The sequence below is a fragment of the Bubalus kerabau genome, chromosome 14 (genome assembly GCF_029407905.1).
Source record: "Bubalus kerabau isolate K-KA32 ecotype Philippines breed swamp buffalo chromosome 14, PCC_UOA_SB_1v2, whole genome shotgun sequence".
In the NCBI taxonomy this organism is placed as follows: Eukaryota; Metazoa; Chordata; class Mammalia; order Artiodactyla; family Bovidae; genus Bubalus; species Bubalus kerabau.
The window spans coordinates 32,970,671-33,210,910 of NC_073637.1; the positions used below are offsets into that span (position 1 = coordinate 32,970,671).

The following is a 240,240-nucleotide window of genomic DNA, read 5'->3' on the forward strand; positions in this document are numbered from 1 at the left end:
TAAGCATCACATGACCCAATTATGTAATATGTCTAAGGAAACTTTGCTCTTTTCTAATTAGATCCATTTCATTTGCACTGAAATCTGCATTAAGGGGAGAAATCACTGTCCCTATATGATACTCCACTGAAGGAAGTTTTTTTAAAAAAAACTTTATTATACTAAGAATTCCTTTATAAAACTGAACTATATTTTCATGCATTTTAATAATTAGGTATGATTCCAGGAAACTAAAGAATAAAAAGTTAATATGGAGAAGTTGAGGGGGAAATCAGTATGTATTAACTTACAGTTTTATTACTGATATAAAATTTTCAAATACTGTACAGTGAGGTGTGTTGTAGAACTCTATATAGATAGGATATACTATCACCAATTATTACTCAAGTGTAATATATACAGCAATCACAAAGTCAGAAAATAATGGATAACAGCCAGTGCCTTAGGGATGGTAGAATATCTATACTATTTTATTCAGCAGTTAAAGCACTTGCTACTTAATTTTTTCTAAATATTTACACTATTACACTTATTTTTACATATTCTAAATAACATTTCCCTCCAAAAAGCAGATCCTCCAGCTCTTGGCACTAATTCTCAAAGTCAAATGAACCTAAAAATACTGATAACCTTTTCAAGCTTTTATTGCTCTACCACAGGCATAAAAGCTCAGGAAGGGACTTGTGCATTCTAAAGAAAAGTATGCAGTACCTTAAAATTTCAAATACTAAGTAATTGATACTCACAAGCACATAACATCAACTAAAACTTTTTACTAGTTTTCCTTTTCTTTTACAAGAGAATAATCATCGTATTAATATTATACTACAAAAGCATGTAGATTCCATAATTTAAAAAAATTAAATGTCAGATATACAAGTAATGGCATTTTCTCCAATAATTCACAATTTTTACAATTTCTGCTATTTTGGAACAAATGTTAAAATTCCCACGATTTAAGTATCATTAAATATGAATTGAAACACTTAGCATCTCAAAGAGTTATTAAGAATGGCAGAACTTACAATTAACTATAAATCTTACATTGGTAATATAGCTCCCGTTTTTGTTAAGTAAACATTCTACTGTGGTGTTTTCAAGTGAATACTTCTGGTTTGAAAAATTATATTGTGAAGAGCCTGAGGTTGTGCAATTTTGTTAAATTACATGATAACCTTGACATGTAGGATATATCTATACCCCAGCTTAGAGTATGTATCTGTTACTCTTATAAAAGGTGATTTTAAAGTCATATTAAATGATGAATGGAGTTTAATTCAGTTCTGCAAAAGCTTTTATGAAAATCTTAATATGGAAACTTTGTTCTGAGAACCATGAATCTTAAAATTCTGCTCTGCGGTATTTTATGTATGGACCAATTAAAATTCTTGTTGAAAAATAAAAACAAAATGGTACTGATATTCTGAAATAAACATTTTATATTGTCACTGTATTGACCAAAGCTTAAAGACAGAAATTACAAGTTTATTTCATACCTAAAGGTTAGTTATTAGTGAGGTCTAAATTTTTTAGAGAAATGTTCACTAGCAGCCAGTTAGTAGTTAACTACATAAAATAATACTGTTATAAATTTTGCATTTAGTAGCTAACAAGTGATGTCAGTACAATTCTCAAAAACCTGTCATTAGTCGTGAGTTGCTAGCAAGTGATCTTCCCTGAGGTAAGAGATCATATGCAAAAGTTTGCTAATTTCCAATAAAGTTAGATTCTTAAAAATAATGGCAATGAGGACCTGTGTGGCTAGGAACCATAGATGCATTTCAGATTGGCATCTTAATTGCAAACAGACTTGATTGCAAAAAACCAAACTAAAACTCATCAGATTTAAAGCAAATTTCACAGTAAATAGCACTTGCTAAATGTCTCAGTTCTTTAGCTTAACTTTTCCAATAAAATACCTGAAATACAGTGAAAGGAGGGGAAATGGGCCTTAGACTTGCTCTTTAGTTCCTGAGTAACCCTTCCCTGGGTGTTCATTATATTCTAGCTCATAATATTTGACAGTATCTTGTTTTCTTCGATTTCAACCAGTTTCTCACACCAGTATTCTAGAGACACATCATCTTCAACTCTACCTGGACTGCAGGTCATCAATGCAATCTTGGTATGACTAACTACGCTTCAACTTTCAGTTAAACACTGCAAATGTCATTTAACTATAGGACTGAATTAAGAGTTACGTTTCATGGAGAGCTAAGAAAATATTTTAACTAATTTATGATCCCCAGTTTAGACTCAAAGTTGTGGCAATCACAAAAGGTAGTTCTAAAAATCATTCCTGTAATTTATGTATTTGATGATGGTAACCATATGGAAGGACAAATAATGATAGTCTAGAACTTAAAGAAATTCTAAGACTTTTTTGTGAAGATTCCTGGCCCACTTCTCAAATCCATTAATTCCTGCAGCCGTATCTCAGTTGATTTAAAATAATGTCAAGAAACCTGACCATTCTCAGCATCAAGCTTTTTATTATCAAGGGAGAACCCAAACTATTATTAAAATATTCACACCTAAACCAGCTTCTAAACAGCACTGCCGTAGCAAGAGAAATTAATACTGTTGTTAGAGATTGAGCCTGCCTTCTACTATCCACAGGTACATTCTAACTTGACTAAAGGGAGATAAAATGTGTAGCTGATGTTTTTACTTTAAGCTATGAAATGTATTTGTCAGTTATCAAACATACTGAGCCACAGGTGAAGAAAATATTTGTTAAAGAAAAGGTGATTATATCGTTTACCTGGAAGCAATGCATTTGTTTGTGAAAGTTTTCCTGTATTTAAACTAAAAAAAAAAGCGGGGGGGGGGGGGGGGGGAGTTGTTCAGTGGCTGAAAAAGCCAAAAATAATTATAGTGGTTAGTGATATCTGTAATTTTTAAATTTAATACAGAGAAGTCACCTGCATTAACTAAATGGGAAATACTATTTGGGAGCCACAGTTCTTTATGTAAAACTAATACACAATATAAAAGTTCTAAAATTTCCTTCTATTTATAGACATAGAGAAAGGTATTTGAAAGTAAATTTAGAAGAATGGAGATAAAATATGATTTTAAACAGGTGATAATGTGATAAAACCCAAATGTGTATCTTGCTCAGATATCACCTGCAAAATGTCTGAGGTTTCCATTCTTTCCCTATTCAAAACGGAGTAGTTTGTTTAATAAGTGGATTCAGGCAGAGACACTTTCATAGAAAGAAACCAAAACCTCCCTTATTTGGAAACACAAGTACTGTCTATATTCCTTATGAGTCAATTTGCTGAGATTTTTAAACACCCGATAACATACTTTCTGATATACATTTTCTTAAAATGGAAACGGTCCTGCATCTATCACACGAGCAAACAGAGACAGCCAGGCTTTGAATGCTCTAGATAAGAGATTGTATTAACATACATTTTGTCTTTCATCCATTCAAATTCAACTTAATTTCAGTGAACAAAGGAAAAAGATGGATTAACGTGTACATTTCAGAATACAGATTTGCAGAATAGGATAAAATAGCGCGATGCCAATCTCAGGATAAACATTCTTTAAGGAGTAAACATGAAAGCTGCTTCTTGAGGAAACAGGCACTAAAGGTTTGATGAGTACACTATTTAAGCAAATGCCCAGTTGATCAGGGTATGATGCAGTCAAGTTTGCATCCAAATCCAAGAGAAGCTAACAAATGAAGAAAATATAATGGACTCTAAGAAAAAAAAAAAAGGAAACATTTTTGGTTCAGAGGGGCTCAAAGACATTTAGCATATACAAACTTAAATACCATTGATCAAAATTGTAGAACAATGTAACCCATTCATAAAGATAAATTCTTATTTATAAATTCTCTGTGAATCTGACAAACTCTGAAAATTAGAGATTAACTACTGCTACCATTATTTTTTTACTTATTTTTCTACCACACTTTGCAATCAACTTTTCTGCAAGATTAAAGAACAAAAATTTGGTGGTACTTGACCAGGCCAGGATTCAAAATAATGGTAACATATTATCAACACCAGAGCACACAATTGGCTGTGTTGGCTCAGACAGCAACATTACTGAATCACATTGACTTTATCATTCTAGAATAGATACTTTCCCCCAAGCTTGCTCAAATCAGCAAAATGTTATGTATCATTACACTACATTCTCAAGATATTTTCATGAAGAATACATATCTCTATGAATGTGTTTACGTTCACAGAAATGTCAGGATCCCAGTGTCTAACATATCCTTTATGAATTTCAAGATACAATTTAGTTCAGATAACCTTCAAATTTACATAAATCCTTTGACACGCTAATAGGTATGTGGAATGGTTATCCTGATGACATCAACATTAGCAAAATCTTATCTTCCCCCAGTTCTAGCCTTTTCAGAAATCAAACAGATATAAGAGAATCTTCATGTTTGCAACATTAAGACTTTCATAGAATTAAAATTACAAAGAACTTCCAATGAACCACATATATGGAAGTAACTCATTTTAGCAGATCTAATAACTATTTTACAGGAATTCAGAGCCAGCCTGGGCAGCAGTATATTAAAAGCTATTGCCAATCACACACTTGCTATCATGCACTGAATAACAAGATATAATCTTTGAATTATATACGTACAAGATTTTTTAATGACTAATCAAGTTATGTGGCCCAGCCAACAAATATTACATATTCACAATAAACATTCTGCCTTTATTACCCTCTAATTAAATCAAGAGTGATCCATTGGCTCAGTTGTGTTTGTCATCTCAGCATCTTGACTATCCATCTCTTCGGGCTCCTCCACGGAACTTCCCTTTTGTGCTTCTGACCTTTCAGCAAATGCTGCTTCCAGTGCCTCTGCCACACAGCCATCGGCTGTTTCTATATTCAAATTTTCAGTGTCACCAGTTGGAGAAAAAGATTCAGGTGAGCCAGTCTGAAGACTCCCAGACTTCACAGAAGAACTCACAGTTTCCACTTTCCTTTGAGGAGGATCAGATGGTGACTGCTCTGTACTTTGATCCCGCAAGTGCTTGTCCATCGACGCCTGAATAGAAGACACCATTTCCTGCAATTTTTTCCGCTGGGCCTCAACCATATCAGGATCAAGCTGCCTGCTGTCTCTCATTGTAACTACTCCAGGAGCTATTCGAATAAGCTCACTGTTACTAGGAGCAGCTGTGAATACAGAAGGCTCTGTCTTAATGGAACTACTACTAAAGTCTGTCCCTGTCGTATGCTTCCTTACAACTGGAGTCTCCCTGGCTCTTGGGTCAAGGTGTGGGGTACTGGATGCAGTTCCTAGAGAATGCCCTTTCCCCTGAAAGGCCGTTACATTGTGAAGTTGCTCAGATTTCTTTTTCACTACTCCACCACTACCTAGTTTTAATAACCCATGTGAGGGGCTTGATTCCCTACTTCTTGTAGTAGCCTCTGCTCGAACCTGACTTACAGCCTCTTTAACTAAATCTTCAACATCAGGACCGATGGGAAAATGTCCTGCAGCGTCCACACACAACTCCAGTCTATCTTCAGAAGCATTATAGACAAAGGTTTTGCCAGGCAGATGTGGGAAAGTACAATGCTTGCCATCAGCCATACCTTAAGAAAGGAAAAAGAATTTAACACATTAAAATCTTACTTTAAAGGTGGAGTAAAGACAATTATAATTGAAAGAGTAAACCTCCAATAATAATTTACAGGTAACAGCTTTCAAAACAAAATTAATTAGCAAATAATTTATTATACTTATTAACATAATTTAATAAATTACAACAAAAAAAGAAATACCACCATAAACCTTAAAGTAGTTCCCCAGAGGGTTTGAAATATATATATATATATATATATATATATATATATATATATATCATTAACCTATTACAAAGTTAGGAAAGTTAGTCTTGAAACAAACAGCTGAGTTTAATAAAAAAAAAAAAAACTAGCACTAGTGTTAGTAAAGCATTTGCTTAGAGTAAAGCAATAAGAAAATGGACTTTCATTTAATAAAATTCAAATTATAAACTTTAAAAATTCCTGTAAGGGCAAAGTGTTATATACATACACATGTTGCATAATACTGAATTAAAAATCATAGTAATTCTATTAAATTACAGAATACCAGAATAAAAAGTTTCCTCTGGGTGTACATATGTATTTTTCACAAATATAAAAAGTATGAACTTTCAAAATAAGATATTCCATAATTAAAGTAGTCAATATGGGGGCACATTTAGGAAAGTTAACATTAAGGCTTAAGTATAATTGCAAAGACTTAAGTATAACTGCAAGAATTGACATCTGGTCACAATAAATTAATAATATCTTCTTCAACTCCTCTGAAATAGCTGTATTTCATGTTACAACTCTTATTCTTCTCTGGCAGATGAGAACCACCAAAATAAGAGTGAGTTGTCAATGCACCTCAAATGGCCCAGTGTGATATGCTTTCTTATAGTCAACTGATGCAGCAGTAGAGGGTAAGAACTTTAAAGCAGGCTTCCCTTCATTTTCCAGCTGAGTTTGGTCTCACTACGTGGTACTTCAAATGTTTACACTTTTTCCAGCCTGGGCATAAAAAAACTGCATTCGTGTTTTAAGCTATCCAATATCTTTTTACATGTTAAGTTTGTATACTGTAAGTATACTCCAAATATGCAAAAATCAGACTTTTCAAATTTTATGAAACCATAGATTTTTCTATGTTTAAAAAAATGAAAGAGAATTTATAATAATATATGGGTATGTTTATAGCAAAATATAAAGCCAAAAGCAAACTAGTTTAAAATGAAGGAGACTGTTAGCAAGTACTATGGAAATTCAGAGAGGGGAAGGATGAGTGATATCTGGAATGCTTTGTGGGCATTAGGTAGTCTTATAAGTATTAAGAATAGTTTCTTCCTTTCTGAAAAAAGCTACAGAATGAGAGTAAGTTCAAATAAACATTCATTTTGGCGGTAAGTTAAAGATCCAACGAGAATTTCCTCTTAGCAGTACAACATTTTTGGCAGAAAAACTAACAAAAATAGATGGACAAACTTTAAAATCAGAGATGTCTAAATCATACCTTTCAGAGTACAACCCTGAAATCAGTTTTACCTTCTACCAATCCCCTACCTCAGAGATCTGTAAGCCATGGCCTAGGAAATAAAGGTAGCAAAGAAGACAGACTTTGGAATGGTAAGGCCAGGGATTCCCCGGAGCAAAGGTTTTACACAGTTATTTCAACAGAGAACAGCTACTGAGTCTCACTATGTGCCAGGAACTAAAGTAGACCCGAAGATTAAAAAATAAAATATAATTCTTAGGAGATGGATATAAATAGATAATTATAACACAATCAGGTAAGTGTAACAATGACAGTACTTCAGTTCAGTCGCTCAGTCGTGTCCGACTCTTTGCCACCCCATGAATCGCAGCACGCCAGGCCTCCCTGTCCATCACCAACTCCCGGAGTTCACTCAGACTCACGTCCATCGAGTCAGTGATGCCATCCAGCCAGCTCATCCTCTGTCGTCCCCTTCTCCTCCTGCCCCAATCCTCCCCAGCATCAGAGTCTTTTCCAGTGAGTCAACTCTTCGCATGAGGTGGCCAAAGTACTGGAGTTTCAGCTTTAGCATCATTCCTTCCAAAGAAAACCCAGGGCTGATCTCCTTTAGAAAGGACTGGTTGGATCTCCTTGCAGTCCAAGGGACTCTCAACAACACCACAGTTCAAAAGCATCAATTCTTCGGCGCTCACCTTTCTTCACAGTCCAACTCTCACAGCCATACATGACCACTGGAAAAACCATGGCCTTGACTAGACAGAACTTTGTTGGCAAAGTAATGTCTCTGCTTTTTAATATGCTGTCTAGGTTGGTCATAACTTTTCTTCCAAGGAGTACGCGTCTTTTAATTTCATGGCTGCAGTCACCATCTGTAGTGATTTTGGAGCCCCCCAAAATAAAGTCTGACACTGTTTCCACTGTTTCCCCATCTATTTCCCATGAAGTGGTGGGACCAGATGCCATGATCTTTGTTTTCTGAATGTTGAGCTTTAAGCCAACTTTTTCACTCTCCTCTTTCACCTTCATCAAGAGGCTCTTTAGTTCCTCTTCACTTTCTGCCATAAGGGTGGTGTCATCTGCATATCTGAGGTTATTGATATTTCTCCCGGCAATCTTGATTCCAGCTTGTGCTTCTTCCAGCCCAGTGTTTCTCATGATATACTCTGCATATAAGTTAAATAAGTAGGGTGACAATATACAGCCTTGACGTACTCCTTTTCCTATTTGGAACCAGTCTGTTGTTCCATGTCCAGTTCTAACTGTTGCTTCCTGACCTGCATATAGGTTTCTCAAGAGGCAGGTCAGGTGGTCTGGTATTCCCATCTCTTTCAGAATTTTCCACAGTTTATTGTGATCCACACAGTCAAAGGCTTTGGCATAGTCAATAAAGCAGAAATAGATGGTTTTCTGGAACTCTCTTGCTTTTTCCATGATCCAGCGGATGTTGGCAATTTGATCTCTGGTTCCTCTGCCTTTTCTAAAATCAGCTTGAACATTTGGAAGTTCACGGTTCATGTATTGCTGAAGCCTGGCTTGGAGAATTTTGAGCATTACTTTACTAGCGTGCAAGATGAGTGCAATTGTGCGGTAGTTTGAGCATTCTTTGGCATTGCCTTTCTTTGGGATTGGAATGAAAACTGACCTTTTCCAGTCCTGTGGCCACTGCTGAGTTTTCCAAATTTGCTGGCATATGGACTGCAGCACTTTCACAGCATCATCTTTCAGGATCTGAAATAGCTCAACTGGAATTCCATCACCTCCACTAGCTTTGTTCATAGTGATGCTTTCTAGGGCCCACTTGACTTCATACTCCAGGATGTCTGGCTCTAGGCGAGTGATCACACCATCATGATTATCTTGGTCAGGAAGATCTTTTTTGTACAGTTCTTCTGTGTATTCTTGCCACCTCTTCTTAATATCTTCTGCTTCTGTTAGGTCCATACCATTTCTGTCCTTTATCGAGCCCATCTTTGCATGAAATGTTCCCTTGGTATCTCTAATTTTCTTGAAGAGATCTCTAGTCTTTCCCATTCTGTTGTTTTCCTCTGACAGTACTTAATTCACTAATTACTTGAGGATTATATAACTCATGCAAAGCACATACCACAGTGCCTAATATACATCAGGCAGTCAACGGTTTTAATTTCTCTTAGATCAAAAGGTTTTGTAATTGCTTCCAGGTTTCTACTGTGAAGCTTTCCCTTGGCTATTCCTGGAGAGAACCATAGCACCAACACATTTATCACAGTATTACTTAACAATGAAACAATGGAAACAATCTAAGCTTTCAACAAGAAGACAGGGTTTAAGAGAACTGCGGTCTATCTACCTAACAAAAGTAATATGCAGCTACTAATACTGATATAAATAAGTAACCTATGATGCCTCAGATAGACAATAAAATATGCATGATGGTAAAATAGGAAAGTACTGTAATTACAATCATGCCCAAAAATGTATGTATAAGAGGAATATTTAGCAGTTTTAGGTCATGTTCCCCATTTCTATATTTCTAGCCTTCTTAAACTGTTAAAAAACTTTAAAATATATATCAAAAAATCAAGCAAATACTGTGTTGTGATTAAACATAATCATTTAAGCTTTACATAACTTACATAGTCCTCTGAATTTTAAGAATCAAGGTATATTAAAATTTCTATATATATATATATTATATCCACATTTCCACTGGACATATATACCAACAGACATGTGTAATTATATTTAATAGCTACATTCTTTCTTACATCAAAAAACTGGAGACTACCTAAAGTGAATCAGAACAATGGATGAATTATATTAAAATGATAATAGAATACTGTGCAGCAGTGAAAATGAACAAACTAGTTGAGCCCATGAATTTGAATGAATCTGAAAAAAGAGCTGCATAAGAGAAAGTCACAGAGAGAATGTACACAGCATAATTCCATTTTTATAAAATCCAAACAAAGCACTAAACATTGTAAGGTTAGATACCTATAAAAGTATTAAAACTAAATTTGCCATTCATCTCTGCATTTATCTCTGTATAAACATCTTTAAGGAAACTTACTATGGTTTAAGCAAATTAATTTAAAGACACCTTTCCAAATATAAACACCAGGAATATTAAAAGCTGATTTGTTATATTAGGCAATATGTCTGTTCAAACATAAATATAACCATCTATCTGTTAAGAGTAGATTTGAAAGTAAGAAAATTATGCTCTTTTCCAGTTTTTGGAGGGTAGGGGGTGTATGTTTAGGGGGTGTATGTTTAGGGGGTGAGGAGGGCATGTTACACTTTTGAGTCTTTGTTCACGGGATGAAGAAAATGATCTGCCAAATGAATCTGTCCTAAAAATACAGATAACATTTTACCACAAATATCAGATGAAATTATATTTGAAAGGTAAAATAATTTTCTGATGGTGGCCCATTTCAAATGGCTATGTGATGGTCAAAAAATAATTCTGCAAATTACAACTGGGATTAGCTAAGTAATTATTAGGTACCAGGTCGTTGGCTAACTGCTTTATGTGCACAACCTCATTTTATCCTAGTAACAATCCCAAGATTATCACACCTACTATACAAACAAAGACACTGAGGCTTAGAAATCACACTGGACTAAGCAGTAGAGCTAAAATTTGACGTTAGATGTTCTTACTCCAGAGCTCTAAACTACCTCCTAATAAGAATAAACACCACAGGTAAGATTTGAAAAATATAATGAGTCTACTGACATCTAACCCACACACAATTCACCCATTTTTAAGTGTACAGTTGCGGAGAAGGCAATGGCACCCCACTCCAGTACTCTTGCCTGGAAAATCCCAAGGATGGAGGAGCCTGGTAGGCTGCAGTCCTAAGAGGTCTTAGGGGTCGCTAAGAGTCGGACATGACTGAGCGACTTCACTTTCACTTTTCACTTTCATGCATTGGAGAAGGAAATGGCAACCCACTCAAGTGTTCTTGCCTGGAAAATCCCAGGGACGGGGGAGCCTGGTGGGCTGCCGTCTATGGGGTCGCACAGAGTCGGACACGACTGAAGTGACTTAGCAGCAGCAGCAGTGTACAGTTGAATGTTTTTTTTTTTCCAGTATATTCAGAGTTGTGTAACCATCACCACAGTGACTTTTAAAATATTTTCATCATCCCAGAAAGAAACCCTGAGCGCATTAGCAGTGCCTCCCATTTCCTTCCCCCATCCTGTTCCTGGCTCCAGGCAACCACTGATTCTGTCATTTATATGACTTTTCGTGTAAGTGAAATAATACAGTATACAGCCTTTTGTTTCTGGCTTGTTTCATGTAGCATATTTTTAAGGTTCATCCATGTAGACTGTACCAATACTTCATTCCTTCTATTGCCAACTAATATTTCATTGTATATATATGCCACATTTTACTCATCTAGTCATCAGCCGATAGACATTTGCATGCTTTCCACTTCTGACTATTATGAATAATGCTATTACAAACATTTGTGTACCAGTTTTGTGTGGACAGTGTTCATTTCTTTCTGGTGCACATGTGAAAGTGAATTGCTGGGTTGTACAGTAACTCCATCTTAAATCTTTTGAAGAAACTGCCAGACTTTCTCCCCAAGCAACTATACCATTTTACATTTTCACCACAATTTCCTTGCCAGTAGATCTTATTATCTGTCTTTTTGTCCACAGCCTTACTAGTGAGTGTAAAGTACTAGCTCATTGTGTCTTTGATTTGCAATTCCGGTTAATGATGTTGAGCATCCGTTCATGTGCTTATTGGCCATATATATATTTTCTCTGAATAATGTCTATTCAGAGTCTTTGCCCATTTTCAATCAGGTTGTCTGTCTTTTTACTGCTCAGTTCTTTATATTTTGGATACAAATCTATTACCTGATAGACAATATTCAAAATCTCTCACTCTGTGGGTTATTTCACTTTTCTGTTGGTGTTCTTTGCAGCATAAAACTTTGCTTTGTATCTACTTTTTTCTTTTGTTGCTTGTACTTTTGGTGTCATATCTAAGATTTTGCCTAATCCAAAAGCAATATGTTTTATGCCTCTGTCTTCTAAGAGCTTTCTAATTTTAGCACTTATACTCAAGTTTTTTACACAATGTGAGTTAATTTTGTATTTGGTGTGAGGCAGAGGTCAAACTTCATTACTTTACATGTGGATATTCAGCTGTCTCAGCACCATTTATTGATAAAACTATTCTTTCCCCCATTAAATTGTCTTAGCATCACAGCTAACATTTTAAAAATAATTTCAAACTGAAAACAAAAAACTATTTAGAAAACAATCAAGAGAATAATCATCCTTATACCACCCACCACAACCCTCCTACACACAAAAAACAACTGAGGGAAGTTATTTTCAGTTCTGTGAAAGACACTGCATAAGGACCCCAATTACTGGGGGCCTTATGATCAGTTACAATTAAATAATAACTTAAAAAAAACATGAACTGGTATCAATATATTTCAAAAGGTAGAAAGAAGTGACAGATGAAAAGTTAAAAAGAAAAGGATGCCAGAAAAAAAGGGGGGAGGCAGGGGGATGCTGAGAGAGAAATCTATAGCTTTAAATGCTTATAGTAGAAAAAAAATTTTATAATCAATAATCTAAGCTTCTATCTAAATAAGCTTGGAAGTACAAATTAAATCCAAAGCAAGCATAAGGAAGGAAAAGGTATACATAACAGCAGAAATCAATGAAAATGAAATCAGGAAAATATAGAGAAAACCTATGAAACCAAAGTTGTTTCTTTGAAAAGATCAATAAACTGATAAATCATTAGCTGGACTGGTCAGCAAAAGAAGAAAGGCAGAAACTGCCAATATCAGAAATGACAGAGCTATAGGCCTTACAGACATTAAAAAGACAGTAAGGCAGTATTATAAACAACTTCATGCCAATAAGACTACTAACTTAGATGAAATGGACATATTTCTTAAAGGCAAAACTAACAAAGCTTACTCAAGAAAGGGATTAACCTTAAGAGCACTTTATTAAAAAAATTAAATTCACAGTTAAAAACTGTCCTATAAAGAAAACTCCAAGAACAGATGGCTTCACTGGTAAATTCTACCATTTAAGAAAAAAATAATATCAAAGCTATAACACTTCCCAACTCTATTTTCTGAAGCCAAAATTACCCTGATTAAACAGTCATTACAAGAAAATAAGAAAACGAGATGTTTAGATGGCATCACCAACTCGATGGACTTGAGTTTAAGCAAGCCCCAGGAGCTGGTGATGGACAGGGAAGCCTGGTGTGCTGCAGTCCATGGGGTTGCAAAGAGTTGGACACAACTGAGCAACTGAACTGAACTGACAAGAAAACCACATACCAGTATGCCTCATGAAAATGCTCACAAAAACACTCAACAAAATACTAGCAGTTGGAATCCAGAATGTGATGTTGGTTCAACATTCAAAAATAAATCAATGTAATTCACACTACCACCAAACTAAAGAGAAAAGCCTTAAAATATTATTTCAACAGATGCAGGGAAAGAGCATCTGATAATATTCAACATCCATTCACAATACTATAAAATCACAATAAACTGATATAGGGCATTTCACCTACAGGTTTGAATGCTTTTCCCCTTAGACCAGGAACAAGGCAAGAATATCCATTCTCAACCCAAAATACAGTAATCAAGACAGTGGTATTGGTGGAAGGAGAGACATACAGATCAACAAAATAGAAAAGAGATCCTAGAAATAGACTCACATGAATAAGGTCAACTGATTGCTTTAAAAGTAACTTTACTGATTATATGCTGTATATAATTCACCTTTTTCAAGTGTCTAATTCATGGTCAATTGATTTTTCTTTTTTTTTTGGTCAATTGATTTTTCAAGTGTCTAATTCATGGTCGATTGATTTTTGAATACAAGTCTCCAATAATTCAATGTATAAAGTATACCTTTTCCAACAAATGGTGCTGGAGCAACTACTGGATATGTACACACACACACACACAAAATGAACCTCATCTCATACCTTACAACATATTAAAAAAATCAATTCAAAATGGATCATATACCTACATATAAATTAAAACTATAAAACTTCCATAAGAAAATACAGAAGAAAATTTCTGTGACTTTGGATTAGGCAAAGATTCTTGGATAGGACACAAAAAGTATGAATCACAAAAGACTGTTAAATTGGTTATCAAAATTATAAACCTTTGATATTCAAAAGATAATGCTGAAAGAATGAAAAGACAGGTTATAAACTGGGAGAAAATATATCCAAAATACTTATCTGATAAATGATGTGTGCCCAGAATATCTAAAGAACTCTCAAAACTCAGTTAAAAAAAAATTTAAACCAATTTTAAAATGGGCCAAAAAATAACAAGATGCAAATAAGCACAGGCTTCCCTGGTGGCTCAGACAGTAAAGAATCCACCTGCAATGTGGAAGACCTGGGTTTGGAAGATCCCCTGAAGGACGGCATGGCAACCTACTCCAGTATTCTTGCCTGGAGAATAATCCCCATGGGGTTGCAAAGAGTCGGACATGACAGAGTGACTAAGCACAGCACAGTACAAATAAGTACACAAAAGATGCTCAGTATCATCAGTTATTAGAGAAATGCAAATTAAAACCATTATGAGAGAATAATATAAATCTATTAGAATAGTTTTAAAAATGAACACCAACACTACCAAGTGCTGAAGGAATATAAAATGACCCAGTCACTTTGGAAAATGATCTGGAAGTTTCTTATAAAGATGAGCATATACTTACCACATGACTCAGCAATCCCACTCCTAGGTATTTAGTATTTACCAAAGAAAACTGAAAACATCTGTTCACACAAAGACCTGTACACAAATGTTTTTAGTGGCTTTCTTCACAGAAGCCCAGAACTAAAAACAAACTAAATGTCCTTCAACTGGTCATAGGATTCTTAAAATGTGATATATATACACAGTGGAATACTACTCAGCAATAAAAAAAATAAACAAAAATGAATAACCTATTAATACATGCAACCAGACAGATGAATCTCAAGCATTACATTAAAAACTGAAATTAACAGAAATTTTTTGTAAAGAGGCAAGATGATAAATATTTTAGGTTTTGTAGACCATATAGTCTTTGTCACAACTATTCAACTCTGCCAGTGCACTGTGAAAGCAGTCCTATGTAAGCATAAGAGTGGCTGTGTTTTAATAAACTTTATATACAACAGGCAGTGAGCCTGAAATAGCCCACAGGCAGTAGCCTGCCAACCCCCATGTTCAATCAAAAAGCCAGACACAAAAGATTAAACTATATGGCCCAATTTATATGGTGATATGAAAAAGGAAAACAAATAGGGACAGAAATCAAATCAGTGGCTGTCAGGGCCTAGGGATAGAGGTAAGGGACTAATTAGAAGGGCACAAGGCAACTTTTTGGAATGGTGGAAATATTCTATATATTAAGTGTAGTAGTGATTATATGACTGCATATGTTTGTCAAAATTCACATGCCCATATACCTAAAAAGGATGAATTTTATTATATGCAAATTGTTTCAATTATCTTGTCAAAGAAAGGGAGGGAGGGAGGAAAGAAGCAAGCCAACTGGCCATTTTCTGGTCCCTGATTCAATAAATCAAAAGGAAAAAAACATTTTTTTCCAAACAATCAAAAATCAAGGAAATTTAAATACTGCCTGGTGATATTTTAAAAACTATTGTTCATATCTTTTAGATATGATAATGGTATTAAGGTTAAAAAAAAAACCAGTTCTTACCTTTAGAAATACATACTGAAGTGTTACAGATGAAATTATGTCTGAGATTTATTCTAAAACAGTCCATTTGAGAGGGGATGGATAAAAATGTACTGATAATTACTGAACCTGGGTGGTAGGTAAATAGGGGTTCATTACATTATTCTTGCTACTTTTATATGTGTGAACATTTCTACAACAGCCAAATTGGGTTTTGTTTTTTTAACAAGGAAAAAAAAGTACACGAGAAAGAAAAAACATAAAATAGAGATTATGCACTTGGTCTAAAGAGGTCAGGTAGGTAACAAAGTGAGAAAGCCAGACTGATAAAAGTCAGAAGCCAAAAGCATTCACATTAAAAAACATATGGTGTCTAAATATACACACTAGCAATTTAAGGTGTTAAGAGAACACCTTAAAACTCTGAAGATAAGTTACACACTTGCACATATCTTTATAAACAATACATACACAATGTGAAAAGAAGTTAAATGTAAAATGAATTATTTCCTAGACTCCAGAAAATACTGAGGTATACAGTAATCACAGTCCAACACAACAACAAAAAAATGCTGCATTATCGGATTCTGAGATGGACACTAGCACTATAAATAAACTGGCCTCTAATTCTACAATTTAAATGAGAAAATATGAAAAAGAAAGTGATAGGAGATTTTTAGTAATATTATAGCAGAAAACATAGTTGACCATATCAGGATAATAATTCATTCTAACTACTCAGACTGATACAGAAGAATATATACCCTAACACTGGAAATCATTTTAGAAGAATATTATCTGAACTTTCTTAAAACCTTATAATAGCTTGAGTGGAGATATTATCCAAGAATAAAGTCAGAAAGCAACTATACCCATGGTTTTCTTCATAATATTGTAGAATACGCCACCCTGCTGGAACATGTGAGGAAGACCTTTTGCATAAGACCATACATCTTCTCCTGTAAAATAAAAAGATACAGTATTAGCAGAAAACCAGAGAGTTCAACCCAGGCTTGCTTTAATATGGATGAGCCTCAAACAGAGACTGTAAGGCAGATATTCTAAATGAGCAATGCAGTCTAGTATAATATACCATCTAGGGAGCAATGTGGAATAGGGACTACGGCCCCTCTAAACGCGACAGCCATTGCCAAGTGCTGTCACAGAAGAATATAGGTCCAATGGTTCAAGAACAAATGGCATTTTAAGAGAAGCCAGAAACCCAAATTTCTAATGTCAATTCTCCCAGTTTTTAAACACAGGAACTGATTCAAAAATGACTTTAAAACTGCATGAGTCAATACTGGGCATATTAAACAAAATATACATGAAGACTCAATCCAGTTTAAAGTAAACTAGTACGTAACTATGGACTAGAATGACAGAAAAGGTTATTGAAAGATATTTATGTTTTTAAAGTAGAATATAAAAATATATTCTATATTTATGTTAAAACTAATAAAAGCAGATGGAAAGGGCTAGGGAGTAAAGTAAATAGGTAGACTGAAGATAAGTAATTCATGTATTTTGTTGTTCCAAAGTTGACTTTTTAAAACAGAAATTTGCTGGGGGGGAATGATGAGATTTAGAATAAATATCAGAAGCCCACAAAATAGCCACAAGCAAACCACCATTTCACAGAAACATATTTTTCAAGAACACCCTTTGAAGTGCCTATTATCAATAAGAAGTTTCAAATAAAAAGTTAAGAATGATAACCACTATCCAGGAAGTTAACAAAGAATGGAAGGAACATAAAAGTTATTTTGGTTTGTGGAATATGGTTTTTCTGTGTGTGTGGTTTCATTATTTTCTAATCTGATAAAGTGTATGTACTGCTTTTATACTCAAGACTTTTAAAGTTGATTTCTACTAGAAGACGATACTGTTGGATCTGAGCTTTGAATGGAGGTTATGATAATGTGAGTTAAGCATTCTGTACCTACAATCTCTCAGAGCTCTAACCCCTTCCCACATTCATAAACAGGAATATGAATCTGCAAGGGAATTGGTGAAAGTATAAAGTTTAAAGTGTACAACAAAGCCTAAAATATATAAAAAGCCTCAGCACTTAGCGTTTCAGTTAATTAGAACATTTACTTACACATAAACACTTCATTCACTAATGATACAGTGCAACCAGAATATGGCAATATTTAAGGGTGAACAGAAGTTTAATTTAAAATTCTGAATATTAATAAGAAACCCCAAATACAGAACGTTAACAACTCTGTCAGAAGTTCTGACTGCTGAATTTATCATTGAACTTTACTTGGATTATTTCTCCGGTGGTAACCTTTCATTTAGTTATTATCAATGTTATCTTAAATGTACTTAGTATTTTATAAAATACTCTAGGATATTAATTGTCAAATATTCTAGAATATCAAAACATATCAAAAATTATATGTTAGCACTTAATTATTTGGTCCGAATCCAGAAGTGAACTGAAGTCGCTCACGAGTCGCTCAAAGAGTCATGTCCGACTCTTTTCGACCCCATGGACTGTAGCCTACAAGGCTCCTCTGTCCAGGGATTTTTCCAGGCAAGAGTACTGGAGTGGGTTGTCATTTCCTTCTGCAAGGGATCTTCCCGACCCAGGGTCGGAAACTAAACAGGTGCCAAAATAATAAACTGCTCAGAACTGACCACCCAAATACTAGTAAGAAAAATGATGTCTTAGTACTACTTTATAAACGTGATGATTCCTTACTTAGCAGGCAGAACTCTAAAAAGAAAGAATTCTACTGAAGTGCTTATCAACCCTGTGTTTTCGTCATCTCCCTAAGGATTCTTTTTAGACATTATTTTCCTAATCTGCCTTCCTAATGACATCTGAATACTACAGACACGCTGTTTATCTGGTTATGTATTATGTATATATCTTACACTTGTTTCATTAAATAGAGTAAGATATATTTTACCCTCCGCCAAGAACCAAGTTTCACTCCCTTCAGACTATATGGCCCCAGTAAGTATGCATACTCTATTGCTTTAAGGAAAGGATAGATACCATCTAAATTCCTCCCAGATGGCTCAAGTGGTAAAGAATCTCCCTGAAATGCAGAAGCCTCAGGAGCTGCTGGTTCAATCCCTGCGTCAGGAAGATCCCCTGGAGGAGGAAATGGCAACCTGCTTCAATATTCTTGCCTGGAAAATTCCACTGACCTTGAGAAGCCTGGTGGGCTACAGTCCATGGGGGCACAAGAGTCAGACACGACTTAGCAACTAAACAACAACCACTCAGCTCTGAGCAGGCACCTCACATGGCTTCATTTTCTCCTCACAACTGAGCCCTATTTCACAGAAGAGACAAGCTCAGAGAGTGTAAATCATTCTCCCAAGATCAAATAGCCATTAAGTGGCAAAGCCTGGATTTGAATCCTGGGTACATTCTACAGCTTATACTCTTTCCACAGTTACTAAACCGTTGCTGCTGCTAAGTCACTTCAGTCATGTCCGACTCTGGGCTACCCCATAGATGGCAGCCCATCGGGTTCCTCCGTCCCTGGGATTCTCCAGGCAAGGACACTGGAGTGGGTTGCCATTTCCTTCTCCAATGCATGCAAGTGAAAAGTGAAAGTGAAGTCGCTCAGTCGTGTCCGACTCCTAGCGACCCCATGGACTGCAGCCTACCAGGCTCCTCGGTCCGTGGGATTTTCCAGGCAAGAGTACTGGAGTGGGTTGCCATTGCCTTCTCCGAACTAAACCACTACTAAAGGTCAAATCATGTTAGAACAAATTTGGCATAACCATCAACACACTCTCCTTATAGAAACCCACAGCATCAACGACTGATTGGAAGAAAAAAAAAAAAAAAAGGCAAATTATTTCCTTTGGTGTTAATATATACACTTCCACTGAAGTCATGTTTATAAGAACCAAGGAAAGGGATCAGAGATCAGAAAGCAGGAACTGTGACACAGCATAAGTGTCCCATCAGTCACAGACAGTTCGCATCCCTTCTAGAACTACCCTGGTTTAGGCCTGTCTCCTGCCTGAAGGGCTGCCACTGCCTCATCCTTGGTTTCCACTCTAATCTTCTCCCTAAGTCCCTCCTCCACACAGCCTTCAGAAACCTTTAATGGTTCCCCCATACGATAAGGCAAAAGGTCTAGTCCCTTTTCATGGCATATAAGTCAGCCTAAGATTCCTCGTCCTCACTCTCGCCTCACATCTCTCATTAAATCTTGATTTCTACAAAGCAAACCACCAAACTGCTCCATTTTCCCAAAGGCCAATGATAGCTATGCATTCTTTAAAATTCAACTTAGGTGTCACTTCCTGTAGGATTCTTCAGTGGTGGGTAGGGAAGTTCCTTCCTTGCTGCTCCTATGTTATGAACACCACAGCCCTGATCACAAGGTAGGTTGACTCAGTTAACTTTTCTGTTTCCCTTTCTATATCAGAAGCTTTTCAGAGTCAGGAAAAGGTCAGTGGCCCATTCGACTTTCTACTTCCAGGGCCCGGCACAATGCTGCAGAGACAGGAGCACTTAGATCATGTAATGAATAAATAGTATAAATGAGGCTTTTTCTTTCAATAATGCCTGAGAGGAGTCCATGAAAAAACTTAGCTTAAGCACTATAATGACAACTGTTCTATAATGCTATATGGATAAAATGTTAACTAATGGTACTATCTGTATATCTCTTAATGAATTTAATAAAATCATAGCAAAAACAAAGGTAAAGACTTTTAGGTACAAACTTGGAGTTAAAAAATAAATAAATCACAGTAATGTAACGTATATCATGGTGACCATAGTTAATAATACTGTATTTGAAAACTGCTAAAAGAGTAATCTTTAAAAAAAAAAGTGGGGGGGGCAGGTAGAATTATTTTCTACTATTTCACTGGAGAGCAAATTCTTAAGAGACGAGGACTAGTCTGGTAAAGCATCTACCAAATGTTAATTCACATTCTTCTGATAGCCTCCACTTATTTTAATTCAGCTGCTTCTTCATAGTACAACAGTAAAATACTTACATTGAACATACTGTGCATAACTGTACAAAAAAGTCTATAACACAACCATAGAAAACCTCTTTTCATACGCTGTCTTCCTCAAATCTTTCCTAATAATCTGTAATTCTCCTACCTGACAGTAGTTATTATATATGGCAGTGATAGTATGGATGATTTTCCCTTTGGTTGTCTAATTTTCTTCCTCTTTAAAAAGAAATAAAATTTTAAAAATATGTTAAAATAAATTATTTTTTAAATGATTTTTTCTAGATTTTAGAAAAAAATCAGTTAATCACTAATAACAAAATAATGAGCTAAAAGTGAGTTTAAAAGGTCATCATTCCAATTTTCTAACTTTAGATATTCAAAAAGGCAATTTGAAGTTTCTACTTGGCAATTTATAAAGCAAGTAAGATTTTAAAATCTAACATATATGTGAAATATAGTTATTATAAAAAGAAAAACAAAATCAATTTTGAAATACTATTTAGAGTCCCCCCTCCCCAAATACCTAAGTTAATTCTGAACTCAAATACCTATTACCATAAAGTAAACTGACTAAAATGTACATTTAAACTAGGAACATGGGGCTGTTTCTACTAGAAAAAATTCTAAAGGTGTTCATTAGCTGAAAAAGTTGTTGCCATCTCTCTACCCTTCCTGCAGATTCTGCCATCTAAAATTGTATCTACCTTGAAAGAAAAGTGGAAGTGAAGTTGCTCAGTCCTGTCCCACTCTTTGCAGCCCCATGGACTGTAGCCAACCAGGCTCCTCCATCCATGGGATTTTCCAGGCAAGAATACTGGAGGGGGTTACCATTTCCTTCTCCAGGGGATCTTTCCGACCCAGGGATCAAACCTGGGTCTCTCGCATTGTAAGCAGATGCTTTACCACCTGAGCCACCATCTACCTTACTAACTGTCAAAATTATTTCTAAGAAAGGCATGCTTATTTCTCTCCTTGTACTCAATCCCTTATGCGTCTTCTCAGTGTAATCATCAGCGTTAAAAGATATATTTATCACACACATACATGCACACAAACCTAACTGTGTGGAAATGTGTACACAAACATACATAGTCTGAGTCTCTGGGGAGTACACGTGTTTAAGAGAACTACTGTATTCTACTCCCTACATACTTGAGTTCTTTGAATTTTTAAAAGTAATATTATCTTATAATTGAAAAAATATGAAGAAAAAAAGAAATAGAATCATGTTTAATTTAATCTTCAAAGTATATTATAAAAATCAACATTTATAATATACATATTTACCTTAAGATACATCTATATACATTCCTTTTATTCAATTTTATAACTGTTCCCCCATTAGAAATATGCTGTTTATAAATCAATTAGAAAAGTTATCTGATAATATGTTAAGCATAATAGATGGATTAAGTACTATCTAGATTTGAAAGTGTCCTTCACCCAATATTTGAAGAAAAAATTCAAGAAGCAATAATGATATTCAGACTCCAAGTCATCTTAAAAATAAGTGTCTGAATACCAGGTGCGATTCTGAAAATACCCAAGGCAACTACAACATCAAGAAGTACTATGAAATTATGAAAAACTGTGTAAAAAAAAAAAAGCTGTGTAATTTAAACTTGTATATTAAAAACTCATGCCATTCTTTCAGGAAGATAGAAAGTAGTTTCTCAACTCCTGAAAGGATGCTAACCTTCGCAGTAAAGTGGAGTAAATATAACAAGTAGCTTAATTCCATCAAAGCAACTCTGACAACATATGAATAAAACTGACCAACTGTTTTTCACAAATCTGTCTTTATCTCTTGAAAAAGAAAATTAATGAAAAGTTTTGTGGAATATAATACTAAGAGAAAAGAAATTAGCCTAGTCTTTACAGTGGATGATGTACTGTCTGTCACATCTACCACAAAAAGCTGGCCTTTGCAAAGCCAGAGTTAGAGTCACTCACATATTGTATAAATAATGAAGAGAACAGTGTAAAAATTGTTTAATAACGTCCAACTGGTCTGGATAAAGAAGATTAAAATCTGTGAAATATTACAGGTAAGAACACTGTTATTTCATTTTTAACTAACATCATTAGATTCAAAGTGACAAGTTCCATGAACTGAGCAAAAGATTGATGCACTCACTGTCTTGATACAAACAAGAAATATAAATTCTATTTAATAAATATCCTACTTAAAAAAACAATAGAGAAACCACATGTCTCTGGCTATCAAGAAGTCAGCCTATTTAATATGGATACACAATCATTATACATACATACACACATATATATCTTATATCTTTATGGCTTTCATCAACAGGTCTCCAGCTTCCTTTTTCTTTATGTATAAAAATTATAAATGAAAGCTATAAAAGTATGGGAAGTCCTCAGTTGAGACCCTACAGGTAAATTTACGGAAGGCAAGGATCATGTCTGATTTATCTTTGTATCTACAGCACAGTCTCGCTCATAGCAGACATTTTGCTGAAAGGATCTGCATTCATTCATTCAACAAGCATGTACTTAGCACCTAGAAAGTGGAGGGCCAGTACTAGGTGATAGGGTAGTAAGTAAACCAACATATAAAATCAGGAAAACTTGTAACAGGTGCTATGAGGGAAATGAACAGGGTGCCATAACAGAGGGAACCTACTTGGAGTGGCTTAGTAAAGGTCTCTGAAACCCTTACCCCTGGGTAAGGTGGTCAGGAGGAAACCTCTTTTAAGAAAGTGATATCAAAGCCTTAACCTAAATGAGAAGGAGCCAGCTATTGGAACAGCAGAAAACTTGATGAGCTATTTGCTAAACTAACACATGGTAATTCACAATTTCTGCACTTTGAAATTTACAGTTTTCTTAGTAAACCCTGTCATTTCCCATTTTCTAGCCCTCTCCAATCTAAACATCAAGAGTTCCTGGCACTCATTCACATAAGGTTGTGTGTACTTACTTAGCTATCCCCATATTGAGATTTTTTACAAACTAGCACTTTTAAGAAAATCTTCCCAGGAATTCCCTGGCAGTAATGTGGTTAGGGTTCCGTGCTTCCACTGTTGAGGGCATAAGTTCAATCCCTGGTTGGGGAACTAAGATTCCACAAGTCCCACAGCATGGCCAAATAAAGAGAGTATCTTCTACATAATTCAAATACAGTTATGAGAGAATTAGAGGTAGAAAACTAATGCTTACAGAGGGACTAATATACGGGCCAGGCACTGTTTTCGTACTTTAAAGCAGAAAGTCAAGTAACACCACCATAAAATTAGCAAAGCACTCTGCTTAAATTCTGTGTCAGGAGTAGAAGTGGGAGAGTTAATGAAATGTGTGGGTTTTTAAGGTCAGCAACATAAATGCCAGAGGTGGAAAGAGAAGAGATCATTAACAAGAATACATCATCTTAGTCAATTCCTTGCAGTCCACAGTCCAGTACTCAGACATTAAGGTCCAGAAACCTCAATTCAAACTCAAAAAGTGACTAATCGTAAACAAGAATTATATTTTACTAATTTTCATTATGAAATAGTACTATATTATTATGCTGGCCAGAATTTTAGACTACTGATCATAATCTCAATGGTGCCACTGCATTTTTAATCTCCATGGAGAACACAACCTCCAAATGAATATAAGCCTCACCTCACTGTCACCTCCACATCAATACTTACATCAGGAAGCTAAATGATTAGACTAGAAGCTTGATGACTATGGAATCGGTAAAGGGATACAGATTTTTCAGCCAGGCCACGGTAAAGACTGATCAAATAGTCCTGCCCCTCAACAGAGATTACCTTTCAGTTACCAGAATTTTCATGAGCCCCAGTTGACACATCTTTCTCCTTTGTACAGCACTGTATAAACAGTGCCAAATTCTGCTTTTCAACTGTTTTTCAATGTTCAATGCTGACCATCCATTCCATTTCTGCTGACACAGCCTTTCTTTAGCTATGTTAATGTCATCTATTTAATTCAATCAAAAAACCTTCCAAAGTGCCTACTACCTGCCTGGCACTATACAAGGTGCTGAGCATCCAAGGCTGGACATGAGCCACATCCTCTTGTATTGAGAAAGACCTCTTTTCCTGACTAATCTCTGACCTGGAGATTACGGTTTCTTTAAAACGTGCCTTCAGCATACATCTAAGTTTACCCATTCTGTGCTGGTATTATTTAATTTACAGAGTTCTGGGAGTACATAACTGTTACCTAAGAATCAACTTACAAGAGGTAATCCTGTGTACAGGAGGCAACTGAAGACCTGAGCAGTTAAGCAGCTTGCCTAAAACCACTAACAAGTACTGAAGGCAGAATTCAAATTGTAGGACTTTCTGACTCCAGAAATCACAATCTTTACTCTCTTTCCTTTACTTTCCTTTACTCCACACAGTCTCCAAGAAACTAAAAACTCTTAAAAGACAGAAAAACGTAAACTGCCCCTAGTAAGTACATTTCTTGACATATCCCCCAATTCAATAATTACGTCTGACAAAATAAAGTCAGCAATATTAAGTTATAAATTTGCGTAGATAGATCCCGTATTAATAGATCCCCTATTAACTAGGCCCCCAAACTTAAGCCAGAAATAAATTATCTTCATTTTGGAAGGTCAAGGCCCAATTCACTGATATTTAGTACTCTTAGAAAAGACAAAAAACACCCAGATCACTTTTTTACTTGAAAGATCTCATCTCAGCAAAAATAAGGCCCCTCTAATATGTAATATATTTGTTTTACTTCTACTTTAAAGCCTCAATAAAGCATACTAACAGTAATTTAAAAACAAAGATTAGCCAATAAAAATAATGTAAAAAGTACACCATTGGATCATTTCCCAAATCATTTAAAGCTTTAAATCACCCATTTGGTTGACAATATATTTTCCTTTAATTTGTGTTGAATTATTAAAAAGAAATGCTTCTTAAGGAATCCCATTAACATCTACCTCTGTTTATTATGTTTTTCATGAGTTATAATAGTTCATTATAACTGATGGCAAAGAGTCACTGAGCAAATTATTTAAAACACAAATCCCGATGTACAAATAAGAAAAAGCTGATGGACTAGGAAAGGGAGAACAGGAAATGGATGAGAGATTATTAGGTGGGAGCGCAGTGAGCATGTAACCCAGAAACTGCAATTCATCAAACAGGAAGTCCTGAAATCACATGACATACAAGAAAATGAAATTTAAAAATAAATGACAAGGGACAAGGTATACATGCTCAAAAGAGCCAAAGGGGTTAAAAAATGAAAAAGGCTGTAAATGGAGCCATCACGCTATGATTTTTAAAAAATGACAAGCAATACATTACACTTAAATAATCTGGTGACAGTAAGGGACTACTTTCACTTTCTTAGTTATGTTTTCCCAGGATTTACTCAATAGAGAATCACACTAACATCTATCCACTGTCAAAAAACGGAAGAAAATAGTTTTCTTCTAAAATATATAATCAGTTTTTACGCTGACCAGATTTTTTTCTACAAAGACATGAGAAAAACTCAGTATATTACATTCACAGTTACGAAACACCATCTGAGTTAAGCCAATCTTACCCATTAACGTTGCTAAAAGACACAAGGAGTACATTTCTTTGTCAGCTTGCTCCTGAAGCTCCTTAGAGGACAGTCTGCCGGTGACAGCACTGTCTTCTGGTTTCACAGTGTGGGCCGAGTGGGCAGCAGCAGACTGACCCCCTTCGGCTTTACTTTTCAGAATCTCGATTGTGATTCTGTCACCATGCTGTAAAGGAACTGGCTCCTTTTCCATTCCTGCCTGGGGTGGCATTAACTCTTTAGGAGGAAAGCCGTATCGAATACACTGTAAATATGGCGGAATGTTGAATTCTCTGGCTATGCTTTCCTGAAGTTCAAAAAAGGTTGTTGAAGGCTTAAGTGTAACCATGGACTGCCGTCCATCATTAGTTGTGATTCGGATCTTTTTCTCCTTAGAAGTGGTTGGCGAATAGGGAGCCTTGGTAGGGGTGGCAGGTGCAGAGGATGGGCCATCACGAACAGTACTGGGAGAAACAGTCCTGGGCTGCCCCTTCTGTTCTTGTTTTAACTTCTCTGTTTTCCGTTTCTGCATTACAGACGCCTGTTCCGTAATATTCTGTTGAATAGTTCTTTCAGTTTTACTCATGTTTAACTCCTCCTTGTGCAAAGTTTTCGCTTTCTGTCCAGTAAGAATAATTTTAGTTGGGAGCGGGGACTCCGACTCTTGTCCTTGTACATCTCCAAATCTTTGGGCATGAGCACCATCTATATTTACAGGAGTATAATCATCAGGATTCTTTTTGGCAGTCTGATGCAATATAGTGTGGACAACTTTCTGAACTAAGATTTCACTCCCAAATTCACCTGGAAAGTGCTTGGTAACAAGTTTCATCGCAACATCATACACATTGCTATTCAAAGATGCATCGCTTTCATACTGGAACCAATACACTGTTTCTCTGACCACTCTTCCACCCCATTCCAAAGTAATGGGAAAAGCTTCTGGTAGATTGTCATACTCTTTCCCATCCCAAAAATGTTTGAATCCACAACCACATTTGCCACCAGTGGACCTGGAATTAGTTCTGTCCCCATCCAAATACACAATAGATCCATCTCCTCTAACTCTTCGCACAGATGTGCCATGGCACCAATTACAAGCTGTCAGGTTACTCAAGCCGTAGTCTGGTACCAGGACATCTCTCACTGAATCATATGAGCAAACCAAATTGTTCAAGGGAAAGCTATAATTTTTGTCAGGCCTCAGCTGTCCATGAGTACTTTTTGCCAAGTTATACAGTTTCCCTCCCGGAGCCAACCACTCTGGAGGAACATGAAGTTCAGAAAGGGCACCACAGAGCAAACATTTGTGAAGGCGATTATCCATTACTGCTTTTTTAGCAGCTGCTGTGACTTCTTCAGGCTGAACTCCTATCACCCCGGTCCTCCTGTAGAAATACTGATGGACATCAGCCACCAAACTAGGATGGATACCATGCTTGTCCATAAAGACTTCTTCCATAGCAGCAACAAGCCGAAGTAAGTATTTATCCTGCAAACTTCTGTCTCCTCCAATAACGCAACCACCATCCTCCTCAAGTTTGATGTACTTCTTAATGAGGTCCTGAGGCACACCCCATGCTTTAGGAAGCAAATTCATAGGCAGTTTAGGCAAAGCAGCCCCTTTTATGCCTACCAAGGGGATATAATGGTTTCTACCAGAGCTACTCCAAGCGATACAGATTGGTTTGTTCAAATGACCATCTCTGCCGGTGCATTTCTCTGCAGGGATGAGCCCTGGCAGAAAGGTGGCTGAATAATCACCAGAGCTTCTCATGCCACTGAGCGAATCTAACAAAATAATAGGGCGATGAAGCACATTGGCGAGGCCAAATATGTGGATGTTCCGCAGGCCCAAGGGAACCCCCTCAGGCGGTACAAACAGAGGGTCACACTCGTTGATAATGTCCTCCCACTCAGCAGCATCAATGAAGTCATGGAACAGCGCTTGATACCGGGCCAGGTGCTGCTGGAAGTGCTGTTTAAGATTCTCTCTCAAGGCATGCCAGAAGAGCTCTCGGCCCACTAGGGCCCGGGACACAGCATGCACCAGGCAGTGCCCGTCCCCGTCCACATGCACGGGAATGAGGCATTCCTGACTTTTATTGGCCCGCTTGATGTCCTCGAGGGTGTCATGCAAATACAGGAGGCTTCCGGAGCGGTCCTTGCCATAGCCCACCGTGTTGACATGCTCCGGTTCGATGAGGAAGGCGCGGTCACCCAGCAAAGCGCAATCGAACAGCTCGCCCTGGTTCATGTCCCGGAGCAGCTTAGCCCGGCCGGTCTGTTTGTCCATTCCGTAGCGAGCTAATATGGGCGACAGCAGTTTGCAGTGGTAGTTTGAAAGGCCCATCACCTTAACCAGTTCTGTGTTCTTCTTGGGTGCCCCCGTCACCCCGAGCAGCGCGTTCCGCAGCAGGTTGTGAAGCACTACGTCCGGGTCGGTCACCTCCTCCACCCCCAGCAGCTGTTGCTGCTCGTGCCGCTGTCCGCACTCGGTACACTCGATGCTGACGGAACCGGAGGCCGGGAAGAACAGACGCGCCTGGCACTTCGGATCCGGGCAGCTCCCAGACAGGATTCTCCGGTCTCTCCGCTTCGAGAGCCCCCCCGGAGTCGCCGCCGCCGCCGCTGCCAGAGACGGCGGAGTCTGCGGAGCCTCTGGGGGAGGTGGCGGCGGCGGCGGCAGCGGAGGCGGCGGCGGCGGCTGAGACATAGTTCTCGGCTCTCGAGTCTCGCTCCGCGTCCCAAGCGACCCTCAAAGGCTCATAGCCCAGACCCCCGGCGGCCCGACTCGGTCTCGTCCAGGCCCAGGGCGAATCACTTTCCTTTCCCTACCAGCTCCTCCTCCTCCTAAGCGAAGGCGGAAGCGCCGGACGTTGTTTCTCTTCTTACTTCTCCACTGCCGTTGCCGTTGCCCCGAACGTAACGGCCACCACCCTACCCCGCACTCACACTCACTCACTCTCGCTCTCTCTCCCTCAGACACACAGACATACACGCCCTCTCTGAGACTGCGCAGGCGCAGCTTTCGCTCTGCCCTCTGGGAATTAGAGTCTTTCAGCCTCTCTCCTGGCCATCAAGTACTAGGAGCTTTCGTCCACAAAGAACTGCAAGTACCGTGAGGCAAAGCTGTTCGGTGCCCGCAGAGAGGAGGAAGAGGAAAGCAATAGGAATGGGGGCAGACAGGAAGAGACTCACTCACGTTGCCTTCCGGAAGTTGTAGTTCTAGCTCAATCTCTTTTGTCGTCGTCCCCATTCTAAGGCCCAAGCAAAATGAGTATGAGAGACCACATTTCCTAGGATGCCCTGCGGTGCGATCAAGCTCACTTCCCCCTTAGGCGGAGGGAAGGATGCAGGGAAGCTTGGTTAAAAACAGAGTTAAAGGGAATGGGTGTCGGAAGCAGAGGGTCTGAAGTTCACGGCTCCTAGAAGGGGAGGGGAATGAAAGGCTCTCAGTGAAGAAGGTACAGTAAATAAATGTCCAGCGACATGGCGGGCTGGGAAGTTGAGTGAAATGGTCTAATCAAGGCTGGAGGTCATAAGAGAAAAAGGGGGAGAATAGTGAATTGATTCTCGGAGTGTTACTTAATTTTTTTTCTGTCACACTCCTTCTCATTCCCGCCTCTATTACAAGCCGCTGAGGCTCTTGAGTCCCCTTTTCTGCCTTCCCTCCCCCACATTGGGAAGCACAGACGCCATTTGTTTCCTCGTTCCATATACGTCTTTGCAGTTTATAGTGCAAATAAAAATACCTCGGATGTGTACAGAATTTAAGTACATATCCAAAGTCTTTTAAGTAGTTTTGTTTGCTCCTTACCCTCAGAGAGTAATAACAGCTATCATTTATTACGTTCTTGGTATATGTTTGTCATAGCATTTACGTACACGATAACATTTGATCTTCATAATGTTATAATAACCTTGCTAGGAAACACTTCCGAAAAAGAAATGACTTGCTCAAGTTCAGGTGCTCTCAGACCTTGGTCTGTACCCATTTTACAGACAAGGGACATAGGCAGGAAAGGTTAGGCCAGTCTTGTACAAAATAGTAACTACCTTTTAGTCACTTATGGCTTTATAATTGACATAACATGATCACACAGATCATCCCACCCACACTCCTGTAACTCCTCTGCCAGGTATTGTTGACTCCATTTACAGAAACAGACTAGAAGGAATTAAGTTACTTGTCCAAAGTCAAATCACCAGGATCTCTCAGATCCAGAGAGTGCTTTTTATACCACTTCTTATAAGAGAAAAAAGAAACTTTTAAGCCCAGACCTTTTGTTAGGCCTCAGGATCTCCTCTTAGTGACTCAAGGGGCTGTAAGGATGTTTACTGTGTGCTAGGAAACTGTCTCCTCATGCAAAATACATTCATATATTAATTGAAAGCTAGTATTTTTTTTAATATTGTACAGTCAGCCCCTTTCCCTTATCATTCTGGAAACTCTTGCTTTCTGAAACCTTAGATAAGTGCACCACCTCAAAACTTCTGAAACATTTGGCACAAAACAGATACATCAGTACAGTCCATGACCCCATTCGAGTTTTCTGTAGCTGCCAAGGCTATATTTACCACATTAGGTTTTTCTGAATAAATAAAATTTGATGCTTTGAAATGAATTGTCTATAAACTAGACATTCCTAAAAGGTATTAGTACTGACTTTCACTAATTATTATCTACAATTTTCTTCTAAAGAAATGCGTTTTAGAAATCCTTTAAATGTTAATTATTTTCTTGCTCAATTCTACCTGGCCTGTTCAAAAATAATGGTATCTCTGTATAAGAGAGATAATGTTACTTAACTTGAAGAAAATAATCTTCAATAAAGTTTTTCTTAAAGAATTGATTCATGCAGGAAACTGTTTGTTTCTATTTTAACCGTAGTTTGGTGGTACACTACACAAAAGTTCTTGGAACTGATTTTTAGTTCTAAGGTGAGAAATTAGATATGGCTTTTAAATGGAAATTATTTTCTACTGTGACAGAGAAGTTACACCTGTGGTGAAATTAGATTTTTCTTATGACCAATGCTGAAGCTCCAATACTTTGGCCACCTGATGCAAAGAGCCAGCTCATTAGAAAAGACCCTGATGCCAGGAAAGATTGAGGGCAAGAGGAAAAGGGGACAACAGAGGATGAGATGGTTGGATATCATCACTGACTCAATGGACGTGAGTTTGAGCAAAGTTCAGGAGATAGTGGAGGCCAGGGAAGCCTGGCCTGCTGCAGTTCATGGGGTCACAAGGAGTCGGACATGACTTAGCAACTAAACAGCAACAACATGATGAAAGCCTAGGTGAACAAGAAAGATAATGCCATTGTGCAGTTCTAACATTGTCATGTACTTTCATGTCAGCATCACCAAGTCACATTTTCCTTGTTGATGTGAAATGAAATTTTTAAAAATTGCATCTGAATATTTCATTCTAAATTGTGCCTTCACAAAATAACTACTTCTTCCCTACTGAAAACTGGCTTATCAATCATAATCCATTTGACTGGGTCCAGTGTTTCTTTATCCATATGGAACCTAGATTAGTTAGAAACAAACTTCCAAAACTAAATTTGATATCTAAACCCAGTTGTTACCATAGTTGTCCTGTGTTTAAGGGTTATAATTTTGAAAGAAAAAAATAGAAATACCCTGGATTAAAGCATAGTTAATGGGAGGGAGAGGAGGTAAATTTTCAAGCAGTTCAAAAATGAGATCATTTAACCTGAAAGTCATTTATTTAATGAATCTATAGATGCAACAGAGAAGGCAATGGCACCCCACTCCAGTACTCTTGCCTGGAAAATCCCACGGACGGAGGAGCCTGGTGGGCTGCAGTCCATGGGGTCGCTAAAAGTCAGACATGACTGAGCGACTTCACTTTCACTTTTCACTTTCATGCATTGGAGAAGGAAATGGCAACCCACTCCAGTGTTCTTGCCTGGAGAATCCCAGGGACGGGGGAGCCTGGTGGACTGCCATCTATAGGGTCGCACAGAGTTGGCCACGACTGAAATGACTTAGCAGCAGCAGCAGCATAGATGCAAAGTTCATCATTTATGCAAAGAAAGCTAACATAAATAATATATTAAAATTATTATATGTTGTGTATTAAATTATATTAACCAAGCCAAATCCAATATGTGAATTCTTTACAGGCACTTAGGCATGGATACCTATAAAGTAAGAAGAAGATTGTTAGGACCAAACATAAAATCATAGGAGTGCAGAAAGCCCCTAACCTGCTTATGTGCAGGCAATACACGTGTGTCCTTCCACTTCCCCTAATGCCATGATCTTAATTGCATAATAACCTGCTTTATAGGATGCATAACAGTTCTTATTCTTGCCTCAGTATTCCAGATGGGAAAAATGAGCTGGGGATCTAATGTTAGCTGTTCTAATACCCACCTCTTCTACCAGCATCATCCCAGCATCACTTATATCTGAATTGTCAAAATTAAAACTGAAACCCTCTTTTTTTTTCTTTTCATAATTTCTAGTATGGCACTTCTAAACTTCCTGTATTGCTTTTAACAAACCTGGTCAAATGTAAGGAGCAAGAGGCCTCCACTTGACATTGGAACAATCATCATTGTTTGTTCTTTTTTATGTGGAAAAAAGAAGGGAAGCATAACTTTGGGGGTTATTAGAAGTGGGCCTCATGTTTTCATCTATGAAAAGTACATCTCTACTGAGAATTGAATATGTCACTTCAGATACCTACCCTGGACATTGACAAGCTTTCGTTGAAGTTTGGGGTGGATGTGAGAGGGACTTAATTACTGAAGTAGGTATTATAGGAACTTAAAAGGAGAAGATTGCAGAAGTTAATCCCTGTCCCAAAGAAACATCCCAAAGGAATTCAAAGTCTAATAGAATGAATGTTATTGTTTAATTGCTAAGTCGTGTCTAACTCTTTGTTACCCCATGGACTGTAGCCCACCAGGCTCCTCTGTCCATGGGACTTCCCAAGCAAGAATACTGGAGTGGGTTGCTATTTGCTTCTCCAGAGGATCTTCCAGGCCCCAGGATCAAACCATATCTCCTGCACTGGCAGGTGAATTCTTTACTGCTGAGCCATGGGCTTCCCCAATAGAATGAATTGTTGTTCAGCTGCTAAATTATGTCCGACTCTTTGTAACCCCATGAACTGCAGTACACCAGGCTTCCCTGCCCTTCACCATCTCCCAAAGTTTGCTCAAACTTGTCCATTGAGAATAAGCAGGCTAAACTAAATTGTTCATAAATACAAGCAGAATAAAGAATATAATCAAAATAGGATAACTGATTTACTTTGCTGTACAGCAAATTGGCACAATATTACAAATCAATTCTATTTCAAGAAATAAAAAAAAACCGCAAGCGCTATGAAAAATTTACTGAGGACTTATTATAGGGCAGATGTTTTAAGTATATTATCTTAATTTTTAAAACAGTTCTATGAGGTCAGTAGGGTTGTCTTTATTATACAGATGAGAAGATTTAAAGCTGAGAAGTTAACATTATTTTCGTTATTACCACCCAGCTAGCAATTAGCAGAGCTGGGCTTCAAATCAAGGTTTTCTTCCTTGTTCCACACTCAGTCTTTCCACTGCATCATAGCTGCTTAGTGATTTGAGAGAGAATTCGCCAAGACATGAGAGTGCAAATGGTGGCCAGGAGCCAAACTTGGCTTAGATGTGTTTTTGTTCAGCCAGAGGCAGTTTAACTTTGCGAAAAATGTGGACGTGTTTGGGCAGTGGCCAGCATTTCACTCTTTAAGGTCATGCACCAGGCCTTCTTGAGACAAATTACCTGCTTGGCTCCAGGAAGCATTTGCATTTTCTATCACTGGGCAGTCACTGAGAATCCGGAGAAGCAGTAGCTCTCGAGAGGCTCACAAAGAAAGTATGTCCAAGGGTAGACATTGTACACAAGAGCTGCAGAGTATTTGAGGAAGAGTGATTGGCAGTACTTATCACTATGTGAGCATGAGAGAGGTCAAGTATAGAGCCACATGTTATGCCTTAGCACAGTCATTCTCAAACTTTTAGCAAGTTCAGAATTGAATATAAAGCTAACATATGAATTGCTGGGCTCTACTCCAGAATGAATACATCTGGGCTGGAGCTTGAGAATTTACATTTCTAGCAAGTTCTCTGGTACTGCTGATGCTACTCGTCCAAAGATCACACTTGGAAAATTACTGCTTACCTGACTGCAGGGCGCTTTGAGGGAAGGTTTCAAAGCCAATATTTTGTGTCTTGGTTTCTATTGTTTTAAGTCCAAAAAGAATCACTTGACATAGAATGTCTAGAAAATAAGTAAAAAAGAAGAAAATTACAGGGAACTCTATATAATGCCCTGTGGGGGACCTGAATGCGAAGGAAGTCCAAAAGGGAGAGGATGAATATGTATATCTGATTCATTTTGCTGTACAGTAGAAACTAACCCAACATTGTAAAGCAGTTCTACTCCAATAAAAATTAATGTTTAAAGGAAGAAAGTTAAGTCTGTTATCAATTAGATTTCTCAGTTGTTAACATTCTTGATGGACTGTTCAAGTCCTTTATTTCTTAAAAAAAATAAAAGACGGAGGGAGGATATCCTTTTTTAAAAAGCCAAAATTGTATCGTTCTCAGCCTTATCGTAATAGCTATTCACACTGAGTGTCTACTGTGTGCCAGGCTCTCCACATTTATTTAGTTAATCCTTACAGCATCCTTATGAGCCAGGTACTACTGTTATCTTTTTTATATTACAGATGAATAAACTGAGGCACAGAAAAGTTCGGTAACTTGCTCAATGTCTCACTGCTAATAAGTGCCATGAAAGTGAAAGTGTTAGTCGCTCAGTCATGTCCGACTGTTTGTTACCCCACAGATTAGCCCACCAGGATCCTCTGTCTATGGGATTCTCCGGGCAAGAATACTGGAGTGGATAGCCATTCCCTTCTTCAGGAGATCTTCCCAAACTAGGGATCGAACCCAGGTCTCCCGCATTGGCAGGTGGATTCTTTACTGTCTGAGCCACCAGGGAAGCCCAATAAGTGGCATAATTAACACCCAAGTAGTCTAGCTCCAGAGTACACTCAACTGTTGTGCTATACTGACCCTTAGGCTGTTCTGACCATTGTGCTATATATACTACCACGCACACAGTTCTTAACCTGTATTCATTCACGTCATGAACAATCTTGATAACATTAACTATTCTTGTCCAACATTTAAAATGAACACCTCCTTTTAAAAAAATATTTCAAACTTTCAAGGATGTACAGAAAAATAATATAAAAACCACTACTAGGTTTAACAAATGTTTCTATTGCAAAATATTTGCATCTGAGTACTCCCTTCCAAAACACACACACACACACACACACACACACACAGACTTAGTAAGACTATGATTTTTAGGTTTGATTTTACTTAAGATTGTGCCTTAGAAGTCATAAGGGAAATCATTCCACTTAATAAAAATAGGACATCCCTTAAACTTAGTAATGCAGGGAGAATTTCTGTGTAGTGAGCAGCTCCATTGTTACTGTTACCATTATCATAGCACAATCATACCATTCCCCTTAAAAACCCTAGCCCAAGCATGGCTTTATTGACTACTTATAATAAAGGTAATAAACACAGTAACATACAGCTGGGTGATGCAAAATGTACAGCTTATTCAGCTCACAGGCTGCTTGGCCTATCTCTGTGTGGTGAAGGTCACATTCCACCAGGGTTTCATCTCAGTATTGCCCAATAGAACTGTCTGCAGTAATGGAAAAGTCCCTACCCATCCTGTCCAATATGGCAGCCACTAGCCACATGTGGCTATTAGGTACTTGAAACAAGGCTAGTGCAACTGAGGTGCTGAATTGTTCATTTAATTCGATTTACATTAAAGTCGCCACATTCAGCTCAGTTCAGTTCAGTTCAGTCGCTCAGTCGTGTCTGACTCTTTGTAACCCCATGAATCGCAGCATGCCAGGCCTCCCTGTCCATCACCAACTCCTGGACTTCACTCAGACTCACGTCCATCGAGTCAGTGATGCCATCCAGCCATCTTGTCCTCTGTCGTCCCCTTCTCCTCCTGCCCCCAATCCCTCCCAGCATCAGAGTCTTTTCCAATGCGTCAACTCTTCACATGAGGTAGCCAAAGTACTGGAGTTTCAGCTTTAGCATCATTCCTTCCAAAGAAATCCCAGGGCTGATCTCCTTCAGAATGGACTGGTTGGATCTCCTTGCAGTCCAAGGGACTCTCAAGAGTCTTCTCCAACACCACAGTTCAAAAGCATCAATTCTTTGGCACTCAGCCTTCTTCACAGTCCAACTCTCACATCCATACATGACCACTGGAAAAACCATAGCCTTGACTAGACGGACCTTTGTTGGCAAAGTAATGTCTCTGCTTTTGAATATGCTATCTAGGTTGGTCATAACTTTTCTTCCAAGGAGCAAGTGTCTTAATTTCATGGCTGCAGTCACCATCTGCACATTCGGCTAGTGGCTACCATATTGGGCAGCCCAGATCTAGGTCCTTAAAGCCCACACTAAAAATAATGAGTCCCCCAAGGCCAGTGAGTTCCTGGCTCTGGTGAGGGTCAGGGGATGAGCCCTGACTGCAAAAGAGAACAAGGGAACTTTGGGGGATACTGTAAATAGTCTTCATCTTGATTATGGTAATGGTGGCATGGATATATATATTTGCCAAAACTCATCTGATTGTGCCCTTAACATGGGGACATTTTGTTGTATGTAAATCAATAAAGTTGATTTTTAGAAGGGGGAAAACAGAAGATTTTCTGAGACAGGAGTTCTACCTCTTGTCTATCTCAAGCATGCCTTCTGCAATCCCAGTTCTTTCCCCAACAGCCCCAAAGTCATTACTGCGACATAATAAGACCTTGTGTGATCTGACCCCTGGCTACTTCTCTGACGTTATTTCCCTGGCTTGTGATTCAGCCACACCAGCCATTTTTGTTGTTGTTTAGTCACTAAGTAGTGTCTGACTCATTTGTGACCCCATGGACTGTAACCCGCCAGGCTCCTCTATCCATGGGATATCCCAGGCAAAAATACTGGAGTGGGTTGCCATTTCCTTCTCCAGGGGATCTTCCCAACCCAGGGATCAAACCCGTGTCTCCTGCGTTGGTTGCTGCTGCTGCTGCTAAGTCGCTTCAGTCGTGTCCGACCCTGTGCGACCCCATAGACGGCAGCCCACCAGACTCCCCCATCCCTGGGATTCTCCAGGCAAGAACACTGGAGGGGGTTGCCATTTCCTTCTCCAATGCATGAAAGTGAAAAGTGAAAGTGAAGTTGCTCAGTCGTGTCCCAGGCAGATTCTTTACCACTGAGCCACCCAGGAAGCCCAACCGGCCATCTTATTGGTCCTCAACAAACACTCCAAGTGCATTCCTGTCTCAAGGCTTTTGCATTTGCTCTTCTTCTAAACCTTCCCAGACAATATTCATTTAGGTATCTGCTCAAATGTCAGCTCCAAAAAGATGCCATTCGTGCCACCTCTCTTCAACAGCACTTCTGTCCTTGTCACTGTCCATTCCATTATCCCTTGCACTTTCTTTACAGCACGAATCACTATCTGAAATTATATAATTACTTGTCTATTGTCCTCCTTCCCCATCAGACTGTAAGGCTGTTCATAAGGGCCGGCAGTTTGTTGATTGTTGGATTCCCAGTACCAGGCACACAATAGCCTCAATAAATACTGTTGAATGAATGAATGGTTATCATCCATGGCAATTTCTCAGCCTGAGATCCAAGTATGTGTTGATAGAAAACCCACAAATTCTCTACAAAATTTAAAAAAAATTGTGTTATCATTTCTATATTAAGTAATATTATGATTTTTCAAGATGAGCACTTTAAAACATGAAATTTCAAGTGCTGAGTTCACACTGAGTTAGGGTTTTGTTTGGATCCGATGAACACCAAAGGACATCCCGACGAAGTGTGTGAATACAGATTTCATGTAATTTTGAGAGTTGAGTCATCACACGTCACAGAGAAACCTCAACAAAAGAACCAGCATGTTAACTGTCAGTGCCATATTCCAGTTAGAAGCAGAAATTGCACAAAACATACAAACGTGCTTATATTCACAAAAACTTTAGCTGTGAGTGAACCAGTTAAACACACAGAAATTGCTCTTTGGTTCCCAGCAATAATTAAATTGTGTTGTGTAGTCTCTAAATTGTGCCCAACTCTGTGTGATCCCGTTTACTGTAGCTCTCCAGGCTCCTCTGTCCATGGGATTTCTCAGGCAAGAATACTGGAGTGGGTTGCCATTTCCTTCTCCAGGGGCTCTTTCCAACCCAGGGATCTAACCCTTGTGGTCCTACATTGACAGACAGATTCTTTACCACTGTGCCAACTGGGAAACCTTAAAATTAGATTAAATATTATTTAATCCAGATCACTGCTACTGCTGTAAGTCACTTCAGTTGTGTCCGACTCTGTGCGACCCCATAGATGGCAGCTCACCAGGCTCCCCTGTCCCTGGGATTCTGTAGGCAAGAACACTGGAGTGGGTTGCCATTTCCTTCTCCAATGCATGAAAGTGAAAAGTGAAAGTGAAGTCGCTCAGTTGTGTCCGATTTTCCAGGCAAGAGTACTGGAGTGGGGTGCTATTGTCTTCTCCATAATCCAGATTACAAACACTCAAAAATACTAACCCTATCTTACAGTGAATAAGACTGCTTTACAGAGTTATTAAGTGATACTCAATTAAAATTGACATTCCAGGATTTTGTAGCACCAGAATTCTTATGAATATATGAAATCTGATTATCTTGAACTAACAGCAAAAATCTTGGAAGTTATTAATATTTTGTGCAAACAGGTATAATTTGCACTGCCATTATTAAACATACAGAGACACATATAATGTGGATCATAAGTTGAGTCTTATACTCACAAACCTAACATTTTACAATTTTCATTGACATTAATTTTAAATGGATGGACCGAGTAACCCTTGTCCTGGGGCAGGAGAATGCTCATCACTGTGGTTATATTACGGTTTCCTCTTCTTTCTTTTTCTTTTCCCTCAATTTAGAACCTGAAGGGTAAAAGAAAGTTCAAGAATTTACTAAAAGAAAAACTTGTATCTTCATTCCAGGAACAATTTTGAGTTTTTCTAGAATCGTCAGACCTCTCTGAACCTTCTAGCTCTATGCCCTAAACACAGTTGTGCCGTTCATGAACAAAAAGTTAGAGCAAGAAGTACTTGACACAGTTTTTGTATGTATAGTTCATAAGGCATATTTTAAAAGGCAAGGGAAGAGCCAAAGTATAAGCCAATACACATTTTTAGCCCAGTGAATCATGTATGTAAATTCATAATATTCCAAGATATACATGCATCATAATGGTGATGGGCAAGAAGTTAAATCCAAGGCAGTCTGCAGGAGGGGGCTTTTACGTCAGTGAGCAGCAGTATATTGAAGAAATTACGTGCGTGTCCTAAATTAAAGCATCGGCACTAGATGTCAGCAAATCTCAACGTGGAGAGAGTGATTAAGTGGATAGCATATCCCCGACAAGGACACCTCAGCCAGCATTTTCCCATTTTCCCATTTATTTTCAAATAGCCCAGCATTTGCTAAGGTGTGCTCCCCAAATTCTATGGCTATTAGTAGGTATTGTCCAGGGAAGGGTTCTACGGTCAGATACGTTGAGGAAAGGTTGAGTAAACTAAGTCTTTTTTCTGCTGAAGAACTTCTCAGAGCCTTTCTAAGCTGATGCCAACGTTACTCTTTCCAGAGAGCGGTGCTGACAGCTCCGAATGCCTAGGGAGAGGACGGGCTTAGTGACCAGAGTCCGCTGGCAGCCCAAGGTCCTAAGTTATGCTGACTTTCTTTGCAGTTTTATTTATTTACTTTTTTGGGTTTGTTTTCTTTAGAGTGTATATTTCAAGGGTGATCTGGGGATGGTGAAAGAAGTAATGGCCTAAGCCACCCAGACCCTATTATTGACATGGAGTGTTTCTACACTTCTTTGGCTGTAAAACCAGTTTGAATCTGTGTCAGAGGCACACTCTAGGAAAAACCAACACAGACAAAGTTTGCCTCTCATTATGGTCTACCTTTATCTGGGTGCTTGAAAAAAAGTCAACTGCTTGCCCATATTTTCTGATAGGATATGGAGGCTTTTTCCATTTAACGTTATACTCTAGTTAATATGTGGTTTTGTATAAGATGTGGGCAAAAGATTCACCTTATTTTATTTATCTCTTTATTTTATATTACAGAATATCAGTTGTCCCCAAACCTTGCATTAAGTGTGTTTTTGGTTTTATTTTCAGGTCCAGAATCCTTCAGATCAACTTACCAATAAGTTCAATATGTAAAATAGTTAAATGTGGATGACATGAGGAAGGATGAAAGTTATTCCAACCGTCAACACTCCCTATCCCTGTTCCCACCCTCCCTATCTGGGAGGCTCCAGGGAGTATTTTGAACATCATTGGAGTAATTCATCCCCTCATAAATGACTTTAAAACAGCATGTCTGTAATATGCTACATTAAAATTTCTACCCATTTCATTTTTTTTCTATTTTACTGCCAATTTCATACTTTAATTAATTTAGAACCCAAGAGCTTTATAATATAACAAAGGAAGAGATTGAAACATCTAATAGAGTAAAATAACAGTGTGATTTGGGGGGGCTACAACATCAGCATATTTCTTTTTAAAACGATATTTACTATTGGTAAGAGTTGACTAGATACTTTCAACATAGAAAAGACTAACTTGCTAAAACTATATATTGATCGATAATGTGATAATGTGTGTCACAGGTTTACAGGGTTGACACTCTTTGCTTTACCACATCACTTACAGGATTTAATCCTAAAGAAATTACCATCATGTATAGGAAATTTTTGCTGTTGTTTATATTATGGATAATATTGAAAATGGTCCAAATGTTTAACAATGTGGGACTGGTTGAATGAATCCTGGCACAGCCATGAGACAGGATACTCTTCAGCCATTACAGGGATGTTGTAAAAATAAAAGTATTTTATTGCTTACTGGTGATACATATGGCGCTGTACCAAGCACCTTAATCATACTGTCTCACTTAAGCCTAACAATACCCCTAGATGATAGGTATTATCATTCCCATTTACAGATGAGAAAACACAGAAGTTCGAACAGCTAGTAAAGTAGTGTTGCTGGAATTCAATCTCTGTCTGCTAACTCTCATTCTTAATCAGTGTCCTAATGATGGGGGAAAATACTCACTTTTTACTTATAAGTTACTGTTTCAATGCAGTATAACTGACCTTAAACAGCAAACAAACAAAAAAACCACACCCTCCTATATGCAACTACTTCTTCCTAACTTTGGAAGTTACTTATCCTTAGTATTGTCCCCCTTATCCCACCCCCATTCCCCTTCCCCCAGTGAATCTACCTTTGTGGATGTATGCCGTCGCTTCAGTCATCTCCAACTCTTTGTGACCCCGTGGACTGTAGCCCACCAGGTTCCTCTGTCCATGGGATTCTCCAGGCAAGAATGCTGGAGTGAGTGGCCATTTTCTCCTCCAAGGGGATCTTCCTGACTCGGGGATCTAACCCCAGCCTCCTGCTTCTCCTGCATTGCAGGCAGACTCTTTACCACTAAGCTACCGTGTGTTAAGGGGCTTCCCAGGTGGCAGTAGTGGTAAAGAACTGCCAATGCAGGAGATGTAGAGACTCATGTTCCATCCCTGGGTCAGGAAGATCCCCTGGAAATGGGAATGGCAACCCACTCCAGTATTCTTGCCTAGAGAATCCCATGGAGAGAGGAGCCTGGTGGGCTACAGTCCATGGGGTCACAAAGAGTCAGACACAACTGAAATGACTTAGTATGTGTGCACACACCATGTGCTGGGCTTCAAATGCCCACTGAGTCCCAAGAGGACAAAGAGGACAGGGAGGAAAAGCCTCTTCCCCAGAGACTCCTGGAGCATTCTCTGCTCTAACCAGGAAGGTCTGGAGCAATGCCCTTTTTCCTAGAGGATGAACTTTCACTTACTCATCTGTCCAGCATGACTCATGCCCAAGAGTGTGGAGTAAATGAAATTTTACAGTATTTATGTTTTTGTGACTTCTATAAACATGGCAGTGTGGAAAGCACATGCATGGACTTTGGAGTCAGACAGACCTGAGGTAAACTCCTGGCTTTGACACTTAGTAGTTGTGCAACTTGGGGCTAGTTAATAACTTCTCTGGGCAACCTCATCTGTAAAACAGGAATAATGAAGTCTGCTTCACAGAATTGGGTATGAACATGCAATGAGCCAGCAAAAATGAAAGTGGACCCTGTAGCCCCTGGCACACACAGACACTTGGACCTTTCCTTCTGCTCTCAGATTGTGGTTTGGGGGGCAAGCATCTGCCAAGTCTTGTGTTTATTTTTACACTTTTCTACTATATAAAGTACAGTGCTTTGTTTACAGCAGCGTCCTATAAATACCAGCTGAACAATGTTGGCATACATGAGCAGAAACTAAATCATGGGTAGGTAGATTTTAGGTGTGGGTTTTTTTTTAGATACTTATTTATTAATATTTATTTGGCTACATCGGAACTTAGTTGGGGCATGCAGGATCTTAGTGGTGGCCCCATGGGCTTAGTGGCCCTGCAGCATGTAGGATCTTACTTCTCCAGGGATCTAACCCTCATCCCCTGCATTGGGGCTTCTCTGGTGGTTCGGATGGTAAAGAATCTGCCTGCAATGTGGGAGACCTGGGTTCAGTCCCTGGGTCAGGAAGATTCCCTGGAGAAGAGAATGGCAACCCACTCCAGTATTCTTGCCTGGAGAATTCCATGGACAGAGGAGTCTGGTGTGCCATGGCTTTTACAGTCCATGGGTGGCAAAGAGTCAGACACAACTGAGTGACTGAAACTTTCACTTTCTTAACCGTTGGACCACCAGAGGACTCCCCTGCTGCTGCTGTTGCTAGGTGTGTTTAAATATTTAATAAGTGTTTATCCTATCATAGAGAAAATCTGCCAACTGTAGATAAATGGGATGTGGAGTCAGGGCCTAAGCGTCAGCTCAATGGTTTCCTGCACGGAGCCACCAACTCCAAAGGAGAATGGGAACCAAGCTCTGGGCGCTAGACTCACAGAGCCCCCAAGAGCACCGTGTTTCATCGGCTCAAAGGCAGCCTTCTGTGAGTAGATGACAGCCTGCCCTGGCCTATCAGTGTCTCTTCTGACATGAGGGGTTCCTCTTATGAATAATTCGCTATGCCCAGTTTAAATGTTTTCTTTTTATCTTTTAATTATAAATTCATGTAAGAAGGATATCATGTGAAACTCCTTTACCCATAAACTGACATAGCCATACTTGCTAAAAGTTTTTAAAAAAATTTTAACTTAATTTCAGACTTTTAGAAAAGCCAGAAGAATATTACAAAGAATTCCCGCGCACCCTTCACAGTTTCCCAAGTGTTAATATCTACCACATTTGCTTATCCTTGTCTGTCTATGTTAGATCGGCAGGTTTTTTTTTTTTTTTTCCCTGAGCCATTTAAGATAAATTTCCCTCCCTCCCCCTTTTTCCTTCCTTGTGTGTGTGTTAGTCGCTTGGTCATGTCCAACTCTTGGCAACCCCATGAACTGGGGCCCTCCAAGTTCCTCTGTCCATGGAATTCTCCAAGCAAGAATACTGAAGTGGGTTGCCATTTTCTTCTCCAGGGGATCTTCCCAATTCAAGGACTGAACTCAAGTCTCCTGCATTGCAAGCAGATTCTTTACCATCCGAGCCACAGGGAAGCTTTCCTTCCTTGCTTGCTTTCTCTCAAATAAAACGTTTAGGTAGAGCTGAGCTCCCTATTCCTCACCCATCTCCTTTCCTCTCTCCTTGCCTTCCCTCACCTTTGTCAGGGAACATTTTACTATGTATGATTAGACCTAGAGATGAATTTTGTTATTTTGAGACTTGTTTTGTAATCCAGAACTTGATCACTTTTATGAATGTTCTATGTAACCCGAGAAAGAATGTGTACTCTCTAATTCTTCAAATGATCCAATAGCTGGAAACCACTTACAACAGTGGCTAGCACAGCATAAGCACCATAAAGTGTTAAATTTTAATAAATAGCCATTTGGTTGTACAGTTATAAATAAAGCCCACTAGCTCATATTTTTATTATTGAAATATAATTGATTTATAAAATTATATTAGTTTCAGGTGTATAACATAGTGATTCAATATTTGTATGGATTATACTCCATTTAAATTTATTATAAAATATTGGCTATATTCCCTGTGGTGTACACTATTTCCTTGGAGCTCATGTATTTTATACTTAATATTTTGTACCTCTTAATCCCCTACCCCTATCTTGCCCCTCTGGCTCATATTTTTTAACTGTCTTGTTCAAATTGTATGTGTACAAAAGCTGTCAATTTTTAGAGAAGTGGGTTGAAATCTCCCTGTGATTTTAGAGCTGTGTATCTTTGCCTGTATTCTTCCAACTCTTCCTCCTTGGCACAGAAGTGAGAGATTCTAGTCATTGCCCAAATCCCAGCCCCTGATCCCTCCTGTTAGTGAGGGCTGTCCTTCAGTGCACAGCAGAGACCTAGGATGGAAGTTAGGACACTGGCTGAACAGCAGAGATATCACAGGGCAATGTAAGTTCATGAATTCAAACACACCAGGAACCACAGTGGCATCATCTCCCCCACGCAAGGTTCACTCTGCAACCCACTCATCACTTGCTTTGCTCTGATATTTTTCCTCTCAAATTCCCCCTGCTCCCTCAACCCTAATTCCTCCAAAGCTTCAGTTAACTTTTTTGATGATACTCACCATACTCCCTTTTTCCAAAATTCCAACTCTAAATTTCAAGATTCGTATGATACTTACAGGACTAGGAGCTTAGTAAAAATGATTCTTAGCTAATTCAACAAAAATGGAATGTCATTGGCTATACAGTGGTAAACAGAATACACATGGAGAAGAGTAGGGTAAAGAGACAAAACTATAAACCCTAAGCAATTGTGAAAATTGATAAAAGAGGAAAGAACTGTTTCCATTAGGGAGAAAACAATGGGTTGGGGAGGATGTTCCAAGACGAACGACAAGCTCAGGGAAGGTCATGGGCCGGGACAGACCTCGGCCATTGGAGGGCTGACGGAAGCCAATGGGGCAGGAATACAGTGAGTGCAGGTGAGTGGCCCAGAGGAGGCAGGAGAGACACACAGGGACTAGCTCACATGGGCCTAGTGAGCCATGAACATTTGATTCACTCCAGGAACTGGAATCCACTGAAGGGTTTCAGCAGAGAGTGAGATGCCTGTACTTACTGTTTTAAATATAACTCCAGCTGGTAGGTGGAGAGTGAGTAGAGAAAGTCAGATATGGAAGCAGGGGTATCATTCAGGCATCTTTGACAAAGGAAAGTTTTTGTGACCTCAGATTATTTTTCCCTCTTGTCAGAGAGTTTAAAAACCACAATGGCAAATAAAACAGACTTACAGTAACTTCATCTATAAAGAACTGTTTATGCAGTTTGCAAATAACTCATAGACTCTTCACAAGTCTGGAAGGTCGAGATTGATAACCAAAACTCCCTTTCCCACTTTAAAGTTTAGAGGGTTTTTTTTAAAAAAACATTTTATTTTGAAAGATTTAAACTTCATGAAAAGAAAGAGTATAATAAATTCCCATTACCTTGGGAATTACTCAATGAATATTAAGTTTGCTGACATTGACTTCATCTATCACTTTTTTCATCCTTTGTTGAAGTAATTAAAGTGAGTGAAGTGAAGTCGCTCAGTCGTGTCCGACTCTTTGTGACCCCATGGACTGTAGCCCACCAGGCTCCTCAGTCCATGGAGTTTTCCAGGCAAGAGTACTGGAGTGGGTTGCCATTTCCTTCTCCATAAAAGTAATTAAAAGCAAATCCCAAATATGTAATTTTATCCCTTCACATATCTTCTCTAGCTCTAAAATATAAACATTTCCTACATACCACAAAGCATAAAATATAAACATGAAAATTTACTGCTAACATCTAGTATCAATTCTATTAATATAACCAAATTTCTCTGATGTCTCAAAAATGTCTTTTCATAGTTGGTCCACACCATGTATTTGGATCTCAGATCTTTTAAGTCTCTTTTAATCCAGGGCATTGCTTTTTTTCTCCCTCCTTTTTTCTTTTCTCCTTTTTAAAAATTTATGTCATTGACTTGTAGAAACTGGATTAGTTATCCTATAAAATGTCTAAATATTTCATAATAAAAACTTTAAGTTAAAAGTAAAAATAAGAACAAACTGTGGAGTTTGAGCCTTTCAACTTCCAATAAGTTAGCCCATCTCTCTGGAACGTTCTTTGAAGTGTTTGGCATACAGTCCAGTCCAGTGAACCATAAACACTCACCACGCTTGGCAGGCATACACAGGCTGTTAAACAAGAGAGCTTGTGCTGAATGTTTTAATTTTATCATTCAGCCTTCTCAGGTTCTTGACCTGTTTCCTCACTGTGATTTGTCTACTGTTACTAAATTAACAGCATCTGAAACATAGCACCGTTTCTGAAGCACTTAAAAACAATTAAGATAATGCTTGTTTGCTAACTTCAGTCTTCTCTACTTCAGACGTTAGAAAATTAAAAATAGTTGAACTGAAGGTAGCATCCTGCCAGCATGCTAAGTCGTTTCAGCCGTGTCCGATTCTTTGTGACCCCATGGACCGTAGCCCACCAGGCACCTCTGTCTATGGGATTCTTCAGGCAAGAATACTGGAGTGGGATGCCGTGCCCTCCTCCAGGGGATTTTCCCAGCCCGGGTATTGAACCCGCCTCTCTTATGTCTCCTGCAACGGCAGGTGGGTTCTTTACCACTAGCGCCACCTGCGGGGGAGGTAGCCTCACTGAAAACCACATTTGGTTCCAATTTAAGGATGCACAGAAAAAGCAGCGACGAAACAATGCATGTTTTCTTCACCTCAGTGTCAGCTTAACTTTTGATTTCTTTACTATAATTAGCTTCTGTTGTCAATGATGCCAAGAACTTACCTGCAGTAACTAGAATTAGATCACTGGTTCTTTTGGCTTTGTTGTTTCAACAGGTACATGAATGTTATTGTAAATTTTAAAGGATTTTTAAAAATATATCCATCTTATACTAATCATTTTGAATCATTTAGTAGTTTGAAGATTCAAAGAAAAGCTACAGTTCCAAACTGAGCATAAATCTTGTATTTTAAAAAACTAACTATTTGATATCATTTCACTTCTGTAAAACAAAGGTAATCTCTTCATTGAACGTGTCTCACACATTCTGGACTTAATCCTGGCCCTACCACAGTACATGCTAGAGAAAACTTGTAACATAGTTTTCTCGTGTAAAACGGACATACCCTACTTAATTTATAGGGACTTAGGGATAATAAGTGAAACAGGGTTTAAAGTGTAACTTGGCTAATTCTGGGTGTGTCTTTTAGATCTTAAAAGATTAGGCCTTAAATTAGGAGCCATTTGACAGGGGTACATATTACTTTTTTGGGGGGAGGCACTTTTTTTGCCTGTACCATGCGGCATGAGGATCCTAGTTTCCATACCAGGGGTTGAACCCACAACCTCCTGTGGTGGAGGTATGGAGTTTTAACCCCTGGACCACCAAGAAAGTCCCTATATTAGTTATTTTAACATGAAAGAGAGTTGGGAATCAGGATCCTTGAAGCCTCAACCAGACAGCTACTGTGGCTTCTGCTGCCTTCTCTTGATCCATATACGAGACACGTGTGTGGAGAACCAGGCTGGAGCCTTGACATACTGTCTGGGATGAATTGGGTGGGCAGTGGATGGTCTTCCCCACAGTCCACTGATCATTAGTTTCTCTTTTCTTTGTGCTCCTATAGCTCTTTGGATGGATCATATCCTACCTTGTACTAGACTTACCGTGTACAAATATATACCCTCCACTGAAATATAAGTATCTTAAGAGCAGGGATCATAGCTGTCTTTCTAGTAAGACATCAGTAAATGTTTATTTAGTTAAATTGGCCTTCTAATGGTAGAAAATGTTGATGCTTCCTCATCCTGCCGTTCAACTAGTTGTAAAGTAGCAAAAGCAACTTAAACCAAACCCAACTACACTAACAATGAGATTAACATTGACAGATAATATTCTAGGAGTTATAATGGACCAATTGTTGAACCAATTGTTGGTTCAATATGATGTTGGTTCAACATCGTCCATTTATTTAGCAAATGTTTATTGAGGCCTTGATGTATACATCAAGTGTCTGGGAATGATTTTTTATAATCATAAAAGAGCAATAGGAGTTATAAGTCACAAGAGTCCTAAAGGGAAGTAGTTTACGGTGCTATATATAATTACAGTAATTTATTGAATAGCAGCTATACGCCAGGAGCTATACTAATTGTTTTTCTTACTGTAGATAATTGAATCTTCACAACAGTCCACTTTACAGATAAGGAAACAAACTTGAAGAGATTATGCAATTTGCCTAAAGTCATAATAGCTAGAATGTAGATTTAGAATTTAACTCTTGCCTTTATTAATCACTACTGAATATTGGATCACCAGTGAGGCTTGCCAGCCCATATGAGAAAACCAGCCTGACAGACTGTAAGAGTCACAGTGACTTCTAAGTATATAGAAGTTTAAAAATCTTTCCAATAAAGAGGGTCAGATTTCTCTACCCTAACAAGCCAGAGCCTCCACTCACTCCAGAATAACATGAGTTGACCTGTCCATGTATGCAGGTTCCCAAATCACTGCATCCCATGCTGGTACTTGTCTTTATTGCCATGATCAAATGCAATATACAACTCTAATTAGGCATCTCTAACATTTTATCCAAAGTGAGATTTATCTGAAGTGTTTTAATCCATTGCCATCCTTGTTCTTTTTTAAAAATTGTGAAAGAATCCACATAACAGAATTTATCATGTTAACCTTTTTAAAGCATCCAGTTCATTAGTGTTAAGTGTGTTCATATAGTTAAGCGTGTGCAACCATCACCACCATCCATCTCCAGAGTTCTTTTAATCTTGCAAAACCAAAATTCTGTACCCATTAAACAGCAAGTTCCCATTCTCCTTTTCCACCCCAGCCCTTGCCAGCCAGTGTTCTACTTCCTGCCTCTGTGAAAGTGACTTCTCTAGGTACCTCACATAAGTGGAATCATACAGTGTGACTGTCCCCTTGTGACTGGCCTGTTTCACTTAGCATAGAATCCTCAAGTGTTCTTCCCCAGTGGCTCAGTGGTAAAGAGTATGCCTACAATGCAGGAGACATGGGTTTGATCCCTGGGTTAGGAAGATCCTCTGGAGAAGGAAATAGCAACCCATGGCAGTATTTCTTGCCTGGGAAATCCCATGGACAGAGGAGCCTGGTGGGCTACAGTCCATGGGGTCAAAAACAGAGTGACTAAACCACCACCACCAGCATCCTCAAGCTTCATGTAGCAGGTGACAGAAGGCGACAATCTTATAGTCTAATCATGAGAACACATCAGGCAAACTCAATGGAAGAACATTTCACAAAATATTAATACCTGATCAGTACTCTTCAAAAGTATCAATGTTCTGAGAAACAAGGCGAGATGGAGACTCTTGCCATGTATTAGAAGATGCAGAGAAGATAATGGCACCCCACTCCAGTACTCTTGCCTGGAAAATCCCACGGACGGAGGAGCCTGGTAGGCTGCAGTCCATGGGGTTGCGAAGAGTCGGACATGACTGAGCAACTTCACTTTCACTTTTCACTTTCATGTATTGGAGAAGGAAATGGCAACCCACTTCAGTGTTCTTGCCTGGAGAATCCCAGGGACGGGGGAGCCTGGTGGGCTACCGTCTATGGGGTTGCACAGAGTCGGACACGACTGAAGCGACTTAGCTTAGCTTAGCTTAAGGAAACATGGCAACTCAATGCAGTGTGGTATCTGAAATTGGAGCCTCGAACAGGAAAAGGACGTTCATCAGTGACATATTTTAGAATTCCTGGAGCATAAGATGAGAAGAGCCAACTCATTAGAAAAGACCCTGATGCTGGGAAATATTGAAGGCAGAAGAAGGGGACGACAGAGGATGAGATGGTTGGATGGCATCATTGACTCAATGGACATGAGTCTGAGCAAGCTCCAGGAGATGAAGGACAGGGAAGCCTGGCATGCTGCAGTCCATGTGGTCACCAAGAGTCAGACTCCCCCTGCACTGCAAGTGCAGAGTCTTAGCCACCAGGCAAGTCCCTAGTTGTTTTTTTTTTTTTAACAGTTTTATTGTTTCATTTTTTCCATTTAGATCTTTAAATCTCTGGTAAATTATGGGTAGCCAGTTATCCCTGTGCTGTTTGTATTGAATAATCCAGTTTTCCCTCATTGACTTGAAATATAGCCTTGAGCACATATGAAACCCTCCACATGAAAAGCCTCATTATTTTCTGGACCCGGTTCCACTTCAATGATCTACTTATGTTTTCTTGATCAGTACTAGACTATCCTATTTACCATGTTTTAAAGTTCTTTTCAGTGTCTCGTGAGCCAAGTCCTATTTTGCTACAGTTGTTGTTTTTCAAAACTTTCTTGGCGAGTTTCAAGCATTTACTCTTTTAGAGAAGCTAGAGAATCAACTTTTACATTTAAAAATTCCATTGGGAATTTGATAAAAATTGCATTTAATTTACAGATCAGCATGGGAAGGATGGGCTTTTAAAAAGCAAATATTGAAGTTTCTTATCCAGATATGTCTTTAAATTCTTCTTATCTGAAAATTCTATTAGCAGCATGTAGAATACTATATTAAGTTGTGGTTACACAGAACACATCATCTCATCAATGTAGTAATAGTGGTGCGAGTACCGCTGGTAGCAGAGCTGCTGCTGCTGCTGCTGCTGCTAAGTCGCTTCAGCCGTGTCCGACTCTGTGCGACCCCATAGACAGCAGCCACCAGGCTCCCCCGTCCCTGGGATTCTCCAGGCAAGAACACTGGAGTGGGTTGCCATTTCCTTCTCCAAAGCATGAAAGTGAAAAGTGAAAGTGAAGTCGCTTCAGTCGTGTCCGACTGTGTGACCCCATAGACGGCAGCCCACCAGGCTCCCCCGTCCCTGGGATTCTCCAGGCAAGAACACTGGAGTGGGTTGCCATTTCCTTCTCCAATGCATGAAAGTGAAAAGTCAAAGTGAAGTCGCTTCAGTCGTGTCCGACTCTGTGCGAACCCATAGAAAGCAGCCCACCAGGCTCCCCCGTCCCTGGGATTCTCCAGGCAAGAACACTGGAGTGGGTTGCCATTTCCTTCTCCAATGCATGAAAGTGAAAAGTCAAAGTGAAGTCGCTCAGTCATGTCCGACTCTTCGCGACCCCATGGACTGCAGCCTTCCAGGCTCCTCCATCCATGGGATTCTCCAGGCAAGAGTACTGGAGTGGGGTGTACTAAGTGCTGAGGACATTATATATATAATCTTATGTAATCCTCACTATAATCCAGTAAGATATTATCCATGTTTTACAGATGAAGAAATAGGCTCAGATTTGTTAACTTGCTAAAGTTAACAAAAGGAAACCTTGTCATATTTCAAAACCATGTTTTTAATAACTACTATCTGGTCCTTCATTACATATAAAGTTAACTCTCTTTTAGGGGGAAAAAAAAAAAAGGAAACCAAAAAGGTTTTTATGGTATTAAAGATAAACATACCAACCTCTTTCTTTTAAAAAAAAAAGTTCTTTTAGTTATTTAGAATGAATTTTTAATTGAGATTTAATTGACATATAACATTATTTTCAGATATATAAAATAATTCTATATTCATATATATTATGAAATGATCACTACAGTGTCTGGTTAACATCCATCACCACACATAATTACAAAACTCTCATGTCAGTTTCCTAAAGGCTTTTAAATCAGAGGGATTTTAAATTGTATCACATATTTTCCTAGCATTTCTTGAGAACCTTGCCATCTCCCTTGCCTGGCCTAGTTTCTCCTTGTTGGCGTCTCTGAACATTGCCAGTCTGGCCTCCAGGGGGGGCCATTTCCCCTTTAATATTGTGGCTCAAGCATTAGACACTCAGGAATTCCCTGCCATACAGATAAGACCAGGAAAAATATTTAACAGAAGTTTACAAAGGGTTCTGGAAGAAAAAAAGACAAATGAGTACAGGGAGTAATAATATGCAACTAGATCATTTGCTCATTGAATGAAGTGCAGGCATTTCTGCATTAGACACCATAAAAGGATTCCTCCCTACCTTGCTTCCCACTACCTGCACAAAGCAGAAGCCACTTTTTTCTACCCTGTGTTGTGTCCTCAAGGGCTTCCCAGGTGGCTCAGTGGTAAAGAATTCACCTGCCAATGCAGAAGAGTCGGGTTTGATCCCTGAGTCAGGAAGATCCCCTGGAGAAGGAAATGGCAACTCATTCCAGTATTCTTTCTTGCTTGAAAAAATCCCACAGACAGAAGAGTCTGATGAGCTACACAGTCCATGGAGTGGCAGAGTCAGACACGTCTTATCAACTAACCAACAACAACAACAAATTATATCCTCCAGCAAGTAAAAAATTTAAAAAACAGCTCTAAGATTGGTAAGGTGAGTTTCAGCTCTGGGCTTTCTTCCAAACTCTAGTTTCCAGTTTCAGTATCTGCTTCTTTCCTACATGCTGGACACTTAGCTTGCGAGCCTTATTATTATTATTTGGCTGTGCCAGGTCTTAGCTGTGGCATGCAGGATCTTCAGTTTTGGAATTGGGATCTGTCTCCCTAACCAGGGATAGAACCTGGGCCGTTTGCATTGGGAGCACAGAGTCCCTGCCACTGGACCACCAGAGAAGTCCTGCAAGGCTTCTTCTGGGAAGATGGCATTGCTGACCCCTGAGCTGTCTATTTACCCTGTTGCTGGGAGATGGTTATCTGTGAGTCTCTCATGATCCTGCATGTCTTGCTCAGTATGCTCAGAATGCAAGACCCTGACTGTATTACTTGTCTATTACTACATAAGAGATTACTCTAAATCATAGAGGCTTAAAACCACAATCACTTTCTGACAATATCTGTAGATTTGGAATCTGGGAACAGCTTGGGTGAGTGTCCCTGGGGCAGGGTCTCTGACAAGGTTAGAGTCAGGGTGCTGGCCAAGGCTGCAGTCATGTCCTCACTTGAATGGGGGAAATTCTGCTTCCATACTCACTCGCCTGGCTGTCGGCCGAAGGCATCCTTTCCTGACCATCCAGGTCTCTCTATAAGGCAGCCCACAACATGACAGCAGTCTTTCTTAGAGTGAGTAAGTAAGAAAACAAAAGATGGTGCCCAAGACTGAAGCCACAGTCCTTTTAAAACCGCCTCTCAAAGGCAACATCCTGACACTTCTGCTATATTCAGTTAGTTAGAAGTGAGTCAGTAAGTCCAGTCTATAGTCAGCTGTAGGGGGTCACACAAAAGAGCGGATACTGGGAGGCAAGAACCACTATGGGCTGTCTGGGAGGTGCTCTGGGGTTTCCTGGAGGCTCAGTGGTAAAGAATCCACCTGCCAATGCAGGAGGCTCAGGTTCAATACCTGGGTCTCGAGGATCCCATGGAGGAGGAAATGGCAACCCACTTCAGTATTCTTGCCTGCAAAATCCTACAGACAAGGAGCCTAGCAAGCGCAAAAGAGTCGGACAGGACTTAACAACTAAATAGCAACAAACAACAACGGAGGCACTCTACCCACACCATTTCCCATGATTGAGTTTGCAGTGGGCAGTCTTGAGAGATGAAGTAATTATCTCCCTCTGGGACAAAGAGGAGGCTTAGCTTAGTGCTTGCTGGAAAAGCAGTGGGTTCCCAGGCTTACTGTTTCCCAGCTGCAACACCAACCCACTGCATGTATGACATCTCTCTGCCCCATCCCCCATGTCACCTGTGTGTAACTTGGAGACAAGAGGAATTGATACAGACATTCTGATGCTCATACTTTTTTTTTTGCTATAGTTCTTTTTCTCTCACTTGGGGGGTCTTGTGTCTTCTTCCAGCATCTGTGAGATACCAATTAGCTACCTTGTTGCCTTGTAAGTAGGATAAAATCAAATCACGGACCTGACAGTCTGACTGAACAGGACAACCTCATCAGAATTCTGTACAGGCTTGTGAGACTGGCATTCACAGAAGAGATCCACGTACATACCCTTCGTTTTAATTGACAAGTACTTATGTACCAGGTAGGCATCATTCTAAGAGTGTATGAACATAGACTCATTTCAGCTACGAGGTAGCCACTGTTAAAAATCCCTGCTTGACAGGTGAGGAAGAAGAGGCACAAAGATGTTAAGGAACTTGCTTCAATCCCTGTGGCCCATAAGTGTCAGAGCCCGGTTATACAAACGGATACAAAAACAATGTGGCGACAGCATCCACTGATCCGCTGTATCATGCTGCCTGTGCTTAGTGTTAGGGAGGTACAGAGCAGAGAGATGAGGGAAATGATAAAATTAAGGACTTCTTCAAAACATTTATTGACACCATTGGTACAGAGTTCTTCATTACTAATGTAAATGTTACAGTTTCTGTGACTTCCTTGTGTACTTGAAGGGTAATCCCTACCAGTCATATTGGTCAATGATGTGATTTGATGTGCTGCATTTGGCTCATTAGAATTTGATTTAGAAAATGTGCTCTATATTCAGACTCAGACTATGAATGTAAAAATTGCATTGTCCACACAAAAATCTGCACATGAAGTTTTTAACAGCTTTATTCACAGTCACCAAAACTTAGAAGTAGCCAAGATATCCTTCAGTAACTGAATGGATAAACTTGTATATCCAGGCAAGGGAAGATTATTCAGTGCTGAAAAGAAATGACTTATTAAGCCAGGGAAAGATGAGGGGTGGGGGTATTAAATGCATATTATTAAGTAACAGAAGCCAATCTAGAAGGGTTATATACCATATGATTCCTCCTGACAATCTGGAAAAAGCAAAACTATGGAGAGAGTGAAAAGATGAGTGGTAGGGGTAGGGGGAAGGAAGAGATGAACAGGCAGAGCACAGAGGGTTTTCAGGGCAGTGAATCTATTCTCTTTGATACTATAATGTTGAACACACATCATTATGGGCTCCCCTCGTGGCTCAGACAGTTAGGAATCCACCTGCAGTGCAGGAGACCTGGGTTTTATCCCTGGGTCGGGAAGATTCCCTTCAGAAGGGAATGGCAACTGCCTCCAGTACTTTTGCTTGGAGAATTCCATGGACAGAGAAGCCAGGCGGGCTACAGTCCATGGGATCACAAAGAGTCGGACATGACTGAGGGATTAACACACACACACATACACACACACACGTCATTAGACATTTGTCCAAACCCACAGAATGTACACCACCAAGAATGAACCTTAATGTAAACTATAGACTTTGTTTAGTAACAATGCATCAGTGTAAGTTCATTGATTTTAATGAATGTACTGCTCTGGTGGGAGATGTCAACAGTGGGAAAGGCTGTGCATACGTGGGCCATCAGGTCTATGGGAGCTCTCGGTTACTTCCTGCTCAGGTCTGTTGGGAACCTAAAACTGTTCTGAACAATACAGTTTATCTTTTAAAATGCTTTGAAAATTACAGTGTGTTTTAAAATGGAAAATATTGTTAATAGTGTCAGTGTGTATAGTAATTTTTTTTAACCTTACTCTGTACCTGTTCAAGTTCCCCACATCCTTGGCTGCATCTTTCTGCTTTCAACTTCCTCCTTTCCTTAACAAGTGTAAAAGGCCCGACTCCCCATGTGGGCTTTTTTCCTCTGCCCTGTTAACTCTCTTTTGAACCTTTTCAACCCAGGTTCAATCCAGGTGTCTACATTGGAACTGTATAGCTCTGCTGAAGAAAAATCACAACAGTGTTTTCTTTTTGTTTGATTTTTTTTTCCACACTGCATGGCATGTGGGATCTTAGTTCCCCCAGCAAGGATTGAACCCACACCCCCTGCATTGGAAGTTCAGAGTTTTAATCACTGGATCACCAAGGAAGTACCTCAAAATCATAATAGTCAACATGCTGTCTGCAGTGCAACTTGCAGTCTTATCCCTCTATCAGCTTATCCCTCAGTGTTTTCTGCAACTATGTTTCTCAAATCAGAGCTTTCTAGTTCAAAATGCGTATCAATAAGTTTTAACTGTAGTTTTCTTTTTTTGATATTGTTTTATTTTGATTAAATATTTTCAAAGCCTTATGCCGTTTATTCCTGTGCTATAGATACATGTCAACTTTTTGCATATGCATAAAATGAGTTCACCTCATTAATTAATCCATTTTCTATTAAAATAATGATAGAATCTGGCTACTAATTATCACACGCAGTAATATGGCAGATAAACATATCTATCGATGAAGACTCACCCAAAAGTGCTTCTACATTAGCAAAAAGGAGAGGGGAAAATAACAGGTAGGTTAATGTTTAGAGTTGCTTTAATTCGTGGTTAGACAGGTCTCTTTAAGAAGGTTCTGTGGAGGAGTTGAGTTGTACTCCCTTATCCAATGTGCCTCAATGCCCTAGAATACGCCTCCCTTGTTCTTAGATTAGGGCACCTTCCTTTCTCAAGTTACTCAGTCAAAATCTGGTCCAGTCCTTTCCACATCTCTCTTGTAACTTGACCATGGGCCACTCTTGGGGGAGTACTGACCCCCAGGGTCTAGGCAGTGGTCTCAAATTGACAGTCCCTGAGGCAGATTTGGAAGGAATGATGCTAAAGCTGAAACCCCAGTACTTTGGCCACCTCATGAGAAGAGTCGACTCATTGGAAAAGCCTCTGACACTGGGAGGGATTGGGGGCAGGAGGAGAAGGGGACAACAGAGATGGCTGGATGGCATCACCGACTTGATGGACGTGAGTTTGAGTGAACTCCGGGAGTTGGTGATGGACAGGGAGGCCTGGTGTGCTGCAGTTTATGGGGTCGCAAAGAGTCGGACACGACTGAGCGACTGAACTGAACTGAACTGAACTGAGGCAGATTTGCTAGATAGATATGGCTTATTGAATTGCCAGTGTTTTAAGAAAGCCTGAATTCGTTCTACTTAGTATTATTATTATTACTGGCCATGATGCCCGGCTTGCAGTTCCCTGACGAGGGATGGAACCCCAGCCCCCTGCGATAGAGGCATGGAGCCCTAACTGCTGGCCCACCAAGGCAGTTTCCTTTTCCTAGCACTTTGAAGTCATGCCACTTCACATGAAAATGTGTATTGCTAGTTTTTATTGAAAAATGAACTGACCTGGCAACACTGGGCCTGTGCTCTTACATACAGCAGCTATCAGCCGCTCCCTGGAGAGAGGGCACCCCCACCTGCCACTCACCAAGACTGTCAGTTGCCATTCGCGTCACTTTCACCAGCTCCAACGCTCAGTACGGGCGGTGCCACCTGGTGCTTCAGGTGTTTGTAAACTCTCCTACACCTGGTCCTTGTTGCCTTTCACCCAGTACTACTTGTTGTCACTGGAGGCTCTGTGATGCTCTACAAAGATCATGGGCTTGGAATCAAATGGACTTAGCTCTGCCACTTTCCTACTGGGTGACCTCTGAGAACTTCCATTTCTTTATCTGTCAAACAGTGTGATTGGCATGGTTATGAGGATTAAAGGCAATATGTGGATAATGTGCTTCTGATAGAAGCAGCAGGAAGCAGGCAGTGAGTGCGGCCTGCCTCCATTGACAACCTCTGTCCTCACCTCTCTGGAAGATGACAGGGCCACTCCTGTGGTCATCAACTTGTAACTGATTTGTACAATACTCTAGGTGTGTAGACACAAGTGAGAAAATCACAAGAAATGAGGGCATTCTTAGGTAAAATTTATTTCCTGTAATTGTCAGCTGTCATCATCAAGGACAATTATAGGAAATAAATTTTAACTAAGCATTCCCTAGTTTCTAGCTGCTATCATCAAGAAGGGCTTCTCAGGTAGCAGCACAGTGGTAAAGAATCCACCTGCCAGTGAAGGAGACGTGGGTTCAATTCCTGGATTGGGAAGATCCCTGGAGGAGAAAATGGCAACCCACTCCAACATCCTTGCCTGGAAGATCACATGGACAGAGGAGCCTGGCGGTCTATAGTCCATGGGGTCACAAAGAGTAAGACACAATTAAGCACACGTCATAAGGAGGTAAGCAGTTAGCCAACAGCACTTCCATTACTCGCAGGATAATCTTACAGTACGTTAAATCAGACTCGTGCAATTAGTTCTATAAAGAAAACAAAAATGAAAATGTTTTTGAATTAGCATGGTTCCCAAAACTGGGGAAAACAAAGATAATTCTTCATATCCCAAGCTTAGCTGCATCTCTGTAGAGCTGCTTATAAATCTAACATTCCAATTTGTTTTCCTTCTGCTGCTGTAACAAATTACCACAAACTTAGAAACTTAAAACAATAGATATGCATTATCTTACAGTTCCACAGGTTAGAGATCTGACATTGGTGTTACTGGGCTAAAATCAATGTGTCAGCAGGCTGCATTCTTTTTTGGAGGCGCTAGGAGTGAATCCATTTCCTTTGCTTTTCCAGCTTCTTTCAGAGGCCACCCACATTCTCTGACTCTTGGCTCGTTTCTCCACCTTAAAATATATATATATATATTCATTTGACTGCGCCAGGTCTTAGCCGTGGCATGCAAGATCTAGTTCCCTAACCAGAAATGGAACCCAGGCCCCCTGCTTTAGGAGCACAGCCTTAGCCGCTAGACCACTGGGGAAGTCCCCTTCCTTTCTCCATCTTTAAAGTGAGCAGTGTTGCATGTCTCTGAACATTCTCCCAGAATCACATCTCTTTCTCTAACTCTTTTCTGTTGCTTCCCTCTTCCACTTCTAAGGACCCTTTGATTCCATTGGACCTACCCAGAAAATCCAGAACGTTCTTCCTATCTGAACATTGTTGTTATGTTCAATTGCTCAGTTGGGTCCGACTCTTTGCGATCCCATGGACTGCAGCACACCAGGCTTCTCTGTCCTTCACCATCTCCCAGATTTTGCTCATATTCATATCCATTGAGTCAGTGACGCCATCCAACCATCTCATCCTTTGTCATCCCCTTCTTCTACCCTCAATCTTTCTCAGCATCAGGGTCTTTACCAATGAGTGGCTATTCACATCAGGTGGCCAAAGTTCTGGAGCTTCAGCTTCAGCTTCAGTCCTTCCAATGAATATTCAGGACTTATTTCCTTTAGGATTGACTGGTTTGATCTTCTTACTGTCCAAGGGATGCTCAAGATTCTTAAGATTAGTAATGTTAATTCCACCTGCAACCTTAATTCTTTGCCAGGTAATGTAGCATATTCACAGATTCTGGGTACTAGGACATGGACATCTTTAGGGGAACCACCATCCTGCCTATCTAAACGGGTATTTTATATATGTAATATATATGTAATTTATGTATATTAACAGTTTACTCTTAAACAACACAGGTTTAAACTGTGTGTATCCACTCATATGCAGATTTTTCTTAATAAACACATACTACAGTAACACATGATCTGCGATTGGTTGAATCCATGGATGTGGAACTGTGGATATGAAGAGATGGCAGTTAGTCACAGATTTTCTGCTGGGGTTGAGACAGGGATCAGCACCCCTAATCCCTACATTTTTCAAGGGTCAATTATTCATACATATATGTGCATACATGCTCAGTTCTGTCCGACTATGTGATCCCCTGAACTGCAGCCTGCCAGGATCCTCTGTCCATGGGATTTCCCAGGCAAGAATACTGGAGTGGGTTGCCATTTCCTCCTCCAGTGAATCTTCCTGACCTAGGGATCAAACCTGTATCTCCTGCATTGGCAGGTGGATTCTTTAGCATTGTGTCACCTGGGAAGCCCCTATGTGCTGCTAACAGGTTTCTAAATAGAATTTTATATTATCACAGACTTCTGTAAGAAATTTGGCTATTCATACCATGCCTAGGAGAAGGCAATGGCACCCCACTCCAATACTCTTGCCTGGAAAATCCCATGGATAGAGGAGTCTGGTAGGCTGTGGTCCATGGGGTCGCTAAGAGTTGGACACGACTGAGCGACTTCACTTTCACGCATTGGAGAAGGAAATGGCAACCCACTCCAGTGTTCTTGCCTGGAGAATCCCAGGGACGGGGGAGCCTGGTGGACTGACGTCTATCGGGTCGCACAGAGTCAGACACGACTGAAGCGACTTAGCAGTAGCAGTAGCATACCATGCCCAAAGTTTCTGAATTGTTAATAGGGCTTCCTTTTTAAAAAGACAATTGGGTATAAATTCCTCCAAAGGTTGTGAGCTTTAGGATTTTGCTTATTTGCAGAGTTTAAAAGTAAACAAGACCTCAGGAAATCACGTGGTCCAGTTTCTTGCCTTGAATCCCTCAAATCACCACATTTTCTTGCTGTGTAGGGAAATGGTACAGGATACCATTTTAAGTAGATAGGATCTTTCTATGATCTTAGTTTCCAGAAGTATTTTCCTCTACTTGTTTTTCATGATTGTTCTCCAATGAAGATAAGTAGTAATTAAAAATAATTTACCCCAATCATGGGTTAAAATTACAAGTAACGAGATGAAATTTGAAAGACGGGGTTGAAGCCAAACAATATGCCTATAAAACTTCCAAACACATTGTACTAGGCTTGAAGAAACAACACAAGGCCGAAGTGGTAAAATAATTTAAAATGCAGTATATTGAGGAATATGTTCAATAGTGAAGGCAAGCTATACTGCATATGAAAAAATTAAGGTGTTTTTCTCATTTTTTCTTTTGTTTTATCAAGGATATAAAATAGTACAGTATATCTTTGTCTTTGTACCTGGAAACTTCCCCCTGTCTTAGCACAGTGCTTTGCAGAGGAAGTGTTTGTTGAATTAGTAATGTTTATGTTTACATAAGATTGCATTAAAAGCACCTTGCAGATATTTAGAAGAGAAAATGAGTCATAAGTGGTTTATTTAAACACATAAAAACTAAGTAGGTGTTCAAATGGCCAGTTTCAAATTAAAATATCAACCCATGGGGAATCATTCCCTAGGTAAAAGGCCTGATTTGGAGGTCAGGGAAGAAATCGAGAAGCAGGTGACAGTTTGGAGTTTAGTCATGGGAACAGTCCTTTTATATTTTTATGTATTTCATAAAGGATTTAAACTACTAATGTGAGTAATTTCTACCTCTCTGTATCTAGCACAGTACCTGGTGCACACTAAGCACTCAACAAATAGTTTTGTTGTTTTTTAAAAATATTTATTTCCTTGGCTACCCCAGGGTTATAGTTGCAGCATGAGGGATCCTCAGTCTTGTGAATCTTTAGTTGTGGCATGCAAACTCTTGGTTGTGGGATCTAGTTCCCTGACCAGGAATCAAACCTGGGCCCCTTGCATTAGGAGTTCGGAATCTTAGCCACTAGACCACCAGGGAAGTCCCAACAAATAGTTATTGAGTGAAGAAAGAAGAGAACAAAAGTCATTAAATTCTTAGATGACACCAAAACAAGGAACAGGGATGGTGAAAGGTAACTAATATCTTGCTTTTTGAATTGTGCACCCATCCTTAAGAATGTTTCTGCACGCACATGAATTATGTATTTGTGACCCATGGTAACAGATTGTACACAATACAAACCCAAAATTAAAAAAATAAAATAATCAATATATCTAAAATAATTTCATGGTATGTTATTCCTAGCATAAGAGCCTTTTGCTTTCATTCGATGCTTTGTTATCAGTACATTATTATTCTTTTAAAATCTTGGCTTAATATTTTATGATATAGTGATTTGCACATGTGGTGTTAAGGTTAGATTATTCTAATACTACATTTGAATAGCTTTCCCAGCTGGAAAAGATATTTCAAGAGAGTATTTGGATTTAAATAGAAGAAATGTTTTATTGTTGCCTCTTTCTATTAAAATACTCATTTTCTTTTTTAATCTCATCAACCAGTTCTGCAAAGGTTTATGCTGAAGCTTGACAAGGAAATTTCCATCTTCCCTGCTATCAATTAGCAATTCTGGCAAACTGCAGGCATACCTCATTTTATTATGCTTTACATTCTCATGCTTTGCAGTTACTGCAGTTTTTACAACTTGAAGGTTTGTGGCAACCCTGTGTCAGGCAAGTCTCTGGCCACCATTTTTCCAACAGCATTTGCTCACTTCACATCTTGGCAATTCTTGAGATGTTCCAAACTTTTTCTTGTTATGGTGATTTGTGATCAGTGATCGTTGATGTTCCTGTGGCAAAAAGATTGTTGAAAGTTCAGATGATGATTACCATTTTTTTAGCAATAAAGTATTTTTAAGTTAAAGTAGGTACATTTTGGGCTTCCCTGTTAACTCAGCTGGTAAAGAATCCACCTACAATACAGGAGACCCCGGTTTGATTCCTGGGGGCATGATCCCCTGGAGAAGGGATAGGCTACCCACTACAGTATTCTTGGGTTTTCCTGGTGGCTCAGATGGTAAAAGGAATCTGCCTGCAATGCGGGAGTCCTAGGTTCAATCCCTGGGTTGGGTAAATCCCCTGGAGAAGTAAATGGCAACCCACTCCAGTATTCTTGCCTGGAGAATCCCCATGGACAAAGGAATCTGGTGGGCTACAGTCCATGCGGTTGCAAAGAGTCAGGCATGACTGAGCGAGTAGGCACAGCACATGTATACTTTTTAAAGCTATAATGCTATTACACACTTAATATAATGACAGTAGAGTGTAAATATAACTGATATATGCACTGGGAAACCAAAAGTTTTGTGACTCTGCTGAGATACTCATTTTATTGCAGTGGTCTGGAACTGAACCTGCAGTATCCCTGAGGTCTGCCTGCAGTTTAAAAGCATTGCATTTAATCTTTTCAAGAGATGAGTTTAAGACTCAGTGAAATCCATTATTTGGAAAATACTTAAACACGTTACAAATTGTTTCCAAAAATTTTAAGTGTACATGTATTAGAGTTTTAATATAACACACACACAGGTTTTTTTTTATTGTGGTAAAAGTCACATAATACAAAACATACTATTTTAGCTGTATTTAACAGTATATTTCGGTGTCTTTAAGTGCATTCACCTTGTTGTGCAACTCTCACCATCACCCATCTCCCAAATTTATTACCTTCCTAAACTGAAACTCTGTGTACATTAAACTCAAAATCTCCATTCCTCCTCCAAACCTCCCCCCACCCATCCTCTGGCCTCTGGCATCTACCAGTGTGCTTTCTGATCCTATGAATTCAACTATTCTGGGTATCTCATATAAGTGGAACCAAATAGTATTTGTCTGCACCTAATATATATTGGTAGAGAAGGAAATGGCAACTCACTCCAGTAATCTTGCCTGGGAAATTTCATGGACAGAGGAGCCTGGTGGGCTGCAGTCCATGGGGGCACAAAAGAGTTGGACATGACTTAGTGACTAAATAACAACAACAACAATGTATACTGGAATGCATTTTAAAGGTTAACTTAATATATATGCAACAAACAGATTGTACCTTCTTTTTCTCACCTCCCATGCTATACAGTAGGTACTCATTAGTTATTTATTTTATACATAATAGTGTATATGTGTCAATCCCAGGGCTTCCCATGTGGCACAAGAGGTAAAGAACCTACCTGCCAATGCAAGAGACTTAAGAGATGCAGGTTCAATCCCTGGGTCAGGAAGATTCCCTAGAAGAGGGCATGGCAACCCACTCCAGTATTCTTGCCTGGAAAATCCCATGAACAGAGGAGCCTGGCGGGCTACAGTCCATAGGATCACAAAGAGTTGGACATGATTGAAGCACCTTAGCATGCAGGCACACATGCACGTCAATCCCAATCTCTCAGTTTATCCCACCCACCTCTTCCCCTCTTGGTGTCCATATGTTTGTTTGTTCTCAATGACACAGTTATTTCTGCAATAGAATTACCTGTTTCCAAACATCATTTTCAAAACCTTCTCTCTGAAGTATTTCTTTCAAAACACATACTCTTAAAAAGGAGGGTGGATAAAGTTACTTTCTCAGTCATTGCTTCAACTTTACCTTGAAAGGAAAGTACTAGTCCCAGAAAAGACAGGGAAATTTGGATTTCTTGTATTTTCATCAGAGGAAAATGCATCATTCATCTTGATATTTAACTACTCCATGGTGGCTCAGACGGTAAAGAATCTGCCTGCAATGCAGGAGACGTGGGTTCTGTCCCTGGGTTGGGAAGATCCCCTGGAGGAGGGACAACATGGCAACCCACTCCAGTATTCTTGCCTGGAGAATCCCCATGGACAGAGGAGCCCCAAGGGCTACAGTCTATGGGGTCACAAAGAATTGGACACGACTGAGCAACTAAGCATAGCACAGGAAGTAATCACAACTAGAGCTTATGTAAAGCTTATTTTGGTGGTAGATTTATATATTCTCTGTTCTGTTCAGTCGCTCAGTCATGTCCGACTCTTTGTGACCCCATGGACTGCAGCATGTCACGCATCCCTGTCCTTCACCCTCTCCCAGAGTCTGCTCAAACTCATGTCCATTGAGTCGGTGATGCCATCCAACCATCTCGTTGTCTGTCATCTCCTTCTCCTCCTGCCTTCAATCTTTACGAGCATCAGGGTCTTTACCAATGAGTTGGCTCTTCACATCAGGTGGCCAAAGTATTGGAGCTTCAGCTTCAGCATCAGTCCTTCCAATGAATATTCAGGGTTGATTTCCTTTAGGATTGACTGGTTTGATTCTCCTTGCAGCCCAAGGGACTCTCAAGAGTCTTCTCCAGCACCACAGTTCGAAGGCATCAGTTCTTCGGTGTTCAGCCTTTTTTTATTGTCTAGCTCTCACATCTGTACATGACTACAGGAAAAACCATAGCTTTGACTCTGTGGACCTTTGTTGGCAAAGTGATGTCTTTGCTTTTTAATATGCTGTCTAGGTTTGTCATTGCTTTTCTTCCAAGGAGAAAGTGTCTTAATTTCATGGCTGCAGTCACCATCCACAGTGATTTGGAGTCCAAGAAAATAAAGTCTGTCACTGTTTCCATTTTTTCCCCATCTATTTGCCATAAAGTGATGGGACCGGATCCCAGGATCTTAGTTTTTTGAATGTTGAGTTTTAAGCCAGTTTTTTCACTCTCCTCTTTCACCTTCATCAAGAGTCTCTTTAATTCCTCTTCACTTTCTGCCATAAGGGTGGTGTTATCTGCATGTCGGAGGTTATTGGTATTTCTTCTGGCAATCTTGATTCCAGCTTGTGCTTCATCCAGCCCAGTGTTTCTCATGATGTACTCTGCGTATAAGTTAAATAAACAGGGTGACAGTATACAGCTTTGACGTACTCCTTTCCCAATTTTGAACCAGTCTGTTGCTCTGTTGAACTCCATTGGGTTCAAACTGTTTCTTCTTGACTTGCATACAGGTTTTGCACATACGTAAACTTATTCTACCCTCAGTACAACCAACCCAGTGCAGTAGATATTATGATGATCTCCATTTTACAGATGAAGAAACTGAACCCAGAGATGTGAAATAACTTACTCAGGGCTACGTGGCTCATGATGGCAGAACTATGGTCAGAACTAGACTGTGTGGATCCAGGAGCTGTACTTTTCTTTATTTATTTATTTTGGAGCTGTACTTTTAATTCTAAGCATCCTGAAAACGTTGATGGAAGATAAAGAGTTTTCCATGATTACTCCCCATCTCAGTACAAAGTACTATATACAGTCTATTGAGAGGATCTGTTTTAGAAAATTAATCATATCAATGACTTCCGATAGTGCACAAAACTGCAACACACTGATGGTGGATGAATGAGAGTTTCCATTCAAGTGGAAGCCCACCCTTCTCAGGATACCCTGCAGAACAGACGAATGACTGACAAAGGACTGTATGAGCATGCTAGTGGCAGTGTGTATGTTAAATAAGTGTAAGCGTATAAGTGTTAATTGCCCTACTGTGTCCAACTCTTCGCCCCCGGTGGACTGTATCCAGGTAGGCTCCTCTCTCCATGAAACTCTTCAGGCAAGAATACTGAAGTGGGTCGACGTTCCTAACTCCAGGGGATCTTCCCTGGCCCAAGGATGGAAACCAGGTCTCCTGCATTGTAGGCAGATTCTTTACCATCTGAGCCACTGGGGAAGCTGATATGTTAAATAATAAAGCTTAATTTCTTCCGTTTAGGTAAAACAAATACAGATAGTCCCTGACTCACAATGGTTCATCTTAAGATTTTTCAACTTCGAGATGGAGTGAAAGCAATACGACCTCAGTAGAAACCAAACTCTGACTTGTGAATTTTCATCTTTTCCTAGTTTAGGGATATGCTGTATGATCCTCTTGGTGATGGTGTTCAGCAGTAGCCAGTGACAGCTTCTGAACAGTCATGCAGTCAGAAGGGTGAATAGTCCATACCAATCTGGACCCAGATAAGTATTTGCTTTTCACTTTCAGTACAGTGTTCAATGAATTACGAGATATCCATGAGGCTTTGTGTTGGAGAATTTTACCCAACTGTAACCTAATGTGAATATTCTGAGCAGGTTTAAGTTAGGCTTGGCTATGATGTCTAATAAGTAGGGTGTACTATATGTTTTCAACTTACCAGAGGTTTACTGGGGACATAATCCCATCATAAGTTGAGGAAGATCTGTTAGACACTGGGATATTTTCTTTCTCAACTGTGGTAGATTGTCTTGAGTACTCCTAGGATGTATACCCTCCGCTTTGAATGTTTTTGGTCTTAAAGAATTTGATAAAATTAAAAAAAAAAAAAAAAAAAACATCGAGCCGATGACTTCCCTTGTGGTCTAGTGGTTAAAACTCTGCATGTACTTCCCCAGTGTAGGGGGCCTGGGTTAGATCCCTGACCAGGGAACTAGATCCCACATGCCACAACTAAGACCCAGAGCAGCCAAATAAATAAATAAATATATATTTTTAAATCATTCAGGAAAAATAGAGGTCTGGTAAAACAGGTGCAGAGGAGTGCAATAGGATAATCAAAATAACCCCTTAAATATAATTTGAGAAGTATAAATAGGCTAAAAAAACATTTAGAATTCTGATTTTAGTCTACATAATATTAAATGTGGTGGCTCAGATGAGAAAGAATCTGCCCACAATGCAGGGAGGCCCGGGTTCAATCCCTGGGTTGGGAAGGTTCCCTGGAGAAGGGAATGGCAACCCACTCCAGTATTCTTGCCTGGAGAATCCCATGGACAGAGAAGCCCGGCAGCCACAGTCCATAGGGTCACACGGAGTCGGACATGACTAAGTGACTAATACTTCACTTCAATTTTAAATATAAGAATAATTCCAAATTGCATTATAGGAGTGTGAATTGAAAAGCTGAGAGAAAGCTCTCATATATTACGGGCTTGCCCAATCATTTCCAAGAAGATTCCATGACTCATAATGGCATCTCATCTAAAATAGAATGTGGAGAATTTGGAACGAAGTTGTATGAGAGTTGAAAAACATCAGAAAAAGAAAGAGTACAAAAAGTTAAAATGCTGTTTATTCTACAAAACCTAGGGAATTTAAGGGTCTTTTGGTATCTGGAGAGTTATAGTCCCTTAAGCTTTATTAAGCCTTTGACACAGATTCCTTGGGGAGCTAGGTGAGGAAACGACAGCAGTGCTCCTCCTTAAGTGAAGTCGCTCAGTCGTGTCCGACTCTTTGCGACCCCATGGACTGCAGCCTACCAGGTTCCACCGTCCATCGGATTTTCCAGGCAAGAGTACTGGAGTGGGGTGCCATTTCCTTCTCCAGCCAAAGGCTATTAAGCCTTTGCCATCTGAAATGGGTTCAATCATTAATCACACATAATTGACAGTAAGTAACTGAGTCACCAAATGAATGGTGTTTAAGAAAAGCTATTATTCCATACTGATAAGTAACTAAAATAATTATTATCTTCAAAGTTCACCTAGTAGGTTGGAGCTCAAAGGCCTAATAGGATTCTCTGAGGAACATAGGAACTGCTGACTGACTTAACATAAATAAGTTATGGTCAACTATTAACAGACACGGTTTACTGTACATAACAGACTATCCAAACCAGAGACATAAAAAAACCAAGATAAAAAACAAGAAAGAAAAAGCAAGCAATTTACATTTTGTTCTTGATACTCACAACTAGATGGGAAGGCAATGACATTTCCTTAATAGGGGAAGATAATAGTCTTACTTCAGATAATAAATGGTCTTAGCAGCATTTAAAGCAATTTCTAGCAACTTTTTAATCAAAAAGCTGATGTTTTTAGGAAGTTTAGGGAGTTTGATCTGACACTTCCCCTTAGTTTTTCTCTTGAGTCTAATATAGAAAATAAGAAAGTTCTGCGATCTGGAAGCTTTATATTTATCCCTCATATAGTTTTAAAATAGAGTTTTCTCTTTATTACCAATACAAAACATGCCTGAACATCAGGTATTTCAGTTTTGAGTTTGAACATGGCTAATCTGGCCCAAGAAAGACTTTGAGCTTTGAGCCACTCCCACCTGCAACACACAAAATGAGCACGCTCTGAAGCATTTTCCAGATCAAAAGTATCTGACTCTTTGCCACCCCATGGACTGAATTCTCCAGACCAGAATACTCAAGTGGATAACCTTTCCCTTCTTCAGGGGATCTTCCCAACCCAGGGATCAAACACAGGTCTCCCACATTGTGGGTGGATTCTTTACCAGCTGAGCCACAAGGGCTTAAGGAAACGGTAATTCCGCTTTGTGCTAAGGCACGATAAACCAATCTGTCTCAGTTCCAGTGAGTACTGGAGTTTTTCTAAATATACTTGCATTGCTGCTGCTAAGTCACTTCAGTCGTGTCTGACTCTGTGCTACCCCATAGACGGCAGCCCACCAGACTCCTCTGTCCCTGGGATTCTCTAGGCAAGAATACTGGAGTGGGTTGCCATTTCCTTCTCCAATGCATGCAGGCATGCTGAGTTGCTTCAGTCATGTCCAACTCTGTGCGACTCCATGGACAGCAGCCCACCAGGCTCCTCTGTCCAAGGGATTCTCTAGGCAAGAATACTGGAGTGGGTTGCCATTGCCTTCTCCATACTTGCATTGCTTTGTGTTTTATTAAATTAACTTTACTCAGAAAATTCAGTAAGTTGGTCACTTTAATTCTCATATCCTTACCTATTTTTACAGCAGGCTTTTCTTGTTAGTTATTTTCTGAACCAATTCATGGCTAGGACTATGCCTTAAATTACTTTCTCAAAAAAAAAAAAAAAAAAAAAAGGTTTTTCTCTTTATTTAAGTTGTGGGAGACTGTGATTGGCTTGGGGCTTCCCAGGTGGCTTTAGTGGCAAAGAACCTGCCTGCCAATATAGGAGACAAAAGAAATTCGGGTTTGATCCCTGAATCGGGAAGATCCCTTGGAGGACGGCATGGCAACCCACTCCAGTATTCTTGCCTGGAGAATCCTATGGACAGAGTAGCAAGCAAGCTACGGTCCATGGGGTCACACAGGGTCAAACACGATGGAAGGGACTTAGAACACCAAGCACAGAGATGGTTGGTATATCAACGGATAAACATAGCTGGAAACTATAGCAACAACTCACAAAGTATGACCCACTTAAGTAGATGAGTATGTAGTAGAAGGAAGGAAAAAGTATAAAAAATTTATATAAAAACTATACAAATAACATGCATCTAGAACATCTTTCCTTTTCTAATCATGTAGTTGGTAGTACTATTTTTACATCTCTAGTCTTGGTGAGTTTCCTGCTATAAAACAAATATTCTAATGAATACTGGCCCTCACTTCCATTTCCAGCTGACTTATGAATAGAGTCATTCAGGTCCTGTGACTGCCTATTTTATCAAATTTTTTTTCCCTAAGGGAAGTGATAGGGATAGGGAGGCCTGGCAGGCTGCGATTCACGGGGTCGCAAAGAGTCGGACATGACTGAGCGACTGAACTGAACTGACTGAACTGAAGGGAAGTGATAATCTTATATTGTTATGCTCCGCAACTTTTCCATGGTTACAATAAAAGAATTATAAATAACACAGGACTTTATTATGATATAAAAAGTCATGATGGTTCCATATCAGACACCATATTAGAGAAAAGGCTTTCCATTTTGAAAAAAGGATGAAAACCAGGCACTCATCTTATCAGAATATATTATTTAAAACATGTAAATATCATGTATGAAATGAGTTGCCAGTCCAGGTTCGATGCACGATACTGGATGCTTGGGGCTGGTGCACTGGGACGACCCAGAGGGATGGAATGGGGAGGGAGGAGGGAGGAGGGTTCAGGATGGGGAACACATGTATACCTGTGGCGGATTCATTTTGATATTTGGCAAATCTAATACAGTTATGTAAAGTTTAAAAATAAAATAAAATTAAAAAAAAAAAAAAAAGAAATACTGTATTCCCTGGTTGGGCTTCCCTGATAGCTCAGTTTGTGAAGAATCCTCCTGCAATGTGGGAGACCTGGGTTCAATCCCTGGGTTGGGAAGATCCCCTGGGGAAGGGAAAGGCTACCCACTCCAGTATTCTGGCCGGGAAAAGTCAAAAAGAGTCAGACACAACTGAATGACAAAGCCTTCCTTCCTATTCCCTGGTTAGATAGGGTTTTTTTTTTTTTTTAATGTTTGGGTCAGTGGTTTACAGTATTGCCAGTCCAATTTTCTAAAATTCTGAACGTAACTATGTCTCAATATTTCTCTTTTTCTTTAACGTGAGACCCTTAATTTATTTTTATTTATTTATTGGAGTATAATTGCTTTACAATGTTGTTAGTTTCTGCTGTACAAGGAAGTGAATTAGCTATATGCATACATATATCCCCTTCCTCTTGTGATTTTTTTTTCCTGTTACTTTTCGGACTTCTAAAAAAATCTCAAAGCTCTAAAAATTAACCATTCTTTATAGCGGTGGTGGTTTAGTCGCTAAGACATGTCCGACTCGTGAAACCCCATGGACTGTAGCCTGCCAGGCTCCTCTGTCCATGGGATTCTCCAGACAAAAATACTGGAGTGGTTGCCATTTCTTTCTCCAGGTGATCTTCCTGACCCAGAAATCGAACCCAGGTCTCCTGCATTGCAGGCAGATTCTTTACCAACTGAGCTACATGGGAAGCACCATTCTTTATAGTAGTGCAAATGAAATATGAAAATTGGCATTTTTATATGTGTTAAAGCTATAATAATGTGAAGACAATCGTCAGTCAGTTGATAATATGTTCCAGCCATTCTACTAGGTTCATTTGATCCTGATAGCAATTTCATGAGATAAGCACTATTACTATGTGTTTTGGGTTTCCCAGGTGACTTAGTGATAAAGAATCTGCCCACCAACGCAGGAATCAAAGTCCCATTCCTGGGTTGGGAGGATCCCCTGGAGAAGGAAATGGCAATCCACTCCAGTATTCTTGCCTGGAGAATCCCATGGACGGAGGAGCCTGGAGGGCTACAGTCCATGGAGTTAAAGAGTTGGACACAATTAAGCATACACACACGCACTATGTGTTTTACTAAGGAGAAAAAAGTACTATTATCATCCTTAAGTTTTAGATGAAATCACTGTTCAGAGAAGTGAATTTGAAGTAGAGAGTAGCAGAGCCACAGCTTAAATCTGAGTCTGATTCCAAAGCTTGTGCTCATAATTTCTACATTATAAATATAACAGATGAACAAAATATTTGCCCTATCTCATGAAATGAATCATATTTGCAAACAAAATATTAGAACCCAGAGTCTAACAAAAAAACTCTATTTTAAAAAAAGTCCTTATGTGAAATGTACATGAAACCTTTTATAAAGGCATAAACATCAGCTAGATATTGCTGAAAATTCAATAGCTTTTACAGTGTAAACTTGGAAATTGGAAATGTAAAGGAAAATGGAGATATGATCTATATCTATAGGTGAATATGATTAATCAAAGTGATCAGCCTTAAAGTGTGTGCTTTTAATTAAGTGAAAAAGTCCTTTAATAGTTCTTGAATATATTTATGACCTCTAGTGTTCTGAGAAATCAAGCTATTAAATTGCAGCTCTCAGATTGTAAATGCAAAATATCTGAAGTCTTATTAGCTTATCAGCTGAACATTGCCCACCAACCTTCCTGTCTTGAAATGTTTGTGCAAGATGGGTGTGTGTGTGTGTGTGTGTGTGTGTGTGTGTTATGTTCTTCACAGTAGGAGGACAAATTTCTCTTGAAAAGGTAATGGTTCCCAGATGTTTGTTTTTCAAACAAAAGAAAAAAAAGTTGAAAAAGAGTAATAGCCAGATATTTGTCTATCATCTCACTTGGAGTTCATTGTCACAAAACTTCCTTTTGTCTGAGAAATTTTTCAGTCCAGTGAATATAGCTTTCATTAAGAGATCACATTGATCACTTGTTGATTTTGTTACTAGAGGAACTTCTTTAGCTTCTCTGTGCTTTATTGTATGGATTGCTTTGTGTGGACCACAGAAAATATACAAAGGACCACTGGCGATATGTTGATTTGTATGTATTGGATTTTAATATCTACTGTACTTTATGCCCACTTTCCCAATATATACATATATATTGAGAGAGAGAGATCCAAAAATAGCTGTGGAAAGGAAATTTCTCTGTACATAGGACCTGCCACTTTGTGAAAGCGCTCTCCCATCTTACAAAGGCCAAAATTCTGCTGATGAAAAAGTAGAAAATTGTGCAAATAATGTTAAATGAAGCACAGCTGTTCCCCTAAAATTATCTGGATACTTCTACATTACACCACTACACATGCCCACCAGACCATTCTCCGGGTGGCTCTGGGGGAGCCTCCGGGGGTCGGGCGGTCCTGCCCCCTGCGCGCACCAGGGTTAGAGTCCCCGGCCGGGCCGGGCACGATGGCCCACAGCGCTCCTGGGCCCCACGGCAGCGGTCACTACAAGCGGAGCAGCGGAAAACCCCGGGGAGTCTAGGCGGGTTACCGCGGGGTCCCCCGAACTTGGCGCCCCGGGCGAGGCGGGGGCCTCTCGCGAGGGTCCTCGGGGAAGCGGGCGGAGCGCGGGTCTCCGCGGCTGGAGGTATCGCCCAGCCCGCGGCTCCGGCCCGGGGCGGGCCGCCCCTCAGCCCGGAGCGGGCGCCTTCCCCGCGCGCTGCCGGTCGCCCGGCTTCGCCCTGCGGGAGGAGGCGGCCGCCGTGACGCGTCTGGGAGGAAACGCCAGCGCCCGGTGGCCCTGCCGGGAAGGAGGAAGCACGAGAGCGCTCGGCTCCGCGACCGCCGCGCGGGGAGGCAGCACCGCGGAGCCGGGTAGGTGCGGGGCGGCGGGGACCTTGGGCCGCCGGGCGGGCGAGCGGCCGGGCCGCAGTCGGGCCCTCGGGCGGGGCGAGGGTACCCGGGCCTCCTCGGCTGCCTCTTTCTGGAGCAAACGTGACTTTCCCGGGTCCCGTGGCGGCGCCCCCGTCCTTCAGCCCGGAAACCTCCGCGTTGGTCGGTGAGAAAAGCCGTTCCCTCGCCCAGCCCTTGACTCTGAGAGTTTGTGGTCTTTGTTTCCTCGAGGTGAATTCGGTTTCTGCTTTCCGATTTCTAAACGCCCGAGGGGTGTCCCCGGGGACAGATGTTGTTAATCCGAATGCAGCTTCGGAGCCGGGAACCAGGAGGGTGGGAGACCCCCCACCTGAGGTCGAAAGTGGGTGCAGTTTACCTGTGAGGATCTGCGAGGGCACCGGAATCCTTAACCTGTTGTCAGCGAACCTGCCGTCTGAAACCTTAATGCGTGTCTGTCCTTTAAGCTCTCTGTGATTTGAAACCTTTTCTGTCCCTTTTAGCGTTCATTTGGCTTTGTTGATTCCCAGTTGAGCATTGGTATGTGCCATCTAGAAATGCTTTGAGATTTTTAGATTTTGTCATTTTTAGTGGTGGTTACCGGGAAAGACAGAAAAGAGAAAGAATTCATCTGTTGAAACTTAAACTCTTAGGTTATTTAATTTAGTAGTGATTTCTGAACCACGACTAGAGTTTCAGTTCTGCACAACGCTGTACAGGGCACACTTGAGATGCAGAACACGACAGTTTCTACGTCTTTATTAGGGTAAAAAAAAAAAGTAGACCGTGGTGTATTTTGATTCTCTACTTTGTCAGTAGGTTGATCATTCACCCAGCCAATCTAGGAAGTGCTTTTTTATTTATCAAACACTTAGGTAGCTCTGACATGTGTTAGGCTGGTTCTAAGTGTTTTATAAATATTAACAAATTATTAACTCAAAATGTTAAATTATAGCCGTTCTAGCAGTGTCCAGGCTGTGCATACTTCAGTTCCCTGAATGTCATTGCAAGAGCTTTTAGAAACAGAGGAAGTTTCAGGCATATTTTAGGACTGGGTGTGCCTTCTAGCCCGCTTGGCTTCCAGTCCAGTAAAGCAAGCCATCACCCGTCTACTCCCCTGGAGGAAGGGAGTCTGGAGTGAAGGGAGTGAGAACTCTTCTTACAGATTTCTGGCCAGATCGCTAGCATCTTCAATATCATGGTCCTTCTCAGTGGACAGAGTGCCCAACCTTAACTAACTCTGAGGAGACCAGAACTTCCCCTTTCTTCAGCTGCCACTGCACTGAGCTTAATTTTGTTTCCTTCCTAATGTATTTGACAATTGGTATGACTGTAGCTTGGGTTTCCCTGGTGGCTCACATGGCAAAGAACCCGCCGGCAATGAAGAAGACCCAGGTTTGATTCCTGGGTCAGGAGGATCCCCTGGAGAAGGGAATGGAAACCTACTCCAGTATTATTGTCTGGAGGATTCCATGGACAGAGGAGCCTGGCAGGCTATAGTCCATGGGGTCGCAAAGAATCAGGCACAATTGAGCGACTAACATATACACACAGACGTGACTGTAGCTTAGATTTGAGGGTCAGACTGAACTTGAAATGTACTATAAAATAGAACATTTTTGTTTGAACACATCCACATAACAAACAATACTTTGTAATTTTACTACCATTTGCTGTAAACTGTAAAACTCAGGTAACGCTGAGTTGATGGGTCAACCTTCTAGGTAACCGTTCTGTGATTTTCAGATATATTGAGAGAATATTTTCCAGAGTTAAGCACCCTCTTCAAATGGGTGCCTTAGCCTGATGGCCAGATGGAAACCCAGAATGGTGTCAAAAATAAGTATGGTTCTTGTCATTATGGTGATTATGAATCTAATCCGCACGTCATACTAGCTTTCTCTGTTTCATATATTTAAATTTCCAGGGAGATGATGAAATGACACTCTGAGCCTTATTTAATAAGATTATGAAGTGTCTCCTGGAAGCAAGAAGTGTCACTTTCTTCTGATATAATTTTATGGCACATAGACATTCATGAGTTCAGTTCAGCCAAATGGCAACCCGCACTTCCATGGGTTACAGAGTGCTTCCGTGTATACTTATTTGCTCTTCAGAGAGACCTCTTGAGGTGGATAGCCAGTTTTCATTCCAACTTTTACAGATGAGGAAACTGAGGCATAGAAATGTGAAAGTGCTTTAGCCTGGGTAGCACAGCTGGTAAGAGGCAGAGCTTGAATAGAGAGCAGGTGTATGGACAGTGCCTGGCACGTGCCAGCCTGTAATAAACATTTGTGGAATGAATGACTCTCAATGACTTCAGACTTCTTACTGTATTTCAAAACATTATATGTTGAGTTGTCACACCATAGTTGAGTTGTGACTAAGGGATTGCCAGGCCTAATCTAACACCTCTCTTTTTCAAGCAGTATCTGCTACCACGTAATTTCTACAAAAGGGATGAGCTGAAAAGTCCTTTGAACTTCTTGGAACTGATCATCTCTGGTGTTTGAAAAAGCAAATAAGTTGGTTGTTCCCCTTTTTCAAGCATCCTACTTTCCCCCCTCTGATTTGTAGTTACCATTGGACACATGGCTCTCATGCTTGTGTTGACTTTTCTTGTCTCTTCCTGATCATTCGAGATCATTTTTAAGGACTTGCCAATCACTGTAGGTTTTCATTCTAAGTGAGCTCAATTAGGCCACCTGGGTTTATGAGCAAGTTCAAACACAGAGATCATAGATATTATAATTATTTTGAAGTGTTTGACATCACTGCTGTGTTTTTTGAAGTGTTACAATTACTGTAGTATTTCAAAAAACAAACAAAAATCCTCAACTTTTCTCCTTCAAGTGTAACTCTGTGTATCCTAAAGTATGTTTCTTCTACATGGATAACCTTCAATGAGAGAGGAAAATATGGCCATTACCTGGTGGGAAGAACTGGGAAGGCTATGGAGGAAAATGAGAGATGGGGTGGGCTTTCCCAAGAGGAATTTTAGGTGTTAAGAAACCCTTAATGAAGCCAGACTGAGTCATCTGCCTGTCAACATTCTTTTGTATGGGGGTGGAATAAAATACTTTTGAAACCTGCCTCGTTTCAAAAACTACTTTACCTTTTCCAATCCTCAGGGATTTTTTTTTTTTCCTTCCCTTTTTGAAAAATTCCTGTAATTACAGACTAAAACTGCTGATTCATGAAACTCAAATTATGTAACATGTTATTCCTGACAGAAACAGCCCCCGCATTATGTTAAAGGACTCAGTGTCTCTGTTTTCCTTTACCTATTGCATTCTTTATGGTGGAGTCTTTGTTCTCATTTCACTTTTGAAAAAATTTAATGGAGAAAGATAGTACTGATTCCACATCTGGTAGTTCATGTCAAAGAAATTTTAACTCTATACTAACTCTGAGTTGTCATTGCTGAAGAATACAACATGGAAATCCAATGTTGGAGTCTGTTTCAGAGCCTCAAGAAGTAAAATGTTATTGCCTGTCTGAAGTTGAGCCAGAGAGTTTTCAAAGAGAACTAGGCAGGGTAGAATCTTCTTGCCCTTGACCAATTTCTCAGGGCCTTTTCTGTGTCTGACAGGTCCTGAAAACCTGATTTAGTTCATCTCCTTGTGGCCACAGTTTCTTCTATTATTCAACACTGAAATCTGTTTTCCTTGGGTGGGCAATGAGGGTGAATGAAAGAAGGGTGATTATGTAAGGCAAATTATGCAGGCTTCCCTGATAGCTCAGTTGGTAAAGAATCCGCCTGCCACGCAGGAGACCCCGGTTGGATTCCTGGGTCCGACGATCTGCTGGCGAGGGGATAGGCTACCCACTCCAGTATTGTTGGGCTTCCCTTGTGGCTTAGCTGGTAAAGAATCCGCCTGCAATGGGGGAGACCTGGGTTCAATCCCTGGGTTGGTAAGATCCCCTGGAGAAGGGAAAGGCCACCCACTCCAGTATTCTGGCCTAGAGAATTCCATGGACTGTATAGTCCATGGAGTTGCAAAGAGTCAGACAAGACTGAGTGATTTTAAAAAGAAAAAAAGAGAGGAATAATATGTAAGATGGAAAGTGGGCTTCCTGGTGGCTCAGATGGTAAAGAATCTGCCTGCAATTTGGGAGACCTGGGTTCCATCCCTGGGTCAGGAAGATCCTCTGGAGGAAATGACAGCCCACTCCAGTATTCTTGCCTGAGAAATCCCATGGACAGAGGAGCCTGGTAGGCTACAGTCCATGGGGTTGACACAACAGAGCGACTAACACATCTAATATATTCAGATGCATAATCGAACTCACTGGTGGACTAGCCAATCTACTGGCTGCTGGATGAAAAGTCCTCAGTCCAGTGGGGCTTCACTAAGGACTTGACTGACTGCTTCCTTGAGTTGAAAAATGAGAAGGAACCTTTATTATTCTAGTTATTTACCTCCTTGTTTTTTTAAAATAAAAATAGGTCGAAGTTAAAATAATCTGATTTCCAACTCAGCATCCTCAAATGCAGATAAATGTGCATAGGGACCAGTGTATAGACTATATAATCTAATACACATATATATTACACTTGTGTGTGTGAGTCGCTCAGTTGTAGATGGTCAGCTAAAATGGAATATAGAATCATCTTCTTAACTTCTTAGTTCCTGGGAAAACACTATGTCGTCTTTTTTCTCATTTTTATTTTAGTTTGTCTCATATTTTCTAAATATTCTTTTTAATTAAAAATGTATGCCCTTAAATTTAAACAGTTGAGAAGTGTGTGAAGTAAAAAAATAAGTCCTCTTCACTCTAATCTTACCGACAAAGGTAACCACTGCTGCGTTTTTATTTTCTTCTAGCCTTGACCCCATGCTTATGTAAGTATGTATATCTGTAAATATATATAGAGTTTTTTTTAAATGGGACTCATTCCATACAGTTTGTCCTTTTATCTCTTATTTAGCACCTTATCATGGACATCTATAGGTCTGCATCATTGGTTTTGACAGCTGCATAATATTCCACTTTGTAATTAATTTATCCATTTTCTATTTCTCTTTTCTATATGTGCACTCTTGCATATCTTTTAAAAAATATTAAATCACCAAAGTAATACATTTTTAAGAAAAATTAAAAGAAGAAAAAGAGGAAATAAAAATCATCAGTAAACCTACCACTCAATCACTGTTAGCATTTTAGAGTATATTTTGTAAACTTTCATATGTATGTGCATATCCATATTTCCAATGCCATTAAAAATTTCCCTTATACAGGGTTGTTTTGTCGCTTAGAGAATCGTGTTTGTTTAGTCAGCCAACATCAGAGATTCCAGGCACTTTGGAGCCAGTTATTTTACTGTATTTCCTGGCCACCTGCCATTCCCCAAACCTGAATAACACTACTGGAAATTTATACTAGTGCTCATAAAGGGGATGAGGTGAGGGTGTCGGAAGGACCGAAATACCCATCCAAATCAGCATAAAGCATGTATCCTGTTGATGGAGGTGAGTCAACATTTGTGTTCTGTGCACATCTAAAATACAAGATATTTAAGAAGAGAAATGATAGGATATTCATATATCATCAATTACGATCATAAAAGGAAAAGCAGAAATAATGGACCCGAACCAAGGGAAAAGTGTTGAATTCAGTTGAAGATTAGAACAATTGAACTTCAGATGTTTTGAAATAGTTTTCCTAATGATAAGTACAGTGTATGGAGTAATTGGCTTAACAGAGCTCCCTCCAATGGTAGGAATAGGTGACCTTGAAGTTTCTTGTGATCCTCATCTTATAGGCTGTCTCAGAGTTAGTAACAGTTGATTTAGAATAATTTCATGCATACAACTGTCTAGTTACTAACTCCACCAGCTTTTCCAGACACTGTCTGTCTGGGCTAATCTCTCCACCCTCTTTTTCTCCTACACAAGCTGTGACCCACACTTTCCTCCTGTATCCTTCTGTCGCTTCCCTCCACTTTCTGAGAGTTTAGTCCCTCTTTTAACCTTGTTCTCTTAATTTGCTTCTTCCTGCTTTTGCTTTAAGAATATTTCTCTCTGTCCTTTCTCCATTCCTCCCTCTTTATTTTGGTCTTGAGCAAAAAAGGTACTAATCATGGCAATACTGTTAAGAACAAGCCTTTAATAAGGAAAAGGAAAGCTTTTAGTTTGGGAGGAAAGGTAGATATTATAAAGAACTAGTGTTTGAGAATACCCAGTAATTCCTTCCAAAATTTCCACAGAAGTCTCCACCCACCTCTTCATCTCTAAATAAGCTGTTTTTTCCTTAAGCATTGGCATGTATAATAAAATTTAAAACTATTTATAATTTTTTTTGATTCATGTCATGGCAGTAGCATTATTTTGTGCTATTTTTTTTTTTCTCATTGAAGATGTTAACCATGTTATAGATTGAGTAGAGAGTGTTTTGGTCTTAAAAGCTCACTTCTAGATAAGAGCACTGTTCGCTTTAGAAAATATTGGGTTGGCCAAAAAGTTCATTCGGGTTAAGTTTGGACATCTGGTTTAAAAGTAACCTCTTTGTCTTTAAGTAGAAGATGAAGAAGGTTCAGTTCTGTTCAGTCGTGTCCAATTCTGGTTTAAAAGCAACCTCTTTGTCTTTAAGTAGAAGATGAAGAAGGTTCAGTTCAGTTCAGTTCAGTCGTGTCCAACTCTTTGCGACCCCATGGACTGCAGCACACCAGGCTTCTCTGTCCATCACCAGCTCTTAGACCAAAGGTTAGCAGTCTTTGAGAAGTGCTGTGTCAGGATTCCAACCCCTTTTCTTGCAGCCTTTCATCAGCAGAGAAATGCATTGGTGAGAAGCACATGTAGATCAGTCTTCCATTCTTGGGAGTTAGAGAAGTGGTGCTGGATGCAGGAATATCCCTGGAAGCTCTCTCAAGAGATACATGTAGGTGATTAAGCCCAGGTAGCTGACTTCCAAGGCTGCTGTCCATGGGGTCGTTGAGGGTCGGACATGACTGAGCGACTTCACTTTCACTTTTCACTTTCAGGCATTGGAGAAGGAAATGGCAACCCACTCCAGTGTTCTTGCCTGGAGAATCCCAGGGACAGGGGAGCCTGGTGGGCTGCCGTCTATGGGGTCGCACAGAGTCGAACACGACTGAAGTGACTTAGCAGCAGCAGCTGACTTCATAGCAACTTCAGCTCACCTATAACGGGACCTGAGCCAAATATTATAAGGAGCTCAGGACCAAGGCAATAGCTATTTAGGCTGCACTGAGAATTAAGGCCTATTTTTTCATAAGCAGGAATGAAAAAGGTTTTTAAAAAGATATTTTTATCCAGCTTCCAGACAGCCTGGTGGTAAAATTGATGATGGCTTAAACATGAAAGCACTGTTTTATTTGCTTATTTGAACCTGGACTACTGTTAATAAACAGAAGTTAAGACTTTACTGTAAATTAAAAAAAATATGAAAAACATATTTGTTCATAGTTTACATTTTAGTCCATTTCAACATCAGTACTTTTATTTTTCTTTCTAATTCATCTGCTTTTACCGCCTACTCTCTCTTCTCATGAATTTTTGGTTTAATTTACTTTTTGTTTGTTGGGAAATGATCTTTTTAATTCATGAGAGATAAGATGCTCCAGTGTTTGGCTGTGAAGGATTTTTCAGAGATTTAAGAAACTATGTCCCCTTCCTTGATTTTTGTGTCTGCCATGTGCTGTGCTGTGCTGTGCTTAGTCGATCAGTTGTGTCCGACTCTTTGCAACCACATGGACTGTAGCCCGCCAGGCTCCTCCATCCATGGGAATTCTCCGAGAAAAGAAGTATTCAGTATCCAGTAGTATCCAGTAGAGTGGGTTGCCATGCCCTCCTCCAGGGGATCTTCCCAACCCAAAGATCGAACCCAGGTCTCCTACATTGCAGGCAGATTCTTTACCTTCTGAGCCACCAGGGAACCCCCATGTCTGACATAAATTTCCTTTATTTCTAATTCCTACTAACATTAACATCATTTATTTCTGTTCCTCCTTTTAAAAATCCACTCAAGTGTGAACAGAAGCCCCTGTCCCATTGAATGTATTTGTTGCTTTAATCAGTCTTTAAAACAAAGAGGTAGGTGACTTAGCCAGCAAAATCAAATTCACTCAGGCATAGCAGAGGAATTATAGTTCAGGAGACCTCGGTTTGATCCCTGGGTTGGGAAGATCCCCTGGAAAAGAGAATGTCTACCTACTCCAGTATTCTTACCTGGGAAATCCCACGGACAGAGGAGCCTGGCGGGCTATAGTCCATGGGGTTGCAAAGAGTCAGACACGACTGAGCTACTGACACACTTTATAGTTCAGGACGAGCAAACTATAGTGAGCTGTAGGTGAGTCCAAAGAACAAAGGAAAGGAGATGTCTTTTCTACAGAAAAGGAAGAGAAGTTGGGAGAGACTGTTTTTGAATAGAAGTCCTTTGGAGGAGAGAGAAATCAGGGTTATAGAAGCCCCTTATTGGCTTAGTTGTTGACTTCTCATTGGCTGGGCTGGTGCTGAGCAAGGAGAAAACTTCCTTCCTCCTGCAGGGATATATGAAGTAAGCATCCTGTTGAGGTCTGCAAGCAGCCACCACCAGGGTAATGTGTGAAAGCCCCCACTTCAGGGCTTCCTGACTGTAGTTTATCTTATTTTTAAATTTTATTATTTTTTAAATAATTTTTTCCCTATTAAAATGTTTTAATTGAAATATAATTGACTTAAAATTTTATATTAGGTTCAGGTATATAACCTAGTGATTCTATATTTTTATACCATATAAAATGGTCACCATGGTAAGTCTAGTTACCATCTGTCACCATACAAAGTCATTATAGTATTATTGGCTGTATCCCCTATTCTGTACGTTACATTCTCGTGACTTATTTTATAGCTGGAAGTCTGTCCCTTTAACTGTTCCTCACCTATGTCACTCATCCCCTCACCCTCCTCCCCTTTGGCAACCACCAGTTTGTCTCTGTATTTATGAGTCTGTTTTTGTTTTGTTATGTTTGTTCATTTGTTTTGTTTTTTTAGATTCTACTTATAAAAGTGAAATCATGTGGTATTATCTTCCTGTCTGACTTCTTTCACTTAAGCCTAATACCCTCTGTGGCCATCCATGTTGTTGCAAATGGCAGTGTTTCATTTTTTGTGACTGAGTAATATTCATGGGAAATAGATGTGGAAACAGTGGAAACGGTGTCAGAATTTATTTTTTTGGGCTCCAAAATCACTGCACATGGTGACTGCAGCCATGAAATTAAAAGATGCTTACTCCTTGGAAGGAAAGTTATGACCAACCTACATAGCATATTCAAAAGCAGAGACATTACTTTGCCAACAAAGGTCCGTCTAGTCAAGGCTATGGTTTTTCCTGTGGTCATGTATGGATGTGAGAGTTGGACTATGAAGAAGGCTGAGTGCCGAAGAATTGATGCTTTTGAACTGTGGTGTTGGAGAAGACTCTTGAGAGTCCCTTGGTCTGCAAGGAGATCCAACCAGTCCATTCTGAAGGAGATCAGCCCTGGGATTTCTTTGGAAGGAATGATGCTAAAGCTGAAACTCCAGTACTTTGGCCACCTCATGCGCAGAGTTGACTCATTGAAAAAGACTCTGATGCTGGGAGGGATTGGGGGCAGGAGGAGAAGGGGACGACAGAGGATGAGATGGCTGGATGGCATCACTGACTCGATGGACGTGAGTCTGAGTGAACTCCTGGAGTTGGTGATGGACAGGGAGGCCTGGCGTGCTGTGATTCATGGGGTCGCAAAGAGTCGGACATGACTGAGCGACTGAACTGAACTGAACTGAATATTCCATTATGTATTGCCACATCTTCTTTATCCATTTATTTATCAATGGAGCCTTAGATTGCTTTCATATCTTGGTTATTGCCAATAATGCTGTGATGAACATGGGGCTGTTTCTGTTTTCTTTGGGAAAATACACAGGAGTAGAATCGTTGGATTGTATGCTAGCTCTGTTTTTTAAATTTTTGAGGAACCTCCCTACTGTTCTCCATGGTGGCTATACCAATTTATATTCCTATCAACAGTGCATGAGGGTTCCTTTTTCTTTACATTCTTAACCAACATTTGTTATTTGTTATTTTTTTGATGATAGCCATTCTAATAGGTATTAGTGATATGTCATTGCAGTTTTGATTTGTGTTTCCCTGATGATTAGTGAAGTTGAATATCTTTCATGTGTCTATTGGCCATCTCTATGTTGTCTTTAGAAAAAGTGTCTGTTTAGGTCCTCTGCCTATTTTAAAATTGGGTTATATGTTTTGTTTTGCTTTTTTCTGATGTCGAGTTGTATGAGTTCTTTGTATATTTTGGATATTAACCCCTTATCAGATATATCATTTGTAAATATTTCCTCCTATTCAGGAGGCAGGCTTTTCATTTTGTTGATAATTTCCTGCCTTGTGCAAAAACTCTTTAGTTTGATGTTTACTTTTGCTTCTGACCATTTTAAATGAGGTTTCCGTTTTTCATTTTCACACTTTCATTGGAACATTTTAGGATTTAAAAATTTGCCTTTGAGATGCAGAATGATACGTATATAAATTGCTTTGTCTTTCTGTGTAGAAAAATAATGTATTTTTGTTTCATCTAAGCGTAAAGAAGGATACATAAGAAATTAACAGTGTTTATCTATTTTGGAGATTGGGTGATGAGAACTAGGTGGATAGGGAAAGGGGAGGTGTGGGAAGCAAACTTTTCACTGAGTCTCTTTTATATTTTCTTGAGGTGTTTTAACCAGGTGAATATATAACCCACTTTAAAAAATAATTTAAAAAAATTATGTCTGTGAGTTCCCTGACTTCAAATATATATGTATATTTCTGTTGTCCCTTTTCCATACATCTTTAGTAAAAAATTTTTAAGAATGCACGTATAGATGAGTCTCAAAGGATTAGTAGTATTTTGCAGGCATCTGGTCCTGGCTTTGTTCCCTTTCAGGAGCACTCTCAAGTCCTGTGACTAAATTCATTATGAAGAGATGTTTGAGCTGCAAAGAAGTTGAGATTCTTCTCCTTGAGCTGAGTAAAACCTACCCCTGACTAGGGATCCCTTCCTGCCTCCCTCCCTCCCTCCCTTCCTTCTTTCCTTTGAGGTACTAGGCAGGCGAAACTCTGCTCTCCGTAGGCCCACAGGTCTTCTACTTACATGACCCCAAAGTCTTGTAGGCTCAAGAAATAAGGGTTCCACCTGTGGAAATTTCTCTCAGTAAACTAGTGCATGCATGGTGGTGATTCCAGGTAAAAGAGATTCATCCATAGTCAGTATAATGGAAAATTCTAAGACCTGTGACTCTTTTCAACATGAACTTCAGGATTACATCAGAAAGCAGAGAGCCAGAGGATTAAAGCCAGAGGTTTGCTTTAGAAAGGGGACAGAAGACTCTGCATACAGAGAAAGTGACCACACAGCACCCAGACCTCCAGTTCTGGAGCAGGGCTTCCCCTTCAGGCAGCCCCACAAGTCCTGTGGTTCCTACAAAAGGCCGAAAACAGTGGAAAGCCACTCGTCTCCACTGTCCAGTAGTCATCACTTGAGACAAAGACTGGAACCTGTTAGTCACTGTCAGAAAAAACACGACCATTTCTTCAATAACTGGTGGTTTCCAAGGCCTCCTGTGCAAGGAATGACCACTGGTCCCCACGCCACACAACACAAAGATGAGGCTAGCTGCATCTCAGAGTACCTCACCAGCATCCATCAAGATAGAAATCAAGACAGAGGCTGGAAGAGAAGATCCAGGGAAAAGGAAGGAGTAGGACATGGTGGCGAGGAGCAGGCAGAGTGGAAGAGGAAGAACCATGAGGATGGAGATTCCTACAAAGAGAATAGAAGGAAGGCCAAGGTGGAGCCAGGCAGCACAGAGAAGTCCAAACACAGAAAGAGCACCCACGATTGGGACACCAGGAAGGAGAGGAGAAGGTCCAGTAGAGAGAAGAAGCATCCTGGCAAACACAACGCCCAAGAGTGGGACTTGTGGGATGAAGCTATCCTTGGCGGTTGTTACTGATGCATGGGATTTGGGCCCAGATATTAAATGATTTGGATCCATTGGAAAGACTGGATTACATGGTATTGAAGCAATTCATTGGCCATACTGTTAGGGGAGACACTAACTGAAACAGCCGTGCCTGGTCAGGCAAGATAGTAGTCACTTACGTGAGCTATTTTATAACAGGAGGTCCCAGTAAGAAACCTGGAACTAACAAGCTACCACCAACCAGAAGGTCGGGAAAGGTCAGAGGACAGAGGAGACTCCAGTCCATATATTTCACCATCCTCCCTCCAGAGGATCCTTCTCTCTGGATTCCATCTTGGCTGAGTGAACCACATGCTACCAGGAAGGACCCTGAGGAAGTGATTGGCCAGAGACAATTCAGAAACTCATCCCATCACCACAGAAACCCGAGACTGTGAACCGTGTGGCAGAGCAGTCCTCCTGGGTTTCCTGACCTTCCTGCTCACCACCCACGTGCCCCTTCCCAGTAAAGTCTCTTGCTTTGTCAGCTCAGACAATTCATTTCTGAGTGTTATTCAAGAGCCCAACCTCAGGCCCTAGAAGGGGTCCCATTCCTGCAACAACACTTCAAAGAATATAAAATTAGATCCCCACCTCTGACTCTGTTCAAATATATCAGATATAAAACCCAGTTGGTTTCAAGATATAGATGTAAGCCAGCAAGATGATACCATCCATGTTGCTGTGTCCCTTTCTCAAAGCTGAGACCCAGCCAGGCACCTGAGTCAGCAAGGTCTACATCCGGGAGTATCCACATGGCAGACCTGATTGGCTGAAAGTTGGATCGACCTTGGGCATCTCTGTTTTCTTGTGAATCTATCTCATCAAACAACATAATGAAGATGTTTTAGAGTACAAAAGAAGAAATGGGTTGGAATAAACTTTTGAAAGACTGGTACACTATGTTAAGAATATAGATTTTAAGAAATCAAAAAAATAAAAAAAATTAAAAAAATTCATTATGAAGCCTTCCTATAGGAAATTCTAATACTGCAAATATGGCCAAATATTGAGTTATTGTTGGCTTCTTCGAAGAACCATTTAACTGAAATTGTCTGCAGCATCCTACAAACTGGATATTCAGTTTTTCCTAATAAAACTGTTATATAATGCCAATATAATTAGTGCACAGTTAGTTGATTCCAGACCACCCCTGCTTTGATATCTTGTATCTGATCATCATGGTTATATTTCCCCTACTTAAAATTATATGAATTTGGTCTTTTAGAAAATAAAGATTTGTTTATTTTTAGTATTCAGATAATTCTGCTCTTTTCAGTGTATGCTAAACCCAGGAGTTTCGTTCATCATGATTTTCATAGTTTTTGTCATTTGTCATATGTATTTTATCCTTTGGAGAACAAAGAGAAACTAGTATTTATTTTGTACCTACCATGTGCTGGGTGCTTTAGAGATAGTATTGCATTAAATACTCAAAATAACTCTGTAGGGTAGGCAGAAGTTTCATTTTACAGATGAGCAAATTAGGATCTGGGCTTCCCTGGTGGCTCAGCAGTAACGAATTCGCCTCCCAATGCGGGAGACCTGGGTTCGATTCCTGGGTCAGGAAGATCCGCTGGAGAAGGCAGTGGCAACCCACTCCAGTATTCTTACCTGGGAAATCCCATGGACAGATGAGCCTAGTGGGCTACAGTCCATGGGATCACGAAGAGTCAGACATGACTACAACTTAGCAACTAAACAACAACAGCAAATTAGGGTTTAGTGAGGCCTCCAAGGTGGCCTTGTGTGGCCATCATGGGGCAGCGCTGATCTGAAGCTGGTCTGGTCTACTTAGCTTTACCAGGGGGTCCCCTTTGCCTTTGAGAAGGGGGTAAAGGCTAACTCCTTTCAAAGACCCTCGTCAGAGAGAACAGGCAGAATTGATTTATAGGTCACTCTGATTACCATCTACTGATGAGGCTGTGGTTAAATGAGTTTTGAAAACTGGCCTTTCATTTTTACTGTATGGTTCTGAGATGGTATTCATTTTTCATCTAGAAACTGCTGCCAGACCTCAGGAAAGAAGTTGAATGAAAATGTTTTAAATATATTACTTCCCTAATAGAAAGGAGCTAAAATCCTAAATTTAATTCCTGAATATGTTAAATTCTGAACCTACAGAATTTGAATGTCTTGTTATCTGTAGAGCTGTTAAGTTTCTACTGTTAGCAGCCAATATCCAATGAACTTTACCAACTCTAACAAATCCTGTTGCCATATTCTAAAATCCCATATTGGCGATAGCCAGCCCCATTTATATTAATCCTTAGAAAGAGAGCCATCCGCAGATACCATCTACCATTTTGCTGATTCTTGTTGGGTATTAGCTAATGCAAAAATATTGTGTCTTGCCAGAAAATATTCTTTAAAGGATGCTGCTGTTGCTGCTAAGTCGCTTCAGTCGTGTCTGACTCTATGCGACCCCATAGATGGCAGCCCACCAGGCTCCCCCGTCCCTGGGATTCTCCAGGCAAGAATACTGGAGTGGGTTGCCATTTCCTTCTCCAATGCATAAAGTGAAAAGTGAAAGTGAAATCGCTCAGTCGTGCCCGACTCTTAGCAACCCCATGGACTGCAGCCCACCAGGCTCCTCCGTCCATGGGATTTTCCAGGCAAGAGTACTGGAGTGGGGTGCCATTGCCTTCTCCGTCTTTAAAGGATGAGCTCCTGTTAAACAAGTAGGAATGAAAGAACATTTTATGATTCTATTATCTAATAAAATATACTTATGTTTTGAACAAATGGTGAGAAAGACACTGAGGAAATTCACACTAGAAAAGTTTAAAATGTCACAGAGGTGAATGGAGAAGACAGAATAAACCCATAGCATATTCTCTTACATTTAATATTTTAAAGAGAAAAGCAGCTTTATTGAGACTTAATTGATAATGCCATCGAATTAATCACTTTAAAGTGTACAATTCAGTGCTTTAGTCACAGAGCTGTGTAGGTATCATCACTATCTAATTCCGGAACGTTTTCATTATCCCCGCCAAGACCCTGGACTCATTAGCAGTCTCTCATCCTCATTCCCTGCCAAACTCCCCCCTCTCCCCACCGCGGCTGTGCCCTCCGTGCTCCGCCTCTGGCAATGATCAGTTTACTTTTGGTAGGTATGTTCTTAGTGGCTAAGTCGTATCCGACTCTTTGCGACCCCATGGACGGTGGCCCTCCAGGCTCCTCTGTCCCTGGGGATTCTCCAGGCAAGAATACTGGAGTGGGTTACCTTGCCCTCCTACAGGGGATCTTCTCTAACCAGGGATTGAACTCCGGTCTCCCTCACTGCAGGCGGATTCTTTACCATCTGAGCCACCAGAGAAGCCCTTTTGGTAGGTGTGTTTGCCTATTCTGGATGTTTTTTAAAAAGTGAAATCTTACAGAAATTTGCTGGTGGTCCAGTGATTAAGACTTGGTGCTTTCACTGACGTGGCTTGGGTTCAGTCCCTGGTTTAGGGAACTAGGGAGTGCTTGGAAAGTTGCTTGGACTGGCCAGAAAAAAAGTGGAATCTTAGAATATGTGGTCTTTTGTAACTGGTTTGTTTTACTTAGCATAATGTTTTTGAGGTCCATCCACATTGTAGCATATAATACTTCATTTATTTTTATTGCTGAAAAATATTCCAGTTTTTCAGTTTATCATATTTTGCTTATTCATTTATATATTAGTGGATATTTGGATTGTTTCCACTTTTTGATGATTATTAATAAGGCTGCTGTGCATATTCATGTGCAGGCTTTTGTATGAACATGTATTTTCATTTTTGGGTGTATACCTTGCAGCAGAATTGCTGGGTCATGTATAACTCAGTTTAACTTTTTGAGGAATTGCCAAACTGTTTTCCAGTGTCTGCACTGTTTCCCAGTCCCACCAGCAAGGTTTGAGGGTTCAAATTTCTCCACATCCTCACCAACATTAATTATCTGTCCTTTTTGGACTTTGGTCATTTTAGTAGGTTTGAAGTGGTATGTCACAGAGGTTTTGGTTTTCATTTTCTTAATGGCTAATGATATTGAGCATCATTTATGTGCTTGTTGACCATTTGTAACCGTCTTTGGAGAAATGTCTGTTCAGTTCCTTTGTCCATTTTTTAATAGGGTTATTTGTCTTTTTTGCTGAATTGTAAGAGTTCGCTATATATTTTGGATGCACAGATATATGATTTACAAATATTTCTCCTAGTTTTGTGGATTTTCTTTTACTTTCCTAATGGTTTTCCCTTGAAGCACTAAAGTTTTTAATTTTGATGAAGTTCAGTTAATTTTTTCTTCTGTCACTTGTGCTTTTGATGCCAAGCTATTCATCTAAGAAATTATTGCCTAACCCAAAGTCACAGAGATTTACTACTGTGTTTTCTTCTAGGAACTGTTTCAGTTCTTACTTTTAGGGTTTTGATCTGTTTCAAGTTACCTTTTGGTTATGATGTGAGGTAGGGGGTTCAACTTTATTCATTTGTATGTGGATATTCAGTTGTCCTATGTCGGCATTCATTCGAAAATCAAATGACCATAAAGATTTATTTCTGTACTTTCAATTTATTCTACCCATCTTTTTAAAACTTATTTTTTGAGGTATAGTTGATTTACAATGTTATATTAGTTTCAGGTGTACAATTCAATACTTTTCTAGACTATACTCCATTTAAAGTTATTATAAAATATTAGCTATATTACCTGGGCTGTACATTACACCCTATATCTTATTTGTTTTATACCTAGTAGTTTGTACTTCTTAATTCCTTAATCCTATCTTTCCTCTTCTTCCACTGTTCTCTCACTGGTAACTGGTAGTTTGTTCTCTGTGTCTGTGAGACTGTTTCTTTTTTAATTGTACCCATTAGTTTGACTTTTTATTTTATTTTTTTTGAGGGAGAATGCTTACAAGTATTTTATTTGAATAAAACCATTATAATGGCCATTAAAATGATGGGAACTATGGTGCTCTTATGAAAGGAAGTTACAGCATCACTGTATTTACAGAAGAGGAGGCAGCAAAGGTGTACATCTGGAGGTGAAATAACATTGTAAACTCAACCCATATTAAATACCATAAAAGTAAATAGAGTCAAAACACACCATTATTTACATGTGACTGAGAAGGAAGGGAACATTACAGAGTTAAATTTTTGCATAACGTGTAATGTTTATGTTAGCAAAGGCTTTGAGTTTGTGGAAAATGACTGTGTGCCTTAATCTCACCCACCACTAGATTAAGACACTGAAACTGAGACTGATTCCTTCCTGATTTTACAGCTTTATTTTTGATATCACTCTAAAAAGACACCAGTATGATTATGAAGATGACTCATACCTATAGAGTAATTACCAAGTACCACATTCACATAACAACAAAAACCAAACGAGATATACTATGATTGTTTTACCTTTCAATTACTACTGTGTACAGTACGTCGTAAGTAGGCATAGTGGTGCATTTAGGAGCTGATTGTACTCTGTGTGTAAAATTTTAGGAATGAGCACATCCGAGTGTAGGGATACTTCCTTATCTTACAAATTAAAAGCAAGCATTTTCTATATAAAATTTTTATTTCTGTGTGAAATAAAGACAACTCCTGAAGGTCTAACAAGGAAAAAAAGATACAACATTCAAAGCACTATTAAGTCATGAAACAAAGATGAATCTGAGGTAGAAGTCAAGCAATATAATCCACAACCTTTTTAGGGGAGTATTTATTCCCAGCAACCATCATGTCTCTCCAGTAAGATCTAATTTTTAAAATTTTTTTTAAAAGTCCCAAGTTCCAAAAAAAAAATTCAGTTTCTACAATCAGATGTACAACTATGACCAACAGAAAATACAACATAAACTTTTGTCATGTTAGCAGAGTAAATAATTTTACTAAAAGTTGCTGACACGTCTATCAGTAGTAGCCATAGGGAGGTCGTTGGTTGTAACCGTAGTGTCCATATTGACAGGGGTAGTAAGGTTCTTGTCTGTGCTGTGGGCAGTTGTTACCCCAGGATCGTCCATGCCGTTGATTGGATCGATTGTCACTTGGCCATCCCTGTCTGCTGTCCCTGCCTCTAAATTGTCTATTATCTTACAACCAATTGCCTCTATTTCTCAGGTTGCCACCAGCTCTGCTATTTCATTCCTCAACAATCAGAGGAGACTCAGGAGGGTGTTTCTTGGTATTCTTTGTCATCTTCTGTGAATGTGTTGGCAAACATCTCTTCGAAATTTGGAACAGCTTCAGAAGTGTCAGTCATTCTGAAATTCCCAGGGATTTGAGGCGGCTGTTGTGTTTAATGTTTAGATTGTGTGGACCTCTGGTCCAGGGTGCTGGCACAGGACCTCTGTGTACACTCCTTCAGCTCTCCCAGGTAGCAGTTAGTTTTACTTTTTAGCTGCCACATATAAATGGAAAGCTCTTTCTGTCTTAATGCCAGTGCCATACTGTGTTAACTAGCTTAGTGTGGCTTTGTAGTAAGTTTTACAAACAGGAAGTATGAATCCTCCAACTTTGTTCTTCCTATTCAAGATGACTGTCTTATTTTGGGTCAGTTGCATTTCCATATGAATTTTAGGATCAGCTTGTCAGTTTATGAAGAAAATGGCAAGGAATTTTGACAGGAATTGGATTCACTCTGTAGATCAGTTTGGAGAGTATTGCCATCTTAACAGTATTTAGTCTTCAGATCCATGAACCTGGATTGTTTTTCCGTATCTTAAAGTCTTCTGTAATTTTTTAAAAATTTATTTTTATTTTTGGCTGTGCTGGGTCTTCTTTGCTCCGTTTAGGCTTTCTGTAGGTGGTAAATGGGAGCTACTCATTGCAGTGTGTGGGCTTCTCATTGTGGTGGCTTCTCTTGTTGTGGAGCACAGGCTCTAGGGTGCACGGGCTTTAGTAACTGCAACACGCAGGCTCAGTGGGTGTGGCTCGTGGGCTCTAGGGCACAGGCTCAGTAGTTGTGGCACATTAACTTCGTTGCTCCATGGCATGTGAAGTCTTCCTGGACCAGTGATGGAACCTGTGTCCCCTGCATTGGCAGTTGGACTCTTATTCATCAGGGAAGTCCTATAATTTCTTTTAACAATTTTCTCTAGTTTTCAGTGTACAAATCTTGCACTTCATTAAAATTTATTCCTAAGTATTTTATTATTTTTGATGCTGTTGTCAATGGAATTATTTTTTTAATTCATTTAATGTTTACTCATGCTACTGTACTTGATTTTTTGAGTATAATTTATATAACAATATATTAATACAATGATTTTTGAATATTGAACTTGTATTCTAAATTCTTTAAAAAAATTTTTATCTTTAAAAACTCTTAATTGGAGGATAATTGCCTTACACTGTTGTATTAATTTCTGCTGTTAAACAATGTGGATCAGCCATATATATACATATATCCCCTCCATCTTGAGCCTCCCTCTCACTCTTCCATCCCACCTCTCTAGGTCATCACAGAACACTGAGTGAAGCTTCCCACTAGCTATCTATTTTACACATACTAGTATTCACACTTGCTGAACTTATTTATTAGTTTGAATAGTTTTTTTAGAGAATTGATTAGGATTTTTTATACAGTCAGTCCTCAATATCTGGGAGTCTTGCATCCCCAGATACAGAGGGTGGACTGTATTCACGTACTGTTTTATATAAGGGCGTCTGAGTCCAATTGGGTATCTGCAGGGCCTCCTGGAACCAATCCCCTATGGGAACTAAGAGACAACTGTATATAAGATCTTATCTCTGCTCATAGAGATAGTTTTGCTTCTTCCTTGTCAATCTTTTAATCAAAAATTTATAATTTTTTTTCTTGCTTGGTTGCTCTGGCTAGAACCTTCAGTGTTAAAGAGAAGCCTTGTCTCATTCCTAATCTCAGGGGAAGAGCATTCAGTCTTTCACCATTACATGTAATGTCAGCTGTGGTTTATTTGTAGACACCTCTTATTAGCTTGAGGAAATTCTATTCTATTCGAAGTTTATTATATTTTTATAATTAAAGAGTGTTAAATTTTGTCAAATGACTTTTCTGCATCCATTGAGATGATTGTGTGGTTTTTGTCCTTTATTCTGTTAATACGGTATATTACATTGATTGGTTTTCAGATGATAAACCAACTTTGAATTCCTGGAATAAATCATATTTGGTTATGCTATATAATCCTTTTCATATGTTCCTGGATTTGGTTTGCTGGCATTTTGTTGAGGATTTTTGCACTTATATTGATCTATAACTTTCTCTTTTTTGTGTGATATCTTCATTTGGGTTTGGTATCAAGATAATACTGGCCTCGTTGATGAGTTCCTTTCTTTTCTTTTCTATGGGTGGTGGGAGATTTTGTGAAGGATTGTTATTAATTCTTCTTCAAATATTTGGTAGAAGTCACCAGTGAAGCCATCTGGACTTGGGCTTTTCTTTGTGGCACTTTTTATTTTAAATTACTAGTTCAGTTTCCTTACTTGTTATGTATATATTCAGATAAGTACTATTTCTTCTTGATTTAGCTTCATAGCTTTTTTCTTCCAATGAATATGTTCATCTGGTTATCTACCAGATAATTTGTTGTATACAACTGTTAATAATATTCTTTTAAAATTCTTATTTCTGTGAAGTTGGAAGTAATGTTCCATATTTCATTCCTTATTTCAGTTCAGTTCAGATGCTCAGTAGTGTCTGATTCTTTGTGACCGCATGAACTGCAGCACGCCAGGCCTCCCTGTCCATCGCCAACTCCTGGAGTTTACTCAAACTCATGTCCATTGAGTCAGTGATGCCATCCAGCCACCTCATCCTCTGTTATCCCCTTCTCCTCCTGCCTTCAATCTTTCCCAGCATCAGGATCTTTTCCAATGAGTTAATTCTTCACATCAGGTGGCCAAAGTATTGGAGTAGTCTTCTTTCTTTTATTCTTGATCAGTCTAGGTAAAGTTTTTCCAATTTTGTTAAAATTATTTTGAAGAACTAACTTTTCATTCCATTGATTTTCTCTGTTGTTTTTCTATTTTGTATTTCATTGATTTCTGCTCTAGTCATTATTACTTTCTTCCTTCTGGGTGGTGGGGAACAGCAGTTCAGGAGAAAGCATAGATCAAAGAGCAGACAACAACTACAGAAGAATCAAACAAGAATGTGACAGTGGAAAATGTATAGGAGTAGAAGAAGGAAGAGGAGGAAGTAGTACTGAAGTCTTTATCGGTCCTTGGCAGAGAGGCCAGTACCCAGAAATGCACTCCTAGGCTTTCTAAATCTATATATGCCTCTGGGATGGAAATTCCTGAGAGTTAAGTGTATTGTTGGAACACAGCCTCTTCTGTAGTGTAGTTATTGCAGTAATTGAATTACCTCTTTCCATTTAGTTCCTGTAGCACACTCTGTTTTGGCAACACTGAATGTCCAAACAAGTAGATGTGATTCTTTTATTAAAATCTTTTTAGCTGACTTAGGGAATAGATAATAGATATGAAAATGCTTGCCATAGTTAAGGGCACAAAGTAGGCACTTGATAAATGTTGGCTGATATTAACTTGTCCATAACATTCTATAGTATTTAATAGCCTACACTAGGGAATTTGCAGTGCCTAGGTTATAGTGTTTGATCTGCCAGTAATTTATTAAATGATCCTTAGCAAATGACTTTATTTTCCTTGACTTTAAATTACTGAAAGTTCTATCTACCTCTAAAATTTTACAGTTCTATTCATGTAGAAAAAAAGCTTTAACTATAGATTCTTCTTTTAATAGAGGTAGAAGTTGTTATTTTTGTTCTCAACTTTTACAATTTTGACTAGGGTACATTGCATGAATAAGATTCTTTATAGCATTATCTAAAGCCAACCACTGATTTGTTTGAAAACAAAGGGTTTCTTTGCAGTGTCATTTAGCCTGGCCTTGCCATGAATCCAAGAATTATTCTACGCTAATCAGAGAACAGTAATGCAGTTGTATTTAAATTTAGAGTCCCACCGTCATTCACGGAGACGAATGGAGGTGAACAAGTACTTCTAACTTAATTTGCAAAAGTTATAAATGTATTGGTGGAATTCTCTGCAGGAATCATAGTGAAAAGCAGATTGGAAGCTTGGCCGAGATCGTAAGAGGCTGTTGGAAGAACTGTTGTTGCCTTTTGTTGTATTTGTTTTCTGAATCTGTGTGATTTTTTTAATAAAAAAAATTCATAGTCATGTAGATTTTAGAAGCATTCTTAGCATTTTGAAAGGTTGCTATATGGTGTGACAGAGAATGAGACTGTGTGGTTGGTTACCTTAGCTTTTAAAGGAAGCCAATGCCTGACTTTCAAATGCTGTGCAGAATCAAAATCAAATCAAAACTCCCTTGTTTTCCTTTACACTCACTGCATGTGATACTGACACTTGTGTATTCTGGTTCCCACATGGGTGCTAGTTTTTCCCACACCAGCCAAGCCTGAGACACGAGCTGGATGTTCTACAGTTTAACTCAGTGCTGACACTGTCTTCTTGGAGCTTCCACGGGTTAAGGGTTTAGTTCTGTATACCTGCACCCCCACCCTTCAACTGCCAGTTGCAAATCCAGGTTGTTACCTGGGCTCCTGACCAGAGGTTATAAATCATTTCTCCACCACTCCTTTGGGTTCAATTAATTTGCTAAGTGTCTCTCAGTACACAGGAAAACAGCTTACTTACTAGATTACCTCCAGGTGCACCAACTTGGAAGCTCTCCCAACCTCTCCTGGGATTTTTTTGGAGGCTTCATTGAGTAGGCGTAGTTGATTGAATCATTGACCATTGGTGATCAACTCAACCACCAGCCCCTTTCCCCTCCCAGGAGGTAAGGGGAACTAAAATCTCCCAAGTTTCTAATTAATCAGATTGATTGTCTTTGCAACCACTTCCCAGCCTTAAATTACCTAGGGGCTTTCTAAGAGTCACTGCATTAATATAAAGTCAGGTGTGACTGAAAGAGACTTATTATATGAATAACAAAAGATACCTATTTCACCTTTATCTCTCTTATCACTTAGGAAATTTCAAGGGTTTTAGGAGCTCTGTACCAGAAACAGACAGACCGAATGTGCATGTGTGTGTGTGTGTATACATGAAAGTGAAAGTTAATCACTACATTTGAAATTGAAGTGACGTGTTCATCACTCAGTCGTGTCCAACTCTTTATGACCCCATGAACTGTAGCCTGACAGGCTCCTCTGTCCATGGAATTTTCCAGGCAAGAATACTGGAGTGGGTTGCCATTTCCTGCTCCAGGGGATCTTCCCGACCCAGGATTTAATGTGGGTCTCCCGCATTACAGGCACATTCTTTACCATCTGAGCCACCAGGGAAGCCCTGTTTATCCCGCAGTGTAATTAAATAAGAGCTGAAGCCCTTATTTATGTGGCTTATTAAATAAGCCCTTATTTATGGGCTTATGTGAAGCCCATTTAAATATATCAATTTTATATTTATATTTATTTGTATATCTTATAAATATGTAAATGTATATTTATATATCTTAATAGAAATCACAATCTCATAGTACTGTACCTTGCTTAAAAATTATTAACGTTATGAGAACTAAAACAGTTTTTTTCTACCTATATTTAAAAAAATACACTTTAAATATCCATTTGAGCTTTCATGGGAAAACCGGGAGGCAATCATCCAAGTGTAACTGTGGGTTTTTCTTTTTTTAAATTTTAAATTCTTGCTATTAAAGTTCATTTACCATAATTCTATGTACACAGAATTATGTTCAAACTTAAGTTCAGTTTTAAAAGGAGGGAAAAGTGGCAAACAAGTTGCGAAACAGTAACTTAGGTAATGGATGTTGGTAATGAGTCATTACGGTTTGTTGTGTAAGTATGTACAGAAATGAGAGGCTCTATCAGGCATGCATCATGCATGCTAAGTCGATTCAGTTGTGTCCAGGATCTTTGCGATCCTATGGACTATAGCTTTCCAGGCTTCTCTGTCATGGAATTTTCCAGGCAAGAACACTGGAGTGGGTTGCCATGCCCTTTTCCAGGGGATCTTCCTGATGCAGGGATCAAACCCATGTCTCTTTAGTCTCCTGCATTGGCAGGCAGGTTCTTTACCAATAGCTCCATCTGGGAAGCCCCTATCAGGCATACAGCTCTCCTGAAATAACAGATTCCCCAAATCCTTAATGAAAAGGACAGTGTACATGTTCCATGGAAATCACTTCTCATGCACTTTCTAATCATTAAAACATAAAGCCTGGGTCACTTGGAAAAGGTTTTGGGTAAGTGGTTGTGTTGAAAACTAGGTATTTGTAGGGTAATTCTACTCTGCTCTACCCTGGTCACCATTTGTCCTTAAACCTTTCTGGGACTCACCTGATCTAGCCCTGTCTTTGTGGGTAGGATTGACTTTCAGACTCATTTTTCTTGGTTAAAAAAAAGATGCAGGAATAGTAAGCAAGGGGCACTTTCTCATTTCCTCTGAGGTAGTTAGCTACAGACTTAACATTTTCAACTTAGAAAGCAATTTTATTTTATTGTCTGTCATTAAAGTTTACCACTCAGGTTTCAATTTTTATGTTTCTCTTATAATTAAAGCAGAATGAGTCTTTGGACTGTGGTATTTAATAGAACCTTTAATTGAATCTTTAAACTTTAGTGTAATTATATGTAAAAATAGAATGTTTATTTAAAATGGGTATGTTATAAAATGGAATGAGTGTCATTGACAGGCATTGTTGTGTACAGAAGTAGCAGGTTGCCTCTGGTGACTCATCTATTTTCAACTTCTGTGACAGATTATGCTAATAGTGGCTAAGAATGGGGGTCTCTAGACCGTAGTTCAGATAGTGGTTCGTCGGTCACTTAGTGTAGAAACTGACTGAGCCTTTGTAGTTGACTGGTCACCTCACATCTTTAAAAACAGGCTAAAAAATGGAGGAAAAAATTTGCCCTCATTCTATCCTGCATACCAGGAGAGGCTAATCTTCTCAAAGCTCTTTTTAAAAATTGCATGCGTACATTTCTTAACCTACAATAGCTCTTTATGAGTTCAAGTCCAAACTCCTCACCCTGTCCTGCCTATCTAGACTGATTTTGGGCAGCGCTTCTACAGAATCAGTCTGTTCAGTTAGATCAGTTTACTTCATGGGCAGAGGAGGCAGGAAATCTGGATTAGTTGTTCTCCTTTGGAGCAGATTTTGACTAGATTTCAAATCTAGGCTTTAGAATCAGTGTATAGAGTTTAAAGGTGTGTGTTGGTAAACTAAACAGAATCTTTGTATTCACTAAATATTTATTGAATCCTGGACTGTGAATTCAAGTGGGCCTTAAGAAGCATTACTACAAACAAAGCTAGTAGAGGTGATGGAATTCCAGCTGAGCTATTTCAAATCCAAAAAGATGATGCTATTAAAGTGCTGCACTCAATATGCCAGCTAATTTGGAAAACTTAGAAATGGACACAGGACTGGAAAAGGTCAGTTTTCATTCCAATCACAAAGAAAGGCGATGCCAAAGAATGTTCAAACTATCATACAGTTGTACTTATTTCACATGCTGGTAAGGTAATGCTCAAAATCCTTCAAGCTAGGCTTCAACAGTAGTGAACCAAGAACTTCTAGATGTACAAAATGGATTTGGAAAAGGCAGAGGAACCAGAGATCAAATTGCAGACATCCACTGGATCATAGAAAAAGCAAAGGAATTACAGAGAAATATCTACTTCTGTTTTGTTGACTATGCTAAAGTCTTTGTGTGGATCACAACAAACAGTGGAAAATTCTTAAAGACATGGGACTACCAGACCACCTTACCTGCCTTCTGTGAAACCTGTATGCAGGTCAGGAAGCAACAGTTAGAACCAGACATGGAACAATGGACTGGATCAAAATTGGGAAAGGAGTACGTCAAGGCTGTATATTGTCGCCTTGCTTATTTAACTTATATGCAAGTACATCATGTGAAATGCTGGGCTGGATGAGTCCCAAGGTGGAATCAAGATTGCAGGAAGAAATATCAGTGACCTTAGATAGGCAGATGATACCACTCTGTACCCTCAAGATGGCAGAGTGGAAGGACTTGTGCTCATCTTCTCTTGCAAGAACTCCAAAATCACAACTAGCTGCTGAACAACCATCGACTGGAGACTGTTTGATCCCACCAAAAAAGATACCCCACGTCCGAGGGCAAAGGAGAAGCCCCAACAAGATGGTTCAGTTCATCACTCTGGACTGTTCACTACCTCATGGACTGCAGCACCCCAGACTTCCCTGTCCATCACCAACTCCTGGAGTTTGCTCAAGCTCATGTCCATTGAGTTGGTGATGCCATCCAACCATCTCATCCTCTGTTATCCCCTTCTCCTCCTGCCTTAAATCTTTCCCAGAATTAGGGTCTTTTCTAATGAGTCCGTTTTTCAAATTGGGTGGCCAAAGTATTGGAGCTTCAGCTTCAGCATCAGTCCTTCCAGTGCATATTCAGGACTGATTTCCTTTAGGATGGACTGGTTGGATCTCCTTGCTGTCCAAGGGACTCTCAAGAGTATTCTCCAACACCACAATTCAAAAGCATCAATTTATGCTGGATCTTAGTTCCCTGACTAGGGATCAAGCCTTTGCCCTTTATAGTGGCAGCTTGGAGCCTCAACCACTGAACTACCAGGGAAGGTCCCTCATTATTTTCTTAAAAAAAAAAAAAAGAATTTTATTTTTCTTTCATGCATATAATATTTTCTGTCTCTGTGAAGTTGTTGTTTTTTTTTGTAAATAAAAACCTTTGTCTATTCCTAGTATTCTGTTTCCTATTTTTAATGTATTCTAGTTTGTTTGTTTTTTTTTTAGTTTTGGTCCTTTGTGTTAGAGATTTCCTTTAAGTGCTTGATAATTATTTAAGAGTAAGACATTACTTTTTCAACAAAGGTCTATCTAGTCAAGGCTATGGTTTTTCCAGTAGTCATGTATGGATGTGAGAGTTGGACTATAAAGAAAGCTGAGCACCGAAGAATTGATGCTTTTGAACTGTGGTATTAGAGAAGACTCTCAAGAGTCCTTGGACTGAAAGGAGATCCAACCAGTCCATCCTAAAGGAGATCAGTCCTGGGTGTTCATTGGAAGGACTGATGTTGAAGCTGAAACTCCAATACTTTGGCCACCTGATGCGAAGAGCTGATTCATTTGAAAAGACCCTGATACTGGGAAAGATTGAGGGCAGGAGGAGAAGGGGACGGCAGAGGATGAGATGGTTGGATGGCATCACTGATTCAATGGACATGGGTTTGGGTAGACTCTGGGAATTGGTGATGGACAGGGAGGCCTGGTGTGCTGCGGTTTATGGGGTCGCAAAGAGTCGGACATGACTGAGAGACTGAACTGAACTGAACTGAACTGAATTGAATACACTAAAATAGGGGCTTCTATGGTGGCTCAGACAGTAAAGAATCTGCCTGTCAATTCAGGAGACCTGGGTTTGATCCCTGGGTCAGGAATACATCCCGGAGAAGGAAATACCAACTCACTCCAGTATTCTTGCCTGGAGAATCCCATGGATGGAGGAGCCTGGCAGGCTACAGTTCCTGGGGTCACAAAGAGTCAGTTACGACTGAGCAACTAACACTTTCAAGACACTAATAGAATGTATTAAAAATGGAATAAAAGTTCTGTGATCTGGATGGAACTTGTTAAAGATGGAGACCGTCACCGATTTCATCAGCAGCCTCTCTTTTCTCAGGACCATACAGTTTTCCCAGGTAAGAAGCCTCTCATCTCCTTCCTGTTGTTGCCCTAAAGCCTGAGCCTCTTCTCAGGTTCTGCGGGCTATGTCAGTGGGCTCCTGCCTGGCACCCCTCTCAGGCCCTCTCAGGTTTCCCCTTCTGCCACTCTTACCTCCTTCCTACTCCTCCATAGGCTTTCTGTCTTCAAGTAGGATGTGTTGTGTCTTCCCTATTTTGAGGTGATTTCTGAGAAGACGAGGTGAAACATCTTTACACCAACATTTTAAAACCAGAAATTCCTACTTGAACTTTTCAATTCACAAGTCTCTCCATATACATCATTTAGAAAATGGAGGGAATGTGCTGTTGTTTCTCCCACATGGGGATGTTGAGACCTAATCAATGTTAGTGCTTTTATGAAGATGAAATCTTTTCAAAAGTATTAACTGGCATGCTGTTTCCAGAGAGCATAGAAGGAATGCTATATATATTTTTAGATTACCTTATGTGGTTTACTATTTCAAAAAAAAAAAAGAAAATTTAAATTTTGGTAGGCCAGTCTTTGTTGGTCTCTCATGGTCAATTCAGATATCCAGTGTATGACATCAGGAGATGATTCGTAATACGAAGCATGCTGAATCTTTGTGAAAGTTGTTAGTTCTCATGATTTTAAAGTGTGAAGTTCACTTTTAAAATAGACTGTTTTATTCCCTAACCTCATTTTAATGTTTTTATTCTTTTTGAGCATATGACCATAGTTTTTCCTCTCAGTAAATTCAGTAAGATTTCTTACAGAATAATGCTTACAAATAAAAGACTGTTTTTAAGTAATTTAAGCAGCCATACAGTTTTTTAATTAAAGGGCACAGAATGCCTGTTTTTGAAAGTCCAGGTCTTGACTAGTAAGAGAATGGGGGTGGGGGGTGGGAGACTCAGATCCAGTACGGTGCCATGCTATGGAATAATGGTCTTAAGTTCTTTGACATGTGTGCTCTTTTAGGATAAAGCTAAAAAGCCTCTTGTCTTTCAAACTTTTAGCCACTTAGCAGTTCAGTTTTTTAAAAAGCTGTTATCAAAAATTAATGCAGTATGTTTTCAGTTCAGTTCAGTCGCTCAGTCGTGTCCGACTCTTTGTGACCCCATGAATCGCAGCACGCCAGGCCTCCCTGTCCATCATCAACTCCCAGAGTTCACTCAAACCCATGTCCATTGAGTCAGTGATGCCATCCAGCCATCTCATCTTCTGTCGTCCCCTTCTCCTCCTGCCCCCAATCCCTCCCAGCATCAGAGTCTTTTCCAGTGAGTCAACTCTTTGCATCAGGTGGCCAAAGTACTGGAGTTTAAGCTTCAGCATCAGTCCTTCCAATGAACACCCAGGACTGATCTCCTTTAGGATGGACTGGTTGGATCCCCTTGCAGTCCAAGGGACTCGCAAGAGTCTTCTCCAACACCACAGTTCAGAAGCATCAATTCTTCGGCACTCAGCCTTCTTCACAGTCCAACTCTCACATCCATACATGACCACAGGAAAAACCATAGCCTTGACTAGACGGACCTTTGTTGGCAAAGTAATGTCTCTGCTTTTGAATATGCTATGTAGGTTGGTCATAACTTTCCTTCCAAGGAGTAAGCATGTTTTAATTTCATGGCTGCAGTCACCATCTGCAGTGATTTTGGATCCCAGAAAAATAAAGTCTGACACTGTTTCCACTGTTTCCCCATCTATTTGCCATGAAGTGATGGGACTGGATGCCATGATCTTAGTTTTCTGAATGTTGAGCTTTAAGCCAACTTTTTCACTCTCCTCTTTCACTTTCATCAAGAGGCTCTTTAGTTCCTCTTCACTTTCTGCCATAAGGGTGGTGTCATCTGCATATCTGAGGTTACTGATATTTCTCCCGGCAGTCTTGATTCCAGCTTGTGCTTCTTCCAGCCCAGCGTTTCTCATGATGTACTCTGCATATAAGTTAAATAAGCAGGGTGACAATATACAGCCTTGACGTACTCCTTTTCCTATTTGGAACCAGTCTGTTGTTTCATGTCCAGTTCTGTTGCTTCCTGACCTGCATATAGGTTTCTCAAGAGGCAGGTCAGGAGGTCTGGTATTCCCATCTCTTTCAGCATTTTCCACAGTTTATGCGGTGTGTTTTGCTGTAGCCCGCCTGGCTCCTCTGTCTATATTGTGTTGTAATGCGGTGTGTTTTACAGCATAATATAGACAGAGGAGCCAGGTGGGCTATAGTCCATGGGGCTGCAAAACAGTCAGACATGACTTAGCAACCAAACAACAACAAAAAATGGTAGATAGAACACAAGCATAAGTGTTGAACTTGAGCCCCAGCACTGCCAATTGCTATGTGAATCTGAACAAGTCAGTATTTCATTTCCTGGATCTGTAAAATGGAGTTCATAAGGTTTCCTCATAGGGATTCCATGAGAGAATGCATGTGAAGTCCTTAGTACAATGGTAGCTGGTTCTGTTGAGGTATGTGAAGAATCTGGCAAGCACCCTTTCCTCCTACTGTCCTCCTACTTACTCAGGATGTTCTGCAGATTCAAAACTACCACTAGGAAGTTATATAATATAGATCCTTTCTTCTACTAATTCATAGAAGATTTAATTTGGAGATAGTTTTGGTAAATTAAAAAAACCCACTGCCACTAAAGTAATATTTATGCTCAGAGCTTTCTAAAGAGTCAATCCTGTCTGTGCTGAATTAGCAACCTATAAAAACAATAGTGAGTTGCTGGAGGAACTCCAAATTTTGGGAATAATTTATTTCTGAGGCTACTCAGGATTTGGGGGATTACCAAGGAGAATTTATCAATATGTCAAGCCTCGATAGATTCTTCCTTTTTCTGTTAATGTACTGTAAGTATGCTGGGCTCATCCTGCCTGTGGGGCATGCTTTGTTCAGACTGTTGTTGGAATCGCCAGCATCGCTATCCCTCTGGGCCTGACGTAATGCCTACTCAGGCTTGCAACCCATAGGACCAGTCCAGCCCTGCCCTGACTTGCGTTTTCCTGTAACACCACTGATTTTAAGATCAATAAACTCTCTACTCTGACAAGTAAAAGAAGCACAGTCATCAATTTTAATTGTGAAAACTGCCTACATACTATGGTCATTAATTTGTCTGGGTTACTTTTACAGAGATGATAGACTCATCAATTTGAAACCTGTCATGTCAGAGTTGGCCATTAGGGATTTCTGACTTTGCTATTAATTATTTCCAGTGAAACTCTCAGTAGATATCCCTATTGTATGAATGCTTATATGAGAGAATGTGAAGAAAATATGAAGTAAGGGATGGATCTGTTTTGTATTGTTCAGAAAGTTATTCTGAATAATACACTTTATGAAATTAGTTACCTTTGGTCACCATATAACTGAATGGGTAAACTTTTATTTGTTTCATCTGATAGAAGAGTTACTACTTCGGTTGTTTCTTTTTTTTGGAAGACTTATTCTAAATTTTGAAGGTAGATAATACACAACTTTATAGACCATTTCTTATACTATCAGTCTCCTTGTATGCTTTTTTATTTAAAAAATAAAAGATTTAATATTCCAGGGATATAGTGGACTTAGATTTGAATTATTTAAAATATTTTTGTAAATTGTTCATTCCTTTAACATACTTTTAAACATATTAAGAAGAAATCTGTAGCATGTATACATAGTATAGAGAATAACAACAAAACAAATATTCATGTATCTATCACCCAGTTCAAGAAACAGAATATTAGCCATCCATTAGTTTCCCCATTGGAGAAGGCAATGGTACCCCACTCCAGTACTCCTGCCTGGAAAATCCCATGGATGGAGGAGCCTGGAAGGTTGCAGTCCATGAGGTCGCTGAGGGTCGGACACGACTGAGCGACTTCACTTTCACTTCTCACTTTCATGCATTGGAGAAGGAAATGGCAACCCACTCCAGTGTTCTTGCCTGGAGAATCCCAGGGACGGGGGAGCCTGGTGGGCTGCCGTCTATGGGGTCGCACAGAGTCGGACACGACTGAAGTGACTTAGCAGTAGCAGTAGCAGTTTCCCCATTGCCCTTCCCCAATTCAGTTTACCTCCCTCTGTCCCTCGAGTAACCATGACAAAACTTTGTATTTGTATTGTCCCTTGACTTTTTGTAAAACTAATTCTTGTTTATCCCTAAACAATAAATTGTTGAACTTTTTCATTTTTGAAACTTTAACAAATGGAATAATTTCTCCTGATACTTACTTTTGGGGAGGAGCCAAGATGGCGGAGGAGTAGGACGGGGAGAACACTTTCTCCCCCACAAATTCATCAAAAGAGCATTTAAACGTCGAGTAAATTCCACAAAACAACTTCTGAATGCCAGCAGAGGACATCAGGCACCCAGAAAAGCAACCCAACTCTTCGAAAGGAGGAGCTCATCAAACGCCTCCATACCGACACTGAAACCAAGCACCACACAAGGGCCAACAAGTTCCAGGGCAAGACATACCAAGCAAATTCTCCAGCAACAAAGGAACACAGCCCTGAGTTTCAAGATACAGGCTGCCCAAAGTCACCCCAAAACCATAGACATCTCATAACACATTACTGGACATTTCATTACACTCCAGAGAGAAGAAATACAGCTCCATCCACCAGAACATCGACACAAGCTTCCCTAACCAGGAAACCGTGACAAGCCACCTGTACAAACCCACACACAGTGAGGAAACGCCACAATAAAGAGAACTCCACAAACTGCCAGAATACAGAAAGGACACCCCAAACTCAGCAATTTAAACAAGATGAAGAGACAGAGGAATAGCCAGCAGATAAAGGAACAGGATAAATGCCCACCAAACCAAACAAAAGAGGAAGAGATAGGGAATCTACCTGATAAAGAATTCCGAATAATGATAGTGAAATTGATCCAAAATCTTGAAATTAAAATGGAATCACCGATAAATAGCCTGGAGGCAAGGATTGAGAAGATGCAAGAAAGGTTTAACAAGGACTTAGAAGAAATAAAAAAGAGTCAATATATAATGAATAATGCAATAAATGAAATTAAAAACACTCTGGAGGCAACAAATAGTAGAATAACAGAGGCAGAAGATAGGATTAGTGAATTAGAAGATAGAATGGTAGAAATAAATGAATCAGAGAGGATAAAAGAAAAACGAATTAAAAGAAATGAGGACAATCTCAGAGACCTCCAGGACAATATTAAACGCTACAACATTCGAATCATAGGGGTCCCAGAAGAAGAAGACAAAAAGAAAGACCATGAGAAAATACTTGAGGAGATAATAGTTGAAAACTTCCCTAAAATGGGGAAGGAAATAATCACCCAAGTCCAAGAAACCCAGAGAGTCCCAAACAGGATAAACCCAACGCAAAACACCCCAAGACACATAGTAATCAAATTAACAAAGATCAAACACAAAGAACAAATATTAAAAGCAGCAAGGGAAAAACAACAAATAACACACAAGGGAATACCCATAAGGATAACAGCTGATCTTTCAATAGAAACTCTTCAAGCCAGGAGGGAATGGCAAGACATACTTAAAATGATGAAAGAAAATAACCTACAGCCCAGATTATTGTACCCAGCAAGGATCTCATTCAAGTATGAAGGAGAAATCAAAAGCTTTTCAGACAAGCAAAAGCTGAGAGAATTCTGCACCACCAAACCAGCTCTCCAACAAATACTAAAGGATATTCTCTAGACAGGAAACACAAAAACGGTGTATAAATTTGAACCCAAAACAATAAAGTAAATGGCAACGGGATCATACTTATCAGTAATTACCTTAAACGTAAATGGGTTGAATGCCCCAACCAAAAGACAAAGACTGGCTGAATGGATACAAAAACAACTCCCCTACATATGTTGTCTACAAGAGACCCACCTCAAAACAGGGGACACATACAGACTGAAAGTGAAGGGGTGGAAAAAGATTTTCCATGCAAATAGGGACCAAAAGAAAGCAGGAGTAGCAATACTCATATCAGATAAAATAGACTTTAAAACAAAGACTGTGAAAAGAGACAAAGATGGTCACTACATAATGATCAAAGGATCAATCCAAGAAGAAGATATAACAATTATAAATATATATGCATCCAACACGGGAGCACCGCAGTATGTAAGACAAATGCTAACAAGTATGAAAGGAGAAATTAACAATAACACAATAATAGTGGGAGACTTTAATACCCCACTCACACCTATGGATAGATCAACTAAACAGAAAATTAACAAGGAAACACAAACTTTAAACGATACAATAGACCAGTTAGACCTAATTGATATCTATAGGACATTTCATCCCAAAACAATGAATTGCACCTTTTTCTCAAGCGCACATGGAACCTTCTCCAGGATAGATCACATCCTGGGCCATAAAGCTAGCCTTGGTAAATTCAAAAACATAGAAATCATTCCAAGCATCTTTTCTGACCACAATGCAGTAAGATTAGATCTCAATTACAAGAGAAAAACTATTAAAAATTCCAACATATGGAGGCTGAACAACACGCTGCTGAATAACCAACAAATCACAGAAGAAATCAAAAAGGAAATCAAAATTTGCATAGAAACGAATGAAAATGAAAACACAACAACCCAAAACCTGTGGGACACTGTAAAAGCAGTCCTAAGGGGAAAGTTCATAGCAATACAGGCACACCTCAAGAAACAAGAAAAAAGTCAAATAAATAACCTAACTCTACACCTAAAGCAACTAGAAAAGGAAGCAATGAAGAACCCCAGGGTTAGTAGAAGGAAAGAAATCTTAAAACTTAGAGCAGAAATAAATGCAAAAGAAACAAAAGAGATCATAGCAAAAATCAACAAAACCAAAAGCCGGTTCTTTGAAAGGATAAATAAAATTGACAAACCATTAGCCAGACTCATCAAGAAACAAAGGGAGAAAAATCAAATCAATAAAATTAGAAATGAAAATGGAGAGATCACAACAGACAACACAGAAATACAAAGGATCATAAGAGAGTACTATCAACAATTATATGCCAATAAAATGGACAACGTGGAAGAAATGGACAAATTCTTAGAAAAGTACAACTTTCCAAAACTTGATCAGGAAGAAATAGAAAATCTTAACAGACCCATCACAAGCACGGAAATTGAAACTGTAATCAAAAATCTTCCAGCAAACAAAAGCCCAGGTCCAGATGGTTTCACAGCTGAATTCTACCAAAAATTTAGAGAAGAGCTAACACCTATCCCTCTCAAACTCTTCCAGAAAATTGCAGAGGATGGTAAACTTCCAAACTCATTCTATGAGGCCACCATCACCCTAATACCAAAACCTGACAAAGATCCCACAAAAAAAGAAAACTACAGGCCAATATCACTGATGAACATAGATGCAAAAATCCTTAACAAAATTCTAGCAATCAGAATCCAACAACACATTAAAAAGATCATACACCATGACCAAGTGGGCTTTATCCCAGGGAGGCAAGGATTCTTCAATATCCGCAAATCAATCAATGTAATACACCACATTAACAAATTGAAAAATAAAAACCATATGATTATCTCAATAGATGCAGAGAAAGCCTTTGACAAAATTCAACATCCATTTATGATCAAAACTCTCCAGAAAGCAGGAATAGAAGGAACATACCTCAACATAATAAAAGCTATATATGACAAACCCACAGCAAACATTATCCTCAATGGTGAAAAATTGAAAGCATTTCCTCTAAAGTCAGGAACAAGACAAGGGTGCCCACTTTCACCATTACTATTCAACATAGTTTTGGAAGTTTTGGCCACAGCAATCAGAGCAGAAAAAGAAATAAAAGGAATCCAAATTGGAAAAGAAGAAGTAAAGCTCTCACTGTTTGCAGATGACATGATCCTCTACATAGAAAACCCTAAAGACGCCACCAGAAAATTACTAGAACTAATCAATGACTATAGTAAAGTTGCAGGATATAAAATCAACACCCAGAAATCCCTTGCATTCCTATACACTAATAATGAGAAAACAGAAAGAGAAATTAAGGAAACAATTCCATTCACCATTGCAATGGAAAGAATAAAATACTTAGGAATATATCTACCTAAAGAAACTAAAGACCTATATATAGAAAACTATAAAACACTGGTGAAAGAAATCAAAGAGGACACTAACAGATGGAGAAATATACCATGTTCATGGATTGGAAGAATCAATGTAGTGAAAATGAGTATACTACCCAAAGCAATCTATAGATTCAATGCAATCCCTATCAAGCTACCAACAGCATTCTTCACAGAGCTAGAACAAATAATTTCACAATTTGTATGGAAATACAAAAAACCTCGAATAGCCAAAGCGATCTTGAGAAAGAAGAATGGAACTAGAGGAATCAACCTACCTGACTTCAGGCTCTACTACAAAGCCACAGTTATCAAGACAGTATGGTACTGGCACAAAGACAGAAATATAGATCAAGGGAACAAAATAGAAAGCCCAGAGATAAATCCACGCACATATGGACACCTTATCTTTGACAAAGGAGGCAAAAATATACAATGGATTAAAGACAATCTCTTTAACAAGTGGTGCTGGGAAATCTGGTCAACCACTTGTAAAAGAATGAAACTAGAACACTTTCTAACACCATACACAAAAATAAACTCAAAATGGATTAAAGATCTAAACGTAAGACCAGAAACTATAAAACTCCTAGAGGAGAACATAGGCAAAACACTCTCCGACATACATCACAGCAGGATCCTCTATGACCCACCTCCCAGAATATTGGAAATAAAAGCAAAAATAAACAAATGGGACCTAATTAACCTTAAAAGCTTCTGCACATCAAAGGAAACTATTAGCAAGGTGAAAAGACAGCCTTCAGAATGGGAGAAGATAATAGCAAATGAAGCAACTGACAAACAACTAATCTCGAGAATATACAAGCAACTCCTACAGCTCAACTCCAGAAAAATAAATGACCCAATCAAAAAATGGGCCAAAGAACTAAATAGACATTTCTCCAAAGAAGACATACAGATGGCTAACAAACACATGAAAAGATGCTCAACATCACTCATTATCAGAGAAATGCAAATCAAAACCACTATGCGGTACCATTTCACACCAGTCAGAATGGCTGCGATCCAAAAGTCTACAAGCAATAAATGCTGGAGAGGGTGTGGAGAAAAGGGAACCCTCTTGCACTGTTGGTGGGAATGCAAACTAGTACAGCCACTATGGAGAACAGTGTGGAGATTCCTTAAAAAACTGGAAATAGAACTGCCTTATGATCCAGCAATCCCACTGCTGGGCATACACACTGAGGAAACCAGAAGGGAAAGAGACACGTGTACCCCAATGTTCATCGCAGCACTGTTTATAATAGCCAGGACATGGAAGCAACCTAGATGTCCATCAGCAGATGAATGGATAAGAAAGCTGTGGTACATATACACAATGGAGTATTACTCAGCCATTCAAAAGAATACATTTGAATCAGTTCCAATGAGGTGGATGAAACTGGAGCCTATTATACAGAGTGAAGTAAGCCAGAAAGAAAAACACCAATACAGTATACTAACGCATATATATGGAATTTAGAAAGATGGTAACAATAACCCTGTGTATGAGACAGCAAAAGAGACACTGATGTATAGAACAGTCTTATGGACTCTGTGAGAGGGGGACAGGGTGGGAAGATTTGGGAGAATGGCATTGAAACATGTAAAATATCATGTATGAAACGAGTCGCCAGTCCAGGTTCGATGCACGATACTGGATGCTTGGAGCTGGTACACTGGGACGACCCAGAGGGATGGAATGGGGAGGGAGGAGGGAGGAGAGTTCAGGATGGGGAACACATGTATACCTGTGGCGGATTCATTTTGATATTTGGCAAAACTAATACAATTATGTAAAGTTTAAAAAAAAAAATTTCTCCTGATACTTACTTTTAATATAATCAAAGTAACACTGGTGACATTCACCCATGTTGATGTATACAGATATTCATTAATTTTCAATTCTGTATAATATTCCACAATTCAGTTACCTGTTCTTCCCTTGATGGACTTTTGAGTCATGGCTAGATTTTGGCTAGTACAAACATTAACTTTTTAAAGAATTTGTTTGATATGGATTTTTTTTAAAAACAACTTTATTGAATTTGTTACAATATTGCTTCTGGTTGATGTTTTGGTTTTATTTATTTTTTTGGCTGTAGGATCTTTGCTTCCCGAGCAGGGATCAAATTTGCCCTCCCTGCATTGGAAGGCAAAGTCTTAACCCCTGGACCGCCAGGGAAGTCCTAAACATTGACTTCTTATACGTGTCCCATGAGCCAAAGCTGAATTGCTAGGCAAATTACTTAATCTTTGAATTTCATGAAAAATGCATTTGCTTTTCTTTGAACTTGAGGATTTGAGATTGAGATCATGTATTTCAAATCAAATAAATTTGTATAATTTATTTCAAAATTATACAAATTGATAATTTTATATCAATTTTAGCAGTTTTTCTAGGAAAATTGTTTGCTTTTGAAATTAGAGATAATTGATTTATTCAAAAAGATCAAGAAGTGAGAAATTCCTGATTATTTAGATATGTTTATATTATACATGTATGGACTTCCATCCAACATGGCGCTAGTGGTAAAGAACTGCCTGCCAATGCGGGAGATGTAACAGACATGGGTTCAGTCCCTGAGTCGGGAGAATCCCCTTGAAGGAGGGTATGGCAACCTATTCCAGTGTTCTGGCCTGGAGAATTCAATGGACAGAGGAGCCTGAAGTGACTTAGCACATACATAGTTGTAGAGATATAGATATATAAATAAAATAAGATAGAATCAATTTCAGAAATCAGAATGTAATAATAATAATGGCTAACTTGAATATATACAAAACAGAATGACTGTCCTGGTGTGTGCCACATGAATAACTGAATATCTGCCACTGCCTGGAAGTAGTTTTTGGTGTGTGTGTGTGTAAATGTCTGAATATGGAAAGTGAAAAAATTGCCTTCAGACTTCTTGATTTGGGGATAAAAGAGGAATTTTCTGTTTATTCAGCCTGTTTTGATTGCCAGTGCATCTTCTACTGTCTGGAAGTAAGATGGGCTATATAAGAGGCTGAATTAATTTTTCACTGTGATGCTGAAAATGATACAAATTCAGGAAAAGATGAGTCAATAATAGCTATCATAATTGTCAACTTCACCATTAGTGTTTATCGCCAGTGCTTTCCTCTGTATATATTTGAGAATGTTTTACAAGTGAAATTTTATGCTTTTCTGATATAATGCCCTCTCTTCTGAAAAGTCCTTGTTTTACAACAATATAAAATTCACTTTCTTTCTAGATTTCTTTCCTTCCTCCCTGCCTCCTTACTTAAGACATAATGTTTGCCCTTGCTGGGGCTAGCCACCTGTTTATGTAAGTAGCAGAGATGCAGTAAGAAGCAAGATCCAATCCTGCCCGCACAGAAGTAGGTAGAGCTCATTGGAAGAGAAGAATAGCAGGCAGTTCACAGGCATCTTTTTCTTTTTTGATAAGAGTTTGTTCGTATTTAGTCTTAAGAAAGGATGAGGAAAAGCCTCCACTATTAAGATATTTTTAAAAACTTGTTCTTTAATTAAAAATAAATATTCAATGAATTTACTTGTTTACTCTTTTTTTAAGGTCATTTTTATACCTATATTTTCAGAGCCTGAAAGAAAAAGAAAAATCATTATGTGTTTCCTAAAATACCATCCTGTATTCTTGTTTGGATTGCATGAAAAAGGAGAACTGCTTTTCTTATTACTTCAATAATTTTTTTTTTAATTCCATGAGTCATGATTTCTGGAAACTTATTATTTAGAAGACATTTAGTGGTCGTTGATCATTTTTTGTGTGTGTGTGATTATTTTTATGAAATCATAAGTATTATATGCCATGTGGAACTATGTGAAAAACACATAGGATGGTTTCCTGAATCCATGTTGTATTCAAACACTTAACACAAAAACGGGCTGTGCTTGGGGAGGAGAGAGCAGAACAATTCAGGCAGAGAAAGTGTGTAGCATGCAGTCTATAGAGAAACACAACTAGCTTTTTCCAGAAAGAGAGGAGGATGTTGCTGGAAGGCTGGGGGAAGAAAGCCCCGGTGCTCCCATGGGGATGCTGAGGAAGATAAAGTCTGGTGGCCACTCTGTTTTAGGTAAGACTGGGGGCAGTGCCATCTAATCATCTCATTCTCTGTCTACTGCTTCTCCTCCTGCCCTCAATCTTTCACAGCATTGGAGTCTTTTCCAATGAGTAAGCTGCTTGCGTCAGGCGGCCATAGTAGTGGAGCTTCGGCTTCAGCATCAGTCCTTCCAATGAATATTCAGGGTTGATTTCCTCTAGGATTGACTGGTCTGATAGGTAGTGGATACTGGTTGAATGTAACAGCATCCACTTAGGTAGGGCCCTAAGTCCTAACCTAAGTCCAGGTTCAAGGGCAGCTTCTCTAAGGAAGTCTGATTCAGATTCCCAAAGGGTTAGTGGGAGGAGTTAGCCAAGTTTTGTGCACTGAATTGTGCCCTCCTCTTTGCAATTCGTATGCTGAAGACCTAACTCCCAGTACCTCATGATGTAACTTTATTTGAAGAGAGGCTATTTAAAGACGTAATTAAGGCTACATGAGACCATTAGGGTGGGCCTTAAGCCACTATGGCTGGTGTCTCTAAAAGAAGAAATCAGGACACAGACACCCAGGAGGAGGACCACGTGGAGACACAGGGAGAAGACATCTGTCTACAAGCCAAGGAGAGTGGCCTTGGAAGCCACTAACCCTGCAGACACCTTGATTTTGCACATCAAGCCTGCAGAATTGTGAGAAAATAAATTCCTGTTGTTTAAGCCACCCCATCTGTGGCGCTTTGTTATTGCGGCCCTAGTTGACTAATAGGCAAAAAGCAGGTTTGCGAGGCTTCAGGTGGAGTGAATGTAGGGCAACCTGGGGAGAACTGCGGTTGGCCATTTCAGTATTTAACAGGACTCACTCCATCTGCTTCACTGATGGCTCAGATAGTAAAGCGTCTGCCTGCAATGCGGGAGACCCGGTTCAATCCCTGGGTTGGGAAGATCCCCTGGAGAAGGAAATGGCAACCCACTCCAGTACTCTTGCCTGGAAAATCCCATGGACAGAGGAGCCTGGTAGGTTACAGTCCATGGGATCGCAAAGAGTCAGACATGACTGAGCGACTTCACATCATCATGGTTACTCCATCTGTTTGGAGCCCAAGAAGCACGAGAAGAATAGCATGTCACCCACATTCACAAAACCAAACAGCTTTTCAAGTTACACAAAGATAAATGAAGAGTTCTGAAATCAAGTTTTTAAAAAGATAATACTATGGGACAAACTGAGAGAGTAGCATTGACATATACACACGACCATTTGTGAAATAGATAGCTAGTAGGAAGCTGCTGTATAGCACAGGGAGCTCAGCTCGGTGCTCTGTGCTGATGACCTACGGGGTGGCGGGGAGGGAAGTCGCAGAGGGAGGGGATATATGTATACTTCAGCTTATTCATGTTGTTGTACAGCAGAAACCAATACAACATTGTAAAGCAATTATCCTCCAGTTTAAAAAAAAAGATATACTACTAATTTTGATATGTAAAATTCCATGTTTATTGATGTCACCTTCTCCCCTGACCTTACCGTGTGTAGACCTGCTTCTTGGTATGTTACATGCTCACAGGGTCTTTTTGCCAAAAGCATCTTTCTCAGCCTTTTCCTGCCCCTGAGAATCCAATATATAGTTCAAAATAGCCAAAATCTTACGTACATGATACCTCTGACTATTCAGGCCCCTAGTTTGTCCTCTTTTCCTGATTATGGTTTTTTCCTGACAATGGTTTTTCACAGGAAAGTCTCAGAACCACTTACACTCTTAAAAATTATTGAGGATCCCAAGGAGTATTTATGTATTATGTTATTATGTTATATACATATATAACATATATATTATGTTAGTATTTATGTATTTTATATATATTATATATCTATTAGGTATGTCTACTATATAAGTTAAAACTGAGAAATTAAAAATACTTTAAAAATATACTCCCACTACATATTAAATAAAACATTTTTAATGAAAAATAAATCCCCCCCACCTAAAAAATTAGATTAGCATAACTTTACATATTTCAGATCTTTTTAGTGTCTGACTTGATAGGAGACAGCTGGATACTTACACCTGCTTCCTCGTTCAAACCATTACAGTATATTGTTTTGATTGAAGTGTGTGTAAAAATCAGGCCTCACAAAGCTGTGTAGTGAGAAAAAGCAGGGATATTTTAGCAACTTTATCTGAAAAATACGGAGATTCTTCTTTGATGCCATACCAAGACTTGGCAAGTGGTAGTTTCTTAAAGATTAGATGTAGTGTGCATACTGAATCCATATCAATAAACTTTTGCACTCAGTTACATTAAGGTCCAATGGTCAAAAAAAAGGGGGGATTGGCAAGTTCCCTGGTGGTCCAGTGGTTAAGACTTCATCTTCTAATGCAGAGGGTGCCGGTTTGATCCCTGGTTGGGGAGGTAAGATCCCACATGCCTCAGGGCCAAAAACCCAAAACATAAGACCAGAAGCAATATTGTAACGAATTCAACAAAAATTTTAAAATACTAAAACCACCTTAAAAAAGTCCAATGGTCATTGTATTATTTTCCTACGGCTGCTATAACAAATTAATACAAACTAGGTGTCTTAAAACAACAGAAATTTACTCTCTCACAGTTTTCAGGCCAGAAGTCTGAAATCAAGGTATGAGCGGGGCTACACTCCCTCCAAAGGCTTGAGTGGTTCCTTATATCCAGTGGCTGTCTACCTCTGTCTTCACGGGGCCTTCTCCCCCATATGTCTCAGTGTTGTCTCTTTCATCTCTTTTAAGGACACGTGTCCTTGGATTCAGGGTCCACGTGGATGGTCCAGAGGATCTATCTCATGATCCTTTTGGGGGCCACCATTCCACCCATGGCAGGCCTCTTTCATTTTGAATAGATCCTTGATGCTTGCCTGGTTTTGTAACTTCATGCGTTAGTCATTTGGAAAAATACTGGCTCACTGATCTATGCGGATCTTCCAAATGTTGACACATTTTGTTTTCAGTTCAGTTCAGTCGCTCAGTCGTGTCCGACTCTTTGCAACCCCATGAATTGCAGCACACCAGGCCTCCCTGTCCATCACCAACTCCCGGAGTTCACTCAAACACATGTCCGTCGAGTCGGTGATGCCATCCAGCCATCCTCTGTCATCCCCTTCTCCTCCTGCCCCCAATCCCTCCCAGCATCAGAGTCTTTTCCAGTGAGTCAACATTTTGTTTTAACAACATGTTAAAAAAATCATGTTTGTTAATATCACCAACCAAATGAATCAGAAGACTCTTTCAGAGGAGAAAAGCAGTCAGGCTCATGGTGGCAGAAACAAATTTTCCAAAACTCTAAGTTTCACTTGAGGGCTTGAACTTTATCATTGCCAACAAATACATTGAGTTCTTTTCCTTGATGTGACAGGCTTACTTTTTTTGTTCATTTCCAAGAAAATGTCTGCCAAGTACCCAAGTTTGGCAAATATTGTCGTTTGTCAGTTGTCCTTTTGAGTAAATATGGTGTTTTATGTAAAAGCAGCTAGTTCAGCTTTTTGAACTCCAACAACCACTCAGGGATTGGCTTTCCCTCCAGACCGTCTTTATCGAACAGCAGATTGCCTTATGCATACTTCCTATTTTGTCACAGAGAAAGGTACTCAAAAGTTGAGATTCAATAAAATTAATAATTTTTACTGTTCTGTCAGGGACATCCTTAAAAGAGCTTGGCTTTTTTTCTGTTTTTAAACTGCAAGTGAGTGACAGTAGAGAATGCAATGCATACTAGTACAGCAGTGTGACTGCCTTAACTCAGGCCAGGGCACCAATCATTCTCGCCGTTATATTACTTTTACACCATCAGTGCAAATGGCAGCACAGTGAAAAAGGCACATACTAACACCTTAGTGTTAGTATGAAAATAGTTTGAGCTCACAGACCCCCTGAAAAAGTCTTCGCACCTTCCAGGGGTCCACAGACTATACTTGGAAAACTGCTGTATACCATTCAGTTACAACTAAATCATCATGGACTGGCTAAAATCTTAATGTATGGGTATTTCTTACATTATTAATAGGACTGGTTCCTTAGAAATGAAATATATGCATGTACCTAAAAATAAAAAAAAATTGTAAAAGAAGCTTATAATGAAAAAGTCTCTCACCTCAGCATTCCTCTGAAGCAAATACAGTTTTAGGGAAAACCTTTTTATTATAGAAAATTTCAAACATATACAAAACTAGTCTGAGTTGTATAGTTAGTTCCCATAAACATGTTGCCCAGTTACAACCATTGTCTGCTGCTGCTGCTGCTAAGTCGCTTCAGTCGTGTCCGACTTTGTGTGACCCCATAGACGGCAGCCCACCAGGTTCCCCCATCCCTGGGATTCTCCAGGCAAGAGTACTGGAGTGGGGTGCCATTGCCTTCTCCCTACTTATGACTAAATCTTATTTCGGCTAATCACTATCCCATTCCCCCCGTATGTGTAATTTTGAAGCAAATCTGAGATATCAGGTCATTTCACCATAAATATTTCGGTGTTATCTCTAAACTATACACTCTTTTAAAAATCGTAACACAGTAACATCATCATACCTAAAAGGAAAAACACAGTGAATTCTTAATCAGTTGCCTCATAATTTTTTCAGTTTGTTTAGTCCAATCCAGACAGGTATATATTAGAATAATATGCATTCATTAGAATTGGTAGTTGATGCACCTTTTGGTCTTTTAATCTTTGTTTTTTGCCTTTCTTTTTTCTTTCACAAGTTGTATAATGAAGAAAGAAGATCCTTTGTCCTGTAGAATTTCCCACTAAATTTTATTAATTGCATTCCTGAAATACCATTCACATCTGATCCTTTGTTGCCTATAAATTGGAAGTTAGAGCTAATAATTTGTGAGATTTGGGTTCAGGTTTTTTGGCAAGAACACTTCATAAGTGCTGGTCTGTTTTTCCATCAGAAAGCTTGAAAGGTCTGGCTGGTTTTCCTTTTATGAGGTGAGTAGCTGTCAACACCCACTGCCTTGATGCATTAACTCATTGCTGTGGTTGTAGCCTCCAAGTCGTGTCTGCCTCTTTTGAGACCCGATGGACTGTAGCCTGCCAGGTTCCTCTGTCCATGGGATTTTCCAGGCAAGAATGTGGAGTGGGTTCCATTTCCTTCTCCAGGGGATCCTCCCCACCCATGAATCAAACCCGCATCTTTTTTCTGCATTGGCAGGTGGATCTTTATCACTGAGCCACCTGGGAAGTCCCACGGTAACTCATTAGGGGTTGCAAAATGGTATTTTAATTCTGTTCTCCATTCATTAGCTGAAATTCTATAAATAGAAACATCCCCTCATCAGCTCTTTGGTTAACTTAGAGTATAGTTTGTATTGGAAAGGCATAACAAAGGTTTGATTTTTGTTCTTTATTTACCAGTTTAAAAAAATGATTTAGTTCCTTAGCATCATTCAAAAGTAATCCTTAAGGTTTATTTTGTATTTTTTAGTATCTTTGTAAACTTCCAGACTTAACATTCAGTGTGTTTCAGTTCATCATTGTCATTATTATTGCTTAGGCTCTATTTTCCATCTTTGGTTAACTCTTTCAGTGACCCCTTGGGGCTTTGATGTAACTCTAGCAATCACTGACATCATACCAGGGAATAAGGAAGACCAGGCTGTCTGTACATAGACTGTAGCCCGCCAGGCTCCTCTGTCCTTGGAATTCTCATCTGTACACTTCCTGGTCAGCCAGTTCTGCAAGGAGCCTTAACTCATTTTATGTGTGTGTGTGTTAGTCGCTCAGTCGTGTCTGACTCCTTGTGATCCCATAGAATGTAGAATTCTCCAGGCAAGTATTCTGGAGTGGGTAGCCATTCCCTTCTCCAGGGGATGTTCCCTACCCAGGGGTTGAACCCAGGTCTCCCGAATTGCAGGTAGATTCTTTACCATCTGAACCACCAGGGAAGCCCTAACTCATTGTAATGGTAAATATTTAGAGGCCACTATCCAGATGCAGGTGGTGCTCCTTTCACTGAAATGGTCATTGATTTTAGACCTTTTCTGCCAGAGTTGAGTAATACATATATATGTGTATTTTACAGATAAAATACAAAACAGAATGTTACTTCCAACTGAAATTCAGTACTTTAGATTTGTTTTTTACTTTAAATCACCTAGACCTCTTTTCTCCCACATCAAAATTCTTGATTCTTAAAGACCCAAAGGTAGTTACTTATTTTATTTACCCCACCAACAATATGATTGCTCGAATTTAAGATTTTAAGTTGTTTTTTTTTTTTTTCAGTTCCTTTTGTCCTTAGGGTTTACCCTCCTAGAAATATACTTTGTTTTGAAGTCACTTGAAATAATTCCTCTAATCAGCCTAGCTAGGTCTCTTGAGAAGTTCTCATCTTGAGAAGGAACCATATTTAATCTTCTCTGCTTTTAGTTGCTGTTTTATTTCCCTGAATATCTGTATATAATGAATGTATATCTTTCTTGATTTTTGTCAACTTTGTACATACAGTTACATATAATAAATAAAACTTGAACTCCTCCCCTCACTGTAGTAAGGTCACCATTTTAAAATACTCTATTTATCACTCTATAACTTTTATATTTAAAAACATTTGTTTCTTCTTCTATCAACAATAGATGGTGGGATTGAAAGGTTTTGAAATTTTATACACTTAATGTACTATACATAGGACCCAGTGGAGAGCAATGTGCGTATTAGGTAATCAATACTTACTAAATTAAGTTGAGTATTTATTATACTCTTGGCCAAATAAAATGTTAGTCTTCAATTAATGCAGATATTAGCTAAATTAATAATTAGTTTTATAACTCATGATGTCAGATTAAAGAATTAGAATCAGAAATAGTCATCTTTGTCTCCTTTCCTTTTCCCTCATTCTCTGTAAATGACTTGGATGTAGCATCACTTTTTTAATATTTGTGTTATTCTGTTTTTAAAAGATATGTTATTGTGATGCAAATTTGGTATGAATAGAGACAAATTACAAAGGAAGAGAACTTGAAAGTGTTTTAATTAGGTAAAAGATTAATCTACAATAAAATCTTAGAAAGTAAATTCATATGAATGACGTTGTTAATGCTGAACTCTGACCCAAACTGGAAAAAAGCAAAAAACTTTTCCTTATTTATAACATAATCTATTGAATTGTGAAAATAAGGTAGAAAATGATTCCCCCCCCTTACATACAAAAGAATGCATAAAAATGACCTTGTGATCTCTGTGTCCATTAATGGAATCTGAATTAGGCAGCATTTTAAAGGAAACATGGGTAATTAATCATGGATTAAAACTTACTGACCATATCATATAAATCATTTCAGACAAATTTAAACCCAAAGGCCTACTCCAAATTCCAGTGTCAAATAAAATTATAGAGTACATTATTAATAAGATGACTTTCTGCATGCAAGATTAATAGAAAAGACTTTAGAGAGTTGAGAAAATGATTTAATTGGATGTCGAATTCAAAGATTTTATTTTCTAAGATGAACAACTTCTAATTGTTATTTTGGTCCACTGCTATATGAGATGAATGTAATTACATCATAGATTACTAATTCTCTTTTATAGAGTTAGATTCCTTTACTATAACATTAATGTTTATGTAAACCAACATGCATTTAAGCAAAAAGATACATAAGCACTGTTTTACACAAGAATTTTATTGGAATTTGAGATACAGAAAATCACTCTTTAAAATTATATCGTCAGAAGTCTTTATCAAATTATCAGGCTCCTTTATATTTCAGTGTCTACAGTCCCATTGTGTACTTATACTTTTATTGTGTTCCTTTATTATATAAGTTCATCCAGTTACATTTTTAATCGTGTGTTACATTGTGTTCTTGCGTCAAATTTGTTTCTCAGTCAAAATGCTTTCAGTCTTCCCTGATTGCTCAGATGGTAAAGAATCCACCTACAATGCAGGAGATCCAGGTTCGATCCCTGGGTTGGGAAGATCCCCTGGAGAAGGGAATGGCTACCGGCTCCACTCTAGTACTCTTGCCTGGAGAATTCAATGGATAGAGGAGCCTGGCAGGCTACAGTCTGTGGTGTCACAAAGAGTTGGACACAAATGAGCAGCTAACACTTTCACTTTCAAGAGACTTTCAGTAGTGAAATCAAGTGTAGTTCTAAAAGTTATCAACCATCTCAAAATTTCAAATACAAAGTCTGAAAAAAAGTGAAAGTTTCCTATTAACCTGCTCTGAAATATTAGGAAATGTTTTATTGGACACTCACTGACCTTTCCAAGCCATTTTATTATGCACAGTAAAACTCCTATTGTAGAAAGGTGACAGGGCATAGTAGTTAAGTGTATGGACTCTGGGGGAGTCCAGTGGTTAAGACTCCATGCTCCCAATACAAAGGACACGGGTTGGATCTGTTAGGGAACTAAGATCCCACATGCAGTGCGGTGTGACCCAATAAATAAATAAATAAAAGCATGGACTCTGGAACCAAAGTACCTGGGCTCTGGGACTTCCCTGGTGCACTCCCAGTGCAGAGGGTGTGGGTTCGATCCCTGGTCAGGGAACTAGATCCCACATGCCACATTTAAGAGTTCATATGCTGCAACTAAAGATCTCATGTGCTGCAAGTAAAAAAAGAAAAAAGATCCTGCATGCCACAACTAAGATCCAGTACAGCCAAATAAATAAACATTTTTAAAAAACAAAGTACCTGGGTTCTAATCCCAAGCATACTAGTTACTGGGTAAGTGACATTTGGCCATGTTACTTGACTTTGTGTTTTTTTCACCTGTAAAATGGGGTGATAATTTTATATAGCTGCTCAATATATATAAAGTGCTTGGAGAGTGATGGACATATGTGCTATAGAACTGGTATTAATGGAAATTATTATTATGACTTGTACTGTTAGCATTAGAAATTATTAAGGATACAAATAATTCTAGTTATTTTATATTAGTGTTCAGAAATATTTTTATAACCATTTCATCAGGATATTGTAATATTACCCCATGTAATTTTCAAAGTGTTTTAGGCATTCTGGAGCCAAATATATTCCCAGGAAAACACGTCTCTAATCTTGTAATGAAAGCCGAGAGGATTCATATGCAGAAATTCATTTTCTATTCATCTTTTTCTTTTAATAACCTTGAGGTGTCTTTTCTGTGTAAGAGTGTCCTAAGGATCCTGGGAATAACAGGGTGAATCACTTATGAATCTTGTTAAGAACTCCTGGATAATAGAGGATATATAGATATAAAGACATACTCTGAGATAGAAAACAAGAGGTGCAGATAAAATGCTCATAGGAGCTTACAGAAAAGAGAGCATCCCCACTAAAAGATTAAAAAAAAATCTTGAAGGAGCTTGTATTTGAATAATGCCTTGAAAAATCAGTTGGACTTATATATAGAGAGAAATGAAGTCTGTGTTGCATATAAAGGAAAGGGTTTGTTTTGCTTAGAGCATGGAGTGCATGAAGGGGAAGTAAAGGTCATATGATAATCAAAATATAGAGGATCTAGGAGGCTAAACTGATAAGATCTCATTCAGTCATCATTAAGGTTTTTTTTTAAAATTAAAGTGAAATCCATATAACATAAAGTTAACCATTCTAAAGTGTACAATTCAGAGATACTTTGATTATTTACAATGTTTTGCAACCACTACTTCTGTCTAGTTGCAAACATTATCATCACCCTGGAATTAAACCCCATATGCATTAATGAGTTATTGACCAGTCCCTCAGCCCCTAGCAATTACCAGCCTGCTCTCTTTTCCTTTGGACCTGTCTATTCTGAATATTGTATATAAGTGGATTCATTCAGGCTGCAAATTCTTGTGTCTAACTTCTTTCCCTTAGCATGACGTTTTTGCATTCACCCACCTTATAGCATGCATCAGTGCTTCATTCCTTTTTGTGACTGACTAGTACTCGAGTGTTCTTGCCTGGAGAATCCCATGGACGGAGAAGCCTGGTAGGCTGCAGTCCATGGGGTCGCACAGAGTCGGACATGACTGAAGTGACTTAGCAGCGGCAGCAGCAGTATTCCATTGAGTATATATACCACAGTTTGTCTATGTGGATGGACATTTGGTTGTTTCCATCTTTTGGTTGTTGTGAATAATGCTATTAACATACATGTATAAATATTTGGGTAACTGTTTTCAGTTCTTTGGGATATATATCTAGGTGTGAAACTGCTGGGTCACATGGTAATTCTATATTTAACTTTTTTAAGAACTGCCAAATTGTTTTCCCCAGCAGCTGTACCATTTTACTTTCCTACCAACAATGTATGAGGGCTCCAGTTTATCCACATCCTCACTAACAGTTTCTACTAAGTTGATTATTGATTATTGTTTTTTATTTTTACCCTAATGCACGTGAAGTAGTATCTCTTTGTAGTTCTGATTTGAATTTTTCTAATGACTAGTGATTGAGCTCCAAAATCACTGCAGATGGTGATTGCAGCCATGAAATTAAAAGATACTTACTCCTTGGAAGGAAAGTTATGACCAGCCTAGATAGCATATTCAAAAGCAGAGACATTACTTTGCCAACAAAGGTCCGTCTCGTCAAGGCTATGGTTTTTCCAGTGGTCATGTATGGATGTGAGAGTTGGACTGTGAAGAAAGCTGAGCGCCAAAGAACTGATGCTTTTGAACTGTGGTGTTGGAGAAGACTCTTGCGAGTCCCTTGGACTGCAATGAGATCCAACCAGTCCATCCTAAAGGAGATCAGTCCTGGGTGTTGATTGGAAGGACTGATGGTGAAGCTGAAACTCCAATGCTTTGGCCACCTCATGCGAAGAGTTGACTCATTGGAAAAGACCCTGATGCTGGGAGGAATTGGGGGCAGGAGGAGAGGGGATGACAGAGGATGAGATGGCTGGATGGCATCACCGACTTAATGGACATGAGTTTGGGTAAACTCCGGGAGTTGGTGATGGACAGGGAGGCCTAGCGTGCTGCAATTCATGGAGTCGAAAAGAGTCGGACACGACTGAGCGACTGAACTGAACTGTGATGTTGAATATCTTTTTATGTCCTTGTTGGCCATTTATATATCTTCTTAGGAGAAATGTCTATTCAGGCCGTTTGCTGACTTTTTAATTATGTTATTTATCTTTTTGTTGAGCTGTACAACTTCTTTATCCTGGATACTAGACTCTTATCAGATATATGATTTGTAGTTGTATTTTCTCACTCTTTAGATTGTCATTTTAATTTCCTGATAATGACCTTTGATTCACAAAAAGTTTTAACTCTTTTTGGCATCATATCTAAGAATTGAAGTCTAATTTACCTATTTTTTCTTTTATTGGTCATGTTTATGGTGCCATATCTAAGAATCCATTGTCAAATCCAGTGTTGTGAAAATTCACCCCTGTGTTTCCATCTAAAAGTTTTAATAGTTTTTAGTCTTTTAAGTCACTGATCCATCTTCAGTTAATTTTTGCATGTCGTGTGAGGGAGGAGTCCAGTTTGATTCTTTTACATGTGAATAGCCATTGGCCAAGCACCATATGAAGAGACTATCCTTTTCCCATTGAATCATCTTGGCACTCTTGATGAAAATTAGTGGGCTATGGATGTACAAGTTTATTAACTCCATTCTATTCCAGTGGTCTGTAAAACTGTCTTTATGCTGAGATCATGCTGTTTTGATCATTATAGCTTTGTGACAAAATTTGAAATCAGTAAGTGTGAGACCTTGTTCAGTATTGCTTTGGCTATATGGCCCCCCTGCAATTCTATGTGAATTTGAGGATCAGTTTTTTCATTTCTGCAAAACAACAAAATTATCAAAGACTCTGAGAACTTAAATGGGAAAGGGAGGGAAGATTTAGGGAGAAGTCCAAGAAGAATGCAAGGTTTTGAATTAGTGTGACTGGGTATGAGGAGGTACTATGAATAAAAAATGATTGAAGGGAAAACCATTAATTTATTCATTTATGAGGGGAGATATTTAGCAGGTAGTTAGAAATTTGGAACTGCAGTTGAGAAAGAGGTAATGATTCAGATAGGCTTCCCAGGTGGCACAGTGGTAAACAACCCACCTGCTGATGCAAGAGATGGGGGTTCAATCCCTGGCTTGGGAAGATCCCCAAGAGGAGGAAATGGCAACCGGTACCACTGTTCTTGCCTGGAGGGTTCCATGGACAGAGGAGCCAGGCGGGCTACAATCCATGAGTCTCAAAGAGTTGGACATGACTGAGTGGGTGTGCATGTGCGCGTGCACACACACACACACACACAGTTACTCTCCAGTACCAAAGCAAGACCTTTCTGAATACTCTCCTGATTGAATTGAATTGGGAGGTTTTCTAGTTGGCCTGGTGTGAACAGCCACTATTCACCTGGCCCTCTGTGAGTGTTCAGTATTGTTCCTTCTGATGCTTCAGTGGCTTGTTCTTTCCTCAACCCTGAGTAGTTTCCTTCCATGCATGCACTGACCAGCTCTACTGAATTCTCAAGGAGGACCCTTTGCAGACCTCTGGGATTCTCTGTTGTTTGTCTATCTCCCGACTTTGTCCTGTGAATTCCAGCCATCTTGTTCTCCCTGAACTCACAGCTCCTTCTCCTCATCTCAGGGAATCTGCTGGACTCACCTGTGATTCCCCTTTCCTTTCCATCACCTGTAATTTCTCTGAAGGCTAGAAACTGAGGTAAACTCTGTTCACTTCCCATCCCTGAGGGATCACTCTCCTTCACTGCCTAACATGCAATATCTTAAGAACTGCTGTTTTATATATGTTGTCTGTTTCCTTGTTGTTGGTTTACATGGGAGGGCAAATATGGCCCTCGTTACTCCTTCTTGTTCTCTGGATTCAGCGGTTTCCCCAAGGCTCTGCCTTTTTTTTTTTTTTTGGCTGCACTGGGTTTTTGTTGCTTTGCACAGTTTTCTCTAGTTGCGGTTAACGGGGGGCTACACTGTTGTGCTGTGCTGGCTCCTCATTGCTGTGGCTTCTCTTGTTGCGGAGCACAGGCTCTAGATGCGCGGGCTCAGTAGTTGCAGTTCCCTGGGCTCCAGAGCACGGGCTCAATAGTTGTGGCACATGGGCTTTGCCGCTCCGCAGCATGTGGGATCTTCCTGGATCAGGGATTGAACCGTGTGCCCTGCCTTGGCAGGCGGGATCACGAGGTAAGTCCCAAGGCTCTGCTCTTAACAGTCACACTCTGAGGAGAGGAAAAGTTCCAAGAGTCTATAATAAATAGCCTCTGGTACAACCACTCTGTAAAATGAAGTGTGACTGTTGTTTAGTCTGCCTGTTTAATACTTCTTAAATCTCTAGAATATTAGAAAGGTTTGCTGTGACTGGTGATTTATAGATTGTTTAGGCCAGACTTCAGAGCTCTGCGGCCTCCCTTAAACATGCCGGTGACATTTTCAAAACACAAGGAGCCATTGATAGATTGCAAATCAGTTTTCAGTCTTTTACTTGGTATGGTTCTGCAAACTTGGTTCTGCTTCTACTTGTTTCGTTTGGGTAAGGTTGCAGTGAAGGAAATTTTACTTTCTTAAGATCTTAATAGTACCTAGGGCCTCCTAACACAGGCAGTTTATTGTGAATCGAGGGTTTATTTCTGGAATACTAAAACCTTTTCTAGTCCAACACCAAGAGCTGCTGTGTGATTCTTGTTTATCTTATTCTTGAAAGTTTATTTGAAATTAGAAAGGGAAACTCCTACAGCTTTATTTGCATGAAAAAGAAAAGGCCAGTATTTTAATTATAGCAAGGGAGAGAGAGAACTTAAAAAAAACTGAAAATAATCATAATCTGATGAATATATTTTTAAGGACTCACTATAGGGGCTTCCCTGGAGAAGGCAATGGCACCCCACTCCAGTACTCTTGCCTGGAAAATCCCGTGGATGGAGGAGCCTGGTAGGCTGCAGTCCATGGGGTCGCTAGAGTCGGACACGAATGAGCGACTTCACTTTCACTTTTCACTTTCCTGCATTGGAGAAGGAAATGGCAACCCACTCCAGTGTTCTTGCCTGGAGAATCCCAGGGACGGGAAGCCTGGTGGGCTGCCGTGTCTGGGGTCGCACAGAGTTGGACACGACTAAAGCGACGTAGCAGCAGCAGCATACGGGCTTCCCTGGTAGCTCAGACGATAAAGTGTCTGCCTACAATGCAGGAGACCTGGGTTCTATCCCTGGGTTGGGAAGATCCCCTGGAGAAGGAAATGGCAAGCCACTCCAGTATTCTTGCCTGGAAAATCCCATGGACTGAGGAGCCTGGTAGGCTACGTCCATGGGGTCACAAAGAGTTGGACACGGCTGAGCGACTTCACTCACTATAGACACATTGGTCTTTCCAGGTGGCACTAGTGGTAAAGAATCCGCCTGCCAGTGCATGAAACGTAAAAGGCATGGGTTTGATCCCTGGGTTAGGAAGATCCCCTGTGGTGGGCATGGCAACCCACTCCAGGATTCTTGCCTGGAGAATCCCATGGACAGAGAAGCCTGGTGGGCTACAGTCCATGGGGGTCACAAAGAGTTGGACACAACTGAAGCAACTTAGCACACACACATAGGTACATCACTTGTTTGGCCATGGGGTGACAAAGAATGGGTAGGCTACTTTTTATTTTTATGTAGCTCCATGAATCTCAAAGATTTGGTCTTCAAAACAAACAAATCTTATTTAATGATAATTTATTTTCCTGTGTCTTTGATCAGTCACATATAACTGCCCATCAAAGCTTTGGTTGTTGTTGTTTAGTGCTAAGTTGTGTTCAATTCTTAGACTCTGTGGACTGTAGACCACTAGGCTCCTCTGTCCATGGTTTAACTTGAAGTAATTGTGTAACTTCAGCATTGTATAATTTCAGACAAAAACAGAGAATCTTTCTGTGATAGGTAACCTGAATAGCCTAATTGTAGATGAATATATAGTTTCTTTTAGGCTTTTTGAGATATTGAAAATAGCTTTTTCTTCCTGGATTGGCTGGAGCTTGGGGACATTCAGTAAATAGCTTATGGTTTAGTTTTGAAGATAAAAATGATAAATAACAGAGAAAACAAAACAAGTGGTTGTTGCTGAGTGCCAAGTGGAGCAGTACAGATTCTAAGCATTGCAGCCATTTTATTACATAGAGAGGTTCCTGAGCTGAGCTATTGTAGTCCTGACAGTAACTAGGACTGAGGAGAGGTATTCTGAGCAGGGAATAGTGGCTATAAGTGTGCCATGGCAGAAGTGTTGGCTGTTTATTGTGGGTACCATGCAGTGAGAAGACAGTCTGTCAGACAAATGTGTAGATACACAGAGAGCAGTTGGAGATTGTAGGTGGAAAAAGTAAGTGAGGGTCAGATACAAGATTCTGAGTTCTTTGCATTTGTACTCTGTACAGAGATGACATTGAAAATGAGAGGGGTCATTGAAGAGACCTTGAAATGGAGAAAATCAAGGACCTAGTGACTAGTTGTGAGGATTGAGAAGGAAGAAGCGTCTAAACTTCTGAGCTAGGATCAGAGTGTTACTATTATAACAAATAGAAAAGTCAGAGAGGAGCGCTTCAGTGAAATGATGCCAGAGATCTCTGAGGCTTTTCCTAAAAATTCCCAATTTCTCTGTGTGTCTCCTAACTGGACAGCACCTTTCCCATGGCCCTTCTCCCTTATCATTGAACCTGGCAGGATAATGTGGAGTGAGGAAGCGTATTTAAGAGATCATGAGGTCTCCAGGCCTAATCACTTCACTTTACAGATAAGGAAATTGAGGACTTCAGATATTGTGACTTCCCTTCAGGCCACACAGCTAGGCTGGCCTCTTGGCACCATTTTCAGAAAATCTTCTAGCAAAGGTTTCTGTATATCATTCCTGTTTGTGGCAAAGTGAGTTGTGTGTTTCCCCGCCATAATTCAATTAGTTATTGACTTAATTCCCTAAATCGTTTTTTCACCTTCCTAAATCAATTAATAATTAAAATAATTCCTTTCCAGAGATCTGATTTTTGTTTTCTCTTTATCCAAACACACCATGGCAAACTTTGTAGTAGTACACAATGGGCATTAATGCCAAACTTGGGTCTGCTCTGTTTAAAAGTTGTTTGAGGGGAGCTGTTTGAAGGGAAAGGGAATGATTAACATTAATTTAAATCTGGAATGATAGTTGGATGGCATCACCGACTCAATGGATGTGAGTTTGAGCAAACTCAGGGAGATGATGAAGGACAGGGAAGCCTGGCGTGCTGCAGTCCATTGGTCGCAAGGAGTTGGAGACGAGTGACTCAACAACAAATCTGGAGTGAGGATACTTTCTGGGAGTCCTTTCCACAATTTTCAAAACAAGGAGGCTGTGTGATGAAGATAGGTAAAGGAATTGCTTCCTTTCTTTGCCCCTCGAACCCGTTCCCTATGACTTCTCACGCTTGGAACCCAGAATTCGTGTGACTGTCCGAAGAGAATGAGATTAGCCAATGCCCTGAATAAGTGAACGTTGTCTCACCCAGTCCAACACCTTAGCTGGAACCTGGGCAGAGTGCCCTCTCTTCCCTTTCCCAAGCCTCTTTCCTCATCCTACCCCTCAAGGCTGTCTCTCTCTTTTCACCCTTTCCCTCTGCAAGCGTCCCGCCCTTCCTTCCTCGGGGTCGGACAACCCCAGGCCCTCCGGGGCTGCTACCCGCCTACAGCTCCTCTCGGAAGCTTCGCCCCAGGAGGCTGAGAGGGTGGAGCTGAGTGAGCAAAAGCCCGCCCCCCCATCCCCACCCCGCGGCTTGGGCGGGGCTAGCGACCGAGACGGCGCCGTTGATAGGTGGGGGTGTGGCTTGCCACGAGGGGCGGGGAACGCGGAGGGAGCCGGTAGGGGCGGGAGGCGCGGCGTGGAAGCCTGTGGAGTGTGGCGCAGCTGTGGCCGCGCTTCCCGCTCGCCACGCGCTGGGCGTCTGTCTCCGAAGGTAAGCGTGGGCAGGTGGCCCGGCGCCGCGCCGACCCTGTGGAGGCACCCTTGGGGGGCGCGCCAGAGGCAGGTGTGGTTCGGCCGGACGGGTCCCGGTACCACTTCCGCGCGGAGCAGGAGCGCAGGGCGCGGGCGGGCGGCCGGGTGGCGTGAGCCTCGGGAGGGAGGAAGGGAGGGAGACAGGGTCGGGTTCTAGCTTCGGAGCGCGTGTTCATCGCACTGGCTCCGAGCCACGAAACTCTTCCCTCCACCCACCACACAAATCTCGAGAGACCTCAGGTACTGCAGAGACTTTATACTTTGTAACGTACATGTCTAGCTCGTGGTTCAGAAACTGTAGGAGCAACTCGGCAGTGAGCTTACCGGGAGCCTTTATTTTGACTTCGTGTAACAAAGTTTGCGGGAAGAGTGCGGCTGGTAATGGGACTGTTATTTCAGCAAGGACACGGAGGCTTGCACAGGCAGTGGATTGTGGAGATTAAGCGGGCAGGCTTTGAAGCTGGAATGTTGGGGTTTGAATCTACTTATTAATTATGAAAACCCCGGCAGTTTGCTTAACTTTTCTATGACTTTGCTTTTGCATGTGTATAGTGAGAATAATAATAGATCCAGCATTATAGGATTTTTTTTGAGGATTAAGTGAGTTACTACTTAGTAGTGTCTGGCTCATGTTAGTCGCTCAGTCGTGTCTGACTCTTCTGAGGCCCCATGGTCTGTCCATGGAATTCTCCAGGCAAGAATTCTGGAGTAGGTTGCCATTCTCTTCTCCAGGGGATCTTCCCGACGTAGGGATTGAACCTGGGTCTCCTGCATTGCAGGCATAGTCCACAGTAACTTGGGCCGTTTTCTTTATTATGCAATCAGATGGGCATTCATCTTCAAAGAAAAACCTTCCTGCAGAACCATTGCTTGGAGGTTGCTTTGGAACAGTTTTCAAAGACTGAATCCCACTGGAAAAGTTCTCATTACTATTCTGTCGTGCTAGAGATGTGATCATCTTCCTTCTTCCAAATCAAAACCACTCTCAAATGATACCAAAACCTCAGCATCTTGAGGGCTGTTCTCAAAGAGGCATGAAGAAAGGCAGCACTTTTTAGTGAGTGTAGCCTTATTTTAAGGAGAAGGCAATGGCACCCCACTCCAGTACTCTTGCCTGGAAAATCCCGTGGATGGAGGAGCCTGGTAGGCTGCAGTCCATGGGGTTGCTAAGAGTCGGACACAACTGAGCGACTTCACTTTCACTTTTCACTTTCATGCATTGGAGAAGGAAATGGCAACCCACTCCAGTGTTCTTGCCTGGAGAATCCCAGGGACGGGGGAGCCTGGTGGGCTGCCGTCTGTGGGGTCACACAGAGTCGGACACGACTGAAGCGACTTAGCAGCAGCTTAGCTTAGCCTCATTTTAAGCACTAAACTCTGGTGCTCAAAAAGAAGTTCATCTCACTTTATACAGAACTTATAAGTCATACTCTTTTGGGTGGGTACTTATTTATAATATCATTGCAAAATGAGGTAAACCAGAGTACATAAACTAACCATCATCATAAGAATCCTAATTTGCCAGGTTGAAACTCAGTATTGAAAGGAATCTGAAAAATCAGATGGGCTGCCTTTCATAGATGAGAATCATACCCAAAGATCCAAAACCAGCAAGTGACAGGGCTTAGACTAGAATTCAGCTCTGCTGAGAAGCAGATTATAAAATCAAAGGATGATATTACTTCTGGTGTTGATGATAATACTATTTTTATTTTTGACAGTTTTATGGTGCTGTGAATGATTTTTCTCAGCATCATCCTGCTTCATAGCTTAATTGCATGATTCATAATCATTCTTTAGCACCTTTGATTTAAATCACAAGTCTCAGAGTTGCCACATCAATGATTGCTTTGAGAACAAGATGATTGTCTTCAGCTTTGTACAAACATGTTCTAACAGCGCTTTAGTTTTGTTATTTTATACAGCCCTTTTCTCTCATGTAAGGAATGTAAACAGCCAGTGTAAACACATTGACCTTCTAGGCAGTTTATTATCATTGTGTTATTGGTGAAGTTTCCTTGGTTGGGTAAGAGAGTTACCAAATGCTAGCGCAAGGAAATCAGACTTGAGTCCCAGTCATGAAAGAGATACGTTGCAATTGCTACTAACTTCAAAAGCGTCCTGAAGTGAAATTATTTGGAGATACTGGTCTGTTGCTTGCTGACTGTCCCCTGGCTCCTTGTCGAGTCCACTCCCTCACCTGTAGGTATTTGTTCAGATGTTGCTGTATCAGTCAGACCCTCCTGTTTAAAATCCCATTCAGCCCTACTCTTCCTGTAATATATAGTTGCCTGTCTACTTGTCTGTTATCTGTTGTCTGCCACGAGATGGTAAGTTCCATGAGGACAGGGGTGCTTGCCAGTTGTGTCCACTGCTATTCCCGAAGTGCCTGGCACCAGGGAGGGTCACATGCCGGCGTGTCCAGCTAGGACTAGTAATTACTTAAGCCAGTTCACCATTCATTTTGCCATGTTCCACCCTCCCCCATTTCTAGTTATTTGTCCTGTTGTGTTAGCCACTCAGTCGTGTCCAGCTCTTTGTGACCTCTTGGACTGTAGTCCACCAGGCTCCTCTGTCCATGGAATTCTCCAGGCAAGAACACTGGAGTGGGTTGCCATTTCCTTCTTCAGGGGATCTTCCTGACCCAGGGGCCAAACCTGGGTCTCCACATTGCAGGCAGATTCTTGACTGCCTGAGCCACCAGGGAAGCGAAACCTGGAGGCAGTGTTGATTCCTCCTTCTCCCTGGCGCTCCATGTGCAGATAATAGCTACTGACTGAGTTCTCTTGTCAGGTTTTTGCAGTCCTGCCATTCCTATTGCTGCCACGTTCCCATGTCTTCATGTCCTCCTGGATTCCATTTCGCCCTCTACACTCAGCTCTACTAGCTCCCTTCTCGTTTGGCTTCACATCCTCACCTGCAGGATGAAATCCAGAGTGAGAAGGCTGGCGCTGAGTTCTCTGTAACGCGATCTCAAATCCACTTTTCCAGCCTGTGTCTCCCACATAGAAGAAAAGTGATTTCCAGCCTATACTTACTTGTAAATGTGAAAGTAGAATAAGGCTTTGATGTTGATTCCCTATAAAATTCCAGGGTTGCCTCACAACAGTTTCTCTTTCTTTTTTTTATTAATAAGTAGGTCTTTTCCTCTGGGTGGGCAGGAATTCTGACAAATGGGACTATATGACTGTTACCTGTTTGTCCCAAGGACTTTTGCTGCTGTTTCTAAGTGCCCAGCCTTCAAAACCTCTCACATGTTACTGCTACTGCAGATACCTATATAGGTTTAGTTGGAAAATGTGTTTCCTGCCTCTGAAGTCTAGAGACTTTTATGACTTTTAAAGAACTTGTCACACTCTGATTGTAGTTCTCTGGGCATTTGTCTTTTCTTTTTTGGTACATACAAGGTCCTGGAGGACAGGAAGCATGTACACACAAATTCTAGTTACTTTTTTGAGGAAAGCAAGCTATGTACCCACTTAGCTCTTTTTAAAATAAAATAAAGTTCACCTTAATAGGTCTTTAAATCATGAAATATTGAGCCTCAGCGATCATTTCTACAAGATGGACACTCCAGGAAGAAGGCAAAGGAAGCTCAATTCTAGAAAAATTCTTAATGCAAGTTACTGAGGTCTGGATTTTTGGAAGGGAGAGCAATAGACCCAACACCCATGTAGGCTGCCAGGCCCAAGTTTAAAAAAAAATACACAGACTCACTCAGAAAACCATTAGAACAAGATAGAGTCATGAAGCCATCTGCAGCTTTGGATTTTCTTGTGAGGAGTTATTCCTAAGCTGTATTTTGTATTTGCATCTCTTGACATGAATAATACTGTCTCCCTTTGTTTTCTGAGCTGGAAGACTGAACATTCTTTCTGACCTGCAGAGAGCAGTTTACCTTCTTTTCCTTCATTGTTTCATAAAATGTTTGTGCTTCTTTTGTTGTTTATTTTCTGGATATATACAGAGGATAAATGCCAGAAGCTTTTAAATTCTTCAGAGAAAGGTGATAGATACAAGATTCTTGAATTTGTCTGTTGTTGAAGCTTCCGGTTTTATTAAGTCTTCTGTCAGCATTTGGTTTCATATATTTTGCTTCATTTCATTATAAACGTGCCCTTGCACATATTCTAGCTGAATGATTGCTTTTATTTTACTGTGATTTTTTTTTTTCCTAATAGATTAAATCTTATTTACGGAAGTTGTGTAGACATTTCTGCAGTTTAATTTTCTTTCCTTCTCTTTTGCCTCCCAAACCTCAACTGGAGTTTTTCCATTCTCGGGCACTCATTAGCCTAATTTATTTTCTTACAAATATCTTCTAAATTTATTTTACCATTGCTGGGATGAATCTGTAGTTTCTATTGACAGGAAAGAGTTGGTAGGGAAAAAAAATACACATATGTTAAGTCCTAATTTTTGTGGATTTTTAAAATAATTATTTTGGAGTATAGTTGATTTACAGTGTTTTGTTAGTTTCAGGTGTACAGCAAAGTGAATCAGTTTCACATAACATATATCTACTCTTTTTTAGATTCTTTTCTCATATTGGTCCTTACAGAATAATGAGTAGAGTTCCTATGCTATACAGTAGGTCCTTATTAGTTATCTATTTTATACATAGTAGTGTATATATGTCATTCCCAATCTCCCAGTTTATCCCCCTTCCCTTCTATAGGTTTGTTTTCTATATCTGTGACTCTTTCTGTTTTGTAAAGAAATTCATTTCTACCATTCTTATAGATTTACATACAGGTGATATGATATTTGTCTTTCTGTGTCTCACTACACTCAGTATGACAGTCTCTAGGTCTATCCATATTGCTGCAAATGGCATTATTTCATTCTTCCTTATGGCTGAGTAATACTCCATTGTGTATTTGTACCACATCTTTATTCACTCCTCTCTTGGAATTTAGGTTGCTTTCATGTCTTAGCTATTGTAAATAGTGTTGCAGTGAACATTGGAGTGCATTTATCTTTTTGAATTATGGTTTTCTCCAGATATATGCCCAGGAGTGGGATTGCTGGATCATATGAAAGTCCTATATGTAGTTTTTTAAGAAACGTCCATACCGTTCTCCATAATGTACCAATTTACATTCCCACTAACAATGTAGGAGGGTTCCCTTTTCTCCACACCTTCTCCAGCATTTATTTTTTGTCGATTTTTTGATGATGGCCATTCTGACGAGTGTGAGGTGATACCTCACTGTAGCTTTGATTTGCATTTCTCTAATAATTATTGATATTGAGGATCTTTTCATGTGTTTATTAGTCATCTGTGTGTCTTCTTTGGAGAGATGTCTGTTTAGATCTGCTGCCCATTTTTTTGATTAGGTTAAGACCTAATTTTTGAAATGTTAAAACTTTAAGGTAAAAATCTGCATCTTTACTAACAACAGCTAGTGTGAGGTCAGGATTTAAAGCAAACATACTACAATTTAAATTGAAAGTGTACTATAATTTAAATTTGTAATTGACTGTAAATTTTGTCTTTGGGAAATTTCTTCTAATGTGCTAACCAGTGAAATTTTACTGTCAGAAAAAGAACCTTGAAAGCAAATATTTGCTTTGGAGTAAAGTATCCTTTATCACACCGTATAATCATCTGTGTTTACCCTGAGTCTTCTTTGTTTATAAAACGCCTTAGTTAAAGGTGTTATCAGATAGAATCATTCATGCAAATATTTGAAAGTTGTAGCATAGACTAATTATATATCTGTGGCACTTGGTAAGCACTGTGTAACTATCTGTTAAATTAAGTAAATCTATATGTTTTCAGGAAAATTTTATTAAGATACTGTAGTATATTAGTATGTATGGTAATAGAATTGATCTAGTGAAAGGGGAGAAATGGGTGATTCTGGAGACTGATGAAGGAATAATGAGGCAGTGGCTGCTTTGAAGATCTTACTTACATTCTTTAGCAAATTACAATTCCCAAGTGTTTGTTTCCACCCATTTGTTGAAAGAATAAACAACTAATGTATATTGGGGTTTACTGAGTGCATGATGGTGGTAAAGAAGTCACAAATTTTGCACTATAGTTGGGGCTTCTCAATAAACAAGTCACATGCTATCTTAGATGTAAATGCTAAAATGGAAAGCCCAGGATGATGACAGAAGATTCATTTGGGGAAGGAGCACTTTAGTTAGGGTGATCGTGAAGGCTTGTAGGAGAAAGTGACCTTTGAACAAAGGCCTCAATGTGAAGGGTTGAAGAGAAAGCCTTCCATCTAGGCAGAGGGGACCCAGGGACCAGAGACCGGAGTTGGGAACATGCTCAGTGAGTGTGAGCCTTGGGGAGAGGCTGTTCTGATTGGAGTCTAGTGATTGCAGGGGTAAGGACCCTGGTGCAAGGCAGCTGGAGAGGTAGGAAGTGGTTAGGTCACATGGGTGCTTGTAGGCTGTTGACAGTAATTCAGAGTTTGGATTTTATTCTAAGGGCAGGGGGAAGCAATGGAAAGAGTTTAAGGAAAGGAGTGAAATTATCAGATTTACAGTGATTTTAAAAAATTGCTCTGGCTACTGTGGGAAGAATGGATTGACATGAGATTAGAAGAGATACAAAGCTGAAGGTGCTCCCAGGACACTCTAAGATGTGATGGTTATCCTTGTCTTTGTGGGGGGTTTTTTGGTTGGTTTTTGTTTTCCTGTGTGGTTTTTTTTTTTTTTTGGAGTTTTGGTGCTTCTTTAATCTGAATTCTGCCAACCTCCCCAGTCAGAAGCAGCTGTATCCTAGCTTTCCTAGGGCCTGCGGTGTTTTATTACCACTGCTGGTTCCGTGCCACTTGCCCCTGCACTTTTCTCTTGCCTCATATAGGCACCCATCTACCTATTTCCCTGCCAGTGATCATAGTCCCCCAGAGAATCATCTCTGGAAGTGTTCTGGGTGGGAATGTGCTCCCCCCCAACAGTGCAGAAGCATGGGAAGCTGAGAATAGGGCAGGTGTTCTCGTGATGGGGACCCCAAGATAGTGGCTTTGGGAGGCTGATGAGGGTAGAGCAGAGCATTGCTGCTGCAGTTCACACCCTTGCCCTGTCATTTCTGGAACCAGTGAAGGGACATGTTAGTTGGCATGAGGTTAAGGCCTTCCTCTTTATCCTAGCAGTTTTGATTTTAATACTGGAGAACAAAGGATTGTCAGCAGTCACTTCTGCCTCTTCACTCAGTCCCTTCCTTAAGTGTCTAATAAAATGCAGCCAGTTTTCAGAAAACCAACAAATTAATGTAACTTTTGTCCAGATTCTGGAACACTCCTATCAAATTGCTGGGTGCAGACTATTCTATATTGTGTCCACACATTGGATATTGTGCACAAACTTTATTTCTGATTCTTGTATCACTGTTCTTTATCCAGAATCAGGATAAAAGGTGTCTCAAATAAGAGTTGCAGTAAGGAAAACTAGGACTGTTTTGTGATTACAGAATGAGAGCGAAATCAAAGAGGAGGGTGGGGTGGGAATTAGAATAAAGTAGGAAAACAGGAAAAGTTGTAACTGATTCATCATGTGTTAGGCTGGGGAGGTTACTATGTATCTTTCATTGGCGGATCCTGTTAGATTTTTCAGTTCTTCTGCAATGAACTTAGTTTATAGATGTGACAAAGAGGTGCTTTGTTTCTGTTGAAACATTTCCAATATATTTGGAGCTGGTAGTCTGTGAGGGGGAAGTAAACAGATTTAGATTATATACTCTTATGTAAACTTTCAATGAAGTAACCAGTTGGCTTGGGGTAAGAATGTCCTAGGAAGCTGCTTTTAATATAGTTTAAAAGCAGACCTACCCACTTGACTTATAGCCTTCTCAGGAGTAATTCCTGCCCTCATCCCCCAATTATTTTTCTTGAATTCTCTAGGTAAATCCCCCTTCCCCAGAGCAATTCTCATACCAGTCCCCAAGCCATGCCCAGGGTCTGCCTGAATTTTCTCTTTTCTCTTCCTTCACCATCTCTGTCAGTTCCCTCCTTAGGATCCTTGTTTCCAAACACACAGTGTCCAGTCATGTTCCTGCTGATGAAGAAAACCTGTAGGTCCTCCAGGCCTGCTCCTTCTGCTCGAAACAGGATCATTATTAAATTCCATTTGTGCTTTAGTATGAATCACTGACCCCTCTCTGCCGTGTTGAGTTGAGTGGATGCTGATAGTTACGAATGCACCTACCTTGTAATTTTGGGTAGGCCCCATTAGTCAATACTGAACAGTCTCTGTGATTGTGGAAGAAATGAGTTAAGAAGGGCTCTGCTTGTATTGTAGAGGGAAAAGCAGAAGAATCTTCTGACTTTCTTATGAGCTGTGTTTTTTGTTTTTTTTTTTTTTCTGCTGTCTGAAACAAAGATGGACACAATCCAGGCCAATAATTGCATACAGTGGACAAAAAGGTGAACATGGTGAAGGGGGAAAACAAGTCTTAATTCGTATCTGTCTATTTTAATCAATGTTTATCCAACATTTTTAATATAACTTGAATTTGGAGTTTTCTATCATGAAATTTCATCTTTTTTCATATTTTTGCTTTTCGTAGGCCCAATTTTTTTTTAAGTTTTTGTTTATTTTTTTAACACCAAAAACATTTGGTATTGGGAGTATAGCCGATTAACGATGTGATAGTTTCAGGTGGACAGGGAAGGGACTAAGCCATACATATACAGATATCCATTCTCCCCCAAATCCCCCTCCCATCCAGGCTGGCACATAACATTGAGCAGAGTTCCATGTGCTATACAGTAGATCTTTGTTGGTTGTGCATTTTAACTGTAGCAGTGTGTATATGACCATCCCAAACTCCCTAACTATCCCTTCCCCCTGCAACCGTAAGTTCATTTTCTAAGTCTCACAGGGCCAATATTTTTAAAAAATTGAATTTATTAATGCTCAAAAAAAATCCTATGATAAGATCTATTTTGGTATTTTCTTTATTTCATAATTTAGCTCTTGATTGCCCTAGTGATGGGACCACCCCCACTCACAGCCCGCTCTGTACCAGGCTTTTGATTAAATGTTGAGGGTGATGGTCTCAGCAGCACTCCCTGTCGCCTCCTGGTGGCAGAGTTGAAAGCTGCTTTTCCTGTGTGCGGCTCTCTTTCTGTAACTCCGTGGTTAATGGGCACTTGGTGCTCCATTGCTTTGCCTCCAAATGTGATTTAGAAGGGATGTGTGCAGCAGAAGTGTAAGAAATTGAGAGGCGGCGTGTGCACACTGGGCTCTTGGTGAGAGCCGTGTTCACATCACAGTGCTGCCACCAAGAGCTCTGTGAGGATGTGGACCTGGCAGCCTCAGTTTCTTCATCTGTAAAATAGGAATAATGACCCTTGACTTCTTGGGTTGCTGTGAGAAGTAAGCTATGTGTTGGATGTGAACACTTGAAACAGTGCCTGGTGCTAGCACTCAATAAACGTTACTTTCTCAACCTTAACAGTATTGACATTGTGGACCAGGTAATTTTTTTTTTTTTTTCCCTGGCCATGCTGCCCAGCATGTGAGATTTTAGTTCCTTGACTAGGGATTGAACCTGCATCCCCTGCTTTGGAAGTGCAGAGTCTTAACCACTGGATTGCCAGGGACGTCCCTTTTATTTATTATCGTTACTTATTTGTTAATTTTGTTGGGGAGGGGTACCAGGTAACTTTCTGTTGTAGGAGCAATGCAGGATGCATGGCATCATCCTTGACCTGTAGCCACTAGCAGCCCCCCAAACTATGACAACCAAACATGTCTCCATTCGTTGACAGATGTCCCCTGTTGAGAACCACCATACATACAACATTTACTAGCTGTGACAGTATCTTGGCAAAGCATTCTCGCCCCTAAGATCCTCTGAAAATTCTTTTCTTATCTGACCCACTTTGTTTTGTTACATTGAACGTGTCTGAGTTCATTCATGGTGTCAGGGCTTCCCAGGTGGCTCCGTGGTACAAGAATCCGCCTGCCAATGCAGGACACACGGGAGACACGGGTTTGATCCCTGGGTTGGGAAGTTCCCCTGGAGAAGGGAATGGCTACCCACTCCAGTATTCTTGCTTGGAAAATCCCATGGACAGAGGAGCCTGGCAGATTGCAGTCCATAAGATCCCAGAGTGGAAATTGACTGAGAGACTTCACACACACATCTAAACTCAGTCTCCTTAGAACCATGTGACCTCCCTTAGGCAAGCCAGCTGCCCCTGGGAACCAGTCTGCAGGATGATCTTGTGACTCTCCAGCAGAACGAAGGCAGACTGTTTTTCTGTTCCTCTTTGAGAGGCCCTCCATACCTCTGAACCTTCCCCAGAGTTCCAACTTTGATTCTCATGTGAACACATGGCTCTTTGTTCTTCTCTTTCTTAGTGTGGGATTCCTTTTTTTAATTAAACTTTTAATTTTAGAATAGTTTTTTTTTAACTTACAAAATTGTAACAAAGATAGTAGTACAGAAGTACCCATGTACCCAACATCCATTTTTCCCTATTAATATTATTATTATCTGGCTGCACCGTGCAGCAGGATCTTAGCTCCCAGATCAGGGATGGAACCCACACCTCTTGGCAGTGGAAGCACAGAGTTTTAACCCTTGGACTGCCAGGGACGTGCCTAGAGTGAGATTCTTATATCAGTCCTTTCCTCACTCCATTTTATTGAGCTGCCTGGCCATTAGATTTTTAATTGCTTCAGAATTTTAATTGCTTCAGTTTTACAGAATAAATATACCTTAAGTATACAGTCATAGCAAGATTGCTTTTTCAAAATTTTGCTTCTGACCATTTAAAAACATGTCCATGAACCTTCTTCATTGCTTCCCAGAGGGCTCTTCAGAGCATACATGTGTTGTCGAGGTATGTGATCTAAAAGATAATGGTCCTGAAGTCAGACCACTGCTGGCTCTAATCCTGACTCCACCGCCTCAGGAGGTTACTTCATCTTTTTATGCTTCGGTTTTTCCTTGGTTTCCTCTCAGTGGAACTGTTGTGAGGAGCAATCAGGTTAACACATGTAAAGCACAGTCTGGGTTATAATCTTGCTTAGACACTAAATATTAAATATTGTTAGGTTGCAGGTTCGACTCAGCTTAAGGAGAGCCAGTATGGTATAGCAAATGAATACATATATATTTGGGGAGTCACAGATTTGAGTTGGAATCACGTGTTTGCTGGATACTAGCATGGACAAATGATTTGATCTTTGTATGATTTCTTCACAGCAATAATTTCATTATTCTAACTCCTTTTTCCAGAGAAAATTGAGGCAGACAAGTGTGATATCTTTCAAACATCTGTTCCCATACCTGCCTGGCTTTATAATTTGCAAAATAAAATTATTTATTTGGCTGCACAGGGATCTTTAGTTGCAGCATGGGAACTCTTGGTTGTGACACGTGGGACCTGGTTCCCTTACCAGGGATCAAACCTGGGCCCCCTCTATTGGGAGCTCAGAGTCTTAGCCACTGGACCACCAGGGAAATCCCTGGTGGATTTCCTGAGGATCCATGATGATCTGCGTGCATGTCCCTTTTGTGTGTTCTCAGAGTGTACCATGGAGAAGGCAATGGCACCCCACTCCAGTACTCTTGCCTGGAAAATCCCGTGGACGGAGGAGCCTGGTGGGCTGCAGTCCATGGGGTCGCTAAGAGTCAGACACGACTGAGCGGCTTCACTTTCGCTTTTCACTTTCATGCATTGAAGGAGGAAATGGCAACCCACTCCAGTGTTCTTGCCTGGAGAATCCCAGGGACAGCGGGGCCTGGTGGGCTGCCGTCTATGGGGTTGCACAGAGTCGGATATGACTGAAGCGACTTAGCAGCAGAGTGTACCATGCATACATCTAAAATCATACTTAACCAACTGTCATAAATTCTGTATAACCAACTATCATAAATTCTGTATTGCTTATCATTCTCCCCCATTAGTCAAGTTCCTTGCAGGTATAGTTTTCTCTTAGTCTTTGTGTTGCTTAGTGCACAATGAAAGCTTAATAAGTATTTGTTGAATGAGGAAATATAAATTCATTTGAAGCAAATTGTAATGTGTTTGATCCAGTTTACTGACTGACTGAACAGTGCTAGGTTTCATCATCGCAAATCCTTAAAACAACCTTGTGAAGTAGGTGTTGCTAGCTTCATCTGCTAGATTAGAAAATTGGAACTCCTATCATTTAAACTTATGTAAGGACTCAAGGTAGAAAATTGTGCATTTCATCCCCATAAGAGCTGTGGTCCTGGAAGAAAGGATCTCCCAACAGGAGCTTCGGCCTTAAGAGAGAGAGGAACATAGCAGCGGCCATGCCACAGCCTGCCCAGGAAGGAGCAGGGCGAGGAGATGCATGTCCTGATCCCCTTCTTTCCACCCCATGTCCTGCCAGTGCCTCTCTGGATTAAATCAGCCAGCAGCCAGAGGGCCAGGGAACCTGTGCGGTGTGGGCTGTGGTGGTCACTGTCCTAGGTTATGGAGTGTGGTGTGGAGCAGGGTGGAGTCTGAAAAGGAAAACAGAGAACGTCAGTGCAGTCTTCCTCTTTCTGTTCCTTAGCATTCGCTCACACTTGGTGCATAAAGCTTCTGTTCCTAACTCAGGAAACTCAAGGTCCTGTAGTCACTTCAGCCAGTTCATTCATGCTCCCACGTGGAGTCCCTGCTAGTGTTCTTCACGTAAGGTGATAGAAAAAAACGAAAATAAAATGTAGCCGCTGTAGTCTCTGTATCTGTAGCTAGTTCTCTGGCTCAAATGGCTCATCATTCCTCTTTTTCTTCTAGTACTTACTTTCTGTTCCCCTTACCCTCTGCCTGGTCAGTCATTGTTTACCGGATGTCAAGGGTTGTGCTAGTTTTCTCCAGCAAAAACATCCCATTGGCATCACCATCTGATTAAATTTAGAGTCATCCATAGTCGTGCCCTAAGATCTTTGGGCCAGGTAAACAGACCCGTAAATGTGAATGTAGTAGGAATGAACACCCCTGTATCCTTCAGGTTTTTGACAGTGGCACTGGTTTCTGAGCTTCTCCAGGGATGTGGTGTAGTTTTCGATTTGCTTTCTTAATGGGGAGACGGGGGAGAGGTCCAAGGATTCTTTCACCTTTTTTTCCATAATGGATTTTATGACACAGAACAGGGAGCCAGTGTAGTTATCTGGCCAGTGACTAAGTGTATCTATTTCCACTAAAATTCTAGGACTAGGAAAATAACCACAGGACAGGCCAGTGCTCCCATTGGACCCACCATGCAATAGATACCAGGGTTGACTTTATCTCTCACCTGCTCTCTGGAGTGAGATGGGTGCTCTGACTGGAGGGCTATGTTTTAGGTCTCCTGGGACTAGAGTCACTTCAGAGCTAGTGTCTGGTAACCTTTGGAAAATCCTCACTCTTCTCTTTCCCAGTGGCCAGTCACCCTTGTGAATGGCTGCAGGTACTTCTTAAGTAAGGTCTGGAGAAAGTGTGATGGGGTGCACGTGTGGGTATGTCTAGGGCCACAGTAATCTTATGTTTAGATTACTGTGAATGTACTCTCATATCAGACTCCTGGTAAAATTGTTGAGATTCTGCACATTTTTTGGTGTCAAGTTGATCTCTCAGAGTAGGCTTTGAACTTCTTTCTGGGCTCATTTGGCATGTAATTCCCATTAGGAGGCAGTGAGGGATGGTGGGGCAAAGAGAAATCATGAAACAATTTGAAAGGGCTTATGGGAGGGGAGTTAGGAGGCCGTGTCTCCTCAGAGGGCAAGTCGCTACTTTCAGCTGAGATATTTGGCCAAATGTGGAGTTAAACACCCTTGTTGTTCAGTTGCTTGGTCGTGTCTGACTCTTTGCGACCCCGTGGACTGCAGCATGCCAGACTTCCCTGTCCTTTACCGTCTCCCAGAGCTTGCTCAAGCTCATGTCCATTGAGTTGGTGATGCCATCAACCATCTCATCCTCTGTTGTCCCTTCACCTCCTGCCTTCAGTCATTCCCAGCATTAGGGTCTTTTCCAATGAATCAGCTCTATGCATCAGGTGGCCAAAGTATTGGAGCTTCAGCATCAGTCCTTCCAATGAATATTCAGGGTTGATTTCCTTTAGGATTGGCTTGTTTGATCTCCTTGCTGTCCAAGGGACCCTCAACAGTCTTCTCCAACACCACAGTTCAAAAGCATCAATTCTTCGGTGCTCAGCTTTCTTTATGGTCCAACTCTCACATCCATACATGACTACTGGAAAAACCATAGCTTTGATTATATGGACCTTTTTTGGCAAAGTAATGTCTCTGCTTTTTAATATGCTGTTTAGGTTTGTCATTGCTTTTCTTCCAAGAAGCAAGCCTCATCTTTATCTGCCCAAGTGCCTGCATCTGTGATTTAGGGTCATTCACTTTTCCAGCTCTTGCCCTCATGTTAGCGTAAGAGATTTTACAGCGTTGCATATTTAATTGGTTCTGCAACATTTGTCATCACACCATGCCTTGATTTTTAGTTGTATCAGATTAGCAGCTGTTAGGGGAAAAGGGCTCATTTAGAACAGCCATAGATTTTCCACTCATCTATTTGGGAATTCACAGCTTTCAATTGGTCATTTGTTTTGTGTATATTCTCAGGGACAGTCAGAAGCAGCTACAGTCCAGGTCACTATTTTTGAAATCAACATTTTCATCATATACTTGACCTTATGGCACCTTGCTCACCACTTGTACTTCATCGTGGGACAGGAAGTTTGAATGGTCTTGGTATCAGTGTGTGCCAGATTGTCAGTTTCCCCTCCCCTCCCTCCATAGTAATGTTATCAGGATATTGATCAAACATGCATTTCATTTTTGAGGGTCAGTTTTCTGGGGTCATTCTTGGTGCATTTACTGGAGTAGAAGGGACTCGAACAAAGGGACTGTTGACTAAGCTGATGGGGGCAGAGGTGAGAGAAGCAACAGGACATGGGGAAGCACCCCTCTCACAGTGTTTGGAAGCCATTACTGCTCCCAGGCTTTCAGCTGTAGCTTGAGAGAGAGGTCACCTGGTGGGAGCCAGACAGCTTTGTTTCAAGTCACTTAACCTCTCTGTGTCTCAGTTGTCTCATTTGTAAAATGGGAGTAAAGAATTGGTTACTAGACAGGTTCCCAATTGGAAGCAGGCTTCACCAGTTCCTCTTGATGCTAGGAACTTAAACCACCCTTTGAAAACTCTACTCTCAGTCCATCACAATAGAGTCCTTTCAGGTGAGAGTTAACCCTTGGTCCATAGGAAACGTGGTTGTAAATGCTCCCAAAAATTCTTAGTAGAGAAGAAAGTAGACGATTTAGCTATTGAAAGGGACATAACAGAAACTATGTCTTTAACCTGGGCTGAGACTTAAGATCAAAAGTTAAATTCCTGCAAGAAGAAGGATAAAATGGGTTCTGTGAGCCAGGAATGACAAATCAAGGTATTTTAAAATCATTTTGCTAATCAGTTCTTTTTTTTTTTTTCTGTTGGTTAAGGTTGCATGATGGAGTTTGAACATTACCTCAAGAGGTTTTATGTTTTGGATTAGCTAATTGTGTTTGTCCTCTGCTGACTGTTTCTTTGGACTCACTTCTTCGTGTCCTTCTGAGGCAATAAACTCAAAGGGATTATACCATGGACTACAAGGAGAGCTGTCCAAGTGTAAGCATCCCCAGCTCTGATGAACACAGAGAGAAAAAGAAGAGGTTTACTGTAAGTATGTAATGTGAAGTTCATGGGACAAAATTGAATGTAGAGAATATTTCCATTTCTGCTTTTCTTCCCGAACCTAGAATGGCCTCCCCTAGACTTGGCAGCTTATCTTTCAAATGATGTGTCCTCCACAGTCTTCTTTGTGTACTGTGATGGAATACAATTTCCTTTTCAGTGTAGATTTTTGCCTGTTTCCCTATCCCTTCAGAGATGCTTGTGAACTATCCCTTCAGAGATGCTTGTGAACTGTCTGATAGACCCTGTCAGTCGAAAATGTGCATACGCGTGCTTCTGTGACACATGCTCTTCTCAGGGTCTGTGGGCTCTGAAAGTCACTGAGTCCATGTGAAGAACCACTGTCTTAATTTCCACATATCTTTCTTAAGACATTTGTCACTGTAAGATTTTTTTTTAAATGTGGATCATTTTTAAAATATTTATTGAATTTGTTACAATTTTGTTTCTGTTTTATGGTTTTTTTTTTTTTTTTGGCCCCAAGGCATGTCAGATCTTAGCTCCCTGGCCAGGAATCAAACCCGGATTTCCTGCATTGGAAGGTGCAGTCCTAATCACTGGACTGCCAGGGAGGCCCTGACATTTGTGATTTTCTACCTCATTGAAAAAATATTTAATCTAGTATTTATCTCTTTTTTCACCATAGAGGCAAAGTCCATTTCTAATTTTACCTTTTATTATCATGGTGGTAACTCAGTGGTAAAGAATACGCCTGCTAATGTAGGAGACACAGGAGATGTGGGTTCAATCCCTGGGTGGGAAAGATCCCCTGGAGGAGGAAATGGCAACCCACTCCAGTATTCTTGCCTGGAGAATCCCGTGGACAGAGGAGCCTGGCGGGCTACAGTCCAGGGGGTCACAAAGAGTCAGAAATGACTGCGCAATGTATCACCTTCTCCTCATCAGCTACTATAGGACTTTATAAAGAGCAAGCAATGGGTATTTGGCTGAGTCAGTATATCAGTGACTGCTGTTGGGAAACACTCACTTTTCTATTTAGTGTAATGCCACACTATTAGTATTTAGTCTGGCAGTCTTGTTAGTATATACAGAGTTCTGCTGTCTTCCTTTTCCTCAAAAACTGTCATTTATCTTGTCTGTAACAGATCTGTTCTTCCTTGTAAGGCCCCACCCACTGAGCACTATGAAGAAACTCATTTAACCCCATCCTGTTTAACAGTTTGACTGAAAATGTAAGCAGTTCTTTTAAGTAAAAGCGCCTAGGCTGTCTTTTTCATTGTGGCCTCTTTCTCTTATGTATGTGAACACATTCTCCTTCTCCAGCTTGGCTTCGTTGTTTGTGGCAGGAGAGGTGTCCCCTTTCACAGTGTTTGTTCAGTGGATGACTGACCTCATGGTAGCCTGGCAAAGGCCGGCTTTCTTATCCTCTAGATCTTTGCCATTCCAGGTGTAGAGTGATGGGTCTGGTGAATCTCTGGCTGTGGTTGACCTGATCCAACCCTGGGCCTCATGCCTGCATCCACCACTGGCATCTGCCATTGACGGACTGATCTGTAATCTGTTCTTTGTTGGCTTGGCGAGTGGGGGTGACTGACTGCTGACTTAGCTTCCCCTCGGCCCCTTGGTGGCTGTGGAGCCCACTGAGGCTCTGTGTGCCCTCCACTGCTCCTCACTCAAGTGGGCTGCCCTGGGCTCTGACCACTGGGCAACCTGGCCCCTGCCAGAGTCCACATCACAGGAGGGGTTGAGGAGTTAAACTAAACCCTCTGACCACTCCAGTCTGCCTTCTTAACTAGGTAGGGGCCCCCTAATGGTGGTTTTTTCCCAGAGCCTCAGACAGGGAGCTGGGAACAGCCCTTGCATTTTCTGTTCTCCCTTCCTTAATGAACATGCTTCCACAGCCTGCATGCAAGCCCAGAGCAGAGAGATTGTAGCGTGGGTCTGGCCATTTGACTCTCCTCAGACATTGTAGCATTATCTTCAGCGTTTATTCCACATTCATATAAGCCAGTTTTAGAGACATCATGTTGGATTTCTCTGGCGGTCCAGTGGTTAAGAATCCGCTTGCTAATGCAGGGGACAAGATTTTGATGCATGGTCTGGGAAGATCTCACATGCCTCAATAACTCAGCCCTCTCTCTGGAGCCCACATGCCACAACTACTGAAGCCCGCGTGCACTAGAGCCTCTGCTCTGCAACAAGAGTAGCCACCGCAGTGAGAACCCCATGCACCACAACTTGAGAGGAGCCCCCGATCGCCGTAACTAGAGAGAGCCCACACACAGCAATGGAGACCCAGCACAGCCAAAAGTAAATAAATATTAGAGAAAAAACCATCATATTGATGTTAAACCAGAGATCAGTATACTTTAGGTAGTAGAGTAGAATGTACAAAGTTTTCATTCCTTCCGTCTCCTTATTTTTAACTTTGGTAAGTTCTCTCCTTCAAGGACAGAACCTCCTGCCGAGTTTGTTGGAAGCTCATCCATAGCAGATACATGCAGTGGGTTATCTCAAGGGTCCTGTTTTTCGTGGTAGGAGTATTTCCTTATCTTCTGTGAAAGAGTGAGGGAGGCCTCTAGCGTCACTCTTACCAACTATTCCCAGAGCTGTCCCTGGAGTTCTCCGAGGCTCCCTCTAGATCACCTTGATCACCTCCTCCTATCGGATGCTCAGATGGTACCTTGTCAGAGAGGACTTTACTGACCACCTGCTATACAATAGCACCTTCACACCTCACCCTGCCCCTTTCACACGTCACCCTGCCCCTTTCACACTCTGTCCCACTTACCCTGTTTAGCTTTTTAATAGCAGTTATCACCACCTGACATACCTTTAGGTTTATTTATGTGCACTTCTCCTGAACTTGTTCTTTGAAGCAAGAACTTCCCTCACTATCATTTCACCAGTATCTAGATCAGATATGGACATTTAGTAAGTGCTTGGGGCATTGAAGTTGAATGAGAAGGAGGGTTAAGTTCTTGTATTTGTTGCTGACCACTGTAGTACAGTCCTCGGTCCTCGACAAGCTTGGTCTAGTCAGTGCAGATAGACCCCACCCAACCCAGCACAGACTCTCTCCAGCTTCAGCATGTCTGTGTAATACTTGGAAACAAAAATAGGCACTGCATTAACTCTTCAGTAATATTTTTATGAATAGTTCTCATGTGCCTTTTAAATGACTTTATTCAGTTCAGCTTCTCTCAGAGAAATGCACTGCATTCTAGAAAGCCTTGACTTAAACCAAGTCTAAATTATACTTTGATTTATCCACTCAGAGAACTGTCCTTGAGCTTTTTTCTTACGCCAGCTGCTGTTCTAGGCATTGGAGATAAGTGGGTAGCAAGCATGATGGCAGTCCTTGTTCTCAAGGAACTCAAATTCTGGTGCAAGACAAGCAACAAGGAAATCTTTTTTTAAAAAAACTTCATAAGATTTATTGTACTTGGTTTTGTTAAATTCTATGTATTTTTGCAAATGAGAGTGTCTTTTCAAATTTGAAAGGTTTTTTTTTTTTTTCACTTGTATTTTATTAGAACTTACTTAGTAAGCTCTTGTTCATAAATCATCCTGCTAATAAGTAACCTCACAGGGCTTTATCTCAGCTCCTGTAAATAGAGAGCAGAGCTGCCTCAGCCTGGAACCTAGGTTTGGTTCCAATCTTGGCTGTACTCAAGTATCCATGGGAAGCCACCTTATCCTGTCAGGAAGTCAGCACAGACAGTGTTGTTTGTTCAAGATGCTCATAATCATATAAAGCTAAGTCTCTGATCCTTTGGAAGGAGTCCTGCTTCCAGGCCCATCTGATGCTGACTACCATGGGAGATAAAATCTGTAGTCTGCTTTTAGAAACATGGCTCTCTTTTGCTGGCACTCTGATTAGGTTCTTCTTCCTCTACTTCTGCACTGTCTCCAAAGGGAGCCATGTCATCTTATAAACAATTCTGACATCTCACCCAACAGCTTCCTGTAAGACAGCTTAATGTCCTCTTGGTTAACACCAGAGGTAACACCAAAAAGCTCTCTTACCCTTGGAGCTCATGTAAAGGTGCCTGGATGGTCTTGTTCTCTCTGCCTCACTTATCCAGGTGACTAATGCAATGGGTTGGCTTCACCTTCCAGGTGAGACTTTGTCCCCTTTCTCATGGGAGGGAGGGTATGGCTTTACGTTGTGGGGCCCTTCTTACTGTGGGTCTGTTAATGTGACCTTATCTTTAACAATACTTCCGAGTTCATACTTCATAAACACACACAGTGTCAGAGAGATCTTTGCTCACAGTATTATCTAACTATGAAGTGGTGAGTGGAGCTTTCCAGTCTCTCATGGGAAAGGATAGTTTGTGTAAATGCTTGTCTGGCCATCTTCTGAAGTAAATTTTCTGGCCATCTTCTGAAATAAATTTACTGTGTTATCTACAGACTGTGGACAATTGTGTTATAAACATCTCTTTCCCCTAATCTTCACTGTAAAATAGTGAGGTTGATAACCCAAGACGTACATCAGTGAGTTTTTCTTCATACACCTAGATACTTGTTATTTTTAGAAATGATAAAAAGATCTTTGGGGTCCAAATTGTTTTCTCTGTGTTATGTTGAATTGTATTCTGAGCTTCTCTGTGGGATGGACTATGAAAGATAATTCTGTATTATAATTGTTGATTTGACTCTTGTTCTAGTGCATAGAAGGTTAGAATATTTAGATTTTAGTCTCACAAGTCTGTGAACTTGGGCAAGTTATTTAACTTTGTGGGGCCATCATTTCCTCCTATCTGCAATAGGGGTTGTAATATTTTTTCTGTTTACTTCATAAGGTTGTTGACTCTGGTTATATGAAATTGTGTGTGCATGAAAATGTTAAACACAGGCAAGAAAGTCGTAGGAAATATGAGAATAAAGTCTTAGTTTGAAAAATATTGTGTAAAAGATGCCCTGAAAGGAGGAGAACTAATAACTTGAGTATTTACTATGTGCCAGGCATCACTTTTGAAAATACTTTATCATTTCAGAGTAGTGGTTACCTTTGGGAAAGAAGAGAGCAATGTCATCTGTTGAAACTGTGTTTTATTCTTGGGGCTGCTGCTGCTAAGTCACTTCAGTCATGTCCGACTCTGTGTGACCCCATAGACAGCAGCCACCAGGCTCCCCCATCCCTGAGATTCTCCAGGCAAGAACACTGGAGTGGGTTGCCATTTCCTTCTCCAATGCAGGAAAGTGAAAAGTGAAAGTGAAGTCGCTCAGTCGTGTCTGACTCTTAGCGACCCCATGGACTGCAGCCCACCAGGCTCCTCTGTCCATGGGATTTTCCAGGCAAGAGTACTGGAGTGGGGTGCCATTGCCTTCTCCAGGAAATCTGAAACAGGAATTGAAAAATGCCAGAATTCAGAAGATCTAAATAATGAGTACACTGGTGTTCATTATGTTACTCTGAAAACTACAGAAAATTTTTCCTACCATTTAAAAAATAAAACACCTTTCAACAAGATAAAAGAAGTGTTTGAGTTGGTATACTTGTGTATGTTGGAGGATTGTATATAAATATTAATGTCTAATTATCTATTTCATAGGTATGAAAACATTTTATTTGCATATGTAAATAGCTAGTGGGGCGTTTCCCTCAAATTTTATTTTATTATTTTTAATTTCTACAGGTTTATAAAGTTCTGGTCTCAGTGGGCAGGAGTGAGTGGTTTGTCTTCAGGAGATATGCAGAGTTTGATAAACTTTACAATACTGTAAGTAATAGTCTACAAGATTTTTACTTAAAACATCTGAGAGAACTGGAAGCTGAAGGAATTATTTGATAACTAAACAATACTTATGTATATATCAGACAAGCAGAAAAGAGATTCTTCAAAATCATCCTAATTTTGGAATGCTTACTAAAAAGGGTGGGAGAGGACTTCAGATAAACTACTGAAGATATAGATGTGTAGTCTAAAATACATTTCAGTGTCATAGAATATTAGAAATAAATCCTTTCTATCTGTTTTTCTAATAATTGTTAATCATCATGCTGCTGCTAAGTCACTTCAGTCGTGTCTGACTCTGCAACCCCAGAGACGGCAGCCCACCAGGCTCCCCCGTCCCTGGGATTCTCCAGGCAAGAACACTGGAGTGGGTTGCCATTTCCTTCTCCAATGTATCAGAGTGAAAAGTGAAAGTGAAGTTGCTCAGCCATGTCCGACTCTTTGCGACCCCATGGACTGCAGCCCACCAGTCTCCTTTGTCCATGGGATTTTCCAGGCAAGAGTACTGGAGTGGGGTGCCATTGCCTTCTTTGAATCATCATGCTATTTATTTCTAGTTAAACTGCCCAACTGTTAGCTTTAAGTGTTAGAGCAGAGAGATCGCGATGTGGGTCTGGCCATTTTTGCTGCAGTGTCTTCAGCATTTATTCCACGTTCATGCAAGCCAATTTTAGAAACGTGTGTGCATGCTAAGTCACATCAGTTGTGTCCAACTCCTTGCAACCCCATGGACTGTAGCTCACTGGTCTCCTCTGTTTATGGAATTCTCCAGGCAAAAATACTGGAGTGGGGAGCCAGTCCCTTCTCCAAGGCATCTTCCCAGCCCAGGGATCAAACCCATGTCTCCTCCGTTTCAGGCAGATTATTGTCTGATTCACCAGGGAAGCCCATTTAGAATAAAAGGGAAGAGAAAAAATAACATTTTCAATCTGTAAACATGTGTTTTTTATGACTGTAGTTTGCATTTGGAAGCTTTTTATTATAGAACTTGTTGAACATGTATGGAACTAGACTAGTATAAATAGAGAACATCAGATAATGTACCATCCATCTTCAAGAATTATTGTACATGGTCATTCTTGTTTCATCTGTATCCCTAGCCAGCCCACTATAATTATGAAGCAGATCTCAAACATCGTATCTTTCTGTTTGTAAATATTTCTGTGTATATCTCTAAAAAGATAGATTCTTTAAAAATATACAATGTCATTATCATAATAATTAATGAAAATGCTTTAATATCAAATACTCAGTGTTCATATGACTGGTTGATAATCCTGTGAAGTGTCTTTTTTTTTTCAAACAAATCATTATAAATTTTATTTTTTTGTTTTAACTTTTTCAAAAATTTTTATTGAAATATAGTTGATTTTATGAGTTGTCTTTTAATCACTAAGTTTCCCCCTCCACCTCTCTTTTGTGTACAATTTTTTTGTTGGAAAAAAGAGTCGTTTCTCTATTGATTTTTTTATCTGAATTTTGCTGACAGCTTGCCCATGGTTTAGACTGATTAATTCACTCTCCTATTCTTTGTATTTCCTGTCATTGGAGATATATCTTTATTCTCTCACACAAACACACACTGTATGTGTGTGTATGCGTATGTGTGTGTGTGTGTGTGTGTGTGTATGTAGTATATGTTTGGGTTTTTTTGTTTATTTCTAAAACATTTAAAGTCACTAGAGAAATGCAAGGATTGGTAAGACTGTGTAAAGACAGTATATGTGTGGTCCTTTGATGTCAAGCTTATAGTAAATATAAGCATTTACCCATTTTTATGGCTTTACTGCCCTAAATTGAATTTCTTCAGGACCAAGTTGTTTTTCTCTGGGGATAGGCAAATCTTAGAGACAAATGTGTTAGAATATTAACAGGAGGAAGGATTGAGCAGAGGAAATTGAAAATTCATCAGCTTTCTCAGAAAACAATTGCCAGTCTGTTAGAACACAGAAGTCACATTTCCTGACATCATAAACAGGGAGTAAGTAACAGGTATTCAAAACCTGTACCCCAGGTTCTCATCCAAGTACTTACTTAACTTAAACAATTTTAAGCCTCACAGCAAATCTATAAGTGCTAAGATTATCCCCATTTTCCACAAGAAAACTGAAGCACAGAGATGTTAAGTAGCTTATCCAGGGTCACAAAGATACTAATTGTTTTACTGGGACAAAAGAGAATTAGCCAGATTAATGGTATTTTACTGGCATGATTTAATATTGTACACTTAATCATGATACACTTAAAAGTATGATGGGTTTTTATGATGAATTTTTTTTTGAAAATTAGACTGTATTTTATTTTGGCATGTGTATAACTAGAAGACCTATGTAGTAAGTTTATGTAATATTATTTTTTTCAATTCTAGTTAAGGAAACAATTTCCTGCTATGGCCCTGAAGATTCCTGCCAAGAGAATATTTGGTGATAATTTTGATCCAGGTAGGCAGTAAATTCTTAGACCAGCCATGAGTAATGTTAAATTTTGAAGAAGCAGTTAACATATTCATTGCCCTGGATAGTAGTGTAAATCTGCAAAGCTGATGGTTCTCAGGCTGTATGCCTGATTACCAGGCATTGTTTTAAATACTTTATATGTTTTAATTCATTCACTCCTCACAGCAGCTCTTGGAGGCTGGTATTACCATCATCACTATTTTATAGATGAGGAAGCTGAGGCACATGTTAGATAATTTGCCCAGGCTCACATACAGCTAATAAATAGCAGATCTGAAAGTTAAATTCAAGTGGTCTGGCTTCAGATAAATCTGTTGATCACTAAGGATAATGTGGATTACTTTCCTAACCATGAGAGGCATTCCTTGTTATATCCAGAAACATTTACTAAATGTGTGGTCTGTACATGGCACCTTTCAGGCCTTTGAATGGGATACCAAGTATCCTATTGTTCACCTTTGGGAAGCCTAATGTCACATAGGATCTCAGAAATCTGGAGGCTGTATGTATGTCTGAAGCCTCAACTGCAAAAAAAATTTTTTTACTAGACTTTAAGAAATCAACCTAGTACACAAATATCTACTTATAAGACAGAAATCTCTATCCACTAGAAATTCCATACGTAAAGTCATCTGTCTATGCCACAAGTGGATCCTGACAAGCTATTGAGTTTCCTCTCTCCCCACCATCTTGCCTCCTCAGCTAACTTGCTTGTAACCATCAGACCTGTGATTCCTGAGTGGCTGCTTTCTTGGTTGTTACTCAGGATATGAGCTCTCAAACCACTTATCTTGCTTCCTCTCTACAGCCTGACCCTACAGTGTTCCTTTGTCTCCCAGACCTTTTCACCATACCCGGTGCAGTTCTGCCCACAATGAACAAACTCCTTTACCCTCCATCTTTTTCATATTTCTTTCACATTCTTGCTTTAATTAAAACTGACTCCCCCTCACCCTCACAGCCGCAGGCTGCTGGAATCCCCTGTAATCCTCTCAACTGAAGACGCTTTATTCTCCTATACTTTCTGAACCTTTGGATTGGAAAGGATTCTCATTTCCCCAATTTTTTTTCACTTCTCCTATTTTATGTAGATTGTTTTCCTCTTGGGAGAACTTAGCACACTTTATTGTCCTACCAGTCTGTTTTATCTGGGTGTAGATTTTAAGAAGGTGGATACTTTATCTTTTTTATTTATGATGCCTAGTAAATATTTGGTTCTCAATAAATATTACATGAATTCATTAATAGAAGATTGAGTTGGCACAACACTGTCAGATTACACATTCCATGGGTTGACTCTATAGACCAGTGACTTTTGAGCTCTTGTTCTCTTGTATTCTCTTTAGCTGCAGAATAGTGAAATCTTACGCAGAAAATGTCATGTGTAGAACAAATAAAAATGGAACTGCTTTGTTGGTGCAGCAGTGAAGTATGTCTGTAGAGCATGGGTTTAAAAACATTGTGGAGGGCAGCCTGGGGGCCTCAGAGTTACTTGAGCAAAATGGCAATATAATGTGGAACCCACTGTGTATATGTAAGTATGCACAGCAGAGGGAAGACAAGATAGAGACTGGGAGGCTGGTGACACGATACTGGATGCTTGGGGCTGGTGCACTGGGACGACCCAGAGGGATGGAATGGGGAGGGAGGAGGGAGGAGGGTTCAGGATGGGGAACACATGTATACCTGTGGTGGATTCATTTTGATATTTGGCAAAACTAATACAGTTATGTAAAGTTTAAAAATAAAATAAAATTTAAAAAAAAAAAAAAAAAAAAAAGAGAATATTCCAGGAGTCCTCCAGTTAGAGAATGAGAGCTGCAAGTAGGGTGGAAATGGGGCTAAAAATTGAGTCAGTTTTTCTTTCTGGCTTACTTCACTCTGTATAATAGGCTCCAGTTTCATCCACCTCATTAGAACTGTTTCAAATGTACTCTGTGGGAGAGGGAGAGGGTGGGATGATTTGGGAGAATGGCATTGAAACATGTATAATATCATGTATGAAATGAGTCGCCAGTCCAGGTTCGATGCACGATACTGGATGCTTGGGGCTGGTGCACTGGGACGACCCAGAGGGATGGTACGGGGAGGGAGGAGGGAGGAGAGTTCAGGATGGGGAACACGTGTATACCTGTGGTGGATTCATGTTGATATATGGCAAAACCAATACAATATTGTAAAGTTAAATAATAAAAAAAAATAAAAAATAAAAATTGAGTCAGATGTAAGAATTCTTTTAATGAAAAACCTATAAAAAATCTTGGTGGTTGCTTGGGTAGAGGAGACATAGAGTAGAATCAGAGACAGCTGATGTGTCTGACTTGGGGGAATGAGAGAATTAATTAATTTGAAGTGGCGGAAAGACACTTAAGGTGACTCAAACCACATATTAGTGATTAATATGAGACTGGAAGTACGTTTAGAGTTTTGTGGAGCCCTCAGTTAAACCCTGAAGTCAGAATCATTTTATCCAGGGAAGAAGGCAAAGGGATAAAGACCTGCAACATTGCTATTCCATTGTTAAAGGCAAAATACCAGACAAGTTCTTGTGGTATTGATGTTTTTGTGGATTAATTATTTGACACTAAAAATTGATTTTTTTGAACATTTGGAAATCAGTCATGAGCATATCTTATATGACTTGGCAACAGTTAAACAGACTACATGCCATAGATTTTTGGAAAACCCAAGTTATACTCAACAAAGCAAAGATTGATAGAATGCTCATTTAATTAGGCTTTAGGGAAACAGACATTCTCATGTTTTGCTGGTAGGAATACAAAGTGGTACAAACCATATGAAATGTGGTAATATTTAGCAAAACTATCATGCATTTCACTTTGACCAAGAAATCACATTTCTAGGGATCTGTTCAAAACTGCATAGGAAATGATGTATGTATAAGACTGTTGATTGTGGCACTGTTTTTAATAGTAAAAACTGGAAACAACTGAAATAGCCTTCCATTATTGGAATATGATGCATCTGGGAAAAGGAACAAAAAAACTCTTTGTACATTACTGTGAAGTGATCTCCAGAATACCTGGTTAAGTGGAAAAAACAAGGTGCAGATCTGGACATTGTATGTTTTTTGTGTATGAAAGGATGTAAATATTCAAAAGGGAATAATGGAAGAATAAATCAAAAACTGAAAACTGATGACTTCAAGGAGAGGTCAGCTGAAGACACCTCTGGATGAATCTTGTTCATAGCTTTGCATATTTTAAGCAATTTAAAAACAAAAATAAATGCAATAATATTGCATAATATGCATAATATGGAGGTCTCTAACAATTGAAAATAAGCAAGGAAAAAATCTATAACCTAATTGGTGGTGAAACGCATGGAGAATAATTATTTTAAATGACTTCAAAACATGGACATTAACCTGTATAATCCTCATGGGATGTATGCTAAGGGCAAAATAAGCACACAAAGCAATGTTACTCTGCATTCAGTGATCTTATTGTTAATTTATATAGAGTTGTTCTTTTGTGATTCTGTTAGTGTTATGAGAACCAAAATTTTAAGCAGAATATGAAAGAGATACAAATATAAAACTGGAGATTTTAAGTTTAAAAAGTCCTGTGATTTTTAAACTTGATTTGGGAATATAGTATGAAGTCACAATTTATTTTTCCCTTTCTAAAACAGTACACATTTCCTAGCTCTCTCCCCTGGAAATGCCTAAAAACAGTAACAAATAAGGAGCAGCAAACACCCTTAGCATCCATCTAAATACCATTTCCCCTTTAAAGGAACCAGAGTTCCATGGAAAAGTGCCATTTCCAGGTGCTGGGCAGGAAATGTGCAAGATATCCTAGGACAGCTTGCCTGAAAGCAAAGAAGCTACGTAAGAATACTGACTGAAGTTTTATCAAAAGGACACAGGAGCACAGTTGATGGGGGCTTTTACCAGCCAAGGAAGTGAAGTAGCTCAGTCATGTCTGACTCTTTGCGACCCCGTGGACTGTAGCCTACCAGGTTCCTCCCTCTGTGGGGTTCTCCAGGCAAGAATACTGGAGTGGGTTGCCATTTCCTTCTCCAGGGGATCTTCCTGACCTAGGGATCGAACCTGGGTTTCCTGCATTACAGGCAGATGCTTTAACCTCTGAGCCACCAGGGAAGCCCTTACCAGCCAAAGATGAGACAATAAGACCATGAAAAAAGAAGTTGCTCTTTTAACCTCATGTTTGACAACTACCATGTAGTTGTCATGCTGCAACTTCTAAGTCCATATGTGTCATTTCCTTTTTCTTTTCTCTTCATTTTGGTGGTTACCAACCTCTGTAAGATAAGTTTTACATACTAGAGGCAGAATTTAGGGTTGTTTCTGCCAATACTTCATGGCAAATAGATGGGTAAACAATAGAAACAGTGAGAGACTTTAATTTTGGGGGCTCCAAAATCACTGCAGATGGTGACTGCAGCCATGACATTAAAGCATGCTTGCTCCTTGGAAGAAAGGCTATAACCAACCTAGACAGCATATTAAAAAGCAGAGACATTACTTTGCCAACATAGTGAAAGCTATGGTTTTTCCAGTAGTTATATGTGGATGTGAGAGTTGGACTATAAAGAAAACTGAGCACTGAAGAATTGATGCTTTTGAACTGTTGTGTTGGAGAAGACTCTTGAGAATCTCTTGGACTGCAAGGAGATACAGCCAGTCCGTCCTAAAGGAAATCAGCCTGAATATTCATTGGAAGGACTCATGCTGAAACTGAAACTCCAATATGTTGGCTACCTGATGAGAAGAACTGACTCATTTGAAAAGACCCTGATGCTGGGAAAGATCAAGGCAGGAGGAGAAGGGGACAACAGAGGATGAGATGGTTGGATGGCATCACCGACTCGATGGACATGAGTTTGAGCAAGCTCCAGGAGTTGGTGATGGACAGGGAAGCCTGGCATGCTGCAGTGTATGGGGTCGCAAAGAGTTGGACAGGACTGAGTGAACTGAACTGCCTATACTTCTCTTTTTTTTTTTTTTGCCTATACTTTTCAAAGTTAAAATTTCACTTTGAATTTAAGGATCTTTCTGTAGAGTACACACAGAGTTAGACATACTTTTTTATATTCTGAATAGTTTAATATCAAACCTTTTTGCTGATTGGATCTTGGAGTCAATATATAAATTACTTTTGGGGTACTTTTATAAAAAGAAGGATATCTTTACCCCTGAAAAATAAAATTACAAAAGAACAAAAACAATGTAAGTTAGATAAGGATTGGCATATGAAATTTAGAGATGACAAATGCTAAAATGTGTAATCATTTGTTTGGTATTTTATTTATTCATTTGCAAACATCAGTTAAGTATGTTCCAAGACACTGTGTTAAGGGCTGATGTTAAAAATAAATTTAAAAGCATGACCCTTGTCTTCAGTGACTTACATAGAAAACATTTTTATTTCTCAGTTTTAACCTCTGAAGAGAAATAGGTTTATACAAGATAAAAACCTGTTTTTAGCAGCAGAGTTTTCATAATAGTCAGTTAACCAGTTAGTCATCATTCCCACTTGCAAGGATTTCAGTATTTCCTGATTACGCTTGTTTTTGTTTTTTGTTTGTGTGTATTTCAGTTAGTATGACTTTTCAGCTATCAGTGTCATAGTGTTAATTCTTATTCATTACCTGAAAGTATACAAGGAGTTGGACAAAGCAAACTGGTGACTCCAGGTTTTGTAGTGAGTCTGTTTAGAACCTAAAATAGGCATTTTTGTGGGGGAGAATTTTCTTCAGCAAAATATGTTACCTGCTTTATTTTAATGTTATAATCATATTTATAGATTAAAATATATTTGTTAAATATTTATTCCTTATTTTATATCAAGAAGTATGAATTAAGAAATAACTTCTTAATCAAAATTCATTCTCTTGTGTTGGTCTATTCTTGTATAACTGTATTGATGATAATTACAGTCTGATGTAAATAATCCTAATAGTATTGTCTCTCTTAACAGATTTTATTAAACAGAGAAGAGCAGGACTGAATGAATTCATTCAGAACTTAGTTAGGCATCCAGAGCTTTACAACCAGTAAGTAATTGTCATTGTGTTCTGAGGATACACTGAAACCCAGCCTCAGATCTGTGGAATGTTACTTTGTGCTGTATATTTTTGTGGAGTCTTCCTCAAGCATTTTTCCCCTGGTGTTTTTAATCCTCTAAGAATTTTCCACGTTTTTCCTCCATCAACTCAAGGTCCTAGTTACTTTCTTTCTTCCTACTGTACTTGTATTTGTTTTATAGATTTAACTTGAAAAGACTTTGCACAGTTAAAACATTTTGCTGATTATTTGATGCTATATTTATTCATGCACTGAGAAAGCATTTCCTCATGTACCTCTGTGTGGGAATAAAAGAAGAAATGGGAATAAAAGGAGAAATGAGTGTTACCCTTACCTTCCAGAGGCATTGGCTCCCATGCTTTTAACAGACTTTTCAGAGTCTCAACACGGGAGGACTGTATTTTTTAATCGTTCCCCTTGTAACAGTGATTACTACTTTATAGTTCTTTACAGTTTATAGAGGATTCCTATCTTCTGAGCAGATGCTCTGACCTCCTTTTTAACCTAATTTACTAAATTAGTAAAATACTTGAGCTGGACCTCCTCTGACCAAGGTCTTCAGCCCAGTGCTCTGGGTTTCCTTTCCCCTGATGCTCACAGATAAGATGAGGGTCCGGGGAAGGTCAACCCCTGCTGTAGCTCTGAAATTGGCCTCTGCAGGGAGGAGCAGGTGGTGGAGGGGCACAAAACTCGGTAGGATCCTTGAATTCAGGGTTCCTGTGTGTCTTGTGTGTTCCTCAGCAAAGAACCTTTTATCAAAGAACCTTAATCTTTTGGCTCTTTGTATAATTATTTTTTGAACATCATGCCTTTTCCCTCAGACAAATTCTGTGTTATCGTCAGCTTAGATCATCTACCCTTCTAAATAAAAACAAAATAAAAGTTAGTTTTTATTTTTTAACTTGTATTTATTTATTTATGGCTCTGCTGGGTCTTCGTTGCTGCAGGGGCTTTTCTCTAGATGTGGAGAGTGAGGGCTCTAGTTGTGGTGTGCGGGCTTCTCGTGGCAGTGGCTTTTCTTGTTGCGGATCACGGGCTCTGGGGCACACAGACTTTGGTAGCTAGGCTCCCAGGGTCTAAGAGCACAGGCTCAGCAGTGTGGTGAGCGGGCTTAGTTGCTCCGTGTTATTGTGGGATGTTCCTGGATCAGGGATCGAACCCATGTCTCCTACATTGGCAGGCAGATTCTTCACCACTGAACCACCTGGGAAGCCCTACCTTTCTAATGTTTAATTATTATTATATGCACTTGAGATTACTTCAAATTGACATATTTCTGACTTGTTTGAAATTCATATGCTAAGAGCTTGAATTTGTCTCCTTTGACAGAACTTCACATGGAGTAAGTATAGAATAGATGGTGGTGATGTTTATTATTTCTGCTGGTATTTTGAATGCTGTTACTCAGAACTTCTGACAGTGTATGTTAAATTTGAAGTATTCATTTTGGATCTTGAAGTATGGTAGTATAAGTATATAAGTATGGATGTTACATTTGGTATTGAAATTTAACTGAAACCAATTTGGTTATTTTGGTTTAGCATTATACTATAAAATACACAATTCTTAATTATACAGCCCAATAGACTTTTTCATATATATGCACCTCTCCATTTAAAGTAGAGGACTTTTCCAGCACCCCCAGATTAAATAGCCAAGAGATTTTATTTTAATTTTCAATTTAAGGTTTAATGGATGTTTTCTTTTTAATAAAAAGTGACATTTCACATTTTCTGGATCTCCTCTGTTAATGGAACTTTGTTAGTTTTCACACTCTCCATTTGAACATCAAACTGTTTATAAAAATAGGTTTAAGAAAACAGAAAGAGAAGCCAATCAGCAAATGTATCTTGAACACCTACTACATGCCTATTCTTATTATGTGTGGAAAAAGCACTTCAAAAGTAGCTTTTCGTTAGTAGAGAAAAGGTTATTTTTAAGATAACGTCTTTTAAAATGGAATTTTAAAACTCAAATAAAATATTATTAATTTCTCTGACCTGTGGATAGGAAAGGGTTTTCTGAGCATATTGGGAATGAGTGATATGTTACAAAGTAAAACATTAATAAATTTGATTAATAAAACCTTTTGACCTCCAAAAATTACAAGTGAAATTTAAAACCAAAAATATAAAAAGTTTCCTGTGAATAAAGGACAATAGATAAATATACTTACTAAAAGAGCTCATGCAGATAATACACACTTAAGAACCACCCCCCAAATAGACAGCACATTAACAGATGCAAATGGCTGATTAATTACTAGAGAAACTGAATGTTTCCTTATCTATTTAAAAAATGCAAACGAACAAAAATATTTTAGCTTTATTGCAGCATAACACAAATAGAAAAGAGCACAAATTGTGACTGTACAGCTTAATGAATTATGAGAAAGTGAATATATCTGAGTATCACACCCCCTCCAGGCCAAGGAATAGAACATTATTAGCACCCCAATATTGAATATGGTTCCTTGTACTATGCAGTAGGTTCTTGTTTTTTATCTTTTTTATATATAGCAGTGTGTATATTGGAGAAGGAAATGGCAGCCCACTCCAGTGTTTTTGCCTGGACAATCCCAGGGATGGGGGAGCCTGGTGGGCTGCCGTCTATGGGGTCGCACAGAGTCGGACACGAGTGAAGCGACTTAGCAGCAGCAGTAGTGTGTGTATATTAATCCTAAACAGTATGGAGGTTTCCTTAACAAACTAAAAGGAGTTACTTCATGATCTGCAGTCGCACTCCTGGGCATATATCTGGAGACTACTCTAATTCAAAAAGATATATGTACCCCAGTGTTCACATCAGTACTATATACGGTAGCCAAGACATGGAAGCAGCCTGAATGTCCATGAACAGCCAAATGGATAAAGAAGATATGATATATATATATGTGTGTGTGTGTATGTATATATATAGTAGAATATTACCCATCCATAAAAAGTGAAATAATGATACATGGATGGACCTAGAGATTATCATATTAAGTGAAATAAGTTGGACAAAGAAAGACAAATACAATATGATAGAATTTATATGTGAAATCTGAAATAATGATACAAATGAAATGATGGCAAAATAGAAATGGACAAAGAAAACAAACTGATGGTTACCAGAGAGGATAGCAACAGGGTGGGGAGTAGGGGGAAGATAAATTAGCATTTGGGGATTAATATATCTCAACTTTTTAAAAGAAAAAAAAAAAGAACAATTTAGGAGGAGGTACCCAGATGTAGAGATTTAACCATTCCTCAGGATCATCATCGGAGAAGGCAATGGCACCCCACTCCAGTACTCTTGCCTGGAAAATCCCATGGACGGAGGAGCCTGGTGGGCTACAGTCCATGGGGTCGCTAAGGGTCGGACACGACTGAGCGACTTCACTTTCACTTTTCACTTTCACTTTTCACTTTCATGCATTGGAGAAGGAAATGGCAACCCACTCCAGTGTTCTTGCCTGGAGAATCCCAGGAACGGGGGAGCCTTGTGGGCTGCCGTCTGTGGGGTCGCACAGAGTCAGACATGACTGAAGCGAGTTAGCAGCAGCAGCAGGATCGTCATTAATCTGTGCAGTCTTATTTCCTCTTTATGGGCTTTCCTGGTAGCTCAGTTGGAAAAGAATCTGCCTACAGTGCAGGAGACCCCAGTTCTATTCCTGGGTCAGGGAAATCCACTGGAAAAGGGATAAGCTACCCACTCCAGTATTTCTGGATTTCCCTGGTGGCTCAGCTGGTAAAGAATCCACCTGCAGTGTGGGAGACCTGGGTTCCATCCCTGGGTTGGGAAGATCCCCTGGAGATGGAAAAGGCTACCCACTCCAGTATTCTGGCCTGGAGAATTCCATGGACTGATAGTCCACGGGGTTGCAAAGAGTTGGACACAACTGAGTGACTTTCACTTTCTTTCCTCTTTCTATCCATTTGTTCATACCCACTGTTGATGCCCACTTCAGCAGGTTTGTTATAAGTCTTTGGGTATATATTGATTGACTGTTGCTTTGTGTCTGAGTGTTTAATGTGTACACATAATGGTGCTTTGCTGTGGTTCCTTGTTTCTGACTGCTGGCTGGTCAGTCTTCTTTGCAACCAGTTACTGTAGCTTGCTTACTCATTTCCCTAGTGGTGGATGGCTGTTCTGCTTCTGATTCACAGCTATAGAGAGTATAACAATGAGTCTCCTAGTTACATGTCTTTCACTGAACTTGTACGTAATTTTTTTCTGTAGTTTATCCTTAAAACTGAAATTTCTGGCCCCAGGGAAAATGTATACTCAGTTTAACCAAATATTGCCAAAATGCTTTTCAGAAAAGTTGCCTCATTTTACATTCTTGTGAGCAGTATGTGAGAGTGTTCCTTTCCCTTCATCCCTGCCAACTTGGGGTTTTATGTATCTTTCTAGATTTTTCTGGTTAGTGGACATAAAATGACTTCTCACCATTGTTTTGTTTTTTCCTGATAATTAGTGAAGTTGGCCATCTTCCTAAATTTCATTACCATTTGGATTTTTCTCTTCTGTGAACCTTTGCCCATTTGTTTATTGGACTCCCTGTTTTTTAAAATTAATTTGCTTATTACAATACAGTAATGATTATTATTGGATTTTGTTTGCCTTTCTTACTATAAATGCTACAATGCTGACTTTTGTTTTCATGTTAAAAGAGAGAAAAGGTGTAGAAATGCAGTCATAATAAAGTTAATTTTTGTTTTTAGTCCAGATGTCAGAGCATTCCTTCAAATGGACAGTCCAAAACATCAGTCAGATCCATCTGAGGATGAGGATGAAAGAAGTACTCAGAAGGTAGTAAGAGGAATTGTATTTTCTAACAGAAAAAAAAAAATACCATTCCCCAAAGATGAAATTATTGGCAACCTTAGGAGCCACATTTACTTAAAATAATTTCCTCCATTGTAGATTTTCTGCTGTGTAGAAAACATAAAAACAAATGTGTATACTTCTAACTGATCACTATTTCTTGTAAAATTGATAAAATGAGTACTTTTTATAACAAAAAGTAATGTAAATTAAAGATTTGAAAATAGTAAGTCAGAAATATCCCTATTATCAACAACCCAACCTATTTTTAATATTTCAGTGATTTTCTTTCTAATATATGAAAGATTTCTTAATATATGAATTTTTTAATTACCTGATTTTAATTATACAACATATAAAGTTTTGTGTTCTGCTCTGTTAACTTTACATCATACTTTTTGATCATCATGTATCTTCATCAAGATCACTGTAACTTGAAATGGTGAATTTTGACCAGCAGAAGAGGGCTTTTCAACCAGAACACTACATACCTCTTTCTCTGCTTTGTCAGGTTTTGATACGTAGAGCAGTCAATATACATGTGCTGGTTGGCGTTGACTAAGTTTTATTGCTGTAGGTATATGCACATAATTAATATGTATTCTGAATAAAGAATAGATATTCTTATTTTTTTAATGAATTGTGATATAGTAAGTTTGTGCTTTCTTATGAAGACATTGTCAACATATACTTTAAAAGGTTATATTAGAAAGGTAAATTACCATAATTTAACTCAGGATTATGTAGCAGTTAAAAGTACATTATTAAAAAAGTATAATTGCAAGTGTTTATAAATATGATAATACCATTATAATTCAAAATTGATTCATACTATTGGTAAATACATGAAAATGAGAGATGTACAGTTTTGTCTTTATAATGTTTTAATTTTGTCATGGTGCTATTTTTCTAATTTAAAAGGTAATGTCATTACCCACAGATAATATCTTCATTTGAAAAATAGACATGACTACTAGAAAGTAGTTCTGATTCTCTAAGAGGGCCCTCAGTTAAGAGAAAAGGTTTAACTCTTTCCATTTGTGACAGGGTTGCTCCTAGGACAATGTAAAAGGATATTTTAATTTCATATATGCAAAGTTGGTCAAAAGAGAAATAACCAGCTGGGAAAACATAGTAAATAAACATAAGAAGGAAAAATATCTGTGTGAAAAAAAGCTCATACAAATGAATTTTCGAAAAGAATGATATTCAAGACTCTAGTAGATGAAAGGAACAGGACCATGAAGAAATAGCTCTTGGTAAACAAATATATGGGAAAATGTTCAACCTTGATGCCAGTAGCAAATAAAAGTTTTAAATGACAGGTTTTTTTCCTCTACCAAATTAACAAAAATGTCAAGAAACTGAAATACACCAGGACTAATAAGGGTAAGGTAAGATGGGCATCCTTGGGCCTTACTGGTGTTATCATTTTATGCAGCTCTTGGAAAGCAATTTGGCAAAGTGTATCAAACATGAAAATAATTCATGTCACTTAGGAGTTGATGTAAATGAAACAACCCTTCTCACAGAAAATAGCAAAGATGTTCACTTTAGTAAGATTTATAATGAAAAGTTAGAATCTGAACATTCATCAAATAGTGATTGTCCCTATATATTGTACATTTAAAAAATATTTCTAAGGATGATATTATTTTGACATACCATTAAATGAAATCAGGTATAAAACTTTTTATGCAAATTTACAGTGTGAGCATGGTCAGTTTTTAGAAGTTAATGCAAAAACTATATGGAGGTGCTAGAAGTATTTGTAATCAAATTACTTGTTAGTATGGATTTTTAAAGACAGTTTACTACTATTCAAAAAATATTTTAAGGAGTAAAATTTATGTAACCATGATTTTTTTTGTTAATCACGTTGAGTGTGTGTAGGTGTAGGTCATGTGAAGAATACCTTGCACTGCTGTAGGAAAAAGACTAAGAGAAATTGCTGGGTTCTGGCTCCTGTTCTGTCTCTGTTGACTTTAGATCCAGATTTTGTTTCTTGTTTCATCCATAAAATCTGCAACTTGGACTAGGATCTTTTGCTGTTTTAAAATACCAATAGAAAGAACCTCTCAAAAAAAAAAAATCCTTGCTTCATCTTATACTTGTAAATATTTATTTTTTATTTTTAATTAAAATTTATAGGAAATGTATCAGTTTGGTGCCAGCATTGTTACTTTATAAGAAGCATATACTTTAGACCCTTTGTCCTTAATTTAAAAAAATAACTTGTTTTCTAGAGATTGTAAGTTGCAAATGAATTTAAGTGGGAATATATATGACATATGTCTCTAATAAGAAATTTGCTTAAAATTGTTGATTCTGATTAAAGAGAATGTTTTTAAAAACTTATTTTATATAAGCTTATATGATGTATAATTGTATAGGGCTCTGGTAAATGTGCATATTTGAGACATCTCTGATTTAATTCTTTGAATATATTAAGAATTTCATAGTTTCTTGAAGCAGAATTCACTTGCATTTGGCTTTTGTGAAAAGTGCTCATTGTAAAAGGATCACTAGTTTAATCTTTTGGGATTTTGAGTTAAATTTCTAGCTAATTATTAGTGAGCTAGAATTTTATTAGTTAAATTGCTTTATGGTATGCTATATTAATAGGTGAGTAAAGATTTGCTTCTAAGTTAATAGGAGAGATTAAATGTACTTTGCTACTGTTATAAAAAGAGAAGCCTATCTAAAAATTAGGTACTATCATAATAGTGGAATTAGGGAGAAAAGCACTCTTGGTTTTATGTTCTTGCTTTAGAAGTAAATTTACCTCCTCCCAAATTAAAACTTTAATCCACCATTTGCAGTTATAATCATCATCACATTATCATTTCTTATCTTTAATAATAGTTTATTAAAATATTTGAAAATTTAAAAACAAAAGCTATTTTAACCAGTTTTTTTAATGTAAAAAAAAGATTCCTCTTAAATCGTTATTTCAGTGCCCGCCTCTTCTAAGGAGTTTTCTGCAGTTTACTTCATTCGTTTGCCATCTTTGAGCTTGATTTCTGCCTTACCTTTTCCCTTACAACTTCTCTTGAAATTTATCATTAAAATGATTGTTTATGTTGATTGTGTATCTTTCCAAGACTCTATGCATTTATTGAGAATTAAAGCTTTAGGTTTAACATGGCAAATATCTGTGATACAGTTATGTGTATTTTACTTCAGAAATAGCCATTGACTGATAACCTTTGAAACTCCAGTAAGAATGTTAAATTCTTTTTTTTTTTTCCATCCCAACAGCTACTCTCTACCTCACAGAACATCAACCTGGGACCATCTGGAAATCCTCAGTAGGTGTAATTTGTTTCAGCAGTCTAAATGGATTTGAGGAAGGTCTTTTTTTGTAAATGTGCAGATGTACATAATTATACCAGTTTAACTGGAAGCCTGTGAAACAGAACTGCGGTTACAGTGACTGTTGTACTGCCACACGCTTTTCCGATTCACTGCTCTGCTTCTCTTGGTTACAGTAGAGCGCTGAGGAGTTTTTAATCCACAGGTTGTTGATTGGGTTCTGCTGTTTTGCCATTGTCACTTTCCTTGTGTGTGGGTGTGTATGTGTGTGTGTGGGTGGGTGTGTAAGATGAGTAGACCATATTTCCCAGAGGAACAGAAGTCCTGGGAGGCACTTGGGAAGTACTCTGGCAAAAACATCTGTGCAGGCCTAATTGACATTCTCCTGGTACCCAATGTCATCAGTACAGCCCTGGTTGTTAGCCAGCTTGGTCCAGAGGAGACTTGATGGAAATCAGCATATGAAAAGCTATTAAACTTTTTTTTTTTTTTCCAGTTCTCCCATAGTCCCATATTTATTTGAACCCAGGGGAACCATTTTGGAGAACACCAGGAGTGGCAAATGTAGGCTTCACTTTAAGGTTCAACTCCAACAGTTCATTGGGATACGGAGGAGTCCAAGGCCACTTCCTGGCTCTGAGGAGGGCCCTGACAGATGAGTGATGACTGCTGTGGGTTACAAGAAGAGTGTAGTGTGGCTGTCCTCATAATTATCCTTCCAGGCTTACCAGATTAATTCTAAAGAATACTGTCTTAGCCCAGCATACTGTGCTGCTTCTCTCACCCTTTTGGTTCACTTAGAGAGTGAGTATGAAGTGAAGTGAAAGTCGCTCAGTCGTGTCCGACTCTGTGACACCACAGACTGTACAGTCCATGGAATTCTTTAGGCCAGGATACTGGAGTAGCCATTCCCTTCTCCAGGGGGTCTTTCCAACCCAGGGATCGAACCCAGGTCTCCTGCATGCAGGTGGATTCTTTACCAGCTGAGCCACCACGGAAGCCCAGCGAGTATAGACAGGAGAAATGATAAAGGAGACTAAAGAAAGAATAATTAGTAAGATAGGAAACCAGCAATGTGGTATTACAAAAGCAGAAGACAGGGAATAGATAACTGTTGACGTTGCTGATAGGGTGGGTTAGATGACGATTGAGAATGGACCGTTGAATTTAATGTCACGGGTGACTTCTATGAGCAGTTTCAGTCGTATGGTGGATACAAGAGAGTTTGTCAGGCAGCACAGAATAGAAATATGCTTCCAGTTAGGGTTTGTCACCAACAATTAATAATAGGACTTTGGCTGTGGCCTCAGTGTGTTTACTGTGTTTGAAGGATTTGCATGTTTTTTCACTATTACATTTGTTCAGAAAATTATTTCAGTATTTCAGCATATCATTAGAGAACAAAATAGTTCAAAGAGCAAGTTCTAGAAGAAGAAAAACACCTAAGCTTAGTTAAGTATTTATCTCCGTAATCCTGACCAGTTATTATTTAACCCAGACCTGGTATTACTCTCATGTTTGTATTGACTTTGTTTTGGTAATTAATTGAAGGACATATAAAATGTGAATGGAATCATTTCACTCTCCCTAGTCCAATTTAGGAATTCATCCTCCGTTAAAAAAAACAGCTCTTCTGGCTACTTAAGTGCAACTTTGTGCAGCCATCTGTTTTGCCTACATACAGCCAATGCTGCTTTTAACCTGAGGTTAAGATAAAAATAAAAAGGCTGTCATAGTATTCTTTCTGCCTTCTCGATCCCTGGTTTTTCTGCATTACCATCTATTAGAATAAGTAGAGAGTTCTTTTATTTTTAACACGCAAGTAGTGTGTATGCAGAACACTGTGGTGACTTTTTCTCCATCAGAAAATTTTCTTAGTGACTTCACCAGGTATTCCTACTAGTAACTTTGTTTTCATAATAATTTCCAGACTACTTAGTCCTTGAAATATATCACTGATCTATCTAGTCATTCAGTTTCCTTATTAACAATATTGTGAGGTTTATGGTTAATAAAAGTGATTTGCTACATTGAGTTCAAAATGACAGATCATATATAGATAGACAGACCTTTTTCTCCCAAAAAGTCTATTACTGAAGCCCTTCTTAAGCCAAACTTAACAAAGCTTAAAGAAAATGACAAAATCTCTTATCTAACCAGAAAGTAGGTATTATTACTATTCATTATTACCCACTCCAGTATTCTTGCCTGGAAAATTCCATGGACAGAGGAGCCTGGAAGGCTACACTCCATGGGGTCACAAAGAGACGGACATGACTGAGTGACTATCACTCATTCACTTATTACCTTTTTAATAGTAAAAATGAGATCCTACCAGTGTAAAGGCTGGAGTTCTCATGCTGAAGTATACCCAGATTTACTTATTAAGGAGTGAAGTATTAAAAACTATTGAAAAGTTAACATCCTATCAGTTTTATTGGAGGCTAATTCTTGTCGTTTTTCATTTATTTCAGTGCTAAACCAACAGACTTTGATTTCTTAAAAGTTATTGGAAAAGGCAGCTTTGGCAAGGTAAGAGTATTTTTATTTTTTCTTCAGTAAATTAATACTTTAAAAATGCATGCTTTTTAAAAATTAATTGTAAAGAGTCCAGCTGCCAATGCAGGAGACACAGGTTCAATCTATGGGTCAGGAAGATCCATTGTAGTAGGAAACAACAACCCACAACCCACTCCAGTACCCTTGCCTGGAAAATTCCATGGACAGAGTAGCCTGCTGGGCTGTAGTCCATGGGATCACACAGAGTCAGATGTGACTAAGCACACACACACACAGTGATTTACAATGTTGTATTAGTTTCTGCTGTACAGCAAAGTGAATCTAGATAGACGGAGATTCTGTTTCCATATAGGTCATTACAGAATACTTAATAGAGTTCCCTGTGCTATACAGTAGGTTCTTACTATCTATTTTTTATACAGTAGTGTATTTATGTCAATCACAATCTCCCAATTTATCTTCCCCTGCCCTTTCCACACTGATAACCATAAGTTTGTTTTCTACATCTGTGACTGTTTCTATTTTGTAGATAAGTTCATTACTACCAGGTTTTTAGATTCCACATAAAAGTGATACCATACAATATTTGTTTTTCTCTCTTTGACTTACTTCACTCAGTATAACAATCTCTAGGTCTCTCCATGTTGCTGCAAATGGGATTATTCCATTCTTTTTTATGGCTAAGTATTATTCCATTGTGTATTTGTACCACCTCTTCTTTATTCATTCCTCCATCAATGGGATGGACCTTTAATCTGCTCCTGTGTCTTGGCTATTGCAGATAGGGCTGTAATGAACATTAGGTGCATGCATTCTCTTGAATTCTAGTTTTCTTTGGGATATATATATGCTCAGGAATGGGATTGCTGGGTTATATGGTAGCTCTATTTTTAGTTTTTAAGCAGTTTCCATACTGATCTCCATAGTGTCTGTACCAGTTTATAGGGGAATGCATGCTTTATATATGGGATCAGATCAGATCAGATCAGATTAGTCGCTCAGTTGTGTCCGACTCTTTGTGACCCCATGAATCACAGCACGCCAGGCCTCCCTGTCCATTACCAACTCCCGGAGTTCACTGAGACTCACATCCATCGAGTCAATGATGTCATCCAGCCATCTCATCCTCTGTTGTCCCCTTCTCCTCCTGCCCCCAATCCCTCCCAGCATCAGAGTCTTTTCCAGTGAGTCAACTCTTCGCATGAGGTGGCCAAAGTACTGGAGTTTCAGCTTTAGCATCATTCCTTCCAAAGAAATCCCAGGGCTGATCTCCTTCAGACTGGACTGGTTGGATCTCTTTGCAGTCCAAGGGACTCTCAAGAGTCTTCTCCAACACCACAGTTCAAAAGCATCAATTCTTCAGCGCTCAGCCTTCTTCACAGTCCAACTCTCACATCCATACATGACCACAGGAAAAACCATAGCCTTGACTAGACGAACCTTTGTTGGCAAAGTAATGTGTCTGCTTTTGAATATGCTATCTAGGTTGGTCATAACTTTCCTTCCAAGGAGTAAGCGTCTTTTAATTTCATGGCTGCAGTCACCATCTGCAGTGATTTTGGAGCCCAGAAAAATAAAGTCTGACACTGTTTCCACTGTTTCCCATCTATTTCCCATGAAGTGGTGGGACCGGATGCCATGATCTTTGTTTTCTGAATGTTGAGCTTTAAGCCAACTTTTTCAGTCTCCACTTTCACTTTCATCAAGAGGCTTTTGAGTTCCTCTTCACTTTCTGCCATAAGGGTGGTGTCATCTGCATATCTGAGGTTATTGATATTTCTCACAACAATCTTGATTCCAGTTTGTGTTTCTTCCAGTCCAGCGTTTCTCATGATGTACTCTGCATAGAAGTTAAATAAACAGGGTGACAATATATAGCCTTGATGTACTCCTTTTCCTATTTGGAACCAGTCTGTTGTTCCATGTCCAGTTCTAACTGTTGCTTCCTGACCTGCATACAGCTTTCTCAAGAGGCAGATCAGGTGGTCTGGTATTCCCATCTCTTTCAGAATTTTCCACAGTTGATTGTGATCCACACAGTCAAAGGCTTTGGCATAGTCAATAAAGCAGAAATAGATGGTTTTCTGGAACTCTCTTGCTTTTTCCATGATCCAGCGGATGTTGGCAATTTGATCTCTGGTTCCTCTGCCTTTTCTAAAATCAGCTTGAACATCTGGAAGTTCACGGTTCATGTACTGCTGAAGCCTGGCTTGGAGAACTTTGAGCATTACTTTACTAGCGTGTGAGACGAGTGCAATTGTGCAGTAGTTTGAGCATTCTTTGGCATTGCCTTTCTTTGGGATTGGAATGAAAACTGACCTTTTCCAGTCCTGTGGCCACTGCTGAGTTTCCCAAATTTGTTGGCATATGGAGTGCAGCACTTTCACAGCATCATCTTTCAGGATTTGGAATAGCTCAACTGGAATTCCATCACCTCCACTAGCTTTGTTCGTAGTGATGCTTTCTAAGCCCCACTTGACTTCACATTCCAGGGTGTCTGGCTCTAGGTCAGTGATCACACCATCATGATTATCTGGGTCGTGAAGATCTTTTTTGTACAGTTCTTCTGGATACCATGGCGCTTTTTGGTATGCAGGATATAGAATTAAGATGCTTTCTCTACCTTCAAAGAACTGACAGAATAATTCAAGATACAAGGCATCTACTCAGATTCTAACCTTTCTAAAATTTATTTGTTCAATGAGTATTTTGTTGAGCACCTCTGTGCTAAGCACTGTTCTGGTCCGTGTTAGATAGTATTGAACAAAAATGACATGCTTTGTACCTTTGTGATGCCTACATCCTATTGAGGGAAATAGTCAATTAAAAATACGCAGTCAAGTAAATAATTACATGTAGTAATGGAGCTGTGCAGGGGATGAAGACTAGAGTGAAGAGACAGGAGAGTAGGCCGTTGGGGGGAAGCCCCTACTTAGGTGAGTTAGTCAAGGATAGCTTTATGCATATATATACACACACATACATATTTTGGCTACACTGACGCATGGGGGCTTCTTTAGTTGCAGGCATGGGCTTAGTTGCTCCACGGCACGTGGGATCTTAGTTCCCCAAACTGGGGATTGAACCCGCATCCTCTGCATTGGAAGGTGGATTCTTAACCACTGGGCCACCAGGGAAGTGCCTACGGATGACTTCTTTGAAGAAGTATTATTTAAGTTGAGGCCATAAAGACATCAGTGAGCAGCTGTGTAAACATCAGTTGGAGAAGGAAAGGCAAGTTTGAGACCCCTGTCCCTCTTCGTGCAGTGAATATTGAGTGAATCACGAAAGTTGACAGTGTGCCACAGCAAGAAGAATCCCTAAAGCCAGAAGCATCATAGATGGGAGTTGTCAGAATCATCAAATGTATTTAAGTTCCTTTTTTGCATTATACTTCAATCTGTAGTAAAAATAAATATGTATGTGTTTAATTATAGTGTGCTATATTCATAGCTTCCAGTATCTAGATCTGGTTTGTTTTCTGAGTTCCCTAGAGACCAGAAACTGTGACCATAAAATTAAACCCGTGTGTGTTCATTAATTCAGCAAATATATGTTTGCCACCTGCTGCACGCTGGGCATTGTGCTAAAATAAGCTATAGAAAAGTAGAAGTGCATCTTGCTGTCAAAATGCTCACAGTCTGTTGGAACGTTAGAGATAGTCTGCTGTTAAAGACAGAGAGCATTATCTTTCAGAAAGCTCACATTTGGACCTGGAGTCAAATAGATCTATCTAATGTATATAATGTGAGGCATAGGGTCACACTTCACTTTTTTCCTCATGAATGTCAGCTGGTCCTACACAGTTCATTGAAAAGATTTTTCTTTCCCTTCTACTCTGCAGGGTAACCTCCATCATATATCCAGTGTCCATATATGTGTTGGATCTGTTTCTAGATTTTGTTTTATACTTGTTTCTAGATTTTATATTTTGTTTCATTAACTGATATGTCTATCCTTGCACCAGTACCACATTGTCTTAAAAATGAAGGTTGATATTCAACAGAACATCTTCTCTCCTTGCTCCTCTCAAGAGACTCTTCTTAGCCCTTTGTGTATCAGTCTTAAGTTTTAGAATTAGCGTGCTAAGTTCAACAAGATTCTTTTGGATTTTGATCAATTGCTTTGAATCTGTAGATCAATTTGGAAAGAATTGACATCTTACCAGTATTGAGTCTTCCAATCCACGATCATGGCATATCCCTTTGTTAATTTAATTCATCTTAAGCTTTTGTTGGTAGTGTTTTGTGGCATTATGTATTTGATTTTTATGTATCTTTAATTGAGTGTATTCCTTTGTGTTTCGTTTTTTATGCGGTGAGAACTGGTGTTAAACCTGGAAGCTGAATATATGCATTACCTGTGACACATTGGTTCTCCTCCAAGCTGTGTAGCCACCAGTAATGCTTGCACATACCCACTAGGAAAGGCGTGTCCCAGAATATTCATAAGCTTCATTGTTCGTCATCTAAATGTCACTGAAAGAGTGGATAAATTGTGGTATGTCTGTGGAATGCAGTACTCTGCACAGTAATGAAATATGAAAGCAGTGCTATTGGTTTGGCCAAAAAGTTCATTTGGGCTTCCTGTAATATTGTATGGAAAAACCCGAATGCACTTCTTGGCCAATCCAATACATATCACAATGTGAACATGTTATATAGAGTGAAAGAAGTCAGGCAGGCATAACATTATCTATGTGATTCCAATATATAAAATTCATAGACAAACTCACCTGTTTTACTGCAAGTGAAAATAGTAGTCATCTTTGAGGAAGAAAGGGGATGAATCATTTCTGGAATAGGGCAAATGGGAGGCCTCAGGCTACTCACAGTGTTTGGGTTTTTTGACCTGAAAGTGATTGCACAGTGTGTCCGTTTTGTAATAATTTATTGAGCTGTAATGTTTGTGAGTTTTTCTACATGCATATTATGTTTAATAAAAGCTTTAAATCCAGCAAAATGCTTAGACACCAGCAAAGTACAATAAAACAAAAGCAGAGTACACAAAAGAAAAAAAAGCAAGCAGAAATGTAGATTCACAATGAAGGTGAAAAATATGTATGACAAACTAAAATAGATAATGGGAATCTCATATTCTAAGCTTTTCTGCAAATGGTGGTCTTGGTTCCACTTTCCATTTGCCCATCTGTTTCTTAACTGTCTGTCTATTCTCCACATCTACTAATCTGCTGAAAAAGTGCCTGCCATCAAGGTACTTCCTAGTTGCCACATTCTTTGAATTACTTTCTCAGAACAAACTTGAAGATGAACCAGTCAGAGTAGAGAAGGGAAGGTCAGGTGAGTGGGAGCTGTCAAGAAAAGAAAAAACAATGTAAGAAAGAAGGAACATTCAATGGAGTCAAGTATTGTAGAGAGCAAAAGCCTGAGAAATGAGAGAGATGCCAGCAGTTGAACTGAGGAAATGTACACTCTGAAGGTATTCTTGACTTTATTTTTATGAGTAAGAAACATCTTGATCAATAGACTTTATTTTTCAGAACCATTTTAGATTTACGGAAAAAAAAAAAAAAAACTGAGTAGAGAGAAAATTCATGGGGACTTCTCTGATGGTCGAGTACCTAAGACTCCAAGCTCCTAATGCATGGGGCCTGGTTTTGATCCCTGATCAGGAAACTAGATCCCATATGCTGGAACTAAAAATCCTACATGCCATAAGAAAGACCCAGCACAGTCAAATAAAATAAATATTTTTTAAATTTTTTAAAAAAGAAAATTCAGAGAATTTCCAAACCACCAGTTTGCTCTATTTAGTAACATTTTACATCAGTAAGGTACATTTGTTCCAAGCAGTAGACCAATATTGATCCATAATTATGGACTCAAGCCCATCATTTATTCAGATTTCCTTAGTTTTTACCCAGAGTTCTGTTTTTTTGTCCCATCCAGGACATTAAGTTACCATGTCTCCTTAGGACTTCTCTTGTGTTTGAGGGCCTTGATGGTTTTGAGAAGCACTGGTTAAGTGTATTGTAAGACATCTGTCTGTCCTTGGAGTTTGGTGTTTTTCTCAAGACCAGACTGTGATTACAGATACAAGCGAGGAAGACCACAGATGCACTGAAAAGTAAGGCCCAGCATTGTCACCTGTGGCAGATCATCTCAAGACATTTTGAAATGTATCAGCTGATAGTTACACAACTTGTAGATTGTATCTACAAGTTGTCTTGAATCCCTTAAAATTTATTTCTAAAACTTTGGAGTATGTCTGCCTTTTTTCTGGGGCAAGATCTTCTAAGTTTCTTCACATCCATGATGTCTGTGTGCACCGCAGCCCATTATAGAATCTCAGCTACATACGGCGTTTGTTTCTCTGAGTGCTTCTAAATTTGAAACCTATAAGAGAAACCCAAATGTTAAAACGAAAATGCATTTTGATCACTGAGAAACCATTTTCTTCTCTCCCTTTTTTAAATGTAGCCATGAAATTTATAGCCTCAGTATTTTCCAAAGACACCTTGGGACTCAGGGCTGGCACACACACACACACAAACACACACATTTCTCAAGCAGTATAGATTTTGACACTTAGTAAAAACCTTAAGCATTAGCATGTTAAGTGACAAACGATGCCTGGCTCTTTAAATCATCTACATTTCTTTGGTTTTAGTAAAATATCTAAGGAAAAGTGGAGTTGTAGAAACAAATTAGGAATTTTCAGCTTTCAAAATAAAAACATTACATTATCTAGGCCTGTTGTGGACTTTATTTTTATAAAATATTGACTTAGTGATAAGTGAATTGTCTCTGTCAAAACATTGATATTTCTAACAGCACAATCTTTAAATATAACAGGTTCTTCTTGCAAAACGGAAACTGGATGGAAAATTTTATGCTGTCAAAGTGTTACAGAAAAAGATAGTTCTCAATAGAAAAGAGGTAAAATAAAATAGCTTTGTTTTTCCTATATCCATCTTCTCAGTTAACAGAATTGTTTTCTGGTGTATAATGCAAGTTGATTTTTTTTACCTTTTCTTTTTATTTTTTTAAACAGCAAAAACACATTATGGCTGAACGAAATGTGCTCTTGAAAAATGTGAAACATCCATTTTTGGTTGGATTACATTATTCTTTCCAAACAACTGAAAAGCTTTATTTTGTTCTGGATTTTGTTAATGGAGGGGAGGTGAGTAATTAGTGTTTCAGTATTGATGATGTTTAGGGAAAAAAAATAGAATTGAGTTAGAGTTTTTCTTATCAGTTTTGGAAGCAAAGCCCAGAATAGACAGCTATTTGTTGAGTAGCAATAATATATAAGATGCTGGCTAATCAGCACCGTGCAGGATGTGGAGAAGTGAGACATAAAGTTCTTTTCCTAAGCAGCTTATGGTGCAGGTGGGAAGCTCATAAAAGAAGCTTGTTATGAAGCTACAGACTTCTCTGATAGTTTTGTCACTGAGCTATATAGCAAGAACATATATGGAAACATTGGAATGAAACTTGATTTGTAATTTTTGATAATTACGGTTTCAGCAATTGCATATAAACATTAGTCTGTCATTTTCCAAAATGTGCAACTGTTAATCAGATGAGATGATCCTGTAATAAAGGGTTCTGTGGTGAAGCTAGTTTGAAAAACGTTTCATGTTATAACCCCTTGGTGGTTTACAGTACGTTTCAGCATATTTGAGACTTTGAGAAATTAATGCCTTAAAGACAGCCAGGATTTATTTTTTTAAAACTTTTTTTAAATCACACGGTCACCTTTTGTTTGTTTGAACCAAATCTAATAATAATATTCCCCAAAACTCTGAGTCAGAGGGATATTGAAATATATTTTTGAGAAATGCTGCTGGTAAGATAGTAATTCCAGTAATAGCTAACTTGTATTGAGCATTCTTATGACTCTTTATACATATTGTTTTATCCTCACAACAGTTGTGTTGTATAAGACAAAGGAACTTGGTGAGATATGGAGAAACTAATAACTTGATTAAGTCATATGGGTTAGTCCATGTGAAAGACATCCACATAGAGGTGGTGGTTAAAGTCATTGGATTGAGTTGGCTGGGAAGGTATCCATAGAAAGAATAATAGTAGAGAAACTGAGGACAGACACCTTATCAATCCTTGAAGCATTGGGGGTAGTAAGGAGCAGTAACTCTCCAAGGTAGAAGAAAGCCCAATAAGAGAGATCATTGTTTTAGAACCTAAAGATTTAGAGTAAGAACCTAGGGCAAATTTAGCTTAGGCAGGTAACCTGATGACTAGAGGGTGGGTTGTAAGAAATAAACTGAAGGGACATCCCTGGTGATCCAATGGTTAACAGTCTGCCTTCCAATGCAGGGGACACAGGTTCAATCCCTTGTCAGGGAACTAAGATCCCACATGCTGTGGGGCAGCTAAGCCCATGTGCCACAGCAAGAGAAACCTGTGGGTACCACAGTGAAGACCCAGCACAGCCAAAAAGTAAAAAAAGACAACTGGAGAATCCAGCTGCCACTGAGCTTCAGCCAGTTGCTACCACGCTGAATTTAGGCTTAATGGTTCAGAGACCCGCACCCCCCATTTCCCTTTGCCCCCTGCCCGAACTAAAGCTATGAATTTTTACCCAAAAAAATGTTCCCAGTTTTTAAAGGTTACCAATTATTTTAGATTTTTCTGAAAATAATATTTGGTTCAAACAAATTATATCTGTGGGTTCTGTTTGGTCTGCCAGCCACTAGTTACCAATTTCTGAATAGTATTTGGTTTAATTCAAATAATAGTCCAAAAAGATCAAGTTAAGATAATTAACATGGAAAAATCAAGATCATTGGTCTTCATTAATAATCTTTTCTAGAGGGGGTTGCCTGGTGTGGTGAGGATACTGCCACACTTAAGGATTGAGTGGTAAATAGATGAGTAAGTTAGCAAGAGCAGGGAAAGAGTTATGGTTGAAGAGAGAATGATTGCTGGGCGGATGGGGGACAAAGGCAAGGGACTATCAAAATTCTGTACTTTGGTGCTTTTTTATCTCATGTTCAAAGTAACAAAAATAAATCCTGTTTTTATATTTACAGAGTATATGTGTCTCACTTTATGTGTGAATTATCTTAGTATTCATTTTTACTTCAATTTTATAGCTGTTTTTTCACTTACAAAGAGAGCGTTCCTTTCCTGAACACAGAGCTCGGTTTTATGCTGCTGAGATTGCCAGTGCATTGGGTTACTTGCACTCCATCAAAATAGTATACAGGTAAACTTTTTAACTGCACTTCTGAAAATGTCTTTTTATTATTTTGTTTCAGTTCAAATTGAGTTTTGCTTTTCTTTCCTTTTAATTTGATAGAGACTTGAAGCCAGAAAATATTCTCTTGGATTCAGTAGTAAGTATTGGCTTTTAAAAATCTGCTGGTTCACGATTCTGGTTGATGTTATGCTTAGTGAAAAAGAGTCAGCCTCAAAGGTTCCACACTGTGTGATTCCATATAATGGAACACATGTTCCATTCATACATGAGTGTTTTATATAACATTCTCGAAAAGTCCAAACCAGAGAGATGGAGAACAGATTAGTAGTTGTAAGGGGACCAGGGACTAAGGGATAGGGGAGTTCAAAAATAAAGTGGTAACATAAGAGAGTTCTTTTGTTCCTTTGGGTTGATGAAAGTTTTCTGATTGTAGAGGTAGTTACACAAATCTATATATCTATTGCATAGAGCTACACACAGGGCTTCCCTGGTGGCTCAGTGGTAAAGAATCCACCTGCAATGCAAGAGACGTGAGTTCAACTCTTGGGTCGGGAAGATCCCCTGGAGAAGGAAATGGCAGCTCACTCCAGTATTCTTGCCTGGGAGATCCCACGGACAGAGGAGCCTGGCAGGCTGTTTTCCATGGGGTCACGAAAGATTCGGACACGACTCAGCAACTAAAACAACACATGCATACACACAAATGCATACGTGTAAAAGAGTGAAAACTAAATAAGGGTGGCAGTCTAGCTAACGGAATTGTACCAGTATCAGTTTCCTGATTCTGACACTGTCCTACATTATATAGGCTCTCAGCACGGGGTGGGTGGGAGGAGGGAGAAGCTGAGGGAAGGGGACATGGAGCTTTGTGTATTATTTTTTGCGGTTTCCTTTTGGTCTATGATTATTTCAAAATCAAATGTTCTTTAAAAGTGTCAATTTATATCCATGCATTTTTTATTTTACTGCCCCTGTGTTTGTCAGGGACATGTTGTCTTAACAGATTTTGGGCTTTGTAAAGAAGGAATTGCTATTTCTGACACCACAACAACATTTTGTGGGACACCAGAGGTAAGAAATATATCTCATTTGTCATTCATGGAATTATACCTAAAATGCAAAACTGAATCACAAATTGTTTATATAAAATTTGAAATAAAAAAAGTAAAGTGAAGAGACTTCTCTGGTGGTCCAGTGGTTAGGACTCTATGCTTCCACTGCAGGGGTCGTGGGTTCAATCCCTGCTTGGGGACCTAAGATCCTGCATGCTTCATGCTGCTGCTGCTGCTGCTGCTGCTAAGTCGCTTCAGTCGTGTCCAACTCTGTTCGACCCCATAGATGGCAGCCCGCCAGGCTCCCCCGTCCCTTGCCTGGGATTCTCCAGGCAAGAACACTGGAGTGGGTTGCCATTTTCTTCTCCAATGCATGAAAGTGAAAAGTGAAAGTGAAGTCGCTCAGTCGTGTCTGACTCTTAGTGACCCCATGCACTGCAGCCTACCAGGCTCCTCCGTCCGTGGGATCTTGCAGGCAAGAGTACTGGAGTGGGTTGCCATTGCCTTCTCCGACATGCCTCATGGTGCTGTCACAAAAAAAAAAAAAGGAAAGAAAAGTAGAATAAAATGTTTTCAGCTTCCAACCAGCTGGGAATATCTGATAATCATCTCTTCTTTTAATAAACAAACATTTAAATAATAAATAAACATTTAAAACTTTATTGGTCGTTTTTTTTTAACTCTGATTTTGTGATATCACCAGTAACCAACAAAGATAAATTACACTTTTTTGTGCTTATTTGTTTTTAATGTTAAAAGTTTATCTTCGATTTCTTCAAGCATTTGATTACATTTCTAATCCTTAAGAAAAAAATCATAAATCAGTGATGAAAATGTTCAAAAAGCAATTGTGATAATGTTGGAACAACTCTGTAAATATTGAATTAGCAGCCATTGAATTGTACACTTTAAATGGGTGAATTGCTTGATATTTGAATATCTTAATAAAGCTGCTTTTTTTTAAAGGAAATAAGCTAAAGCAAATATGGCAAAATGTTAGCATTGCTTATGTCTGGACGGCAGCTCTGTTGGTTTCTATTACATATTTATAGTTTTTATATGGTTAAAATATTTCATAATGAAGCTATTTAATGCAAGAAAATAAAGCAATGTGTATGGGGGTTGGGAATTACAAATCAGAATTTATTAACCAGAACACCTATTCTCTAATCATGTTAACTAGCACAAAGTGTATCTTTCCATTTTCGACAGTAATAATAATCCTTAAGATTTATGTTAAAGGCTTGTTATTCTAATTTCACACATCAGATCAGATCAGATCAGTCGCTCAGTCGTGACCAACTCTTTGCGACTCCATGAATCACAGCACACCAGGCCTCCCTGTCCATCACCAACTCCCGGAGCTCACTGAGACTCACGTCCATCGAGTCAGTGATGCCATCCAGCCGTCTCATCCTCTGTCGTCCCCTTCTCCTCCTGCCCCCAATCCCTCCCAGCATCAGAGTCTTTTCCAGTGAGTCAACTCTTCGCATGAGGTGGCCAAAGTACTGGAGTTTCAGCTTTAGCATCATTCCTTCCAAAGAAATCCCAGGGTTGATCTCCTTCAGAATGGACTGGTTGGATCCCCTTGCAGTCCAAGGGACTCTCAAGAGTCTTCTCCAACACCACAGTTCAAAAGCATCAATTCTTTGGCGCTCAGCCTTCTTCACAGTCCAACTCTCACATCCATACATGACCACAGGAAAAACCATAGCCTTGACTAGACGAACCTTTGTTGGCAAAGTAATGTGTCTGCTTTTGAATATGCTATCTAGGTTGGTCATAACTTTCCTTCCAAGGAGTAAGCATCTTTTAATTTCATGGCTGCAGTCACTATCTGTAGTGATTTTGGAGTCCAGAAAAATAAAGTCTGACACTGTTTCCACTGTTTCCCCATCTATTTCCCATGAAGTGATGGGACCGGATGCCATGATCTTCGTTTTCTGAATGTTGAGCTTTAAGCCAACTTTTTCAGTCTCCACTTTCACTTTCATCAAGAGGCTTTTGAGTTCCTCTTCACTTTCTGCCATAAGGGTGGTGTCATCTGCCTATCTGAGGTTATTGATATTTCTCACAACAATCTTGATTCCAGCTTGTGTTTCTTCCAGTCCAGCGTTTCTCATGATGTACTCTGCATATAAGTTAAAAATATCCTATTTATTGTGATCTTAAGTGCCAGGTAGCTTTTTTCTGTCGTCTAAATTTTAATGTGATCGCAAACTATTAAACCCTTTTTATTTGTTTTCCCATTTCTTTGTATCACATAAAAAAGCTGAAAATGTATTTCGTTGTATATATTTCATGTGGGAAGAGGAAATATATATTTTGGAATCTAAAATTCAAATTCACTGTTTTATATGTGTGAAATCATGATGCTTAAATGTTTTACAAGTTGAAGTGTAAATAGCCATCTAATAACTTATACAACTTTTTAAAATAATACGTTAAAGAATTGCTGTCATAATTCTTAAATAAGAATACAGTTTATTCTTTTTTCTTTCACTGAAAAGAAAAAAAATGAATTATAATTGTCATATTAAGAAATCTTTCTTCAATAACGACTTGTTTCTTCAAGAGAAACAAGAATAAAGAGAAATAAGATTTAATTAATTAATCTAAAATTAATTTTGTGAAAGACAACCCCCTGCAAAATACCTACTTTATTATGGTTTCTATACTTGTCATCCTTCTCTGTCTTACCTGCATCATCATTTCTGGGGAAAATACTTGAATATGTGGTTTTTGAAAATTATCCCAGTGGACTCTCAAGTACCACTGACCAAGAACCACTGATATACAGTGAGAATACCGAACCAACTGAAAATCTAGATAACATGTTTCATTTAGTGTGATATAACACCTAAGATTTATTAAATTTCTCAATTATTCCTAGGTTTTGTCTTGATTTGTTTCTGAGTTGTTCTAATAGTTAATCTTTTCTGTAGTATCTAGCACCTGAAGTAATCAGAAAACAGCCCTATGACAACACTGTGGATTGGTGGTGCCTTGGTGCTGTTCTGTATGAGATGCTCTATGGATTGGTATGTGTTTCATTGTAATTGATTTGAGTTTTCTCTTTTGCCTTTCAGTAATCTTGTGGACCCTTGTTAACTAGATAACACTAACGGAACAGTAGTAACCTGGTTAAATGAATCCAGAACCACATTAGGGGTATGCACAAAAAGAAACCCTGTCATTTTGTTACTGATTTTTTAGAATTATTTCTCTGCCATACTAATCACTACTTCAAATATTCTCACCCCACTAGTATTTTTTAGAAATAAGATACCTAGTTATAACATTAAAATTACCCACTTTCATGCAGTTTACTCTGGCCATTCTGCTTAATTTCTAATTTTCTTAATTTCAAAAAGATGGAAAGAAAAAGATTTTATTTATCAGAAGATAATAATACCTTTAGGTTTTTGCCTTGTATTTTGTTTTCATAGGATTTAATTAGGATACTGGTGCTCTGCTTTTTTTCTTTTTTTTTTTTTTAATCACCGGGAGTCCTTTATTCCCTTTACCATAAACACCATGTCTTGAAGATTTCATTGGAAAAAAAGTGATGTTTACTATGTAATCAGTTTCCCCAGTTTTTATTAATTAAAGACATTATCAGCCAAAGCTTCTGTTTAATAAGTCAAGTTGTTTTACTACATTGAGTTAATATCATTTCAGCCAGAACAAACATTTTTAGGTTCCCTTGGTGGTCCTGTGTGGCCAGCAGCCTCATGCTGGGAGCCATGCACTCCATGCTGCCCTCACGAGGCCACGCCCACCGTCACTGAGACCTGAGGTGGGCGTGGCTTTTCTGTTTGCTGTGTGTGTGTGTGTGTGTGTGTGTGTGTGTCCCCTGAAAACAGGGGTGATGAAATTTAACCCCTGAGGTATGTTTTAGAGAATTTGTCTCATGTTGTTAACTCTGAATGACAGATGCCCTATGACAGCCAACACTCTGTTCTCTGCCCTTGACCACAATCCACTTGTTAAAAAGACCCAGTTTTGCTGTGTTAACACAGGGAGCTCACCTTGGTGCTCTGTGACAGCCTGGAGGGGTGGGAAGGGGGGATGCTCAAGAGGGAGGGGATTATATGTATACTTATAGCTTGTTCACATTGTTACTAATACAACATTATAAAGCAATTATACTCCAATTGAAAAAAAAAAAGACCTAGTTTTCTGGTTATGCTGATAACTTAGAAGACCTGCTAACCACGTTATATCTTACATTCTTTAAGTGTTGAGTGTTTCTCATCCTGATATTTTCATATCCTTTTAATTTCTTTAGAAGTCTTTGAGAGTATAAAATATCATTGCATATAAAATGCAGCTGACTCAATAGGGAATATTTGAATCACATACTTCATTAATCAGGCTTATATTAATGATTCAGAAATAAAATTACATTTTAAAAACTGAAAAAATGAGGTTTTTCTTTCCTGTACAAAAGGGGGAAAAAAATGACAAGCCTGTAACTTCTTTAACTTTAAAAATTATTTTTCCTTCAAAACTTTTAACTCAGTAATGAACTGGCCGATCCTCACGCTGAAGCTGTGCCTCAGGTCTTTAAGCAGTTGCAGCAGCAGGACACTGCCATGGCCACAAGTCCTTAGGAAGAACACTTTCTAAAAATCCGTTGTAATTAGTATATTACTGTGTCTCAAGAAATCATTTAATGTTTGCCCTGTGTCAAATTTCTGTTTCCAGTAATTCTATCATCATGTCTTATGGTGAAGTTGGAGGTTGTTTTCTTGAAAACAGTTATTATTACAACTTATATGCAATTCACACCTGTCTGCCCAGTGTTATTGAATAAACCAGCCCCTATTCATTCGGTGACCATATATTAAGCTCTACAGTTTGCTGACTTCTAAAATCTCTTCCCATGGGAGGGCTTACTGCAGGGGTACACAGGCCCAGAGATGCCAGTGCTTTTCTGCAGCTGCTGGACGCAGACTGCTCACTTTAGGTCAGGGCCAAATCTAACAATTTTAAACCCCATTTGTGCATAGTTCAATTAATACTAACTTTCTTTCTCTATGTTGTTGTTGTTGTTTTTTAAGCCTCCTTTTTATTGCCGAGACGTGGCTGAAATGTATGACAATATTCTTCACAAGCCTCTAAATTTGAGGCCAGGAGTGAGCCTCACTGCCTGGTCCATTCTGGAAGAACTCCTAGAAAAAGACAGGCAAAATCGACTCGGTGCCAAAGAAGACTTTGTATGTACATCTTTTTCAGTAGCCTCTTTATTTATTTATCATTTGAAGAAAAATCCTTATTTTATGTAGTATTTAATGGGATGAATACAGCTCCTAAAGAATAGTACCATGAAAAGGAACCATGCTTGTCCCAAAAATTTTCACCAGGGTTTATATAAAACTGTACAGTGTATAAAACTTCTGCACATGCATTTTTTCATTTGACCTTCAGAATAATTTGATCCTGTCTTCTTCATCCTCCATATCCAGCTTTCATATCCTATTATTTATTTGATTTCATTTATTAGCATTTTTGCTCCCCCCTTCTTCCTAAAAAAATAATTTGTGGCTTGCATTTTTTGATTGCCTAAACTTTAGGCTCATTTTGTTTAGGAAGAATTTAAGTGCCTCCTGACTACATGAGGTAGTAACTTTTGCTTGAACTATCGTTCAGGGGCTTTTTTCCCCTGAGAATGTAAATGTGACACCTCCTTGAAAAAATTATGGAATTTGCAGGGGTTTTTTCTTTTTTGTTTTTCACTTCAAATCAGAATAATTTAATTGCTAACAAAGTTACTGGTGTTACATTAGTGAATTCATGAATTACCTAGGAACATGAATTTTAAATTCATTAAAAGTTCTCAGAAATTCTTGAGGGCTGTTTGTCAGTCTTGAACTTGAGCTGTGAATAGTGAACTCCCTGGTGGAGTGCAGGACTTGGGCTCCAGAGTCCACTGTTTTAGGAAGCCTTGCTAATGCTCCCTCCCTCCTTGTACCTCAGTCCTTTTGTTTAATTCACTGGCAGAAATTGGAACCCTGGATGAATCAATCCATCTGCCATCCCTTGGCTAGTGGACGGTGCTGATGGAAGTTACACAACTGAGACTATTAGAAGCACTGTGAAGTCTAGTCATTAGTCTCTTGGATGCTTCTCCACCTAATGCTCCTGCTCTCTGTAGTGACTATTTTAGACCTTCTCTCCAAATTTCTGGGCTTCACCGGTGGCTTAGATGGTAAAGAATTTGCTTGCAATGCAGGAGACCCAGGTTCGATCCCTTGAGTCAGGAAGATCCCCTGGAGAAGGGAATGGCTACCCACTCCAGCATTCTTGCCAAGTTTTTATGTTCCTTTCCTTCTTCACTTTTAGCAGATGCTGTTGCCTTCTGTTTTATAGCGAAAATAGAATCAGCAGAGACGACTCCTCACGTAGACCCAATGTTGTACAGCCCATTTACCTCTTGAGCTCCTCTGTGTGTGACAATCCCCATCTTTTCCTATACTGCAGCCATACTGGGCTCTTGTTTTCTTGACCAAACTAAACTATCTGCCATATCAGGCCCTTTGTATGCCACCTGGAATATTCTCCCCTCATTCTTTTTTGTCTGGCTCATTCTTACTGATCTTCCAGAACTCTGGTCAGATATCACTTCCCCTGAGCAGCAGGATAGGGATCCTACTTTTTATACACTTTGTGGCTCCTTGTAGGAGAAAAAATGGAATGGGTATGAGTACTTTGCCAGCTTTCAACAGTAGTAACCCAGAATGGCATTGTTTTTGATAGTAGAGCTTGTCACCTGAATTTTACCTCAGCCTCACCATGTAAAAGTCGCATTCGACATCTTTATCTCCACATTCAGCAGTAATAATAATTCTTCGTATCTAGGTAGTACTTTATTCCTTTCATACCACTTTTATTTCCATATTTGCCAGTGATTCTTACAACAACCTATGAAGTATATAGGGCTGAAGTGTTAACCTCACTTTGCCTGTGAGGAAACAATGACTTGAAGAGGACATAACTTAAGTTGGTCATTCTGAGTTAACTCTCCCACGCCTCCTCTGGGCGTCTGTCTACTACACTGTTTTGCCACATTGAATGACATGAACATGTGCCTAGAAAGAACTCTGGAAGGTGTGGGACCAAGTGGGAATGGTTTGGCTTCCTAAAATTCTTCAGTGAGTACTAAGTATATTTTTTAGCATTCAGTTCAGTTCAGTCACTCAGTCGTGTCCGACTCTTTGACTCCATGAATTGCAGCACGCCAGGCCTCCCTGTCCATCACCAACTCCCGGAGTTCACTCAGACTCATGTCCATCGAGTCAGTGATACCACGCAGCCATCTCATCCTCTGTCATCCCCTTCTCCTCCTGCCCCCAATCCCTCCCAGCATCAGGATCTTTTCCAATGAGTCAACTTTTCGCATGAGGTGGCCAAAGTAGTGGAGTTTCAGCTTTAGCATCAGTCCTTCCAATGAACACCCAGGACTGATCTCCTTTAGAATGGACTGGTTGGATCTCCTTGCAGTCCAAGGGACTCTCAAGAGTCTTCTCCAACACCACAGTTCAAAAGCATCAATTCTTCGGTGCTCAGCCTTCTTCACAGTCCAACTCTCACATCCATACATGACCACAGGAAAAACCATAGCCTTGATGAGATGGACCTTTGTTGGCAAAGTAATGTGTCTGCTTTTGAATATGCTGTCTAGGTTGGTCATAACTTTCCTTCCAAGGAGTAAGTGTCTTTTAATTTCATGGCTGCAGTCACCATCTGCAGTGATTTTGGAGCCCAAAAAAATAAAGTCTGACACTGTTTCCACTGTTTCCCCATCTAGTTCCCATGAAGTGATGGAACCACATGCCATGATCTTAGTTTTCTGAATGTTGAGCTTTAAGCCAACTTTTTTACTCTCCTCTTTCACTTTCATCAAGAGGCTTTTGAGTTCCTCTTCACTTTCTGCCATAAGGGTGGTGTCATCTGCATATCTGAGGTTATTGATATTTCTCCCGGCAATCTTGATTCCAGCTTGTGCTTCTTCTAGCCCAGCGTTTCTCATGATGTACTCTGCATATAAGTTAAATAAGCAGGGTGACAATATACAGCCTTGACGAGCTCCTTTTCCTATTTGGAACCAGTCTGTTGTTCCATGTCCAGTTCTAACTGTTGCTTCCTGACCTGCATACAGGTTTCTCAAGAGGCAGGTCAGGTGGTCTGGTAATCCCATCTTTTTCAGAATTTTCCACAGTTAATTGTGATCCACACAGTCAAAGGCTTTGGCAAGTCAATAAAGCAGAAATAGATGTTTTTCTGGAACTCTTTTGCTTTTTCCATGATCCAGTGGATGTTGGCAATTAGTAAATAATAAATCTGTTTCTTTACCATTCTAGCTTGAGATTCAGAATCATCCCTTTTTTGAGTCACTCAGCTGGACTGATCTTGTGCAGAAGAAGATTCCACCACCATTTAATCCTAACGTGGTAAGGTTACATCTAAGTCTTTCTAAATAGTGAAGTGTGGGACTATAGCTCCTCGTAATTTTAGGACTAGATCTCAAAATCTAACCTGAATAAAACTGAATCAGTGCCGAAATATTTATGAAACAGGTCAGGCACAACTGGTAACTTCAGGATGATTCCTAAGATTTTAGTTACTTTAGATTGATACAAATATCTTCCAGCCCAGTATCTGGTGTTTTCTGTAGAGCATGTATGAAAAAGGAATGAGCACAATAGGTTAAAAAAAATGCAAATTAAAGTGACCATGAGGTATCAAATTCATATGTTAAAAAAAAGACCTTTTAAGTAACACTAATGCACTTTTTCCTAGATTGATGTACAGCCAGCTACAGTCAAACATTATTAATGATAATGTAAATTGTTACATCCTATTTGGAAAACAGTAAGACAGTATTATAAAAATGCTTATGTTAGCTTGACTTGTTAAATCTGCTGATGGAAACATTTTACTTAAAGGATTAACAGTGTTGAAATGTTTGAAAATAAATATATAATGATAGGGAGATTATTAATAAATCATGAGAAGGCTAATAATGATGTTACTAATGATAGCTTCCTATATGTAGGCATATTATACTTTTTATGCATTACAGCATGTAATTTATGTGTCAAATAAGCTGCCAAGTTACTGCTATTATTGTTCTTACTATACATGTTTGATAAATGAAGAAATGGAAACTCAGAGATGTCATGTAGCTGGTTAAAAGTAGTAGAGCTGCAATTCAAAGCTGTGCCTGATTCAAGGTCATTATTCCTTCTCTGCTTTTGTACATGGACAAAAGACACAAAATAAGCAATTACAGAAAACTAAATACAGATGGTTTTCAAATGTATGAGATGTTCAACCTCACTGACATTTAAGGAAAGCAAAATAAAACCCTAACATGTTGCTGTTTTTCACCTAACAGATAAGCAAAGAGGAAAAAATTAGCTCCTATACTGTCCTCAATACTAGTGTCTTTTACTCAAGCCAGACAATAATCCTATGAAATAGTACTGGTGTTTTCCACATAATACAGATGAATTAACTTAGGCTCAAAAAGGTTAAATCACTTGCGAAAGTTTAAAATTAAAATTGTAGAAGTAGAACTTGAGCTTGGGTGCTTTGAAAAGAGTCCTTTCTCACTCTTAACATGAGCCATGCAGTATTATCCCTCGCAATACGAGCCACGAACCATCAGGGTACTCATAAAATATTTATAAAGTCAAGTGAAGGAACATTTGTCATCATTTATTGAGCACCTTCTATATGTCAGATTTGGGAAACTTTATGTATCAACGCATCTAGTCCTCACAATAACCTTAACAGGTTTATGGTAGTATTTTTATTTTACAGAGAAGAAACAAACTCACAGAGATAGGTTAGTTTATATAAGGAATTATAGCTAGCAGCCTTCATAGCCAGTATTCAAACCTTAGTCTTGTTCCAGAGTCCATGCTTCTAGGGTTATAAATGAGAATTTGATGACTTTTATATACATACATGAATATAATTTTTAGCATTCTTTCTCCTCTGTTGGAGAATCTCTCATGTGGAAGGATCTAGCATCCTGGATTTCCCTGGTCTCTGCTCTACTTGTTTGTAGACCTGCTGGGCTAACTCTATCCTTGACTTCCATATCTTCTGTGAATCCATTTTAACTCTAACTTGGTTAGAGTTGGTGACTTGGACATTTTAAGGATTCCCTTCCCCTGAGTGGAAAATATCCAGAGTTTCAGGGATGGGCTTGAAGAGTGAACCACCTGAGTTTGTATCCCAGTTTTGATCTGTAAATACATTGGAAGGAAAGAGTCCATTAGCTTGTATCAGCTTCCTGAAGGAAGGTTAACCACTGCCTTTGAGCCTAAGCAGCCACGATACTTCACTTCTCAGGTTCCAGTCCCTTTAGGTCGCCAGAGCTAAGGGTGTCACAGCCAGATATTGAATGAATGACCTCTGTAGAATCACCTTTCACAATTTTACTTAATATTCATTTCTTTATCAAAAGGCCTCTCCAGAATTGAGAAGCTGGATGGGCAGGCATTTTATGGAAGAGCAGATGCAAAATGCTCTCTTGAAAACATCCCTGAGCTCCTTTTCTAAACTTAGAGGTGATGATGGGTGGTTAGAGAGTAAGCAGATCAGTTACAGGACCTGAGAGTCACGTTAACAGAGGCAAGGACTCTGTCATACTGGCCTTCCTCACCCTTCTCTCTCCTCCCTCTACCCAACAACGAGAACCTTAACTGTGAGAAGGGCATGAATAATGAAAGTCAAAAAGGAAAAAGCAGGAAATGTTTCCGAGACATGATGGAGTAGGAAGACATCTAAACTTGCCAGGAATAAATGGACAGATTCCAAAGAGGGCTTTAATGGGTGACTGCATCAATGGGAAGAAAAAGATATGGTGAATAATGGTATGCTTTTTGATGTTTTAGGTGGGACCGGATGATATCAGGAACTTTGATGCAGTGTTTACAGAAGAAACAGTTCCGTATTCTGTCTGTGTGTCTTCTGACTATTCCATAGTGAACGCCAGCGTACTCGAGGCAGATGATGCCTTTGTTGGTTTCTCTTACGCGCCTCCTTCAGAAGACTTATTTTTGTGAACAGTCTGCCCTCCAGAAACCGTTAAGCAAATATAAGCCTACAGATGAGACGGAAACTTCTGTTTGTGTGAATATATTCAAATATGTTTAACTAGTGCCTCATTTTTACATGTAATGTTTAAAACTATGAAAAATGTATTTTCTGCTGTATGCAAGAAAATAGGGCATTTCAAAGAGCTAAGTTTTGGATTAAAATTTGTATTCTTGTTTATTAAGCTTATTTTTAAACAAATTTTAAAAGCTGTTGTTCTTAGCACTAACCTATTTTTTGGGAAAAAAAAAAAACAACTTTTTGCTAATGACTGTTTTTTTCCCCTCTAGGTTTACACTTACATCTACCCAAGATCAGCTGTTTTTCAGCAGTCTATTGCAGTTCAGTTAATGTATATTAATGCCTTTGTAGCTCTCTACTTTGACCTTTGTTCTCTGATCACAACTATGCAATTGGTACACGGTTGTTTAAGAAAAAAACCATCTTTCCATAATGAATCACTGTTAGACATAATTATTCCTTGGTAGGATTAAAATATAAAAGCATAGTTAATTCACTGGCTGCTAGCTGATGCTTTGGATGACTGTTCATTCTACAGATCCAAATAAGAAGTAACAAGAAGAAATTCTATGTTTCTGAAATACCAGTTCAAATTTGTGAATTATTTTTCCTCTGGAGGAAAAGTGAAAGTTCAATAGTTAGAAAATATAAATATTCCCAAAGATCTGAAGGGAAATAAAGTAACTGCTGGATTTTTTTTTTAGGTGGTGCCAAAAATGAATGTCTCTGTTTCATGTATTTATATTACCAATACATTCTATTTATGTTCTTTTTGGTCTTTTGAATATTTAATATATTGTTAAGTAGGTCTAAATCTTGGTATTTGCTTTTGCAAATAGCTGTTCGAAGCTATCTTCCTAATTGGTTGATAAGTAACAAGAATATTGCACTGTCTGTTTACCTAATTGGGAATTAAAAGAATAGCAAATTATGGGTCAGTATAAATCTATACAGTTTTACTACAATGTAACAAAAGTTAAAAATAATTTAGGCAGATACATAGTATCTTATTTATCTTAGAAAAAGTACAGGATATTGACCTTTAAAAATCATACTTAAAACCAACTTGTGTACTTGTAAAAAAGGAGTATCTTCAGAAAACTAAAAATTATGCTTACCTTGGGGTTCTGATTCTTAGTTTAGAGATTTTTCAAGTCTTGTAGGAAACTGTGAAAGAGCTCAGTGACACAGTTTTAATGCCTCAAGAACAAGCGTTCTTTCATGTAATTTTCTCTTGAGAAAGAAATTATAGAATTCCCTTTAGTTTACAGTTATTCAGCAGGAGCGGGGACGGGAGAGTGTACTTTTGTTAGATTAGTAATATTTGCATCCAATACACTGAATCTTCCTTTAGAGGTAAGACTTTAATAGCAACACTGTAAATATTTGGTTTATTTGGCACTACTGTAAGTTCTGCTTTTATACAAAGCTCTTTGCTTATTGTAAAGCAAAATAAAAACTGTAGTTTCTTGTATGATTTTTTTTACTCAGCTGTTCCTTAAACTGCCAAAAATTAAAGTGCAATATTGTATGTTTTTAACAACAGATTTTAAATAGAATATTGATGTTTCTCGGGTCATAAGAAATACAAATCTTATAAGTGTAATAAAAACTAGCAAAAAGATTAATGATCATCTAATGCCTGCCATTATTTTAAAATTGGTGATGGTTACAATAGTCATTGCAAACAGTAATTATTCATATATGTAAGGGAGAAAAGTATAACATTTTAAATATTTGGGCCTACACAGAAATTACTAGATTATCATAGGCTGACATGTTTAATATTCAGTGAGCAAAATCTCTTCCAAGTTTCAAGATTATCTTTTTTCTCAGAGCATGCTGTCTTTTAGAAAATGTATGCCATTTGAATAGTTGAACTATTTCATGGTTATTGCCAAAATAAACTCAAAGGTTGAAATGAAGAAGCCCCAATATTCTTCATGTTATACATATCTCTTATTTTATTGCATATGGTAGAGTGTAGAGCTTCCTAACCTTTGTCATGTTACAGCACAGGCTGAAAATTACAGAATTTGGCACACCCACAGGGAGGTGTTAACTGACATAGATACTGGCAACAAGTAGTCTGCTCAAAAGTTTTCTATGCCAAAATAATTTTTGAACTTAGGAGCCAGCAAACACTGTTGGGATATAATTTCAGTAATGATAAACATTTGAAAAGTGATTTAAATATTTGTAATATTTATTACTATGAAATTTTATCACTATAAAAATTTACCATTACCAATCTCTTAGCATACCTGTAACTTTTGTAGTGATTTATCCATAGACGTACAGACCTTTACACAGATATTTTATGACTCATTCTTTTGTATATCACATGCTGTATGAAAAGTGGGAGTAGGTATATAGGAACATTTTTGGTAGTGCCAGAATGATTTTTAATGAAGTGTGTTAAAATTAATAACTTATTTTCTCGTGTATGTAGTTTGGAAGTTGGCTGTTTTTGAAATTGGGATTTTCTGCCACTTACCTGTAATAGCAGTTTTTACTTATGGAAATAAAAGTTAAGTCATTATTCTACCATCTTTAGTATTTCAGCCATTGTACCACATTACTGATAAGTGAATCAGGAATTTGGACCAAAGGGAAAGTGGAAAAAGAGATAGAAACAGCATCACCTAAGCAATGCAAGTGCACAGGAATGTGCTGTGGTGACTTCCGTTTTCCCAGTTCCACGTGTATGGGGAGCTTAGAAGTTGCCTAATAAAAAGCTGAGCAGACTGAAACATCAACAGTTTTTGTCGGATACACATGACAGTGGAGGACACAGGGCAAACTGCTGCCCCTAAGACTGGAGAGACAGATGGCCAAGTGTAAAGAGCTGTGGTTTACTGGAGCAGACAACCCCTGCAGGAGGCACTGCAGCAGTGGCAAAACCTATATAACAAATGCTAGCGATCACGTGCACAAGTTTTTGAGAGTTCAAAAGTCCAGGGGAACCTGGTCACAGGGGTCCCCACAATTTTGTGAGATTTACCTCCCAGGGCTGAACCAACTTCTCACAAATACTAAGAAAAACATTTCCTTGTACTTCCAGTATGAGGAGGGAAAATGAACCATTTTCAAATATGCCAGAGCACTGTGTTCTTAACAAGGCTTGCTCGCAGAAGAAACTAGTTAATCTGAACCTGACTCACAGCAGTTTTATCAGAGCCTAACTGACGAAAGGGAAGGGAAGTACCCAAGTCCAGTCCATTCTAGCAATCCTGTCCCACCGAAGGGGTGGAGGTGGGAGGAGAGGAAACAGAAACATACTCAGTCTGTTGGACAACTACGAAAGATGTGACTTACGTGTAATGAGAATACCAGAAGGAGAGAAAAAGGAATAGAAGAAATATTTCTCCAAATTAATTTCAGATACAGGAAGCTCAGAGAACACCAGAATAAATGCAAAAACCACAAAACAAAACTATACCTAGGCATAAATTAGGGACAAAAATTCCTGAAAGAAGCCAGGGGAAACAAAGATATGAATTACATGTGACTTCTCCTCAGGAACTATGATAGCAAGAAGAGAGTGAAGTGAAGAGAGGAAAAAGCCCACCAGCTTGGTAAAGGAGAAATACTTTCTCAAGACAAACAAAAACAGGTAATTTGTTGCCAATAGACTTGCCTTCCAATAAAGGTTAAAAGAAGTTCTCTTTAAAGAGAAGAAAGGCTTCCCTGGTGGCTCAGATGGTAAATAATCTGCCTGAGTTGCAGGAGACCCAGGTTTCATCCCTGGGTCAGAAAGATCCCCTGGAGAAGGAAATGGCAACCCACTCCAGTATTCTTGCCTGGAGAATTCCAAGGTCAAAGGAGCCTGATGGACTACAGTTCATGGGGTTGCAAAGAGCTGGACACAACTGAGTGACTAACGTTTGCACTTTCAGAGAGAAGGAAAATTATATAATTCAGAAACTCAGATCTACGTAAAGGAAGAGCATCCAAGAAGGAATAAGTGAAGGTAAAATAAAAACATTTTTCTTATTGATTGATCTGAGAGAGAATTAAGTTTGTTTGAAATAAATGTTATTTGAGTATGTATATAATGTATAAATATGCTTACTCATACTTTTACATAAGTAATATGACATCATCATACAAGGGATGAGAGGGAGAGAGTAAGATTAGTTTGTTGTTTGCACTAAGGTACTTCACTATCCTGTGAAGCCGTTAATGTTCTTTGAAAGTGGGCTTTGATTCATTGTAGATATATATTGCAAACTCTAGAACAATCAATTTAAAAAAGGAAAAAATATGCCAAGAAAAGAGAAATTAGAGTAAGTTAAAACCACGAAAGGCAAAAAAAGAATAGAAGACAAAAGCAGGAGCCAGGAAATGGAAAACAGTGACAAATGTGATAGATATTAATCCAACTATATCAATAATCACTTTGAACATAAATGGTCTTAAGCACACCAATTAAAAGATTTTCTTCAGAATGGATCAAAAATCAAGACCCAGCTCTATGTTGTTTGTAAGAAATCCACTTTAAATATAAAGACATACAGGTTAAAAGTAAATAGATGGAGAAAATATATAGCATGCTAATACTAATCAGAGGAAAGGAGGCGTAGCTATATTAATTTCAGACAGAGGAGACTTCAGAGAAAGGCAAGTTACCAGGCATAAAGGACATTGCATAATGAATGATAAAGGAGTCAATTCTTCGAGACATAGCAATCCTTAATATGTAGGCACCTAACGGAGTATAAAACTACGTTAGACAAAAATTGATAAAACTAAGGAGAGAGAAATGAATTCACCATCATAGTTAGAGACTTCAACAGTCCTCTCAGAAATGGACAGGTCCAGCAGACAGCAGTCTGTGAGGACTTAGCTGAACTCAACACCATCCATCAACTGGATATAATTGACATCTATAGACTGCTTCATCCAAAAATAGCAGATACACTTTCTTCTCAAGTTCACATGGAACATTCACCAAGATAGGTCAAATCATGGACCATAAAAAACAGTTAACCAGATTGAAAAGTATAGAAATTATATCATGTCGGCTCTAAAACCATAACAGAACAAAGCAAGAAATCAATAACAAATATAACTGAAAAGTCCCAAAATACATGAAGATGAAATAATATATAATAACACATAGGTCAAAGAAGAAATATCAAGAGAAATTTTAAAATACTTTGAACTAAATGAAAATGAAAACAATTATCAAAATTTGTAGAAAAGAGAAAACAGTGCTTGGAGATAATTGCTTGAATTGATATAATTCAACTTACATCATTGAATGCATATATTAGGAAGAAAGATCTAAAAATAAGTTTCTACCTAAAACTTGTTAACTTTTGCTCAGTTTTGCTGTGAAAAAAAAAAAAAAAACTGCTCTAAAATTTTTAAATCTTTAAAAGGCATGACAGCAGGTCCTGTGTAGTTAGTTGCTGAAAGGGGAAAAAATGGAAGAGGGGATGAGAATGGAAAGGACTTTGATTTGCATAAAACAGTCCTCTTTCACACCACCACATTCAAGTTACAAAATTGAACCAATCACTTACAAAGTATTTATCTTTATAAATCTTCCCAACAGATGCCCTATATGTGTATCTAAAATTAAATGTCGCTTCTTGCAAAGCATACTAGTTTTACACACTGGATATCTACTTTAAATTTTCAAGCCTCCTATTGGGAGGCTTCTAATTCTTAACCTGCCACTGAGATTTTGTTTGTGATGTTCAGTGATCTCCTAAAACAATAAAATGCTGTAAGTATTTACAACAATGTAGCAATCAGAAGCAATGAAATTTTGACTCTAGATATTTTCATTTTCAGAGAATTTGCAACAGGCAGTAATGCACTTAATACTTAAAATTTTAAGTGTTTTTTTCTATGTCTAACATACTTTAAAGGATGTACTAAATACATAAAAACCTATTGGAAGATTTTGTTGGACTTGGTTGATTTAAAACTCCATTATTACTTTGCATGGAAATGAATCATTACAGTTAACTGATTAACCAAAACTTTTGTATATATATTAATAAATACCTTTCAGAAGAATTGATTCTACCTTAAAACAAGATCCATCAGCAGCCCATAGTCTAGTTCTTCTCATATGAAATAGTATTCATAACCACAGGATTTTAGTACAAGACAGTTTTAACAGACCTTTGCTGTTGCAGATTGATTTCTAGTTCAGCAAAACATTTTCTTCACCTCATCGCTCACATAGATGATATTTTCCCATAGGAACAAACAAAGTCTGTGGTGTTTTGTCAACCCTATTAAGTATTGAAAGGAGTGGCTTCTATTATTTCCCAAGGAAAGTGGTCCAGGCTTCCAACTCCTGGATCCCCCCAACCCAATGAAATACAGCAAGATTGATAACTGTTCAAAGTAATACTAACAGGGAAGGACTCAGCCCAAGCTTTGGTTTTTTGGTAACAGCTTTATTGAGATTTAATTCACATACCATAGAATTCACCTATTTAAAGTGTAAAATTCACTGGCTTTTAATTTATTCAGAGATGTGTAACTATCACCACAATCAATTTTAGAACATTTTCATCACCTCAAAAAGAAACCCTATATGGGTCAGTTCAGTTCACTCAGTCGTGTCCAACTCTTTGCAACCCCATGGACTGCAGCACACCAGGCTTCCCTGTCTTATCGCCAACTCCTGGAGCTTGCTCAAACTCATGTCCATCGAGTTGGTTGACGCCACATCCAACCATCTCATCCTCTGTCATCCCCCTTTCCCTCTCCACCTATAGGGGTGGATAAACAAAATGTGGTATATACATACAATAGAATATTATTCAGCCTTTAAAAGGAAGTTCTGATATGCTATAATGTAGATGAACCTTGAATACATTTTGTTAAGTGAAATAAGCCAGTTACAAAGGACAAACACTGATTCCACTTACATGAGGTACCCAGAGTAGTCAAATTCATGGAGACAGAACCCAGCTTGCTCTCAGGGGCAGATGGGAAAGTAGAGAGCCAGGGAAATGGGGAATTACTGTTTAAGGGGGACAGAGTTTCAATTTGGGAAGGTGAAAAAGTTCTGGAGGTGGATGGTGGTGAGGTTTCACAATGTGAATGTACTCAACACCAGAGATCGGTACACTTAAAAACTGTTAAAATGGTGAGTTTTATGTGAATTACCACAGTTTAAAAAAAAGTTATACCCATTAGCAGTCACTCTCCATTTCCCCTTAAAGCCCCAAAAAACCACTAAACTATTATCTCACTCTCAGATTTGTTATTTCTGAACATTTCACATAAATGGAATCTTATAATATTTGGCCTTTCCTATGTAGCTTCTTTTGCTTTACATAGTGTTTCCAAGGTTTATCAATGTTGTGGCACATTTTAATACTCATTCTTTTGAGTATTAAAAGTCAGTTCAGTTGAACAGACATTCTTTTGAACTGACAACATCATGTTATATGGATATACCACATCTTATTTACCCATTTATCAGTTTCCACTTTTTGGCTACTGTAATACTACAAACATTCACATGTAAGTTCTTGTGTGAACATACGTTTTGCATTCTTTCTCATACTATCTATATATAATATGTATAATATGTGGCACGAAATTGTTGGGTCATATAGTAACTCTGTGGTCCTTTATCAGGGAATGTTTTCTGAACTGTTACACCATTTTGCATTCCCACCAGATTTTTATGTAAGCTTTTTAACAAACATGAAAATCTTTGGCGGGTGAAAACCAACGGTTTTTTATCTTTCTCTCTGTTCTTTGCCTCGCAAGGAGCGAGCAAGAGCCGTTATATTAAAGAAGATGGAGTGCAGGTCAGACTAGGTGCTCTGGTGACTGGAAGGGGCAACCCCAGCAAGCTCTGCGCGACCAACGGCCCAGAGATGCGCGCATGCGCGCGAGGACATCGCTGGCTCCCGGGCTCCAGGTGGCGCGCGACAGGAGAGGTTCGGTGGGTGGAAGGGTGTCACACCCTGCTGGGCTGGGGTCCACAGGCACAGTCTACAGTGCCTCTGTGGGTGGAAGAGGTCCTGGAGCTCAGGATGTGAGGCCGGACTTGCTTCCATCCACTTTGTGAGGTGTTTTCGTGCTGACTCGGTCAGGAGAGGAGACCCGACGTGCGCCTGTTTCTAGTGAACCAACACTTGAGTTCTTTAGGCTGTGGGGAGACCTGTCACATTTTGTCCCTGTTGGCTTATTTAATGCTTTCCCAAAGGGTTCCATGTCTTTTCCTCCACGGTCTGCTTCCTTGATAATGCCAGTACTTCAGGACCTCCGCTTTACACCGGTGATACCCAGAGCGTTATCTCTGGTCTTTTTAAAATTACTGAAGGCCAAGCCCTAGTTTACGTCGCCCTAATTCTTCTGTCTGTCTGGACGTCCTCAGAACCGATCAAAGTCAGCATATCTGAAATGAATTTCACCTTGTCATTTCCCCACCCTTCCCCCGACTTTGGTATTCTATTAGAGCAGCAGCATCCACCCACACCAGTAAGACCGGCGTGAAATTTTTAAAAGTCTAGAATCCATCTCTTCCATTCTCTTTCATTCCTAATGCCCTAGGTTGGGCTACGTATCTCCGAAGAATAGAAACTGATCATAGAATTCCTCTATTCCAACCCCTCTTTCTACTCTGGCAGCAGGCACTGATGTCCAAAATAAAAATCTGACCATATTACTCCCCTGTTAAAAACTTTGATGATTTCCCTTTGTCTGTATAATCATTATGGACTTCCAAATTTTTCAACCCTGTTGAACTTCACCGAAACATTTCATTATTAGCAGTCTCCCATTATTCGGCCTCCAAATTATGGTCTGATGAAACACATGGAACGTTCTGAACACAACACTCACTTTGAGATCGTTTTATTTAGATTAGGGGCACTGAGAAATAAACTCTGAAGTTCCCCGCCTCCCTGCCGGCGCCCCCCTCACCCCCCACGCCCTCCATATACCCCCCACGCCCTCCATGTACCCCCACCCCCACCCCCACGCCCTCCATGTACCCCCACCCCCACCCCCACGCCCTCCATGTACCCCCACCCCCACCCCCAGGCCCTCCATGTACCCCCACCCCCACCCCCACCCCCACGCCCTCCATGTACCCCCACCCCCACCCCCACGCCCTCCATGTACCCCCCCACCCCCACGCCCTCCATGTACCCCCCCACGCCCTCCATGTACCCCCCCACGCCCTCCATGTACCCCCACCCCCACCCCCACGCCCTCCATGTACCCCCACCCCCACCCCCACGCCCTCCATGTACCCCCCCCACCCCCACGCCCTCCATGTACCCCCCCCACGCCCTCCATGTACCCCCGCCCCCACCCCCACGCCCTCCATGTACTAGCCAAAAGGACAGTCTGGCTTTGGAAAATGAGCTGAACAAGTAGCAGGGGTGTGGAGTCAATAGAGTAGGCGTGAAAATTGGGAGAAGAGAGATTACCTCTATCCTTGAAAAACTTTTTCTTCTCTTCACCTCTCCTCCAATTACTGAAATCTCACTTAACAATCCGCCAGTTACTGAAATGTCACCTTTAAATGTCTATGACTCAACGATATTAAATCAAAATGTCCTAAAACAATAGAAAATATTATTACCCCTACACGAGGAAGACCCCAAGTTTAGTGAATTCTTTCATATACAGTTCCTTCTGTGCTGTCTAGTACATTAATATTTCTCTTATAGCACATAAATTGTACAGAATTTTAACTTTTTTACATGTCTGCTTTCCCTCACTGTACTCTTGGAACAATAGGGAACTTATTTTACTGATCTTTGTATCCCCAGTGCCTAGGACAGGATGATATCCATTAAATAGCAAATGCCCAATAAATATTTGATAATGAGTAAATGTGATAGTCATTATTTTTTACTTCTCTAAATTGGCACCTCATTGAAGGCAGAATTCAATCTCAATCATCTTATCCCTAGCACCTAAAAGAATTTTTGGCATATATTGTTTCCAATTTTTGTTTGCTATCTATCTTTAAATTAATTTTATGTATTCCACTCTCATTGCTATGGTTTAATGTTTTATGTTGGTCACTGATAAAAAATGTAAAGCCAAAAGAGGCCTTATCATCTAATACAACCCCTTAATTTCCTACAGGTGAAGATACTTAGCCAAGAGAGGTCAAGTGATTTCCCTACAGCAACTAGAAAACTCTGGATTTAGAACCAGGTTTTCAGATCCCTTAGGCTAGGACCTCATTATCTAATATTTTTTTCAACAAGTGTATTTTGGTATACTTACTCTGTAAAGAGACATTTTAGGATCCTGTTCTTAAATTTGCAATCTTGTGAAGAATTTCATAACCTAGTCTTGAATAAAATATCATTTGGCAAAAGAAGCCGAAGTGTGGTTTCCCTTTGGGTAGGATTTTTCTGCACTGCTCAGCTTGTGGGATCTCAGTTCCCTGCCCAGGGATTAAACCTGCGTCAAGGCAGTGAAAGCTCAGAATCCGAACCACTAGGCTGCTAGGGAACTCCTAGGAATTTTTTTAAGTGGGAATTTTTACCTCATTTTATTTCACTCTCAGTTTTACCTTTAATAGTGTAAACAGTTTTATTTTATGTCCTTAAATGTAAATTTTATTTTATTTCTAGGTTTTCTTATATTTTCTATGAGTATCAGTCTCTGTAGTCTTCACTAGCAATTTTGATTTAAGCAGTTAGTAAAAGAGAAGAATCATTAACTAGAAGAAAATGTCAAATCTAAAAATGAAAGAGGCAGCCCTTATCTATCTTGACAGAAGTGGAGGCCTCCAGAAGTTCATAGATGATTGCAAATACTACAACGGTATGTTTAGCAAAGGTGACTTTATTTTAGAAACTTTAAAATAAAGCCCTACATATAACTAACCTCATTTTTAAATCTGTGTATTTTTACAGATTCAAAACAAAGTTATGCTGTCTATCGATTCAATGTTTTAATAAATCCCTCTGATATTGTTGAATTGGATGCTGAACTTGGAAATCACATTTTACACCAGCCTTTAAAAGCTGCTCAAGTTTTTCAATCAGTAAGTTAAAGAAAGAAATAATTTTATGCCACATGGAATCTTCCATAACTTCTTTGGTTTTCTTGTTTGAAATCACAGGTCTGTTATATTGCTGTTAAGACTCTCTCACTAATTGGACAGTTGCAGACTGAAACTCAAGTAAGTTTTACTTAAATTGAACAAAGAAAACTAAGGTATAGTACTTTCAGGATAACTTGTAAACAAATATTTTTATATTAAAATATATTTTTTATTAAAACATTTTTTCAAAGTTCAGTGGACTACATACACATCTTTACTTCCTGCATTATCACTTATAACTTATCACTTATATTAAACATTTTAATAATAAAACATTTCAAACATACCCTAAAATAAAGAGAATAATACAATGAACCTCCATATTATCTATTGCTCAGATTTAATAGTTTGCAATATTTTGCCATACCTGCATCATCAGTTTTTTTCTGAAATATTTTAAGGCAAATCTTTAAAATACATTTGATATTTCACCCCTACATACTTTGGTAGGTATCAACCTCTAAAAATTGTGAACATTTTTCTTTTATAAGCACAATGACACTATTACCCCTTACAAAAAACAGTAATTTCTTAGTATCATCTAATATCCTGTCCAGCCCAGATTTAAATTTGCCCAATTGGGATTCTCAAGAATCTCTCACAGCTGATTTGTTCAAGTCAAAATCAAAACAAGATGTACACATTATAACTGGTGCTTTTATCTCACTATGTCTTTTTTGATCTAGAGGCATTTCCTTCCCCTCCCTTTTTATGCCATTGAATTTTTGAAGAAGCTAGTTAGTTGTCCTGTAAAATGTCTTATAATCTGGGCTTGTCTGATTATGTTAATGTGGTATTTAACTTATTCCCTAGACCCCATATTTCTGAAAAATAGCAGTTGCTTCTAAATATTATACTTGCTTAGATTCAAATTCAACTCATTTTGACAAGAATATATTATAGTGTCACATGTTTCATACTGCCCTACATTAGAAGTGCCCTCTCTGTGGTCCCACTTTTAGCAATGCCACAATTGATCAGTGGGTGCAGATGATGTCAGTCTGACCCCTCCAAAACACAGTCAGTTTTCACCTCAGTTTTTGTAGTCATTGATAATCATTGCCTGTGTGTGTGTTAGTTGTGTCCAACTCTTTGCGACTGCATGCCTGCCAGGCTCCTCTGTCCATGGGATCCTCTAGGCAAGAAGGCTGGAGCCAGTTGCCATTTCCTTCTCCAGGAGATCTTCCTGACAGAGGGATCGAACCCAGATCTCCTGAATCGTTGCCTAGATTCCGTTATTTCATTAGGAGTTGCAAAATTGTGATTTTCCAGATTTTAGAAAACTTTCAATGTTTATTAGCTAAAATTATCCTGCAAGAGAAGTTTTTCTCATCAACTGTTTAATTACCTTGCAATACAATTTGTACAGGAAAAGCAGAAGAAATGTTTGATTCTTTCCATTTATAAATTCTTGGAGTGATAAGTTGAAATATAGCAGCTTCCAATGATGAACAATATTTTTTGTTTGTTTTTCCATTTTTAAATTATGAGGAGCTATTAATACATGAATTTTTAAATATATCTGATATGTTTCAGTGAATCTTTGTCATTTTTTTTGATGTTTATATTCTCTAACTTTGGTCACTGGGGGCTTCTTAAAGTTTGTTCTTATTTCCTTTTGATACATTTCATTAGTGTCTTTTCTGCCCCAGACCTGAAACTAACCATTTTTCCTAAGGAGCTCTCGTTCCTTTCAGTGAGAATTTATATTTAGAGATCTGGGCATGAGAAGTATTTATTACTATGAGGTTGTCATTGTTTTATAAATAAGTTTTTCAGGGAATGGTGAGGAAATGTGTATATATATATATATTTTTTTTAACTTTTCCCTGATTTTATTTTATTTTTTTAATTTTAATTGCAAGATAATTTCTTTACAGAATTTTGTTATTTTCTACAGAAATATATGTTTTTAAAGAAAGATAATAGTTCATAATACTTTTAATTAAAATATCAGATTATAAGGATTTTGCATTTTAATTTTACATTTAAATATCTTTTCTCTTAATGCTCAAAAGATTGGTTCCTAATACTAACAAATCATTCATTTGACTTACCCTACAAATATATTTACTATATTGTAATGCAAGTCCAATTGGATCTGCACTTTTTATTAATACTATTTTTTATGTTCTTATTAGATTAATATAGTGCTGAAGTTAACACATTTACCTCCTCTGCCAAGTTATTGTCTTGATCTTTGTGAGTTTCCACGTGATTATACATCTCAAAGATTTTATACAATGCAAGGAATTGTGATTGCAATGACAACTGTAACCAAGTATACACAAGGTGCAAGATTTCTTTGTTCAGATGAAGCATGCCCTCTTTCAAAAGGTAAATATTAAAATGTAAAATCAAAATAATTTATTGTTTAGTCTTAAATCATGTTTATAATTAGTTATGAAACATTCATAGCATAAAAAGGATGGGATAAAATTTAGTGTCTCCTAGGCTTCCCTGGTGGCTCAGATGGTAAAGAGTCTGTCTGCAGTCTGGGAGACCGGGGTTCAATCCCTGGGTCGGGAAGTTCCCCTGGAGAAGGAAATGGCAACCCACTCCAGTATCCTTGCTTGGAAAATCCCATGGATGGAGGAGCTTGGCAGGCTACAGTCCATATGGTAGCAAAGAGTCGGACTCCACTGAGCAACTTGACTTTCACTTTCAATGTTTACAAGGGCTTCCCTCATAGCTCAACTGGTAAAGAATCTGCCTGCCATGCGGGAGACCTGTGTTCGATCCCTGGGTTGGGAAGATCCCCTGGAGAAGGGAAAGGCTACCCACTCCAGTATTCTGGCTTGAAGAATTCCATGGAATATACAGTCCATGGGGTTGCAAAGAGTTGCACCCTGACTGAGTGACTTTCACAGTGTTTACAATTCTACTTTGTATAACCTTGAAATTCATTCTTTCTTCCCCACCTCTCCCCTGTAATTTAATAGGTATACTTGTGTTGCTGATGTACTTGTTCTCTCACACAATTTCATGACTGTTCATGGTGTTCCCTCTCCACATAATGTCCTCTCTCAACCCTTTGACTTAACTCCATTCAGTCTTTCTCCAGGACAACTTTTCCATTCATCCCCACCTCTCATTGGGTTGGTTGCCCCTCCTGTCTTCTCTCCGAACACTTTGTATTGAAATTGTCTGTTTTTGGTCACCACCTGTTGAAATTGTGTATCTAAATATCCATAAAACCAGTGCCTTAGCACAGGGCCTGGCAAAAAATAGCCATTGAACTGCTGTGAACTCACATCCAAACCCAATTTAATTATATGTTGAATTAGATTCATTTTAAAGGATTGAAAATGGCAGTCCACTCCAGTACTCTGGCCTGGAGAATCCCATGGAGGGAGGAGCCTGGTAGGCTACAGTCCATGCGGTTGCAAAGAGTCGGACACAACTGAGCAACTTCACTACACGACGAAAGGATTGAAAATAGAAAGCTAAATCTGAAGGCAAATTTATCTTAACTCTGTTTTCTTTCAGGATTTCAGTATATAAGAGTGCATGTACCTGGTGCTACAGAATCTGCAACAGTAAGAAATGACTTTTTGTGTAATCTATGTTCATCTTCACTTCAAGAAGACAGAAAATTTAGAGTACTTGGTGGTAAAATGCATTTCTGTTTTATAATTATAATTTTTAAAATAATGTCTGATATTTTAATGTAGAAATTAAATTGAATATATATCCTAATAACTAATTCTTTTTTGCTTTTTGCATTCAGATAAACAGATAGTTGAAATAATTACTGCAAAGTCACTTCATGCTTTTCAAGGATATTGTAACAACCAGCCATTTAGGTTTCAATCTCTTACAGTCTTCCTCAGAGGTAAGACCTGTTTGCACTAAAATGTACTTGACTTTATGCTTGCTATACATGGTATAAACATGGTATTTATACATGGTACTTGTATAGCTTGATAATCATAGGTCTTCTCTTTCTTAAATATTTTAGAGTCATATACAGCTAATGTACCAATTATTTATTCAGTCACACAACATTCACTTAAAAAGATATTAGCACATGCTATGAAGCACTATGTTAAATCTCAGGGTGACAGTTATTTACAGTAATAATCTCCCATTATTGTGTGTGTATGTCTTATGTAAGTATTGGAGTTAATGTTTTAAAATATAATGTTCATGAGGGTAGGACGTGAATTTTTACTGCACATAGTAAAAATTTAGTAAGTAAATTCATTCAATAAATGAATGAACTCCATGGGTTAAGACCTGTGAGTAGACAGATTCTACAATAAAGGAGGAAATCGTTATCAGTATCAATCACCCAGGGAAGAGTGAGTCTTCATTAAGAAGCCAGAATTGTGAAAATGAGGATGGGTTCAGCCTCTTTTCTTGGGCTAAAATTGGAAGAATTAAACTGTTTTTAAAGAGAGATTTTGGATGCAACCATGTGTGGGGAACTCAAGAGTTTGGAAAGTAGAGACTCAAACAAGAATTCTTTTCACCATGGCTTGACAAGGACAAGGCAGGCATGTAAGCCCAGATGACTATAATTTTTAATACCAAGTATTGTGTGCCAGACACTTTTACGTATATTAACTCATTTAATCAGAGCAACTCTCAACTCTTTCAATTGTTGTCTCCATTTACAGTGTGGAAATGGATGCACAGAGAAGTTAAATAACTTTTCCAAGGTTACACAGCTAGCACATGACATAGTCATGATTCAAACTCAGGCATTCTAGCTGCAAAGTCTATTATTTTAACTACTTAATTCTACTAAATACAAACCATACATTACAATATAGAAATATAAGTGACTATCCAACATATATTTTAGTAGAAAACCCTTTCTTCAAATAAACTTTTAATAGAACCCAAATGAATTTTTTAAAATTAAACTAATAAAAGGAGGCCTTTGGGATTATCAGAAGAGATACCCAGACTTCCCAGTCTCATAGCCTTTCTCTTGATCCTTTTTTGACCTCAGGATACGTTCACCAAACTCTAAGAGTCCAGGGAACAGCTGAAAAATGATTTGTTTAATTTTCCTCAGGGGTTTGAGGGGGTAGGGGAAGAGGGAATGTTGGTTTGTTTATTTGGTTTGGGGTTTTTATTTTCTTAAGTCTTGGGCCTGATTCTTCCCAGGGTTTACCAATATACTCTTTGGAGCTAGAGAGAGAGAGAACAGAGAGGGAGAAACAGAGATCACTGTTTACTCACAGAGGGAGGTTAATCCTTGCTCCTGCTTGTAAGCCTTTCTTTCACAGCTTTACAACCATCCAAATTCTAACTGTGTAATGGAGGATCAAGATTTTTTAGTTTTTCAGAATAAATTTTGAACTTGTGCAAAGGCTTTGCTCAATCCATAAAGGTGAGAGGAACCTAGTAAAGTGTCTTGTGGGTAGACTTTAGACAGGAGCAGACCCAGACAGGAATTTCAATTCGGCTACTTAACTACTTGGGCTTCCCTGGTAGCTCAGATGGTAAGAATCTACGTGCAATGCTGGAGACCCGGGTTCAATCCCTGGGTTGGGAAGATCCCCTGGAGGAGGGCATGGCAGCCCACTCCAGTATTCTTGCCTGGAGAATCCCCGTGGACAAAGGAGCCTGGCAGGCTACAGTCCATGGGGTCACAAAGAGTCGGACATGACTGAATGAATAAGCAGTTAACTACTTTAGCCTTGTATAAGTCACTTAACCTCTTGGTTTCTTTCTATATAAAATGGGGATAACAATATTTGTCTTAAAGTTTATAATTACATAGTGTGTTTAAAAGCACCTTGCCTATATTATAGACAGTACATAATACTTTTAAAAATAATTTTCTTCCCAAATAAAATTATTACTTATAAAGTCTTTTATTAACATTTTTGTTATTTAATGGAAACATGTTTCATTTAAACGGAGTTGTCCTGTTTTGACTCTTGACTATATTATAGGAGACTGTTTAGTTGCTATGCCACATACTTCTTAAAGTTAATTCATCACTGGCTCAAAATGATGTATCAAAATTTATCAGCAATAAAAGTACCTCAATTTACATTATTCATGTCACTCAGTATGCATGTTATACTAAACAAAAGTAAATATTTAACAGCTAACTGAACTATTAAATTGTTACTGGTTTTAGATCTTTGAACCATATCATCAGTAAAAGTTTCATTCAGTAAACACATATTTTCTTTTGTCTTTAATAATTTTAGATGAATCAGTGAATAAAATGAATATAGGAAATGAGTATAAGGTTATTGGAATTCCAACCTGTGTAAAAACATCACAAACTGCTGTCTGTGTAGAAGCAAATAGTATCACTTTTTGCATTCCAAAAGGTAAGGAAAATGTTAATATCATTTTTAACAATACTTGCAAGTTTAAATCCATTCGTTCAGGAGACAAGTATTGGCTGCCTGTGTGCTGGACACTCTTCAAAACACTAGGGATAGAGTTGTGATCAGGACAGTCAAGATTCCCACCCTTAAATCATATGGTAGATAGTGAATAAATCTAAACTAATTAATAAGACAATTTCAGATAATAAATGCTATGAAAGAAATAAAGCAGGATAATGTGGAAACTTGCCCCTAGGAATGATTCTTTTCTTTTGGCTAAACTCTATTTAGATTTTTTAAAAAGTAATTACCAATGAGAAGAATGTTTTAAGATGCCAGGGGTTAAAGAGTAGTCTAAAAGTTTTTCTTACCTTTGTTTTCTAGCTAAGGCAATGCTAAGTAACTTGTGGTTGAGAAAAAGAGCTGGATAAAATAGCATCCTTTTCCTCATCTGAGTTTTTAGCCAATCGAGAAATAAGACAAGAGGCAAAGGCAGCTGGGGGCCAAAATATCTGCTTTATTACTGATAATTTTCTTCCAACTTAATTAAGCACTAAGTAAACAAAAGTGAAGAGCAGATCTACTCTTTTAATTTGGCAAACAAATATCTAAATGTAAGACATGCTAGTTAAATCTCGGATAATAGATTTTTTTTTTTTTAATCACTATATAGCTTTTGAACTGTGGTATTGGAGAAGACTCTTGAGAGTCGCTTGGACTGCAAGGAGATCCAATCAGTCTATACTAAAGGAAATCATTCCTGAATATTCATTGGAAGGACCAATGGTGAAGCTGAAACTCCAATACTTTGGCCACCTGATGCGAAGAGTTGACTCATTTGAAAAGACCCTGATGCTGGGAAAGATTGAAGGCAGGAGGAGAAGGGGAAGACAGAGGATGAGATGGCTGACAGAGAGGCAGGCGTGCTGCAGTCCATGAGGTCGCAAAGAGTTGGACACAACCGAATGACTGAACTGAACTGAACTGAGATAGCTATCTAGAATAACAGAGGCCCATATTGAATTTAGGGCTTCCCTGATGGCTTAGATGGTAAAGAATCTGCCTGCAATGTGGGAGACCTGTGTTCGATCCCTCAGTGAGGAAGATCCCCTGGAAAAGGGAATGGCTACTCACTCCAGTATTCTTGCCTGGAGAATTCCATGGACAGAGGAGCCTGGAGGGCTATATAGTCTATATATAGACCTATATATAGGTCACAAAGAGTTGCTCACTACTGAGCAACTAGCACTTTCACTTTCTTTCAATTTGAATTTAAATACAATGGATTCTAGACACCTCTGCTTATTTTGAAGATAAAAACTTATTAAAAGAATAAAAATATTGAAGAAAGAAAGTATTAATGAACTAGACATTTTAAAGATCCTTTCAGTATTTTCTGCTATGAAATGTTTTAAAATTTACTGATTTGGTAGCAGAACATGACTTGTATGTAGGTGAAGTGTGCTTTCTCCTGCTAAACTCTAGAATTAGGCAGATTTAACCACCTAAATGTGACAAGACCTACCCTAGGTAGGCCTCCCTTAGTCCATGGACATGGCTGAATAGAAGAAATCATTGCTCCATGATGACAGCCCAAGAGGAAAGAGAAAGGGACTGAGTAATATGTGCACAGCTCTTCCCAAACTGACCCGTTGGATTAAATTGCTCATCCCTTTCAGGAGTTGGACAAAATAAGGGAATGGAGAAGATCTAGAATGTTACAGTCTATGTTAAAGTTGCTACTGCTAAGTCACTTCAGTCGTGTCCGACTCTGTGCGACCCCATAGACATCAGCCCACCAGGCTCCCCCGTCCCTGGGATTCTCCAGGCAAGAACGCTGGAGTGGGTTGCCATTTCCTTCTCCAATTCATGAAAGTGAAAAGTGAAAGTGAAGTCGCTCAGTCGTGTTCGACTCTTAGCGACCCCATGGACTGCAGCCCACCAGGCTCCTCCATCCAAGGGATTTTCCAGGCAAGAGTACTGGAGTGGGGTGCCATTGCCTTCTCCGCTATGATAAAGTAGTAGGGTATAAATCTTCCCTTTTAACAGAAGCATTCAAATGTATCCCGTTCTGCTTTTTCAGTTCAGTTCAGTTCAGTTCAGTCACTCAGTTGTGTCTGGCTCTTTGCGACCCCATGGACTGCAGTACACCAGGGTTCCTTGTCCACTACCAACTCCTGGAGCTTACTCAGACTCATGTCCATCGAGTCGGTGATGCCATCCAACCATCTCATCCTGTGTCATCCCTTTCTCCTTCTGCCTTCAATCTTTTCTAGCATGAGGGTCTTTTCAAATGAGTCAGTTCTTCACATCAGGTGGCCAGCCAAAGTGCTGGAGTTTCAACTTCAGCATCAGTCCTTCCAAAGAATATTCAGGACTGATTTTAGCCCTCACTAAAGCAGAATATTCAGTTCTGCTTTTTAGCCCTCACTAAATGTGATACTGTTTCAAACACAGAAATATAAAGGAAACACTGTGATACAGGAGCCTCATGATCTGACTTTGCTGACATAGGTCTTAAAAGAAAAAATTAGGAATTTACTTGCAACCCACAAGCAATGTATGTGGGCACACAGGGTGTGCATCCTTTTATTATGTTCCTTGGGTAGAAATGATAGACCAGAGTGACCTCCAATCATAATTTATTATCGTTGTAATAATTTGAATGTGGCACATCTAGTCTGTATACCATTTGCTTGTTTTAAAGCCCTTTTTAATATGTGTATTAATATTTACTTTCAGTTCCTTCAGGAATTAGTGACAATTTCAGGTGTCTCCTCTCTCTGACTTCCAGCTCATGCTGGAAGTTTACAGCCATACTTGCCAACATCTTTGCATCACAGATTGTTCCTCCTGGGACTTACAATTTGCTCAAGCTCTGTTTGCTAATGAGTCTAGTACAGACAAGTGACCGTAACAAGGAACTGGAAAATTTCTTGGATATTTTAATCGTAACAAGTGATACTCTACTCATAGACAGGTAAAATATATGCCATTACAAATTGATCACAGCTTTGCATAAATCTTTTCCATAAAGATTATTATAAGACAGATATTTAGAATTTATCTGATAGAAATTGCTCCCCACTAGCAAGTACTCTTTTTAAAAAGTTTACTTAAATGTTCAAAAAAGCTAGGAATGAACTTCATATATTAATATAGTATGTGCAATTATAAGGCAAAAACAAATTTATAGAATGAAATTTAAATTAAAAAAATAAAAGTCCAATTAGCTCTAACTTAATTGGACAGATGATGTTTTGCTAAAATTAAAGTTAAATCATAACATAAATATGGTGCTAACTGCCACGGATTGCACCAATTTAATCTTCCACTAATAAGCATGAGAATATTTGTTTAACAGTCTCACCAATACTGGGTATTATTAGACTTTTAAATTTGGCCCTCTGATGGGTGGAAACTGGTATTTTATTTTAATTTTCATTTCTTTAACTAGAAGTAAGCTTTAGCATCATTTAGAATTTATTAAACACTTTTTATTATTTTTCTATGACACTGTGACCATTGTCCATTTTTAAATTAATCTGCTTATTTCTTGTTGATTTGTGATACCTCTGCAAATTAAAGCCCTTGTCTCTCTTTCCGTTTGTCGTTAACCTTTTCCTGTAGTATTTGGGGCTGTATGAGAGATTTGGTGTTTTGTTTTTTAGGTAAGAGTTACATAAAGTGAAGTAATAAGATCTTAAGTATGCAATTTGATGAATCTTGACAGATACGTGCATTCCTATAGCTATCACCTCAATAAGATATGAAACATTTCCATTTTTCATCACTTTGGAAAGTTCCTTTATTCTCTTAGTTAATTCCTATTTCCACAGGTGATTTCTGTCGCCATAAGTTAATTTTCCTGTTCTTGAATTTTGTATAAATAGAATCACACAATGCATCCTCTTTAGGATCTAATCTCTTTTGCTCAGCATGTTTTTGAGATTGGCCCTGTTGTGTGCATGTCAGAGTTCACTTGTTTTTATTGATGAGTCGTGTTCCATTATATAAATGTCCCAGAATTTGTTTCTCCATTTCCCTAGTGATGGACATTTGGGTTTTGCATGTTTTGACTATATAAATAAAGCTGTAATAAACATCTCTTGTACAAGTCTTTTTGTAGATTTGTGCTTTCATTATCTTGAATAAATATCTAGGAGTGGAATTGCTGTGTCATAAGATAGGTGTATGTAACTTTATAAGAAACTGCCAAACAGTTTTTCAAAGTGATTGTGCAATTTTACATTCCAGCCAATGAGGTAAGGTTCCAGATGTTTCTCTCCTCATGCACATCCAGTATTGTCAGTCTTTCTCAATTTAGCCATACTAGTGTGTGTGAAATGGTATCTCATTACATTTATAAGTTGCATTTCCCTGATGACTACTGATCTGAAATCTTCTTCATGTACTTATTTGCTACTCATCTTATGTTATGAAGTGTCAAGTTGTTTGCTGACTTTTAAATGGAGTTCTGAATGCACATCGATTGTCACATGTATCACAAAACTTTTCTTCCAGGTACAAAAATAGTTTGCATTTTTTTTCTTAATGATATATTTGATGAGCAGACCTCTTAGTTTTGATTATTATTTTATTTTATGTTTAGTGTTTTCTGGTTTCTGTTTAATAAGTCTCTGCCTACCTCAAGGTCATGAAGATATTCTTCTGTGTTTTCTTCTAGGAGCATATAGGTTTAACTTTTACAATAGATTTGTTATCTATTCCAAGTCAGTTTCTGTATATACCTTGTATATATGTGAGGTAGGAGTCAAGATTAATGTTTTTCCTATGATTTATCAAACTTTTCCCTACTATTTGTTGAAAAGACTTTCCTTTCCCCATTGAATTGCTGTGGTACCAGTATTGAAAATCTGGTAAACTGGTTATATGGTTATAAATTTAGGTACACAGTTTAACTGGGTATACATCTATTTGAACTTTCTTTTGTGCTATTTTGACTTGTTTGTCTATGATAATGCCTCACATTCTTGATTGTTGAAGCTCTATATTAAGGTTTGAATCAGGTAGTGCAACTTTATTCTTCATTTTTAAGATTTGTTTTCACTATTTTAGGTGCTTTGCATTTTCTTAAAAGGTTTAGAATCCATATGTTATTACCAACCTCCATCACACCAAAAAAGCCTTTAATAATTTTGATTGGAACTGCTTTTAACTTATAAATCAATTTTGGGGAGAATTTACGTCTTAACAATGTTCATTCTTCCAATCCATGAATATGGTATATATCTCCATTTATTTAAATCTTAATTTCTTTCAGTAAATTGCAAAGGTCATGTACATAATTTGTTGATTACCAAGTATTTGGTATTTTTGATGTTGTTAAGCTGGAGACCCAGTTTCCCCCTCAGTCTGTCCCATCAGGAAGCTTCCATAAGCCTCTTATCCTTCTCTATCGGAGGCAGACAGACTGAAAACCACAATCACAGAAAACTAACCAATCTAATCACATGGACCACAGCCTTGTCTAACTCAATGAAACTATGAGCCATGCCGTGTAGGGCCACCCAAGACAGATGGGTCATGGTGGAGAGTTCTGACAGAATGTGGTCCAATGGAGAAGGGAATGGCAAACCACTTCAGTATTCTTGCCTTGAGAACCCATGAATAGTACAAAAAGGCAAAAAGATAGGACACTGAAACATCAACTCCCCAGGTTGGTAGGTGCCCAGTATGCTACTGGAGATCAGTGGATAAATAACTCCAGAAAGAATGAAGAGACAGAGAAAGTAAAAACAACATCCATTTGTGGATGGAACATCCACATTGTGGATGGAACCAAGGTCCGTTGCTATACAGAGCAATATTGCATAGGAACCTGGAATGTTAGGTCCATGAGTCAAGGCAAATTGGAAGTGGTCAAACAGGAGGTGGCAAGAGTGAACATCGACATTTTATGAATTGGCAAACTAAAATGGACTGGAACGGGAGAATTTAACTCAGATGACCATTATATCTACTACTGTGAGCAAGAATCTCTTAGAAGAAATGGAGTAGCCATCATAGTCAACAAAAGAGTCCAAAATGCAGTACTTGGATGCAATATCAAAAACAACAGAATGATCTCTGTTCGTTTCAGAGGCAAACCATTCAATATCACAGTAATCCAAGTCTATGCCTCGACCAGTAATGCTGAAGAAGCTGAAGTTAACGGTTCTATGAAGACTTTCAAGACCTTTTAGAACTAACACCCAAAAAAGATGTCCTTTTCGTTATAGGGGACTGGAATACAAAAGTAGGAAGTCAAGAAACACCTGGAATAACAGGGAAATTTGGCCTTGGAGTACAGAATGAAGCAGGGCGAAGGCTAATAGAGTTCTGCCAAGGGAACACACTGGTCATAGCAAACACCCTCTTCCAACAACACAAGAGAAGACTCTACACATGGACATCACTGGATGGTCAACACCGAAATTAGATTGATTATATTCTTTCAGCCAAAGATGGAGAAGACAGCAAAAACAAGACCAGGAGCTGACTGTGGCTCAGATCATGAGTCCTTATTGCCAAATTCAGACTTAAATTGATGAAAGTAGAGAAAACCACTAGACCATTTAGGTATGACCTAAATCAAATCCCAAACTATTATACAGTGGAAGTGAGAAATAGATTTAAAGGACTAGATCTAATACAGTGCCTGATGAACTATGGATAGAAGTTCGTGACATTGTACAGGAGACAGGGAGCAAGACCAACCCAAGAAAAAGAAATGCAAAAAAGCAAAATGGCTCTCTGAGGAGGCCTTACAAATAGCTGTGAAAAGAGAAGCAAAAAGCAAAGGAGAAAAGGAAAGATATACCCATTTGAATGCAGAGTTCCAAAGAAGAGCAAACAGAGATAAGAAAGCCTTCCTCAGTGATCATTGCAAAGAAATAGAGGAAAACAATAGAATGTGAAAGACTAGAGATCTCTTCAAGAAAATCAGAGATACCAAGGGAACAATTCTTGCAAAGATGGGCTCAATAAAGGACAGAAATCGTATGGACCTAACAGAAGCAGAAGATATTACGAAGAGGTGGCAAGAATACACAGAAGAACTGTATAAAAAAGATCTTCATGACCCAGATAATCACAATGGTGTGATCACTCACCTAGAGCCAGACATCCTGGAATGTGAAGTCAAATGGGCCTTAGGAAGCATCACTATGAACAAAGCTAGTGGAGGTGATGAATGCCAGTTGAGCTATTTTAAATCCTGAAAGATGATGCTGTGAAAGTGCTGCACTCAATATGCCAGCAAATTTGGAAAACTCAGCAGTGGCCACAGGACTGGAAAAGGTCAGTTTTCATTCCAATCCCAAAGAAAGGCAATGCCAAAGAATGCTCAAACTACTGCACAATTGCACTCATCTCACACACTAGTAAAGTAATGCTCAAAATTCTCCAAGCCAGGCTTCAGCAATATGTGAACCGTGAACTTCCAGATGTTCAAGCTGGTTTTAGAAAAGGCAGAGGAACCAGAGACCAAATTGCCAACATCCGCTGGATCATCGAAAAAGCCAGAGAGTTCAAAAAAAAACATCTATTTCTGCTTTATTGACTATGCCAAAGCCTTTGACTGTGTGGACCACAATAAACTGTAGAAAATTCTGAAAGAGATGGGCATACCAGACCACCTGACCTGCCTCTTGAGAAACCTGTATGCAGGTCAGGAAGCAACAGTTAGAACTGGACATGGAATAGCAGACTGCTTCCAAATAGCAAAAGGAGTGCATCAAGGCTGTATATTGTCACCCTGCTTCTTTAACTTATATGCAGAGTACATCATGAGAAATGCTGGGCTGGATGAAGCACAAGCTGGAATCAAGATTGCCGGGAGAAATATCAATAACCTCAGATATGCAGATGACACCACCCTTAATGGCAGAAAGTGAAGAGAAACTAAAGAGCCTCTTGATGAAAATGAAAGATGAGAGTGAAAAAGTTGGCTTAAAGCTCAACATTCAGAAGACAAAGATCATGGCATCCGGTCCCGTCACTTCATGGCACATAGATGGAGAAACAGTGGAAACAGTGTCAGACTTTATTTTGGGGCTCCAAAATCACTGCAGATGGTGACTGCAGCCATGAAATTAAAAGACGCTTACTCCTTGGAAGGAAAGTTATGACCAATCTAGATAGCATATTAAAAAGCAGAGACATTACTTTGTCAACAAAGGTCCATCTCGTCAAGGCTATGGTTTTTCCAGTGGTCATGTATGCATGTGAGAGTTTGACTATAAAGAAAGCTGAGCGCTGAAGAATTGATGTTTCTGAACTGTGGTGTTGGAGAAGACTCTTGAGAATCCCTTGGACTGCAAGGAGATCCAACCAGTCCATCCTAAAGGAAATCAGTCCTGAATATTCATTGGAGGGGCTGATTCTGAAGCTGAAAGTCCAATACTTTGGCCACCTGATGCAAAGAACTGACTTATTGGAAAAAACCCTGATGCTGGGGAAGATTGAAGGCAGGAAGACAAGGGGAAGACAGAGTCTGAGATGGCTGGATGGCATCACCGACTCAATGGGCATGCTTTTGAGTAAACTCCAGGCATTGGTGATGGACAGGAAGGCCTGATGTGCTGCAGTCCGTGGGGTTGCAGAGAGTCAGGTATGACTGAGCAATTGAACTGAACTGAACTGTACTGATGCTGTTAAAGTGGTAGTGCTTTGTTAATTTTATTTTTAAGTATTTGCTTTGAATATATAGAGATAGCATTGATTTTTGTATTTGTGTCTTATTCTCTGTGACCTTATATCAGTAGTCAAAAATTTCCTCAGTTAATTCCAATGATTTGCCAATTTTGAGTCCCATTGTTCCATACAGTTAGGTTCTCAGCCTGACTGCCTGTTAGAATCATCTGGAAAAATATTTTTTAAAATATTTATGCATGTGGCTCACCCCCAAAGATTATAATTTATATTGTGTGGAGTATGGCTTAGCATTGGAATTTTTTAAACACCCCAAGCAATTTTTTTGTTAAAGTATCTTAGAATAATAACCTTTAGGCCCATCTATGTTTTCACAAATGTCAAGATTTCATTGTTTTTATGGCTGAGTAATATTCCATTATATATATATGTATATATACACACCACATCTCTTTATCCACTCATCTATTGATGGACACTTAGATTGTTTCTATATCTTGGCTATTGTAAATAAATGCTGAAATGAACATGGAGGTGCATATATCTTTTCCAATTAATGTTTTTGTTTTCTTTGGATTAATGCCCAGAAGTGGAATTGCTGGATCATATGATAACTCTGTTGAGGAATTTCCACACTGTTCTCCATAAAAAGCTATATCAATATATGTTCCTACCAACAGTGCATAAGGGGTCACTTTATTCACATTCTTGCCAACAATTGGTTTTTGGGTTTGTGTGTATTTGATAACTGTCATTCTGATAGGTGTGTTGTGATATCTCATTGTGTTTTTGATTTGCATTCCCCTGATGATTTTTTATGTTGACCATCTTTTCACATGACTGTTGACTCCCCAAGTGATTTTAAAGTGAACTAGGGTTGAGAACCACTGCCCTATAGACTTGCAAATTTTCCTTCTACATCTTACCCATTTTACATATCTTCAAATTAACATCTAAATTCCCTGGAATGACACATATTCTAGACATTTTATAGTGTCTTACCTGTCCATTCTTAAGAGATCTGCTTCACCCTCTTTTGCATTGTATGTGTGTGTCTGGTCATCATAGCAGATCACACCAGCAAGCTATGATTTCTGCAGCAAGGATTTAAAAGCTAAGCTAAGTTAATCATATTCTTTTCTTATAATTTAAATTTGAGAAACGAAGAGGCTTGAGGCAATTGGCAAAGATATTAGAAAGCACAACAGGATGTATCAAAAGTTATGTTGATACATAGGTAGCAGGGGTAGTCATGATGAACTATTTGCAAAACCTAAATGCAGAAGTTTTGAATAAATGAAAGAAAGCAGGTCATCAAAAGAGAAAGCCTTGGTTCAAATGTCATCTCTCTATAGTTTTCTTTGATTTTTTTCCAGGAAGAAATAAATCTTTTATGGATGTCCTCACAGCATTATTTTAGTACTCATCATATCGTATTTTACTTTTTTGTTTTCATCTCTCTAAGGTGTGAGCTTTCCAAGTTGAGGACCAATCTCATATATGTTTTTATCCCTAGCACTGGTGCTCAATAAACATTAAATCAAATTAAATCTAATTGTATAGCTATTATACATTATGACTTCTGAAAGTCAAATATTAAATAGTAGTAATTAATGATTTATTTTTTCCCTTAGGCTTTTGAATTTTAGTATAAACCTTGTGCCCCGTGGTATACGTCATTCAGTCTCTACTGAAATTTTCCCTACTCTATCCAGGAATAAGTATGGAACTGGAGCAGTTAGCATTCAAGCTGGCAGTGCTTTGCTAGCTAAAGGTGGTATCTGCTTTATAGGAGACTTGGCTTCACACAAAAAAGATAAACTTGAACAGCTTCAGTCAGGTAAACAATATTTCTTCAAATTAATTTTTACCTATTTAACTTTTCCATCAGTGTCATGGAGTTGATTGTGCTAAATCACTTCAATTATGTTTGACTCTATGAGACCCTATGGACTGTAGCCCTCCAGGCTTCTCTGTCCACAGGATTCTCCAGGCAAGAATACTAGAGTGAGTTACTGTGCCCTCCTTCAGGGGATCTTCCCGACCCGGTGATTGGACCCAGGTTTCCTGCATTGCAGGTGATTCTTTACTATCTGAACCACCAGGGAAGCCTAGGACTTACCTAACAATAGAGATTATGTTGTACACGTTTTAGAAATAGAGAAATTATATTAAATGACACTTCTCATTTTACCTTGATAAATAAAAACAGGAATTTAATGTGTAAATGTACTGTTTAAGCCTTTGCTCTCAGTTGTAACACATGAATTTGTATTAGTTAGAGTTAGTCGTTCAGTTGTATCCAACTCTTTGTGATCCCATGGACTGTAGCCCACCAGGCTTTGTTCATGGAATTCACCAGGCAAGAATACTGGAGTGGGTTGCCTTGCCTTCCAGATTTATTTCCTCTTCTTGTGTTATTGCACTAGTTAGGACGTTCAAGATGATGTTGAAAAACAGTGGTGAAAAGGAGCATCATGATCTTGTCTTGTTCCTGATCTAATAGGAAAGTTTCAAGTTTCTCACCATCATGTATGATGTCAGCTGTAGGTTTTTTGATGAAGTTCTTTTTCAAGTTGAAGGAGTTCCCTTCTATTCTTAATCTACTAAGAGTTTTTAAATAAAGGGTGTTGAATTTTACCAAATGCTTTTTCTGCATCTATTGACATGATAATGTGATTTTTCTTCTGTAGCCTGTTGATATTATGGGGATTACATTAATTGACTTCCAAATGTTGAACTAGCTTTGCATACCTAACATAAATTTTACTGGCCGTGTTATATATTTATTTTTATACATCATTGAATTAATTTGCAATATTTTGTTGAGAATTTTTGCCTGTGTATTCACAAGAGCTATTGGTGTGTAGTTTTCTTGTTATATCTTTTATCTGATTTTGGTATTAGGATAATGCTATTTGAGCCAGATTTATAACTAACAAGGATATGTAAAAATAAGTATTGGGCAAAGAAAAGTTAGGACCTTGCATTCTTGGCATACCAGCAAGCATGTGCAGCAATACACAGGAGACATAGCATATTGCCTCTGCCTGCAAAAATAGACTCACACTCATATGTTCAACTGATTTTTGATCACAACATCAAAACAATGGGGAAAATGGGGAAAGTTTTTTCAACAAATGATGATGGAACATCTGGAAAAGAATTAATATTTGTTCATACCTCACAACTATATACAATAATTAAAGATGAATCATAAACCTAGATGTAAAAACTTAAATTATAAGGCTACTAAAAGAAAACATGAGAAATCTTTATGACTTAAGGGTATGTTGTGTGCATGCTCAGTCATATCTGACTCTGTGACCCCATGGACTGTAGCTCGCCAAGCTCCTCTGTCCATGGGATTTTGCAGGCAAGAACACTGGCTGCTGCTGCTGCTAAGTCGCTTCAGTCGTGTCCAACTCTTTGTGACCCCACAGACGGCAGCCCACCAGGCTCCTCTGTCCCTGGGATTCTCCAGGCAAAAATACTGGGGTGGGTTGCCATTTCCTTCTCCAACGCAAGCATGCATGCTAAGTTGCTTCAGTCGTGTCTGACTCTGTGCAACCCCATGGACAGCAGCCCACCAGGCTCCTCTGTCCATGGGATTCTCTAGGCAAGAACATGGAGTGGGTTGCCATTTCCTTCTCCAGAGGATCTTCCCTATCCAGGGATTGAACCCTAATCTCCTGCATTGCAGGCAGATTCTTTACCATTTGTGCCACCAGAGTAGGCAAAGATTTTTTGGACAAAACCCAGAAAGCAATTAACAGAAAATAATTGATGAATTGGACTTCATCAAAACTAAAAAGTTATACACATCAAAAGGCCATTTAAAAAGTGAGTAGGCAAATAAAGGAAAAGAAAATAATTGCAATACATATATTTGACATAGGACATATACCTAGAACATAGAAACAATTCCTACAGGTCAGTAATTTAAAAAACAAAATGTATATGTTAGTCACTCAGTCATGTCCAACTCTTTGTGACCACGTGGACTATATATAGCCCACCAGGTTCCTCTGTCCATGGAATTCTCCAGGCAAGAATACTGGAGTGGGTTGCCATTCCCTTCTCCAGGGGATCTTAACAACCCAGGAATCAAACCTGAGTCTTCCACACTGCAGGCAGATTTTTTTACCCACTGAGCCACCAGGAACCTCCCACCCTCCACCCCCACAAAAAAACCCCCTAAAGAACCAGATGCAAAATACCAGATTGTGTGTATTGTCTCACAATCTTTTCCTCTTTCATTCTTGACTTAGATGATCTGCTTTCTTTTTTTTCCCACACAAAAGAACATTGCTTAATTTCAGCCTCCTTTGTAACCTGCATGATACGACCAGTCTCCTTACCCTCTGCCTATTCATTCCTGTCCACAATTCTAGCTTCATGCTTTGGACTAATGGTTCTCATCATCAGGGGATACAGAAACATTCAAATATTTTTCTTGCCTTGTTCTTTTTATGGCAAATCCTCTAATTTAGCCATATCCTGCAAAACCATGAAGTTTTCCTGTATCTTTGCTATCCAAAATTTAAGTCATAAAATTCATTATAATAATATTTATTAATTTATAGCTATATTGACCAAAGTGAACTTAAGTAACAAATGGATAATGTCTCTTGACTTAGCTGTGGAAAGTAGAAGCATCACAGTCTACATCTCCGGAAAGAAGTTTGGGGATGATGTGGATCAACAAATGACTTTTCCAGTTCAGTGCAGTTTTTGGTCTTTTCTTGATATGGATTCACCTTCAAGGAGAAATATACAGAAAACCAATATGCTAATTGGCCAGATGGTAAAGTATATGTGTATTTTATTGTTAGAATGTTGTTCAAGGAATTTAGTCATGGATTTTAGTCTCAATTTTTGAATAACAATTTAATGTTTTATTTCTGTGCTTACTTTCTGTCTACTTAGATCCTGGAACTAAATAATGACACAGTTATTTGCAATTTTTCATTTTTTAGTCATACAAAGCAGGTATCTGCTCACTAGAAATTATTATTTGAGTAGGTAGTGGGGGAGGTTTTCATGAATAATGTATAAGAAAATACTCAATAAAGAGCATTTTAAAAAATTGGTTACCACAAAGATCCCATGCTATTTGGGAATCACTTTAAATGAAGTATTATTTATAATTATTATTTAAATTATTAATATAATTATATTACTATAGTGTTAATTACATTAAATTATGAAATAATAATTGTAATAATTATTTTATTTTGTTATTATTTAAAGTGTTTGTGAAAATGCCAGTGTTTAATATTTGCCTTCTACATTTTTGTTTGAGGTAGGATTGCAGTTTAATTCCAGCTAATCTTGTAGAGGCATTTGCATTATTGATTAACTGCAATGAATCATCTCCTTGCCACCCACTTCTTCCAACTGTGCAACATACTTTAAAGAAAGGCATTGATCCTGAAGGGCTGCTTTATTTAGCTTCTAAACAGTTCACAACTGAAGATTTTGAAAAGGTAAAGGTGGAAAAAATGAGTGCCATGAATATTTGTGCTAATGTTTCTCAATTTAAATAAAACTCCCTTTGAACATTCAGTTTTCCTTATTTAGAATTTTCTTTTATTTCAGTTTGCTTTCAGCTTTTAAGAATTTTAAGGACATTGTATAGAAAATATTTTAGATAAGTTAAATTAAAAGCTATAAGGACATAGATATTAAAATGTTGAGTTTATTCTTTGAATCACTAATCAGATCACCATGGTTTATCTTTCCATTAAAACATTCAAAATAGAATATTTTTATAAAACATTATGATGAGAGGCTTTCTAGATACACAGTTTTTTACACTTTACAGACTATTCAAAGGGAATAGTTCTGACTATAGGGAGTATCTATCATGACTCACAAACCCATTTATTTTAATATCTTGACCTGAAAACATGTGTGGCATGTTCAGAGAACCTGAGAGTTGGATGATGCAAATTTAGTAATGACTCTCATAGCTATTAAAAGTACTCAAGTATTTACAAGTGAAGCCCTTTTAATATTAACTGTTGAGAAATCTGTCCACAATAGAGTTAAAGTGCCTGTGTAGGATAGCTAAATGGCCTGTAACTTTGGGAAGTGGGAATCCACAGGTCAGTAAATTTTTTGTTCATACCTGCATTTTTTTGTAGCCCAAATTGCATGGATGAAAGGTTGAAAGGTGGAGTTTATTCACATAGATTAAAACAGAAAAAGAACAATATTTACAATAAAATAAGGTCTTTTCATTTGTTTTAGTGTGTATAAAAAAAGGCAATTAGTCTTTAGGAACTGGGGTACTAAATGATATAGACATGCTAATAACCTGGAAAAATTCTTGCCCAGTTTTTCCGTGAAAAACAACAACAAAAAAGTCTATGGATTTATTAATTAGTCAGACATTTACTGAGTATTTAATATAGATGAGCCTCTTTCTGTTCTTTTATATTCTCCTAGAAATGTTCATTTTTCTTCCTTAGTTTATCATTTAATTGAGATATATGAAACAAGGGACAATTTAAAGCTGTGTTAGGTGGTGCTGACTATAAGTATTGCATGATTTCAGAAAGGAAGGTATCAAGTAGAATGCAAGAGTTAGGAATAACCCAAAAGGCGGTGAATCTTTAGTTGGGCCTTAAGAAAAGGTAAGATTTAAATTACCCTCCAATTAAAACTAAATTTTACAAAAAGGAAAAAAAGAAAACAAAAGGTAAGATTTAAATGACAGGAAGGATGGACATTCAAAAAAAAAAGCTAAAATTAAGAGCAAAGACATAAAAGTAGAGATGAGTACACGTGGAAAACAATGAGAAGACCTGTCAACTGGAGCAAAAATTATATTATGTAGTCATCAAGATTAAGCAACTGTTGAAGAAGTTGGTAACTGGAGGCCAGCGCTGGCTCCCAGTGCTGCATTCCCAATAGCAGAGACAACAGGTCTTTTCTGAAGGGGGATGTGGATGTCTTATCACTGTGACCCCATAGCATAAAACCTAGAGAGAGCTATCAATGTTATTGATAGTATTGTTCTGTTCTGAAGGCCTGGAGGGAATTGTGGAATATAAGAAAAATAAAGACAGGACATATCCAACCCAGGACATATCTAGATCTTTTTAAAAAGTTATATTTAAAATACAGATATAATAGTTAATAGCAACTTTATTATGGGTGGTTTTTCTCTTTTGTTTCCTCCTCTTGTTTTTCTGGTTTTACAACTCACAGAAACAAAAGAAATGGTGAATGGTGAAAAGTCTGGAAATGGTGTCATAGAATAAGGACTTGAGGAACTGGGAATCACTCAGAAAGAAAGCACAAAACTCAGAGAAAACAGTGATAATCATTTAGTTGAAGGCTTATTTTCTACCCAAAATCTTTCTGAATCTTCAAGGCCCATCTTCATATTAGTTAACACAGTACTTCCCACATCGCTGGTCTTTAGATGTGTTTTTTAAAAGGAAGGAAGAAGGCCAATGAGAGAAAGTTTTCTAGAAATAAACTGTCAGAGAATTAAGACTATTCAAAGGGAAATGAGATTCTGAGGGGAGCTGTCTCCCTCTAGAAGGCTCTGAGTAAGCCTTTATTCCACTGGAAGCAAAGAGTTGATAGTCATTCAAATACATTGCACAGAACATTTCTGTACTAAGAGGGAAGAAGAGGTTATTCTGGGTAGACTGTAATATTCTTTGTAAGTATAAAATGATTTAAAGTGCTCAGTGGCTTTGGATGGCTCATATATTTAAATCAGTTTTGATATAAAGTATGCAAACTTTAAAAAATAAAATGACCATATACTTTGGATTTTTGTAATATAGGTTCTCTTAATAAAGTTTGAATCTCTTGAATTTTCACACTTTCAATTTAGCTGCTTGCTTTTGCAAAAAATTTGAATGTCGAATTCAGCTTGGAGGCAGAAAGAATGATTCATGGCTATTACCTAGCAAGTCGCAGAATCAGAACAGATTCTACATGTGGATCAAAACTGTCAGCATCTGCATTAAAATATTTGTAAGTGTGCAATTTTAAAATCATTATTGACTTTAAAAAATCTTTATTTACCTTTTTTTTTTTGGCTGTGCTGTGTTCTCCTTGTGTAGGGTTTACTCTAGTTGCAGAGAGTGGGGGCTACTCTTTAGTTGAGGTACACAAGCTTCTCATTGCAGTGGCTTCTCTTCTTGTGGAGCATGCACTCAAGAGCTCATGGGCTTCAATAGCTGCGATGCGAAGGCTCAGTAGTTGTGGCTCCCTGGCTCTAGAGCACAGGCTCAGTAGTTGTGATCCGGAGGTTTACTTGCTGTGCCGCATGTGGGATCATCCCGGACCAGGAATCAAACCTGTATCTTCTGCATTGGCAGCCAAATTCTTTACCACTGAGCCACCAGGGAAGCCCCCTTTATTTACTTTTAAATGATGTGTTTAATTAACTGTCTCACTTGTTTTTTGATTGCTGGGTGGTTGATTTACAATATACTTTGTTCCAAAAGAATTTAAGGTAACTTAATTATTTCTTCTGTTATAGCCTTACATCATTTGAATCTCCAACAATTTGTTTTCACTAAATTACTTTTTATTGGATACCTGGTATCAGGTACATCTGAAAAAAATGCACTGACTGAATTTTTTAATGCAAATGATTATTTTTTGTAAATATGGTTCAGTTCAGTTCAGTTCACTTCAGTTCAGTTGTCACTCAGTCATGTCCGACTCTTTGAGACCCCATGGAGGCAGCAGCCCAGGCCTCCCTGTCCATCACCAACTCCCAGAGCTTACTCAAACTCATGTCCATTGAGTCAGTTGACTTTCTAGATATTTTATAATTGAGCTTAGAAAAGAAAATTATGTTATTCTTTGTACTTTTAAACACTTTAGTACACTCAAGTACTATTGTTCCTTGAGAAGTTTTTTAAAACTAATTTTTATTATAAAAGTAAAGTATGGACATAGTGAAAGAAAAGTCTAAAATAATGAGTTAAGTCCCTTGCTAACCCTACCTGTGATTATCTCACTCCCTGGAGATGATCCCTGCTAACAGGTTTTGTCTGTCCTTTCATAAATTACCCATTCAGATACTAGCATATACAAATATATAGTTTAAATATGTGATGTATATTAAGTACATATTTTATTTAAATGTTATATATTTTAGATTAATATGTTATTTAACATATTATATAAAAATATTTTTATAATACATAAATACATATGTAGCCATATTGATATTCTCTTTTTGCCCAAATGGAATCATGAATACATATCATGATATCTTACTATCAACACATAAAGAATTACCTCATTCTGTTTTAATAGCTCCCTTACAGATTTACTGTGTTATGATGTGGCTATTCCATAATTTAAACAGTCCTCTGTTGATAGACCATTATTTCATTTGATATAGATTAATATGTAATCTCAACCCAAATTATGAAGTAGGACCAGAGGTAAAAACAATCTATTAAATAAATAAATATCTTGTTATGACTGCAGTATAAAATAAGACAAGTGGAGGACTGATAGGAAATGTCAAGTGTAGGACCAAAAGAGATAAATATGTTTAGTTAATTTCTCCAACTCTATCTTCATAGAACTAAAAAATTGCTACAGAAAGGGAAGGTAGAAATTAACTGTGATGTTTTAAAATGGCAAACAGAATTATATAATGGTGTTTTCTGAAGTAATATTTCAAATACTCAGAGCTTAAAAGGTTTGAAAGCCCTATTATCTCATTTGCTTTTTCTCTGTCTTGAAAAGATATTTTTAATTTAAACTCACATAACCTCAGTTTACATTTGACTCTACTAATCCAAGAATAAGAGAGAATTAAGTTTAATATGACAACTCTACTTTTTCCTCTTGTAGAAATAAATACTAGAGATGGAAATGGGTCTTATGAAAGAGTCAAGTAAATTAAGCACTTCTCAGAAGAGTCATAAACCTTGACTTTTTCTCCTGCTTCTATAGACAGGTGCCTATTAACACCAGCCATGCTTAATCTGCCTGCAATGCAGGATACCCCAGTTCGATTCCTGGATCGGGAAGATCTCCTGAAGAAGGGATAGGCTACCCACTCCAGTATTCTTGGGCTTCCCTTGTGGCTCAGCTGGTAAAGAATCCACCTGCAATGCAGGAGATCCCAGTTTGAGCCCTGGGTTGGGAAGATCCCCCGGAGAAGGGAAAGTCTACTCACTCCAGTATTCTTGGGCTTCCCTTGTGGCTCAGCTAGTAAAAATCCGCCTACAATGTGGGAGACCTGGGTTTGATCCCTGGGTTGAGAAGATCCCTTGGAGAAGGGAAAAGCTACCCTTTCCAGTATTCTGACCTGGAGAATTCCATGGACTGTATAGTCCATGGGGTTCCAAAGGGTTGGACATGACTGAGTGACTTTCACTTTCATGCTTTTCTAGAGAAGTGGAGCTGAACAGTGTTCTTTGCTTTCCCTGAAAAGCTATATATATATATTCTGTCCTGGTCAAAATTTTTAGAAGAAGCTTGGGTGAGGACATCAGGAACATGATAATCAAATTTGTAAATAAGCAACTCTGGAGAGATCTTCACAGACTCAAATTATTATTTTAGTCTAGCAACAAGAAAATTAATAGGACAAATGTAATGTATGGACAGAGGTTCATGACATTGTACAGGAGACAGGGATCAATACCATCCTCATGGAAAAGAAATGCAAAAAAGCAAAATGGCTGTCTGAGGAGGCCTTACAAATAGCTGTGAAAAGAAAAGTGAAAAGCAAAGGAGAAAAGGAAAGATATAAGCATCTGAATGCAGAGTTCCAAAGAATAGCAAGGAGAGATAGAAAGCCTTCCTCAGCGATCAATGCAAAGAAATAGAGGAAAACAACAGAATGGGAAAGACTAGAAATCTCTTCAAGAAAATTAGACATACCAAGGGAACATTTCATGCAAAGATGGGCTCGATAAAGGACAGAAATGGTATGGACCTAACACAAGCAGAAGATGTTAAGAAGAGATGGCAAGAATACACAGAAGGACCATACAAAAAAGAGCTTCATGACCCAAATAATCACGATGGTGTGATCACTCACCTAGAGCCAGACATCTTGGAATGTGAAGTCAAGTGGGCCTTTGAAAGCATCACTATGAACAAAGCTAGTGGAGGTGATGGAATTCCAGTTGAGCTATTTCAAATCCTGAAATATGATGCTATGAAAGTGCTGCACTCAATATGCCAGCAAATTTGGAAAACTTGGCAGTGGCCACAGGACTGGAAAAGGTCAGTTTTCATTCCAATCCCAAAGAAAGGCAATACCAAAGAATGCTCAAACTACCGCACAATTGCACTCATCTCACCCCACTCCAGTACTCTTGCCTGGAAAATCCCATGGACGGAGGAGCCTGGTAGGCTCCAGTCCATGGGGTCGCTAAGAGTCGGGCACGACTGAGCGACTTCACTTTCAATTTTCACTTTCATGTATTGGAGAAGGAAATGGCAACCCACTCCAATATTCTTGCCTGGAGAATCCCGGGGACAGAGGAGCCTAGTGAGCTGCCATCTATGGGGTTGCACAGAGTCGGACACGACTGAAGCGACTTAGCAGCAGCAGCAGCAGCATACGCTAGTAAAGTAATGCTCAAAATTCTCCAAGCCAGGTTTCAGCAATACGTGAATCATGAACTTCCAGATGTTCAAGCTGGTTTTAGAAAAGGCAGAGGAACCAGAGATCAAATTGCCAGCATCCGCTGGATCATCGAAAAAGCCAGAGAGTTCAAAAAAAACCCCATCTATTTCTGCTTTATTGACTATGCCAAAGCCTTTGACTGTGTGGACCACAATAAACTGTGGAAAATTCTGAAAAAGATAGAAATACCAGACCACCTGACCTGCCCCTTGAGAAACCTATATGCAGGTCAGGAAGCAACAGTTAGAACATGGAACAACAGACTGGTTCCAAATAGGAAAAGGAGTACAAGGCTGTATATTGTCACCCTGCTTCTTTAACTTATATGCAGAGTACATCATGAGAAATACTGGGCTGGGTGAAGCACAAGCTGGAATCAAGATTGCAAGGAGAAATATCAATAACCTCAGATATGCAGATGACACCACCCTTATGGCAGAAAGTGAAGAGGAACTAAAAAGCCTGTTGATGAAAGTGAAAGAGGAGAGTGAAAATTTGGCTTAAAGCTCAACATTCAGAAAATGAAGATCATGGCATCTGGTCCCATCACTTCATGGCAGATAGATGGGGAAACAGTGGAAGCGGTGTCAGACTTTATTTTTTTGGACTCCAAAATCACTGCAGATGGTGACTGCAGCCATGAAATTAAAAGACGCTTCCTCCTTGGAAGGAAAGTTATGACCAACCTAGATAGCATATTCAAAAGCAGAGACATTACTTTGCCAACAAAGGTCCATCTAGTCAAGGCTATGGTTTTTCCAGTGGTCATGTATGGCTGTGAGAGTTGAACTGTGAAGAAGGCTGAGCACCGAAGAATTGATGCTTTTGAACTGTGGTGTTGGCAAAGACTCTTGAGAGTCCCTTGGACTGCAAGGAGATCCAACCAGTCCATCCTAAAGGAGATCAGTCCTGGGTGTTCATTGGAAGGACTGATGCTGAAGTTGAAACTCCAATACTTTGGCCACCTCATGCGAAGAGTTGATTCATTGGAAAAGACCCTGATGCTGAGAGGGATTGGGGGCAGAAGGAGAAGGGGACGACAGAGGATGAGATGGCTGGATGGCATCACCGACTCGATGGACATGAGTTTGAGTGAACTCTGGGAGTTGGTGATGGACAGGGAGGCCTGGCTTGCTGTGATTCATGGGGTCGCAAAGAGTTGGACACGACTGAGTGACTGAACTGAACTGAAGGTCTTTAATTAGGTCCCAACCTCCCTGATACATGTGTGAATACATGGGAAAGGAGTGATCTGCCTTAATATGAAAAAGATTTGAGATTTCATATTTTTATGTTTAATATGAATAAGTAATGTAATAGGGCTGTAAATAATACTGTGATTTGGGGTTGTATTAATAGAACATAGTATCAAGAGTGAGAAAATGCTAATTCTGCCCCAAGTCTTCTCTACTGATCAAATCACACCTTAGTAGTGTACTGAAGTGGAATATTAACCAAATTTGGTCACAAGGAGAACAGCCAGGATGATAAGGGGCATGAAAATCATGTCACATGACATATTAAAAGAACTAAGAGGGACTTCCTTGGTGGTCCAGTGGTTAAAACCTTACACTTCCAAAGCAGGGGGTGCAGGTTTCTTGGTCAGGGAACTAAGATCCTGCATGCTGTGGAATGTGGCCAAAAGAAAAATAGAACTAGGAATATTTATCTTGGAGAAAATAAACTATGGAGCAACTAGAAAAGTTGTCTTTGAATATCTGAAGAGCTGTCTCATTTAAGAAGTGTTAGATTTGTTTTGAAATCCCAGAGGACAAAACAGGGACCGGTGGGTGTAAATTGCAGTGAAACCAATTTCAGTTTACATTTATATAATCTTTGTGGGTGAGTCCCCAAATTTTCAAATGCGTTATTTGAAATCACAATAACCCTATTAATTTTTATTATCCCCATTTTATAGCAGAGCTTCAAAAAAATCTCAGAAATTAAATGATTCATACAAACTCACACAGCTAGTAAATTTCTAGAGACATAGTTCAGATTTTCTGATTCCCACATCCAACAATCATTCAAGTGCCTTGCTGCCGCTGCTGCTGCTGCTAAGTCGCTTCAGTCGTGTCCGACTCTGTGCAACCCCATAGACGGCAGCCCACCAGGCTTCCCCATCCTTGGGATTCTCCAGGCAAGAACACTGGAGTGGGTTGCCATTTCCTTCTCCAATGCATGAAAGTGAAAAGTGAAAGTGAAGTCGCTCAGTCCGACTCTAGCAACCCCATGGACTGGAGCCTACGAGGCTCCTCCGTCCATGGGATTTTCCAGGCAAAAGTACTGGAGTGGGGTGCCATTGCCTTCTCCGTCAAGTGCCTTAAAGCTAGCTTAAAAATAATAAAGGAATGGATTGCTTCCCGATTCTGAGTGAATCCTAGGGTAAGTTCAAAAGAGACCGAATAATAAGTATCCTGGGATGCTGTATAGAAAATTCAGTTATCTGATGGGATGTTGTAATTTGCTGTCTAAAATCTCTTCCAACACAGAAATTTCAAGATTCTATGAGGACTTCCAGTGGGTTAAGAACTGGAAGAAAAGACCAACCAAGCATGTGTCTATAAGAGATATTTAGTTAATTTTCTAGCTGTGTATTTAACTGAACAGAACTTAGGGAGGGTAATGTGTAGAATAATAAAGAAAGACCAGGATAAAAGCCAATTCTTTGATAACAAATCAGGAGACTTCCTCATTCTGAAACAGTCTATTCAACTTGTTAGAAAAAAAATGCTTTGTAAAGAAACTAAAACTGTTTTAAAAATAAGAATATGCTGATCTTTAAGGGTGGCTTATGTTCACACATATCTTGGTTTTTTCCTGCCAAAATATATATTCTTTATAATATCAGCATATTTTGATTGGCCTCAATTTTCTCTTTTAGAGTTTCCCTATCTGAAGCCCATGCTCGACTGAACTTAAGGAATAAAGTGCTTAAAGAAGATGTACTAATTGCAGCCTTATTATTTGAAACATCTCTAACACTGAAATATGGTAATCTATTAAGTTATTAATGATCACTACAAATTATATTTAAACTTAAAGATTCTTAATCTGTTAAGATGTTACATATATATTAAATATTATTTTAAAGAATAATAAATTTCTACAAGATAAGTCCAGTTTGAATTTAAACATTTAATTATTGTTTACAGGTCATATCATTATCTGATATTAAGTTCCTAATTGTCCATGGTTATTCCTATACTTTAACTTTTGCATTGCTTAGAAAATTCTGAAAAAAAAGTACTTAGTATGATGCATGAAATGATTTTAAATTTATCTTCCTTTTAAATTATCATGCAACATGTAATTGTCAAGCAAATCCCCCACAGTGGAATTAGACACTAAGCCAAAAAAATATGATCAACTTGTATCACCACCTTTTCTGAATTACTAGTTATAATACTGTGACTATAGCATTTAATTATCTGAAATCAAAGGAACTTATTGTGGTTTTGCTAATAAAAATATAAAAAGAGCTGTTAAAGGTGAGAGTAAAGAGAATTATCCTTATAAAGTTCTTTTTGAATTATTCAGCTCAGTTCAGTCGCTCAGTCGTGTCCGACTCTTTGCGACCCCATGAACTGCAGCACTCCAGGCCTCCCTGTCCATCACCAACTCCTGGAGTTTACCCAAACTCATGTCCACCGAGTCAGTGATGCCATCCAACCATCTCATCCTCTGTCATCCCCTTCTCTTCCTGCCTTCAATCTTTCCCAGCATCAGAGTCTTTTCAAATGAGTCAGCTCTTCCCATCAGGTGGCCAAAGTATGGGAGTTTCAGCTTCAGCATCAGTCCTTCCAATGAATATCCAGGACTACTATCCTTTAGAATGGACTGGCTGGATCTCCTTGCAGTCCAAGGGCCTCTCAAGAGTCTTCTCCAACACCACAGTTCAAAAGCATCAATTCTTTGGCGCTCAGCTTTCTTTATAGTCCAACTCTCATATCCATACATGACCACTGGAAAAACCATAGCCTTGACTAGACAGACTTTTGTTGACAAACGAATGTCTCTGCTTTTTAATATGCTATCTAGGTTGGTCATAACTTTCCTTCCAAGGAGTAAGCATCTTTTAATTTCGTGGCTGCAATCACCACCTGCAGTGATTGTGGAGCCCCCCCAAAAAAGTCAGCCACTGTTTCCCCATCTATTTGCCATGAAGTGATGGGACCAGATGCCATGATCTTAGTTTTCTGAATGTTGAGCTTTAGGCCAACTTTTTCACTCTCCTCTTTCACTTTCATCAACAGGCTCTTTAGTTCCTCTTCACTTTCTGCCATAAGGGTGGTGTCATCTGCATATCTGAGGTTATTGATATTTCTCCCGGGAATCTTGATTCCAGCTTGTGCTTCACCCAGCCCAGTATTTCTCATGATGTACTCTGCATATAAGTTAAAGAAGCAGGGTGACAATATACAGCCTTGACACACTCCTTTTCCTATTTGGAACCAATCTGTTGTTCCATGTCCAGTTCTAACTGTTGCTTCCTGACCTGCATACAGGTTTCTCAAGAGGCAGGTCAGGTGGTCTGGTATTCCCATCTCTTGAAGAACTTTCCAGTTTATTGTGATCCACACAGTCAAAAGCTTTGGCGTAGTCAATAAAGCAGAAATAGATGTTTCTCTGGAACTCTCTGGCTTTTTCGATGATCCAGTGGATATTGGCAATTTGAATTATTATGAGACATTAATTTTGATGAGATACACCATCCTTCAAACATTGGTTCTGCTAACATAACAATAAAACAGCCAGTTATTTTACCAGGAAAATGGTTTTTATTCAGGAGCAGGAAAGAATTGCAATTCAGGACATCGCAAATCTGGTAAAGCAAATAAAAAGAAACTCTTCTATAGAGGAGAAAAACAGTTGGGAGAGTTGTAATAGAAAGTCCATTGGAGAGAACTGGGAGTTCCAAGTTTAGTGTCTTTTCATTGGCTACATTGTGAGTCTCTCTTTGGCAGAGCTGTTGCCAGGCAAGGAGAAAAATCTTTCAAATCTGGTGGTACTAGAGTAGTGTCGCTTCCTGATGGAGATGCAAGATCTGTTTCTTCCTGTTGGGATCTATATTGATGTTGAGAGGGACCTGTATGAGAGCTCCCCCTTTTGGTCTCCCGACTCCATTTTAGTGAGATTTTTACTCTATTTTCAGTTCCAGCCCTGGGCAATGAAGTATTAACACCGACTTTTCTGTGTGTATATATTTAGTGTTTTAATTTGCTTCAGATTCAATTTATAATAATTTTTCACAGACATCCATTAGAACTTTGTTCTTATCTAAATCAGGAATTCTTAACCTAGGATCCATGGATACTGAGAGAGTCCTTAGGGGCTTGTGAATCCCTAAGTTACATGTGTATTTGCTTTCTACCTTCTTGCTTAGGAAGAAGAATCATTAAGTTTTATGGAGTATGTCTTAGAGTTTCATGACCCTCAGAAAATGTTAATTATCATCCTGAATTAAGAACTTCCCTGGTGGCTCAGACAGTTAAGAGTCTGCCAGCAATGCAGGAGACCTGGGTTCAATCCTTGGGTCAGGAAGATTCCCTGGAGAAAGAAATGGCAACCCACTCCAGTATTCTTGCCTGGGAAATCCCATGGACAAAGGAGCCTGGTGGGCTACGGGCCATGAGGTTGCAAAGAGTCAGACATGATCAAGCAACTAACACATTCACTCACCGAAAAAGAAAATCACTTGTTCCCAACCAGCAATAAATAAGGATATGTATTTTTATTTATAATTTGCTTTATCTTTACACTCTTATTCTATATTTTAAAATATACTTGATAAAATTTAAGACATTATGTACTATGAAGAAAAAATGCTGCCAATTTTACTAAGACAAACTATCACCATCAAAATGTTAAGACAAAACTAGATTTCAGTAAGAATATAAAAATGTATGTTTTTGAATTTAGGAAATATGGTACTACAATGTTCAGGACTCCTGTCACTGAATATGGCTATTTTCACTTGATAACTATTTGTCAAGACTTTATTGAAGCATTTAAGAAAGCTTTTGTTTAGGGAAATAAAGCTATGTAAAGTTTTTCCTTTAGTTACTTTTTGTTTCCATAATGAGTGTCAGTTAGGTATATTCTTTTTTAAGTCTTAAGCAAAATGATGTTAAGAAGTCCGTAAGTGTTAAAGATAGGAAAATAAGCCCTACTCAGGGATGTTTTTCTTGGATGAAAAAACCAATACCTGTGCTTGTGAACTGGATTTAGGAGTTGGGGCAGTGGGGAGAAGGAAGAATTAAAGAAAACTCTCAGGTTTCTGCCTTGAGCAATTGAGTGGATCATGTTGCCATTTACCAAGACTAGAAAGAAAGGCTTGGGTCCAGTTGTTGTTGCTGTTCCATCCCTAAGTCAAGTCTGACTCTTTGCAACCCCAGGGACTGTAGGATGCCAGGTTCCTCTGTCCTCCATTCTCTCTTGAAGTTTGCTCAGATTCATGTCCATTGAGTTGGTGATGCTATCTAACCATCTCATCCTCTGCTACCCCCTTCTCCTTTTGCCTTCAGTCTTTCCAAGCATCAGGGTCTTTTCCAATGAGTTGGCTCCTCATCAGGTGGCCAAAGTATTAGAGCTTCAGCAACAGTCCTTCCAATAAATATTCAGGGTTGATTTCCTTTAGGACTGACTGGTTTGATTTCCTTGCAGTCCAAGGGACTCTCCAGAGTCTTCTACAACACCACAATTTGAAAGCATCAATTATTTGGCGCTCAGCCTTCTTTATGATCCAGCTCTCACATCTGTACCTGACTACTGGAAAAACCATAGCTTCAACTATATGGACCTTTGTTGGCAAAGTGGTGTCTCTGTTTTTTAATATGCTGTCTAGGTATGTCACAGCTTTTTTTCCCAAAGAGCAAGCGTCTTTTAATTTCATGGCTGCAGTTACCATCTGCAGTAATTTTGGAGCCCAAGAAAATAGAATCAGTCACTGCTTCCACTTTTCCCCCTTCTATTTGTCAGGAAGTGATGGGACTGGATGCCATGTACTTAGTTTTTTGAATGCTGACTTTCAAGCCAGCTTTTTCATTCTCCTCATCAAGAGGCTCTTTAGTTCCTCTTTGCTTTCTGCCATTAATGGTATCATCTGCATATCTGAGGTTATTGATATTTATCCCGGAAATTTCGATTCCAGCTTGTGAATCTTCCAGCCCAGCATTTCACATAATGTACTCTGCATAGAAGTTAAATAAGCAAGATGACAATATACAGCCTTGTTGTACTCCTTTCCCAATTTTGCACCAGTCTGTTATTCCATGTCCAGTTCTAACTGTTGCTTCTCAACCTGCATACAGGTTTCTCAGGAGGCAGGTAAAGTGGTCTGGTATTCCCATGTTTTTAAGAATTTTTCAGTTTTTGTGATCCACACAAAGGCTTTAGCATAGTCAGTGAAGCAGAAATAGATGTTTTTTCTGGAACTCTTGCTTTTTTGATGATCCAGCGGATGTTGGCAATTTGATCTCTAGTTGCTCTACCTCTTCAGAACCCAGCTTGTTGGGTCAGGGGTGGAGAATCAAATTATAGGTACACGTTTAAGACATCCTAGAGAGATATCAATAGACAGATACAATAATCTGGGGTTTAGAAGAGAGTTTTAAACTAAAAATATAATTTAGGTATCATCAGTACAGAGATGGTACTCAAAGCCATGGAGTGGATGAAATCACTGAGAGAGAGACTATACAGAGAACCACAGGACTGCCTTTGAAGAATTCCAGTATTTAGAAAAGGAGTTGAGGGGGAGGAGCTAACTCATGAGACTGAGAAGCAGTTGTATTAGAGAAGTCAAGAAAAAAGTCTTTCAATAAAGGAGTAGAGTGGTCAACTGTATCATGTGTTGAGAATTTGAATAACATCAGATTTGGCATCTAGAGGTTGTGGATGGTCATGATTCTAGCTGTTTCAATGGAGTTGGGATTTGGGTGGGTTATGAAGTGAGGCTATGGAGAGAGCACACACAAACTTTGAGATGTTTGACTATGAAGATGAAGAGAGAAATAGAGTATTAGCTAGAGAAGGTTGTGTGGTCCAGGAAGGGATTTTTTTAAGATGGAAGATAATAGTTCATATGACGTGCAGTAGAAAGTAAACTAACGACACTATAGAAAGAAGCGTGAAGTCTTTAAAAAGGTGAGAGAGGATGGGATCTGGAACATGTGTGAAGGTAAAGGCCTCGGTCTGAGGGGAACAGAATGGAATATAATAGTCACTGTGGGGTAGGGGGGGAGATAAAGTGTGCTAGAAGAGAAACAGGTTTTTCAGGCAGTGCAACTGCCCATTTGAAGCTTCTTTATTTAAAGTGAAATCAATACCAATTATTGTTTTTCTGCCTAGCAACCTAATGCAGGCATAAACTTTTTTGTTGAAAGTATGCCTTCACATTTAGCATTTGAAGTATTTCTCATTTTTACTTTTTCCTTCTTCACTTAGGGGCCGCTGTATTTTGTGTTGCTCCAAATGCAGTGTTTCCATTTGAACAGTATAATGAAGAATATTTAGAGCAAAGGGATGTCTATCTGACTGAGTGCCAACAACAGCTCCAGCAGTTTATTGCTACATATGCACCTGGGACAGCTATTTTTGCTAGTGATGAATAGGCAGTGAGGAAACTTTTTTTTCTTCATTCCTTTTTAAGCAATGGAAAAAAGTGTGAATGATTTAAGTGATGCTTCAGGCAATCTTGTGTGTACATACATTAGAATGTACCTACATTGTGTAGGACACATTAGAATGTCATCTTAAAATATATTTCTTCAAATTGCTAATGGAATAAACACTAATCCAAATCTCAAAGCCAGCAGCAGAAATTTATGTTAGGAGAATTTTATTAAAAGAAAAAACTTCTAGTTAGCCTAGTATACCAGTGACCCACAGATTAAAATATGAAGAATGTTACAAACTAAGAAATGAAAAAAAAAAAGGTAAGTTTTGTGTTTTTGTGTAGTTCCCTCTATTTGTCTCAAGATGGCAGTAACACTTTAAATATTTACAAAGTTAAAACCATTTTTTTTTTTTAATTTGTGAACTTGACAAATTGATGGGTAAATAACAGCATTTATATAACCAAAAGCCTTCAATTTAAGAATTTTTCATGCTTTACTAGATATTGTCATGTCTATTACATTGTATTAGAAACCCTAATTTTAGGATAAGAAAAAGCTTTGGAAATTTTCCATTTTTAAACCAGGTTAAATGAAAAAAAAAAGTTACACTGGATTGAAGAGCAGTAATTGGCTCCTTAAACCCAGTTGCAAGATACCAAAATGCAAACAAACCAATTTTCAAACCCTGTCTTCATTTTTAGAGGGATGATATCTACTCTGAAAAGGTAGGGACATGATGAGAAAATATACTTATAAAATCCCCCAAACCTTTTCATTTTCCAAAGTTTTAGTAAAAGACTACTCACTAAAAGGAAAATGTCATCACAAAATTGCCACCTTATCAACCAAGACACTATCACACATCAGTTCTGTAGAAATGGGTACTTCATGGAGTTTAACCATGAAGGTAGACAGCTCTCACACTCTCTAGAGGACTTGACTCATCATTTATTATTTTACTTCCTAGCCATTCATTCAGCTGTATTTATTGAATATCCACTAGTGCCAGAGACTATACAGTGTTTTCAGAAGGCAAGCTTCATCTTTTAAAAAAATGTGTATCACAAATTAAAGCCTTTACTTTGTGGTTTATGTATTTAGGTTTGTTTTTTGTTCCCTATGAGATGAAGGCAAAACACATTTCTTTATAAAACTAGGATCTATAAAATGGCATCCTCTTTACAATTAATTGTGAAGTGTTCAGATTCTGTTGATGAAAAGGACCAGTATCAAATACAGGTGAAAATGGTTTTCAAATGTCACCCCTGATGGGAAGGCATTATAAAGATATTGCTATACACTTTATACTGATTTACCAAACTGAAATTATAACCCTGATAAAAGCAAGGATTTTATGTACTGTGGGACACAACAGGGGAAAAGCAAGATTCAGCTAAATTTAAATCATCTTGGTAGGAATTAAGTTGTTTTCAAATTCGCATGCCCTGGACAGACTGGACTGTCACTACTTGCTTTAATTGAGCATATTATTATGTATACTAGAATTAGGAAAAATTGCAATTTTCCTTAGATTAACTCCCAGATCTTTTTAATTCATAAACATAAAAGCAAACCAAGAATAAAAGTAAAATTTAAAAAAAATCTGTAGGTCACAGGTGAAACCTTTACTTGTAAGGCGTCATTTAAGGAGTTGAGAAAATTTCAACTAGTATACCCTTGAACACAGGTTTGAACTACATAAGTCCACCACAATACAGGGTGGGTTTTTTTTTTTTTTCAATAGATACATACTATGCTATACAATCTACAGCTTATTGAACCAGAGGATGTGGAACCTTGGATACAAAGGGTGGACTATAAAGCTATACTTGGATGTTTGATGCTGAGATGTTTAGTTGGTACCTCTAAACCCCTTTGTTGTTCAAGGGTCA

General features: G+C 39.0%; 4 protein-coding genes, 2 long non-coding RNA genes and 1 pseudogene across 12 annotated transcripts; 4 read left to right on the forward strand and 3 right to left on the reverse strand.

The window, feature by feature from the left end:
* Positions 1-866: 866 nt before the first annotated feature.
* On the reverse strand, positions 867-29,320 carry VCPIP1 (valosin containing protein interacting protein 1). Its single transcript, XM_055546144.1, has 3 exons — positions 26,267-29,320; positions 16,636-16,722; positions 867-5,598 (listed from the first exon to the last, which is right to left on the reverse strand). The coding sequence occupies exons 1-3, from the start codon at positions 28,980-28,982 to the stop codon at positions 4,727-4,729; spliced, it is 3,675 nt and encodes a 1,224-aa protein (XP_055402119.1). The 5' UTR covers positions 28,983-29,320; the 3' UTR covers positions 867-4,726.
* A 96-nt stretch (positions 29,321-29,416) lies between these two features.
* On the forward strand, positions 29,417-40,810 carry LOC129626750 (uncharacterized). Its single transcript, XR_008702176.1, has 2 exons — positions 29,417-29,733; positions 40,570-40,810. It is a non-coding gene; the product is annotated as an uncharacterized LOC129626750 (long non-coding RNA).
* LOC129626751 (uncharacterized) lies at positions 38,172-47,046 on the reverse strand. The gene is made up of 3 exons (XR_008702177.1): positions 46,653-47,046; positions 39,181-39,324; positions 38,172-38,275 (listed from the first exon to the last, which is right to left on the reverse strand). It is a non-coding gene; the product is annotated as an uncharacterized LOC129626751 (long non-coding RNA).
* A 26,064-nt stretch (positions 47,047-73,110) lies between these two features.
* Positions 73,111-193,692, forward strand: SGK3 (serum/glucocorticoid regulated kinase family member 3). Of its 7 annotated transcripts, none has more exons than XM_055546147.1 (17): positions 73,111-73,441; positions 145,569-145,785; positions 151,410-151,493; positions 153,877-153,949; positions 159,931-160,006; positions 164,747-164,834; positions 168,111-168,160; positions 170,639-170,696; positions 177,500-177,583; positions 177,699-177,830; positions 179,770-179,882; positions 179,976-180,012; positions 180,861-180,947; positions 183,874-183,969; positions 185,995-186,150; positions 189,295-189,384; positions 191,842-193,692. In XM_055546147.1, exons 2-17 carry the CDS (start codon positions 145,708-145,710, stop codon positions 192,010-192,012), a joined length of 1,473 nt encoding a protein of 490 aa, XP_055402122.1. In that variant the 5' UTR covers positions 73,111-73,441; positions 145,569-145,707; the 3' UTR covers positions 192,013-193,692. The 7 variants fall into 7 exon arrangements, with proteins under 7 accessions (XP_055402122.1, XP_055402125.1, XP_055402121.1 ...); XM_055546150.1 differs by lacking the exon at positions 73,111-73,441 and adding an exon at positions 113,065-113,279; XM_055546146.1 differs by lacking the exon at positions 73,111-73,441 and adding an exon at positions 129,970-130,115.
* LOC129626896 (zinc finger matrin-type protein 1-like) lies at positions 84,673-85,458 on the forward strand. The gene has a single exon (XM_055546388.1). The coding sequence runs from the start codon at positions 84,673-84,675 to the stop codon at positions 85,456-85,458; it is 786 nt and encodes a 261-aa protein (XP_055402363.1).
* On the reverse strand, positions 91,350-91,698 carry LOC129626748 (RNA guanine-N7 methyltransferase-activating subunit-like protein; annotated as a pseudogene).
* Positions 193,693-202,083: 8,391 nt separating the features above from the next.
* MCMDC2 (minichromosome maintenance domain containing 2) lies at positions 202,084-238,516 on the forward strand. Its single transcript, XM_055546145.1, has 14 exons — positions 202,084-202,846; positions 202,939-203,069; positions 203,148-203,207; positions 205,271-205,466; positions 206,619-206,741; positions 206,860-206,964; positions 209,306-209,431; positions 212,174-212,411; positions 219,721-219,926; positions 222,727-222,893; positions 223,396-223,575; positions 225,945-226,087; positions 232,612-232,721; positions 238,176-238,516. The coding sequence occupies exons 1-14, from the start codon at positions 202,753-202,755 to the stop codon at positions 238,340-238,342; spliced, it is 2,046 nt and encodes a 681-aa protein (XP_055402120.1). The 5' UTR covers positions 202,084-202,752; the 3' UTR covers positions 238,343-238,516.
* The last annotated feature ends 1,724 nt before the right edge of the window (positions 238,517-240,240 follow it).

Coding starts and splice junctions, on each gene's coding strand:
- VCPIP1 (XM_055546144.1), bottom strand. CDS start 28,982: ATGTCTCAGCCGCCGCCGCCGCCTCCGCTGCCGCCGCCGCCGCCACCT. Junction 16,723..26,266: donor TCTTTTAGCAACGTTAATGG/GTAAGATTGGCT, acceptor TTTATTTTACAG/GAGAAGATGTATGGTCTTAT. Junction 5,599..16,635: donor TATTATGAAGAAAACCATGG/GTATAGTTGCTT, acceptor TCCTTTCTTAAG/GTATGGCTGATGGCAAGCAT.
- LOC129626896 (XM_055546388.1), top strand. CDS start 84,673: ATGGTGGTGATTCCAGGTAAAAGAGATTCATCCATAGTCAGTATAATG.
- SGK3 (XM_055546147.1), top strand. CDS start 145,708: ATGGACTACAAGGAGAGCTGTCCAAGTGTAAGCATCCCCAGCTCTGAT. Junction 168,161..170,638: donor GGACCATCTGGAAATCCTCA/GTAGGTGTAATT, acceptor CATTTATTTCAG/TGCTAAACCAACAGACTTTG. Junction 189,385..191,841: donor CACCATTTAATCCTAACGTG/GTAAGGTTACAT, acceptor TTGATGTTTTAG/GTGGGACCGGATGATATCAG.
- MCMDC2 (XM_055546145.1), top strand. CDS start 202,753: ATGTCAAATCTAAAAATGAAAGAGGCAGCCCTTATCTATCTTGACAGA. Junction 205,467..206,618: donor AGCATGCCCTCTTTCAAAAG/GTAAATATTAAA, acceptor GTTTTCTTTCAG/GATTTCAGTATATAAGAGTG. Junction 206,742..206,859: donor AAAATTTAGAGTACTTGGTG/GTAAAATGCATT, acceptor TTTTGCATTCAG/ATAAACAGATAGTTGAAATA.